Below are 288,358 nucleotides of genomic sequence, written 5' to 3'. Positions count from 1 at the left end.
CTGAAAACATCTTTTTTACTTTACGAATGTCACTTTAGTGGTAAAGTGTCACTAAAGTATAATAATAATATAATAATAATTATCTTGCATTTAGTAGCGATTGGGCATGTTTGTTTACTTTGCTCGTTTGGTACCGCGTGTGACGGTTCGTTTGGCATCACTCTTCGCGGGTCTCTATAAACAACGTCTATTTGAATCGACCGTTGCAATAATATGAGAATCTATGGATAATCTTCGAAAACTGGGATTTTGAAGGCAAAATATATTGGGGGCGAAATCATACTTTACCTGCTAAGATAATTGCCTTACCCCCAAAGTTGGCGGCTATGGTATCACTCCATACCTCATATCTTATAGCTCCAAACCCTGATACCAAGATCAAACTATGATGTCAAAGCATCCTCGAAGATATTTTATTTATGCCATAACACACATAGCCGAAGAACATGTTCCGAGCAAGTAGACTAAACAAAGCATTTCTTTCGATCAGCCCTGCAGTAATAATGGTTGATGCTATGAAAACCAACCTTCAAGGGATGTAAAGAAACGCGAAAAAGCATAGATTTATTTCTTTATTCCTGTGTGGTGGTCGACTTGTGATGTATGCGAAAGAGCATACATAAATTATGACCCAGCCCAACCAGCGCGCAATGCAACTTCGGCAAAAAAACGTACGCGCTTTCATTGTTAGTTTCGTTTTATTGTTCGTTGATGCAATTTCATGAATTTTGTGGTCGTGGGCCTGGCTGTGAGGTTTTGCCCTCCTGATTCTGAGCTTTGCAGTGGTAAATACTTTTTGGTGTCGAAAAGTGAATTATTGACGAAGCTAAAGATTTTTTTTGTTCATTTGCCTAAATTTCAAGAACGCGAGACGATTGTAATTTAATTGGAGGGTCGATAGCGACTTGCGTATTTTTTACCATATAAGATTTATGTTCATGGTCGAGGGAAGACGATCTATTCGTTGAGAGAACAAAAGCCTCGGATTTTACAATAGATAGAACGCCCTAATCTTATGACCTGTATTGAAATTTCATTACATTTTGGAGAAAACCATCGAGGATCGGCGCTTATATTTGGCCATTGTATGTCAAATCCAATTATTATGACATGAAGAAACAGAAAACTGAGGAACAATTCCCTGCTTTGACTACATTTCTATACCTATACCATGTGAGAAAAAATCAACCTATATCTCGAATTCTGGAGTTCCGTTAAATATTTCGTTCATTATAAAAACGGCCATAATGAAAGTCTCTAGAAAGCATTACAATGAGAATTGAATTACCTCCAACATCCGCTAAACTCACCTCATCCATCGTTTCCAGCCCGTCCCGGACTCGTCAAGGGTCATCGCCGATAATGTGACAGTAAATACCCTCCCTCTGACGAGTGAAAGGGGTGGGCATCATCACTGTGCACAGCAAGCAAAAGAATTCAAACCAGACCAGTCACTGACTCTGACATATGATTTGAATGTTTGACATGTGCCACACTTTCCAACGAATGTACGGACCATGCGACAAAACCCATCCGGCACTACATCCCAACCCATGCTTGTACATCAGAACGAAAAGTCAATCAACTGGAAAAATGTTTCGACGAAAAGATGTGCACTGAATGTGTCAAAAATAGTCAGTTACACTTTTAGGTGGAAACAGATTCGATAGATTCGGGGAACACGTTGAGTGCTTGTCACTTGTATCGTTTTCCCGAAGAGGCAAATTCTATTCCGTTGACGAGTTGGTTACGATTGTGATTCATTACAAGGGGTGTTACTATTAAACGTCAGCGCTAAGCATCCCAACTGACCATCTGTAAACCAGCATATCAATCATTTGAAGATAACATTCTCCTTCCAACGTCAGTACAATCAATGTTCAATCAACGAGCGCACATGCGACAAATCATAATGCCTGTTTCCCGCATGTTCGGCACTCTCACCTACCTTCATGAAATTACTTCCCTGCTGCTCCAGATCACCGTCCCCCTCATCGGTTGTGTGTGGTATGCTTGCATTTCAAATTAGATCGATTTCCAGCTGGGAGAAAGTGTGCTTTATTATCGGTCGTTGGCTATGGAACGAGTGCCTATGTGTGAAAGTGATTGGTTCAAGGACTCTTCGATTTGCTCGCGGTCCGTGGTCGCCGTTGGCGTTAGAGCAAAGGTCATATCGTTGGGAAAGTACACTTTGACAATTGTTATCATTCCGTGCAACGTAGACACACTACACGTGCTAGCTGTCGTTTGAATCGTACAGGAAAATGTGTATGTGGAGATTGGTTTATAGAACAATTCGAACGCGTTCATCAGGGGTCAAGCTTTTTCGGGTGGACAAATGTAGGCAAACTATATGCCATTGGAAAGATTTATGACAATATGCTGGTGTTTGCAAGGAATCTCTCTGTTCTTATAGCCAACGTGTATACTTACTTAAATATGTAGAGTACTCAGAAACCCATCTGCTGCAAAATTTTTCGCCAATACCACTTAGTTCTATAACCATTTACCTTTACCGTCAATAAATACACTTTTGATTATGTGAGTGAACCTGGAAGAAAGGGTAACGGTTAAAAATGCGTTGTCAAAAAAAAAGTTCGAAAATTTGTTTATAAGCTTGAAGTCTTGAAGCTAATGTGCTTAGCTTTAAAAAAGGCAAACGGCCCCACAAATGCCACGGATGCATTATTATTTTTTCATTAACACCTCCAACAACGAATGAAGCCGAAATGTGCTTAAACGGATTTGATAAAAACTCATTTTCACACCTGTGCTTCACGATTTAGGACAGGTGTTTATTTCATAAACGTATGCATAGCTGTTTGTTCCTAGAAATGCATATCGATATTTAAAAAATTTGAATAATTCCATTTGTATCGTAGGAGCGAAACTATTCAAACAACCCACAGAAAAACTCAAAGCACTACCGAACGAAATTTCTGATCCGATTTCAAGCTGATCATTTCGAGCAAATAATGCAAATTTTTTACCGGCGGCTTATCTGCTTCTGATCCCGTTGCGCAGAGTTTCTGCATCTGATGCGTCGCCGTACGAAGCCCGGATTATGTGTCTCAAGTTGTATCATTACGGTATGCAAATATATCGCCTTAGGAATTTTCTTCTTGCACCGACTGATCGGTTACGAGGACGATCGACCGAGAAACGCATCCAGAGCGTGCCGCCGTTATAGATACAAGTGTGTCCATCTGCATACGGTGCGGTACCTGCCATAAAGAAATGATGAGGGAGGACCCTGGCAGGATCTTCGGAAGGATTATCGTTGGAGATGAGCAGATGAGAAGAATAAACTTTCAATTTAACGAACAATCGGATCACGGATGATCCGAGTGCAAGGATTTCTGGGGGTGTATTGTTTGCGTTGCTAATCAGCTCGGAGATGGGAAAATTTTGGCATTTAGGCAAACGTAGATACTGGATGATGTTTTACGTTCTTTTCATAGCCTTTTTTACTCCACGTTAATAATTTACAGACTGTCTTCTCAACGATGGAAACTACGATACACTTTTTTTTTATATTTGTTTACTACAGTAGTGCAGATACATGTCCTGAGAATTATGTTCTCACTCAGACTCTTTTTTTAATTCTTCAACTTTTCTTTACGTTTCATTGAAAAATAATAACAACTTTTTAAGCGTTGGACGTCATACACCCTCGGAAATTATTATTAAGCATTCGCTGAATTTCTTACAAAATGGTCATGTTTTTGACTATCAAAATCTTGATTTTAAACGTTCACACTGTGGGCATTTTTGGCATCCCAGCCAAATTTTTAATTAATGATTTTCATCAAAACGTTTCAGTTGGAAATAATTATAAAGCCACTACATTTGTATGAAGCTTCCTATAAAAGTAGTAGGGTATCCAATCATGGTTTGAACCAAATGGCGGGTTTCAGATGAGCCGTCAAAATAAAGTTGATTTATTTCATTAAAGGGACATGTTACAACTGCGATTTCTAGTTTGTACGGAAGCTTAGTTCATTATATTTATAAAAACATCCTGGGTGCACATATTTATGCTTAGTTTCATTGAAAAAACTTAATAATTACACAACTTTGATTCGTACCATGGTTTGAGCTACACTGTTCATGGTTTGAACTAAATTCGTACCATGGTTTGAACTACTGCAGCAGCCAGCAGCTCCTAAATATAATATTAATTAGGAAAGCTTTGATCACCGCGTGACTTTATCGAAATTAATTTATTGGCTTTTTTCGGTGATAATTATACTACTCAAAGCGAAAGGGAGTAGATGAAAGTAATGAAGATACAGATTCGATTGACACCGCAAGCGAGCGGCAAGTGTGAAATGAATAGAAACTGAAGATTAGCAGAGGGCCATATGAGAGAACAAGCATTGTTGAAATCGCTGTTATTCTGCCTAACGTCCACCCAGGAACGGCTTGGATAGTGACGTGGTGATCACTGTACCAAGACAGGCAGTAGTATAATTATCACCGAAAAAAGCCATTAAATTAATTTCGATAAATATAATATTAATCACATGCATGAAACGCTGAGGAAATCTGTAGAAAAGCAAATTTGTTTTACTATTCATCTTCTCGCATTCGATTAGTAACTCGAAACGTGTGAAAACCGTCTAAATTATCGATATGAAAATTGTGATTGTAATCAAAATGCTCCAGCTAGGCGCATGCAGCGCTCCTAGCGGACAGCAGCAGAACATGACTGCATTTACAAGTTCAAACCATGGTACGAATTTAGTTCAAACCATGATCAGTTTTTACTTTGTTTAAATGTTACTATTTTAACTATTTAAAACTGTTTCTCAATTGTATGATGACGTCAATCGATTACAGATGAAAATAGCGTTCTTTTGATATATTGATCTCACTCCTGTGTCATAAAATGCGTCCTTTACGAGCTTTTTGAAATTATGCCGCTGGTGGGGGGGATTTGGCGCAAATTCAGAACGTTTTTAAATAGCTTTATTTTATTACTTAAACAATATGTACGAATGTTCAAATAAACTCTATCCCTTCCAGTATACCTAAATATTCCATTCATACTGTTTTAGGTTCATTTCCTACCAATGAGATGGTAATTTCTACTGATTTCAAAATGGTTCAAACTATAGATAGTAGAATCTATAGATGAGCGAAAGCATGGCTGAGTCGATTTTTTTGCCCGTGCACACGCGCATATGACGTCACTGCCCTTAACGTTTCCATTGAAATCGTGACGTCATGCTCGTTTGGAGACCCGTTTGACAGTTCGTTTGGAGACACAGGATTTATCTTCGCTCATCTATATATTCCACTATCTATAGTTCAAACCATGATACGCTTTTCACTAGTTCAAACCAATGAGCATAGATAGAAGGTGAGGAAGAAGACCTAATGCAATTGTATTAGTGGGTGATGGAAAATGTAAACAGCAAATGGTGACGTACATATTTGCACGGGTTCTTATGGGAGCTCGTTCGAATGTAGTAGTGAAAGGTTTTTCGCCATACACGAAAGGCACGCACACAGTATATGGATTTCCATACCTTAGTATTTATTTTCATTGAGTTCAAACCATGATTGGATACCCTATCATTATAATTATTTCCAACTAAAACATGCCTTGCCAGTAAACATGTATCTATGCACACAAAAATAATTAATTCAAAATTTTTGTCATTTTAGGCTGGAATGCCTAAAATGCCCTCAATATAGTCGCTAGAAATCGAGATATTGATCCTTAATCTTTACCATATTGTATGAAAATCAACGAATGCTTTATAATTATTTCCGAGGGTGTATATCACACTGAGTGTACGTAAAGACTACAATACCGAACTATTCACAATGGTCGGGCTCCATACAAAGGGACGGCCAGAACTACCAAAACACGATTTCGCAGATTGTATACTTTTTTTGATCTCATTAAAAAGTGGTTGTAGGACAAAAGTCAAAAGGTCGTAGGACAAAAGGTCGAAAGTGGAAAGAACGGTTGTAGGACAAAAGTTCTAATGTCAAAAGTTCGAAAGGAAAAAAGGTCGAAGGGTCAAAAGGTCGTAGGACAAAAGGTCGAAAGTCAAAAGGTCGAAGGGCAAAAGGTCGGAGGTTCAAAAGGTTGAAAGGTCGAAAAAACAAAAGATAGAAATAACGGTTTCAGGATATAAGGTCGACAGTGAAAAGGCTGCAAATCAAAAGGTCTAACGTCACAAGATCTAAGGTCATAAGGTGAGATGGGATAAGAGGTTGAAATTACAAAAAAAGCAAAACGTCGAGTGTTAACCAACCATTCTCTCGCACATTTAGTTTATTTGGGCTTCATCTGATAATATTTCATTTTAGAATTTTTCCTTCTTTTAATCGAGTTTAGAGCTTTTATTTCGAGTTTCGTACATTTATATTTATTTGTGTTCAACCTGATTTTCATTGTTGAATTTTTCCTTCTTTAAGTCATAGACTGTTCTTTCGGGTTCCGCATAATTGTATTTATTTGTGTTACACCTGATTATATTTTATTGTTTAATTTTTACCTCTTTTAATAATAGGGTTTCTTTTGAGTTTCGCATATTTATATTGAAATTTTCACCTGTTAATATTTCACTCTACAATTTTCCCTTTGTTCAAACATAGGATATTTTTCAGAGGTATATTGTTCAAATCAATATCTTCATCAAAGTGTTGCTAGGCTTTATTTACATAAATTTTAATTCCTGAAACTAGTTCTTCAATAATAATATAAAATATAAAAATATATTATAAAAAATAATAATTGTTTTATTGATTATACCATCTTTTAATGATAAAAATGTTATGTTTATGTACTTAAAAGACGATACATTTGAACGGGAGTAAAATTTGTTTTGAAGTAAATATAAACGAATATTATAAATTTATTTTTATTATTAGAAACCGTAACGTAACAGAGAGGCATAGAATTGCATAAAGTTTAGATGGATTTTATTTTGGACCTTTAGACGGGGTACTTTGATATTTTTTTTGTAATTTTTAATTGTTCAAATTTCAAAAAGTTTCTGATGTCGATCAATAATATAAAGTTCAATGCTTATTCAAATCTAAATAAAATTAATTCTAAACTACCACAGCAGTACACTTGCAGTATAGAGGTTTCCGTAACCTATATACAACTGAATTCTGTTACATTTAAGTTGTAGCAACCAAGTTGACTTGATTTGTGCTGCTAAAGTAGAAAAACAAATTATTAAAAATATGAAATTTATTAAATAGCGATTTTTTTTGCCTTGAAATATGTTCAGATTGGTTTTAGAAAGCAAAATAATGATTTTGAGAGAAAACAAAAATTTGGGTGTTTGAATTAACTCTTAAGAACAGCATATGATCAATGGAACGAAAGCTACAATATTTGTCTATTCGACTTTTTACTGTAGACCTTTTGTCTCTTCTATCTTTCGTCCTTTCGGCCTTTTGACTCAGTTTATTTTTTCAACCTTTTTTCCTTCAGCTTTTGTGAAATTGCGAAAGTTTGTTTCTTGTCCAGTCGTGTTTCTCCAGTAAGCGGATCGCCTGGTCGTCGAAATTTAGTTTTGCTTTGTGTGGAAAGCAAAACGATTGGCGGGTAACCGTAATTTTGTTCTGCTTTGCACGGGTGAGTAAATAGATCAGAAAGTGAATGTTTGTTTCTTGCCTAATCGTGTTTCTCCAGTAAGCGGATCGGCCAGACGTCGAAATTTAATTTTGCTCTGTGTGGATAGCAAAACGATCGGCCGGTCACCGTAATTTTGTTCTGCTTTGTGCGACCAAATCATGGTTAGTTAAAATCTTTGTGTGATAAGAATGTCACGATCGTATCGCTTATCAGAGTGAATCCAGAATCAACGATGTCTACCGACTAACTGATAATCCTTCCTGTGGTTTTTGTGGAGACGCAGAGGTAAACACGGTCTTCGAATAGCAAAAAATCACCTACTAATATTCCTTCCCTCTTCCTAACTGACTTCAAGGACGTGGTCAGCGCCGTTATTGATATTTTGAATATTAGAGCCACTGAAACTTGCACACTGAGAATGCTTGAACAATCCCAGTCTATCATTTATTTGATTCTGGTCAACCATGGAGTAGCAACCATAGATATGTGTAGTCAGCCAAAGCTGAGCTTCTTTTTCTTCAGCTTTTGTCATTTTTTTTACCTTCTTTTTCTTCGAACTTTTGTCCTTTCAACCTTTTGTCATTCGACTTTTTGTCCTTCGACCTTTTGACCTTCGACCTTTCGTCCTTTCGACCTTTTGACCTTTTGTCCCTTCGACCTTTTGTCCCTTCGACCTTTTGTCCTTCCGACCTTTTGTCCTTTCGACCTTTTGTCCTTCGACCTTTCGGCCTTTTGTCCTATCCACCTTTTGTATTTTCGACCTTTTGTCCTTCAGACCTTTTGCCCCTTCGACCTTTTGTCCTTTTGTCCACTTATCTGACTTATTCGGCCTAATGTCCTATTTGGCCAAATAACCCTTTTCGCCTAATGACTTTTTCAGCTAAATGACAATTTCGGTCATACGACCCTTTCGGCCAAATGACCCTTTCGGCCAAATGACTAAATGACCTTTTCGGCCAAACTACCCTTTCGGCCAAATAACCATTTCGGTCAAACGACCTTTTCGGCCAAATGACCCTTTCGGCCAAAAAACCCTTTCGGCCAAATGACTTTCGGCCTAGTGGCATTCGACCAAATGGCTTTCGGCCGAATGGGTTTCGGCAAAATGACCCTTCCCCTTGAACATAATTTTTGAACGCGTTGACCTACATATTAGGCTGATTTTTCAAGAGAAACATAGAAAGAATCGATTTAGGCAATTTTTATGCTCATTTGTACGCACATGCGAACATAACTAAGCACATACATACATACATACATACGTACATACAAACATACATTATCTCAATTTACCGATTGACATTCAGTAGTTGGCTTTCCAGGCGTTCTATTAAAAATTCAGTTTTGGAGTGAACCTTTCGATGTCTCTCCAAAATACACCATTTTGAAACGAAATGTGTCCCACATTTCTTCGTTAGATCTATTTAATAACATTTAAAGTTTTAGCAATTCTCCTGTATTTTAAAAATATCCCAAAATAATTCGAAATAATTCTTTTTGAATATCTAAAAAACAATTTTTCCAAATGTTGAAAAAATTCTGAAATAAAAAAGAACAAAAAAAATTCCCTGAGTTTATTTTTTTGGTAGGCAGAGCCTCAATATCCCCGAAAATATTACTTTAAAACATTTTATTCCCTCTATATGGGGTCCAGATAAGATAAAATGTTGAAATTAATTTTGGCCAAATTTCGTCATTTTCCGACCATTGTGATATATGTAGGAGGCCTGAAAAGTCATAGTATTTCATACCGATTAACAAATCTTGCATTGATTGTGCAGTACATTACCATTAAATAATGCAAACAAATGCGGATGGATTATTAAATGGCGTTGTGGCGACAGTTGATGAGGTTTTGAAATAGCAGAAATTTTCTTTTGTGGATTTGAGTTTGAAACCTCATCATATGTCGCAACAATTGTTTTAGATTATAAAATTAGAAAGAAGGAGTACCTACCTGCTGTCCGAAACATGTTGGGTACCAAACTGTCAAATCCTATGTATTTTTCCTTCATTGACATTTAGCACCCTATCCTCGCCAGCAAAAGATGTTCCGGACAGCGACAATCTTTATTTTGTAAATAAAATATCTTTTAAAATGATAGCTTCGGCAGGTTTCGTTCTATTATTGATAGTGGTTTTTGCCTGTCTCGTACAACAAAGTTGTACCGAAAGGATTGCGGGGAAGGGTCATTTGGCCAAATGGCTTTCGGCCGAATGGGTCATTTGGCCGAAAGGATTGTTTGGCCGAAAGGGTCGTTTGGCCGAAAGGATCGTTTGGCCGAAAAGGTCATTTGGCCGAATAGGTAATTTGTCCGAATGGGTCATTTGGCCGAAAGGGTCATTTGGCCGACAGGGTTATTTGGCCGAAAGGATCGTTTGGCCAAAAAGGTCGTTTGGCCGAAAGGGTTGTTCGGCCGAAAGGGTCGTTTGGCCGAAAGAGTCGTTTGGCCGAAAGGGTCATTTGGCCGAAAGGAACGTTTGGCTGAAAGGGTTGTTTAGCCGAATGAGTCGTTTGGCCGAATAGTTTATTGAAAAGTGAGAAATTAGGAATGAGAAGAGAGACGTCTCACTACTCACTTCGCGCTCCTCTTTTTTAACAGTGAGAAGTGAGAAATGAGGAGTGATAAGTCAGACGTCTCACTTCTCTTTCCTCATTTCTCATTTCTCACTGTGAAAAGTGAGTACCCAACAAGCATTGAAGGCTGATAAAGAGCTTATTTTGCCAGAATTTGGCTTGTTCAGCTAAAAAACTAGCTTTTTCAACTTAAATTGTTTGTTTGGTAGTGAGAGACGTCTCACTACTCACTTCGCGCTTCACACTTTTTACAGCGAGACGTGATAAATGAGGAGTAAGAAATGAGACTTCTCACTTCTCATTTCTCGCTGTCAAAAATGAGAAGAGCAATATTTTTAACAGTGAGAAGTGAGAAGTGAGAAGTGACGAAAGAGAGAAAATGAGGAAAGTTAGACGTCTCAGTGCTCACTTCTCGCTGTATAAAATTAGAAGCTCGAAGTGAGTAGTGAGACGTCTCACTAACGCCAAACTTCACGCCAAACGCCAAACGACCTTTTCGGCCAAACGACCCTTTTCTTCCAAATGATGCTTTCGGCCAAATGAGCCTTTCGGCCAAATGACCCTTTGGCTAAATGATCCTTTCGGTCAAATGATTTATTCGGCCAAATGACCCTTTCGGCCAAACGACCCTTTCGGCCAAATGACCCTTTCGGCCAAACGACCCTTTCGGCCAGACGACCCTTTCCGAAATGACCAAACGGCCAAACGACCCTTTCGGCCAAATGACTTTCGGCCAGATGGGTTTCGGCCTAATGGCTTGTTCGGCCTAGTGGCATTCGGCCAAATGGCTTTCGGCCAAATGACCCTTCCCCGTTTGCTATTGAAAATTGGCTCGATCGGACATTGCATTTCGGAATTATTGTAAAATCATTGTTTTTTCTCAAAAATCAAAATCGAAATTGTCAAAAAAATTCAAAACCGAAAAAAAAATGGTTTAATAGTGGCAATGAGTAGTAATTAATGCAAAAACATGCAAAATGATAGTAAAAATGCGATCTATTCTCCTAAAGTACTTCTTTGACCTTTCTTATGTAATTTTGACCCATTCGTTTAAATGACCCATTCGTCCAAACGACCCTTTCGGTCAAACGACCCTTTCGGCCAAATGACACTTTCGGCCAAATGACCCTTTCAGCCAAATGACCCATTTGGCCAAATGAGCCTTTAGCCAAATGACCCTTTCGGCTAGATGATCCTTTCGGCCAACGACCCTTGCGGCCAAACGACCTTTTCGGCCAAACGACCCTTTTCTTCCAAATGATGCTTTCGGCCAAATGAGCCTTTCGGTCAAATGACCCTTTGGCTAAATGATCATTTCGGCCAAATGACCCTTTCGGCCAGACGACCCTTTCGGCCAAACGACCCTTTCGGCCAGATGGGTTTCGGCCAAATGGCTTTCGGCCAAATGACCCTTTCCGTTTGCTATAGAAAATTGGCTCGATCGGACATTGCATTTCGAAATTATTGTAAAATCATTGTTTTGTCTCAAAAATCAAAATCAAAATTGTCAAAAAAATTCAAAATCGAATTTTTTTTTTTGATAGTGGCAATGAGTAGTAATTAATGCAAAAACATGCAAAATGATAGAAAAAATGCGATCTATTCTCCTGTGGCCAAATTTCAAAAAATTTAGTCAACAATGCCTCCCTGACAATAAGTGATAAGTGCCAAAAAAATGAGTGACATTTTTTTACGCGATTTTTACGTATAAATTTGTATTTTGGCCATAACTTCCGGTCCCATAGTCCGACCTGGCCAATTTTCAATAGGAAACAATGGGAAAGGATTCTGCGTCGAATGCAATTTGTTGCGAGCAAATCGTTTGAGGATAAGTGCCCGAAAAATGAGTGACATTTTTTACGCGATTTTTACGTATAAATTTGTATTTTGGCCATAACTTCCGATCCCATAGACCGACCTGGCCAATTTCCAATAGGAAACAATGGGAAAGGATTCTGCGTCGAGTGCAATTTGTTGCGAGCAAATCGGTTGAGGATAAGTGCCCGAAAAATGAGTGACATTTTTTGCGTCGTTTTGTGCGCACACCCACACACACACATACACACACACACACACACACACATACACACGCACAGACATCACCTCAGTTCGTCGAACTGAGTCGATTGGTATATAATACTATGGGTCTCCGGGCCTTCTATAAAAAGTTTGTTTTTGGAGCGATCATATAGCCTTTACCGTATACTTAGTATACGAGAAAGGCAAAAATAGATGCTCATACCTATTTTATTTAGAAGTAATGATCAGAGCCTAGCCATCAACAATGTAGTTGTAGTACACATTTGAAGTTCTGTGAGCTATGTTCTGATTTCCAGTCAATATAGAACACCATTGGAACAAGGCACCTTCAACTCCTTTCTCATCTATTATTCACTCTACGTCACGGCTCAATGCAGTTTTTAACTGCATGCATTTTTTTTTTGTTCCGCCTGGCATGGATCATGCATCAAAAGGAAAGGATTATAATCGGGCAACATTGTTTCGCAATAATGGATTGCAAATTGCCCCTTGGTTTCGTATGCCTCGCTATAAGGATGAGAAGATGCGCTACGAAGACAATAATGCGGCGACCAAAGGTTGCTGTCTTTTTTTCCCATCCGAATACTTCTGGCAAGCGTGCTGCTTCCACAGTTCTGTCATAGTGGCATCCCCGGGATTACGGAAGCATGGCTTACAGGAACGAAGAACCGGTCACCCATCGTCGTCGAAGCAGCAGCGATTGCCGCTGGGGGAGGGAGCATGGACGACGTAATATCGCTGCGAACGACAAGGTGAAATCTTGAGAACCACGCTGCTGCTACGTCAGATTTATTTATTTTCGTTGAAACTGCACGCGGGTTCCTCCCCAAAGCCAACAACATTTGACCATTCCGATCTAGAGTTGTCTTCTTGATAGGTAAGTATACTTTTTTTATCTATTGTCATTGGTGCATTTTTTGTCTACGGTTTTTCATTCAACGATATTCGATTACTGTTTTTCCTCTATCGGAGTTCAAGGGGCCTACCTATTAGCAGATAGTTGCCAAAATAAAATAATGATAGCTTTCAGTAGGACAATTTTGTAGTTTTTGTTTACTTTAAATAAATGATATGGAATGGTGAAGTGATATAAGCCTAACGCATCAAAGCAATGAAATGTAACTTAAATTTAATAATTTTTGACACAACTATACTGATACAAGTTTGGACATTTTCTTGTTCTGATATTTTAAACACTAATGGTAGTCATTCAATGATAATGACAGTTTTCAATCTTTCACTTTAACCTCTCTTTATGTAGTTAGCTCTCTGGAGAGAAGTGAAAATATCACAAGGATAACTTGAAAAAATTCAACTAAAAATGCGACACTTTTAGGCATTTTGGATATGATGTTCCATGGTCTTAACAAATCCGCACTGTTGGGCCCCTCGTTGACCGCATCACTTGATATTCCTTCGAATCTCCATTCTCCCTTTTGAATGCAGCACATGAAGCATGCATTTAGCATTACATGATTTGCAACAATACCATAGAAAATTAATGCCAAACTACGCGCCTCGCGGAATCCGCGCATAACTTGCAGTCGTTGCCAAGGCAAGATCTGCGCAGGATTTGTGTTTTGTAATCCAAGACTAAAACCAGTTTCCATAAATGCACTTTTGGTGCTCCTCTTCTTGCCGCAGTAGCACCAGTAAGATTTGAAGCTGGTTGGCAATAGATATCTGGGTGATAAGTGCCCTGGGCACGTTGCAGATTCGCCTCATTTCTGTTCATTTTCGTGCACAATGGCGATGCACTGATGGCTGTAGGAACTCGTAAGTGAAAAATTAATCATTCTGCTCGTTCCGTTCCGGAACCAGTTTCCGGGGTCCAGTTTATGCCCAGCGCTAATTTCTATGGCGAATAAGATGCAAATCTTACCATCCAACGCGAAAAAAGCGGAACCCTTCCTCGTGTTCGAGAGCACCCTGTCGGAGCGAAGAACAGTTCTGCCTGGAAGGGAGCAATGCATTCACGACTGCAGTTTTTTGTTGTGACAGCAGAAATGAGTAAGACGTTTCCAATCGGATCCCATTTCATCTTCATCGGTCAGTTGTGCAGTGCACACTGCATTGAGCTTGGGTGTATCAAGAAGTGGTTCTGCTATAGAAAATCATTAGTCCATGAAATCAAATGCGCGGCTTATGGGTAACCGATTGTAAAGTATTATCACACCTCATCCTCGAATACGATGAATTGTTAAAAATGGAGTAGAAGTGGTTACTAGCGGTTGAAAGATAATTATTAATTTCTATACCACGTTTATCGATAATGATTCAATGCCATGCTACATGTCCTACAAACGTAATTTATTAATAATCCAAATAATTATCAGCCAAAGTAAAAATGATATTCTGGCCGGATTTTTTACTTACTACCGACTTGAAAGATCTCCATCCTGTGCGAGGTCCAGTTATTGTCTTAATCCGTTGCCAAGGCTTTGGCTACGCCGCAATGAACCTCTGGGGCTGCCTCTACTGCGATGCCCAGCTGAATTCTAGTCTAATGCTTGTATAGACATTTCGTTTCACTCCTACTTAAGGTGTGGCCGACCCAGCCCCACTTCCGTTCCCAAATATCAATTACTATTGGCCTCTAGTGGAAACGACGATGAAGCTCGTTGTTTGTGATTCAGTTTTAAGGCCCACTAACACGAATTATGTACCGCATGCATCAGTTGAAGAACACCTGCAGCCGTTGAGTGTTACCCACTGATACACATCATATTTCACTAGCGAATAGTTAGTCATAACAAAAAGATATCATAATTCTATCAATATGTGTTGCAAATAAAAAAACTACAAAAAATTTGTTACAAATTCTCTGTCCTATATGAAGACAAGAATATCCCATGCTTATAACATGCTACTGACGCCATCGCCAGAAACGCGATAGACTCCATCCATGAGAATAACTTTTCATAGCGTCCCCCCCTGACGAGCGCTCGCGTTGCTACCAACGCCAAGCGATAATGATTTGCACTTCGATGAAAATGCCTAGACCCTGGCTTTGCACGGGTGCACCCCTAATAAAAAATCCCAACAGAATTACAATAGAAATTATTGTAACAGTATGACGACGATAATCGTAATTACGGTGGCTTACGGTGTGGCTCACAATAGAATAACATTAAAGAATATTGTTTTTAACCATAAAGCCTATTGTAAATGGCAGTTTTACAATAGAAAATAGGGGTTGTTATGTATTTTTACAATAAAAAAATCGACTTTTTCTCGAACAAATGTTTGCCATTACAATTGAATTTATTATATTTATGTTGCCAACATTTTACATGCAATAGAGTTTATTGTACGTCTATTGCATCGGTTCTCAACCTGGGGTACATGTACCCGTGGGGGTACTTACGTTGGCTCCAGGGGGTACCTCGGACAAGAATGCATAATGGCGGATGTTTACCAATTCCAATGAAAACAAAAATAAACAATTAATAAAATTTTGGGAATTTAAGGAATCTCGGAAGGCTCTTTGCAAGAGACTGAGAAGCCTCCTTTCAAGAGGCTCGGAAGCCTCCTTTCAAGAGGCTCGGAAGCCTCCTTTCAAGAGGCTCGGAAGCCTCCTTTCAAGAGGCTCGGAAGCCTCCTTTCAAGAGGCTCGGAAGCCTCCTTTCAAGAGGCTCGGAAGCCTCCTTTCAAGAGGCTCAGAAGCCTCCTTTCAAGAGGCTCGGAAGCCTCCTTTCAAGAGGCTCGGAAGCCTCCTTTCAAGAGGCTCGGAAGCCTCCTTTCAAGAAGTTCGGAAGCCTCCTTTCAAGAAGCTCGGAAGCCTCATTTCAAGAGGCTCGGAAGCCTCTTTTCAAGAGGCTCGGAAGCCTCCTTTCAAGAGGCTCGGAAGCCTCCTTTCAAGAGGCTCGGAAGCCTCCTTTCAAGAGGCTCGGAAGCCTCCTTTCAAGAGGCTCGGAAGCCTCCTTTCAAGAGGCTTGGAAGCCTCCTTTCAAGAGGCTCGGAAGCCTCCTTTCAAGAGGCTCGGAAGCCTCCTCCCAAGAGGCTCGGAAGCCTCCTTCCAAGAGGCTCGGAAGCCTCCTTCCAAGAGGCTCGGAAGCCTCCTTCCAAGAGGCTCGGAAGCCTCCTTCCAAGAGGCTCGGAAGCCTCCTTCCAAGAGGCTCGGAAGCCTCCTTTCCTTCCAAGAGGCTCGGAAGCCTCCTTCCAAGAGGCTCGGAAGCCTCCTTCCAAGAGGCTCGGAAGCCTCCTTCCAAGAGGCTCGGCAGCCTCCTACCAAGCGGCCCGGAACCCTCCTTCCAAGAGGCTCAGAAGCCTCCTTCCAAGAGGCCTGGAAGCCTCCTTCCAAGAGGCTCAGGCCTCCTTCCAAGAGGCTCGGAAGCCTCCTTCCAAGAGGCTCGGAAGCCTCCCTCCAAGAGGCTCGGAAGCCTCCTTCCAAGAGGCTCGAAAGCCTTCCTTCAAGAGGCTCTAAAGCCTCCTTCCAAGAGGCTTGCAAACCTCCTTCCAAGAGGCTCTGAAGCCTCCTTCCAAAAGGCTCGGAAGCCTCCTTCCAAGAGGCTCGGAAAACTCCTTCCAAGAGGCTCGGAAGCCTCCTTCCAAGAGGCTCGGAAGCCTACTTCCAAGAGGCTCTAAAGCCTGCTTTCAAGAGGCTCGGAAGCCTCCTTCTAAGAGGCTCTAAAGCCTGCTTTCAAGAGGCTCTAAAGCCTCCTTCCAAGAGGCTCTAAAGCCTCCTTCCAAGAGGCTCTAAAGCCTCCTTCCAAGAGGCTCGGAAGCCTCCTTCCAAGAGGCTCGGAAGCCTCCTTCCAAGAGGCTCGGAAGCCTCCTTCCAAGAGGCTCGGAAGCCTCCTTCCAAGAGGCTCGGAAGCCTCCTTATAAGAGGCTCGGAAGCCTCCTTCCAAGAGGCTCAGGAAGCCTCCTTCCAAGAGGCCTGAAAGCCTCCTTCCAAGAGGCTCGGAAGCTTCCTTCCAAGAGGCTCAGGAAGCCTCTTTCCAAGAGGCTCAGAAGCCTCTTTCCAAGAGGCTCAGAAGCCTCCTTCCAAGAGGCTCGAAGCCTCCTTCCAAGAGGCTCAGGCCTCCTTCCAAGAGGCTCGGAAGCCTCCTTCCAAGAGGCTCGGAAGCCTCCTTCCAAGAGGCTCGGAAGCCTCCTTCCAAGAGGCTCGGAAGCCTCCTTCCAAGAGGCTCGGAAGCCTCCTTACAAGAGGCTCGCAAGCCTCCTTTTGAGAGCCTTGAAAGTCTCCTTCCAAGAGGCTCGAAAGCTTCCTTCCAAGAGGCTCGAAAGCCTCCTTCGAAGAGGCTCGGAAGCCTCCTTTCAAGAGGCTCGGAAGCCTCCTTTCAAGAGGCTCGGAAGCCTCCTTTCAAGAGGCTCGGAAGCCTCCTTTCAAGAGGCTCGAAAGCCTCCTTCCAAGAGGCTCGAAACCCTCCTTTCAAGAGGCTCGAAAGCCTCCTTCCAAGAGGCTCGGAAGCCTCCTTCCAAGAGGCTCGGAAGCCTCCTTTCAAGAGGCTCGAAAGCCTCCTTTCAAGAGGCTCGAAAGCCTCCTTCCAAGAGGCTCGGAAGCCTCCTTCAAGAGGCCTCGAAAGCCTCCTTTCAAGAGGCCTCAAGCCTCCTTCAAGAGGCTCAAAGCCTCCTTTCAAGAGGCCTGAAAGCCTCCTTTCAAGAGGCCTCAAGCCTCCTTCCAAGAGGCTCGGAAACCTCCTTCCAAGAGGCCTCAGAAGCCTCCTCCAAGAGGCCTGGAAGCCTCCTTCCAAGAGGCTCGGAAGCCTCCTTCCAAGAGGCTCGGAAGCCTCCTTCCAAGAGGCTCGGAAGCCTCCTTCCAAGAGGCTCGGAAGCCTCCTTCCAAGAGGCTCGGAAGGCTCCTTCCAAAAGGCTCGGAAGCCTCCTTTCAAGAAGCTCGGAAGCCTCCTTCCAAAAGGCTCGGAAGCCTCCTTTCAAGAAGCTCGGAAGCCTCCTTCCAAGAGGCTCGGAAGCCTCCTTCCAAGAGGCTCGGAAGCCTCCTTCCAAGAGGCTCGGAAGCCTCCTTCCAAGAGGCTCGGAAGCCTTCTTCCAAGAGGCTCGGAAGCCTCCTTTCAAGAGGCTCGGAAGCCTCCTTTCAAGAGGCTCGGAAGCCTCCTTTCAAGAGGCTCGGAAGCCTCCTTTCAAGAGGCTCGGAAGCCTCCTTTCAAGAGGCTCGGAAGCCTCCTTTCAGGAGGGTCAGAAGCCTCCTTTCAAGAGGCTCGAAAGCCTCCATTCAAGAGGCTCGAAATCTTCCTTACAAGAGGCTCGAAAGCCTCCTTTCAAGAGGCTCGAAAGCCTCCTTTCAAGAGGCTCGAAAGCCTCCTTTCAAGAGGCTCGAAAGCCTCCTTTCAAGAGGCTCGAAAGCCTTCTTTCAAGAGGCTCGAAAGCCTCCTTTCAAGAGGCTCGAAAGCCTCCTTTCAAGAGGCTCGGAAGCCTCCTTCCAAGAGGCTCGGAAGCCTCCTTCCAAGAGGCTCGGAAGCCTCCTTCCAAGAGGCTCGGAAGCCTCCTTCCAAGAGGCCTGGAAGCCTACTTTCAAAAGGGCTCGGAAGCCTCCTTCCAAGAGGCTCGGAAGCCTCCTTCCAAGAGGCTCGGAAGCCTCCTTCCAAGAGGCTCGGGAGCCTCCTTCCAAGAGGCGCGGAAGCCTCCTTCCAAGAGGCTCGGAAGCCTCCTTCCAAGAGGCCCGGAAGCCGCCTTCCAAGAGGCCCGGAAGCCTCCTCCAAGAGGCTCGGAAGCCTCCTTCCAAGACTCGGAAGCCTCCTTCCAAGAGGCTCAAGCCTCCTTCCAAGAGGCCTGGAAGCCTCCTTCCAAGAGGCCTGGAGCCCTCCTTCCAAGAGGCCTGGAAGCCTCCTTCCAAGAGGCCTGGAAGCCTCCTTCCAAGAGGCCTGGAAGCCTCCTTCCAAGAGGCTGGAAGCCTCCTTCCAAGAGGCTCGGAAGCCTCCTTCCAAGAGGCTCGGAAGCCTCCTTCCAAGAGGCCTGGAAGCCTCCTTCCAAGAGGCTCGGAAGCCTCCTTCCAAGAGGCTCGGAAGCCTCCTTTCAAGAGGCTCGGAAGCCTCCTTCCAAGAGGCTCGGAAGCCTCCTTCCAAGAGGCTTGGAAGCCTCCTTCCAAGAGGCTAGGAAGCCTCCTTCCAAGAGGCTAGGAAGCCTCCTTCCAAGAGGGAAGCCTCCTTTCAAGAGGTTCGGAAGCCTCCTTTCAAGAGGCTCGGAAGCCTCCTTCCAAGAGGCTCGGAAGCCTCCTTCCAAGAGGCTCGGAAGCCTCCTTCCAAGAGGCTCGGAAGCCTCCTTCCAAGAGGCTCGGAAGCCTCCTTCCAAGAGGCTCGGAAGCCTCCTTCCAAGAGGCTCGGAAGCCTCCTTCCAAGAGGCTCGGAAGCCTCCTTCCAAGAGGCTCGGGAGCCTCCTTCCAAGAGGCTCGGAAGACTCCTTCTAAGAGGCTCGGAAGCCTCCTTACGAGAGGCTCGGAAGCCTCCTTTTGAGAGGCTTGGAAGCCTCCTTCCAAGAGCCTTGAAAGCCTCTTTCCAAGAGGCTCGAAAGCTTCCTTCCAAGAGGCTCGAAAGCCTCCTTCGAAGAGGCTAGTAGGCCACCTTCCAAGAGGCTCGGAAGCTTCCTTTCAAGAAGTTCGGGAGCCTTATTTGAATAGGTTCAAAAGCCTCCTCTCAAGAGGCTCGGCAGTCTTCTTCCAAGATGTTCAGAAGCCTCCTTCCAAGAGGTTCAGAAGCTTCCTTCTAAGAGTCTTGGAAGCCTCCTTACAAGACGCTCGGAAGCCTTCTTTAAAGAAGCTCAGAAGCCTCCTTCTATCGGCTCAGACCATCGAAACAATTCAAAGGCATCCTTTCAAGAGGCTCGGAGGCCTTTGCAAATCTCCAAAGTCTTGTAAGAAGCTAGATGTAATTAATTTGGATTGAAAACTTTCACGGAATAACATTAAATAACGCTTTTTTTCGCAAAAAAATAGGTGGTAACATAATTAATGCAAAAGTACTAAGGGGTACCTCCTAAGAAAAAGGTTGAGAACCGCTGGTCTATTGGATCAACAATATGATACTTTATTTGGTATGATATAAAAACAATTGAATTTAATGTTCATCAATAAAATGTATTGTATTTTTATTATATTTTATTGCAACTCTATTGTATTGTTTATCCGGGAATGGCATCGAACGAACGAAAGGCGGAGCCAACGAGTTGACATCAAAGCTACCGGTAACTGAAGGGGCGAAGCCTCGGTCGCAATTGATAACGGATGCTGGCAAGCCAAGGTACAGTTTTCGCAACCGATCGGCAGAACTACCAGAACGAAATACCGAACAACGTCGAAAGCAATCTGCATCATGAACATCTTCATAAACGACATTTTCGAGCGTATTGCGGATGAAGCCTCCTGTCTGGCGCACTATAACAAACGTTGAACGATTACCAGCCGCGAGATTTAGATCTGCCGTCGCCAAGTGATTATGATTTGCACATTGCAAAATTATTTTCTCGGCTCAACCTTCTCTTGTTTAAAATGATGGTTCTGAAAAGAACCAATTTGTTTTCAATAATGCGCCTTTCCAATCACAAACAGCAACAACACCTAAATCAGAAGCTAGGGAAATTTCGACCGTCATCTAGCGATTATGATTCGCACTTTGAAAAAATAACTACTAGGCTCTACTCTTTCTTGTGTAAATCGGAGTTTCCGAAAGACCCATCTTATTCTTCTTTTTGGCATTACATCCCCACACTGGGACAGAGCCGCCTCGCAGCTTAGTGTTCATTTAGCAATTCCACAGTTATTAACTGCGAGGTTTCTAAGCCAGGTTACCATTTTTGCATTCGTATATCATGAGGCTTACACGATGATACTTTTATGCCCAGGGATGTCGAGACAATTTCCAATCCGAAAATTGCCTAGACCGGCACCGGGAATCGAACCCAACCATCCTCAGCATGGTCTTGCTTTGTAGCCGCGCGTCTTACCGCACGGCTAAGGAGGGCCCCAAAGACCTATACATTGCGTTAAAATTTCTGTGCTGTTGCAATCAATAAATCGCTCTCTCCGCTGGAACCGCATCTACCGGCGTCATCTTGCGGCCCTCGTGTCTGCTCTCCTTGATGTCTTGATTGAACTTAGGATTAGAGTCCAGCCCGTCAGTTGCACGATTTTAATATCTGTGCTTGCGATGCACGTACGGGATTAATTGGTTCACCGATTTTTAACAGTCCTTGCCGAGTTTCAATTATAGCGCCTTCAACCCTTTGTTTTCAATAGTTGGGCGAAAACTCAAAGATTTCATCGATCGATTGATTCCAAAATCTCTAAAATCGATAGAAAGACGGCTTAGTTATTAGCCCATACTTCCTGACCAATTTTCGTGGCGGTCTCAAATTTGAATCTACAGAATGACATCCCTATCTTCCCTAAAGACGTAATCCTAAGTCAAAACTTTCACTGAACAGCGCAAGCGAAAAACACTACAGGTCATGTCGCTTCTGCATTTCTTTCCTCCACAATTTGTTCACATTCGCCGTCATATCAATTGATTTGCCCTCTCACATCCGGTTCCTCAGTAAAAAGATTATGAGTAGATCTTACATCGTGGGTATTTGAAACATTTTTATTTTTTATGTACTTAAATATTACCTTAAGATACACTTAAATTTATGCAGTAAAAATATGTCAATTTTTCTCGGAATTGAGCCCACCAAATTTCGAATGGAACCAAATTTTAATCATCTTTCAGTGGCGTACCCACGGGGTTTGTTTTGGACATAAAACCCCCCCAGAGACAAAATTTGTAGAAGAAATTTTTTTTTACCTTCTCAAATAAAAAAAATTGTTCAGAAACAACCACAGCCCAAAACCCCCACCCCCGACCAATTTTCTGGCAACGCCACTGCATGAGAGGCATTGATGAAATGTCGATAAAAAAACTCGGCAATATTCATGCATTTCTCAGCCAAATTTACAAGTTTATATAATCAAAATAATCGTCAGCTCATAAATTTTTGATTGATGATTTGCCACCCCTACGTTCTGTAATCGACAGTTTGCCACTTTAATATGGACGAAAATTGCACAATAACATCGCGAAACAACAATAATATTACTGTTTTTTCTTCTCGAAAATATGCTAAAACTATTTCACATATGATGAAAAACATACAGGCCCTTGGAGGTCATTGTCTTATAAGTCTTGGCCGGCTTATTTGTTTAGTCTTATTTACCTAAGGGCAGCAAGGACTATGTCCAAGGGCTGGAAGTGGCTTGACGATCCCTCTCCAGGCCATCTGCGAGTTGTGGGGCTTGCCTAGGATGTGGTAAGGTTTGATAGTGGGCCCTGTTAAATTCCTATAAAAAGCTGCATTTATCCGCAAGTAGGCCCCACCAAAGCTCAAAGCACAGAAGCCCAAGTCCTGGTGTCAGGTGGGACACAAAACAGACCTGACACGACGGCCCTCTGACGAGACAGGAGGTTTGCGCAGGCCTAATATGCCACCTGGAAAACCAATAATTACGAACAATATGAGAGATAATGCTACTCGATATAATCGGCAAAGACCTAGGCGACGAATAAAGGATCACGATTGGAACATGGAACTGCAAGTCGCTAGGCTTCGCAGGTTGCGACAGGATAATCTACGATGAATTACATCCCCGCAACTTCGACGTCATGGCGCTGCAGGAGATTTGCTGGACAGGACAGAAAGTGTGGAAAAGCGGGCATCGAGCGGCTACCTTCTACCAAAGCTGTGGCACCACCAACGAGCTGGAAACCGGCTTCATAGTGCTGGGTAAGATGCGCCAACGTGTGATTGGGTGGCAGCCAATCAACGGAAGAATGTGCAAGCTGAGGATAAAAGGCCGTTTCTTCAACTATAGTATCATCAACGTGCACTGCCCACACGAAGGGAGACCCGACGACGAGAAAGAAGCGTTCTACGCACAGCTGGAGCAGACATACGATGGATGCCCATTGCGGGACGTCAAAATTGTCATCGGCGACATGAACGCACAGGTAGGGAGGGAGTAAATGTATAGACAGGTATAGACTGGTCATCGGACCGGATAGTCTGCACATCGTATCGAATAATAACAGCCAACGATGCATAAACTTCGCAGCCTCCCGGGGAATGGTGGTCCGAAGCACCTTCTTTCCCCGCAAGAATATCCACAAGGCCACATGGAGATCACCTAACCAAGTAACGGAAAACCAAATCGACCACGTTCTAATCGACGGTAAATTCTTCTCCGACATCACGAACGTTCGCCTTTACCGCAGTGCAAATATTGGACCCGACCACTACCTCGTTGCAGTATGCCTGCGCTCAAAACTCTCGACGGTGTACAACACGCGTCGAATTCGGACGCCGCGGCTCAACATTGGGCGGCTACAAGACGGTAAACTAGACCAAGGATACGCGCAACAGCTGGAAGTGGCACTCCCAACGGAAGAGCAGATATGCGCAGCGTCTCTTAATGATGGCTGGAGAGATATTCGATCCGCCATTGGAAGCACCGCAACCGCTGCACTTGACACGGTGCCGCCGGATCAGAGAAACTACTGGTATGACGGCCAAAGTGAGCAGTTAGTGGAAAAGAAGAATGCAGCATGGGTGAGATTGCTGCAACACCGCACGAGGGCGAACGAGGCACGATATAAACGGGCACGGAACAGACAAAACTCGATTTTCCGGAGGATAAAGCGCCAGCAGGAAGATCGAGACCGTGAAGAAACGGAGCAACTGTACCGCGCTAACAACGCACGAAAGTTCTATGAGAAGTTGAACCGTTCACGTAAGGGCCACGTGCCACAGCCCGATATGTGTAAGGACATAAACGGGAACCTTCTTACGAAAGAGCGTGAGGTGATCCAAAGGTGGCGGCAGCACTACGAAGAACACCTGAATGGCGATGATGGCGGTATGATGATGGACCTGGGAGAACGCGCGCAGGATATAATTTTACCGGCTCCGGATCTCCAGGAAAACCAGGAAGAGATTGCCCAGCTGAAGAACAACAAAGCCCCTGGGGTTGACCAACTACCAGGAGAGCTATTTAAACACGGTGGTGAGGCACTGGCTAGGCTAGAACGCTACACTGGGTCATTACCAAAATTTGGGAGGAGGAAATTTTGCCACAGGAGTGGATGGAAGGTGTCGTGTGTCCCATCTACAAAAAGGGCGATAAGCTGGATTGTAGCAACTACAGCGCAATCACATTGCTGAACGCCGCCTACAAGGTACTCTCCCAAATTTTATGCCGTCGACTAGCACCAATTTCAAGGGAGTTCGTGGGGCAATACCAGGCGGGTTTAATGGGTGAACGCTCTACCACGGACCAGGTGTTCGCCATTCGCCAAGTACTGCAGAAATGCCGCGAATACAACATGCCCATACATCATCTATTCATAGACTTCTAAGCCGCATATGATACAATCGATCGGGACCAGCTATGGCAGCTAATGCACGAACACGGATTTCCGGATAAACTGACACGGTTGATCAAAGCGACGACGGATCGGCGTAGTTCGAGTTTCAGGGGCATTCTCGAGTCCCTTCGAAACCCGCAGAGGGTTACGGGATGGTCTTTCGTGTTTGCTATTTAACAATCCGTGGTATAAGTCCGTCCAGCTATTTGGCTTCGCTGACGACATAGATATTATGGCACGTAACTTTGAGAAGATGGAGGAAGCCTACATCAGACTGAAGAGGTCTAAGCTAAGCGGATCGGACTAGTCATCAACACGTCGAAGACAAAGTAGGAAGAGGTTCAAGAGACGACAATGAGAGCCACCCACCACGAGTTTGCATCGGTGGTGACGAAATCGAGGTGGTAGAAGAATTTGTGTACTTGGGCTCACTGGTGACTGCCGAAAATGACACCAGCAGAGAAATTCGGAGACGCATAGTGGCTGGAAATCGTACGTACTTTGGACTCCGCAAGACGCTCCGATCGAATAGAGTTCGCCGCCGTACCAAACTGACAATCTACAAAACGCTCATTAGACCGGTAGTCCTCTACGGACACGAGACCTGGACGATGCTTGTGGAGGACCAACGCGCACTCGGAGTTTTCGAAAGGAAAGTGCTGCGTACCATCTATGGTGGGGTGCAGATGGCGGACGGTACGTGGAGGAGGCGAATGAACCACGAGTTGCATGAGCTGCTGGGAGAACCATCCATCGTTCACACCGCGAAAATCGAACGACTGCGGTGGACCGGGCACGTAGCCAGAATGTCGGACAGTAACCCGGTTAAAATGGTTCTCGACAACGATCCAACGGCCACAAGAAGGCGAGGTGCGCAGCGAGCAAGGTGGATCGATCAGGTGGAAGATGACTTGCGGACCCTCCGTAGACTGCGTGGTTGGCGACGTGTAGCCATGGTCCGAGCCGAATGGAGAAGACTCTTATATACCGCACAGGCCACTTCGGCCTTAGTCTGAATAAATAAAATATAACTCGTTGCAAAACTCGATTTTTTCAGCACTCGTAGTATTTATCCAACTCGGCAAGCCTCGTTGGATAAACGTACAACTAGAGCTGAAAAAATCATCTTTTTGCAACTAGTTGCACAAACTACCATTATGCAACTAATTTGAGATGCATAATGCTTATTAATCACCCATTTCGTTGGTATGGAAAAGTAGGCTTATTTATCACTCAAAAACGAGCTGTAGGGTAACGATAGTATTTTGGACATCTGAATATATTTTGGACTTTTAGCTATATTTTGTTTATTTTGTTACATAAATGTGATTAGAATTGTGAATATAGAAGAGGCCAAAGAGACACATGATTCCTATTTATTTGAAGAAAGCTATGTCGAAAAACAAGCAAATATAATCAAAAATCGAAAATATATTCAAATGTCCAAAATACATCATTTACCATAAACTCCATAAACCAAGTATTAAGATCAGGAATTGCAAAAAATCCATTATAACACTCATTTTGGTGCTATAATGAAAAACAAACATTAGAACAATATAGTTACATGATTGCATTTTGCTCATTTAGCTATAATGAGTGATCAAATAATGTATTCTCTGCCTTGCATAATAAATCGGCAAGCCTCGTTGGATAAACGTACAACTCGTGCTGAAAAAATCATCTTTTTACAACATGATGCACAAACTACTATTTTGAGATTTTTGTAGCATGCCTTTCATCCTTCGCCTTCCTTGAAAAGATATGTAAACATCGCGTAACATCTTTCACCGAAAATGAGAAATTGCTGTACTGGGTCTGATACATGCAGAAATTTACCACAACCCACTGTCAATCCCCACCACATCCAAGGCAGGCTCCACAACTCTCCTTGGGAGGGGTTATCAAGCCCTTCGACATAGCCCTTGCTTACCTTAAAATATTTTATATTTTTTTCTGAAAAACTTACCAAAACAAAAGGCCCATTACACTTAGAGATGAAAGTTGGAGTAATAAATAATATTAATGGTGTTCCACTGTGAACATTTCATTATAAGACATTAACGAATCATACGACTAGCGATAGAAAAAACGTTTTCTGTGCGAAAGGGTAAAATCTAACCGGAAATAGCGTCACAGTCATAATTGATAATTTTTTAGCGTCAAAATATTCCATAACGATTTCTAAGCGCTGCAGTATCAATCCATGGGGGATTGCATAACAGATATTCAAATGATCTAAATATGCTATGCATCCCGCACACTCAACCCTTTCCACATACCCAAATGAAAATGTTCTACCAGAGAAAAAAATGTTAATTACTGCTTGGGTGACAAGAAGCTGTATCCGTTAGCACAAACTAAACATTTTGTTGTGAAATGAGGAAAATTTATTAGGTAAAATATGCAGATTTAATGTGCAATTAGGCTGCAAGTAACATCTGATAGTTCTCATAATTTGCAACGGTTTACCTAGTCGGAGTAGTAATTGTGAGGAATGGGGTACAGATAAATGGCACGGGGTGGTAGATATGTCAATTATTATATGATACATATTTGAGAATTTATGTAGGTACGTGGTTTGTAAAATTATTCTGCGACATCCAACTAAAAGAAGTAAAATCACAATATGCAAAAAATCTATTTTTGATTCCAGCCGAACTTTTTTTTTATCAGTCGTAAAACACCATCCTTACCAGCTGCAGAAAAAAGCAATTTCAAAATATTTATACACTTGAACAAATTCGAAAAACCAACTCAGTGCCGCTCCTCAGCACCAGTCCAAATTGGTTGAATGAAATTAATTATAGCCTAAATTTGAGCGTGACTGTGATTTCTTTATTTGTAAGCACTGTTTGTTTGAGTAAAAAAAATATTTTGAAAAAGGGATCATTTTTTTCGCTGTCAAGCAAACATCTAATCAACAATGGGCATAGCAGCAAAAATGTAATGAAATAATTTCACCTTCTTCCATCAATCTTACACGATCGAAGTCGAAGGCAGTAAACAGCGAGAAAATCCCCTTTTCTTCAACGTGATCTGATAGAAAGGAAGAAATTAGATTTTGGTGAGGGAACAAAACCACTTCCTCCTTTCGCCGTTCCAAAGGCTATATGAATCTTATTCCGGAATGGGACGCTTTTCGGGATTAGACGCTTGCTTCTTGGTGGTGAACCGATCCCCTCGAAAGTCCTTCTCCCTGTTTGTGCCATTCGCTACCATAAAGCTGCAGTCCCAACCTAAGGGGGAAACACTTTCACTCACTCACCCAACCCAACATATAATTACTTCACGCTGCGCTACCCATTGTCTAAGAATTATGTTGTTGATGCATTTTGAGGGTAGCTCGATTTCTTCGGCGCTTCTCCGTTCGGCCGACTTGGCTGCGAGATAGGAAAATCGATAATAACAATAATCATAAAAATAATGAAATAAATTTCATCAACATTTTGACGATTGACAGGCTTCCCGACTTGCCAGAAATCGGGAAGACTTCATCAAAATCTGTCAGTTACATCATTAAGGTAAGATAAAGTGCCACTCCCGGGACGTGGTGCTGATCATTGGCAAGAAGATCCCATAAATATATGCATTTTATGAAGTGTGCAAAAATCGATTCTATGTTTCGAATGATTTCCGGGTGTCTAATGGAGAAGATTCACATCCACTCCTCCTTTTAGAATGACTACTTGACATTGTAATGTCACTGACTCATAAATTGCGCTATCTAACGACCACAAGAATTTCCCGTAAAGATGCTCATTCTGAATGGTCCATCCAATCCAATCCCGGCGTCAATGCATTCTACGAGAGTGCATATAACGGTATCCCATTGCTCGTAGTTCCATTCCCATATCATAAAGAAAACTCTACAATACGTTTGTGGCTATTGTTGGTTATGCATCACCTGGAAAGTCGCCCCAACTCCGTCCACAAGGATTGCAACCGCGAACTTCAACCATTTCAAGCCCTCCAATGTGCATAGAACGATGGACAGCGACAGTTTGCAAACATTCCGGCTAAAGAAAATAATTGTACACCGACAGAGATTGAAATTTAATATGTTTGCCCACGGAAGAATAGCCCCGGAAATTGACGGTTGTAACCAAGTCGTTTCCGCGTTTTTGTTTTCCCAAGGCGAGCTCTGCTCATGCGGAAAGGTGTGCGGACAGTTTTCCCACCACTAGTGACAGCAACGGCACGGAGTGACCAGCCACGGACAACAGGTTTTGCATACGTGACGGTGATGGATGTCTTGCAACAAGCAATTAGTCTGCAGTTATTGTTAATGATTTGTTATTCTTACGGATTATGAATGGATTAACGATGTCGCGACAGAAAGTGCATAGTTTCCCCTTTAAGACGTTCATGTTTTTGCCACGGGTTGATGCAATTTCTGCTTTTAGCAACTTCTGCCAGTTCCGTGTGATCGTAAATATTTGAAATATTTTTCATATACCTGAAATCATTGAAGGTGTAAAATAGCTCAAACAAATAAATTGGTAATACACTTAGGAGCTAATAAGTTCTGCCTTTATTAAAAAATATATCTGCAGCAGATGCCAACGATTCCAGGTTTTCAATATGAGCATGTATAGAAAGCTTCTTGTCAGATCAAATTTTATTCACGTTAAGGAAATATTCAATACATCCACCGTCTTACATTCAGTGATGATCTCATCTATCCTCATTGAATATCCTTTTCTGCTTTGTACGATTGGTCCACAAAAAAAACTTATATTGAATGCTTCCCAAGTAACAATCTCCATGCTTCTCAGATTTATTTAATTCTTATTGCGGATTTATGATTATTATTATTTAATCAGACTAAGGCCGAAGTGGCCTGTGCGGTATATAAGAGTCTTCTCCATTCGGCTCGGTCCATGGCTACACGTCGCCAACCACGCAGTCTACGGAGGGTCCGCAAGTCATCTTCCACCTGATCGATCCACCTTGCCCGCTGCGCACCTCGCCTTCTTGTGCCCGTCGGATCGTTGTCGAGAACCATTTTCACCGGGTTACTGTCCGACATTCTGGCTACGTGCCCGGCCCATCGCAGTCGTCCGGATTTATGATATCAATCACTATAGTTAGATGCTCAGTCTTATTGACGCTCTTATTGCTATCAATAAAACTCCCATTAACCAGCTGGAGAAGCTTCATACTTCAAATGCCTATTATGGTTATGTTGAAGAGCGTAATAAATACTATTTTCAACGCACGGATAAAGCCACAATTTTTGGTCATAATTTGGTCATATGATAATTTGGTCACATTTTTCTGAACGAAATTAGTAATGGTAATATTAAAAATGAAGAAGCATTTTCAAGTCAGTGGAATGTGCCACTGATATTCATGATTAGTTTGTATTTTTACAGCACATCACACTTGTTCACACTTACACACTTACTTACATATTACACCAATGCCAATGGATTTAGTGGACATTTGCGATGCCGTGATAATGATTATTTTCAATGTATTTCTCAGAACTGCATTGTTTTGCCGGCGCGAGGTCTTCAAACTTAGTTTTTCATTGGCTTTCGCCATAAAATTGAACGCGCACCTAATTTCGATTGTAGTGCATCAAAAAACAAACCTGAAAAAATATTCTGTTGTTGTAATCCTCATCATAATTTTCATTACAAATCCATTTTGATATCATTTGTTTATAAAAACTATTTATCTTTTTTGTCAAAGCAGCAGCTGTCAAGAAAAATTCTTTTTTGCGGATAGTTTAAAAAGAGTATTTTATGATAGTCAGTTTTATAGTTGTTATCGAGAAAGGGCCAATTGGTCAAATTTTACTCTTATAGTAGTCATCAGGAAGTTGTCATGTAGAGGGTTTTGTTGTCCATTCTCATAACTATAAGGTCACTCCTGACAGAATCCAAGTTTCAAAGTGCTCGCGTTTTCGGGGGCACACCACTCGATACGGAAGCAACGCACAACTGTCATTTTTATTTTTTCACGCATGCTGCGACGCAGCAAAGCTGAATCAACAAAAATGACAGTTATCCGCCGCCTCCGTATCGGGTGGTGTGCCCTCGAAAACGCGAGCACTTTGAAACTTGGATTCTGTCAGGAGTGACCTTAAAGGGATCATGAAAAATTTTAAAATGAAATTGAAAAAAAAATTATAAAATAAATTTGAAATGCTAATTATTCTTATTTAAAAACATATATACAAACGTGCTGCGAAATGGTGAGTTGACATATGGGTAGGAGCGATCTACACAGCTCTGGTCCTCACAAGTTCCAATCTCACGCTTCCACGGTAGAGCTGTGCGCCGCCGCGCCGCGGCCGATTTTGACCTGCGCGACGCTGCAATTTTTTGTTCGCGCCGCCGGTGAAGTTTAGGCGAGCCGGTGAAATATTTTGGTCTTGGGGGTTCATATTCCTCCCTCGATTTGTTAGAAGAAAAATTCTGTTCAAACCCATATACGTTTGAAAAATTTCGGCTGCGCCGCTGAAATAACATGTAAATCAAGCCTCTTTCTCGAAGAATCCATTTTTTAAACTTCGAACTATTTTAAAAATAAAACAAAAATCGAAAAAATGCTGAACAAACATCAGTTCAATTCTTCAAGCCAGGTCATACGAGCAGCACTTTTCAACTTTTTGGTTCCGGTTTTTAAAATAGTTGAAGGGTTCAAAAAAATGAATTCAATGGAAAAGTTGACCTTAAATAAGGGGACACCCACAAAGTACGTCACGCGCTTAGGGGGAGGGAGGATTCGAGAAGCGTGACGATGCATACAAAAAAATAGAAAAATAATACGAAAAGCATGACGGTCAATTGAATTCATGTTCCATTCCAAGCCACCCAAGATTTTTTTTGAATTGGAGTACAGGTCTTCAAGTCAATACGCATAACGAAAGATCTATTTGTTTCTTTAAGAAATGAACATGCGGTTAGTGATTTTCTTAATAGTATTACATATCTCACTGATGGGACATTGGTTAGCATATAAGTTTTGTGGAATCTACTATTTGGAGCATAAGAGAATCGCCCAATCACACATGCTGGACTTACCTGCTCGACCGATGACTTGCGAATGACCTGAGCTCAACATTACCCACGCCACCAAGCGGATACGAATCACGCGGAAGTGGATACGACGACGAACCGAATGATGGTCTTTGCTTGTGGTTGTTGATGTTGGTAGCCATGGAGGGCGGGCGTGCTGCTATATGTACACTGGGAGTAAAGTAATGAGTTATTTCATTCCAGGAGTTCTCAACCCACACATCTCTCCTCTTCTCACAAGATGAAATAAGGAAAAAAAATGTTTTTACGACTCGAAAATAATATTTATTGAATTATGATTTACAATAATTTCAATTTCAGTTGCCCTCTACAATACGAATAAAATCCTGTAAATAGCTTGGAGCTTTTCTGTTCCTTGCAGTCCGATGAGTCAGAGTATTACCATGCTCCTGCGTATTCGGCTCCGTACTTGAATGGTCACGCCACTCAAAAACTCTTTTTGTCTGGGTAATGTGACGTTTGAGAGAACGGCCATCCTCGTCCCCAAGTACCAAGTTTCCATTTTTCTCTTCCATGACAGTGTACCGCTGAGTTCCAAACCGGGAATCCCCTTTGGCACGCGTTTGTCGTTCTATTATAACTGTATCTCCCGGCTTTAGTTTGCACTTCCTAGCACCCCGACGAGTATCCTCATGTTCTTTAGATTTACGCTTCATTTCTCGATCCCTTACATTTAAAGCACTATTATCGATATCCGATTTTCCACGATTGAATAACGGTAGTCCTCGCTTTATCTTTCTCCCACGCATAATTTCTTCAGGTGGCACTTTTGTTATTGTGTGAGAAGCTGCGTTGTGTGCTCGAACAGCAGCTTGTAACTCATCATTATAGCTCGATCCAGTAGAGGCCGCTATTGCCATGGATTTATTTATGATTTTCATGTAATTTTCTACCATACCATTTTGCTGCGGAAAATGAGGTGTCGAAAAAATAGTTTTGATTCCTCTTTCCTGACAGAACTTGTCATAATCATCTCCGTTGAATGGGGGTCCGTTATCACTTTTCATTGCTCCAGGAAACCCCTCTTGGTCAAAAATTTCCTCGAGCACCCTCCGTGTCTGCTCGAAGCTGGTGGATTTCACAGGCCGAGCTATTAAGTATCGAGAGCGATAATCCACAATCACCAGAATGTAAACGCCTCCGAACTTGGCATAAGGGCCATTAAAATCAAGAGCGATAGTTTCCCAGGCAGTTTTAGGGATATCGGTTCGAATCATCGGGGTAGGTTTTTCTGGCCGTCCATTAACGGCACAGGACTGGCAAGCCTTAACCCAATTCTCAGCGTCCCCTGCCATGCCTGGCCACCATACACGTTCTCTCAAAATTGTTTTCAGTTTTGCAGCAAGGGGATGCCCTTCGTGGGCTACACTCAATGCTTTTTGTCGTAATGACGCAGGAATTATAGTGCGACCACCTTTTAGAATAACTCCGTCCTTAACGCAAAATTCGTCCTTCACTGAGTAAAATCTGTTGAACTGTTAAGGCCATTCACCGACTCTCAACGCATTTGACACACTTTGCAGTGTTTCGTCTTTTTCTGTAACCTGACGAATTTCGTCTTCCGTCAAAAACTTCACGCTGTTTGCTTCAAGACTGGCGATTTCACACGGGCTTTTATTGTCGTTGAACGGTTCGTCCGTTCCATCGTACAAGCGAGATGACGGATCAGCAATATTATCTCTGCCACGAATAAACTCTACTTTGTAGTTATACGAACTTAACCTTAGTGCCCACCCGTCTGCTCTTGTCAACGCCCTCTTGGTGTCCTCCCGCGATATATTCAGGATGAAACTGACACCTCTAGCGTCCGTTCGAAGGGTGAACTGTCGCCCTAGCAGAAAGAAAGAGAAGTATTCGACAGCCCATACAGCCCCCAGTGCTTCTCTCTGATTTTGGGCATACTTTTTCTCCGTCGAAGTCAGCGCTTTGGAGGCAAAACTAATAATTCTCTTTGTTCCGTCCTTACTTTCTTGGGTTAGCACCGCCCCTAATGCAATTGGAGAAGCATCTGTATACAGCACAGTACGATCTTCTTCAGAAAAATATCCCAACGCAATCGTGGAGTTCGCTATTTTGCTCTTCGTATTCTCAAAGGCTTTAGTTTGATCTGGACCCCACTGCCATGAGTGAGATGCGACTACCTTCCACAACGGACTCGTCAAGTCAGCGAAATTCTCGATATATGAGCTCACATAAGACGCCAGCCCAAGAAAACTCCGTAGCTCTGATACGGTCGATGGTTCTCGAAAGTTTTGGATATTCGCCACCTTAGATATATCTACGTGGAAACCATCTCTATCCAGCTCATGACCCAATAATTTGACCCGTTCTCGATCAAATTCACATTTGTCTGTATTTAGTGTAAGATTATTTGCTCTAAGTGCTTTGAGCACAAGGGCAACTATTTTCCTTAAATTTTCCAGGGTGTCTGCGAATATCAGGATGTCATCAATATAGATGATAACGTTTTCAATTCCATCTAATACACGAGTCATTTCACGCTGAAAAATTTCGGGGGCACAGTTGACCCCGAACATCAGCCGCGTAAAACGATACATCCCGTTTTCTGCTAGAAAAGTGGTTAACTCTCTTGATTCCTGACTAAGCTCTAAGTGATAATATGCGCTCGTTAAATCCAGTTTGGTGAAATATCTCGCTCCATGCAATCGAATCTTCATTTCGTTCAGTAGCGGCAAACGAAAATATTCCCTCTTTATAGCTTTATTCGCTGCTCGCATATTAATCACCAGCCTGAAGTCATCCTTGCCTTTTGGGACAGCGGACATACCGCTGATCCATTCGGGAGCTTTCGTGACTTTTTCTATTATGCCCCTAGTTTCCATTTCTTCAAGTCTCGCTTTCGCTGCTTCTCTGAATGCAGCGGGAACATTGAAATATGCATTGCGTACTGGAGGAACCGTTCTGTCAATACTGAAATTGACTTTTATGCCAGGAACTTTTGGAAAAACGCCTACTTCTCCATTCTGCTCGGAGCAGCAAACTGCTGGTCCGACAAGCAACAATTTCAAGTCTCTGGCTGGCTCTCGACCTAGTAACGACCTGCGACCCTTCTGAATTCCTAAAAACTTCGCGCGCACATCTGGCTTCTTCAACTCGCTAACCTCTACTTTCGCCCAAAAATCGTGCTTACAGACATCGGCAGGTCAGCTGCGTATGCTCTGAGATCAGGATGATTGACACAATCAACGAATTGGAGACGCACCGAGCCATTCCTAACCTGTCTTTCTAGGTTATCCCAATCTTTACCCCCAATTACATTTGCATCAGCACCGGAATCGATCAGAAATGATATTGGCTCGGAAGAACCCACGTAACAGTTCACAAGAACGTCGGAAAGGGAGAGTGCATTTACCAGCTGTAAACGAGATGAAGATACAAAGCAAGGATCAGCCTATAGAAACAACAAAATACCCAGTTTTAATTCACATAGTGGCGTTCGCCGCCTTTATTAAAAAGCGCAAAGAAATTAAACTAAGAAATGGTCATACCTGATCATCTTCAATAGAATCATCAGTTTCCTTCGAGACAGCTAGATGACTCACTCGCTTCTTGCGACATGTAGCAGAGAAATGACCTCGTTCGTTGCACGTATTACAGTTTTGTACAGTGCTGGACACTGTTTTCCATTGTGCTTTGGACGATTGCAACGGAAGCATCGATTGCGTTTACCAACAAATCTGTCTCGTGGCTCTTTGTGCTTGTATGGTGGACCTTCAGTGCGTTTCCGATTTTGCATCTGCCAATCGCCTGATGAATACCGCTTCTGTCCCGACTGTTGGTTGTTTGACTTACTGATTACTTCCATTATACCTTCTGTCTTCGATGACCCAGCGTTGATATTAAATGCCTCCGCTCGAGTGGCTGCTTGAATGACGTACTGGGTATCGTGGTTGTATGTCCTGGCCGCATTGGCGACGTCCCGATTGCTTATTCCTTGAAGTATCTGAGAGCGAATAAACCTGCCCTCGTCGTGCCCATAACCACACATACCAGCCTTTTCCACAACTCTAGCGTAGAACGCTACCACAGACTCATTAGACTCCTGTTTCAGACGGGTAAACTCTTCATGTTCAGCAGTAGTATCAACCAAAGAACGAAGGTACGTGCTAATATTCTGTAATAGAGTTGGGTAGCACTGTGGATCGTCGAAACTCGGACACAGTTTGGCAGCGATGATTAGGCCCTGAAGTTGATCACCCATGAGCAGGTATAAAAGTTTAGCTCGGCTACTGATACCGACGTTGTTCAAGTCCGTAGCAATCTCAAAGTTTGATTTGAATCGACACCACTCAGTCCATAATTTACTAGTGGGTACTCCTTGTGGGAAAGGACGAATATCCCAGCGAATTCCCCCAACATTATCTACTTTTGGCGAAGCACGAGTTTCCTGATTGCCCGAGTTCTGTGATGGTCCGTCCCTTTGACCAAGCCACGGGGGAATTGTAGTTGGACTCAACTGTTGTTCTGGCGTTACACAAATTGCTTTTTCGATACGTTCTAGTCTGTCAAGAAAATGCTGATCAACACGATTCTTCTTCGTTCTCCTAACACCCTGCCTGAAACAGTTCTCTATTTGCGCGGTATCCGCCGATGCATCAGAATTTTCCGAACCGGAGTCCTCAATCGCTTTCTCACTATTATCTGACTCTAGGAGCTCTTCTTCAGAGCTTATTTCTCTCTCATCTTCATCAACGATGGCTCGTACGTATTTTCCCCCTGGCATATTGAATGCTGAAATGCCAGATTGAGATAAAAAAACAAACAAAAAATTAGCCGCCTTATGCTATGTATTCGCTATAAATACATATAAAAAGCGAATAAAAACAATCCATTTATTTTTTTTTTGTTTTTATTCTTTTTTATTTTTACATTTTTCCATTTGACCTTGACCTTGAAAACATGACGGTTTAATTCACTAGTGAAGCAAATAAATTATATTATACGATATATGTCTTTCCGAGCTACTTTATTCATTTCATCATGATCGTACCCAACAACTCCATTCACAGAACAATGATCTTATCGAACCATTCTATTGATTTGGCAATGATCGTATCGATTAATTCCACTCATTCAACAATAGTCGTTCCAAACCATTGAATTTATTAGGCAATGGTCGTACCGACCCATTCCATTCATTTAATAATAGTCGTACCGAACCATTTAATTCACATAACAATGGCCGTACCGAACCATTCTATTTATTTGGCAATGATCTTTCCGATCCAATCCATTCATTCAACAATAGTTGTACCAAACCATTTTATTTAATTGGCAATGGTCGTACCGATCCATTCAATTCATTTGACAATAGTGGTACCGAATCACTTCATTCACATAAAAAAAATGTCGTACCGAACTATTCTATTGATTTGGCAATGGTCGTACCGATCCATTCCATTCATTTAACAATAGTCGTACCGAACCATTTCATTCACATAAGAAAAATAGTCATACCGAACCATTCTATTTATTTGGCATTGGTCGTACCGATCCATTCAATTAATTTAATAATGATTTTCACTTTATTCACATTAAAATGACTACCAAAATCCGTTTGTTTATCCAACAATAGCCATATAAATCCATTTTTTATTCACTAATTGTTCGTTCCGAACCAAATAATTCAATTTTATTCAAAAATACAGTAGAGTAGAGTGGGGCAAGAGTACGCACTTAGTTTTCAATCGATCATGTGGCCCTTATGAAGCAAGCTTCTGCATATCAAATCAGTGTCGATGATTCATATACTCTTCCTTTATGTTACCCAGTGGAAAAAATATTGAAATTATTGAGATTCGTTTTAGTAGAACCCTTATTGCAAGACAAGTGAAAAACGCACTCTTACCCCACCGGTGGGGTAAAAGTGCGCATCGGGTGGGGTAAGAGTACGCATTTATCCAATCATGTGCTTTAAGTATATATTAACGCAAATAAGAGTTAATAACATTTAATTGATGTTTAATGAGCATATATTAGGGAATGTTTAAAGATTACGTAACTCTTAAAGGGGGAGGGGGTCCTAAAAATGTGCACTTTCATACGAAAAACCATTGTTTTTTATATATACAAAAAAATTACAGAGGTAATAATATATATCAGGTTTCGCGTGGCATATACAAAGGCATTTTCCATAAAGAAAGTCCACCAATCACGTAACGTAAAATTTGGCTATTTCATCACCCCTCCCCCCCTATCTTACACTATTTGTATGAATCCTCTAAAAATTATATGGATCGTCACACATCTCACAACCCCTCCCAGCTAAACGTTGCGTAATTTATGAATGTTTCTTTAGATTAAAAGAAACTATCATTTAGATGAAATTGTGTTTTCGTACTATGTTTAGGTGCACAACAAGTCCTAATACAATTTCATTATTTCGCTTCAGTGCTTTGTTCGCAAAGTCCTTTCTAACACCGAATTACTTCAACTTATCCTAAAAAAATGTGATAAGTTCAAATTCTGTCCCTTTTTTCTTAGTTGTGGATCTTTACGCTTTGGAAGAAGTCTTATTTCGGCCGGAGATACGAGTTTGACATCATAACTTGAAGATTCATATGCGTACTCTTGCCCCACCGGTTCCTGCGTACTTTTACCCCACAGTCCCAAAAATTATTCAAGTAATGGTTTTGACTTCTTGGAAAACCAACCGGATTGGTGTTCTGTACCTTAAAGTACTCTATACAATAGGTTATCGAAATGTTATAATGTTCACCTGATTGAACGTATATATGGTAATGAAATACTAGTTGCGGAAATCCAATTATTTTTAGCAAAATGACCAAAAAGTTATCTAACTCCATATCTCCCTTGTTGTTTATTCAAATCGTTTACAATTACACATGATAATAGTTGGCCAGAATACCTGTCAAACTGATGCAGTACTGCTAGTTTATCTTTTTTTATTACTACAAAAAATCGAAAACGTACTCTTACCCCACGCGCACTCTTGCCCCACTCTACTCTACTTATTTTCCCATCGTCGTACCAAACCACTTGGTAAAGAAATGTAAAATTTTTGAGGGGATAACAATGTGGACATGATCTGTTCGGCTGAAATCTAGGAAGTTTTTTTTTTCAAAAATCTTCAGTTGGTTTCGAATACTGTGCATTATATGAATGATGTGCATTATATGGCACAATCAAAATTATCACAACTAGCGTCGCGTTCATCGCCAGAAATCCAGCTGGCACTAAAGCTGTGACAATACAATGTTTGATCATTTATGCATTTTATTGTTTTCATTAAAAAAAAGGTGTATCCACTTTAACAAAAATTAGTATCAAACTTTTGTATAGAGAACAGCACAAAGCAAAAAGGGAGAAGAAAAAAGAAATGGGTAATGTGTTCAACATAACCGCGAGTAGACGTAGGACTTGTATAAACGTAACGTTTTTACATTTAACTTATAACTTTTGGATCTATAGATAGGATCTATGATTATAGGTATTGATATTGGAAAAACAACTTCCATGCCGTGTAGAATTATTAGCAATTTGTTTATTCAAAACTTCTGTAAATAAAACCAATAATTAAATACATAATTGAAATTGCTTTGTTTCTAACTATTAAGCCCTTATTTACTCAAGCAAATGTAGGGCATTTATAGATTTCTTATTGATGATAGTTTTTGAAGTTTAAAAATTCTATTTATAAAATTTTCAAACTTGGGTAAAATGTGCTATTTTAGAGTTTTCCAAACAAAGAAATACAGCACCAATTTCGTTGCTTTTTTGCTAACATGCGTGCTTACTGCTGAAAAAATCACAACAATAAGAAACAAGTTAAGGAGCAGTAACCCTACTAAAATAGAGGAGGTACTGTTAATACGTCAACGAAAAATTATTTAATGTTTTGATTCCAAACTTCGAGTCTACGTCAAGTTTAATAATACAATTTCTCAGAAAATGAAAAACAAAGAATAAGATAAAGTTTATTTAAATATTCTTCTAGAAGTTATTTTTTGCGGACTTTCTTAAAACATTTACATGTAATACAGCAAAATTTTCTAATATAAAATGGATATTAACGCTATTGCTGATTGTGCATCTTTAATTGCTAATGCCTTCTGCAAAAAAATAAAAGTAATTATTTTAATCAAAATTTTATTTTCATCAGTGGATTTTTTTTGCTGGGGAATTAGAACTGTTGTAGTATTACCATGTTTTAATGTACGTGTTGTTTAGTACCAAGCACAACTTAACATATGGTCAGTCATATGACATGACTCGTTCCCATCCCGGAATCATGTGGATTATGAAACCAATTACCTGGATGAGCAGACCAAATCTCTGATTTTATTCTTCTTCATTCACCACCGCTGCACTCGCTGCCTCAGACATCATCGGCCTCTAGCCGTGAACTCCGAGCGATGCGATGGGCGATTGCATCCAGCGCAACCGACACCACTGCATCCGACCATCATCAAACACAGTATGACAAAAAAATGCGCCCACTTCTTTCATGCATATTCGCAGACCCACCACCCACCGACAGTTCTACCGCTGGTGACTGCATGCTGTCGCTGTGTAGGTAAACACAGCGAACGAACGAAACGAAAATGCGCAAGCAAAAAGCACGTCAATACGCGCTGCTGTCACAAATTGTAATGACTCGCACACGGCAGGCACTGGTTCTTTTATACACAAAGAAAATCTTCCGGTAGACGCGTAGGCCCGTGACATACCGCATTCTGATGTCCGTGTTAGGAATGCACGGGATTGGTTACATATGAATTTTTTACTGGTTTTGACAAGAATTGAATTTTCAATAGCTTATCGTCAATAATCTTAAGCTTCAATGAAATAGTCAAAATGGTGGAGAGTTTCCGAGTCGATTGATATATAAATCTTAAAAATCCATCGAAAGATAAAGGCGCTAGTAACGTTCAAAATCTTCCCTTCCAGCGTAACGCTCTCGATTTCCAAAAATCTAAATGACACCCAGTATAGTAAAGAAAGACGTAAGTCCTACGTCAAAAAACCCTCAGTCCTTACCAGGAGATTGCATGATGGCTAACTGCAAACTAAACATTGCTAACAATAATCTACTGCTCACCTGATCGAACGGTATATTAATGCAATGCAAATCAAATCATAACAGGTATTCCCATTCCAACACCATTCCTCCTGGTTTCCAACGGTAGAACAGAAAAAAAAATCACTTAAGAGCTCACCTCTAAATAATGAATCAATCTATATTTGTACGATTTGCGCACCTCATTTTTATTAATTTTTTGTTAGATTATTTCAATTTATGTCGTTTATCTATAGCATCGCTTACTAAACTGGTCAAACAAATTTGTGCATTTTTTTAATTGTATTAACGTCATAGCAGCCCATATGGGGTTGTGTTTCATTCGAATCTGATTCTCGTGTCATTGCATATGTGCGTAAACCATTCGTTGTCAATCTGTTGGTAGCACAAAATCGAGCAAAATCATGCACAGTAACAAGAGCTCTTTTATCATTCAATTATAGGCAATAAAACATTCAATACATTGCCATCATTAGGATTATTAATTATACTTCATTTAGTTTCAAATTAAAATAAAAATGGCTTACCTTGATGAACCAGTCTAGGCTAATTTCGCAATACTACAATTCCACACCGACAATTCAGCTTACGCTTTCAGTTGTTGGCTGACACCATGAATAGGAATCGACATCCGTGCCAAACACTATTATCACCGTTCTTCCTCACACTTTAAACCGCGTTACGGTAACGCATTTGCGGAAATCGTGAGAACAATTATCACTAAATAATTCTACTTTCATCAACGTCTGTATTTCACGTAAACGAAGCCGCAAAACGGTTTTTTTTTTCACTACTGTAAAACGCCGTGCACGATTAGCAAAGCCGAAAAAAGAAATTTCCACGTGCTGGAACAAACTAGCGAGCACCATTTTTTTTTTAAACACTTTTAAGGCACACTAGTCCACTCGCGGTCCGGACATGTTGTTTCTTTGGACGATTCTCTTTTTGCATCCAATTTAGACAAAGACTTTTGCAAATTATTAGCTTCTAATGCACCGGCGAAGCAAACCTGCCATGGTCGCCATTGTGGAATCTACTATTTGGAGCATAAGAGAATCGCCCAATCACACATGCTGGACTTACCTGCTCGACCGATGACTTGCGAATGACCTGAGCTCAACATTACCCACGCCACCAAGCGGATACGAATCACGCGGAAGTGGATACGACGACGAACCGAATGATGGTCTTTGCTTGTGGTTGTTGATGTTGGTAGCCATGGAGGGCGGGCGTGCTGCTATATGTACACTGGGAGTAAAGTAATGAGTTATTTCATTCCAGGAGTTCTCAACCCACACAAGTTTTAAACCAGTCTGTACAGTTAACACTGAAGATGAAGATAAATAAATACATAAATAAATAAATAAATAAAGACATTACCGACTCACAGCTTAGTACTCATCATTAAGCACTTTGACAGTTGTGAACCTCGAGATTTCTAAGCCAAGTTACCATTTTTGCATTCGTGTATGAGGCTAACACGATAATATTTTCATGCCAAGGAAAGTTGAGAAAACTTCAAACCAGAAAGATTCCTAGATCAGACCGGAAATCGAACCCAGCCACTTTCAACTTGGTCTTGCTTTGTAGCTACGCATCTTACCGCATGGCTAAGGAAGACCTCGCAGACCTTAAGGCCTAAACTCCAGGGAATTCTTGGATGAACTGAAATGGAAACATTGTTGAACGCTCATCCAATTCAATTAAAAAAGAACACAATCAGCAAAACGATTTAGAGAAGCTAGCAGCTCTGAAGGATGTCAACACCTATACTCCCTCCAGGGATGCAATAAATATTGAAGGAATATCCATTTTATGCTATGTCGGTAGGAACGAGACCTTTCAAATTATTCGTGAAAACTGGAGAACGATACTTTGTATTTATTATTTTATTTGCTCGAAAGAAGCTTAGAAAACGAAAAGATTGTGAGCCATTGTATTTGAACGACGGAAGTCACAATGTCGAGTAGAATCATAACTCTTAGTTGTTTGATCGAACTTAATACAGGAGTTCCACCCTCTCCCACTACCAAATTTTCTCGCTACGTCACTGACTTATTCACCCGAATGGTATATTTTTTAAAGACATCTGATTTTATTACTGATGACAGATATTTTGATGTAATGTAATTTGATCAGATGGTGCGATACTGTGATCAGCATTGCATTTTTGGCAATGACAAAACCAACATTTAACCATTTCACACAGGTAGCAGAGCTACAAATATCAGCGAACACCTTTCTACATAACTGGTATCAATCCGGAAAATCCTCCTGGTACCATTTAAAAAAACCCTTTCTGAAAAATTTGTTCTCTCGGAATTCTGGAAAATTCATTTCTGGAAACTCTACCATCAGCGATTCTTTCTACAGGAATTCTACTCTTCCAGGAATTCTGGAACTACTCTTCCAGGAATTCTGAAGAATTCCTACTCAAAGAAGTTTGAAGAATTGACCCTTTGAGAATTTTGGAAACTTCCTTTTTCTTTAATTCTGTGCAAATCCTCCCCCAGGAATTCTGCGAAACTCCTTCTTCAGGAATTTTGGGAAGCTCATATTACAAGAATACAGGGTTTATTCTGCCTTATGAATTATGGGGAATTCCTTCCCAGTACCCCTTCACAATGTACCCTGTACCCCTTCAGATATCATGGAGAATTCTTTGTCCACGAATTTCTGAGAACTTTGGACCTCATCAGACTGGAATTTTCTTGAATTCTTGAATTCTTGAATTCCGTACAAATTCTTCCTCAGGAATTCTAGAAAATTCCTGCTCCAAGAATTCTGGGAAACTGATTTAGACTGGTAGGTAGACTGCTGTCTACCTTCTCACCTCAAACCAAGTATTCCTTTTTCTTAAATTCTCTGGAAATCTTTCACCCAGATATGTCAGAGAAAATCTTCTTCAGGAATTCTAGGAGCTCGATATACAAGAATTTATTGTATACTAGCAGACCCGACGAACTTCGTTTCGCCTAAAATTGATTTATTCTCTGATTAGTTTCAAGTTATGAAGAAATTGGTGTGTTGTATGGGAGCCCCCCTTTCCAAAGGTGGGAGGGGTCTCAAACCATCTTAAGAACCTTCCCCGGCCCCAAAAACCTCTGCATACAAATTTTCACGCCGATCGGTTCAGTAGTTTCCGAGTCCATAAGGGTCAGACAGACAGAAATTCATTTTTATGTATATAGATTGTGGTACATTCCTGCTTTAGAATTTTTAGGAAATTTCGCCTTCAGAAACTCGGGGATTTTCATTCTTTGAGAAATTCTTCTACAGAAATTCCCCGGAATACTTAATAAGATAATAAGAAATTATGAGGAATGGCCCTTTCAAAAGATTACTCTCGTTCTATTATTGAGAAATCCTCTCCCCAGAAATTAAGATGTATTTCTCCGTCAGGAGTTTGGAAAAATATATCCTTCTATGTTCCTGGTGAATTTCGCACCACAGATCAGATAATTCTTCTCTCTGATAACTCTAAGGAATTTCTCCCTCATGAATTATAAATAAATATGGAAAGAAATAATAGGAAATCCCTCCGACATGACTTCTAAAAAGTTCTTTACCCAAGAATTACTGTAAAACTAAAGAATTCTAGGGGGTTTTATTCTTCCAGATTTTATATTCACCACAAGAATTTTTTGCCTAGGAGTTAAAGGGATTCGCTTATCCAGAAGTTCTGAGGAATGAGAAATACGTCTCTTAGATTTTCTGGATAAGAAACATATGGAAAAGTTCCCAGAAAATATACGTATGTCCTACTTGAATTCTCTCATCTGAACTTTTTGGTTGACTTTACTTTCCCCATTTTAAAATTTCCGTGTCGCAGCTTAGTGTTTATTAAGCACTTCCACAATTATTAATTGTATTATTAATTGTAAGGGCTTTGAGTAGACCCACCGTTTATGCATTTCTGTGTCATAAAACCAACACGATTATATTCATAGGCACAGGGAAGTAACAAAAACCTACACCGTACCATGCATGGCCTTGCTTTGTAGCCGCCAGGCTAAGGAAGCCATAATTCAGATTTTTTGCTAGTGTTCTTACTAGGAATCACTCATCACCCTGGACGAACTATTGAAGAATTCATGAAGAAAATAAATAAAAATTCTGGAGAAATCACTGGAGAAAACCGTAAAGAAATTCCTGATGAAAGTTTGAAAGAATTTTGAAGAAACCTTAGGTGATTCTTCTCATGGTATTCCCGAAGGAGTACTTTACAGCGTATGTACAACATAAATTATACTTATTGCAATTAGACCTCGAAAAGCAAATATTTGACAAAGGTATTTTCGTCACCCACCGACGAAATTTTTGAAGGATAATTGAATCATTTGTTTGAGAAACTGCATGTATCCATTTTACACAATTTCAAGAAAACAACAAAAATCTGTAGAAAAATTTACTGCATTCATTACTCGTCATCTCTGAAATAGTATTGTGCACATTTCTGAAAAACCAGTAATAAAATCGTTCCTGCGCGATTTTCATGTGCAATTTTCGTTCATATAAAAATAGCCAACTAACGATCTTTCCTCCGACGATTACAGGATGTAATGTGGCCGATCTACAATCTGAGGTCGGAAAATTAATGAGCTGACGATTATTTTAAGTATATAAGCATATAAATTTGGTGGAGAAATGTCTGAGATATTGCTAAATCAAATCTGGATCAATATGACCCGAACACCGTAATTGTGAGTTTTTTAGCACTGTAGGAAGGTTAATGTTTTTGACCTCTTGAAAAACAAACCGGATTGGTGTTTTGCACCATAAAGTACTCTTTACAATAGGTTATCGAAATGGTATAATGTTCACCTGATTGAACGTATATATGGTAATGCATTCTCTATACACACTGAGTTTTTCTTTCTCGAGCACGGCCAAATGGGGCACCGCTGTAGCTCAGCCAATTTCAGAACTGATCTTCGGCAGAAAAATCGGTTTATTACTGATTTTCGGCAAAATATTCACCGTATCTCGGCAAATTAAACGTCACTTCTACTGAGATCTTGGCAAAAATCGTGTTTGCTGAAACTCGGTGGTGGCCACCTCGGGAAAATAAACAAAAAATGCTGAGATCTCGGCGAAAAAATTTAAGTATTATTTTAGATTTTATACATTGGGTAATAAAATATAGCGATTATCATTTTAAGAGCCACCAAAGATCACCCTGATGTGATGTGCGACTTAAAATCTGGAAAACTATGATATAATGTATAACCGGGTTTGCAAAAATCGCTATCAATAGATAATGAACAACGATAAAAGGAAGGAAAAACTGTTTGGAATAATTACAAGCCATGAGAACAAGTTTCTCAAACCAGTATACAAGTGCGAAAAATATTGATCTGGATAGGCAGGCAGCCCCCACCGAGTAGTGAAAATAAAAGGCATTGCTCTCGCTAATTTTGTGATGGAGACCATATTATTTCTCACAGCTTTGTATTGTGTGTCCGAGACAAAGTTAGTACGCTTTTTATACCGAAGTTGGATGTTTCACCAGATACAGCCAACTTACCCAACTTCTGAAGTAGTGCGCTAGATTCGCCTATAAATGCGCTAAACAATGCATCAATTAGTTTGACAGATAAAACTTCGGAAGAAAGCTAATTTGGTGCTACGCCGACAATACAACAAGTTGAAATGCATCAACACCAGTGCCCTCGCGTTTGAGCGTTTTGAGCTTTTTAAAACGAACTTAAAATAGATATAGCTCTCAGAATCAGTTGTTCATCATGACAGCTTACAAAATAAAAGTCTCTCATGATATGCTACATATCGTAAATGTATACAGAGATAATAGGTGAGAGATTTTTTCTATCTCTCTTGGATTCAAATCCTGTGTATGATGAAAAGCAATTCAGCATCTTGCAAGAAAGAAATTTTTGTGAAAGCTATTGTTTAGTAGAGGCCTGAGAGAAAGAGAGAAACGCGGATAGAAAATATGACTCTGCCAACACTGCATTCAATCTTCTTAATCAAAGAACAACACATGAAAAGAAAGAAATGGTTCATGTAGACAAAATCTCACAATCCGCTATATAATGTATCCTCGTCACATGACAATAGAATCCAATAAACAATGCAATTTCATTTCATAATCTATAAATTACTTGCATATATCATTGCAAACTAATGTAAAATGCATTCAAATTTGTTTATTTAAAATTGGCATAAAATCAAATTTAGCCGTTTTCAGTATTTGATCCAACATTTGGCTGCTTGACAGGTCTCCTGCTCGATTGGCTGCTGTTTTTTGACGGTTCGATTGGCGGCTCATACCTATCCGCGTTTCTCTTATTCAGGCCTCTATTATTTAGCTGTGTTTATTTTATATTGTCAAATACGCTCTCAATTGATAATGGGCCTTTTCACGAGACGTTTGAAAACAGCTGATTTCATCATCAATTGACAGTTCTTCTATGAAAGTGACAGCTTCGGACTTGCAGGCCTGTTCAGCGGTTGTAAACAAGTGCAGTCTCGGCAATGTCACATGAAAAGGCCTATGAAGAACTATAAACCTTTTTTAATCACAAGCTTATCTCAACCTGCAAGCGCGAAAAAATCAAAATCTGAAAAGCGCCCCCACCGACAAACTATGGCAAAATGAATGGTTCTGTGTAAAACGTGTAAAACAAGTTAAAAAACTTTTTTTCTCAACCGTCTAAGACGAGTTAAGTACTCTCCATTTAATTCCACCAATTATTTATTAATATAATAATTGGTGGAATTAAATGGAGAGTACTTAACTCGTCTTAGACGGTTGAATACATTCCACTAAAAGAGCTTTATATATTTTTTTCTCCTTAAAGAGGCTTTCAGAGTTAAAAAAAACATAATTAGAACCGGCTCCCATCAATTGAAACTTTTTTGAATGAATTTATTATGCATTATGGCCTCCCGAATCAGTTTATTATCGTAATCGTTTGAGAAAAACGTGTCTCTCGATATGCTTTATATACAGAGATAGAGAGTGTGAGATTTTTTCATTTTCTCTGAATTCAATCTTTTATACTGATAGCAGTAATACGCTTCTTAGTTCCCTAATCCCGATACCTAGTAGCTTTACCGTGAGATCAGCCATGCCCATGACAACAGCTGCTTGATTCATTAACTATATCGAGGTTTATCCCCGATAGGGGCAAAAAGGGTCAAGCATCTGTCCAGCTAGAAAATCTATTATCTACATATCTCGGGTACTTATTCAAAAGGACGTATGTGATTTTGTAAACAAAGATTCAAACGTCGATTAGTCCGATCTGATAGTCCTCCCACGCAAACCATCACCATAGACAGATAGGGGGAGACTTCGGCTACTTGTTGGTGGTGTTGGTTTCCGTGGGAGTGCCATCAGATCGGACTAATCGACGTTTGAATCTTTGTTTACAAAAACACATACGTCCTTTTGAATAAGTACCCGAGATATCTCGCAGAACTGTGAACAAGCTGTCATCGAGTCAAATGATGAATATGTTTTGAATTTGCTGTGGTCCGGTCGCGGCCTCTTCATTAGCATTGTCTAAACAGGCTCGATGTGACACCGCGACAATGACCGGGCTCACCTGGTATAGTGAGGGTCACTACTGCAGATACAATTGCAGGCCGCAATGCAACGAAGGTGCGTTTACGGGATACTTGACGATGACACGTAGATATGGGTAATCAATCTTAATCTCTGTCATGTCGGAGCAATTGGTACATTTTTCTCGTGGATGACCAAAAGTTCTTAACATCTTGTGATGATGACTAATGATAGTCAGTTTGTTGACCGTTTGAAAACTCAGCTTGCTAGATTTTCCAACAGAAAAACGAATAACTACAGCCAAGGGTTATGTAATGAAACACATTTTTTTTAACTTGGTCCATGCTGTGTCTATTACAAGCAAAGCTTTACCACAGAAAAATCCGCATCCTACCATTCATTCAAATCCTATCATTTTATCCTAATTACGGGTTCTCAATGTCACAAAAGTACACTTTCCAGATTCTTCACTCGAGGACCACGCCTATTGTGCGTCTCAATGACGCAGATTACCGCGTGCATCATGTTGTTCAACGGCGGGATGTAACCGCGAAAGGAAAGTTTTCTCCATTGATCCCTTTGGTTGTTTCGCTCTTGTTTCATTTACAGAAAACAAAAAAAACACCCAAGGAGTCGCACCGCAGAACAGCGGGTCTTGGTTTGGAACGATTTGTAACCTATAGAGACTAATGCCTCACTGGTGGGATTTGCATTCATCATAAATCCCTTTGTACAAATCTAAAGTTTTTATTCCACTCGTAATTTCAAGAAGAGACACAAAAAATATGACAACCGCTGAAGAAAGTTATAGTCTATAATTTTCTCGCGCTGAAATACATGGCTCTATTTGTATGCAAGAAAAGAAACTTTGTTTGACATACCCATGATATACCGAATGGCTGACGATGTTAAGGGAAAAGATTAAATCATACAAGACAAAATCATAGCCTCTCCTTTCGGAACAATTACATTAAGTTGACAAATTTGATTATAATTTTTTGCCGTACGGGAAAAATGTGGAACGTTCGCTCTCCATTCCCGGTGCATCGCGCGACTATGCCGAGAAATATTCACCTGAGGCTATTTGTGATTGATTTGCATATACACATTCCGTGAGGGGACAAAGTTCAAGCGAGTGTAGTGCTGTTATCGTTGGGATGCACATTGCTGCAGGGTGTTTGTGGTGTCCTGTTCCTTCACATTGTTTGTGTACTTTAACGCACAGAACGATCGTGGAAGGGTTATTACTGGGTGCAGTAAAGCATGGTTTGGGATCAAATACAATCGATGCTGCGTATCGAGAATGATAGAAAGATGAAACCATGGTTGTCAGCACAGGACAGTCACAGAGTAATGTAATTTTATGATATTTGAGACATTAATCAAAATATTTTGAGATGGGTGACATTATGAAGAATGTAAATCGATCTGGAGTAATGTAGAGCGAATACTGAAAGTTGGAGTGAAATAGGGGGTCAAATTATGACACTGATGACAGACACAACATAAGTGTTGATAAATACTTCAATATAAATACTTGAAATATCAATTATTTTCTTATAGAACCTGTACAATAGACTGGCCCAGCTTAGTATGGGGATAAAAACATGTTGTCGAATTCTACGGGGCACCCCCCAGGATTGTGTCTTTGGGTGAGAAAATCAATTTCTAAAAATACACCTCCGGCACTCATTCGGTCTGGAAATTGGTTTTAATTGCTCGATTGAGCTCAGAATTGCAAAAACGGCAGTTGGTATGCTACAGAACAATTTCACAGAACGTTGTACGATGATTAAATGAACTTTTACTTAGCTTTCGACTGATTTATTAGGAGCTGAATTGTGTATTTTTGGATTTATTGATCGAATCGTACCAGCCGAAAATTACTGAAAAACTACCGAAAAACTCCTGACCAGCGACGGTGTTGACTAACAATATCCTGTTTTAAAAATAGCTTTTCAGAATCCTGCATAGATAATCCTAGACTCCCAAACGACAACATCCGTCAAGTGGTTTGTTGTAACCGTAAGCAGTGCGGTGCACCGGGGTGCAAAGCAATCGGTGATTGCGTAATCTGCGGCTAGGTGCGTGGAAGTTGATTTCCCGAAGCTCGCTACTGCAGTCAATGTTGTCATGGATCATGTCAAAAATAAAAAGTCGTTGTAAATACGTTCGGCGTTTGGAGAGTGTTTGCAAGCCAATGAGCGTACGTCTGTGCTCATACGGTGGCAGGTTATCGGGATTGGTCCATGGCAGCTGTCGTAATGCAAATCTGACGAAACGTTTCTGGATGCTTTCTATGCGTGATGCATGAATCGCATGGTAAGGAGCCCATATTTGAACTCCGTACTCAAGAATGCTTCGGACCAATGAGCAGTATAGTGTTTTCAAAGCATAAACATCATCGAATTGTGCAGAGTTGCGGGCATGGAGTTAACTCTCATAAGCGGTAACTGGTCCATCGAATAGTCAAATCTGATTGGTGAGTGAACACGAAAAAAAAGTAATTTTTCTGCATTTGGTGCATTTGGAACCTTGACGAAGGCTTTTCTTGAAGTCAAGTACGAATGAATCCTGTTGATCCACGACGGTAGACCAAGACGGTGCAGTTTCAAAATAGCAAGATCATGCGGAACTTTATCAAATGCTTTCGAAAAGTCAATATACACAGCATCTCCTTGTTGCCGCTTCTCGATGCATCCAATAACACTATTGGTGAAGCTCATCAAATTAGAGATCGTCGAACGTTTTTGCATGAATCCATGCTGGAATTCTGATATAACGGATTCAACGGCTGGATAAAGCTTGTCATGCAACAGTCTTTCGAGTACTTTGGCCAAACAGTTCAGGATCGAAATGGGTCGATAATTTTCCACGCTATGTATGTTGCCGGATTTGAAGATCGGTGTAATTGATGCGTGCTTCCAGGCATCAGGGAACACGCCATCCGCGAGTGATCGGTTGAAAATTGTCAAGGCTGGGACAGCCAGCAAGGCTGCACAGTTTTTTATGGACGACGGTGGAATCTGATCGGGACCAGGTCCCTTTGAAACGTCAACTGCATTAAGAGCGTCTAAAACCGTGTCAAAACTGAGGTTTAGCTGCGGTAGATGGATGTTGATGCTTCGTAACTCATCTAAATATTGTTGTGGCGGTGAATGGTAATCTGACTCAAACACACTGCGAAAGAACTCAGCAAAGAGATTTGCAGAAGTGTTATCGGCGGAAGAATTATGATTACCATAGAAGACGTTATTCGGAATGCCAGCTGACCTTTTGTGAGTATTCATAAAAGACCAGAACGATGAAGGGTTCTTTTTGAGATTTCGTTGCATTTGTTCAATGTACTCACGGAAACGAACTTCATGCACGCTGTAATACTCAGCTTCCGCAAGTTGAACAGCATACTTATTGTCAGTTGTCCTGGAATGAAAATAACGTTTACGGGCCTTGCGTAGACGGTTCCGTAGTCTGCGGGTTCCACCGTGGTTGTTGGCATTTTGTAGACATTCTTCGGGTTTTCAGCGGGACATTGTCACGAATTACTTGGTAAACATTGTCATAAAAAACAGTCACAGCATCATCCACCGTTTCGAGGTTTGATAAACACATCCAGTCCAATGCAGTTTATCTAGCGTTGATTACATCAAAGTCACATCGTGCGAAGTTATATTCGTTTCGTGCAGCTGATTTCGACTGCGGGAGTTGCAAGTCTTCAGAGGAACATTCGAGCGTCAAAACAAATGACTTGTGGTAAGGATCGACATTCAAAATGGCAGCAGCTGATTCAAACAGTTCAATTCGATCAGAATCACTGACGAATACTAAATCGAGAAGCCTACCATTCGCATTAACCAAATTATTGATTTGCTGCAATCCTGTGGCTAGTAAAGACTCAACTACTGCAAGTTCTTGTTCCGACGAGGCGTTGAGAGGCAGAAACCCATGTACTTCATCATCGAATTCCCAGGCCAAATTAGGAAGGTTGTAATCGCCCATGACTATCATGGTATCACGAGGGTCAGCTAACTCGAGGAGACGCATAAGGGATTCACCGTGCTTAGCGTAAATATCGGTGGGACTGCGCGGTCTAATATAGATGCAACACAGACAGATCGACTCATGTGGTAGCATAACTTTCACAATAACTTGCTCAAGATCATCGCTGCCTTCAAGAAATACGGCTTTCGAATTCAGCCGGGCTTTCACTGCGATTAGGACACCTCCCCCACGCTGAAATACACTGGTGCGAGTGTTTCTATCGCATCGGTAGATGGTGTAGTTGCTTGACAGTTCGGAGTTCGAGATGTCGGAATAGAGCCATGTTTCTGTAAATACGATGACATCAAAATCACAGGACAGCAGTGAATTGAGTAGAGTGCTTGTTTTTGTCCTCAATCCACGGACGTTTTGGTAGTAGACCGGTAGCGGACACGAACGGAGGTAGCTTCTAAATGCTGATAACAGGGCCAGTATCCACGTTCTGGGCTGGTTTCCAAAAAGTCTGAGTGTGGGTATTATCGTCAATGAACTTGCGGAATTCGATCCCCTGTGGCCATAACAGAGGATCCATAGCTTTCGATTTCGATGCTAGACTGACTCCTACCTTGAAAGAGATGAATGACAGTGTCGACACTTGTTTGCCGAGTATTATTGGCCATCCACCACAGCTCTTCAAAGCAGGCACTTTTACTACATTTGATTTCGTAGTTTAGAGCTCTGCTCGCTGTTTGGAACACCCTGCGTCTTTCTGCTTCGCTTCTAGCACGTCGTAACTTTCTTTTAGCTCTAAGACAGGTTCAACGAAGATCAGGTTTGCGGCCACCGGTTGGCATAGTGCTCCTTGGCATTGCTACGTCACATGCTCATGATTTTCCAACCGTAGTGATTCTTTCAGCAGTTTTGAGTCGAAGCGAGGAACGCCATCCTAGATCAGCTTTACTGACCCGTCTTGTGATTCTGTTGGGAGTATAGCTGACCATAAAACGTATTTCCTGATGGTCACTAGCAGTATACCCTCAGGCTCCACCGTCCAGCCCGAGCTGCAGAAGGTCACATCGGTTCAGCTTGTGCGAAGATAGTACTTACGTCATATGTTTACATTCAAACTGAATGTTTACATGCGTGCTGAGTTTGCTTTGTTTTCTGTATGCCGTGGTAACGACGAATAAACGTGTCTTAACAACAGATGCTTAGAGAGTTTCCTGCGCCTCCAATTGCGGTGCGCTTAGGCACCTTGCCTAAAATAACGCCAATGCAAGTCGAACAACTGGAAAACTGATAAACGAACGATATAAAACGTTTCTAGAAAGCACGAGTCAAAAAACACGTGTTGCTTCACCAGACGTGTGAAGATACGAATTTTCAATCCGTTGTATGAAACTCAGCCCCGTTACGAGAGATAAATACATTTTTCGGCGGCCGTCAATAAAGTAAACAAGTTCTTCAACCACCTAGATTTCATCACCACCGATACAAACTTGTGATGGGTGGCTTACGTTTTCTTCTCTTGAGGTTCTTCCTATCATCTTCCTATCCACTTCTACTTCGACGTGTTGATGACTAGTCCGAGCCGCTTTATTATCCTCTTTAGTCTGATATAGGCTACCTCCATCTTTTCAAAGTTACGTGTTATAATATCAATGTCGTCAGTGGAACCAAATAGCTGATCTTCTATATTAAAGACTAACACTTTAGAATGAATAAAGTTTTGTTGGATTATGAAAGCTGGTCAAAAAACGCGATGACGGTGATGAAGCATGGATGTGGTACAGGAACATCTCCTCGTAACTGTCCAGTCGGGTTTATGGAATAGATATGGCCTCTAAGCGCCTGTATGGACACTATGCTTCTAATTTTGTACTGCACCCAGTAGACTTGGTAAACTAATTGGTTTTGGCTTCACAGTGATTTGGAGAACTTAGATCGTGGCCGACCCAGCCCCACTTCCGATCCCGAATTTTTGTTGCTATAGGCCTCTGGTGACAACGACGATGGAGCTCGTTGTTTGAGATCCAGTTGTGAGGCCACCAGGCCCGAATTATATACCGCAGGCATCTGTTAATGAACACCTGCAGCCGTTGAGTGTTCTCCACTGATACACACCATGTTTCGCTAGCGTATAACAGCACAGATTTCACGTTAGAGTTGAAAATTCGTATATTGGTGTGTTCACTTATCTGCCTGTTTTTCCAGATATTTCTTAAACTCGCAAAGGCAGCCCTTACTTTTTTGATCCGTGCGCCTATGTCGATATTGGTACCGCCGTCTGACGCCATTTGACTACCAAGATATTGGAAGCTTTCAACATTCTCCACTGGTTGCCCGGCTACTATGAAACTGGAAGGAGTCACCGTGTTTACATCCAACGATTTGGTTTTGTTGACGTTGATGACTAAACCTGCCGAAAAGGAGCGCTCGGCAAGGTCGTTGAGCTTACTCTGCATATCAGAGTGCCGTTGAGCGAGGAATGCAACATTCTCCGCCAATTCGAAGTCATTTAGGTGCTCCATGGTTATAGGCTGCCATAACAGCCCGCGGTTTGGTTCACGGTCAATCGCATCTATCAGATTCTCGTTGATTACGATGAGGAACAGTAACGGTGATAGAATACATCCTTGCCTCACACAAGCTACGACCCGGATAGGGTCGGACAAGACCCCATCGTGCAGCACTCTACACGAGAAGGCCTCGTACTGTGCCTCGATGAGGTCGATGATTTTCTCAGGAACTCCCTTGCGTCTCAGGGCGCCCCACATATTCTCGTGGTTGAGACGGTCGAAAGCTTTTTCCTAGTCAATGAATACCAAGTAAAGGGACTCTTGGAATTCGTTGACCTGCTCCAGAATGATGCAGAGCGTGACAATATGGTCCACACAGGATCTTCCGGCACGGAATCCGGATTGCTACCGCCGGAGAGTCGCATCGATCTTCTCCTGAATCCGGGCTAGGATAATTTTGCACAGAACTTTTAAAACGGTACACAGCAACATAATGCCTCGCCAGTTATCGCATACAGTCAGGTCACCCGTTTTGGGCAACTTCACTAAGATACCTTGCATCCAGTCGACCGGGAAAGTTGCGGTGTCCCAGATATTTCGAAATAAACGATGCAGTAGTTGAGCGGATGTCATGGGGTCAGATTTGAGCATCTCGGATGATATGCGGTCGACCCCTGGGGCTTTATTCGATTTCATGCTTTGGATGGCTGTTTGAATCTCTAGCAGTGATGGAGCTTCGGTATTGACGCGTGTTATACGTCGGATCCTAGGCAGATCATGCCGAGGTGGTGATGGCCTGGCTGGCACTTAAAAAAGTTGTTCGAAGTGCTCGAACCAGCGTTTCAGCTGGTCAGTTGGGTCGGTCAATAACTGATCATTCGCGTCTTTCACAGGCATCGTTGCATTCATCTTCGCCCCGCTTAAGCGTCGTGAGATATCGTAGAGGAGGCGAATGTCCCCGGATGCGGCGGCTCTCTCTCCTTCGTCGGCCAGAGAGTCTGCCCACGCTCGCTTGTCCCATCGACATGAGCGTTTTACTTCCTTATCAAGAGCCGCGTATCGTTGACGGGCTAAGACTGTGGCTCCTCTGGTTTTCGATCGCTCTATCGCGGCTTTGGCTTCTCTTCGCTCCTCTATCTTCCTCCAGGTCTCATCCATCCATTGTTTTCTCTGGGTGCGCAGTTCGCCCAGATTGTTCTCGCTGGTGGCGATGAAGGTATTCTTGATGGCGGTCCATTGGTCTTCCACGCTACCACCTTCCGGAATATCTGCAGCACGCGTCTCCAGTTCTTCAACGAAGGACCGTTTCACCGTGGCATCTTCCAGTCGGCGTGTGTTGAATCGTCGTCCAACTCCTTCCTCCTGCCGACGAATCCACGCAATGCGCAGGCGTATTTCGCCGATGAGGAGGTGATGATCAGACGCGATATCGGCACTACGTTTATTCCGTACATCAAGAAGGCTCCGTTTCCATTTTCGGCTGATGCAGGTGTGGTCGATTTGATTTTCTGTAAAACCGTCACGGGAGACCCACGTGACCTTGTGAACCGGTCGATAAGGGAAGAGCAATCCCCCGATCACCATGTCGTTATTACCACAACATTCTGCGAACAGCTCTCCGTTTTCGCTCATTTCTCCGATACCATGGCGTCCCATAATGCGCTCATGGTTCGAGTTGTCGGATCCGATCTTTGCATAGAAGTCGCCCAAATAGATCTTGATATCACCCTTCGGAATTCTATCTACGACGGCATTGAGTTGACTGTAGAAGTTCTCTTTGTCTTGCAGATCGGCAGCATCGGTTGGCGTATAACATTGGATTATAGTAAGGTTTCGGACCCGTGTTCTAAATCTGACAACGATTATCCTTTCACTTATAGGTTTCCACTTCTTAAGCGCAGAGTGTGCCTGAGCGCTTAGTAGGAAGCCAACTCCGCGATGCTGGAGAGCGTGTTCACCTCGTAAACCAGAGTATAGCAGAACTTGTCCTTGACGGCGTTCTGTGTTCTCCAAAGTTTGGCCAACGGACTTCACTCAGTCCCAGGATCTCAAGCTTCATGCGGCGTGCCTCATTGGCAAGTTGGGCCAATTTACTCTGCTGGGCTAGGGTTAAAACGTTCCATGTTCGTGTCCGTTGTTTCGCGCTAAGAGTCGTCGCCGTAAAATCAGTGCGTATTCTTTCATTATCGGATTCTCGAACAAATTGATGTTTCGGGAACAGTAGGTTGTTGGGCCAAGGTTCCCTATCCACCGGGATAGAGCTGCCATCTTAGGTATAGCTTCCGGGGAATAGCATTTCATACTCAGCCGCTGGATGCCAGAACAGATGCTATTGGAGCCGCACCTCCTTGGTGGACAGACGCTCGATCAGTCGGGCCAAATTTGTTTAAAGTCCCACCCAACACCAGAACTAGGCTTGTGCGCTTTGAGCGGCACACGGTCGCTTTGATAGGGCCTGCTTGGGGACACATGCAGCTTTTTATAGAAGTTCAACAGAGCCCACTGTCGAACCCCACCACATCCTAGGCAGACCTCACAGGACGCACCCACTCTAGTTGATGTCAGAAGGACAACTACCAAGTACGCAACCCTTAGCTGGCGGTCAATTGTCATCGGAAGACCCGTGGAAGCGTGAGTATTGGAGCTTATGAGGACCAGAGCTATGTTAAGCGCCCCTTCCCGGATGTCAACTCACCATTTCGCAGCCCAAAGTAGGTCAACGTTTAGTAACATAGTTTTCCACGAAATAAGAAAAGTCAATAAGTTTCTGACCTTTACATTGCTGAATTTGAAAGTTATTACAATTTGAAAGTGCGTTCGGGTCATATTGACCTGAACACGTTAGAAGGGTTAAACAATAATAGCTTATCGAATCGCTTGAGAAGGCTGCCAAACTTGGACAGAACATTGTCAGTCCACATTGAACAGCCTTTTAAAACATGAGTAAGTGCAAAAATTTGAATTTAAAAAAATAGTTTCACCCTGGAAAAAGGCCAAAATAAAAAGGCGGAACGTCGGGCAAAACAAAACACATCGTTTTGTAACAAAAGACTGAGAAAGCCAAAAAATCCAGAAAAAATATATATCTGCAAGACCGTGTAGCCAAACTCATATAATGCAAAAAATCAGCCGCAAAAAGAAATAAATAAACATGGACTGGACTCTAAATTAAAAATATTGTATTTTTTACATGCAGATGTAAAAATGGTTGGAGCACTCAATAGGTACTTATGAACACGATGTACAATAAACCTTTTTTTTATTTTTTTTTTTTCAAATTTATTTCATCGACTAAAGAACATCTACACGAAAATTCCACCCCTTGTTCGAGCATAAATCATCTCGGCATTTATCTGTCTACTTACGTGCCACCAAATTCAGGTATCAATTACAACCGGCCAGTGCAATGCAACTAGTTGGCTGATTCGGCGTGCATTTTCGCTACGAACAAGGCAATCCGCTTGTAATCGGTTTCGCTAGCCAGTCAGGGTGAAACTTTCGTTCCAGCAAACGAGAGTTTGCAAAATTTTGCACGATCCGTTCCCACGGTGCGGTGTTCCGTGTTGACCCGGCCCGAGCACCTACTTTCCGAGCCCAAATGACGGAAGCGACGAATTGCGAAAATGCGAGGGGGTCATAGGTGTAGGGGAAATATTTCCAAAATAGCGATAAATAGTGCGTGCTGCTGAACAAACGAATCGCACTTACCAGAGACGAAAATAGGAAACGTTGTGGGATGATATTACGATTGCTAATCCGATTTTTTAATTGGCAGGATAAAGTTTTCTAAACGAAAATTAGACCTTCGATTCGGCTAGTCGATGAAGGCGGAGGTAACGCATTTGATCCCACATTCGACGTTGAATTGAGATTTGTACATATTCCGACTTGGATCTGGATTTTCGCATAGATTCTATTTGTATCAAAATTCTATTTCGTATCGTACACATTTATCACAACGTCTCACAGGAAATATCTAATAACCTGGGTAACAATAGCGCCCAAATTAGACCATCGGATAGTAATCCCCAAGAGTACATAAAACAGCTATACCATTCGAGTGGGTCCTTGAACACAAAGCATCATGTGATCGATCCCGTTTTCTGACACTTAATGCATTGTTTAACTATGACAACGTCGATGGGAACGGGTGCGTGAAGGAGGATAACGAATGACCGCTAGAGCTCAGACCTAGAACAAGGACCTTCACGTGAGGGGTGTTTGTGATGAATAAGCGAATTTTGAGAGTGCAGAAAGGTTGGATTTGATGCGATTTGTATCAGGGCGCAACAATCGGATAAGTAATTGGAGTAGACGGGCGGGTTTGATTTATCGGAGTGAGCGTTCAACTGCTTCGATGACTGCCAAAGATATCTTCCCACGTTTGAAGGTGGTCCACCGGCGCATCTGCTTTCAATAAAATAACTTATGCCAAATATTTACCATTTGTGATCAACAATCTTGCTCTAGAATTCTATAATGGTTGATTTACAATCACTTTGCGTGAATTTCGATCCCTGACCCGTCAACCCGAAAGAGTATCTCCATCAATCGCGTTTGGGTCCGTTTGGGTGATTCAAGCTATTCATTCCGTGGCCAGAAGCAACGGTTGGGTTGATTCGGTTGCAACTTCCTCCTTCGCCCGTCCGGTTTCGATCTTTCGGGAACAAAGAGAAGCAATAAAGTGTATGCTTCTTGAAGATTTTTTTCTCTCCTCAAACGTCTTTTCAAGCATCACCGAACAGCTCAGCCAGCAGCGATATGCAATTTGGATCGAATTGAAAAAGAGAAAAAACTAGTTCCTGAAAATGGAACTTTGGTGACATCTGTTCCAGTTTGTTTTGTGTACTTTGATAGATTTTTCTTTCTTTGGGATGGGGACGACTTCTCGGCACACGCAACCATCCGTTCATTGTCCTTCGATTTAGGAGTTTTAATAACCGACATAAATACAGTCTTTTTTTGCTTTTTTGCCGTTCTGCAGTGTGTCAGGAACTTCTTTTACGATTGGGACAAATGAAATTTAAAAGGCTTTAAGAATCGTAAAATGCCTAGAAGGTTGATTGGACGGATGGTTGGCGTGGAGGAAACGTTGAACAAAAGTTTGGGTTTGTCACGTTATGGGACGTCTGGCTCGAGGACATCGCTTGAAGGATTGAGGATGTAGGCGTCATATCAGAAGTGGATCGTGGCATTCCGTAGCTAAGCCGTGTACAATGATTTCTGAAAACCGATTGATGATCGGTTTTATTTACTTTCCATTGGGATTAGGAATACCACATATAATTTTTTTTTCTTCAAATTTTCTGTTAAACCATCGATTCGAGGTAGTAAATATGTGGCGAATATTATCCAGCAAAATTCAATCTTCAATTCGGTCAAAACTTCTAAAAAAGCTATTAAGCCGTGAGGTCAGATTCACGGCTACAAAGCATGACCATGTTTAGGTGAATCGAAACGAAATTTCGTGGAATTTGAGCATGACGAAATCAGTTTTTTATTTCGTTTCGTTAAATTCCATAAATTTCGCCAGAAAAAAAAAATAATTTGTAACGAAATAAAACGGAATTTCATAGCACATTTTAACCAATACAAAACTTTATCAAATAAAAATTTCAGCTACGCTACTGATTAAACAGGCCTGTCCAACCTTTTCAAGCCACGGGCCAATTTTTAGAATTCACACTTGCTGGCGGGCCAGAAAATATTCGGTTAATAACTTTTTAAATATTTTCAAAATTTTATTTTACTACCAATTTCACGTCTTTTTTTTAACCTTTTTTCATGTCAGAATTTTCATCATTTGCGAGAGAGTAGAATTTAGCGTTTTTTTTACGTAACGAAGCTTTCAAATCTTCCGCGAGAACTTCTACCTTTCACCGTCTTCAGCGCAAACTAATGTTACCTCAAAATTTTGTTGCCATATTTGAGGGGGGTTACAAAATATTACCGGGAAAATAATAAAATATTGAGCTTTCATACAAAATTCTTTAAGAAACTGATGAGTTTTCAATTTACGCCTTTAATTTTTATTTTCTATCCCCTTCATTATCGAAAGGTCAATAGGACGAAAAAAGAAATAAGTATTTGTTCAGGCCTAAATGGAAATTTAAATTGATTGAGCTTTGAGCTAGGATGGAATCAGATTTTATTCCTTCAATATAATTTCAGTTTTTATTACATCAATACAAATTTTCTAACAATTTAAGCAACCAGCCTCTTTTTTCAATTTGAACATAAACTACTCTGACCAATCTTTATTGAAAACGCTATGTTCCTCATCAACCTTCTGTGTCTTGGGGTCGCTTGATGCAATCATTACAAATTATGTAAAATATTATTTTTCGTTTCATACCGTCGTCGGGGGTGACAATGGGTCAAATGAGGGTGTCACAACCCTGCGAGATGCGACGCACCTTTGCGTTCAACATCACCCTTGTCTATGAGTTTAGCTCCGACCCTGGCTCGTTAACTGTCAACCACCCACCGGTCGACGGGTGACAGGCAGCTAATCGTAAGTACACGGATAAAATTTTAAAAGCTAAATAGATTAAAGTTTAATCTAAAACCATATTCGGTCTATCCACTCATTGCAAGGATTATTTTTTATTTAATCTATTGAAGATTAAATTTGATTTAATCATTGCAAGGCTTTCTTGGGTATGCTTTGTAAGCAGCGGTGTGCATATTATTTATTTACAACTAAATGTCAACATTTCGAGACAAAAAAAATGTAAATCTGTGAATCAGAACCGAAAAGGTAACTTTATGCCTAGGAAAAATCACCACAATATGCAAAAAAATGCCGTAGCAGCCGGTCGCGGAAATTTTGTGGTAAAAGACGGGAAAAATCGAATTCAACCATAAAAAGAATGATCGCGGAAAGTGAGTGGAATTGTTGAATACGGGGGTGATTACGGTTAAAGAGAACGATATTGTGCTTCCAGTTGAAAACCGAAGTAAGCTCTCGCGACGATTGAGTTTTTCCTTATTTCTGGATGTCGCAACTGCATCGCGACTAGTGCGCATCTATGCCACCGCCGTGCGCCATGATGCGCACTAGTCGCGACGTAGTTGCGACAAAAAACAGGAGAAAACTCGATTGTCGCGAGAGCTCACTTCGATTTTCAACTGGAAGTACAATAGCGGTCAAGGAGAACCACTAATCAGCGACAAATCTGCGAAAAAATTGAACAGTAACAAACGACATAAGTTTTCCCTAACATAAAAATACTGTACGGAGGGGAAGCTCCGTTGTTGTTGTTGATGTTGCTGGTGACGGGATTTGAATCCGGGATGTTCCATCCTTTTCAGGATTGTACGGATTGGAAAAAAAAACTTGTGCGGTTCGTTATGATTCGATTTTCCACAGATTTATCGTTGACTAGACTTGCGTATCATGCGAAAACCAGTTGTATTTATATGGGGTCGCATTGTAGGTTCGGTGCAGCTCCGGATAGTGCGCAAAATGAGTTTCATTTGGTCGATGTTTTAATTTTCACTCTTATCGCTGACTGCGCAAAGCCATCGGACTGACCCATAGATTGTCCTACAAATAAGCTTGGAAAACTGGAAGAAAAATTAAAGTATTTATGTGGCTGCAGTTTGACCTACCTAGCTGAACGATGAAAGTACAATGATATTTTTCTCAACTCCTAAGAGTAACAATGCGAGCTTGCTAAGCATTTGAAAGATTATATTTCAGTAAATCATTTCAATGCTTTGAAACCAAGCTTAGCTAGATTTATTCATAATCCTTGTAATAATTAAAATCGAAAAAAGCTTTAGAAAACATAAATAGTAAGCTAAATAGCTTTTTTCTGTTTATCCGTGTAGCAACAAAAGAGCACAGTTGAGTCAGCAGAAAGTTAAAGTGCATTAGCATAGGTGAGGTGTTAAAATTACTAAAAATTGAATAAGTTTTTCCTAAAGGTGAATTAATTATCCTACTTAAATTTAGCTTAGTACTCATAAGGGCAGTGTCACGGTTGATTATATTATTACTTATACTTAAACTACATGCAAAAAGAAGGTAAAATCGAACATTGAATTCATGCAAACTTAACCTAACAGCTCATGCCTTCCACAGTAATTATATACTCACTACGAAAATAGTACGGATCGTTGCGAACTAGTACGGGCAAATTATCACTAGAAAGAAACTAAACGTAAGTAGTTAGCATGCTTTGTTATTAACGAATATCTGTGATGTATCCATGCCCAAGAAAAACCCTAAAAACAAACACTTATACACTATAGCATGTGAAAACGATAAAACTAATTCGACATATGTATTCTCTCCCCAAAGGGATTTTATAACTCCTTCTCTACTTCACAATAAATATAAGAGTTACGAAACCGGAAAACCATGATTCTTATTTGTCCGATTGCTAGCGCAATATTTTATAAAATCCGTTTAAGATCGGGGGCTTCAGTTAGTATGTCGAAAAGAGGTGACGGTCAGAAGCGGGGAACTTCCCCATCGAGTCAAAATCCGCCGCCGGGAGTGAGCTGTGAGATATGTCGGCAACCAGATAACAGCCGTATGGTAGCGTGTGATGAGTGCGGACAGTGGTATCATTTCGCGTGTGTCAGTGTGGATTCGAGTGTTCAGCATAGGTGTAAATAAGGGGGGGGGGGGGGGGGGGGGGCTGGCCCCCTCCAGACCTACTTGTGGCCCCCCCCAGAAAATTTTGAAAAGTAATTCCAACTTAGTCAGTTTTTATTTCATTTACATATTTCCTACATATTTCTTAGTTTTGATTATGAATTCTATAAACATATTGTTTGTTGCGTTATCACATATATGACCATTTGTTCAGCAAAGCATCGAAATATTTAAGTTGGACCCCCGGGAACATTTTCTCGATTTTTAAGCTAAAATCAATGCCGCTTCTAATTCAGTTGCTAGCTTAAAATAATAAATTTGTTCTGCATTTGTTTGACTAGTATCCTGGTCGCAGAAACATAAAAACATAATTGTATTAAGATATGAATATTTCTGTTCTATTAAAGTACCATCCGCTTCAAAAAAGACTGAAGCAACTACATCAAAATGAGCACATGTACACAAACCCGGTCAATGAAATTTCGAACGACCATTCTTTTTGAAAATCTTCGAGTTAATCGCAAGGTATGCCGCAAAACAGTTGATCAAATTCCTATGGAGCTTTTTGCTCTCGCTATATAATTCTGGCACAGAAAGATATAAAATTATAAAACTTAAGAATCTTTGTTACAATGACAGAAAAATCAACAACGCATTCCATTTAAAGTATTAGGACAAAACTTAGAAAACCTACGGACTCACAGCAAAGATTGCATTAAAGAAATATTTTTATAATCCTCATGGAATTTATGACTCATAAAAAACACTTTAGGATTCCAAATTTGTGTTCATCAGTACTTAACTATTACAGCACAAAGCATACATTTTGGAAATGCATTAATACTTATATTGATTATGACAAAATTTCGTGGAATTTATTCCACATCTAAAGAGTTTCAAAAATTTCAAGTTTCAAAAAAATCGAGATCTTTATGCATTAAGTAATCATAGAAATACTTGAAAACTTTCAGAAATATACTCATATCGAATTTCATGTATAGATAATTCGAAGAAGATTCTTGAATCTTAGATTACACACTTATACACATTCAGTAACATGGAGAAGACAAGTTGACACAGACACAGCGTTTTGAAGCAATCACAGCATCATTGAAAATCAATTGTATTATTCGCGATTTTTTTTATGTTAGTTCTAGGACGAATGAGCGATATACTTAGTCAAACAATTTCTATTGCAATCCATGCGCACAGTGCTTTAAATCGCCTTTGAAAATTACATCCCACCAGCTGGGGCCATGGCCCCCCCTAGACCGAGACTCTAGTTACGCCTATGGTGTTCAGGATGTGGAGTGGTGCTGCAAGAAATGCCTGGAGGCATCGAATAAACTTCCAACCGGAACAACCACATCTGAAATTGCAAGCAAAGGAGTAAAACCAAAGTCAGCAAGCGGAGCACCAACGGATCCGAGTCTGGAAGAGTATCTACAGAAACAGCTAGCGGCGATGCAGAAGAAATTCGAGAGGATGATGAAGGAGATAGAAGACCAGCATCTGAAGGAGCTCAGAGATCAACGGAAGAAATATGAACAGGATCTGAAGGATTCGGAGCGCCGAGTGCAGGAACAAATGGTAAACCAACTTCGGCAGACTGGAACAGCAAGAAAGGGATTGTCTGGCAATCAGCCCACGCAATTGTCAATTGGTGGAGGAGCGACAGCAAGTTCGTTGGACAATTTGCCTCTTCAAGGTGCCTTTGGTGGACCATCGGTAGCTGCGTACGGAAACCCACAGCTGCAATTGACACTCGGAGCAGGACCAACAGCAAGTTCAACCGGTAATCCACTGCCACGAATCAGTGTGCACGACGAAAGTCAAGACGATGATGTTCTAGCACAGGAGCTGAAGTTGCTGGAAGGAAGGCAGGCATTAGAAAGGAAGCATTTCGAAGAACGGAATAGATTGCTACATCGTCATACGTCGATTGATGCAGGGGCTAATGATAGAGGTACCGGATCGAATGCTCAAGCTACTGTCTTTCAGCCGAATTTTAGCAGTTTCGTCGGTGGCCCTACGCTAAGCCAAAGTCAAATCTCAGCACGCCAAGCTGTTACTAAAGAAATTCCATTGTTTTCTGGTAACCCGGAAGAATGGCCGCTTTTCCTCGCAAGCTACGAGAATTCTACCAGGATCTGTGGATATAGCGACGAGGAGAACATGTTGCGGCTTCAAAGAAGTCTGAAGGGGAAGGCTATGGAAGCGGTGCGCTGTCGTCTGTTGCATCCTGCGAACTTACCTGGAGTACTGGCATCCCTAAAAACCCTCTTTGGAAGGCCGGAGATCATTGTTCATTCGATGGTCAACAAGATTCGGGAGATGCCGCCACCGAAGGCGGAGAAACTGCAGTCATTGATTGATTTCGGAGTTGCAGTTCAAAACATATGTGCTACCATTACTGCTTCAGGACTGCAAAAGTACATGTGTAATGTGACGATTCTTCAGGAGCTGACCAAGAGATTGCCACCGTCCATAAGGTTGAACTGGGCATACCATCGACAGGGATTGCCGAGGGTTTCGCTTTCGGAGTTTGGAGATTGGTTGGGAAGATTGGTCGAAGCAGCGAGCATTGTCACGTTGCCATCTCTCAGTGCTCCGAAACAAGAGAAGCGCGGACGTAGGGAAGACAACTACATCAACGTTCATTCTGAAAGTAAGCCATATGTCACGTTTTCTACAAAAGACAGTCCCGTTACAGCTACAAAATGCTGTCCCGTTTGCAAGTGTGACTGTGGCGGCCCAGAGAAGTGTCAGAAGTTCCTCGACATGGTCAGTGGTTAAGGAGCAGAAGCTGTGTAGGAAGTGTTTACGGAAACATTTCGGCGCCTGTCAAGTGAAGACACCGTGCGGGAGGAATGGCTGCACATTCATGCATGATAGACTTCTACACGACGACAAGCGGTACAGTAAGCCCACGACGGCAACTGAGTCCGCGAAGCCGACGATCGAAATGGCAGCGACGCAGAGCTGCAATACGCATACGAAAACGGCTAGAAAGGTTCTATTCCGGTACGTGCCGGTGACTATCTACGGCAAGGGGAAGCAAGTGTCTACGTACGCGTTCCTCGACGATGGATCGTCGTCAACATTGATGGAGCATAGTTTGCTAAAGGAGCTAGGCCTTAAAGGAACGCCATATCCATTGTGTCTCGATTGGACGGGCGGTCACAAGCGACATGAAAATGAGTCGGTTATGCTAGCACTTAAGATTTCTGGCGTGTCCGACACGAACGACGTTTTCGAGCTTTCGGAAGTTCATACAGTCCGAGATCTCTCTCTCCCGAAGCAGTCGGTGTCAATATCTCAATTAGCGACTAAGTACAGTTACCTCGAAGGATTGCCATTAATATCCTATGACAGTACTCCCCACGAATCCTCATAAGTATGGATAACTGTCGGCTTGGGCATGCGTCGAGAAGCATAGAAGGAAGCGAGAATGAACCGGTGGCCTCAAAAACTCGCCTGGGATGGATGGTATATGGTCCCTGTTCTATAGAGTCTGGAACAATAATCTCCAGTAACAGCGGCCATCACAGTTTCCACATCTGTGCATGCGTCAATGAGGAAGACAAGGATCTGAATGCAGCCATGAAGGAGTATTTTTCGATCGAGTCGCTGGGTGTCTCTGCTGCATCTAAATCACTACCATCAAAAGATGAGGAGCGTGCTATGCAAATTTTGTCAACTGAAACTCGCTTGATAGGAAATCGATATGAGACCGGCTTATTGTGGCGATACGACCAAATTATGTTACCATGCAACAGAGGGATGGCTATGAATCGACTGGCATGTCTGCAGAAGCGTTTACGGAGAGATCCAGAATTGGCTGTAGCAATGCAAGCAAAGATGTCCGAATACGAGAGGGTACATTCGTCGGCTTTCGGCAGCAGAGAAAACAGAGAAGCACCCTAACGATTGGTACCTTCCGATTTTCCCAGTTACAAACCCTAACAAACCTGGACAGTTTCGGATTGTCTTTGATGCAGCGGCGAAAGTCAACGGTGTTTCGTTAAATTCTTTTCTCCTTACGGGACCTGATCAGTTGGTATCGTTGCTCACCGTTTTGTACAAATTCCGCGAGTTTCGTGTCGCTATTGTAGGGGACATCCGGGAAATGTTCTTTCAAGTCCAGATGAAGAAACAGGACCAGCGAAGTCAGATGATTCTGTGGCACAATGGAGAACCAGAAATTGAACCCGAAGTGTACGCGGTGGCGGTTATGACATTCGGAGCGGCGTGCTCCCCGAGCTGTGCACATTACGTGAAGAATCTGAATGGCAAAAGATTCGAAAAGCAGTATCCAAGAGCTGTCGAATGCATCAAATACGAACATTACGTCGACGACATGCTAGCGAGTCTTGAAACCGAACAAGAAGCAGTGAAGCTTGCTAAGGAAGTACGATTCATACATTCTTAGGGAGGCTTCGAAATGCGCAACTGGCTATCCAACTCCAGTGCCGTCGTCGAAAGCTTGCACGAAAATCACACGAAGGAGAAGAACATGAGTTTTTCCGCAGAGATGGCCACAGAAAAGGTGCTTGGAATGTGGTGGGATACCACAATTGATACGTTCACATTCAAGTTGTCACCTAAGCACGATGTGGAGCTACTCTCTGGTGCCAGAATACCTTCAAAACGTGAAGTTCTGAGGACGTTGATGGCAATATATGATCCGATGGGACTCATCGCCAATTTTCTCATCCACTTAAAGATCCTGCTGCAGGAAATTTGGCGCTCCGGGTGCGGTTGGGACGACGAGATCAGTGGCAAGCTAGTCGAGAAATGGATCACATGGATCGAAGCGTTTTCGAATGTTCGTCAAGTCAGCATTCCTCGTTGCTACCGAGTTATAACGTCCGCCGCGTCGACGAATAGGGTAGAATTGCACATATTCTGTGATGCTAGCGAGAATGGAATAGCTGCCGTATCATACTTCAGGTTCGAAGAAGAGGGTACAGTGGAATGTGCCCTTATTGGATCAAAAACACGTGTGGTTCCTTTGAACTTTCTCTCGATCCCTCGCCTTGAACTTCAGGCGGCTGTAATTGGGGCTCGATTTGCTGATTGTATAATTGTATGGAGATTTCTCGCCGTGTATTCTGGACCGACTCCCGTGACGTGATATGCTGGTTACGTTCAGATCACCGACGCTTCAGCCACTTCGTGGCTTTCAGGGTCAGCGAGCTTCTCGATACAACGCAGGTGAATGAGTGGAGATGGCTTCCAACTAAAGCAAATGTAGCAGACGAGGGGACGAAATAGCAAAGGATACCGAACCTTCAGCCTAGCAGTCGTTGGTTCCATGGACCGGACTTTCTGCGGCAGCCTGAGAATGAATGGCCTAGTTATAGTGGAGATCAAGGTGCAACCGTAGAGGAGCTTCGTTCAAATATTCTTCACCACACAGTAACAAAACCACTGGTAAATTTCGAACGCTTTTCAAAATGGAAACGGTTACTTGGGTCGGTTGCGTATGTTCATCGCTTCGTATCGAATCTTCGTAAGCGCGCCAGGAAGACTTCCATCGAGCTCGGCCCACTAACGCAGGAAGAGCTGAAGCTAGCAGGGAACATTATTTACCGGTCAGTTTAACAGCAGGCCTATCCAGGTGAAATCCAGGTGCTGCGCAACGGTTCAACAGAACACTCATGGGAGCGCACATTACCGAGAAACAGCCCGCTGCACAAACTGAATCCGATCATCAATGAGCACGGTGTCTTGCGAATGCGAGGACGTATAAATGCCTGCGATTGGGTTGATGAAGCCACCAAAAACCCGATCTTGCTTCCGAGGAAAAACTACGTGACTCAGTTGGTGATCGCCGACTATCACGCAACTTACAGACATCAAAATCACCACACAGCGTTGAATCAGATCCGATTAAAGTATTACATATCCCGTCTCAGATCAGAGTTTGATCAAGTCCGTAGAAGATGCCAACGATGCAAGATTTTTAAAGCAAATCCACAGCCACCAGCAATGGGAAACCTTCCGTCTGCCCGGTTGGCAGCCTTCCAGCGACCATTCTCTTACACTGGAGTCGACTATTTTGGGCCGATGTTAGTGCTAGTTGGCAGACGAACTGAGAAAAGATGGGGAGTCCTGCTTACCTGCATGACGACCAGAGGCGTGCACATCGAAATCGCACATTCGTTGTCGACCGATTCGTGCATTTTAGCTCTACGTAACTTCATAGCAAGAAGAGGACCGCCGCTGGAATTCATAAGCGACCGAGGTACGAACTTCATAGGAGCTTCCCGGGAGCTGCGCGAAGCCCTCAAGCATGTCGACGAGGAGAAACTTAAGATAGAGTTCGTCAGTCCTGTCACCAAGTGGACCTTCAATCCACCAGCCGCCCCGCACTTTGGCGGCTGTTGGGAGCGTTTGATCCAGTCTGTAAAGCGCACCATGAAAGATTTCGACCTTCCGCGTTTGCCATCGGATGAGATTCTTCGCTCCACATTGATGGAGATAGAGATGATTCTGAATTCAAGACCGCTTACTGACATACCATTGAATACCGACACTGAACCCCCTCTAACACCAAATCACTCCCTGTTAGGGTCTGCTGATGGGAATAAGCCCCCGATCATTTTCGATGACAAACCTTCTGTACTAAAGCAATCGTGGAAGATGGCCCAGCTGTACGCCGATAACTTCTGGAAGAAATGGGTGGTCGAATATTTGCCCACATTGACGCGTAGGACAAAATGGTTCCAACCCATCAAACCCATCCAAAAGGGTGATCTAGCGTTGATTGTAGATGCGAAACTTCCAAGGAATTGTTGGCCAAGAGGACGAGTGATCGAAGCGATCCAAGCCGAAGACGGACAGGTCCGTCGTGTAACCGTGCAAACAGGAACTGGACTGATGGAAAGGCCAGCGGTCAAGGTTGCTGTATTAGACGTCGGTGCAACAGGAGGTAAGCCAGCTGAACAACAGTGACGTACCGAGGGGGAGTGTCACAACCCTGCGAGATGCGACGCACCTTTGCGTTCAACATCACCCTTGTCTATGAGTTTAGCTCCGACCCTGGCTCGTTAACTGTCAACCACCCACCGGTCGACGGGTGACAGGCAGCTAATCGTAAGTAGCAACAAAAGAGCACAGTTGAGTCAGCAGAAAGTTAAAGTGCATTAGCATAGGTGAGGTGTTAAAATTACTAAAAATTGAATAAGTTTTTCCTAAAGGTAAATTGATTATCCTACTTAAATCTAGCTTAGTACGCATAAGGCAGAGTCACGGTTGATTATATTATTACTTATACTTAAACTACATGCAAAAAGAAGGTAAAATCGAACATTGAATTCATGCAAACTTAACCTAACAGCTCATGCCTTCCACAGTAATTATATACTCACTACGAAAATAGTACGGATCGTTGCGAACTAGTACGGGCAAATTATCACTAGAAAGAAACTAAACGTAAGTAGTTAGCATGCTTTGTTATTAACGAATATCTGTGATGTATCCATGCCCAAGAAAAACCCTAAAAACAAACACTTATACACTATAGCATGTGAAAACGATAAAACTAATCCGACATATGTATTCTCTCCCCAAAGGGATTTTATAACTCCTTCTCTACTTCACAATAAATATAAGAGTTACGAAACCGGAAAACCATACTTTCTATTTGTCCGATTGCTAGCGCAATAGGGGGTGAGAATGGGTCACTGTTTCAACTACTTAAAATGCTTGTAGAATATATTGAATGTATCTGAGGGCAAGAAGACTAAAATATAAGAGACCTTTTTGAACGATTTTGCTCTACGACCTCTAGGCTGCCGGTGTGAGCGATGACCCATTCTCACCCCCCAGACCCATTGTCACCCCCAATGGTGGTATTCAAATAAATGGTTTTGCAGTGCGAGCTTTGATTTAAAACTTACTTATTTAGGTAATGAATAATAAAAAAGAGCTTCTGGAGCCTGACGGACCGAATATGAGTTTATTTTTCTTACACGCCGCGGGCCACAAAAAATGGAGCCGAGGGCCGTACGTTGGGCAGCCCTGGATTAAAACCTTAAAGCAGGGCTGCCTAACGTACGGCCCGCGGGCCGGATGCGGCCCTTGGGTCCATTTTTTGTGGCCCGCAGCGTGTGAGAAAAAATACTTCATAACCGGTCCGAAAGCTTTTCTATCTGTCTCTAGAAGCTCCTTATTATTTATTCAAAAATGATGTAGGTTATTACTGTTTATAACAATTAAATATGGGCAAGCACGAAGTCAAATAATGCAGCACAGGCCAGTTTTGCTGCTAATGAGATTTTGGCAATACGGATGAAGCCTTTCCAGGACAGAAAACTGTCGTGACTGGTCATCATTTTGGCCGGAGAGCGGCACTTCAAGGAACGCTGCTTGTGATTGCACAAGAGGGATTCCTGAAATCGTTCACAAAGGAAGACAAGTGTTTGCGGTCTCTCTTGTCTCGGTCTCTTTCCTGGTCGGCGTCCGAGTCACGAATGAGTCGGTATGCCTGCGGTCCTTGCCTTAAATGGCAAGGGAATAAACGATCTCGCTCGGTCTCGCTAATCCTCAGCTGGAATGGCTGTCCTCTTCCTCGGTCGGCGTCCGAGCCACGAATGCGTTGGTTTGCCTACGGTCCCTAAATGGCAAGGGAATAGAATATCTCGCCCGCCGGACTGGCTGTTGCTGCTGGTCTTCACTGGTCGGCTTCCGAATTACGAATGAGCTGGTTTGTAGTAGTAAAATTCTTCTATATTTAAAACATTTTTTGTTCTACAATCATTTTTAACATGTACAGTGATCGGCCGGCTTGGCCCTCCAACTTAAATTTCAATTATTGTTATTATTATTATTATTATGTTTTTACTTAATTTTTAAAATATAATGTATCATGACGGCCTTCAGGAGGCGCTAATGTGTTTTTTTAAAATTTGATAACCTAACTACTATGTACACTAATATTTACAATAAAAATTTGATAACCTAGATTGGAACGAGCGCCCTAAGCGCTTCTTGGTCCGAGTGCAAGCAACGGACCCTAAACTTTTCTTTACACTCACCAAAGCGTTCATGTAAGGTTCTTATTCCGGCCAGACGGTGGACCTCGGATGTTTTTGTCCTGGGAGGGGTGTTGAGGATCATCCTCAGGAATTTGTTTTGGACCCGTTGAAGTTTGAGGTGATGGGTTTTAGCGCATCTCTCCCAGATCGGCATGCCATATTCGATCACAGGGAGGATGATTTGCTTGTAGACAGCAAGCTTATTTTTCAGGGACAATGACGACCGGCGGTTGATCAAAGGGTACAGTAGTTTCAACAAGACGTTACACTTTGTCACCGTTTTGTCAACCTGTTGCCTGAAAATAAGCTTGCTGTCGAGGGTCAAGCCAAGGTAGTCGGCCTCATTGGCCCATTCCACAGTCGTGCCATTGAGGATGATTTTACAGTCCCCAGGCGGAACAAGTTTAGGGGATTTGGAGTGGGGGAAAATGATGACCGATGGATGTGTCATCTGCGAACAGAGACAGAATGCCGCCTTCTTCAGATTGAAAAGCAGGGGCCCGAGGATACTGCCCTGGGGGACGCCTGCGACGATGTTGTGCGCATTGGAACTCGCTCCGCTGATTGAGACCCGGAATGTCCTTGCCGACAGGTAATTGTTGATGATTTTCACCAGGTAGTTGGGAAGATTGTAGCGTTGTAGTTTGTACACCAGGCCATCATGCCATACATTGTCAAATGCCTTCTCGACATCGAGTAAGGCCATGGCGGATGTTTTGGAGACAAACTTGTTCCGTCTGAGGACGTTGGTAACTCGGGTCAGTTGGTGTACAGTTGACCGACCGCGTCGGAAACCAAACTGTTCCTCGAGCAAGCTGTTGAGATTTTCGGCAGACTCAAGTAACCGATGATGAATAGCTTTTTCGAATAGCTTGGATAACCCTGAGAGAAGGCTGATGGGTCGATAACTTTTGGGGGAGGAAGGATACTTCCCAGGCTTCCAGATGGGGATGACTTTCGCTGACTTCCAGGACGATGGGAAGTAGCTGAGCCGGAGACGCTGATTAAAGATCAGCGAGAGGTGCTCACAGAACGGAGCACTCATGTGTTTGAGCTCGAGATTCAGGATGCTGTCGAAGCCTGGGGCCTTCATGTTCTTCGACGATTTGATATAGGCCGTCAATTCGTCAGCTGAGATTTCCAACTCCTCCGAGAAGTTGTTGGGAATCAAATGGATGTTGTTAGCATGCTCGTTGACGGCTGCTTCGTGTGGACTGACGATGTTCTGCCCAAGATTGTGTGAGCTGACGAAGGGACGACCTATTTCAGCGACCTTCTCTGCAGGAGTTATCAAGCGATTCTTAGAGCCATTATTGTCTAGTGGGATCGAAGGTGGAATGGGCCGAGGCTTGGATTTTAGAATTTTGGTCATTTTCCAGAACGGCTTAGCATAATCTGGGAGAGTGCGGATCTTATTCGAGAAGTCGTTATTTTTTAGGTCCACCATTCTGGCCTTGATAATTTTTGTGATTCGATTGCAGCGTGCCTTAAGCTCAGGCAGTCCAGTATGCTGAAACTGCCTGCGAGTGACATTCCGCAATCGAATCAAATCTTTGGTGAGTGTATCGATGTTTAAGGAGTTGCTTACCTGCCGAGCCGCCGGGACATGCTGCTCTCTGGCCACCGAGATACCCATAACCCATAACCCATAACCAAAACCGGTTCAAAACAAGTGAGATGTACAGTGGGCTTGGTGGAGGGAAAATATTACTTGCGGTGGAGCCAGCAAAAACAAACATGAAATCACCAGTTACAATATTAATCAAAGCAATCGTGGTACTTCGCCAGCAGTCAAAGAAATGTGGTCAACCATCACGGACTTGAGTGCCAGTTTATCAGCAGACTTCCGCTTGCCTTGCAGCATGATAATCTCTACTATTCCCATCAGCATTCGAGAAGGATTCTCATCTGATTCCGAGAAGAATCCCCATCAGAATTCAAGAATCTATGAAGAATAATTCTTTAGTTATTATTCCTTTCAGAATAATCGAAGTATTCCAACCGGAATCCTGAAGAATTCACACTTGATTCCATTCGGAATCGTTGAGGAGTACCCTTGCGAATCTGTGGGGCCATGGAGGATTTGCTTCAGAGTCTCTCGTTGATTTGCTTCGGTGTTCCTCCGGAATCGTCTGAAGATTTGCTTCGGAATTCCTTGACTATTTGTTTCAGAATACTTCGACGATTTGCCTCGGAATCCCTCAATGATTTGCTTCGGAATCATTCGACGATTCGCTTCTGAATACATCGACGGTTTGCTTCGAAATTCCTCAAAGATTAAGTTTGGGCTCCCTCGACGATTTATTTCGAAATTCGTCGACGAATTGCTCCGGAATCACTCGAGGATTTGCTTCGAAATCCTTCGATGATTTGCTTCGGAATCAATCGAAGATTTGCTTCGGAATCCCACAACGATTTGCTTTGACATCACTGGAAGATTTCCCTTCGGAATCACTGGAGGAGTCTTTACGGAATTACTTCGGAACCTTCGAAGATTTGCTTCTACATCCCTGGAACATTGCCTACGAACATTCACGCTAAAACTCCTGGAATATTCCCGTCGGAATTCCTGGAATATTCTTGTCGGAATTCCTAAAGCATTCTGTTCGCAACGGTTCAAGACCCCCTCGTTAACTGCTAACGCTTAAAATGCACGGAGTTGTCTACTGACAGTGTCAACGGGTGAAATACGTCAGCCTGGAGACGTCAAGCTCTACACACTTAACTCATTTCACCGTATTCGGTAATTTTTACCGAAATCTCAACAGCAGAACTGTTCTGTAATTTATTTTACAGATTTTTTGTAATTTTTTCCATTGTTCAACTGTCAAAATCACCGAAAATCAGATGAATTATTTACCGAACAGTTCTGCTGTTGAGATTTCGGTAAAATTTTACCGAACTCGGTAATTTATTTATAGAGTGTAGATGTGAGCAATATCTGCTTATTATTGTGGAACAAAGTACAAATGGTCGGGGTTCAACCAAACCGCAACAAGCAGCTTTTTGACTGAATTGTTATATTTTGTTCGCACAAGAAACACGGGAATCATATCATATCAACTCAAACGTATATTTGATGTATGAGGTTAGGGGATATTCGATACGATTTGCGATCAATTACAGCTTGAGCTTGAGCTTGAGCTTGATTGACTGCTCGTAGTTGCTACTACATTATGACCAGATCAGCTGTTCTTGCACAGGGAACCAACAGATGTTTGCTTGGAGATAGCACATGAGTGCTATGCGGAATTTGTTGGAATTTCTGGGTTAGGTTGGAGAGGCAGAGGTCCGTCTTGGTTAACGAGCTGCCAATAATGTGATAGATAGGAGAAGGTAACTGATGGAATTTCTAATTGGATGTAGGAAACGAGCTCTATAGTTCATTTCCAATTCTAGCAGATTACATATTTTTTATATTTTCTGGTTTGTTGATTTTTATCGGTGATGAAAAATACACAAATTTCCGTTTTTTAATAACGTTTCGGCTTACTCCATTCAGCCATCATCAGATCTGTGATCAAATTTTATTAATTAGTTTAAAATATTCAAATTGGTTACAATTTTCTTTTCTCCCACTTACATTGAAAAACGTTCACTTGCCACCAGTGTGGTTCAATAACTAACCCCCCTGAGTCTAATACTACCGAATCCCTTCTATGTGTTGTACCATGTGCGTCATCGTGTCTACCGAGTTGCTGTTCGTTTGTGTAACGATCGGATTTTGCACACTAGTGCGTTGTACGCCGAGTCAATTCCACCGCATTCTCGTTGTAGGTTCACCGTTGCATCGTTTCCCATCATCTTTATGTGGAAGGCCTCTGCGATGATCCTGCTCTCCTGGTTTTCTATCCGTTCTAAAATTTCCGTATTTCCGTATTATATGCTTAAACACAGAACCCACCAACATTACAACACTCTACAGCAAAATGACAACAATAGGAAAGAAACGAAATACGTGTCAACGCCATACATACCATGTTTGAGTGAGAAATTGTCAAAAATTCTCAAAAAGCATAACATTACACTAGCATACCAACCAAGAAACAAAACTAAACACACCGTATTCAGCAAATTAAAAGACCCGATTCCAAAAAACAAAACCAAAAATGTAGTGTATGCAATTCCTTGCGGTGCAGGTGACAACAAAGTCTACGTGGGACAAACAGGCCGTATGCTGGAAACACGAATCAATGAACATAGAACCAGCATAAGGAAAAGGGAAGCAAAGACTGGCCTGGCACAACATTATATGACAGAAGGACACAATTTTGATTTTGGAAATACGGAAATTTTAGAACGGATAGAAAACCAGGAGAGCAGGATCATCGCAGAGGCCTTCCACATAAAGATGATGGGAAACGATGCAACGGTGAACCTACAACGAGAATGCGGTGGAATTGACTCGGCGTACAACGCACTAGTGTGCAAAATCCGATCGTTACACAAACGAACAGCAACTCGGTAGACACGATGACGCACATGGTACAACACATAGAAGGGATTCGGTAGTATTAGACTCAGGGGGGTTAGTTATTGAACCACACTGGTGGCAAGTGAACGTTTTTCAATGTAAGTGGGAGAAAAGAAAATTGTAACCAATTTGAATATTTTAAACTAATTAATAAAATTTGATCACAGATCTGATGATGGCTGAATGGAGTAAGCCGAAACGTTATTAAAAAACGGAAATTTGTGTATTTTTCATCACCGATAAAAATCAACAAACCAGAAAATATAAAGTTTTACGGTGACCGAAACCCCACCAAATCTAGCAGATTACTGTTAGAATACTCAAGTTGAAGGTATAGGAATAGTAATGGAAACGGTATGGAAGTCCATTTCCAGTTCTAGCGATTGCTAGAACATGAGAAATAAAGAGAAAGATACAAAGTAGGAGAATGGAACGGACCTGGGATTGAACCCACGACCTCCTGCGTGTGAGGCAGAAGCAGTAGCCATATGACTACCAAGCCCGCATAATACGATTTGCGAAAAGATATTTTAGTTACTAGATAAAGATTGTCGCTGTCGTCGCTGTCCGGATCATCTTTTGCTGGCGAGGATAGGGGAGCTAAATGTCAAAGAAGGAAAATCCATTCGATTTGACAGCTATGTACCACACATGTTTCGGACAGCAGAACAAAGGGAACCGAAGCGACCATCTTTATCTAGTAACTAAAATATCTTTTGATTTGCGATCAATTACATCCGCTAAACGAAAGTTTGGGCAGAAAAATGGATGATTTTGTTTTTTGGCGCTTGGTGTGTTTTGGCAGAACCCCGACCAAATATAACACTGGTGGCTGGGTTCGATTCCCGGTGCCGGTCAAGGCAATTTTCGGTTTGGAAGCCGTCTCGAAGACGAAGTTTGTACAATTCCATTTAATTCCACTACTTTATTGTACCTTCGACAGATATGTATTTCGACCTGAACAGTAAGGTCGTCTTCAGTGACTCGTGAACGATATTCAAATGAGAAGTGTTACGTCTGTGTGTCTCTGGTGCCGGTTTTTTACACAGTGATTTTAACGAAATATTATTTGCTCGCAAAAAGCAGAAAGAACTAACTACCTGAATTCTGAGCAGGAACACGACCAAACGCGCACTAATTGATTTACTTTTTGACCGCACAAAGCACAAGAATACCGTATCGTATGAAGTGGCTAAGAGCTCCGCATGAACACGATCAAACGCTTACTCCACACATGCCCAGTATCATATGGCCATTAACCTTCGACGAGGAAAAAGTTACACCGTGCACGCCTGGTGACATATGCAAACTGCCGATAAACGCGCCCAATCTTGCACTAATTTACAATGCACAAACCCGGATCTCGCGACTCGCGACTCGCACTGTCGTCATTCGGCCGAACCCTTTGGCCGAAAATACCGTTCGGTCGAATGGTCGTTTAGCAGAAAGGGTCATTTGGGCGAAATGGACAATCGGCCGTGTGTCGTTTGGCTGAATTGATCATTTTGTCGGAAAAGTCGTTGTCCGAATGGTTGTTTGACATGAAAAACATTTTCGGGTCAAATAGCTCTTTCTACCAGAAGACCATTTCTTCCGAACCGAATTTTTGGCCAAATGAATTATAATAACTAACGGTCAAACGAAATTTTCGGCCCAACCAAGATTTTTTTATGTACATCAGGTTATCCGACTTGTCAATATCCACAACTCAGCCATCTTGGATTTTTGTATGGAATTTATGCTCGTTTGTTTACGTTTTGCACTGAAAACGTATGTTTCCCCCCCGCGCTGGTTATTCCCATCTACTGACGAAGTCGGATAACCTGTACATAAAAAAATCTTGGGCCCAACGACCATTTTGGCCAAACTACGTTTTCAGCTAAGATCAGTTAGGGCAAACAATCCTTTGGGCCAAATTAACAGTTTGCCGAATTATTCTTTCGGCTCTATGCCGCTTTCGGCCAAATGACATTTTCACTGTCTAATCTAATTGCCTTATATACCTACACTAACTAATTATCTTATTGCTTAGGTAGAAACTTGAAGAGCCAAGAGCTGCCGTTTCCTTGATCTCTTTTCAACATTCAACAGCGAGGTTTGTATTTGTCGGTAGATTTCCAAGCTCTCAGCCACAGAGTTCAGTGCGTGATCTCTCTTGTTTCGGACAGCAGAACGATCGCGTGATCGGACGAAATATTGTGTTCTGCATTGCGCGGCCGGTAATAAAATTAATCAGTTCAGTGCATGATCTCTCTTGTTTCGGACAGCAGAACGATCGCGCGGTCGGCCGAATTATTGTGTTCTGCATTGCGCGGCCGGTAACAAAATTAATCAGTTCAGTGCGTGATCTCTCTTGTTTCGGACAGCAGAACGATCGCGCGGTCGGCCGAATTATTGTGTTCTGCATTGCGCGGCCGGTAACAAAATTAATCAGTTCAGTGCGTGATCTCTCTTGTTTCGGACAGCAGAACGATCGCGTGGTCGGACGAAATATTGTGTTCTGCATTGCGCGGCCGGTAATAAAATTAATCAGTTCAGTGCGTGATCTCTCTTTTTTCGAAGCGGGCTTGGTAGTCATATGGCTACTGCTTCTGCCTCATACGCAGGAGGTCGTGGGTTCAATCCCAGGTCCGTTCCATTCTCCTACTTTATATCTTTCTATTTATTTCTCATGTTCTAGCAATCGCTAGAACTGGAAATGGACTTCCATACCGTTTCCATTACTATTCCTATACCTTCAACTTGAGTATTCTAAAGTAATCTGCTAGAATTAGAAATGAACTATAGAGCTCGTTTCCTACATCCAATTAGAAATTCCATCAATTACCTTCTCCTATCTATCACATTGGCAGCTCGTTAACCAAGACGGACCTCTGCCTCTCCAACCTAACCCAGAAATTCCAATAAATTCCGCATGAACTCGTGGCAAGTGCAGAGGTATATTCGGCTTGCAGTGGGCGAGTGATTGCATCATCCTTTCCTCCCCCTTCCCTACATTGACTTGCATTCTGACGTGGCAGGCGCCAGTATGACCTAACAAATGAGATCACCAGTACTTGTACATTGAAGATGTGTGCTAGTCCCAAGCAAACATCTGTTGGTTCCCTGTGCAAGAACTGATCTGGTCATAATGGAGTAGCAACTACGAGCAGTCAATCAAGCTCAAGCTCAGCTCAAGATTTCCAAGCTCTCAGCCACGGTGAAGAGACTTTTCTTAAAATTCTAATATTTGATGTCGTAATTGGGTGATTTTCCTTATATACATGTTCTGCTACCTTAGATCTAAATTCGTAACTATCATTTTCCATTTTCGTCTTGCTTACTACCGCCATATGCTCCTAACGATTTTGATGTTTCATAGATAGATTTGTTCGCATTGAGAGCTACTTATTTTATAAACGCCCGTCTTATTCAACATTTTTACTTACCTTTCGTTGACCCCAGTAAAGACTTGAGTTGGTTAATTCTGCTGGAGAATACCAGATCGATGCCGAATTGCCTTAATCGATGGCGTAGCTGGTTGGTGATATGTTGGTCATATGGACCGAAACTCTTTTCAGTGGCTCTAAGTGCCACTGAGTGATCCTTTTGAAATTCCGGAACATCCATTTTATCGTGAGCACAAGCACAATTTTTCTTACTATGAGTATGGAGCTGGTGTTGTAATTCATACATGGCCGTTTTTTTTAATATAAATGTCCCGGAAGATCATTTGGTGGTATGAGTCACAATACCAATGCTGGTATTTAAAAAGAACTTACAAATGTTTCTAAAAAATCTCGCTGTTTTGAAATGAAGTTCATGAATTTGCCATTTTCATGAATGTTTAATTTTAATTCCCTTAGAAAAGCGAGAAAGGCACTGTCATCACTAGGTGGATTAATCTGGCTTTTTAATATAAGTCTGGCAAATATTGTGTACGTTACGGCTACGTTTGCTATGATTTTGTGTTTGTGTACCTTTGTATGATGGGTAAAAATATGACTTTAATATCATTTGAATTTGAGAGACATTTAATTTTTTTTGTATGTTTATTGCAGTCGTGAAATTCCGATCCAAGGCGAATAGCTAAAAAAAAACAAGTGAAAAAAACAAAATTTTAAAGAGAAATTCAAAAATTTTGATTTCACAAAAAACACAAACTTCTGTCTTGTTCATAGTTATGTAGGGATAGAATAGTAATAAATACTTCCAAAAGACCTTGTAGGAAAAGCTAAAAAAAAGCAACCCAATAATCACAGAAAAAAATTCTCCCCTACTGATTGATTGCTAGTTGCTAAGATATGCATATTGAACTGAAAATTCAATCACGAAGCAGACAGCAAAAAAGTTCCATTTCATTCAAATGAAAAATGACTCAATCCGAACTCATGTTTCTTTCTCAGAATAGAAAAATGACGCGCTTGACATAAATTGATCTGATTTTCGAAATAAGTTACGATGATGAGGGTAATCTTCGATGTGTTTCATACACTAGGCACAAAATACAAAAAAAAAACAGCCATTCAAAATGCGTTCCACCCGTGAGCAAAACATTATTTCATTTTAATTAGGGGAATGGACCACTTCTTTACTCCTGCCCGGGCCATACCACCGATTCAATCCAATCTAGGAAGTGAGAAACTCGATTAAACACCTCGATCTCCACCGTGCAGTCGTCGATGTGCACCGTAGGGAGACCAACCACGTAGACGGTGCTTCCCAGAGTCATCACCAACGGTCCAGATGAACGGGGGTCGCAGAACCGTGTGAGGGTACTGTTGTGAGAATCACGCACGCACAGCTGGGACTCTTGCAAGCCGTGGGTCAGCTCCGGAACGGGTCGTTTCATTTTCGCTAGCTCCGCGTTGCATTCTTTCCGGCTGATGAACGGAAGATCCAACCAACGGAAGGATGGATTTTGCTCCGGCTGGAACTCGAACCATTCACCGAGCACCGCTTGTGGGTTCTTCATGTGTTTATACGGATAAAGGCATGCCACGTGGCTTCTTCCGGTAGTGTCTCGATCGTATCTGCTGATGAGAGATGTTTGCCATTATGAAATTAATGTACAACGATTCTGCTTCAAGCGCCTACTTACACAGAGTTTCGCAGCTTGACGACGGCCACGTTGTAGTAGGCCGGTTCGTCTTCGAATTTGGGGTGATAAAAAACTTTGCTGACGTAACGCCGCCCATGTTCGTAAAAGAAGACCTCCTCACGATCAACCATAGCAAACATATGATTCGATGGGTGATCCTCACCGTGCTGCATAGTTTTTACACACAATGCCGAAGTCAGAAGCGAGTCTGGGCTGACAAAAACCGCCGCACAGAAGTAAGGTTCCTCCGTAGAAAATATTTTCAACTAAAAATAATAATTTAATTTTCCTTTAAATGTAAATACATACATATATTTATTAATACCTACCGGATAGATAAAATTAATACCTACCGGATAGATAAAATTATAAGACTGGCATTCTGTGGAATCATTCATAAATTTTACAGTTTATTAATATATTTAAAACAACGTAAAAAATGTTTTTCATACTTACTCCTAATAGCCAAGCGTTTTCTACTGCCATGATCATTATTGAAGAGGGATAATGCATGATACCGAAGTGGATCAACCGTTGTAATATTAACTGAGTTGAACGATTGGCTAACTTCACCGAGAACGTTGCGCATAAGATGCGCACACAGGACGGCAAGAACGACTATTCGTATCATATTGAACCACGAGAAATCAAGTTATCATCCGATCGCAGTCTGAAAGTAACTAACTTATTCGCAAGCTACGGGAGTTACTTTGTTTACCGGATGATCGTTCATTGACCAGGAGATAACGAATCAAATATATAAACATTGTCTATCGTTGAATCATAGATTATGTTTGCGTGATTATTGAAAAAGACGTTGATTCAAAATCGCACCTCTATTTCCTTAATCGTTTTTCTGCTAAAAACTATGCTGTTATTTTTGTTTCATTTTCATACCTCAGTACGCCAGACAAGTTTAATCAGTACGCCTTTTTGAGACAACATTATTGGTACATTTGATTTAAAAATGAATTGCAAGTATATGGAGGCAATGCACAGATTTGAATCAGATTAAGTGATAACTAATGTCGAATTCGTTTTTAAAAAGTTCCAACCTAAGTGCTGTCAAAGTGTTTTTTTATTCGCTCAGGTTGGAACTAGGTTCGCACTAGTTCCAACCCCAAAGCTGTCGGGTTTGCACTGTGTTGTTTCCAGCCCGGTGGCATCCCTATCTCACACAATAGGTTTGTTTTGCAGCCAACATTGCGCGACCGTATCCCACTGACAGTTCTGTATCCTAATGAGTAGGGATCCTATATCCTATGTAGGATCCCTAATGAGTATCAAATGTGATGTTTGTAAGAAAAACACATACTATCATGAATTTTACACTGAGATGTTGGCTGCAAAAACATGGCGTCGTGCCGCCCACCTGGTTGTTTCACGGTTTCGCACCGGGTTCACCAATACAACTGTCAAAACCACATGGGTGGGTGGGACTGGGCGGAATAAACAAGCAGAAGGGAGAGTTTCGTTTCTGTTTATTAAAATAAAATGCGCGTTGAAATTTTTTTTTCTGGGAATTTTGTGATATTTGTTATTGTAGTTTTTAATGAAATTAATCCGGTACTGTTGTCTAGATTCAGTTTTAAAAATAATTGTTGGGGAAGCTATGTATTCGTGAGTTCATTCAGGTTTTCCTCACAGATTGCGTCCTAAATTAGGTCGGTGGATGGAATTACAGTGGGTCCAAAAAGTATTCGTCTAGCTGCAATTCTTTAGTTAAATGTAAATCTTAGGCGTGATAAAAGTGAAATCAAAATACTTTCTTCTAAATTTGGTAGAAAACTTATCAACACATGATTATTATTCAAAAACAAATGGAGATTTCAATTACTTTTTCTGGTATGTAGAGAATATCTAAATTTCGTCAATTTCGCTCGTTCAAAAAGTATTCGTCTATTCAGAAAATAATCAAGTGAAACACGAATATAATAGTTTTATTCGCATGTAGTTACACTAGCACACTTTAGTGATGTCTAGCAACATTTTTGTCAATATTCAATGACAGATCAAATAATGTTTTTGTTTTGTTTGAACTTGGCGCGGAAAATAGAAGCACCATGGGTGGGAAAAGTAAAAAAATGAGTCCAAATGAAAAAAACTTATTCTACGCCTGCATAATTAGTGCAAGTTGACTTATGACTTTGCAAGAAATGTGGGTAGACCAAGGGTAGCAAGAATTCAACCATTTAATTGGTGATTGATCGCATCAGCGCCACAAAAATCTATCAAAACAAATAGCAGAGTGGTCGTCAGCAATGGTAAACTGATAACGATGAGCGATTTATTGGGCGGAAATAAAAAAAAAAAATTTAAATCGAGTTCACCCATATAGGCAAGGGAGTTGGAGAGAAGAAGTGCTCAGATATGAACCAATACGAACAGAAATACCTGTGAAAAGTATGGGTATAATGGGCGAGTATCACGGAAGAAAATTCAAGTGAGCCATCAAATTATCAAAAACAGCTCGATTTCAGCTAAAAATATCGCTGGAAGAAGGATGACTTTCAGAATCAAGTCATGTTATCTGACGAAAGCAAGTACAGCATATTTGGATCAAATGGCCGATGTATGGTATGGCGGAAAATGAATATTGAGATACAGCCGCAGAATCTCTTTTGAGCAGTAAAGCATGGTGGGGGCTCCGTCATGGTCTCTGAGGTGCTTGAGCGCAACCGGTGCGGGAAAATTTCACATTATTGAAGGAATTATGTATCACAAAATGTTCATCCGCATTTTGAAAGAAAATTTGAACGCCAGTGCTGGGAAATTGGGCTTACAGGGAACATACATCTTACGGGGTGATAATTACCTCAAGCACACAGTCCAAAGTACTAAGCTGTAGCTACTCTATAATACCCCAATCAACTCAAAACGCCTCCTCAGATCCCAGATATGAATCCAATTTAACTCCATTGGAAGGTTCTGAACGACAAACTTTTCGTGAAATTCGTGAAAGTCACATTTCCAACAACAACGAATTGAAATTAGTGTTGAAAGAAAAATGGAAGAATATTCCGTCCCCCATTACGGCTTATTTGGTCAGTTCCATGCCACAAGAACTACAGCCCGTCATATATACACAGGGGAATCCAATGAAATATTGAATTCCATTCTACAGCGTGCTAAACCTGACTAGACGAATACTTTTTGAGCTCGTATTTTATGAATTGTTATGTTTTGTTACCTTTGGTTTTGTTATTGTTTTATTTTTCTGTTTGATTTTTAACAATAGAGATGAATTGATTAATTTACTACACAATGTAATCGATAGTTTTATTTTTTTGAGCTTACTAGATTCTATCTTTGACATTTTCTAGAAAACACACAGCTAGACGAATACTTTTTGGACTCACTGTACAACAGGATGGCCATAACCTGAGACGAGACCTGCAAAGACGCTGCTTCTTTTCTCTTGTTTTGACACTTGTTCTTCTTTTCATCACAGTTGACCATCGAGTTTCAACTGTTTACTTGACTGTTTCACCTAAGCCCCAGGTGGACCCTTCTGAGCACAATAAAAGTGTATCTAATTCACGAAATAGTTTATTCATTTACATAAGGATTTTTATACCGGGAACAAAACACAGGTTTATTACTGATTATTAACAAGCTAAACGGAAGGTTTGGAATACTCGTTAAAGTAGAAAAGTCTTGGTAAAACAAAAATGATGTGGAATATTTTATTTGGGATACCAATACTTTCACTCAAAAAGCTGCTGGTTGCACCTGACAGTTCGTGACAGCAGTTGACTGGCAGCAGCTGAAGTTACATTTTTTCCTCTTTGCAGGTCTCGTCTCAGGCCATAACTACCAAAACATGATTTTGCAGATTAGGGTATCTGTTCCCATATTAATAACAGCCCGTATATTAATACCAAACGTCAATAAACCAAATAAAAAATCAATTTGTTTACAATTTCTCACATCGTATGTACACAATAATGGATGGAACACATTCCTGAATGTTTGGAATATTATTCAAGATTTTGTTTAAGTAATGTTTTAATTCACAAGAATCAAATTATTAAAAAATTAAAAGATCATTTTCCTACCTCTGAACTGAACTGATGGTTTGATGCACTGCTCGACTGCTACTAGCAGATTCATCTGTTTTCACGACGTGGTTTTCCATTAAATTTCAAGCTAAAACAATTCCATTCCTTCAAAATTCACTTCACAGCACATAAAGCACATCACATTTTCACTGTGAATATAGGGGAACGGTTCGCCACTTCATCTCATAGCTCCTATTTCCATCCCATCAAAAACAAAGCAATGGGAAGGAATTTGGTTTGTTTATTATTTTTGTGATTTTTTTTCAGCAGTGAGCACGCATGTTGACAAAAAGAAGCGACGAATTTGGTGCCGTATTTCTTTGTTTAGCGATGAGATGGATATATGTACAGTGAGATGGAAATCGGAACAGTTCCCCTAATTATATTTTGAAAACCAACGCGATTTCCTATAGTTTGATATAGGTTTATTTCAAACAACGTCTAAATTATCCTTGTCCGTATTCCATACTGTTTACATGGCTTGCAGTACTCTCAAGGGTTGCTGACCTAGATTTTTATTTCAAAGCGCTTGAATGAACTTTCACTGTGAAATTCAACTCCTATGTTTGTAAAATAAATTATATCGAAAAGATAAATTATGACAAACACAAAATTGAACTGATAAGATGGAAAACTTATTATGGAAAAATTGTGGGCAGCAGGGACTATGTCCAAAGGCTTGACGATCCCTCCCCAGGCCATCTGCGAGTTGTGGGGCTTGCCTAGGATGTGGTGGGGTTTGACAGTGGGCCCTGTTAAATTCCTATAAAAAAGCTGTATGCATCCGCAAGTAGGTCCCACTAAAGCGACCGTGTGCCGCTCAAAGTGCACAAGCCCAAGTCCTGGTGTTAGGTGGGTCGCTAAACAGCCCTAACACGACGGCCCTCTGACGAGACAGGAGGTTTGCGCAGGCCCAATAAGCCGTCTGGAAAACCAATCATTACGAACAATATAAGAGATAATGCGCCTCGATATAATCGGCAAAGACCTAGGCGACGAATACAGGATCACGATTGGAAGCTTGGAACATGGAATTGCAAGTCGCTAGGTTTCGCAGGTTGCGACAGGATGATCTACGATGAATTACATCCCCGCAACTTCGACGTCGTGGCGCTGCAGGAGATTTGCTGGACAGGACAGAAAGTGTGGAAAAGCGGGCATCGAGCGGCTACCTTCTACCAAAGCTGTGGCACCGCCAACGAGCTGGGAACCGACTTCATAGTGCTGGGTAAGATGCACCATCGTGTGATTGGGTAGCAGCCAATCAACGCAAGGATGTGCAAGCTGAGGATTAAAGGCCGTTTCTTCAACTATATCATCATCAACGTGCACTGCCTACACGAAGGGAGACCTGACGACGAGAAAGAAGCATTCTACGCACAGCTGGAGCAGACATACGATGGATGCCCACTGTGGTACGTCAAAATCGTCATCGGTGACATGAACGTACAGGTAGGAAGGGAGGAAATGTATAGACCGGTCATCGGTCCGGATAGTCTGCACACCGTATCGAATGACAACGGCCAACGATGCATAAACTTCGCAGCCTCCCGCGGAATGGTAGTCCGAAGCACCTTCTTTCCCCGCAAAAATATCCACAAGACCACATGGAGATTACCTAAGCAAGAAAAGGAAAACCAAATCGACCACGTTCTAATCGACGGTAAATTCTTCTCCGACATCACGAACGTACGCACTTACCGCAGTGCGAATATTGAATCCGACCACTACCTCGTTGCAGTATGCCTGCGCTCAAAACTCTCGACGGTGTATAACACGCGTCGAAGTCGGACGCCGCGGCTTAATATTGGGCGGCTACAAGACGGTAGACTAGCCCAAGAATACGCGCAGCAGCTGGAAGTGGCACTCCCAACGGAAGAGCAGCTAGGCGCAGCGTCTCTTGAAGACGGCTGGAGAGATATTCGATCCGCCATTGGTAGCACCGCTACCGCTGCACTTGGCACGGTGCCCCCGGATCAGAGAAACGACTGGTATGACGGCGAATGTGAGCAGTTAGTAGAAGAGAAGAATGCAGCATGGGCGAGATTGCTGCAACACCGCACGAGGGCGAACGAGGCATGATATAAACGGGCGCGGAACAGACAAAACTCGATTTTCCGGAGGAAAAAGCACCAGCAGGAAGATCGAGACCGTGAAGAGACGGAGCAACTGTATCGCGCTAATAACACACGAAAGTTCTATGAGAAGTTAAACCGTTCACGTAAGGGCCACGTGCCACAGCCTGATATGTGTAAGGACATAAACGGAAACCTTCTTACGAACGAGCGTGAGGTGATCCAAAGGTGGCGGCAGCACTACGAAGAACACCTGAATGCGATGTGGCAGACGAAGATGGCGGTATGGTGATGGACCTGGGAGAGCACGCGCAGGACATAATTCTACCGGCTCCGGATCTCCAGGAAATCCCGGAGGGCTGCACTGGGTCATTACCAAGATTTGGGAAGAGGAAGTTTTGCCGCAGGAGTGGATGGAAGGTGTCGTGTGTCCCATCTACAAAAAGGGCGATAAACTGGATTGTAGCAACTACCGCGCAATCACATTGCTGAATGCCGCCTACAAGGTACTCTCCCAAATTTTATGCCGTCGACTAGCACCAATTGCAAGGGAGTTCGTGGGGCAGTACCAGGCGGGTTTTATGGGCGAACGCTCCACCACAGACCAGGTGTTCGCCATTCGCCAAGTACTGCAGAAATGTCGCGAATACAACGTGCCCACATATCATCTATTCATCGACTTCAAAGCCGCATATGATACAATCGATCGAGACCAGCTATGGCAACTAATGCACGAACACGGATTTCCGGATAAACTGACACGGTTTATCAAAGCGACGATGGATCGGGTGATGTGCGTAGTTCGAGTTTCAGGGACATTCTCGAGTCCCTTCGAAACCCGTAGAGGGTTACGGCAAGATGATGGTCTTTCGTGTCTGCTATTCAACATCGCTTTGGAAGGGGTAATACGAAGAGCAGGGATTAACACTAGTGATACCATTTTCAATAAGTCCGTCCAGCTGTTTGGCTTCGCCGACGACTTAGATATTACGGCACGTAACTTTGAGAGGATGGAGGAAGCCTACATCAGACTGAAGAGGGAAGCCAGGCGGATCGGACTAGTCATCAACACGTCGAAGACAAAGTACATGATAGGAAGAGGTTTGTAACCGTTCGGTTCCAATATGGACTTGTTGGCTCCACCACAAGTGAATTTCCGTCACCAATCCCTCCCATTACGACCTTTCCAAAGATTACACCTCGGAACTGTCACACTCACTGGTCGAAGATTTATCTCACGAGTGAGTGCGTGTTCCACTTTCACGTCATACCAAGTGTGACCAGATGCGATAGACGTTCGAACAGTTTGAGTTCGGGCAAAAGATACACAACCCTGTTTCAGCTGAGCTTGCCCATAGAGGGAGCTCAATGTAACAGGATGGGCAAACCTAAAAAGCATAAATCATAATTTATGTAAAATGTACTATATAAGAAGCGGAAAAGAAGGGTTCTCCCTCTTTAAACCAGTGATCCTTGAAAGAAGTTGTAGTGCACGCGTGTTTAATTTGTAAAAGGTTGATTGTTTGAATAATTGTTGGTGAAGTTTCTTTTAATTTTGTGTTGTTTCTTTTCTTAACATAGGATTTGTTAATTGTGTTAGTCGTTAAAAGCAAAAGTATGTTGATAATTGTTGTTAGAAAGTACGGATATTAGTTGTGTCAATTGATTAGTACGGTTAGTAATGTTAGTGCTTAAAACTTAGCCTAAATTAATGTACTACTTAAATTATAGTTGAAATCCCGTTAGCCACAATAAGAACGACAAAAACGACAGTAACAAACAAACTAAAAACCACTAAGAAAAAGGTAAATATCAAGTGCAGAAAATAGAACAAAGTTTAGAGGTCAGGAAGTGACGTCGCAGGGTGCTAATCCGTTGTGTCCAGGTTCATGCCAAAGGGACCTTTTTCTTTTATACTTTTTCCCAAGTTTCTTGAGAGTGCAGTGCCTCGGAGGTGATTTCCGGGAAGATTTGGTTAGTGCTCGGTGGCTTCGACAACGCTGCGTCATCGTTGGCCAAAGTGTGGCCGCCATCTTCTAAATCCGACGCCGAGAGGTTAAATCGGCCTCCCCAGAGCCCGCACTCGTTTCGTCCACGAAAGGTTCTGGATTGAATCTCCCCTGCGACCATCGCCAAGCCGGCTAGATCAAGGCTGATCGGCCATCTCTCCAGAATTGCACCTGAAAACACCGATTCCAACAACAAGCATGCAAGTACCCCCGAATGTGACGTCACAAAATAAATTGTTAGAATGCTAATCTCAGGTGTAGAAAACTATAAGAAAGAGCAGCCCTGATTTAGAAGGCCTTTCACCAATTTTCGTTTCGTCGTTTCCCCGGGTCTACAAAGGGACCACCAAGCCTCGTCTTTCTTGGATCACTGTGAATAGATCCCCCCCCTTCCAGTAATAGCTTTGCCCATCCTACTGCATTAGCGCTTTTTATGACGGCTCTGTTTTCATACTCCTGCGAAGAACAGAATCATCCTCAGCTTGAGTATTGGGGTGATTGAAGAAGCGTTAACGACCCGGTAGAATACCCTCCCGTGAGCTAGCGAGTTTCAGGTTCAAGAGAAGACAATGTGAGCCACCCACCGCGAGTTTGCTTCGGTGGTGACGAAATCGAGGTGGTAGAAGAATTTGTGTACTTGGGCTCACTGAGAACTGCCGAAAATGATACCAGCAGAGAAATTCGGAGACGCATAGTGGCTGGAAATCGTACGTACTTTGGACTCCGCAAGACGCTGATCGAATAGAGTTCGCCGCCGTACAAAACTGGCAATCTACAAAACGCTCATTAGACCGGTAGTCCTCTACGGACACGAGACCTGGACGATGCTCGTGGAGGACCAACGCGCACTTGGAGTTTTCGAAAGGAAAGTGCTGCGTACCATATATGGTGGGGTGCAGATGACGGACGGTGCGTGGAGGAGGCGAATGAACCACGAGTTGCATCAGCTGTTGGGAGAACCATCCATCGTTCACACTTAACTCATTTCACCATATTCGGTAAATTTTACCGAAATCTCAACAGCAGAACTGTTCGGTAATTCATTTTACAGATTTTTTGTAATTTTTTCCATTGCTCAACTGTCAAAATCACCGAAAATCAGTTAAATTATTTACCGAACAGTTCTGCTGTTGAGATTTCGGTAAAATTTTACCGAATTCGGCGATTTATTTTATGTGTGTTCACACCGCGAAAATCGGAAGACTGCGGTGGGCCGGGCACGTAGCCAGTATGTCGGACAGTAATCCGGTGAAAATGGTTCTCGACAACGATCCGACGGGAACAAGAAGGCGAGGTGCACAGCGGGCAAGGTGGATCGATCAGGTGGAGGACGATTTGCGGACCCTCCGCAGACTGCGTGGTTGGCGAAGTGCAGCCATGGACCGAGCTGAATGGAGAAGACTTTTATGTGCAGCACAGGCCACTCCGGCCTTAGTCTGATAATAAATAAATAATAAGCCTTTTATTTAGTTATATTTACCCGAGCCTTCTATCGAATCACTTTTATTATCTTTTCAATTGATGAAGAACTAGTTTTTAAACTAATTTTAAAAAACTAATGCATGGTGGTTTGGTGCAAATTGGTACACTGACTAAAAAGTTATCTCATTTTTACTCAATGTGTTGTACTTTTTACAACGGTGCGAGTCCCGGAAGGTTAAGCGAAAACGTTATAATTTTTATTTTAAAAATTTTATCATGCGGAAATATTTGAAGGAACAAGTAGATCTACAAGAGCATTATTAGTTATTTTTATAAGAAAATTATGTTGAGCTTTTAGTGGAATGTTATTTTTAAACTGGCATGCTTATGGAATATTTTACCATAACTGATTCATAGGAATTTAGTCTATATGTTGTTCGACTGGCTTACGCAATTAAATAATAGGCAGATTGGCATGTAGCGGTATTAAAAAAATCGTTGCACAATATATCGACGCTCTGCTTCATTGCCCATTTTTTCTGCGAAAACATTCTAAAATAGACGATGACAATCACTAAACGGTAAATCATCACGTCGCTGCTGAAACTGATGACCTGAAGCATGACTATCACAAAATCTGTGTGAATCCTTTCGGCTTGCTCCTTACGTCAAGATATCGACAGGCAATCCTACTTTCATCAATCGCGAAACAATGAACGAACACGGATCGAAACGGGATGGGGCGGGAAAAAAGGATGCGTCATTTGCGTCACGCTGGGAAATTAAGTGCACTCACGCTGCTCATGAACGATCTCCATGAGTGTGTAGCGATAGATGCAGGGATGGATGCAAGTGACTGAAGACGTACACCGGTCGTCGCATATCGTTGACAGTGATGGAGTGATGGTTTGACGTCGATGTCTTTTTACCTGTATGTAGGATATCCTTCTTTTCCCATTCGGGCCTTGAAGATGTTCGAACCGCCCTTGTATTAGATCGCATCGCATCTTTCATCTCAATTTCGGGATAAAAAATGATGATACTCAATTCGCATACTTTTGTCAATGAGAAAACGGTACCCATTAGACTGCCAATAAATATCAATAATGAAGACAATTAAAATTTAAATTGTAACCCGAAGAGTCGGCGCATTTGCTACGTTTTCAATTGGGACGAGAAATGAATTACACGGTAGATTACCGTCGACAATCCAGCGGGACCGATTTGGTTCTGGATTGCTGTCATAACTTATGCATGTTAATGATGACAGGTTTGTCGGATAGACAAATCAATACCGTCATCGCGAGTCGATAGCTGAAAAATTATAGCCGTTTCTGGTTGGAATTACACGACGGCATAAAAAAGATACCTGTGGGAACCATAATTTATTCCTCCTTTGCCATTTGGGATCCACCATCCGGGAAGGGTAAGGGCACATGTCAAGTATGGTTCAAACCGTTACTCTCACGCTTGACAAGGCACCTATTTCTGATGTTTATGAAAACGTTTATGCTTGATTATGCCGTTAATACCTCCCTGATGAATATTCGACTCTTGTCGGTTTGAAAATAAGCATCGTCTTATTCTATCGACTTCTTCATCATTCGTCACTTAATGGTATCGCTTACGCATCATCATCACCTGCCTCGGATCAACCTTGCAAATAAACCGTTGGTGACCTCGAACAAAGTGTCATCCTGTTGCACGCGCGCACTTAACCAACAGCCGCCGCCATGCCATCACCTTAATTAACTGTTCAATGAATAAACCACGAGATCAGGCCAGCGCGAATAATTCCACCCGTATAATTCACATTGGTACCGAATACTGGTACCGAGACCAACCTGGACTATAAGAAACATCGTACAATGATCGAAGCCGGTGTGTCTAGCTGAAAGCATCAGAATGTTTGTCAAAATGTACCTCCACAACATGTTTTAAGGCTCCCCCAGACCTAAGCGATTTCATCGCCGCGACGACGACAACTAGTCGCCGCGATTCTATCGTTGGGTCGCTGCAGGCAATGTTCTATTTACGCTTCCATACCAACGACGATATAATCGCTGTCGCCAAGCGATAGAATCGCGTCGCGACTGTCGCATCGCGTGTGTTTGGGGGAACCTTTACGATGCATCCTCTTCTGCAGTACGGCTTATGCATACAATATACATTTATAGTGAGAGAACGACAACAGCGGTTCAAGTGCAAGTGCTGTGTCCTGACAATCACATTGTTGATGAAGTTGGTTGGCCGATACTGATGATGATGGTGTGGCGGCTTCTGCCAGCTAACTGCACAGCAGAAGACCGTAAAAGTCCTTCCGGGCCGCTCAGTACCGTATCCATGAGGGAAGTATACGAGCAATAAAATTAATTTTATGGTTGTTGTTCTCCAACACGACTGGTTTGCCGGTTGCGGTAGTAAGTAAAGTCCTCTCTTACACTTTCTAGTTCGGAAGTGATGCTTTTTGGGACAGATCGTTAGTTTGTAAAGTAAATAAAAGTTCATGGGACGGATGGCAATTATATTACATAACGTTATGAAGGATTTTCTATGAAATTGATGATATTTCAAAAGATTTTCGATACTTACTGTCTCATTGCTGCTTTCCGTCGTAAAAAGCCCTGCCGGACGCCTAGAAATGACTCCAGGGAATCTCTTGAATAAACTAAAACTTTACATAACACCTTCTATAACCTTTAATAATGATATCGCTGCAAGTTGGTGATATACAAGTTGTAGAATGGATACTAGTGAAGGAAAGAGATAAGTTTGTTATTTGGTTACACCATGATAATCGAATGCTTTTATGTACAAAGTGTCTGAAAGGACAACTTTCAATATTGAATCAAAACCTTCAACATATTGAAAAAAATACTATTTCTGTGTGTAACATATGAGTCTTAATGTCACAATCTTTATCATGATACGCTTTTGAATAAAAGGAATGAAAATAATGAACCTTAATTTTGCCACCTCAATAAATGTACGATTCAACAAGAAAAGTTCCCACAATGAGGCAAACCGGATAGTTACTGTTGCTACTTTAGCCGAATCAATTATCTCTTTCATTCCGCTAAGTTCAACGATTGTTTGCGCGATAACGAGCTAATAAAATAATATAAACTTAATTGCCCTCACCGCAACCATCCAGAAATGAAGAAACTTCACAACCTGATTCGAAAATTGACGAGCAGGAAAGACGCATATGTTTATCCCCACTTAAACGTATCATAATGGCGCTCTGTGCGCCAACGGAACGGGGTAAACAGTTTATTCCAATTAACTTTAATAGCCATGAAAGGATTGGCGATGACTTTTCAAGGCGTAAAGAGCTGCAGATTAAGAAGTGTGGGTTGATGTAGAGGGTAAACATACTAATTAACCGTTCAGTGTTCATGTCAAAATATATTTACGCCTGATTGCGGTGATCCAAAATCAAGCTTAGCTCAGGTGTCGGATAATAGGCCACATGGCGCTTCCTAAAGAAAAACAGTCGTTCCATTTGTCATAAGACGAGTTTGTTCAATCCCATTTAATTCCACCACTTAATTGTACCTTGACAGATACGTATTTCGACCTCAACAGTAAGGTCGTCTTCAGTGTCTCGTACTTGACTCGAGTCGAGTCGAGTCAAGTACGAAACACTGAAGACGACCTTACTGTTGAGGTCGAAATACGTATCTGTCAAGGTACAATTAAGTGGTGGAATTAAATGGGATTGTACAAACTCGTCTTATGATAAGTGAAGACATTCCACTAAAAAGCTCAAAATAATTTTCTTAACCAGTCGTTCAATATTACCCATAGAATTAATTGGTACAATTTAGTAATTGACAACCACTGTTCTGTAGATGAAATATGTCTGAATCTATAAGCAAAGAACTACAACCAAGGGAGTTTGATGAAAAAAAATCTAAGCCACGCAAAATCGTTTTCAACGTTCGACGTCAAACGCCCGGATGAGCAGCTGAAATAACCTAAACCCAAATCCCTATCCCGTCCGTCCTGTATTAAGTTTTTTAACCTTGAGTCGCCACGAGTATTATGGCACAAAACAGATAGGAATCATAGAACAAACTGCAAGTTTCAAAGTAGGCTTTTCGTGTACCAATAATCGACGAACGGCTCTCCCATGTATTCAAGGCGAAAGAAAGAGACAACAAAGCATGCGATGCTACTCTATCTTATGCGCGTTGTTCAGTAAAGCCTGACTTCCACCGCTAGGTTCGCTAGCGCTTCAAAATCCTGGAAGGACCACATTTCACTGCAATGATGCCTATATGTTATGTGATTGTGGTCTATGTCTCCTCCCAACTAACTGTTAAGATAAGATGATATACAATGTAAAAATATCATACTTGAGAATTGCGGCTCCGCAAAGTGTCACACACGACTGAGCCTACCAAATAAATGAACTGGTAAAAAAAAATCTATGTTTTTCTTTTTCGAGCTCGGCAAAATCGGTCACCGCTGTAACTCAGTAATTTCAAAAACTGAATCTCGGCAGAAAATTTCGTTTATTACTGATTTTCAGCAAAATATTTACCGTTTCTCAGCAACCGAAACGTCACTTTTACAGAGATTTCGGCAATAATCATGTTTGCTGAAACTCGGCGGTGCCCACCTCGGGAAAATAAACAAAAATGCTGAGACCTCGGCAAAAAAAATTAAGTGTTGATATTCATTCTGCATTCCGGAATTCTGGTTGGCTACAGCGTTGATACATCTATGCCTGATACACCTATGTTGAGCTTGGGTCTTGGGCGATGTTCCTCCAGTTTCCCCGAACGTTTAGGAACCCCAGGTCCGCAGCCAGCTTGTTCATGGCTTTCACGAAGCCGCCTCTATCCAGTTCTCCTTCTTCCAACATTCGCACTAAGTAACCAGCCCACTGAAGTCTGCCGTATTTTATACGATTCACAATGTTTTCTTCTTTGTATACTTGATTCATGCGTGATTCAGGCGTTAGCGCCACACACCATTTTTTTTACTCGAAAGGGTATTATACGCAGCACTTTTCGCTCGAAAGGTCCGCCTCTTTTAACGTTCACGCTTCATGTCCGTAAAGGGCCACTGGTAGAATCAGAGTTTTATACTGAGAAAATTTCGTTTCCGTCTGCATGTTGCGGAACCTAAGCTGGTTACGTAATCCGTAGAAGGCCCTATTCGCAGCAGCAATACGTCTTTTCACTTCATGAGAAACGATATTGTCACATGTCACAAGCGTTCAAGATGAAGAAGTTCTACCTCAGCACCAACACCACTAGGTTTTCTTCTATCTCTATGTAATTTGTCGTTATGAAGATCATGATTAAGCCTATCCTCGCTGTCTCCCAAAAAACCTCCACTACTGCTTTACGATCGATTCTAATGAGGTCGATTTTGTCCGAAAATCCCAGGAGCATATGCGACAGTGTGATGGCAGTGCCGTTCCTTTGCACGCCAGATCTTCCAGAGTTTCCAATCGTTGCCCTTTAGGGGAACTGGGGGTAGGACGCCCACGTTAAGGAAAATGCCATTTTTATCAATGAAAACCACCATTTCAGCCAGTTTTCATCAGCGCATACTGAAGAACAGCATATCTGCGACTGACTACCGATAACAGATATCTAATTGTCCATTTTATTGCACAGAAATTTGATTTTTAAAAAGCACCCGAAAAAAAATGATTTTGAAACCATGCGGGGTGAGATGCGCCAGTGGATGGGTTAAAACGCGCATGTGCTTATCGTACTGATTTTCATTTTAATTGCCTACATTAAGGCAATTAACCGAATGTTTCAGCTGTTTCGGTCATACGAAATGAGCATGGGCGTAATCAGGGATGCCAGTGAATATTTTCAAATGTCTTCACAGTCGTTTAAATATGTCTTCAAATGTCTTCAATATAAAAATGTTGATTATCAGCGAGAAATTTCAAAATCCAATAGGTTTGTAAATTCAATCATGTCCTTGTTTTATTGATGTGGAATAATGTTTATTTTTTAACATTCAAATTGATAGAATTCAAGAGAATATCCTATAAAATTTTCACGAGATAGTGTATAACAAGTTTTCCCTGGATTTTATACTGAGTCTGGTTAAAATTCCACCAGATTTTTTTAACTGAACTTCCATGTGGAATTCTTCCAAATTTATTTTTAAAGAATACCCGTAAGGTTTCAAAATTTACCGTGAAATACTTGAAAAACATCCAGACGAAATTTCCCGAAGAATTCCTGTTGGAACACCCAGAAGATTTACTGAAGAAACTTCTGGAGAAATTTTTGAAGGAACTTCCGGAGGAATTGCTGGAGGATTTTCAAAAGGAATTCTTGGAGAAGCTTAAGAAGGAATTCCTTTAGGAACTTCGGGATGAATTCCGGAGGGAGTTTTTGGAGAAATTTCTGAACGATATTCCTGAGGAATTACTGAAGGAATATCCGATGGAATTCCTGAAGAAATTTCTAGAGAAACATCCGGAGGAATTCTTGGAAGTAGTTATGGATGGAGGAGCTTCTTGAGAAATAGCTGCAGAAACTTCCGAAAGAAACCCTGGAGGGAATACCAGAGAAATTCCGTAGTATACTTCTGGAGAATCTTTCGGCATCACTCTAAGAGAATCTTCCAGATGAATTCCTGGAGAAACTTCCAAAGGAATTTCTGGAGGGATCAGTGGAGGAGCTTAAGCGGGAATTTTTGAAAATTCTGGAAGAACTTTCGGAAGAATTTCTGGAAGATCTTCCGGAGGAATTCCTGAAAGAACTGCTAGAGGAATTCGTGGAGGAACTACCGGAGTAGTTAAGGAGGATCTTCCGGAGGAATTCTTGGATGTTCTTTCGCTGGAATTCTCGGACGACCTTACGGAGGAGCTCCTAGAAGAAATTCCAAAGGTATTCCTGGACGATTTTTCGGAGAAATTCCTGAATCTTCCGGACAAATTCGAGTAGAAAATTTGGGACGAATTTCAGAAACAACACTAGAACGATTTTTTGGAGAAATTTATAAAGGAATTCTCAGATAAAATACTGGAAGAATGTCCAAAGATATTTATTGAAGAATTACCAAAGGAAGTCAAGGAAGAATTTAGCGAAGGTGTGTAATAAGTTTCCTCCGGATTTCTTTTACGAACATTTTCCTGTAGTAATTTACCATGGAAGGTCTGAGAAATATCTATTTAACACCAAAACAATTTCAATTTCTTGTCGACATTCGTAAGAATTTTCTATTAGAATTAATTGAGGCAAATTTCTTGTGGAAATCAAAAGGGATTTTTTGTGGGAGCTCAGTAAAACTAGTCAGTAAATTAAGAAGAATTTCCCGTTTTATTTTTATCGTTAATTAAGAAAAATTTCCCGAGTATTTCCTTTATTTTTTTTTTTAATTTCCACGATAATTTTAACTGAATTTTCAATTTCAATTCTCTTAACTTTAGAAAAGAAATTCTTCCACCTTGGATTTCTTTCACCAGCGCACAGCTCAAAGCTAAGTGTGTATGAGGTCTTAAATGCGTTGCATTTATCAATCGGCTAGTGTGAATGTATTTTATGTTTGAGATTCTAAGCTTCAGACAAAGACTATTATAACTATTGTAATATTCATATACCTAGTTTACATAGAGGTCGCAGATTTTATAAGCTTATAAGTAAGTAATGAAATTGTATTTTCTATTCGCTGGCTTATTGATTGTCTTCAAGTGTCTTCCAATAAGTAGATAAGTCTTCAAATATTTTGAAAAGTCTTCAAAATGTCTTCACGAAATAAATGTCTTCACAGAGATTCAGATGTCTTCAAATTGAAGACATGTCTTCAAATCTGGCATCTCTGGGCGTAATGCCCCACACCGACCTCAGAAGTTTGAAGGCCCATAAAATCGTTTTAAAACCATTTTTGACGACGATTTCGTGTGGAACATAAAGAACACGAGTAAGCAGCATGGCTCATGGCTCAATTATTAATTTATCAATGTATAACAGCGACAGAAAGACTAAATTCCACCGAGCTAGAATTGCATCAAAACACGCAAAAATCGTTTTTTCGAGTTTTTCATGTATAACTAGAGAAAAATCATGAAATATATGTATCCAATGGCAATATTTTTCATTGCTTTATCGTATAGACTATTGAAAATAATCAAAATGGGGATATTTAACCTTATTCAGGGGTGGCGCGTTTTAACCCCTATGGGCGTGCTACCCCCACTTCCCCTACTCGTTGCCAGGTCTGATGCCGTTGAATGCATTCATTTGCTCTACTTTTGCTTTTCTCTGTAACTGTGAAAACTTTGGTAGTGTGCAATATCTTTTTAGTTCGTTATTATCTTTCCACTTTGGCCGAGCTGACGCGATACATTGTTCTGTTAATAAACCGTTGGTCACCAGCCACACGCTGTTTGAGCCGCACCTCTTGGTGGACAGACACTTGATACCTTTTTTCTGGTACGGCTACTCGTAGTCCTCGAGAAATCTTTTCTTATACCCAAAAGGGGAATCGGTTAAGCCCTCAGACTGATGGTCTGACCAACGGCAATCAGCGAGGTGAGCTCAAAAGACCTTGATTGGTCCTTGAGTCTCAGGGTCGTTTTTCGAGGAGATGTGGGAGGGGAAGGGGGGGTTACGGACTTTGTTAAGTATGAGTTAGGGGTTAATTTTAGACCACTTTAATTTACTCACTTGCAGGGTTTTACAGAAGCTTTTACAGAAGGGGATGCGAGTCGAGTGTATAAGGGGTCGTACACTAATTACGTAATCATTTTTTCTGGAGTTTTCAACCCCCTCCCCCCATTTAAGATTTGTTCCATACAAATCTTTTTTTATTTATATGGAACGTAAGAAAATGGCAAACCCCCCCTCACCCCATAAGTGCTTACGTAATTAGTGTACGATCCCTAACGTAACTCACGACAGCACGGCCGTGTTGCGTTGGGTCCAAGGGTCCCGGATCACAAAATCTCACAAACATCCACTTTTGGCCTTCTTGCGGGAATTATTCCCTACGGCTAGACACTTGTCAACGTGCCTAATTATAGCGATCCCTCAAAATACCGATCAAAAATACTGTTAAAACTTTCGATCCTTCTCGTTCGGTGGTTGAGATCCAAGTCCTCACACGTTTTCTCTGTTCCCATTCCTGAGGATCGCTCCCTTTCATTCTGCCCCACTTTCCTGGTGGACCTTCCAAGGCATATCCGCTTTTCTTTCCGCTGACGTTCTGTCACACCACGGTTATAGACGAATCCAAGTAAAAATAAAAAGAAGACACACGACGGTGATATCTTTGACAGATCCTACAGCACAGCATAGGAAGATCATTTTAAAATGCTTATAATAAATTCTAGACAAATTGTAATTAAAATCTGATTGATGTACGGTACGGAAAAAGTTCTGAATTACATATCTGGAAGCTTATCTCAATTTTTTAATATTTTCCAAAAATGTATCTATGATACAGTTCGGAACTATTTCCGTATCATACATCGATCAGATTTTAATTAAATTTTGTCTAGAATTTATTATAAGCATTTTTAAATGATCTCCATATGCTGTACTGTAGGATCTGTCAAAGTTAACACCGTCGTGTGTCTTCTTCTTATTTTTACTTGGATTCGTCTATCGTCACTATTAACTAATCCTGTTCTGTCATATCGCCCACCTTGATAGCACCCAAGGATGTTATCGATCATTTAGTAATTTGCGTTCGATCATTTAGTAGTTTGTCAATATCTCATTTCCGAAACTGAATTTCAAAATGTGTTGTATGGTGGACTTCTAGTGCGAAGGTTTTTCTTCAACTCTGTCTCATGGTTTGTTTGTTAGAATTCAACTAATAACGGAGTTATAGCGCTAGTTGCAGTAACTTAAACTAAATGATTCGAATTTTGCTATCATTTAGTCTAAGTTACTGAAACTTTAGCTATAACTCCGTTAATAGTGGAATTCAAACATCGGACCTTAAGCACTAGAAGTCCACCATACAACACTTTTCAAAATTCAGCTTCTGGAATGAGTTATTGACGAACTACTAAATGATCGAACGCAAATAACTAAATGATCGATAACATCCTTGAATTAGCACCACACAACTAGGCGGTGACAATCGCAAAGTATTTGTATTGTTTTTCTCTCTACTAAATTATACAAATTTGTAACCATTTGACGGTTACACACTTGAGATGTGCCTTCTCACTCTAGCGCAGTGGCTCTCAACCTGGGGTACATGTACCCCTGGGGGAACATTCGCTGGCTCCAGGGGGTACCTCGGAGAAAAATGCGTAATGGCGGATGTATTCCAACTCTTAAAGAAAAAAACAGAATTACCGCCCTCTGAATAGACTAGACCGCCCCGCATAGACTGAACTAAGTGTTATAAACTGAGTGAACATCTAGCATGAGTCAACGGACAGGACATTCACACAACACCCAGTGGACCAGTGAAGAAATATACGCTTTACGAAAAGTTTTCTCCTTACCGGGGCGGGAATCGAACCCACACTCCGCAACACATGCGTCTAGACGATTAACGTCGCTAGCCGCACGGCCACGAAGCTCACAATTCCAATAAAAACTTATCGATGAATTTTTAAGAATTGTATAATTTTTTATTCTAAAACTTTGTATTGTACACAAAATGGAAGGAATAAATTTTGAAAATATTTAAATATAATATATCTTTTCGAGTCAATTTTTTGACTCGAAAAGATATATTATATTTAAATATTTTCAAAAGTCAAAAAGTCAGACAATATATTAAGAATATGCTCCTTAATCCAAATCTAGAATCTAAAAGTTCGGAAGTCCCCATTTGAAAGGCTTAAAGGACTTCTTTTTGAAAAGCTAAGTAGCTGCGGCGAACATGGTTTGAAACCCTCTACAAAACGACTCGAAAAGACAACTTTCAAAAGGATCCGAAGCCTTCAGCATTTAAAGAAGCTCGGATTCCTCATTTCAAGAGGCTCGAAAGCCTCCTTTCAAGAGAAGGGAAAGTCATCTTTCAAGAGGCTCGAAAGCCACCTTCCACGAATCTCAGAAGCCTTTTTGTAAATGGCTCGGAAGCCCTTTGTAAGTGGCTCAAAAGCCTCCTTTCAAGAGACTTAAAGGTTTCCTTACAAAAAAAACTCGGATGCCGTCTTATCAAGAGGCCCAGGAGCTTCCTTTCAAGAAGCTTGATAGCCTCCTTTCGAGAGACTCGCAAGCCTCCTTTGCAGTGGCCCGGGAGCCTTCTTTTAGAGGCTTATGCTGTGTTGTGTTGTGCGTGAGTTTAGGCAGAGACAATGTACCTGGAAACCAGATGATAGATAATTTGCTATATTTTTGTATCGATCACTTATATTGTTGTTTTTCTTATTATATTTAATGAAAAGCTAGCGTCTAATTTTATGTTGTGTTTTGAAGTTGTGAGTGATTTTAACTGTTTAGTGATGTTAGATACTGCCAATGCAAAATTTGTGAAGTTTATTTTTATTAGAATTAGAATTATTCAATTAGACTAATACTAGTCCGTTGAATTAAGAAATAGTAAAGAATAACAGCCCGAGTCCTGGTGTCAGGTGGCACACAAAACAGACCTGACACGACGGCCATCCGACGAGACAGGAGGTTCGCGCAGGCCCAATAAGCCGCCTTTAAAAACAACTGTTACGAACGACATAGAAGATAATACGACTCGATACAATCGGCAAAGACCTAGGTGACGAATAAAGGATCACGACTAGAAGCTTGGAACATGGAACTGCAAGTCGCTAGGCTTCACAGGTTGCGGGAGGATAATCTACGATGAATTGCATCCCCGCAACTTCGACGGCGTAAATAGCGCTGCAAGAAATCTGCTGGACATGGCAGAAAGTGTGGAAAAGCGGGCATCGAGGGGCTACCTTCTACCAAAGCTGTGGCACCACCCGGGTAGAGGTGAATAACAAACAAATAACATAACAATAGAAAATTTTGCTGTGATATCAGATTTTGTTATTCTTATGTTATTCATAAATAACATAAAATAGCATCCCAACAACAAGTTTTGTTATAATAGTAAAATTTGTCATTCATATGTTATTGTAAAAAAGCGCAGAACAACAAATGAAGAACACATTTTGCAATCATAGCAAAGTTTATTATTCATTTATCATTTGCTTTTTCAACATCAATAATAACTGATTTTGATATTTTCTTTTCTTCGAATATTTTGCTATTGGTTTGTTATTATAATAGCAAAATGAGTTATTTGCTAGAGCAATGTCTGTTATTATTTTTGCTATTTTAGCAACTATATCAAACAAACTAATATCATATTTTGTTATTCAGTTATGCATATATTAATAGTAAAATTTAATATTATTTTGCTGTTTTCTTCTACCCGGGCACCAACAAGCTGGAAACCGGCTTCATTCATCCGAAAATCGGACGACTGCGGTAGGCCGGGCACGTAGCCAGAATGTCGGACAGTAATCCGGTGAAAATGGTTCTCGACTACGATCCGACGGGAACAAGAAGGCGAGGTGCACAGCGGGTAAGGTGGATCGATCAGGTGGAAGACGATTTGCGGACCCTCCGCAGACTGCGTGGCACATTGGAACAACTCAGATAAAAGACGGTTAAAACCTCATTGTGGCGTTTAATACATATTTAGATCCATGATTTTTTCATAGAATGTGTTCAAAATGCTGCCCGACAAAATCTAGAGCGTGAAATCCACTATTATGTTTTAATGCGACACCCGAGCAAAAAAAAAAATTTTTCTACAATTTTTTTTTTGTTCGGGTTTTTGACAATGTTTTAGAATATTGTGTTTTGAGAAACTTTGCTAAAGATACTGTATGTTTTCTTCCTAATTTTAAAGGTTGAATCGTTGTTTTTCGATACTGCTGTCAAAAACTCATATAAAAATCGATTTTCAGTATTTTTAAAATAAATATACAACATATCAACACGTTTTATACCACAAAACAAAAAATGGCACTAATATACGATCGTTTTCAGATAATATGGTCTTTCTGATAGGAATTTCAGATAAAAAGAACGGTTTTATTGAAAAAATAGGTTAATTTCTTGATTAAATATCAACCTTATAGGCACATTTTGGCAGCTAGATTTCCGTTATTCTAAAAGCTGATTTTGTATAAAAGAAGCTATTAGCTAAAGCTCAGTTGGGTCTGATGAGGCTCACTGATTTTTGTTCCAATTTTTATAGTGTAGTTTTCGATAAATATTTCTCTTTCTCATCATATACTCATTTCATCGGCCTTATTGTGGATCTATTTATTATTTCTATAAGTAGGGTGAACGTACCTTTTGCTTATAATTCAGTGCCTAATTTAGCCAACTTTTGAAAAACATTGTTTTCAAACAAAATCGAAGTAAATTTTTAAAAATTAGAAGTAAATTTGGCTAAATAATAAGTGTATCTTTATGAGAGCTAAAACATCGCCAAAGCTTCTAAAATATTTTTAATAAATGCTCGAATATGGAGATATGGCCAAAAATCGGTACTGTACCCGTATAATACCTTATTGGTTAAGATACTTGCACCTTACCGTTAATCAATAATGCGGAAATAACTGCTTAATAATCAATTAAAAGCTAATTAAATTGAAACAAGAAAATCAGTATACTTATATTTTACTTACTTATCATGAGCGCATATTTCTATCTTCCATATCTTCAGGGAAGGCGGAAAGCTCTTTGTGAGCGAGAGCTACAGTATTTTTAGTACTATTTTTAGTACAAACTGGATACAGGTGAAACAAAACCTTTTTTTTTTTCTAAAATAACACTTCAAAAAATTTGAACAAAAATCAATGAGCCTCATCAGACCCAACTGAGCTTTAGCCACTGGCTTCTTCTATATAAAATAAACTTTCTGAATAACGTAAATCTAGCTGCCAAAATGTGCCAATAAGGGTGATGTTTTTTCATGAAATTGACCTATTTTTCCGATAAATGTGTTCAATTTAATAGAAATGTCAATAAAAAGGCCATATTATCTTCAGATTAGCGTATTTCAGTGCTATTCAATGTTTTGTGATACAAAATGGGTCAAAACGTTGTATATTTAGTTTCGAAATATTGAAAATCGATTTTTATATTAGTTTAAGACGGTCTAGATTTTGTCGGGCAGCTCTTTGAACACATTCTATGAACAAATCATGGATCTAAATCTGTATTAAACGCCACAATGAGGTTTTGACCATCTTTATTCTGAGTTGTTCCAATGTGCGTGGTTGGCGAAGTGCAGCCATGGACCGAGCTGAATGGAGAAGACTTTTATGTATTGCACAGGCCACTCCGGCCTTATTCTGGAAATAAATAAATAATCTAATTATTTAAACGGCACTTCATTCAAATTGACAAGGTTCATTTACTCTCTGCTCTTTTGTTAGGATTATTTTTATTTACACCATCCCACTTGCTGCATGACGTTTGAACCATTTGTAATTTGAACGATGTTCGAGCTAACAGGGTTCAAATTGAAAAGTGTTCACATTGAAAGCTATCCGGTCCATGGTATTTGAATAGAACTTATGCTTATGCAACAGCAGAAGAACATCTCAAATCATGGTCATCTCACTATACGTTTCTTATTCGTATTTATACTATTTTAATTTACCGGTAGTAAAATGACACGTTCCTTTAGTTTATTCTATTATTATTATCTGTTCCATTCTCAGGAGTGGAATTTGAAATTTGACCAATGCATTTTATTGTTAATAAACAACAATATTTTAAATATGCGAATAATCAATTGGGAATATTGTGTTTAATGCTTTCTTTGTTTAAGATATTTGAGGAACATGTAACAGAAACATTTGTTTTTAGCCATTCGAATGAGGATAGTTCATGAAATTTAACATAAACATTATGTTCTTGCACAATGCTATTATAAACCCTTTGAAAACTACTAAGTTTTATTTAGGTTATGCGTAAGACAAGTCTATGACCAACATATTCGTGTTTTTGACAGTTTTTAACCTTCTGCAACTCGCTTCAACTTTCATAACACGAGAACTCGCGTGTTGTAAAAAGTACAACAGTTCTAAAATCCGTTATAATGAAGTCAATTCAAATGATATCAACGTGATGTTTTCGGGAAAATAATAAAGAAGATATATACTCTTATTGAGGACACTTTTTAAGTCCAATGGATCTTCTGCTGGTCCTCCGGAAGATCCGGAACCATTGTAACACCGGTTAAAAAAGTCAATGCAAAAGTTTCCGGGCGAGCGTGGTTCAGAGGTGAGGACTTAAGTCGAGGCTTCATTCGCGTGATGTCGAGATTTATGTCTAATCACTATTCAATAAACGCACATCTGTACAGAATAAACCTTGTTGATAGCAACTTATGATGACATCGATCACGTAGTTTGGTCCTGCTCGGAAAATGACGCCTCCAGAGAGCAATTATTGGATACCCTTGTGGCCCGAGGTAAACAACCCTTCAGGGAAGTTCGAGGTGTTTTGGGGGATCGTGATGTTGTCTATATGCAGGCCATTTATAGTTTCCTTTGTACTTCTGACATCAAAATCTAATATTTTGTTTTTTTTTTCTTTCTTTCTTCAAAGTTTTTTTTGTTTAGTCTCCGCCTTGTTGTTCCGTTGAGCTCCATAGCTCTTGCCATCCGGAAGATGATCCCAGTCGAACCATTCCTGGAGCACGACGACACGCCACATTGTCCCTGAAGCCAAATGCCCGGATGAGAAGCTGAAATTTCCTGATCCCAAATCCTAAGCCCCGTCCATCCTTGAACATTGTAAACTAACCTCGAGTCACCACGAGTACGCTGGCTTCTATCCCTCTCTTACTAACCATATAATAAAATGATATTGATTGTATATATCACAAAGAACCATGGCTCCGTAAAGTGTTATACACGCCTAAGCCTACCAAATAAACGAACTTGAAAAAAAATAGTCAATTTTTCTCTATCAGTGGCACAATGTTTCATATAAGAATTCTAAAAACTCTGTAAAAAAAATCTAAATCTATTCATAATCATATGCGCCCCTTTGAGTCAAAAAAAAAATATTTAGAATTCTCCCACTGAGCGGCGCTAGTGTATATGAAAATACCAGTTTGGTTCGATATCTCGGGATCTATGGGATTTAGGAAATTTCCGTCTTCTACAAAGTTGTTCAAGGATTGGAAACCAATATGTTGAGAAACTGTTTAGTTCAGAATTCAGCCGTGAGGCGGCGCTAATGTATATGAGTTATTAGTTTGGTTAGATATCTCGGGATCTGTTGGAATTAGAAAGTTGCCGTCTTCTACAAAGTTGTTCGAGGATTGGAAACCAATATGTTGAGAAGCTAATTAGTTTAGAATTCATCCGCAAGGTGGCGCTACTGTATATGAGAGATCAGTTTGGTTTGATATCTCAGGAAAGTTGCCACCTTATATTTGAAAAACTGAATAGTTTAAAATTCATCCGCAAGGAGCTGCTACTGCATATGAGATATCAGTTCTTCGATATCTTGGGATCTGAGGTATTTAGAAAATATCCGTCTTGTACACAGTTGTTCAGGGATTGGAATCGAATATGTTGAAATATTGTGAAATTTATAATTCATCCGTAGAGTAGTGATAGTACATGTGAGACCACCAGTTTGATTATATAACCCCGGATCTGCAATATTAGAGAGTGGCCGTCTTCTACACAGCTGTTCGAGGATGTAAACTATTATTCTGAAAAACTGTTTAGTTTAGATTACATCCACTGGGTGGTGATATATGGATCAACCAGTTTTGTTAGATATCGCAGGATTTAAAAATGCCGTCATTTACAGTTATTTGGGATTTGAAAACCAAAGTGTTCAGAAAGCTGTGCTTGATAGTCATATAACTACCGTTTCTGCCTCATACACAGGAGGCCTTGGGTTCAATCTCAGGTCCATTTATTTTTGTATATTTCTCATGTTCCAGCAAACGCTAGAACAGGAAATGGCTACCCGTAGCGTTCCCCGGATTTTCCGGAAGGCCGCCTAGTGACAACGCGGTCGTAGATGAGTAGGAGCTGTGTATTAACTCTAATATCACAATTAGAAATGGTTTACAAAAAGTTGCGCTGTTCTTTTCAATATTACCCTTTTCACGGACGTTCCAGATTATCTGGAAGGCCGTCTGGTGGCCGCCTACGGCCATAGGCGAGTAAGAACTGCGAATTAACTCCAAGGTTATTGTCAGAATCGTTTAGGAAAAAAATGTGTTGCTCTAGGACAAACTTTCCAAAATGACAATTTTTACGGACGTTCCGGAATTTCCGGAAGGCCGTCTGGTGCCCACCTGCGATCATAGCATAGTAAGAACTGTGTATTAAGTCTACGATCACCATCGGAAATTGCTTTGAAAAAAATGCGCTGCTTTCCGAAATGATCATTTTTTCGAACGTTCCGGGTTTTCCGGAAGGCCGCCCGCCTGGTGGCCACCTACGATCACAGGTGAGTCAGAACTGCGAATAAACTCCAAGGTTATTATCAGAAATGATATAGAAAAAATCGCGCTACTTTAGGATGAATTATTAGTGAAATAAATAAATAATTCATTACTGGTCACTTTTCCCAGTGCACCTGAGCCTTTTATTTAGCAATATTTACCCGAGCCTTCTATCGAATCACTTTTATTACCTTTTCAATTGATGAAGAACTAATTTTTTGAGGAGTACATGGTGGTTTGGTGCAAATTGGTCAACTGATCAAAAAGATATCACATTTTTACTCAATGTGTTGTACTTTCTACAACGATGCTAGTCCCAGAAGGTTAAAATTGATTCTATTGAAGTCCTCAGGATAATCATTAGACCACTAATAGGCTCATGAGATATTTAACATGTTTGGATTTATTGAGCGTTTTATTACGGTTTTGAAGATAGCTATGAGTCTTTGTATGAAGCTTATCTCGCAGCATTGAACAAACCAGCGATAAAACCGATAAAAAACTTAACCAAATCCATGCAGCCCTAAAATTGTTACTTGGGTAAGCATCATTATTACTTTTATTATCTTTCAGTAAGAATATTTGAACGTATGTAGAAAACAATTTTGCAAACTACATCCTATTTACATTATTCATTGGGTCTTATTTTCCATCATCGGACAGTCATAGAAAATTGGATTACCTGACAACTTTCCCTTAAAACCACAAATCAATAACAAATTTTCAAAACGACTTATTTGCTTTTGTAAACAAAGATTCAAACGTTGGTTTCACAAATCTAATAGTCTTCCCACGCAAACCAACACCATCAACAGGAAGCCGAAGCCTTCACCTACGTATTGATGGTGTTGGTTTGCGTGGGAGTGCTATCAGATTCCTAAAATGAATTCGATGAAATTTATTCGTTTAACGATAATTCAAACTACGGACAAATTAACTCAAATTCTATTCACGGTTGGTAGATAGATGTGGGGCCCTCCTTAGTCGTGCGGTAAGACGCGCGGCTACAGAGCAAGACCATGTTGCTTCTGGTGCAAACTTCTAGTATCCTGTATCGTCCTAAACCAAAAAATCTAAGGAAAACTGCAGAAATTCGCTGCATTGATTACATGAAAACATCGATGCAGAGAAATAAATCATTGCTGCTACGCCCCTATGATCCTAAGCGCGAGATTTCATACCGATGTACACGGAACCGCGAAACAACTCACTTTACGGTTCCTTTCACTCAAATCCGCCCTTGCGTGGAAGAAGCCAAAAACAAGTAAAATGCGAACAAATCCGGTGAGTACTTTACCTTTGGTCCCGTGTTGAATTTTCACCCACTATGAAGTTCCACCAACTCAAATTTATGTTATTTTCACTCACCCGAGACTATGGTGAAAACAACTCAAATTTGGCTTCTTCCACGGAACAGCACGCGTTGAGTCGATGCAGCTCTCTTTGTTTATAATAACATTCAAAAGAGAGAGTGAGAAAACAACCTACTATTGAGTTAAAATTTTGAGCTTCGTACTCAAAGTTGAGTTCTTTAAACTTTTTTTTAGGTTCTTTATTTTTTCTGTGTATGTCCAATAATTACTTCTACAAACGGTTTAAAAATTCTACCGTCCGAGCTACCGATTTTCGATTTTTTGAAATTTGCTATGGATTCATATTTCAAGGATTTAAATATGTCCATGGTGTTTTAATTGAACTAGAGAAATGAATAATATCAAAACATAACATAAATCAACGCAATTGGAAAACGCTCACTTCCACGAACATTGAAGTTTCTCCGCCTCTCCTTTAGGGAATATTCCTGTGCCAAAGGAACGTGACTTGATAAAATCTTCAATCCGTATTCGTCGATGACACTTGATATTCTATTGAGACTTCACTATTGGGTGCGTACCACATTTTTCAATATTCATTGAAAAATACGTGACAGCAGAATTCAACTTCTATCGACGACGCGGCTTTGCCTACTCAAATCCTACTTGATCGTGCTTGAAAAATAAGTTAGTTTTAAAAACTCAATATTTTGGCTAAAACTTTCAGGATCATTTTCAATACAAAACAATGGGACAGCATCGTAAAATGCAACTTGTTGCAGCACATCGGTTAAAAATGAATGCTCGTTAAATGAACGAGTTTTTGGCCTTAACTTTGGAGCACATATGAATAGGTTAGAAGTAAGTGTATTAATAATAAGTGAATTTTCGAAATGCATTTTGCGGCTGAAAACTGGGTTTACGGGCCTCCTAAAATGCGAAACCTTTTCAAACATTTTTTTTTGCAAAATATATATATTTTAATCAACATTGATCGAATCGATAAAAGATAAGTGCCAGAAAAATTGACGAAACTTTTTGACACGCTTTTTCATAGAAAAATGTATTTTGGCCATAACGTCCAAGCCCATAGTCCGATCTGGCCAATTTTCAATAGGAAACGATGCGATAGCCAATCGGCCAAGGGTAAATGCCTGAAAATGAGTTAGACTTTTCCACTCGTTGGTGTCTACGGAAAAGTATTGCGGCCATAACTTCTTAGCGTCGAATGTAACTTGATGCGAGTAAATCGATTAAGGGTAAGTGCCTAAAAGAAAAGTATTTTGGTCATTACTTCTTAGCCCACATTCCGATCCGGCCGATTTTCAATAGGAAACAGTGGGACAGGATTCTGCGTCGAATGCAACTTGTTGCGAGCAAATCGGTTCAGAGGGGAAGTGCCTGAAAAAAGAGCTAGACTTTTTGCGAACTTTTGCGCACACACACACAGACATCACCTCAATTCGTCGAGCTGAGTCGATCGGTATATGACACTATGGATCTCCGAGTCTCCTATAAAAAGTTTGTTTTTGGAGCAAACATATAGCCTTTACGTATACTTTGTATACAAGAAAGGCAAAACAGATAATACGTATCATTAGTTTGCCATTATGACTCTAATCTTATTTACATTCTGTAGACTATAAGTCCAGTTATCGAATACTAGTAATATATGGGCACCAAATCAATAAAAACAACATACCTACATTGAGCCAGCACAGCTAGGCATCACTGAATCACATGGTCACCTATATCCATGCCACCACCGTTGGGATGAAAATAATTATCCCATCTTTTTATTCTGTTTTTTTTTTTATTTTTTTGCGCTGTCCGACAGAAATAGGGTGCTTTTTTATTCATGCAGGGACCGTAATGAAGCAATAAATTTGTTTAATGGGTGGCCCTATTTGGCCAATCTCTGAGTAAATACGAGAAGAAATATATTTCCCCATAACTGTCCTATTTGATACTCATCAATATGTGTTTAATTCCCCGGGACATCTCTTGCGTGACCGACCACATTCAGACCGGGATTGTAGAGAGTGCCCATTGCAATTCTGCACTGTAATATGCGTTGATATTAAATTATCGAATGTTTATTCATTTCAGTTGAATGTTTGTTTTTTTCTCATTTTGATAACTGGTTTGTCTTAAGTTAGCTGAAACTATTGTCTTTCTTACCAAAAGGGTGGCAAACATTTTATAATGGCATTGCTATTTCGAAGAGAAATGTACATTAATAAATACATAGTTTTGTACGAAAACTACATAATAATATTTAGAAATTTAGTGGTACCACTCGTACCGCTAGTGTGATTATCGAAATTGTGAGCAATTCTGTTGTGGTTGATGGATAGTATGTCGTAGCTCAAAATATGTTGGGTTACAAGCTTGCAGAATTGTTTAACTATAAATTGGAAATAAAATTCGCACTTTTCTGCATATTTAAATATAAAATAGTTGAACGCTTATATGATCTTAGTTGTATGATTATAGAAATACGATCTCATTGCGATGATAGAAAATACAATGACTCGTTCGTCCGTTAGCTTTTCCATTAGAAAGGTTCCCACAGAGCTATCGATCGACATCGATACCTCCAATCATGACAGCACAGCTGCCAAGAAAGCCACTTCTGCCGAAGATTTCCGATTCCAGTGGCCACATACACAGAATTTCTGCAATTGGAAACGGTCACTTTCTGTGCCGGAAAGCGTGAAATCGGGGTTCAATCTCGTTTGTCCGGTTCGATAATTTATTTCGGAAAACCAACGTTCACGAACGGAATTGATTTCCGAAACGTCGATAATTCGCCACGGAAATCACAAATCGACGCGCGACGACGATACCGACGGATGTGAGGACACCAAGATGACATCCAATTATGTAAAGTAAATAAAAATTTGTTCCGCGCAGCGATAAAATGTACGAAATGTGATTGCGCACCTTTCCGATGATTGGTGCAGAACGGCAGTTCGATACTGTGTGGTGATTCGATAGTATGGAAGCGACCATGCATTTATGCAAATTTATGAAGGTTTTCGTTACATTTGATGAAGCGTTTGATTGAGATGGGCGAGAAATGTATCCATAATCGATTTTGCCTATATTCACGCTTTAGTTTGATGGAGGCCAGGAATTAGAGTGATAACTGTGAAACAGACAGCTCCTTTGATAGTTGATAATTATTATTCTTGTGTTAAAGCGAGTGTTGCACTATAAATTCGTTTGGAAAATTCATAAGAAGATTCAGCAATTTCAAAAACTGGATCTGCCCATTTTCAAAGATCTCCTTCTTCCAGCAATTCCAACGTTATTATTTAAAAGCATTCTGAACCCGTCCATCGTGAGAATGTATATTGTGTGGCAAGAATTGATATTTGGCAGGAATGCAGCTGTAAAATAAATAGATCTTCTAACTTAATATTATCTTCATATATGAGTTTTCCTGCCAGAGATTCAGAAAAAATCTTCGAAGGATCTTCATCGTCAGCTAATACATTTTACATATTTCACAAAAAAAGGAAAACCAACAATAGAAAAAATGTATCTTAATGAACTTGTACGGCTGCAAAGAAATACTTCCATCTGATTTCATTTTTTGCGTGATCATGGCCAGACAGTCTGGCACGATGATTATGCAACTTTAGTTATTCCAAATCCTACACAATGGAAACCCTCAACAAAATCCGAACAAAAGTTGACACAAAACCATAAATATAGATGTATCACTCGATGCGGAAAAGAATTATGTCATCAGGTCCGGCACCGAGCTCTTCAACTGCAGCAGGGCCCTTTCTTCACCATATCTCTTCACTCATTCACCATCCATCCATCCATCCATCCGTCCATCCCGTTGCATCGAATCGTATACGGTATATATCAATATCCAGTGTTGCGTGTGGCGTTTCGACAAGGAAGAACAAGCAGGAAAACGAATCCTTGCGGGACACCATGTAGGACATGGAAGGATAACACACGCACATAAAATGTCACCGGACTACCGACCGATGACGATGGATGACACCAAGCAGCAGCTGTAAGCTTCAGTCTGGCTGGGATTGAGCCAGTTGTAAGGATGTGCGATATGGGAGTTTTTTTATATCGAAACGAAATGAAACCAAACTACAATCATTGATAACCGAGTTTATTTTCGCACCCTCACACTGAGAAAGCCACATCCATAAAACAATTAAATTATAACTTATATGTTAACAATAATGTAAATCGTGAGGTTCTGTTTTATTGTAAATAAAATCATCATGAATACCGCATGCCCTGAAAACTGAAGAAACGCAATTCACTGCGGAAACAGTAAGTGCAGAGGATTGGTACGATATGGTATGACTCTTTGAAGAAATTTCGACCGAAATTTGGACCACAACTGGGCTGCAGCTTGAGTAAAACTTTTGCGCGCAGTTCTTCGTTTAGGGAACCATGAATCAGCTAATACAGACAATGCGCCCACTACAGTTCGAAAAAAGTAATAGACTGAAGTGCATGTCATATGCAATCCACCCGAAGCTTCTGTTTTGTCATATTTGACGTTTCTTTGGCGTAAAATAATTGCCTGTCATCTTTAGAAAACACTGCCTGTGGCCTATTCCGTATTGCGAGAAAAGTAATTGGAAATCCAATCTCGCTTCTTCTCCAAAGCATACACATACGATACAACATTAATCCCACAAACTTATTATCGAAAGCTAGGAGCTCATTCCGATGCTGTTTATTCAACTGATTGATTTTGGACCGCTGCCAGTTGGATGAGATTTGCCGGTAGCATCCTCTCGATGTGGAGCGCAATATGGTCCTCCGGTCAGAATGGACGTTACAAACGAGGGATGAAATCTGATTAAGGTGAATAGGTCAACCTGACCCTTCGAGTCGGCCTTTCAGATCCGGCTTCTCTCTAAATAATGTTGAACAGTTATACGTCTATCAATCGGCAGTTCGAGCGGATAATAAGAGAGTGAATCGCACATTCAAACTGCTACCTTTTATTATGGCAACGCCAACGGAATGGACATAGGATTGATGTGATGACTGTGTGTTCCCTTTTGTAATGTAGTTTGCATAAATTTATTCCCAGGCACCATGAGCGCTATATGATTGAAGGGTAGCTCAATAATTTTGGAATAGAAATATTACCAAAAGATGAAGTATAAAGCAGTTTATAGTTTTTGTGTGGTCGAATAGGACAACGGCATAGCAGATATAGAAAGTGCTTCGGGTTTCCATGAATCCATGTCAATGTGGCTAGATAAATGTTAAATTGTGCACAATAAGAACATTCTTTCTTGTTTCAAAGAGTGAGTAATGACGCTTAATGAGTATTCTGGAGAATTTCTGTAGAAGGAATTCTTGTAGGAGGAATTTTCCAAAATTTCGGAAGAAGAAATTCTCCAAAAATCCTAAAGCATGAATATTCCACAATTCTTATATAACGAGTTTCCAGAATTCCTTAATAAGAATTTCTCCAAAATATCAGTGTAGCCTGCAGTTCTTTAATTTTTTGGTGGAGTAAGTTATTGTTGAATATACAATCAGACAAAGAAGGCACAAACAGAATAAAGATTGAGGATGATACATAAGCAGCGGAGCCACTACCTGTTCGATAGCTGAAAACGGAAAAGATGCTGGGAAGGACGGAATTCCGGCCGAGCTTCTAGAAGTTGAGATGACCGGCTGAACGAAAAAAATCCACCAAGTGACTGTTTTGGAAGGGAGCAGAAATGCCAGCGAACTAGCTTGATAGCCTCATATGTCCTATCTACATACGCAAAAAAAGCGTTCCCGAGTTCGTGAACCAGCAAAAATACACCGTGATTCAATTCATGGATTTGGAAACACCAGTCACGTTTTCCAGAACGTTCCAGAAAACGTGACTGTGTTCCCGAATCCGTGACAGTTGTTCACGAAAAAATACACCGTGAACTTGTTAGTTCACGAATTCATGAACGCTTTTTTTGCGTGCAAGATGGCTCGATGGTGCTAATTATCGAGGTATAACACTCCTCAATACCGACTACAAGCCAATCTCCCGAATTCTGTTTAGCAGACTGCATTCGTTTGCGGAGACCTTTGTCGAGGAATATCAATGCGGTTTTCGAGAACGACGATCAACAACGGACAAGATGTTTATGTGTGGCAGTTAAATAGCACTTGCTGTTTACTATATAAAGCCAATAGTCAATTGCATCAAAATCTCGCTTAACTTTTCAAAAGGACCTAAGTAACATTTTTTCATGAATTAATTTGAATAGCGCAATCAACAGAACAACATGAATGCTATCGATTGCAGTATTCAAATTAATTCATGAAAAAAATGTTACTTAGGACCTTTTGAAAAGTTGAGCGAGAAATCATCGAAGTGGGCCTAATGCGATGACAGCCAACTGACACTGACAGCCACATCATTAGCAATCAAAACAATCTGGAAATACGTCACGAGTCACATTGTAGTGAACCATCAATAGGATTTGTTTTTTCAAGAGGCTCCCGCTTGCCAACAGAAAAGATAAACTGCACAGTTTACTCTGCGACAAATCCTTGATGAATTCCGGGACTCATCATCTGTTTGTAGATTTCAAGATAGCATACGACTCATTGAAATGGAGCGAACTGTGGCATATAATGCTAGAACACGGCATTCCGGCGATGCTTGCTTGGCTGATTCGTGAGGTCCTGGATGGATCCAAATCGAGCGTCAAAATATCTGATGAGACATCTAATTCGTTCGTTACGTTAGATCGATGTGCTCTCTAATATGCTATTGGAAGGTGCAATTGGAAGATCTGGTGTCCATACATTTCCAGCTCGGGACCAACACCGTTTGGACTGCCATATTCTCTCCCAGCCACCAGGTGCTTAAACAGAGTTTCTGATCAATCCTATTCTTGAAGTCTTTCGTTTAAAAGGCACGAAAGCCTCTTCCACTACTCTGCGACCTACACCAATGAAGTCGATGTCATCCGCAAAACCAAGCAGCATGTAAGACTTGTTGATGATGGCATCCACAAGTCTTTCATGCTCCTTGGCTTTGCGGATGAAATGGACGATGACAGAGACTTTCGTGCCTTTTAAACGGGAAACTGAAAGAACAGGACTTTCTGATCAGTCTGTCAAAACTAAGAACCTAGTAGCTGGCAGAGATCGTGGCAGACTAAACAAGGTGGAAATGGATGGGATGCGATTTGGGGTTATCGTTGAATTCATATATCTAGGAACATTCGTTAACTGTTATGATGACGTTAGCCGCGAGGTAAAAAGACGTACTGCGGCTGCAAGTAGAACTTTCAACGGTTTACGTAACCAGCTGCATCTAACTAATTTGAACTGCACATAATACGCAAGGGCTCTAGGGACTTGCATGAATCATCGCACCATGTACCATTCGTCTCCATCCCAAGTAACAATTTTCATGCTTGTTGGATTTATTTAATTCGTATAGGGGATTTATGACAGCAGCCACCATGGCTAGTTGCTCAGATTTATTGGCGATCTTATTGCTATCAATAAACCTCTGATAAATCTGCACGAAAAGCTTCAAACGTCAAATGCCGATTGGTCTTGTTAACAACTCTATGGTTGTAACGAAGAGCGTAATAAGTCCAATTTTCAAAGCTTGATCAAAGCCATAATTTTTGGTCAAAATGTGGTCAAATGAATAACCCCAATAAGAATATTTACATTGCAAAGGGTTTATAACGGTGTTCAATAAGAGCAACATTTTTCTGATCGAAATCTATGATGACCATATTGGAAATGGAGAACCATCTTTAAGTCAGTGAAATTTATCACTGGAATTTATGATTAGACGGTGTTTTTGCCGCAAATGACACGTTTTTGGTAAAAACTATAAAAAGCAAACATATTTGGGTGAAACATATTTCAGTGAAGATTTACGTTATTGATGTTATAATAATTTTAAATTTATTGCCCAAAACTATATTATTTTGCGGGCGCGTAGTGCTTAATATCATTTTTGCACTAGCTTTCACCATGAAATCGAACGCGCACCTCATTTCCATGGAAGTATATTGAAAAAAAAACTTGAAAAAGTATTATTTTGTATTCATCCTCATCATGATTTTCATCAACACATTAGTTTGTTATTATTTGTTTGCAAGGTTTTGTTTCTCTTTTTTCAAAGCAACATTTTTGACAGCTGCCGCAGTCAAATTCTCTGTTTTGCGGGCGGCTTGAAACGGATTTTTATATACTCCTATAAGAGGTTTATAGTGGTAATCTAGAGAGGGCCATTTGGACATATCTTACTCTTATAGTGGTCATCAGAAGGTAATCCTGTAGTAATTGGTTTTATTGTCAGTTCTTGTAATTCGATCTCGAAAACCATTCCGGAATAAAACTTGAAATGTTACTTGGGATATGCTTTTATGCTTATATGCTTCTGAACAGTATTCGAAATCCCTACCTATCGTTTTCTCTGAGAGGCCCAATTTTGTGACCAAATAATCTCGGAATTTTCCCAATCAAACAACAAACACCAGTAAGAGGCCTTTCACAAATTACGTATCGCTGTAGGGGGAGGAAGGGGGTCAAGTCGAGCGATCCATTCAAAAAAAATAAACCTTGCATACAAAAAGTGTTACGTGGGAGAGGGTGGGGGTCCAAAATCATCAAATTTAACGTTATGTAATTTGTGAAAGAACCCTAACCAGTCCATTTAAGAGGTCAAGAACTACAAATGCATCACATGCGTATCACGAATACAAACTTTTCTTCTGATTTTGTCGTCCAGTGTAATTTTAAAAAAAGTCTCCCATTTTTTCTCGCACAATACTCAATATTATTTAACAATGTGATCGCTACAATAGCTTGAGCTTGAGCTTGATTGACTGCTCGTAGTTGCTACTCCATTATGACCAGATCAGCTGTTCTTGCACAGGGAACCAACAGATGTTTGCTTGGGACTAGCACACATCTTCAATGTACAAGTACTGGTGTATATCTCATTTGTTAGGTCATACTGGCGCCTGCCACGTCAGAATGCAAGTCAATGTAGGGAAGGGGGAGGAAATGATGATGCAATCGCTCGCCCACTGCAAGCTGAATATACCTCTGCACTTGCCACGAATTCATGCGGAATTTGTTGGAATTTCTGGGTTAGGTTGGAGAGGGAGAGGTCCGCCTTGGTTAACGAGCTGCCAATGTGATAGATAGGAGAAAGTAACTGATGGAATTTCTAATTGGATGTAGGAAACGAGCTCTATAGTTCATTTCCAATTCTAGCAGATTACTGTTAGAATACTCAAGTTGAAGGTAAAGGAATAGTAATGGAAACGGTATGGAAGTCCATTTCCAGTTCTAGCGATTGCTAGAACATGAGAAATAAAGAGAAAGATACAAAGTAGGAGAATGGAACGGACCTGGGATTGAACCCACGTATGAGGCAGAAGCAGTAGCCATATGACTACCAAGCCCGCTTATTTAACAATGTGATCGCTACAATAGATCTAATAACTAGTCGCAGTGGCACACCCGAGCAGGAAAAAAAACTATGTATTCTAGTACTGATTGATCCAATTACAGAAAATAAAAATGCAGATTTAGAACTTTCGGCCTTTGTTGCAACACCACTGTGCTGAAAGGAGTTTTTTCACTTTTGCAGAACGGTGACTTTGATTAAAACGGTTGTTTTATTAGTAATCCGTGGACCGATAAAGCGCCAAAAATCAAAACTGTATCATCAAAAACACCTACCTGGAAATCGTCACAGTTCTCGATACAGTCATTGCTTAAAGCTGTTAACCACCATACAATAATACAGGAGCCCTTTAAAAATATGGGCAGCAGGGACTATGTCCAAGGGCTTGACGATCCCTCCCCAGGTCATCTGCGAGTTGTGGCGCCTGCCTAGGATGTGGTGGGGTTTGACAGTGGGCCCTGTTAAACCTCTATAAAAAGCTGCATGTATCCGCACAAGCCCAAGTCCTGGTTTAGGTGGGACGCTAAACAGCCCTGACACGACGGCCCTCCGACGAGACAGGAGGTTTGCGCAGGCCCAATAAGCCGCCTTTAAAAACAACTATTACGAACGACATAGAAGATAATACGACTCGATACAATCGGCAACGACCTAGGCGACGAATAAAGGATCACGATTGGAAGCTTGGAACATGGAACTGCAAGTCACTAGGCTTCGCAGGTTGCGATAGGATAATCTACGATGAATTACATCCCCGCAACTTCGATGTCGTAGCGTAGGAAATCTGTTGGACAGGACAGAAAGTGTGGAAAAGCGGGCATCGAGCGGCTACCTTCTACCAAAGCTGTGGCACCACCAACGAGCTGGGAACCGGCTTCATAGTGCTGGGAAAGATGCGCCAACGCGTGATTGGGTGGCAGCCAATCAACGCAAGGATGTGCAAGCTGAGGATAAAAGGCCGTTTCTTCAACTATAGCATCATCAACGTGCACTGCCCACACGAAGGGAGATCCGACGACGAGAAAGAAGCGTTCTATGCGCAGCTGGAGCAGACATACGATGGATGCCCACTGCGGGACGTCAAAATCGTCATCGGTGACATGAACGCTCAGGTAGGAAGGGAGGAAATGTATAGACCGGTCATCGGACCGGATGGTCTGCATACCGTATCGAACGACAACGGCCAACGATGCATAAACTTTGCAGCTTCCCGCGGAATGGTAGTCCGAAGCACTTTCTTCCCCCGTAAGAATATCCACAAGGCCACATGGAAATCACCTAATCAAGTAACGGAAAACCAAATCGACCACGTTCTAATCGACGTAAATTCTTCTCCGACATCACGAACGTACGCACTTACCGCAGTGCGAATATTGAATCCGACCACTACCTCGTCGCAGTATGTCTGCGCTCAAAACTCTCAACGGTGATCAACACGCGTCGGAGTCGTCCGCCGCGGCTTAACATTGGGCGGCTACAAGACGGTAGACTAGCCCAAGACTACGCGCAGCAGCTGGAAGTGGCACTCCCAACGGAAGAGCAGCTAGGCGCAGCATCTCTTGAAGATGGCTGGAGAGATATTCGATCCGCCATTGGAAGCACCGCAACCGCTGCACTAGGCACGGTGGCTCCGGATCAGAGAAACGACTGGTATGACGGCGAATGTGAGCAGTTAGTTGAGGAGAAGAATGCAGCATGGGCCAGATTGCTGCAACACCGCACGAGGGCGAACGAGGCACGATACAAACGGGCGCGGAACAGACAAAACTCGACTTTCCGGAGGAAAAAGCGCCAGCAGGAAGATCGAGACCATGAAGAGACGGAGGAACTGTACCGCGCTAATAACACACGAAAGTTCTATGAGAAGTTGAACCGTTCACGTAAGGGCCACGTGCCACAGCCCGATATGTGTAAGGACATAAACGGGAACCTTCTTACGAACGAGCGTGAGGTGATCCAAAGGTGGTGGCAGCACTACGAAGAGCACCTGAATGGCGATATGGCAGACAACGGTGGCGGTATGGTAATGAACCTAGGAGCACGCGCGCAGGACATGCGACTTCCGGCTCCGAATCTCCAGGAAATCCAGAAGGAGATCGGCCGGCTGAAAAACAACAAAGCCCCTGGAGTTGACCAACTACCAGGAGAGCTGTTTAAACACGGTGATGAAGCACTGGCTAGAGCGCTGCATTGGGTGATTACCAAGGTTTGGGAGGATGAGGTTCTGCCGCAGGAGTGGATGGAAGGTGTCGTGTGTCCCATCTACAAAAAGGGCGATAAGCTGGATTGTAGCAACTACCGCGCAATCACATTGCTGAACGCCGCCTACAAGGTACTCTCCCAAATTTTATGCCGTCGACTTACACCAATTGCAAGAGAGTTCGTGGGGCAGTACCAGGCGGGATTTATGGGTGAACGCTCTACCACAGACCAGGTGTTCGCCATACGTCAGGTATTGCAGAAATGCCGCGAATACAACGTGCCCACACATCATCTATTTATCGACTTCAAAGCCGCATATGATACAATCGATCGGGACCAGCTATGGCAGCTAATGCACGAAAACGGATTTCCGGATAAACTGATACGGTTGATCAAGGCGACGATGGATCGGGTGATGTGCGTAGTTCGAGTTTCAGGGGCATTCTCGAGTCCCTTCGAAACCCGTAGAGGGTTACGGCAAGGTGATGGTCTTTCGTGTCTGCTATTCAACATCGCTTTGGAGGGAGTAATACGAAGGGCAGGGATTGACACGAGTGGTACGATTTTCACGAAGTCCGTCCAGTTATCTGGTTTCGCCGACGACATTGATATCATGGCACGTAACTTTGAGAGGATGGAGGAAGCCTACATCAGACTGAAAAGCGAAGCTAAACGGATTGGACTAGTCATCAACACGTCGAAGACGAAGTACATGATAGGAAGAGGCTCAAGAGAGGTCAATGTGAGCCACCCACCACGAGTTTCTATCGGTGGTGACGAAATCGAGGTGGTTGAAGAATTCGTGTACTTGGGCGCACTGGTGACCGCCGATAACGATACCAGCAGAGAAATTCGGAGACGCATAGTGGCTGGAAATCGTACGTACTTTGGACTCCGCAAGACGCTTCGATCGAATAGAGTTCGCCGCCGTACCAAACTGACTATCTACAAAACGCTTATAAGACCGGTAGTTCTCTACGGACACGAGACCTGGACGATGCTCGTGGAGGACCAACGCGCACTGGGAGTTTTCGAAAGGAAAGTGTTGCGTACCATCTATGGTGGGTTGCAGATGGCGGACGGTACGTGGAGGAGGCGAATGAACCACGAGTTGCATCAGCTTTTGGGAGAACCATCCATCGTTCACACCGCGAAAATCGGAAGACTGCGGTGGGCCGGGCACGTAGCCAGAATGTCAGACAGTAACCCGGTGAAAATGGTTCTCGACAACGATCCGACGGGAACAAGAAGGCGAGGTGCACAGCGGGCAAGGTGGATCGATCAGGTGGAGGACGACTTGCGGACCCTCCGCAGACTGCGTGGTTGGCGAAGTGCAGCCATGAACCGAGCTGAATGGAGAAGTCTTTTATGTGCAGCACAGGCCACTCCGGCCTTAGTCTGATGATAAATAAATAAAATGTTAAAAATATGTAAATAATCCTTAATTGTTAAAAAGAAAACTATCTAATACGCTGACGCTAGAATGTTATTTATAATTCTCTCGGTTTCAAAAAGTTTAAAGTGTTGAGATGGAATTTCAATGAGTCAATGTATCTTCTCAAACAAATAAAAATGATTATGAACTAAGCGAACCTGCCCGATCTGGCTTGGGCTTTATTTTCGATTTTCGATAAATTTTGTATTCTACATAATATGCATTGGCGGTCAGTAAATCGAAGACTTATAAATCCTCCCCAAGCGGAGCATTAGGACAAAACGTCAAAAAAACAAATGCCTCCAGTTAAGAGACATTAAGGCCTTTTTCCGAAAAGCTCTGTAGCTTCGATGCAAGAAGCATGGAGGCCTTATTTCAAGAGGATCCTTTCGGAGCATCCCTTCTAGAGGCTCGGAAGCCTCATATCAAGAGGCTCGTAAGTCGTAATCCTAGTTTCAGAAGCCTTGGAAGCTTCCTTCCTAGAGGCTCGGAAGCCTGCAAAAGTCTTGTTGGAGGCTAGATGAATAAAATCAATTTGAATGAGAAAGTTTCACGGATTACCAAAAACTACAGACAATTTTTAGAGATCCATATCCTGTTAGTTTGTGATTCGTTTTTGTTATGTCTTATGAAATACGCTTATTTTCATATACCGCGAAAATAAAATTGGGCGTACCTCTCAAGAATAAGGTTGAGAACCGCTGATTTATCTGATTGCAGCGTCGCACTCTAGACCGATTTCATTTCAAGCTTGATGGCTTTCTTTAGAACTCATGAAACTGTTGTATTTTGCAAATGTCCAACTTTCCCCGTCAAATTAATTAATTCTTAGTATATACAGCTGATCCCACGACGAATCGATTGGTGAGGAAATCTTACAAATCGGTCATCCCGTTCGTGAGTTATATTGCCTCAAAGGAAAAACAAACTATTTTTGCCTTTCTCGTACAACAAAGTTGTACCGAAAGGCTATCATTTCACTCCGAATACGAACTTTTTATATAAGACTCATAGTGTTATACACCCCATTCTGTTTTTACACGGATTTTTTTTACACGGCCGTGTAAAAAAAATCCCACGCAATTTTTTTCCAAAGTTGTTCCATTTTGCACGATTCGTCAAGAAATCATAAAACTTTTTTTACATGGATTTTCGAATTTTGAACTGAAAACTTTTTTTACACGGAAGGCATCCCCCGTGTTAAAAAAGAATCGGTTGTATACCAATCGACTCAGCTCAACGAGTTGAGCACAGCTCAGCTCGACTCTAGGGACGTTCCGATATTTCCGATATATCGGAATATCGATATTTTTGTTTCGATATCCGATATTTTTGTATCGATATTTTGCTTTCAATATATCGGTCATATCGATATGTTTGCTTTCGATATCGATATATTGAATCAGAACATAGCAACACAAAAATTAAATTAGCATTGTATTTTGTAAAAGAAAAAACTTCAAATGGATCTGAATGTCGTATTTTTGATGGTAAAGATGATTTTTCTCGGTGGCGCAGATGGCGTGAGGTGTGCGTTGCCAACACAAATAGTTTTTGCAACTCGATACTTAGCCGTTGGCGCTTGAATCCTTACGAGAATTCAGTTATATATTTGACATGTTCCTATGATGAATTAACTTTAGAAATAAGGAAGAGATTTGTGGAAATGGGAATTTAGAAGAATTGGAAATCATATGGAAATTTCCTTTCAAAATTAAAAAGAATGCCCTTTATGAATTAAAGAGAATTTTCTTAAAATATTTCCACGGGTTTACTGATGAAAATTTTGAATTTTTTCCGATGGAAATCTTTTCCTGAATTTCGAAATGTGCCCGTGAAAAACGAAGAGAATTTCATGTGAAATATAAAAGTAATTTCTTGTGAAAGTTTAGGAGAATTTCCTTTTTTAGTTAACAATATTTCAATGAAATTTCTTGAAAATGAAAAAAAAATTCCAAGGAAATTCTGAAAAGAGAATTTTCTATTGTTCAGAATCATAATAACCCGTGGAGAAATACAGAAAAATTCTCAGTTGGAATCTTACATTGGAAAAGTACATAATCATTCAATGGCAAAGAAAAACTTTCAATCAATAACTGAGGAAATGGTCATGAGGCCAGGCCAAGTTCCAGTTGGAATGTAGAGCCATTGAAGAAGATTCTCATTTGTGGAATATCAAATGATTTTCTGATATATCGATATTTTCATTCCAATATATCGGTGATATCGATACTTTGATTCGATTATCGAATCGAATCAAATATCGATATTTTGAAATATCGGAACGTCCCTACTCGACTCATCTCAACGAGTGTATGCGTGTGCACAAAAGCTAAGACAAATATTAGACAATTTTTCATATAGTAATCTTTAACCGATTTTCTCGCAACAAGTTGCATTCGACAGAAGGTAAATCCTAGTTGATCACTATTGAATTTGATAACGATCGACCGTTGCGTTTAGAATTTATTAAGAAAATGGTACCTCGAACTAAACTAGCTCCATATAAGGTTGGTGTCTTGGCTAAATGCGAGAAAGGCAGTATCACTACTCGGTGAATTAGGTTAGGTTTTTTGCCTTTCTCGTACAACTAAGTTGTACCGAAAGGCTATCATTTCACTCCGAAAACGAACTTTTTATAGAAGCCTCTGAGGCCTATAGTATTATATACCAATCGACTCAGCTCGACGAGCTGAGCACATGTCTGTCTGTCCGTGTGTATGTATGTGTGTATGTGTGTGTGTATGTGTGTGCACAGAAGCTATAAAAAACATTAGACAACTTTTCGTACAGTAATCCTTAACCGATTTTCTCGCAACAAGTTTCATTCGACAGGGGACAAAGCCTTGTTTCACTATTGAATTTTATAACAATCGGTCATTGCGTTTAAAAGTTATGAAGAAAATGGTACATCGGACCATATAAACCCCATATAAGGTTGGTGTCTTAACTAAATGCGAGAAAGGCACCACCAACGCTAGGTGGATTAATCTGGGTTTTTTTATATAGATAGAAGATAGAAAAAGAAGAGATTATACCATCTGGCATCACGTTGCCGTGACACGTTCATATTTTTGTTTACGTCGCATTTTCATTTTCTACCGTTCCGAGGGAGAATGATAGATTAAGGCTCTATAAACCGTAATCAATCCGATGATGACGATGATTTTATTCGAATCCGCACTAATACTAATAAAGTTTTGAACTAAATTCAATATTTTGGGGCTATTTGCCGACTTACCTCAATCATAGCATATTCATTACATTTTCATATTAATTTTTCACTCATCCAAACTAACAATTACTGAGGAATTGCTGGAAAAACGCTGAAAACTGCTTTTTTCCTTGACCGACATTCGCAATTTTATCGAACGCATACTAACTCCGAACGTTCGGAGCAAACACATACACACGCACTTGATTTTTCACTTGATCTTTTCCCACTGTTTCTTTGATTTAATCACTCCTAAAACATATTCACTAACTGAGTTTCACCTTTTTATTCAATCTTGACTACCGATTAATTCACTTCACGTCCAAAAACTGTCGAAAACTGCTTTCCAAAAATCGAAGTGAGAGACAAATTTGACGACCGTATTGTAAATGCAATAAAATGCGGAAGACTCAAATTCACTAGCGCAATAAGTGAAATGGTGAGCACAAAATCTACGCGATGCAACTTCATTCAATCCGAACAATACAACGTATACGCCAGCCACGTCCACGCCAACATGCAAACAAAGGTGTGCATATACAAGAAAATAATCAATTCTTCACCGTTGCCAGATTTATTTATTGGAAAAAATCATTGCTGTTTGTCGGATTGAACAAATAAACCAAAAATAAATATTTAAACATGTTATGTAAGCTTCTGTTACATTCCAAGTGGTGTACACAAAAATTTTAACCGGTAAAAACCCATATATTTGATACACCGTAAACATGTATTATGATATAAAATAAAAATTTCGTCAAGTCTGGCAACATTATGTATCAGCTGGCATATTTTTAACACCCCATTTCCACCCACCCCAGTTGTAAACAAAATTTATTTATCGCTGCTGCACTTTTCCGTACCAATTGCCTCACTATTACAAACAAGCGATACAGTCATTAATTTTCAAAATATTGTGATGGAGTCTTGAGCCTTAAGATGTTGAAGGACTGAGTAAAAATTGCTTATACCGAAAATTGAATTGAAGTATGCCGGAAAATCAATCGCTGTGACTGAAAAAGTGCAACACCTCGGTGATTTGAATCATTAAGAAGCTTTTTCAAACGATGTTTAGCAAGGACAGCCGTTTTTTAAGCAGAAGTAAACCCCATTGAAGTACAACACGGCCTACAAAATTCAGAAAAAGTTGCTTCTTATCCCAAATATTAATCAAATAATGCCGTAAGATTGGTCTTGTCTTGTCTTGTCTTAGCACATGCACAGCCAGTATTGAAAAGCATCTTGGAAATGTCGTATTACCGAGCATTTTATTGTCAACATTAATATTTGCATCATATCATAGATATGACACAAATATTAAAACGGCCAAGCCTACCGTGCAGGCTTGAAAATGGAGGATAATATAAAAAACGGAGACAGCCGTACCAAGCGTTTCACATTCAGGGGGTATATAGTTTCGTTGGAAATGACATTGCTAAGAAGATAAGTATCACTACTTACTGAACCAACTTCTTGGGATGGGACACAGGCATTTCTACCGTGTGTCCTGGCAACTTCCTAGGATAAAGAAACAAGATAAAACTAGGGATCCTACATTCAGAGATATGCGAAAGCGGCCATCTTGAGCCAATCGAGCATTGAGAGCTGTCAGCATCTGAGCCAAATGAACATTGTTATTGTTGCGGATTGAAAGGTATTGCGATTGTAATGAAAAAGATTTTACGAAAAGTTTTGTCGAATAAACAATTTGTTTTACATTGGCAAGTTGAAGAAGTCTAGTTTATGCATGGTACTTTGTTCATTTGTATTGCACTTTTATTTTAGTGATAATGCACTGTTGGACGTTAGATAACGAAATCTAAAAATGCCATTATGCGCAAAGACATGTTCGAGCTCCAACATTTTGCGCCACGGCAAGTGCTGGCAGCGCTTGTTTACGAAAGTAACAGCGTTGCTAAATCGTCTGGAAAAGTATTCGCACATCTCTTAATATAGGATCCCTAGATAAAACCAAGTGCAGTAAAAATAAAATAAAATCATAAAACAAAATATACAAAACAAACAACTTCCGAGCTTCAATATTTCAACATTATGAAATTTAATATAGTAGGGAAGTAATATAATCGCACGGAAATCGATCTAGAGTGCGGTGCTGCAAATAGTTCAGTATGTGACATTCGTAACACCCGGTCAAAGCTGAGTATTTGCCGCTAGTAGACAATATAATTGGTTTCAGTATAGGGCACTGCACAAACTGCTTTGTCTCTTTCTCGCTGCAAAGAAATTAGAAAACAACAAGGCCAGTAAACGTCAAAATTTATGAAGAAAGAGAAAGAGATTTTTCCCTGCAGTTCCCTATTCGCGAAGTCGAAGCAAAATTCTTCACACAAACAATGACAGTTATTTATGGGCTTTTACAGTAGAGCAACAGAGAGGAGGAGATAGCGGCCATGTTTCACTCAAACTCTGACAGATAGCAATGGGATTTCCCATAGGAGGGAAGAGCAGAATTTTCTTCGACTTCGCGAATAGGGCACTGTACGGACTGCTTTGTCTTTTTCTCGCTGCAAAGAAATTAGAAATTAACAAGGCAAGATAACGTCAAAATGTATGAAGAACGAATGAGAAAGAGATTTTTCCGTGCAGTGCCCTGTTGCACGAAAAGGGTTGTTACGTTGTTACTAAGATTAACATTTATATGTAAGAGTAAAGTAATTCACGTATGGTTCATGAAATCATACTTCAAACGCTTTTTACCACACTTATTTCACACAAATTCAACGACGTGTAAAATTGCAGCTTACCTCATCAAACGAATTAACATTCCATATTCAATTACATTTGAATGAATTTTACAAGCAAATATCGTTTAAATTTATTTCAATTTAAAATAATAGTGAGATAGATTGAATGTTACATTTATTTGCATGCCCCAAATATGTGCATGAAAATACATTTAAAATCACAACATATTTTTATCTGTGCTAAATAAATTCTGTCTCTCAGTTCCTCTGCAACCGAACCCGCTTTAGTAAAACTTTCTTTCATCATCAAAAACAATCAGATTCGAATCGACACGTTAAGTTCTGCTGCACTGCTGAAAACATGCAGCACACTAGGAGTAAACTTTTTGGAAGCAGTGTACCAAAAGGTATGAAGAGTTATGTTTCTCAATAATAATCTTCTTCATCGAAAAAATATGCAGTAGTTGGCGTTAGATCTTCTTGTTGATCGACTTGAATGAAAAGAATTGAACTCATGAACAGTTTGGATTGTCCTACATGTTCAACGAAATGTCGCTCAAAACGCACTAGCCTTGTTCTACTTTTCCCGAAACATCAATTGGTTCGAGAATCCGATAATGGAAGAATACGAATACCATTACTGTTCCTCATCGTAATCGACGAGATTCTGATAGGTGCGATTGACCTTGAACCAACCGGGCTACTAAACGACTTCGAGTTGGCTGATGACTTTGCACTCCTCGCTAAGCGGCGTTCTGATATGCAAAGTAAGCTCAACGACCTTGCGAGCGCTCCTCTTCGGCAGGTTTAGTCATCAACGTCAACAAAATCAAATCGTTGGATGTAAACACGGTAACCCCCTCCAGTTCCACAGTAGCCGGGAGAATGTTGAAAGCTTTCAATATCTTGGTAGCCAAATGGCGTCAGACGGCGGTACCAAGATCGACATAGGCGCACGGATCAAGAAAGCAAGGGCTGTCTTTGCGAGTTTAAGGAATATCTGGAAAAACAGGCAGATAAGTGAATGCACCAAAATACGAATTTTCAACTCTAACGTGAAATCTGTGCTGTTATACGCTAGCGAAACATGGTGTGTGTCAGTGGAGAGCACTCAACGGCTGCAGGTGTTCATCAACAGATGCCTGCGGTATATAATTCGGGCCTGGTGGCCTCACAACTGGATCTCAAACAACGAGCTTCATCGTCGTTGTCACCAGAGGCCGATAGCAACAGAAATTCAGGATCGAAAGTAGGGCTGGGTCAGCCACACTCTACGTAGGGGCGGAAACGAAATCTGTAAACAAACATTAGACTGGAACCCAGTGGGACATCACAGCAGAGGCAGACCCAGAGGCTCTTGGCGGCGAAGCCTTGATAAAGAAAGAAATAGTCAGCCAAAAGTCTAACCTGGCGGAAATCTAACCTGGCAACAGGTTAAAGCGATAGCTGGACATCGCTCAGGATGGAGATCTTTCATGTCGGCCCTTTGCACCACCGGAGGTGTACAAGGCCCATAAGTAAGTAAGTAAGTAAGTACATGTTCAAACAATTCTTAATTGTGTCTATAATGGTGTAACGAAGTTCCGTGGAGCTATTCCAACTCAAAGAAATAGTTCAGACATCGAAGTTGATCGTATTGTTCATGTTGATCGTATTGAATATTAGGAATTGCTTGGAGTGTCGTAGATGTCGGAAGAATTTTGTGATGTGTCTATAATGGTATAAAGAAATCCCGTGGAGCTATTCCAAATCATAAAAATAGTTGAGACATCGAAGATCTTCATGTTGATCGTTTTTAATATTAAGATCTGTAATAAAGGACAGTTTGGAATGTCGAAGATATCGAACGAATTCTATAGTGTATCTGTAATAGTGTAACGAAGTACCGTGTAGCTATTCCAACTCATAAAAATAGAAGGGACATCGAAGATCTTCTTGTTGATCGATTTGAATATAAGGATCTGAGCTCAAGGACAGTTTGGAATGTCGTAGATTTTCTACGAATTCTGCAATGTGTGACAAAGTTCCGTGGAGCTTTTCCAACTCATGAAAATATTTCAGACATCTAAGATCTTCGTGTTGATCATTTTGAATATAAGGATATGCGCTCAAAGACAGTTTGGAGTGTCGTAGATGTCGAACGAGCTCTGTAATGTGTCTATAATTGTGTAACGGAATCCCGTGGAGCTATTCCAACTAATAAACATAGTTGAGACAACGAAGATCTTAATGTTCATCGTTTTGAATATTACGATCTGTACTCAAGAACGCTTTAGAATGTCGTAAATATCAAACGAATTCTGTAGTGTGTCTGTTATGGTGTAACGAAGTCCCGTGGAGGTATTCCCAACTCGTATTCACTCACGCATGATTGAGTATTCTGGAATTTCTGTAGAAGGAATTCTTGTAGGAGAATTTTCAAAATTTCGGAAGAAGAAATTCTCAAAATCCTAAAGCAGATATTCACAATTCTTATATAACGAGTTTCCAGAATTCCTTAATAAAATTTCTCAAAATATCAGTGTAGCTTGCAGTTCTTTAATTTTTGGTGGAGTAGAGTTATTGTTGAATATACAATCAGACGAAGCACAAACAGAATAAAGATTGAGGATGATACATAGCGCGGGCCACTACTTGTTCGATAGCTGAAAACGGAAAAGATGCTGGGAAGGACGGAATTCCGGCCAGCTTCTAGAGTTGAGATGACCGGCTGAACGAAAAATCCAAGTGACTGTTTTGGAAGGAGCAGAAATGCCACGAACTAGCTTGATAGCCTCATATGTCCTATCTACATACGCAAAAAAGCGTTCCCAGTTCGTGAACCAGCAAAATACACCGTGATTCAATTCATTTTGAACACCAGTCACGTTTTCAGAACGTTCCAGAAAACGTGACTGTGTTCCGAATCCGGACAGTTATTCGAAAAATCACCGTGAACTTGTTGTTCACGAATTCATAAACGACTTTTTTTGCGTGCAAGATGGCTCGATGGTGCTAATTATCGAGGTATAACACTCCTCAATACGACTACCAATCTCCCGAATTCTGTTTAGCAGACTGCATTCGTTTGCGGAGACCTTTGTCGAGGAATATCAATGCGGTTTCGAGAACGACGATCAACAGGACAAGATGTTTATGTGTGCGGTTAAATAGCCACTGTTTACTATATAAAGCCAATAGTCAATTGCATCAATCTCGCAACTTCAAAGGACCTAAGTAACATTTTTCATGAATTAATTTGAATAGCGCAATCAACAGAACAACATGAATGCTATCGATTGCGGTATTCAAATTAATTCATAATACAGACCTTTGAAAAGATTGAGACGAAAATCATCAAGTGGGCCTAATGCGATGACACCAACTGACACTGACACCACATCATTAGCAATCAAAGCAATCTGGAAATGCAGTCACATTGTAGTAGACCATCATTAGGATTTGTTTTTCAAGGGACTCCACACCAGCAGAAAGATAAACTGCACGTTTACTATGCGACAAATCCTTGATGAATTCGGGACTCATCATCTGTTTGTAGATTTCAAGATAGCATACGACTCATTGAAATGGAGCGAACTTGTATATAATGCTAGAACACGGCATTCGGCGATGCTTGTTGGCTGATTCGTGAGGTCCTGATGGATCCAAATCAGAGCATAAAATATCTGATGAGACATCTAATTCGTTCGTTACGTTAGATCGATGTCTCTAATATGCTATGGAAGGTGCAATTGGAAGATCTGGTGTCGATACATTTCAGCTCGGGACCAACACCCGTTTGGACTGCCATTTCTCTCAGCCACCAGGTACTTAGACAGAGTTTCTGATCAATCCTATTCTTTAAGTCTTTCTTTAAAGGCACGAAAGCCTCTTCCTACTCTGCGACCTACCACCAATGAAGTCGATGTCATCCGAAAACCAAGCAGCATGAAGACTTGTTGATGATGGCATCCACAAGTCTTTCATGCTCCTTGGCTTTGCGGATGAAATGGACGATGACAGAGACTTTCGTGCCTTTTAAACGGGAAACTGAAAGAACAGGACTTTGTTATCAGTCTGTCAAAACTAAGAACCTAGTAGCTGGCAGAGATCGTGGCAGACAAGGTGGAAATGGATGGGATGCGATTTGGGGTTATCGTTGAATTCATTATCTAGGAACATTCGTTAACTGTTATGTGATGTTGGCGCGAGGTAAAAGACGTACTGCGGCTGCAAAGAACTTTCAACGTTTACGTAAAGCTGCATCTAACTAATTTGATCTGCACATACGCAAGGGCTCTAGGGACTTATTGAATCATCGCACCATGTACCATTCGTCTCCATCCCAAGTAACAATTTTCATGCTTGTTGGATTTATTTAATTCGTATAGAGTTTATGACAGCCACCATGGCTAGTTGCTCAGATTTATTGCGATCTTATTGCTTCAATAAACCTCTGATAAATCTGCACGAAAAGCTTCAAACGTCAAATGCACGTTGGTCTTTTAACAACTTTATGTTTGTAACGAAAGGCTAATAAGTCCAATTTTCAAAGCATCAAAGCCATAATTTTTGTCATAATGTGGTCAAATGAATAACCCCAATAAGAATATTTACATTGCAAAGGGTTTATAACGGTGTTCAATAAGAGCAACATTTTCTGATCGAAATCTATGATGCATATTGGAAATGGAGAACCATCTTTAAGTCAGTGAAATTTATCACTGAAATTTATGATTAGACGTGTTTTCGCCGCAAATGACCGTTTTGTAAAAGCTATAAAAAACAAACATATTTGGGTGAAACATAATGTGTGAAGATTTACGTTATTGATGTTATAATTTTAAATTTATTAAAACATATTATTTTGCGGGCGCGTAGTGCTTAATATCATTTTTACTAGCTTTCACCATGAAATCGAACGTACCTCATTTCCATGGAAGTATATTGAAAAAAACTTGAAAAAGTATTATTTTGTATTCATCCTCATCATGATTTTCATCAACACATTAGTTTGTTATTATTTGTTTGCAAGGTTTTGTTCTTTTTTCAAAGCAACATTTTGACAGCTCCGCAGTCAAATTCTCTGCAGGCGGCAAACGGATTTTATATACTCCTATAAGAGGTTTATAGTGGTAATCTAGAGAGGGCCATTTGGACATATCTAACTCTTATGATGGTCATCAGAATAATCCTGTAGTAATTGGTTTTATTGTCAGTTCTTGTAATTCGATCTCGAAAACCATTCCGGAATAAAACTTGATACTTGGATATGCTTTTATGTATATGCTTCTGAACGGTATTCGAAATCCCTACCTATCGTTTTCTCTGAGAGGCCCAATTTATGAAAATAATCTCGAAATTTTCCCAATCAAACAACAAACACCAGTAAGAGGCCTTTACAAAATTATTATCTGTAGGGGAGGAAGAGTCAAGTCACGATCCATTCAAAAAACTAAACCTTTCATAAAAGTGTTCCGTGGGAGAGGTGGGTCCAAAATCATCAAATTTAACGTTATGTAATTTGTAGAAAGAACCCTAACCAGTCCATTTAAGAGGTCAGAACTACAAGCAACAACTGCGTATCACGAATACAAACTTTTCTTCTGATTTTGTCGTCAGTGTAATTTTAAAAAATTTCCATTTTTCTCACATGCCAATATTATTTAACAATGTAGTCTACAATGGCTTGAGCTTGAGTTTGATTGACTCTCAGTTGCTACTCCATTATGACCAGATCAGCTGTTCTTGCACAGGGAACCAACAGATGTTTGGCGGACTAGCACATCTTCAATGTACAGAATACTGGTGTATATCTCATTTGTTAGTCATACTGGCGCCTGCCACGTCAGAATCAAGTCAATGTAAGGAAGGGAGGAAATGATGATAGTCGCTCGCCACTGCAAGCCGAATATACCTCTGCACTTGCCACGAGTTCATGGAATTTTTGGAATTTCTGGAGTTAGGTTGGAGAGCAGAGGTCCACCTTGGTTAATGAGCTGCCAATGTGATAGATAGGAGAAAGAATGATGGAATTTCTAATTGGATGTAGGAAACGAACTCTATGTTCATTTCCATCTAGCAATTACTGTTAGAATACTCAAGTTGAAGGTAAAGGAATAGTAATAGCGATTGCTAGAACATGAGAAATAGGAAAGATACAAAGTAGGAGAATGGAACGGACCTGGGATTAGACCCACGACCTCCTGCGTATTGAGCGAGAAGCAGTGATATGACTACCAAGCCCTTTTTTAACAATGTGATCTCCACAATAGATGTAATAACTAGTCGCAGGTGGCACACCGCGCAGGATAAAAACTATGTATTCTAGTACTGATTGATCCAATTACAAAATTAAAATGAAGATTTAGAACTTTCGGCCTGTTGACACCGCTGTGCTGAAAGGAGTTTTTTTCACTTTTGCAGAACGGTGACTTTGATTAAAACGTTGTTTATTAGTAATCCTGGACCGATAAAGCGCCAAAAATCAAAACTGTATCATCAAAACACCTACCTGGAAATCGTCATAGTTCTCGATACAGTCATTGCTTAAAGCTGTAACCACCATACAATAATCACAGACCTTTTAAAAATATGGCAGCAGGGACTATGTCCAAGGGCGACGATCCCTCCCAGGTCATCTGCGAGTTGTGGCGCCTGCCTAGGATGTGGTGGGGTTTGACAGTGGGCCCTGTTAACCTCTATAAAAAGCTTGTATCCGCACAAGCCAAGTCCTGGTTTGGGTGGGACTACACCCTGACACGACGGCCCTCCGACGAGACAGGAGGTTTGCGGGCCCAATAAGCCGCCTAAAAACAACTTGAACGACATAGAAGTAATACGACTCGATACAATCGGCAACGACCTGGCGACGAATAAGGATCACGATTGGAAGCTTGGAACATGGAACTGCAAGTCTAGGCTTCGCAGGTTGCGATAGGATAATCTACGATGAATTACATCCCACAACCGATGTCGTGGCGTAGAAATCTGTTGGACAGGACAGAAAGTGTGGAAAAGCGGGCATCGAGCGGCTACCTTCTACTAAAGCTGTGGCACCACCAACGAGCTGGGAACCGGCTTCATAGTGCTGGGAAGATGCGCCAACGGTGATTGGGTGGCAGCCAATCAACGCAAGGATGTGCAAGCTGAGGATAAAAGGCCGTTTCTTCAACTATAGCATCATCAACGCACTGCCCACACGAAGGGAGATCCGACGACGAGAAGAAGCGTTCTATGCGCAGCTGGAGCAGACATACGATGGATGCCCACTGCGGGACTCAAATCGTCATCGGTGACGAACGCTCAGGTAGGAAGGAGGAAATGTATGAGTCATCGGACCGATGTCTGCATACCGTATCGAACGACAACGCCAACGATGCATAAACTTTGCAGCTCCCGCGGAATGGTAGTCCGAAGCACTTTCTTCCCCAGAATATCCACAAGGCCACATGAAATCACCTAATCAAGTAACGAAAACCTCGACCACGTTCAATCGACGTAAATTCTTCTCCGACATCACGAACGTACGCACTTACCGCAGTGCGAATATTGAATCCGACCACTACCTGTCGCGTATGTCTGCGCTCAAAACTCTCACGGTGATCAACACGCGTCAGTCGTCCCCGCGGCTAACTGGGCGGCTACAAGACGGACTAGCCCAAGACTACGCGCAACGGCGATGGCACTCCCAACGGAAGAGCAGCTGAGCGCAGCTTCTCTTGAAGATGGCTGGAGAGATTTCGATCCGCCATTGGGCCACCAACCGCTGCACTAGGCACGGTGGCTCCGGATCGAGAAACGCTGGTATGACGGCGAATGTGAGCAGTTAGTTGAGAGAAGAATGCAGCATGGGCGGTGCTGCAACACCGCACGAGGGCGAACGAGGCACGAAAACAGCGCGGAACAGACAAAACTCGCTTTCCGGAGGAAAAAGCGCCAGCAGGAAGATCGAGACCGAAGAGACGGAGAGAGCTGTACGCGCTAATAACACGAAAGTTCTATGAAGTTAACCGTTCACGAGGGCCGTACAGCCCGATATGTGTGGACATAAACGGGTACGAACGCGTGAGGTGATCAAAGTGGTGGCAGCTACGAAGAGCACCTGAATGGCGATATGGCAGACAACGGTGGCGGTATGGTAATGAACCTGGAGCACGCGCGCAGGACTGCGACTTCCGGCTCGAATCTCGGAAATCCAGAAGGAGATCGCCGGCTGAAAACAACAAAGCCCCTGGAGTTGAAACCTACCAGGAGAGCTGTTTAAACACGGTGATGAGCACTGGCTAGAGCGCTGCATTGGTATTACCAAGGTTTGGGAGGATGAGGTTCTGCCGCAGGATGGATGGAAGGTGTCGTGTTCCCATCTACAAAAGGGCGATAAGCTGGATTAGCAACTACCGCAATCACATTGCTGAACGCCGCCTACGGTACTCTCCCAAATTTTATGCCGTCGCTACACCTTAAGAGAGTTCGTGGGCATACCAGGCGGGATTTATGGGTGAACGCTCTACCACAGACCAGGTGTGTCGCCATACGTCAGGTGTGCAGAAATGCCGCGAATACAACGTGCCCACACATAATCTGTTTATCGACTTCAAAGCCGCATATGATACAATCGACCGGACCAGCTGGCGAAATGCACGAAAACATTTCCGGATAAACTGATACGGTTGATCAAGGCGACGATGGATCGGGTGATGTGCGTGTTCGAGTTTCAGGGCATTCTCGAGTCCTTCGAACCGAGAGGGTTACGGCGGTGATGGTCTTTCGTCTGCTTTCAACATCGCTTGAGGAGTAATACGAGGCGGGATTGACCGAGTGGTACGATTTTCACGAAGTCCGTCCAGTTATCTGTTTCGCCGACGACATTGATATCATACGTAACTTTGAGAGGATGGAGGCCTACATCAGACTGAAAGCGAAGCTAAACGGATTGGACTAGTCATACGTCGAAGACGAAGTACATGATAGGAAGAGGCTCAAAGAGGTCAATGTAGCCACCCACCACGAGTTTCTATCGGTGGTGACGAAATCGAGGTGGTTGAAGAATTCGTGTCGGGCCACTGGTGACCGCCGATAATGATACCAGCAGAGAAATTCGGAGACGCATAGTGGCTGGAAATCGTACATTTTGACTCCGCAAGACGCTTCGATCGAATAGAGTTCGCCGCCGTACCAAACTGACTATCTACAAAACGCTTATAAGACCGGTAGTTCTCTGCAGACGAGACCTGGGATCTCGTGGAGGACCAACGCGCACTGGGAGTTTTCGAAAGGAAAGTGTTGCGTACCATCTATGGTGGGTTGCAGATGGCGACGGTACGTGGAGGAGAATGAACCACGGTTGCATCGGCAGGAGAACCTATCATCGTTCACACCGCGAAAATCGGAAGACTGCGGTGGGCCGCGTAGCCAGAATGTCGACAGTAACCGGTGAAAATGGTTCTCGACAACGATCCGACGGAACAAGAAGGCGAGGTGCAGCGGGCAAGGTGGATCGATCAGGTGGAGGACGACTTGCGGACCCTCCAGAACTGCGTGGTTGGCGAAGTGCAGCCATGAACCGAGCTGAATGGAGAAGTCTTTTATGTCAGCACAGGCCACTCCGGCCTTAGTCTGATGATAATAAATAAAATTTTAAAAATATGTAAATAATCCTTAATTGTTAAAAAACTATCTAATACGCTGACGCTAGAATGTTATTCTCTCGGTTTCAAAAAGTTTAAAGTGTTGAGATGGAATTTCAATGAGTCAATGTTCTTCTCAAACAAATAAAATGATTATGAACTCAGCGAACCTGCCCGATCTGGCGGGCTTTATTTTCGATTTTCGATAAATTTTGTATTCCATAATATACATTGGCGGTCAGTAAATCGAAGACTTATAAATCCTCCCAAGCGGAGCATTAGGACAAAACGTCAAAAAACAAATCCTCAGTTAAGAGACATTAAGGCCTTTTTTCCGAGCTCATGTAGCTTCGATGCAAGAGAGAGCCTTATTTCAAGAGGATCCTTTCGAGCATCCCTAGAGGCGAAGCCTTCTTTCAAGAGCTCGTAAGTCGTAATCCTAGTTTTCAGAAGCACGGCTTCCTTCCTAGAGGCTCGGAAGCCTGCAAAGTTTTGTTGGAGGCTAGATGAATAAAATCAATTTGAATGAGAAAGTTTCACGGATTACCAAAAACTGCAGACAATTTTAGAGATCCATATCCTGTTGGTTTGTGATTCGTTTTTGTTATGTCTTATGAAATACGCTTATTTTTATACCGCGAAAATAAAATTGGGCGTACCTCTCAAGAAAAGGTTTAGAACCACTGATTTAGCTGATTGCAGCGTCGCACTCTAGATCGATTTCATTTCAAGCTTGATGGCTTTCTTTAGAACTCATGTATTTTGTTGTATTTTGCAAATGTCCAACTTTCCCCGTCAAATTAATTAATTCTTAGTATATACAGCTGATCCCGACGAATCGATTGGTGGAAATCTTACAAATCAGTCATCCGTTCGTGAGTTATATTGCCTCAAAGGAAAAACAAACTTTTTTTCCTTTCTCGTACAACAAAGTTGTACCGAAAGGCTATCATTTCACTCCGAATAGAACTTTTATATAAGACCCATGGTGTTATGTACCCCATTCTGTGTAAAAAATCCATGCAAATTTCCAAGTTATTCCATTTGCATGATTCGTCAAGAAATCATAAAACTTTTTTACATGGATTTTAATTTTGAACTGAAAACTTTTTTACGAAGGCATCCCCGTGTAAAGAATCGGATATCCCAATCGACTCAGCTCAACAGAGTTGAGCACAGCTCACTCGACTCTGGGGACGTTCCGATATTTCCGATATATCGGAATATCGATATTTTTTTCGATATCCGATATTTTGTATCGATATTTTGCTTTCAATATATCGGTTATATCGATATGTTTGCTTTCGATATCGATATATTGAATCAGAACTCCAAAAAATTAAATTAGCATTGTATTTTGTAAAAGAAAAACTTCAAATGGATCTGAATGTCGTATTTTGATGGTAAAGATGATTTTTCTCGGTGGCGCAGATGGCGTGAGTGTGCGTTGCCAACACAAATAGTTTTGCAACTCGATACTTAGCCGTTGGCGCTTGAATCACTGAGAATTCAGTTATATATTTGACATGTTCCTATGATGAATTAACTTTAGAATTAAGCAAGAGATTTGTGGAAATGAATTTAGAAGAATTGGAAATCATATGGAAATTTCCTTTCAAAATTAAAAATGCTCTTTATGAATTAAAGAAATTTTAAAATATTTCCAGGGTTTACTGATGAAAACTTTGAATTTTTTCCGATGGAAATCTTTCCTGAATTTGAAATGTGCCCGTGAAAATCGACGAAAATTTCATGTGAAATATAAAATAATTTCTTGTGAAAGTTTGGAGAATTTCCTTTTAGTTAACAATATTTCAATGAAATTTCTTGAAAATGAAAAAAAATTCCAAGAAATTCTGAAAAGAGAATTTTCTATTGTTCAGAATCATAATAACCCGTGAAATACAGAAAAATTCTCAGTTGGAATCTTACATTGGAAAAGTACATAATCATTCAATGGCAAAAAACTTTCAATCAATAACTGAGGAAATGGTCATGAGAGGGCCAAGTTCAGTTGGAATGTAGAGCCATTGAAGAAGATTCTCATTTGTGGAATATCAAATGATTTTCTGATATATCGATATTTTCATTCCAATATATCGGTGATATCGATACTTTGATTCGATTATCGAATCGAATCAAATATCGATATTTTGAAATATCGGAACGTCCTACTCGACTCATCTCAACGAGTGTATGCGTGTGCACAAAAGCTAAGAAATATTAGACAATTTTCATATAGTAATCTTTAACGATTTTCTCGCAACAAGTTGCATTCGACAGAAGGTAAATCCTAGTTGATCACTATTGAATTTGATAACGATCGACCGTTGCGTTAAGATTTTTTTAAGAAAATGGTACCTGGAACTAAACTAGCTCCATATAAGGTTGGTGTCTTGGCTAAATGCGAGAAAGGCAGTATCACTACTCGTGAATTAGGTTGTTTTTGCCTTTCTCGTACAACTAAGTTGTACCGAAAGGTATCATTTCACTCGAAAACGAACTTTTATAGAAGCCTCTGAGGCCCATAGTATTATATACCAATCGACTCAGCTCGACAGGCTGAGCACATGTCTGTCTGTCCGTGTGTATGTATGTGTGTATGTGTGTGTGTATGTGTGTCAGAAGCTATAAAAACATTAGACAACTTTTCGTACAGTAATCCTTAACCGATTTTCTCAAACAATTTTCATTCGACAGGGGAAAAGCCTTGTTTCACTTGAATTTTATAACAATCGGTCATTGCGTTTAAAAGTTATGAAGAAAATGGTACATCGGACCATATAAACCCCATATAAGGTTGGTGTCTTAACTACGAGAAAGGCACCACCAACGCTAGGTGGATTAATCTGGGTTTTTTATATGAGATAAAGATAGAAAAAGAAGATTATACCATCTGGCATCACGTTCCGTAACGTTCATATTTTTGTTTACGTCGCATTTTCATTTTCTACCGTTCCGAGGAGAATGATAGATTAAGGCTCTATAAACCGTAATCAATCCGATGATGACGATGATTTTATTCGAATCCGCACTAATACTAATAAAGTTTTGAACTAAATTCAATATTTTGGGGCTATTTGCCACTTACCTCAATCATAGCATATTCATTACATTTTCATATTAATTTTCCTCATCAAACCAACAATTACTGAGGAATTTCTGAAAAAACGCTAAAAACTGCTTTTTCCTTGACCGACATTCCAATTTTATCGAACGCATACTAACTCCGAACGTTCGGAGCAAACACATACACAGCACTTGATTTTTCATTGATCTTTCCCTGTTTCTTTGATTTAATCACTCCTAAACATATTCACTAACTGAGTTTCACCTTTTTCAATCTTGACTGACATTAATTCACTTCACGTCCAAAACTGTCGAAAACTGCTTTCAAAAATCAAGTGAGAGACAAATTTGACGACCATTATTAAATGCAATAAAATGCGGAAGACTCAAATTCACTACAATAGTAGATGAAATGGTGAGCACAAAATCTACATGATGCAACTTCATTCAATCCGAACAATACAACGTATACGCCAGCCACGTCCACGCCAACGTGCAAACAAGGTTGCATATAAAGAAAATAATCATCTCTTCACCTTTTGCCAGATTTATTTATTGGAAAAATCATTGCTGTTTGGGATTGAACAAATAAACCAAAATAAATATTTAAACATGTTATATGGCTTCTGTTACATTCAAGTGTTGTACACAAAATTTTAAGTAAAAACCCATATATTTGATACACCGTAAATGTATTATGATATAAAATAAAAATTTCGTCAAGTCTGGCAACATTATGTATCACTGGCATATTTTAACACCCATTTCACCACACCCAGTTGTAAACAAAATTTATTTATCGCTGCTGCACTTTTCCGTACCAATTGCCTCACTATTACAAACAAGCGATACGTCATTAATTTTCAAAATATTGTGATGAGTCTTGAGCCTTAAGGCCCTTAAGGACTGAGTAAAAATTGCTTATACCGAAAATTGAATTGAAGTATGCCGGAAAATGAATCGCTGTGACTGAAAAATAACACCTCGTGATTTGAATCATTAAAGCTTTTCAAACGATGTTTAGCAAGGACAGCCGTTTTTAAGCAGAAGTAAACCCATTGAAGTACAACGGCCTACAAAATTCAGAAAAGTTGCTTCTTATCCCAAATATTAATCAAATAATGCCTAAGATTGGTCTTGTCTTGTCTTGTCTTAGCACATGCACAGAGTATTGAAAAGCATCTTGGAAATGTCGTATTACTGGCATTTTTGTCAACATTAATATTTGCAGCATATCATAGATATGACACAAATATTAAAACAGCCAAGCCTACCGTGCAGGCGTGAAAATGGAGGATAATATAAAAACGGAGACAGTGTCACAAGCGTTTCACATTCAGGGGTATATAGTTTCGTTGGAAATGACATTGCTAAGAAGATTAGTATCACTACTTACTGAACCAACTTCTTGGGATGAGACACAGGCATTTCTACCTTGTCCTGTCAACTTCCTGGGATAAAGAACAAGATAAAACTAGGGATCCTACATTCAGAGATATGCGAAACGGCCATCTTGAGCCAATCGAGCATTGAAGCTGTCAGCATCTAGACCAAATGAACATTGTTATTGTTGCGGATTGAAAGGTATTGCGATTGTAATGAAAAAGATTTTGAAAAGTTTTGTCAGATAAACAATTTGTTTTACATTGGCAAGTTGAAGAAGTCTAGTTTATGCATGTGTATTTGTTCATTTGTATTGCACTTTTATTTTAGTGATAATGCACTGTTGGACGTTAGATAACGAAATCTAAAATGCCATTATCGCAAAGACATGTTCAAGCTCCAACATTTTGCGCCACGGCAAGTGCTGGCAGCGCTTGTTTACGAAAATAACGCGTTGCTAAATCGTCTGGAAAAGTATTCCACATCTCTTAATATAGGATCCTAGATAAAACCAAATGCAGTAAAAATAAAATAAAATCATAAAACAATATTAAAACAAACAACTTCGAGCTTCAATATTTCAACATTATGAATTTTAATATAGATGTAGGAAGATAATATAATCCGGAAATCGATCTAGGTGCGTTGCTGCAAATAGTTCAGTATGTGACATTCGTAACACCCGGTCAAAGCTGAATTTGGCTAGTAGACAATATAATTGGTTTCAGTATAGGGCACTGCACAAACTGCTTTTCTCTTTCTCTGCAAAGGAATTAGAAACAACAAGGAGTAAACGTCAAAATTTATGAAGAAGAGAAAGAAATTTTTCCCTGCGTTCCCTATTCGCAATAAACAAATTCTTCACACAAACAATGATAGTTCTTTATGGTCTTTTACAGTAGAGCAACAGAGAGGAGGAGATGGCGGCCATGTTTCACTCAAACTCTGACAGATAGCAATGGGATTTCCCATAGGAGGAAAGACGAATTCTTCGACTCGCGAATGGGGCACTGTACGGACTCTTTGTCTTTTCTCGCTGCAAAGAAAGAAATAACAAGGCCAGTAAACGTCAATGTATGAAGAACGAATGAGAAAGAGATTAATGTAGTTTGCATAAATTTATTCCCATGCACCACGAACGCTACAATTGAAGGGTAGCCCAATAATTTTGGAACAGAAATATTACCAAAAGATGAAGTATAAAACAGTTTATAGTTTTTGTGTGATTGAATAGGACAACGGCATAGAAGATATAGAAAGTGCTTCGGGTTTCCATCAATCCATGTCAATTTGGGTAGATAAATGGTAAATTTTTCACAATAAGAACATTTTTTCTCGATTCAGAGAGCGAGCAATGACGCTTAAACCTAGGCTAATTAGCCAAGATAAGTTTAATTCCCATCCAAATAGATTCGACACCAAATAAAACGGAGGGACAATAATTTCTTAGCATAGTTACACCCAATTCCTTTGAGGCAATATAACTCCCGAACATTCGAAACATTCATGCCGAAAATCGCTGTAACTAAATTTTCAATTAGCTATTTCTCAGTCGTTATTCAACCGATTTTCTAAGGTTTTCACCAATCTCTTAGCCACCTCTAGTTTCTGGGCATTACAAAATATTTCGTCAGAGCTGTGGAAGTAAAGCAACGGATTCTGTAAAATGCAATTTTGGTGATATCACAGACAAACAGACATAACACATTGAACATTTACCCATCAAATTCATCGTCGTTCAAACACTAACGACATCTGTTGATTTCAGTTAGTTGGGAAAATCACAAACCAGATGGCGAGGGGCCATCCAGAAACCACGTGGTCATATTTTTGAAGATTTTCAACCCCCCCTCCCCCCATGTGGCTTATCGTGGTCATTTGGCAACACCCCCCCTCCCCCCCCCCTCTTTGACCACGTGGTTTTTTTCAAGTACAAAAATTTAAAAAAAACCTTATGTAACTAAAACATATAGTTAATCCGATCAATTTTGAAGATGGACAATTTCAATTGATTCAAAATTAAACTAAACTCAACATGGAAATTATAAATTTTCATGAAGTCGAAAATTACAGTTATGTTATCATGTTGTAATGTGTATCAGGTATTAGGATATCTAGAACTCGCACACCTTCAATGCTTCAGGAGGATACAAAAAATGTGGGCTCATGAATATCTTATAAAAATTTCGAGAAAAATTTATAATGGTTTAGAAATCTTCCCCAATATCCCCATATTTTTTATTTTTTTTAAATTTTGTGTGTTTTAGTGTTTTTAAATAACTATAAAGTTCATCACTGAATATCCTATAGATTCCTTAGAGTATTTGGGACCTTCCATAGCTCTGGAGCTACTTGAAATTCTTAAGATATTAACCTCAGCGAAGCATCTGAACTGAACTTATCCAATGAAAGGTTCATCAGAGAATCACAAGGTAATATGTAATATTAGAGATGCAAATGAAACCTCCTACTGTTGTTTCTTTTGAGTAGCATTCCTGTAGAAATTTCAGTATTGTTTTCAGAATCATCAATATTAGAAATAAATAATTATAAATTTTTTTTTTTTAATTGTTCATTGCTAATATTGATTTATTCATGAAAATTTTGTATTTTTCCGTTGAACATTTTGATTTCTTTATGGAAAATTCTTATTTCATAATTGCAATTTTTGCTTTTACAAGTGCTAATTTATTATTGTTGTGTGTATTATTGTTCTTTATTGGAAATTTCCTATTTTATTATGGAAAATTTCTATTTTTTCTCTACTAAAGTGATTTTAAATCCAGAGCTGGCTCATGTCTCAAAATTTCTAATTCTTCATTGAAATTTTATTTTGATATCGACTCGTGGAAGCAAATGATGCCATACTAAAAATATTTTCTCAGTCACTCTGAATAATTTTCCAAGGAACTTCTATTCCACATCTCGAATATGCTTCAGTCAATGGTCCTTTTCATAAGCGACTCATAGAGAAATGGATGTATTATAGACCAATTATTATTTTTGGAGTTCGGATCATTCAGGTTATCCAGTTAACCAACTTATGAATGATGTATGATATAATATCCCAGTAGCTCCATTGGGTTGATCCGTGAACCCAGTGCTTCTAAGGCCCTACAAAACAGTTTGCGAACAAACCTCATAGTCATTGCGCAACTTGCTGTTGACTCAAGATAATTTTGGGTACCTTGTCTCTTGAATCTCATGTTAATGGAAATTAGGGTCATATGCTTATTTCATCGGATTGGGTATATACCGATGATGAGAACATTGCAAATGTCTTGATTGATCTGGTAGATTCGTGGGTTGAACTTGAGAGCATTTGAAGTACCTTGAGCATCCCGTGTTCCTGAATATTAATCACTGGCTTAACCTTCAGGATGACCCATCTTATCTGACCACCCATCCTGTTTAGAATGGTTCAAACATTTAAACTTTATTTACACGCGCTTAGAATCAGAAAATCTTCCCAATGTTTTGGATATATGAGTTTTCATGGTCAGTCAAATTTGAGCTCCCATATTTTTTCTGTAAAGCCAATATCTGAATGAACAATTTTACTGAAGAAAATGGTGGCCTAACTTTCTTTTGTGATTTTATAGACAATCTAAAACGCTGGGCATATATGACCCTTCATTCCTGAAAGGGTTGAGATTTGTTTTAGAATTCAATTTCAATCGTTATTTTAACACTATTTTTTAGCCTAGATTATTTTAGGAATTGGAGAGTTTTTTTCTGGAACACTGCCACTTTTTTTCATATCGCAGGAATCTCCTTAGTTCTAAGATCCTTTTATGAATTTAGAAGCATTTTATTTAGAATTTCATGTTGATTTTTTAAATGCAAGCTTCTCTATGTCATAACCTTTTTCATGCGCACTACTTGAATTTTGTGCATTTAGAACATTTAGGTGCATTATTATTTTTTTCGATCAATTATGATAATTATTCAATATCATAAAAACTAGGCTTCTTAAACCTAAATTATTGTCTACATTAATATTGATAAGAATAAGAAAATTATTTTGAGCTTTTAGTGGAATGTTTCACCTATCATAAGACGAGTTTATACAATCCCATTGAATTCCATCCTTAATTGTATCTTGACAGATACGTATTTCGACCTCAACAGTAAGGCCGTCTTGAGTGTCTCGTACTTGACTCGACTAAGAAGCCTTACTGTTGAGAATCGAAATACGTATCTGTCAAGATACAATTAAGGCGGTGGGAATCTAATGGGATTGTATAAACTCGTCTTATGATAGCAAATGATTGATAAGAAATTTTTCGGAGTCTCCCGGAAAATCTTTAGAATTTCAACGACATTTTTTCCGAAATTCTGTGGAAAATTTCCGAAAAAATGGTCGGTAGAAATTTTAAGAACTAGAAGAATCCGTAGAAGGATTCGAAATGCATATTTACGATGAAAATTCCAATAAACATCAGAATTCCGAAGAATTGTAAAGTATAAAAATCCAGCTTACTTTTTACAAAATCTCTAAAGATTTTTTCCAAAATCCTGGGCAACTTTAATGAATCTTCAAAGGAAATTCTCCTAAATTTCCAATGGATTTTTTTTTCGTTTCCCAAAAGAAATTCTTAGAAATTTTCAGCAGTTTTTTTTAATTTCCAAAAGAAATTATTCGGAATATGCCAAAATATTTCCGATGGCAATTCCTAAGATTTTCAAGTAGAAAATCGAAAAAAGTTCATCTGAATCACAAATAATGAACTTCCCGAGGAAATTCCGGTGTTTTTACAAGTGGAAATAACGAAAAAATTGTACTTTTGTAGTACTTGGGAAGGTTGTACTTTTGAAAAAATTAAATCAAAATTTTAAAGATTTTCTGATGTGAAAATTCTTTAAACTTTCTAAATCATTTCCTGTGTATCTTTGCATAAGCAATGTTTAGCTGAACCTACAAAGGAAATCAAAATGACATCCCGAAGAAGAATGAATTCCCGATGCAAATTTTGAAATGATTTCTAGTTCAAATTCAAAAAAACATGAACCTTGAGAATTCTAAAGATTTATTGTTTGAAAATCCAAAGAGTTTTTTGAAGGTAATCCATAGACTCTTCCGTGGAAATTCTAAATAATTCCTAGAATAAAAAATACTTGGAAAATTTAAAAAAAGTGATAGAACTCACAAGAGCGTAAAAATGTATTCCGAAAAATTTTCATTTCAAAATTCCAAAATTGAAAAAATAATCAACGGAAATATCAAAGTGTTTCATGTGACATTGATTGGCCCCATATTCAACTGGAAGTTGGTCTGCTTTTCAACTTAGTATATTTTATTAGCATTTCCTCCAGTTATAAATTGAAAGCTTTTTATATGCCAGCCATTGCACGATTATATATCTTGTGCAGCAAGTACGATGGATACACTAAACCTAGGGTATCGAGAATGTTTCCACCCGAAAACATCCTAGATAGGAACGAGAATCGAACTCGTCATCTCCGGATTGGCAATCCTACGCCTTTGCTCATAAGGCTAAATGGAGACTGAACATTTTGAAGTGCACTCTTTAAATTGTTCGAAAACTTCTTTAGTAAATGAAGAAGAATTTCTGGTGAAGATTCGGAAGAACTTGTCGAAGAAATTCATTGGAATGTTTTTCCACCGAACATTATATGTATTTCCCATAGGACTGTTTTGAATTTTCAGACAGAATTCATATGGATTTTTTTACGGAGTTTTAAGGAAATTTTTCCGGAATTAACACTGGAGATGTTACTAATTATTACTAATTTGTAGCAAAATTTTCAGAGAGAATTGTTCAAAAAAAATTCTGAATGCCAGCACTTTATCAGGATTGTATGAAGTAATGTCAAAGTTTTTACAGGAAATTTCTTTATCTGATTTTTCCTGAATATCCACAAAAAAAATTCTTTTGAATTTTTCTTCTTAAGATTTTTTCTTGGATTATTGTAAAAACATAACATTTTTCAAAATTGTAGCTGCAGTCCGCTGATGAAAAAGTGTCGGCGGCGTGATGCCAAAAACCATCTGCGGCGGATTTTTTTTTATGTTCTTCCATTTTTCCTATCCAATTTTTTTTTGTGGAAATTGAGACTGAATCGCAACCTGTTTTTTCGTTTATTTATGTATGGATATAGGATCTTTGGCTAAGATGGTCAAATAATGCAGATATGCATCGGCGTTGCGACCGACGCTGCGTTATCGATTTTTCTCGATGCGTACCTACGTCTTTTTAACACTGAGTTGAAAAGACGCTACATGGGCATCGGCCCTTAGATGCGCTTTGCGTTTAATACCTATTTATTCATTAAATTTTAATGATTTGTATTTTTTACACCGCTATTGTTATTCACCAAAAGTTTTTCGTGTAAAAAAAACCACGTGGTTCGAGAGCAACACCCCCCCTCCCCCCATGTGGCTTATCGTGGTCATTTGCCAAACCCCCCCTCCCCCCATATATGACCACGTGGTTTCTGGACGGCCCCTAATGAGCAAACGTCAAACTCAAGCAAAAACTATGCGTGCACCACGAATGATCGATTGGCCAACTAATGATTATTTGAATTGGCCAGTGAACGATGGAAATTTGACGAGTGTTATGTATGTTTGTCTGTGGTGGTATCCTCATATTTCAACGCCACAACCAAGAATTATATTTCATGACCGAATATGATATCTACCCAGACAACCAGAATGCAAAAAATGTTTAAAAATTTAATTAAATTAGGGGGAAAGACGGCTTTGGCAGGTTTTGATCTATTATTGGCAGGGGGTTTTTTGTCGACCAAATTTTATGAAATTTGGCCACAATATTCTTTAATATGCAAAGAATGTTTAGGCCAAATTTGAGCCTAATCGATCATAAAAAACTGCTGCCAATAATAGAACAAAACCTGCCAAAGCCGTCATTCCACCTAATTCTTTTCCCGGTTCCATTCCATTGAAAGTATTGTTTATAAGGAACGTTTGTAACATTTCTTTTGGTATGACCTTTATTTTGTACTTCTTCACGAGCTTCCAACGTTTCTAAAACCAATTGCAAGCGGGCCATTCCGTTCCAGATTTTTAGAATTACGTCTTAAACTGGTCCAAATTGCTGACCTTGTATTCGTTCAGCTTTTACATATTTTATTTTATCTATTGCATTTATTTGGCAGGCTCAGGCGTGTATAACACTTAACGGAGCCGAGATTCTTTATGATATTTACAATTGATATCATTATTATTTACAGTTAGTTTGGGGGAAGGGGCAAAGACCAAGATACTCGTGGCGACTCAACGTTAGATTGCGTAATTTGAGGATGGACGGGTATTTCAGCTGCTCATCCGGGTATTTGACGTCATGACTGGTTTGGCGTATCATCGTGCTCGGCCGGAGCAGCTTCCGGATGTCCAGAGCTTCATGGTACACGGAACAATAAGACAGAGACAAGAACAAAAACTGAGGAAAAAAATTGAAATATTATACTTTGATGTCAGACGAGCAAAGAAAGGCTTAGATGGCCTACAAATAAACCACATCGCGATCTCCCAAAACACCTCTTACTTCCCGGAAGGGTTGTTTACTTCGGGCCACAAGCGTATCCAATAGTTGCTCTCTGGAGGCATCATTTTCCAAACTACGTGATCGATGTCATCGTAACCGGCTCCACACCTACATAGATTGCTATCAACCAGGTTAATTCTATAGAGATGTGCGTTTAGTGAATAGTGATTGGACATAAGTCTCGACATCGTGCGAATGAAGCCTCGGCTTAACTCCTCACCTCTGAACCACGCTCGCGCAGAAACATTAGGAATTATTGAAAATAGCCACCGTCCAAGTTCATTGTGTGACCAATTCATTTGCCAATTTTGAAGAGTACTCTGACGGACTAATGGGAAAAACCGACCCGGCAACGAAATAAGGACTATGACTGAAAACTCGGTACCTGGAATGTCAGGACCCTAAATGAACCTGCACGAGTGAGCTTTTCTGGCTCGCGAACTGCAGAAGGTTGGAGTGAATGTGGCCGCTATTCAAGAAGTCCGATGGCCCAGATCCGGAGAACGTGGATTTCCGAGCCGAGGACCCCGACCAACACTGCATTCAAGTATAATATCTATCAAAGCGGCGGTTAAAAGCAGAGCATGGAGTTGGTTTCGTAGTGATGGGCAAGCAGATGAAGCGAGGTGATGCGGTGGAAACCCATTAGCGAACGAATCTGTGTGTTGAGGATACAGGGGCAAATTATTCAATAACAGCCTAATCAACTCAATCAAAGGAAATTGCCTATTTCCGGGGATTAAACCACCCGACTTGGACGTTAATTTACAATGTTATGAAAACTCATATGTGAATATGTACATTATGTGGAAGATATTGATTTGGAAAATGTATTGTAGGTAACCACTTTCCCTTCGATGGGACTCGAACCCATGACCCTACAGTAGGGTCATGGGTTCGAGTCCCATCAAGGAAAATGGTTACCTATTCATTTTCCAACGAAACGAAACCAACTCCATGCTCTGCTTTTAACCGCCGCTTTGATAGATATTATACTTGAATGCAGTGTTGGTCGTAGGGTCCACGGCTCGAAATCACGTTCTCGGATCTGGGCCATCGGAATTCTTGAATAGCAGCCACATTCACTCTAACCTTCTGCAGTTCGCGAGCCAGAATGCTCACTCGTCCAGGTTCATGTATGGTCCTGACATTGTAGGTATCAGTTTCCAATCATAGTCCTTATTTCGTTGCCGGGTCGGTATGCCAAAAATAACGTTCTCTTTTCCTTCTATCTCCATTGTTCGTGGTATTTGAGAGGCTTCAGTAAGCTACCTTACCGGGGTCGCGTTACCTACATCGCGATGATGGGGCTGCCACCTTAGGTATAGCTGACGCGATACAGCATTTCGTTAATCAGACGCTGGGTACCAGGCAGACGCTGTTTGAGCCGCACCTCCTGGTGAACAGACGCTCGAGGCGAACCTTCTCACTCTAGCTGATGTCAGAAGGACAACAGTGCCCAGGCTGCACTACCAGCTAAGTACACAACCCTTACCTGGCGGTCTTTTGTCATCGGACGACCCGTGGAAGCGTGAGATAGGGACTTGTGGGAACCAGAGCTCTGTTGGGCGCTCCTTCCTTGATGTTAACCCACCATTTTGCAGCCCAAGGAAGGCTCTGATACAGGGTGTAAAATGAAAATTTCAACATTTGGGTCCGTCGCGAAACCATGTAAGATTTTGAACGTTAATAACGCCTTTATCTTTTGATGGATTTTGGAGATTTATATCTCAAACGCATCGGAAACTCTCCACCAATTTGCAAATTTTATTGAAACTTTTGATTATCAACGTTGGAAATGGAAATTTCAATTCTTTCCAAACCTAGTAAAAAATCAGAACCAATCAATCCAATTCAGCATCCCCAACACGGACATCAGTTTAATGTAAGTTATGGTCATTTTCGCCCATCGCTCCATTTCTCTATGCATAAAAAGACTCGTGTCTCGGGCACGCGCGTTATTTTCGTTCGAGAATTCTCGGAGAGCGGACGCGGTGTTCCATTCGTAGCCCTGAGCCAGAATCGGAGGCGATTGTCGGGTGGATAGTGGACGATCTCAGCGATCTCAGCGACAGCTTCCCGCAGCGATAGCGATTTCACTTTTGCTGTTAGGGATTAGAATTGCGCATTATCGAAGTTTTATCGGTTCTTTTGACGTAGGACTTACGTCTTTCTTTACTATACTGGGTGTCATTTAGATTTTTGGAAATCGAGAGCGTTACGCTGGAAGGGAAGATTTTGAACGTTACTAGCGCCTTTATCTTTCTATGAATTTTTAAGATTTATATATCAATCGGCACGGCAAATGCTGGGTAAAGCGTACCATTGGTACTTCGCGTACCTGAAGGAATAAAATAGACCCCATCTCGCGGTCCTTAGCCTCTTACCCAGCAACTCCTATCCCTACCTCCCCGCGGTGCTGGCCGGGATACGAGCAACCTTAGGGAAGATCGGGTAACCAACCCGGTGGGAACTATGGTCGTATGCTGACAGGAAGGGGGGTTTGCTCCCTTCCGGAGGTGCAAATCTTATTGAGCGTCTGTTCTCCATGTCAGGATCGGCTCACAACAGCGTCTGTTCTCCATGTTAGTGGCGGCTGATCATCGTCCGAGTGCCAGCGAGGGACTCTAAAGTGAAACTGTGCACCATGGTCCACCAGAAATAAGGAGGAAATGGTCCTCCGGAAATTTAGGGGTTTGGTGTCAGGCTCTGCAAGCCAACCTTTAAAAATCATAAGCAACGAACAATCAACAAGAGAGTACGAACCGGAACCATCGGCGAAGACCACTGCGACGAAAAGGGACTAGCGATTGGAAACTCGTTTCGTGGAACTGCAAATCTCCTCAACTTCATCAGGAGCACACGCATACTAGCCGATGTGCTCAAGGACCGTGGATTCGGCATCGTAGCGCTGCAGGAGGTTTGTTGGAAGGATCAATGGTGCGAACGTTTGAGGTAATCATACCATCTACCAGAGCTGCGGCAACACACATGAGCTGGGAACAGCTTTCATAGTGATGGGCGATATGCAAAGGCGCGTGATCGAGTGGTGGCCGATCAATGAAAGAATGTGCAGGTTGAGGATCAAAGGCCTGTTCTTCAACTTCAGCATAATCAACGTCCATAGCCCACACTCCGGAAGCACTGATGATGATGAGGACGCATTCTACGCGCAGCTGGAACGTGAGTACGACAGCTGCCCAAGCTACGACGTCAAAATCATCATAAGAGATTCGAACGCTCAGGTTGGCCAGGGAAGGAGTTTAGACCGACTATTGGGAAGTTCAGCGCTCACCGGCTGATGAACGAAAACGGCCTACGACTAATTGATTTCGCCGCCTCCAAGAATATGGGCATTCGCCGCACCTACTTCCAACGCAGCCTGCCGTATCGGTACACCTGGAGATCACCATTGCAGACAGAACCACAAATCGACCTGATTGATGGACGGCACTTTTCCGTCATTATCGACGTCAGGACATATCGTGGCGCTAACATCGACTATGACCACTATCTGGTGATGGTTAAACTGCGCCCAAAACTATCCGTCATCAACAATGTTCGGTACCGACGACCGCCGTGGTACGACCTACGAGCGACTGAAGCAACCTGATGTCGCCACTGCATACGCGCAGCATCTCGAGGCAGCGTTGCCGGAAGAGGGTGAGCTCGATGGGGCCCCTCTTGAGGACTGCTGAGATACAGTCAAAGCAGCCATTAACCTTTTGTCTGTGCTCTGGGGTCAATATGACCCCAGGCCACTTTGAGTGGCTGCCATTTTTTTAGTTTTCAACCGATTCTCCTAATTTTTGGTAGTTTGGTAAAACTCGCCGAGATCTGTCTCCTAGGTGCAAATTCGCTTGAAAACTCTTGAAAATATGCGCTACAGTGTACTTTTTTCAAAAACTTACGTTGTCTGTGCTCTAGGGGTCAAATTGACCCCAAATTGAAATACTATAACTTTTTAATGTTTGGCCAATTTTTGATTTTTGGGGCTGTTTCGAAAGATAATTTATTCATCTTTCAGGTCGTTACCAAATATTGACTATAGGTGGGCGGATACATCGCGGGGAGGGGTTTTTGTAAAAAAGGGTACAAAAACAGTGATTTTTCATGCTTATGTTACTTATATCTGAAAATCCTACCCATTTTGAACTGCACCTTTTCAAAAAGGTTATGCAGAAAGGCGTGTGCTTTGACATGAGGCATTGATTAATTTAGAGCTTGGTCGCTAGGTGGCGGTATATTTGAATTCATTAATTTAGACTACTCCAGTAACTCCGATATATGGAATTTTCCTCATTGTAAATATTCTTATCGCACAAATTTGAAATTTGTAAAGAAGACATCTTTAACAAAGTTCGTCTGGTGGGAATGGACTGTCATGTGACGAAAAAAAAATTAGGAAATTTACAAATAGGCGGCGCTAGCGTACTTGCAATATTCTTGCATATATGAAATATTGCTTTAGCTTGAGATCCCTCATACCTACACCCAAGTTGTATTCGGCAACATTGTTTAGGATGTCTAGCACTACAAAGCGGTGCTCAATATAATAAGCACTTCTTTCAATTTTTAAATTTGTGCGATAAGAATATTTACACTGAGGAGAATTCTATATTTCGGAATATCTTAAGTAGTCTAAAATAATGAATTCAAATATATCTCCACCTGGCGGCCGAGTTCTAAACTTATCAACGCCTCATGCCAAAGCACATGCCTTCCTGCATAACCTTTTTAAAAAAGGTGCAGTTCAAAATGGGTAGGATTTTCGGATATAAGTAAAATAATCATGAAAAATCACTGTTTTTGTACCCTTGTTCACTAAAACCCCTCCCCGCGATGTACCCGCCCACCTATAGTCAATCTTTGGTAACGACCTGAAAGATGATTAAATAATCTTTCGAAACAGCCCCAAAAATACAAAATTGGCCAAACATTAAAAAAGCTATAGCAGTTTCAATTTGGGGTCAATTTGACCCCAGAGCACAGACAACGTAAGTTTTTTTGAGCACAGACAGAAGGTTAACGACGCAGCGGAGAACAACGTCGGGTATGTGGGACGAAGTCGACGGAACGATTGGTTCGACGAAGAGTGCAGACAGATTCTGGAGGAGAAGGACGCAGCGCGGGCGGTCGCGCTGCAGCAAGGTACCCGGCAGAACGTGGAACGTTATAGACGGAAGCGGAGACAGCAGACCCGCCTTTTTCAGGAGAAGAAACGCCGCCTGGAAGAAGCGGAGTGCGAGGAGATGGAACAGCTGTGCCGTTCTCAAGATACACGCAAGTTCTATCAGAAGCTCAACGCATCCCGCAAAGGCTTCGTGCCGCGAGCCGAAATGTGCCGGGAATAAGGATGGAGCATCTTGACGGACGAACGTGGTGGTGATCGAAAGGTGGAAGCAGCACCACGAGGAACATCTGAATGGCGCTGAGAGTACAGGCAGTGAAAGTCAAGGCAGCGGAGGAGATGACTACGTCAGTTCAGCGGACGATGGAAGCCAACCAGCCCCCACCTTGAGGGAAGTTAAGGATGCCATTCAACGGCTAAAGACCAATAAAGCAGCTGGTAAGGATGGTATCGGAGCTGAGCTCATCAAGATGGGCCTGGAAAAGCTGGCCACTTGCCTGCACAAACTGATAGTCAGAATCTGGGAAACAGAACAGCTACCGGAGGAGTGGAAGGAAGGGGTTATATGCCCCATCTACAAGAAAGGCGACAAACTGGAGTGTGAGAACTTTCGAGCGATCACCATCCTTAATGCCGCCTATAAAGTGATATCCCAGATCATCTTCCGTCGTCTGTCACCATTAGTGAACGAGTTCGTGGGAAGTTATCAAGCCGGCTTCGTTGACGGCCGCTCGACAACGGACCAGATCTTTACTGTACGGCAAATCCTTCAAAAATGCCGTGAATACCAGGTCCCAACGCACCATCTGTTCGTTGATTTCAAGGCGGCATACGACAGTATAGATCGCGGCTTTGGGACAGTTCGTCGAATGAAATTTTGACGAATGACGTTTAGTCGAATGACATTTAGTCGAAAGCACATTTGGTCGAAGGGACATTTAGTCGAATGGACATTTAGTCGAATGGAAATTTAGTCAAATGGACATTTGGTCGAATGGACATTTAGTCGAAAGGACATTTAGTCGAATAAAAATTTAGTCGAATGTTGAAAGTGTTTAGTCGGTAATAGGTAATTAGTTAAATAGATAATTCGTCAACAGATTTTTGGTTAAATTTGAGTAAATAATCCACAAGATAAACTGATTAGAGGAATTCAGTGGACGTGAGGAAGTTCAATCAGCAGCGGAAGAAACGAATACGGATGTCAATGAGGTTGCAGAAACACCAGCTAACAGAAACTGTTGGAGACCCTGGTGGATTATAGAAAAATTAAATCCTACAGAAATAGCAAAATATTAGGTACTGATGGTGAAATACCCTCTAATCTATTTTTCGGCACATGGTCAAAAACCAATGATACTAATGTTATTTTGCCAATACTTCATCGTAGTCGGCTTTGGTATTGTTAGTCTAATGACATTTGGTCAAATAACATTTCGTCGAAAGGACGTTTAGTCGAATGGCATTTTTATTCTTTTCATTGAAACTCTTTCTTTCACTCAATATTTATGCAATAATTAGTTCAGAATAAAATTCCAACCGTAATTCGTTAATTATTGGCCGAAAATTTAATTCCGACCAAATGGTCATATGACCTGATCTATTCGACGTCGTGTCTATTTACGGAACATCATTCAACTGAATTTATTTTGACCAGGTGGAATAGATTCATCGTAGTCGGTTAGAGGGGTTCGTCAAAGTCAATATCCAGTCAGGAATATTCTCGGAATATTCACCGTTTTCGTATTATTTATTCTTTTTATGAACCCATCATTCTTTTGGACAATATTGGAGCAATAATTATGTGACTTTTATAAACACCACAATAAATCATTCATTTTTAATTGTTATTAACCAAAGTTCTTTTTTTTAATATATATGGCTATAGTCATTCGACGGAACGTTATTGGACTAAATGTACCAAGATTTTTAATTCGAAAATCCGCTTTTGGTCAAACGTCATTAGACCAAATGTACGAAGATTCTCCATTCTAAAATCTGATTTCGACTAAATGTCCATTCGACGTAGTGTCCTTTCGACCAAATGTCCAACGTCTCTAGTGGATTAAAAAATCATTTTCGACTAAATGTCCCATCGACCAAACGTCCATTCGATGTAATGTCCTTTCGACCAAATGTCATTCGACGAAATGTCTTTCGACGAAATGGTATAGATTCATAGATCGCGTAGAGCTATGGAAAATTATGGACGAGAACAGCTTCCCTGGGAAGCTTATCAGACTGATCAAAGCAACGGTGGATGGTGTGCAAAACTGTGTGAAGATTTCGGGCGAACACTCCAGTTCGTTCGAATCGCGCAGGGGACTAAGACAAGGTGATGGACTTTCGTGCCTGTTGTTCAACATTGCGCTAGAAGGTGTCATGCGGAGAGCCGGGTGTAACAGCCGGGGTACGATTTTCAACAGATCCAGTCAATTTATTTGCTTCGCGGATGACATGGACATTGTCGGCCGAACATTTGCAAATGTGGCAGAACTGTACACCCGCCTGAAACGTGAAGCAACAAAAGTTGGACTGGTGGTGAATGCGTCAAAGACAAAGTACATGCTTGTGGGCGGAACCGAGCGCGACAGGACCGGCTGGGAAGCAGTGTTACGATAGACGGGGATACCTTCGAGGTGGTCGAGGAATTCGTCTACCTCGGATCCTTGCTAACTGCTGACAACAACGTTAGTCGTGAAATACGAAGGCGCATCATCTGTGGAAGTCGGGCCTACTACGGGCTCCAGAAGAAACTGCGGTCGAAAAAGATTCGCCACCGCACCAAATGTGTCATGTACAAGACGCTAATAAGACCGGTTGTCCTCTACGGACATGAAACATGGACAATGCTCGAGGAGGACTTGCAAGCACTCGTAGTATTCGAGAGACTGGTGCTTAGGACCATCTTTGGCGGTGTGAAAGAAGACGGTGTGTGGCGGCGAAGAATGAACCATGAGCTCGCCCAACTCTACGGCGAACCCAGTATCCAGAAGGTAGCTAAAGCCGGAAGGGTACGATGGGCAGGACATGTTGCAAGAATGCCGGACAGCAACCCTGCAAAGATGGTGTTCGCTTCCGATCCGGCAGATACGAGACGGCGTGGAGCGCAGCGAGCGAGATGGGCAGACCAGGTGCAGAACGACTTGGCGAGCGTGGGGCGTATCCGAGGATGGAGAGATGCGGCCTCGAACCGTGCATTGTGGCGTCAAATTGTTGATTCAATGTTATCTGTTTAGATGTTAACTAAATAAATGAAAAATGAATATCAATCGACTCGGACACTCTCCACCATTTTGCCTATTTCATTGAAACTTAAGATTATTAACGATAAGCTATTGAAAATTTCAATTCTTGTCAAAGCCAGTAAAAATTTCATATGTAACCAATCCTGTGCATTCCTAACACGGACATCAGAATGCGGTATGTCACGGGCCTTCGGGTCTACCAGAAGATTTTCTTTGTGTATAAAAGAAGCAGTGCCTGCCGTGTGCGAGTCATTCCAGTTCGAGACAGCAACACGTACGGACGTGTTTTTTGCTCGCGCATTTTTTCGAAGTGTTTTTTCTCGTTCTTTCGCTGTTTACGTTTTCGCTTGTCGCGTTGGCGTTATTTTCTCCCGGACCCGTCATGGGAGACTCGGTGGCCGATTCGGTCGCTGGAAAAGTGCCTAAGCGCACTGCTCTTGGAGGCGCGGGTAACCCCTCCAAGCAGCTTTTGCAGAGCAACGTGTTCTCGCCGTTGCCGCTTGATGACGCCGGCAATCCGCCGAAAAAGAGGAAGAAGCAGCAATCGCAGCTGCCGCAGGTGCAACCGGAGCTGACGGAGAAGTGCCCGCCCGTGTTTGTGAAGGGCGATCCGCCGGATTTACGCCCAAAAATTCGCCAGCTGATCGCTAAGGGGCTGAAATGTACTTTTCGGCTCTGCAGCGAGGGCGTGAAAGTGATGCCGGCCAACAGGGACCATCATCAATCCGTCGTGGAGTTCCTCGAGGTCCACAAGTATGAGTACTACACCCATGACCACCCCGGCACGAAGCCGCTCAAGGCTTTGCTGCGAGGACTTCACGACATGAAGGAGGAAGAGCTCCAAGCAGAGCTTGAAAGTTGCGGACTGAAGCCAGTAGCCGTCCACAAGATCGCTCGTCACGACAAGGCGAGGAGATATCGCGACCAGCTTTACCTGATCCATCTGGAGCACGGCTCCACTACCTGGAAGCACCTGAAGCTGGTCAGCGTTATAAATTACACCGTCGTTGAATGGGAGCGATATCGGCCAGTGCACCGCGACGTCACGCAATGCACCAACTGCTTCAACTTCGGGCACGGCACCAGGAGCTGCCGCATGAAGCCGCGCTGCAACAAGTGTGGCGAACCCCATCCGACGGACGAGTGCGACAAAATGGAGGTGGCCGATCCCAAGTGCGCCAACTGTGGCGACAAACATCGGGCCACCACAAAGGGCTGCCCAAAGCGAGCCGAGTTCCTGGAAATCCGGAAGAAGGCTTCCACCAGGACCATTCCGAAGAAGAACCGTGTTCCTGTAATCAACGAGGTGAACTTTCCAGCCATCCCGGCTCCCCGTCGTGTGATTCCAATACTTCCCACCACTACAGCCGCACAAGCGACTGGCAGCGGCAGCTGCATCGGTCCAAGCTCCAGCATCGTCGGCACCATCCACCAGCGAATGGCCCCCGCTTCCTCCTCCTGGGTTCCGTCGGCAGTCGGAGAACGAAGCCGTCCCACTGGAAGAAGAATCTGCCCCGCTGTACACTCCGGAGCAACTGATGCCGATCTTCGCGCAGCTCGCCACTCGACTGCGCGGCTGCAAAACCCGATTCGACCAGGTCTTCACCCTGGGCATATTCATCATTGAAAATGGCTGCTAGGGTAGGCCTGGTCAACTGGAACGCTTCCTCACCCAAAAGCAAAACCATCGAGCTAAATGATTTTCTTGAGGAGGAGGAAATATACGTGGCGTTCATCACCGAAACGCACTTGAAACCGGAGGTGAACGTTTACATCCTGGACTTTCGCTTCGTACGACTCGACCGGCCGTCTAGGGGAGGTGGTGTGGCCATCGCTCTTCGCTACAACATCAACTGTCGTCTGCTTCCAAGCTTCCAGCTCAGTGTCATCGAGGCCATCGGTGTCGAAATCACCACTTCGGTCGGCACAATCGCGCTCATTGCGGCGTACTGTCCAACGCAAGCCTAAGCCGGCGATGGATCATCGGCTGCCCTTCGGAGGGACATCGTCAAGCTGACGCGGAGGCAAGGCCAGTATATCATTGCCGGCGACTTGAATGCCAAACATCAAGCCTGGGGCAACAGTCGCGGCAATCGAAACGGCACCATCTGGAGCAACGACATGGAGGAAGGCCACTACATGATATTGAGCCCGGATACCACCCCATCGGCTGAGTCGGTCCGGTGTCCACGCAACCCTCAACCTCTACATAACAAACCTGAGTGACCACGTCTCGCAGCCGGTTGTCTACCAGGAGCTCAGTTCGGATCACTATCCGGTGGTGGCGGAACTGGGCTCCTCGGTCAATCGGCACCAGCAGTTACGGCGGAACTACCACCGAGTGAACTGGCAGCGGTTCCAGCAGTGCGTCGATAACACCGTCGACTACGAGGTGCGTCCGGAGACGCCGGAAAGTATCGACCGCCAGCTGTGCGCTATCGAGGAGGCGATCACGGCGGCCCGAGAGCAACACGTACCGACGGCTCGGCAGGTAAGCAACTCCTTAAACATCGATACACTCACCAAAGATTTGATTCGATTGCGAAATGTCACTCGCAGGCAGTTTCAGCGTACTGGACTGCCTGAGCTTAAGGCACGCTGCAATCGAATCACAAAAATTATCAAGGCCAGAATGGTGGACCTCAAAAATAACGACTGCTCGAATAAGATCCGCACTCTCCCAGATTATGCTAAGCCGTTCTGGAAAATGACCAAAATTCTAAAATCCAAGCCTCGGCCCATTCCACCTTTGATCCCACTAGACAACAATGGCTCTAAGGATCGCTTGATAACTCCTGCAGAGAAGGTCGCCGAAATAGGTCGTTACTTCGTCAGCTCACACAATCTTGGGCAGAACATCGTCAGTCCACACGAAGCAGCTGTCAACGAGCATGCTAACAACATCCATTTGATTCCCAACGACTTCTCGGAGGAGTTGGAGATCTCAGCTGGCGAATTGACGGCCTATATCAAATCATCGAAGAATATGAAGGCCCCAGGCTTCGACAGCATCCTGAATCTCGAGCTCAAACACATGAGTGCGCCGTTCTTTGAGCACCTCTCGCTGATCTTCAATCAGTGTCTCCGGCTCAGCTATTTCCCATCGGCCTGGAAGTCAGCGAAAGTCATCCCCATCCGGAAGCCTGGGAAGGATCCTTCCTCACCCAAAAGCTATCGTCCCATCAGCCTTCTCTCAGGATTATCCAAGCTATTCGAAAAAGCTATTCATCACCGGTTACTTGAGTCTGCCGAAAATCTCAACATCTTGCTCGAGGAACAGTTTGGTTTCCGACGCGGTCGGTCAACTGTACACCAACTGACCCGAGTTACCAACGTCCTCAGACGGAACAAGTTTGTCTCGAAAACATCCGCCATGGCCTTACTCGATGTCGAGAAGGCATTTGACAATGTATGGCATGATGGCCTGGTGTACAAACTTCAACGCTACAATCTTCCCAGCTACCTGGTGAAAATCATCAACAATTACCTGTCGGCAAGGACATTCCGGGTCTCAATCAGCGGAGCGAGTTCCAATGCGCACAACATCGTCGCAGGCGTTCCCCAGGGCAGTATCCTCGGGCCCCTGCTTTTCAATCTGTTCACCTCCGACATGCCAGAACCTCCAGAAGGCGGCATTCTGTCTCTGTTCGCAGATGACACATCCATCGTCTACAACGGTAGAGTGATCAGAGCGCTAGTGGCAAAACTCCAACGAGGCCTGGATGCCCTGACAGAGTACCTCACCAGGTAGGTAGAAGATCTGTCAACGCGGCGAAGACCCAGGTCATCATTTCCCCCACTCTGAATCCCCCAAACTTGATCCGCCTAGGGACTGTAAAATCATCCTCAATGGCACGACTGTGGAATGGGCCAATGAGGCCGACTACCTTGGCTTGACCCTCGACAGCAAGCCTATTTTCAGGCAGCATTTTGACAAGACGGTGACAAAGTGTAACGTCTTGTCGAAACTACTGTATCCTTTGATCAACCGCCGGTCGTCATTGTCCCTGAAAAATAAGTTTGCTGTCTACAAGCAAATCATCCTCCCTGTGATCGAATACGGCATGCCGGTCTGGGAGAGCTGCGCTAAAACCCATTACCTCAAACTTCAACGGGTCCAAAACAAATTCCTGATGATGATCCTCAACACCCCTCCCAGGACAAGAACATTCGAGGTTCACCGTCTAGTCGGAATTATAAGCTTACATGAAGGCGTTGGTGAGTGTAAAGAAAAGTTTAGGGTCCGTTGCTTGCACTCGGACCAAGAAGCGCTTAGGGCGCTAGTTCCAATCTAGGTTATCATATTTTTATTGTAAATATTAGTGTACATAGTAGTTAGGTTATCAAATTTTAAAAAATACACTAGCGCCTCCTGAAGGCCGTCATGATACATTATATTTTAAAAATTAAGTAGAAACATAAAAATAATAATAATAATAATAATAATTAAAATTGAAGTTGGAGGGCCAAGCCGGCCGAACACTGTACATGTTAAAAAATAATTGTAGAACAAAAAATGTATAAATAAAGAAGAATTTTACTACTACTACTACCGTGTGCGAGTCATTACAATTTGTGACATCAGCGCGTACTGACGTGCTTTTTGCTCGCGCATTTTTCGTTTCGTTCGTTCGCTGTGTTCACCTACACAGCGACAGCATGCAGTCACCAGCGGTAGAACTGCCAGTGGGTCTGCGAATATGCATGAAAGAAGTGGGCGCATTTTTTGTCATTCTGTGCTTGATGATGGTCGGATGCAGTGGTGTCGGTTGCGATGGATGCAATCGCCCATCGCATCGCTCGGAGCTCACGAGAGACCGACGATGGCTGATGCAGCGAGGGCAGCGGTGGTGGATGAAAAGGAATAAAACTAGAGAGATTTGGTCTGCTCATCCAGGTGATTGGTTTCATAATCCACAAGATCCCGGGATGGGTACGAGTCATGTCATACGACTTGACGTAGACTCGGAGTTTGGAATCATAACATTAAATAATTTTTCGTTGACGTATTCGCTGTACCTCCTCTATTTTAGTAGGGTTGTTGCTCCTTGACTTGTTTCTTATTGTTGTGATTTTTTCAGCATTAAGCACGCATGTTAGCAAAAAGAAGCTACGAAATTGCTGCGGTATTTCTTTGTTTGGAAAACGGGACAGTTCTAAAATAGCACATTTTGCCCAAGTCTGAAAATGTTATAAACAGAATTTATAAACTTCAAATACTATTATCAATAAGAATTCTTTAAAAGCCCTATATTTGCTTGAGTAAATAAGGGCTTAATAGTAAAAAACAAAGCAATTCTAATTTTGTTTTTAATTATTAGTTTTATTTCTAGAAGTTTTGAATAAACAAATTGCTAATAATTCTACATAGCATGGAAGTTGTCGTTTCCAATATCAATACCTATAATCAAACTCCATAGATCCAAAAGTTAGAAGTTAAATGTAAATACGTTACGTTTATACAAGTCCTACGTTTACTCGCGGTTATGTTGAAAACATTACCCATTCCTCGTTTTTTAATTCACAATTTTATACAAGATTATTCTAAGTACAAAACACAATCGCTTGACGATGGAGAAAGTTCAATCGAAATGGTGCCATCAGTAGCGAACTCACGAGCGCGCTTTGACGCGTGGTCTATGCAAAAACATTTGTGCGTCTTCAGTAATTTGACGGTATCCTCATTTCTGAAATTTGAATGGTTAAATACAGTAAGAAGTGCTATTAAATCTGACAAATTGAAATTAAGAAATACCCAAGTTTAGTTAAGCTTATGCTATTTTATATCAGCATAATACAAATGCATAATGCCACTAGATTCTTCATTTCGCCAAACTGTTTCACGTTGTTTACGTCGGGCGGTCGTGTCTTGTACACAACCCTTATGTTTTTTTAACCAGAATATAGTAAGGGAAGCTCCATAAAGTACGTCACGCAAAAATCGGCGATTTTCGAACCCCCCCCCCCTTCGTCACACTTTTTGTATTAAGCCTCTAAAATTTTTGTATGAGTCGTCACGTTGCTCGGAACCCCCCTCCCCCCTAGGAGCGTGACGTACTTTGTGGATGGTCCCTAAAGTATGGTGTTGATTCCTTAAAACATCAAAATTACAACTCAAGGATAGTTTGGATGCTCTAGATCAACCTGCTCTAGATCAGCCCGTAACCTGGACTGTGCAATAATTTTCCTGAATGGAACAGTTAATTTCGAACATTTTTGCTGAATAAAGCAAGGCTCTATCTCTTAAAACTGATTTTCGTCTTGGACAATATATGACCCATCCGTATTGAATCGGTTAACCTACCGTTTATATTATAATCTAGAAAATTTGTAAAATTTTATACAGATTTTGCAAGGTTCTTATACAGAACGTTAATGAAGCCTGAAATTCGCTAGTCGGTGATGCACGTCTTCGACTTGTTGATGATTATTCCGACCCGTGCCAGGGTTTTTGCATCTTCTCAAAGTAACGTGTACAAAGTTTCATTTTTGTTCATAATTTGGCTCCCTGCATTGCCTATTATTTCAATCCAGCGTTTATTTTTAATATATCCTAAAGGAATTCAATCATTCAGGCTCGCATGCCGTATCTGACATCAGTTAAGTTGGCGTCCTGTGTATGTAGAACAAATATATCACAGAACACTGACCATAATGGACTGCTGTGCAGCGCATTCATGCACCACGTATCCCGAGGGTTTGTTGTCCACCCCGGAGCGCATCCCTGAATAGTAGAAGCGCGCGCGCAAATCTGCAGGGTGCCTGGGACACCCATGCAAATAGTAATTATTGAAATGTAAACATGACTTTGCTGTTTGTTTCAGTTACTCGCCGCCCGGCTGTTTTCAACCCTTTCCACTACTGCTGTTACTGCTGCTGCTGGCTATGATAAACAAATTTCATCATAACGGTATGAGCAACTGTGTTCGGTCTGCAGTGCGCATATTTCATATTAGCCCATGTGTGCATCAGGGAGAGGGTGACGTCCCACTTTGAATACCCCGGATGTAGAGATTGACGAGGAAAGGATTGAAAAGTGTGGCAGTTCTTTTCTAACCGAATATGTGCGCTACTGGCTGTCACCAAAACAATGGACCAAGTGCATAAGAGCGTTAAATCTCGTGTAACGAAAAATTGAGGAAGCATGATTTGCAGCAAAGTTAGCGGATTAGAACTTGTATGATGATGTCGAATGTCGCTTTGTTACGAAAATGGAGAGAGTTAATAAAAATGATTAACGAAGAATGAGTGAGGTATTCAAAGGGTGCACTGGACTGTAGCACTTTTCAATGCAGCTGGAATTACCGAATGACCAAATCGATGGTTTGAAAAACAACCAAATGTTATTTGTTTGTTAGTAACTGTAACTATTTTATTCAGGAACATATAACATGACAATGTAGTAAAAAACTGTAAATTATAAAGGAGAAATATAATTTTATGAATTTACATAAAGCAGTAACTCACAAAAAATATTGGTTTGTAAATGATTAAAACGAGCCATTTATTCAACCTGAACACAACCATCTGCAACGTTTGCTCATTAAATTTGATCAATCCGAGACACGTGTAAGTAGTTTTTGTTCAACTGCATTGAAAAGGGGTCACTTACACACAATAGCGCATTGCTACTGTTTTAAATTCGTTGCACTTATGTTGGCTTACGTTTACAATAGGGACCCCGGAGCAGCATAGGTCACCCCGTCCATGCGCTACATTTGTCGTCGCGTCACAGGACAAATGCGCGACCAAACGCCATTGCACTCCGTCGTCGGGCTGGAATAATGTCGAACCCTCCGAAATAACGCGATGCAATTCGCGTCCGGGCATCAATATGCTCTGCTCTGCAGGAACAAAAAAAAACCTTAATATAGGAACCGCGGTGCATTCTACGGAGTTCGCTTTGACATCATTAATTTAATTACTGCCAATAACATAGAGTCCAGAGACGCGTGCGCTCTGCAATTATTATCCCATTTTTTGTCCTTGCATTTTGGGACTAATGTTGGCGCTCTGCGGTCGCGACTGTATCATTTTGCGTTTGAATTTTGAAACCATAATGCTCGGGTTTGTGAAGGTCATAATTATAAGGTAGTCTTGCTTTCTTCGTGCACGTTCCATACTGCATGTGACATATGATACATTTTATTCACTCAGTTGTAACTAATTTTTCAATGATAGTTTTATTTTTTTATGTTCTCGAGCGAATCCTTCCGAAGAACATTAGCTACTCATCCAACCGCAATTGTAGCCACTTACATGCTGTGTACGCCTGGGGTGCCCAGAAGGGGCACTAAAATTAATAGCATTCATGTAAACAAATATTTCGTTGCCATATGGTTCATGACGTTTGATACTCTTAATAAAAAAAATGATCGTTTCCCATAACTCATACGGCCAATTTGAGGGATCTTTCAACAACATCCACCTACTTGCATAACAGTGTCGTTCACGACGGAACCAATATTCTCCGCCTTCAACGCTTTCTACCCTTCTTGCGCACGCTTCTTGGAACGTGACCTATCTTTCATAATGATATATCTTGCTAATTTGTTGAAAAGTGGCGTATAAAAAGGGTTTCCGTTCTGCTTTCAAGAAGGACACACGGATCGCTCAGTTGTTGTCTTAATAAATTGCCTATGCCTCTTGGACGTGCGATCAGCCCACAAGCAACGGCCACAGTTTGTGACCATGTCGCATACCTATCGAGATCGAACCGCTACAGGTGTGTAAGCATTTTGCGGTTTCTATGGTTTTGACACTTTCTCGTTCAGCTATCCGAACGAGACGCAATGATAATGATAGTAGGTTAATGCACCTGTCAAGAGCTGCTATAGATGAAGACGTTGAAAAATTTGACTTGTGGTCAACCTAAGAACATGACAGCACGTAGGTACCAATTCTCCTTTTACAAGTTTTCTCAAGGCAAAACCAACGGCTGGGTCCTTGATGAGTTATAATAACTGTCTCGGAGTGCAAATAATTGAGGAGTACTAATCCGAAGGGGATAAAGCTCTTGTTCCCTTAATATTTCATGAGCATGCTAAGACAGATAATTTTATTACATTGGGTTCATGGTTATCGGCAAATTGATACGCATAAATAAATACCATACGACGGTTGCTTTTCCTAGAATCAGTGCCATCTGAAAATCTTCTGTGAAATGGTTATAGCTTATTTACCACTTCCTTCAAAGCCATATCGAAAATGCGTATTTTCCACGGTTCAATGGAAATGAACTGAAAATCAGATCATAAATTTGAACCTTTTCCATCATCCATTTCCGAAGATGACACTCTCCGCTAGCCAAAGACACAAATTCGTCAAGGTGCTGCATTTCTTTCTCGATTCAAGCTGGTCAGCTATCCAGTGGAGAGATACAAGAAAAGCTTTTGTTCGTTTTGCTAATTGCGAAGCGTTTATCTACTTTTCCATTGCCGAACGAGAGCAGCTGTTGACTCGGCCTGATCACCGACACCTTGCCCATCAATTCTCGGAGGTACAATAAGCCCGTTCCGACAGCACGATTACACTCAATCAATAGGTTCGAACGTTTGTTCTGCGCATGCAACTGATTGATCCGTTTGGCTGATAGCAACTTCCAACTTCAAGATCCTATCGGCGTCGAATGTTCAAGGTTTTTTTTTAGATTATCAAAAAAGCTGCCATTTATTGTTTATTGTTTGCTCACAATGTAGGAGAGAAATGCCGTAAAATAAGCGAAACAAAAGATCAAAGAATACAGACCTCAAGCTCGCACGTGCTGCGTGTCTCATAAATCTTTGGCTGTTGAAGACGTAAAAAATGAAGCATAGTACCAAATGTTGTTTTTGCTTTCACGGGTTCGAATACAAATTCAATTCCCAAAAATGTAGGTAGCTGCACTTTTCGGGTTCGGAAAAAAATCGAGATATTATTTGAAGAAATTATTTAAATGATTCTATATTTACATTATTGATTAAGTCTAGTCTAGCCTAGTCTACTCATACACAGCCAGTTAGTGAAAGAATCCTGGTAAGGGATAGACTCGACTACATCTATCACTTTTCTTGTCAATATTCATGATCGAACCACATCATAAATGTAGTTTTAACATAAACGCGGCCAGGCCTTCTAGACAGCGTTGTTGAAAATACCTGTGAGAACCAATTCTTAACTTCATTTTACAATTAAGCCTGTTACGGGACGGAATTTCGAAACCTCTTTAGTCAAACTCGGTTTTAGTGGAGTAAGCTTTAAGCTACAAAAAAGAGTATATTGATTGCATGAATTCGTTTTAATTTTAGGTTACTTACAGTTTTAGTTTTCTTCGTTTGTTCTCCGTCGTTTGTAACAATTTATTCTTTCGTGTTTTGTGTTGTGCTATAGATAACATAATTTTTGTTCATAATAGGTTTGACAAATTCATTTTATATTTACTTACGATTTTTAGTAATTTAGAAATAAGAAAGTTTAGAGAAATTTCAGCAGGAATAATTTTTCCACATGTGTGGTTTACGACTTGTTTTGTTGTTTTTGTCATAGGTTTAGGTATACAGATGAATAAAACGACACACTGGTGCGAGCGATTTTATTTCGTTTTACCCGTTGGTAGCGAAGTTGTCAGGGCGGTACTGAATGACGTGGGTTCAGTCGCTACATACCCCCACCCGTATTGCTGCCAGAACTTCCAGCTGTACCAAGATCTTCAGCGACGTTCAGTACTGCTAGTTTTGATACAGGTCGTTGATGGACTCCCTTTGTAGTCTGTACGTCAACTCGCCTCACTCGCCTATCTTTTCCTGGATAAACACGAAGTATTCGTCCTCGAGTCCAGCTGTTTCGCTCCTTGTCGCTAGCTATCATCACTAAATCGCCGACTCGAACATTTCGCACCTCTCCAAACCATTTGGATTGAGGTGACATTACTGGGAGATACTCCTTAATCCAACGCTTCCAGAAGTTGTCCAGCATAACCTGGATAGCATTCCAATTGGAACGAAGAGCGGCTGCTTCTTCCGTAGGCATGGTAGCTGGTTGCACTATCCCGCTGGAGCTCAGTAACAAAAAATGGTTGGGTGTAAGGGCTTCGTTCGTTTCACTGTCCAGGGGTAAGTAGGTCAATGGACGTGAGTTAACGAGCGATTCAACCTCGGCAAGTACTGTAGCCAAAGCTTCATCATCGGGATGTCTATCGGTCAGTAGACAGCTGAGTCCTTTTTTGACGGAGCGTACAAGCCTCTCCCACACGCCACCCATGTGAGGGGCGTACGGAGGGTTGAACTTCCACTGGGTCCTTTGGTTGGTGATGTTGGAAGCAAGAGATTGGTTGACACACCGTATTTGTTTGGCCAGTTCACCACTAACTCCCTGGAAATTAGTCCCCTGGTCCGAATAAATCTCCTGGGGAGATCCTCGCCGTGCGATAAACCTTCGGATAGCTTGTTTACAGGACTCCGTTGATAACGAAGCGGCAACTTCCAAATGTATTGCCCTGGTTGTCAGGCAGGTAAACAGGGCTACCCACCGCTTGGCATTCGTCCTTCTAATGCGAACCGTCAGAGGCCCGAAATAGTCCAGTCCTACGAATGTGAAAGCTCTCACGTAGGGCGTAACCCGGGCCAACGGTAAGGGGCCCATTTTTGGCACCTGAGGTAGAGCTCGGTATACTGAGCACCAACGGCAGTTTTTCGTAGCTTTCCGTACAAGCACTCTTATATCTGAGACGTGGTATTTTTGTCGGATCTCATTGACCACTGTTTCTCCGTTGACGTGGACATATTTACGGTGATACCAATTTACCAGCAGGTGTGTAACGTAGTGCTCTTTAGGTATTATGACCGGAAACTTCGTGCCGTATGGCACGTACGGTGACGCTGCGATTGGTCCATTTTTTCCTATCACATCTCCTTCGCCAATAAACAGTAACGGCTTGTAGATACGACTATGCTTCTCAACAATTGACTGCTTGCTTTCATGAACGGATTGATTTCTGCGCAGAATACGGATCTCATCGGAAAACGCTTCTGCCTGGACCAACTTCCAGATAGAATGTTCAGCTGCGTTCAGTTCCTCGCTCGATAAAATATCCACGTTTATCGCAGAGCCGAGTCTTCTGCGATGACAATTGTTGTAGAAACTTTGTAGATACGCTACAGCTCTGACCAGCCGCTCCCACTTAGAGAATCGTTGGAAGTGTATTATCGGCTCGACCGAAATCTGCACGTTAACGTGGACGTTCCGCAACTCTTCGGTTGTACATTCCTTCGCCAGGGAGTCTTCCACAGGCCATTGACTCTCGTCCTCGTACAGAAATGCAGGACCTTTAAACCAGCGACAGCTCTCAAAGTAGTCAGGGCTTTTCCCCCATTTTGTGGCTTCGTCCGCCACGTTCTGCTTCGACGGCACCCATCTCCAATCGGCAACACTCGTCTCCTCTAATATCTCCGTGACACGGAATGCCACGAACTGTCGGTATCGCCTTTGATCTGACCGGAGCCACGAGAGCACGGTTCGTGAATCGCTCCACATTAATCGTCGCTTGATTGTAACGGTGTGGCTGTCGGTTATTGTCTTCATTAGCCGCGCTCCAATCGTAGCTGCTTGTAGTTCCAGGCGAGGGATGGAGAGTTGTTTCAGAGGAGCTACTTTAGTTTTCGCTCCTGCTAAGCAGCATCGAACCTGTCCTTTATCGACGATTCTAAAGTAGGCGACTGCAGCATAAGCGCTCTCGCTCGCGTCAACGAAGACATGTAGTTCGAGTGATTCGTAGGATCCCTTGCTGTATCCTGGAAAGTAACATCTTGGAATCTTCACTTTATCCAGGGACCGTAGCACCTCCAACCACTGTTGCCATCGAGGGACGATATCAGATGGGATTCGTTCGTCCCAACCGACCTTTGCCCTCCAAACTTCTTGGATAATGACTTTCCTTCGACGACAAATGATGCAACGAGACCCAGAGGATCGAACAGACTCATTACTAGCCTCAGAACCTCTCGTTTGGTGGGGATGACTGCTAAGTTGAAAAGGCGTTTCAGATCGCTACGAAAGTTTGTCGTGTACGAGAACATGTCCTCGTTGGGCAACCAGACCATTCCTAAAATGCGTTCTTGCTGACTGCCTTTGTCCATTACGAAGCTTTTACTGCCTGACTATTTTGTTCTCCGATTCGTTGAAGCACTTCGGAGGAGTTTGACGTCCAATGTCGTATTTGAAAACCTGCTCGTTCGTGGACTGTTTTAACTTCAGAAGCCAGTTGAACTGCTTGAAATGACGCTGTCGACGCTATCCAGATAGTCGTCGATATAGTGGTTCTACTTGATTGCAACGGCTGCTTTTGGAAACTCCTCTGAGTGGTCGTCGGCATTAACATTCTTGGCATACTGGGTGGAACACGGTGAGCACGTGGATCCAAAAATGGCCACATCCATCACGAAAACATTCACTGGCTCTGCTGGGTTGTCCCTCCACAGGAACCTCTGGGCTTGTCGATCCTCTGGTCGAATTTGCACTTGATGGAACATTTCCATAATATCAGCGCTTAGGGCAATTTTTCTCTGCCGATAACGACAAAGCACGGATTGGAGGGGTACCAACAAATCCGGTCCTTTCAGTAGCACTGAGTTGAATGAAACTCCTTGCACTGTAGCGGCTGCATCCCAGACCACGCGCAGTTTATCGGGTTTCCTTGGGTTAACCACCACACCTAACGGAAGGTACCAGACGCGTTTAGGATCCGTTTCTCCTAGTTCCTGCGGCGTAGCTTGATGGGCATAACCTTTCGACTGGTAGTCGGTTATCTGTTGTCGCATTTTTCATGGAGCTCGGTGACTTGATGAGGCGGTTTTCAAGACATTTGAGACGCCGCTCGGCCATTTGTCGGCTGTCCGGAAACTCAATGTCGTCATACCTCCATAGAAGGCCTGTTTGGTATCTTCCAGAGGGAGTCCGTACCGTTGTCGTTTGCAGTATTTCTCGTGCTCGTCGATCATTCACTGACTCCACAAGCATCGTAGCAGACACTCCTACGGATTCCGTCGAGAAGAATTGCTTGACAAGTTCGTTGAGGTCATCGTCGTGAGGACGGGTGCAGACATGTAGAACTCGATGAGGTGGCGCTCGGTGGCGCGATGAGGTGGTTCCCGGAACGGCCGAACACAACCCATCCTAGCCTGGTTTTGCTGGCTACAGGTTCGTTTGCTTTTCCTTCGCGTTGCTTCAAGGAAGTCTTCACTTTTGTGTTATCCAAGCCGATCAGGATTCCCGGAACTCCATTGTGATAACTATCGACCGGTAGACCTTGAAAATGAGCAAAACGATCTTCGAGTTCCTCGAAATGAAGCGACTGTTTAGGTAGGTCCAAGCTCGCCACGGTCTGCACGCCTCTTAACTGGAACTTCTTGTTTTGCCGTACTCCAGATATGCTGAGGTGAACCTTTCTGGAATCATCTTCAGTTCTTTTGACTCCATTGGTCCACTGCATGCACAGTGGGGATACAGGTCCTTGTACGCCAAGTTGATCCACTAGCGACTTCTCCACTAGTGTTGAGTCAGACCCTCCATCAAGGAATGCAAAGGTTTGTACTGATCTGCCGTTCGCGTGTAAACACAACTGGAATAATTCTGAATAGAACTTTGTTGTGACACTGTTGGTGAACAGTAACAACTCTTGTAACAGCGCTTGAAGATGCGGTAGATTCTCGTTCTTGCCTTGGATTGCCGGGATGGAGCAACTTATGGTGGCGTTGTTGACATCCTTCTGCACCACACAACGATGCTTTGCAAGGCCACTTTCCGTGAGGGTAAAGACACCGTCTGCAAAGGTGAAGCTCCTGCACGATTTTCCATCTGTTCTCCAGAGACATTGATTTGAAAGTGCCACAGTCCTTCGGTTTGTGTCCGTTAGTTTTGCAAACCATGCATGGCTTGTCACAAAATCCAGCGGGTGATTTGGAGTAGTTTGTCTTCGACACCAGCGATTTCTGCTCTCCGTGATTCCTGCTTATGTAACTTTCCGACGAATGGGCATTCACGACAGCCCTTCCCTTGGGTTTCTCCGATTTATCCGTGACCGGCGTAACCCGGCTCGCTGCATCGACAATGACATCATATTATAAACCGAGAAAGCCCGCAGGTCCGCTCGTGCCACGCGCTGCGTATACAACGCCCAGTCTAGCTTGATGTTAGCTGGGAGTTTATCAACTAACTCGTTGATTAACATCGGGTTTGCTAAGTGCAACTCTTGCCCAGTCGCTATCAAATGAGCACAGAGATTTCGTACCGCCAATCCAAAGGTGATTATGGTATCCAACTTCTCGGATCGTGGAGCCGGTGTAGCTCGTACCTCCGCCAGTAACGTTCCAATGATGGCTTCCGGACGTCCATAGAGGGTGCTCAAAGTATGAAGAATTTCTGGGACATTTAACGGGTGGAGCAGGAAACAGTTCACCGCCTTCCTTGCTTCTCCTTTGAGGCAACGTTGTAACCTCATGAGGTTTTCCGAGTCACTGTAGCCGCATATCCTTGTCGACGTCTCATAACTGCTCCAAAACAGCGGCCATTCAGCAGGGTTCCCCGTAAAGGCGGGAAGTTCCTTAGAGACAACGTGCCGGGCGGCCAGCTGCTGAACGGTCGGAGAGTTGAGATGTTGAGCCTCGAAGCTTGGTAGGGATACGCAGTGATCTTGACCGCTTTGTTCCTCTTGTTGATGCGGTGGATAGTTACAGCCCTGTAGCAAATTCGACGGTGCGACGGAGACGGCCCCAGGAGGGATTCCTAGAGACACATTGATTCTGGAAGGGTTCACTGATGCCGAACCAATCGCCGGAGGAAGAAGTTCTGGCTGCCTAGGAGCTTCTACTCTGGAGTTGATCACTGCAGCCGATGATGTTCCGGTGTTGTAACAGTTGCCAATAAACGGAGAGGAATATACTGTTCTATCAGTTACACCTGGATGCACTGCCGCTGAAACACCGGTATGAAACGGTATCGCACTTGTCGAAGTCGCACCTACTGAACATCTCGCGAAAGATTGAGTGTTTGACATGTGGAGGGAAGGTGGGACGGTGGAGCCCAGAGAGAATAATGGGCGCGGATAGCTTGAGACACTCCGCATTGGAGCATTGTAAGAGTGTGGTGATTTAATGGGAATTTGACTCGCTATTGTAACAGATGGGAACATTCTAGCATCACTCATTGCCCTAATCTGGTTAGACACAGTTTTGTCTACTACACAGCCACTACTTACAGCATAAGAGCTAATATCGTACAAATTCTCATTTTGATTCGATTTCGATACCATAATAGATGGAACTACAGCCTCATATGTCCTACTACCTTCCTTTGTATCGGTTGCCATTCTAACACGTCTAGTTGGTGTACTTACCGGAGCCGAACCCGAGCGTACAAACAAACTTTGTTCGGCCTCCGTTGCATTGCCCTTTTGCTGATGGAGTGGTCGATCTGCACAGGATAGGTACGGTTGTGATGATCTTCTTTCTGGTCGGCATCGACGTCATCAGGCTGGCCCTGTCGCATACCTGCTGCATGCGACGCTACGAAGGGGGTAGATTGGAGTGAGGGACAATACACTGTGGCGCTCGTTGTCGGTTCGGGGTTGAAACTGGGGCACGGTGAAACTACATCCATCATTCCGCTAGGTAGCTGATTTATTGTATCGATGGATAGATCTCTGGGCGCGCTGATTATATTGGCAATATCGATGGCTTGATTTTGTGGCTCATGTAGGTTTTGTGCTGCTGTCATTGGGCGATAGTTTGATGGACCGCTTTGTTGCGACGTGATCCCAGTGGGGCTGTTTTCCCCAGATTTGGAATTCAGGGTCGCTGGTTGGTTGTCAATCCAGGCCTGCACTTTATCAGCACTTTTCCTACTGCTCCGTCGACTACGCACACTCCGTTCTTCTTCTTCTTCGTCCACTTGCGCCAGCAACAAATCGTACTTCCTCGTCACGTACACCTTCTCTAGCTCTAGTCTGTCCGCAATGGCCTTGTCACTCCGTTCTTTCTCCAGGCGTAAAGCTTTCTCCTGCCGCTCCTTTTCTGTCTTCTCCCGTTCAGCAATTATCCGTTCTTGGAGCATTTTCTCTTCAGCGAGTTTTTGCATTTGCAACTGCAATTTTGCCTCCCGCGCGCTAGCTGAAGTGGAAGCAGATGAAGAGATGGAGACGGATGGTGCGGGGTTTCTGGGTACACACATCTCGCAATAGTATGGGCTAGAGGTGGCTGACGTGCCATCTTGATCGCCGGCGCACGAATTATGGTACCGGGTGTGACACCTCGCACATTCGATCATCGACTCTGGATTGTCTGACTGCTCGCAAAGAGTACAATGCCGATCGATCGCCGCTTTATTCGACATCTATTGGTCTTCCCGTGATGGAAAGATTCATCCAAGTAGTCAATCGGTTGATTGAAATAAAACTCTTAAAGATTTGTTACGGGACGGAATTTAGAAACCTCTTTAGTCAAACTCGGTTTTAGTGGAGTAAGCTTTTGCCACAAAAAGAGTATATTGATTGCATGAATTCGTTTTAATTTTTAGGTTACTTACAGTTTTAGTTTTCTTCGTTTGTTCTCCGTCGTTTGTAAACAATTTATTCTTTCGTGTTTTGTGTTGTGCTATAGATAACATAATTTTTGTTCATAATAGGTTTGACAAATTCATTTTATATTTACTTACGATTTTTAGTAATTTAGAAATAAGAAAGTTTAGAGAAATTTCAGCAGGAATAATTTTTCCACATGTGTGGTTTACGACTTGTTTTGTTGTTTTTGTCATAGGTTTAGGTATACAGATGAATAAAACGACACACTGGTGCGAGCGATTTTATTTCGTTTTAACCGTTGGTAGCGAAGTTGTCAGGGCGGTACTGAACGACGTGGGTTCAGTCGCTACAAAGCCATAGAACAGGGACATCTCGTACCAACCGCGCCGTTTACTTTATTAGGTGATGGATGTGAAAACGTTGGGAGTAAATTAGCTAAGATGGTTAATGTTCACTCCTTGGGGCCTTCATGTCTTGGAATGGGACACAGTTTTTATACACTGACGAACAAAAATATTCGAATAAATTAATACAGAATACTATATGAAAACATGAAGAATGCTTATGTCCATTACTGTATACATAAAAGCGAAGACAGCTAATAACGTTATTAGCCGTCTTCGATAAAAGCTCATAAGCTATAGGTTCAAGCGCCTGAAACGATGTCGACTAATCGAGCCGGAAGTTGAGCACTAACTGGTCAACATTGTGCGGCCGGGAAGGGCCTGCTCTACTCATACCGCCGGCAGTGGGGGAGAGACGGTGGAAGTGGGACTTATGACCCGGATTGGAGCTACCGGGTTGCCCGGAACGCGGCCTTGAAGAAGAGACGCGTTACATGCGAAGTTTGCTGTAGCCGAACGAATCCTACTTTGCGCTTATTCTTGATCTTGCAGTTTGGATCCCACGTTGTCCGTCCGGGAATAGTATCGCGACCCGAGAATACCAACAGGGAATTGCTTTCTTCCCACGGAGTCCACCAGAGAAACAGCGGCTTGTAGCTTTGCTTGGCTTTGCTTTAAATTGACAGGCTTACAGGGGGATAATGCGTCCCTCTTTCGTTCTTCAGTTCCGGTGTGGAAAAGACGTCAGCGCTGGGGGTTCCGTACTTAGTTTTTATATTTTTTTTTCGTCCTCGGCCTTTACCAGGCGCCGGGGTCGGTCCAAAGGTTCCAGTTTGGATATAGTCCAATGGTGTCTCGACTACCTGGGTCGGACGTCGGCTCGGTGGTGTTTTGTTTTGTGGCACGTTGGAGGCTATTGCGATCTGGTTGAATGTTCCAATTACTTGGGTGGGGAGAGAGGAAGACGGGACCAGGGGAGACCTGAGAGGCATGTCGCGTATTTTGTTTAACAGACTGAGACTGCCTGAGGAGTCCCTCGTCGGCGAGTACCAGGCAAGATTTGATGAGGGTCGATCAACGACGGATCAGATGTTTAGCCTGCGGATGATTCTTGCAAATTTCTGAGAGTAACTTGCAGACTCACCATCTTCTTCTTCTTCATTGGCATTACATCCCCTACTGGGACATTGCCGCCTCGCAGCTTAGTGTTCATTAAGCACTTCCACAGTTATTAACTGCGAGGTTTCTAAGCCAAGCTACCATTTCCGCATTCGTATATCATGAGGCTAACATGATGATACTTTTATGCCCAGGGAAGTCGAGACAATTTCCAATCCGAAAATTGTCTATACAGCCACCCTCAGCATGGTCTTGCTTTGTGGCCGCGCATCTTACCACATGGCTAAGGAGGGACCTCACCATCTGTTCATTGATTTATTCATTTCATTTATTAAGACTAAGGCCGAAGTGGCCTGTGCGGTGTATAATAGTCTTCTCAATTCGGCTCGGTCCATGGCTACACGTCGCCAACCACGCAGTCTACGGAGGGTCCGCAAGTCATCTCCCACCTGATCGATCCACCTTGCACGCTGCGCACCTCGCCTTCTTGTGCCCGTCGGAACGTTGTCGAGAACCATTTTCACCAGGTTACTGCCCGAAACTCTGGCTACGTGCCCGGCCCACCGCATTCGTCCGATTTTCGCGGTGTGAACGATGGATGGTTCTCCTAACAGCTGATGCACCTCGTGGTTCATTCGCCTCCTCCACGTACCGTCCGAAATCTGCAACCCACCATAGATGGTACGCAGCACTTTCCTTTCGAAAACTCCAAGTGCGCGTTGGTCCTCCACGAGCATCGTCCAGGTCTCGTGTCCGTAGAGGACTACCGGTCTAATGAACTCTATTCGATCTGAGCGTCTTGCGGAGTCCAAAGTATATACGATTTCCAGCCACTATGCGTCTCCGAATTTCTCTGCTGGTATCATTTTCGGCAGTCACCAGTGAGCCCAAGTACACGAATTCTTCTACCACATCGATTTCGTGACCACCGATGCAAACTCGCGGTGGGTGGCTCACATTGTCTTTTCTTGAACCTCTTCCTATAATGTACTTCGTCTTCGACGTGTTGATGACTAGTCCGATCCGATTCCCGCTTCAGTCTGATGTAGACTTCCTCCATCTTCTCAAAGTTACGTGCCATAATATCTATGTCGTCGGCGAAGCCAAATAGCTGGACGGACTTATTGAAAATTGTACCACTCGTGTTCATCCCTGCTTTTCGTATTACTCCTTCCAAAGCGATGTTGAATAGCAGACACGACAGATCATCACCTTGCCGTAACCCTCTGCGGGTTTCGAAGGGACTCGAGAATGCCCCTGAAACTCGAACTACGCAGATCACCCGATCCATTGTCACTTTGATCAACCGTGTCAGTTTATCCGGAAATCCGTGTTCGTGCATTAGCTGCCATAGCTGGTCCCGATCGATTGTATCATATGCAGCTTTGAAGTCGATGAATAGATGATATGTGGGCACGTTGTATTCGCGGCATTTCTGCAGTACTTGGCGAATGACGAACACCTGGTCCGTGGTGGAGCGTTCGCCATAAAACCCGCCTGGTACTGCCCCACGAACTCCCTTGCAATTGGTGCTAGTCGACGGCATAAAATTTGAGAGTACCTTGTAGGCGGCGTTCAGCAATGTGATTGCGCGGTAGTTGCTACAATCCAGCTTATCGCCCTTTTTGTAGATGGGACACACGACACCTTCCATCCATTCCTGCGGCAAAACTTCCTCCTCCCAAATCTTGGTAATGACCCAGTTCAGTGCTCTAGCCAGTGCCTCACCACCGTGTTTAAATAGCTCTCCTGGTAGTTGGTCAACCTCAGGGGCTTTGTTGTTCTTCAGTCGGCCAATCTTCTCATGGATTTCTTGGAGATCCGGAGCCGGTAGAACTATGTCCTGCGCGCGTTCCCCCAGGTCCATCACCATACCGCCATCTTCGTCTGCCACATCGCCATTCAGGTGCTCTTCGTAGTGCTGTCGCCATCTTTGGATCACCTCACGCTCGTTCGTAAGAAGGTTCCCGTTTATGTCCTTACACATATCAGGCTGTGGCACGTGGCCCTTACGCGAACGGTTCAACTTCTCATAGAACTTTCGTGTGTTATTAGCGTGGTACAGTTGCTCCGTCTCTTCACGGTCTCGATCTTCCTGCTGACGCTTTTTCCTCTGGAAAATCGAGTTTTGTCTGTTCCGCGCCTGTTTATATTGTGCCTCGTTCGCCCTTCGCTGCGGTGTTGCAGCTATCTCGCCCATGCTGCATTCTTCTCTTCTACTAACTGCTCACATTCGCCGTCATACTAGTCGTTTCTCTGATCCGGGGGCACCGTGCCAAGTGCAGCGGTTGCGGTGCTACCAATGGCGGATCGAACATCTCTCCAGCCATCTTCAAGAGACGGCCTAGCTGCTCTTCCGTTGGGAGTGCCACTTCCAGCTGCTGCGCGTATTCTTGGGCTAGTCTAGCGTCTTGTAGCCGCCCAATGTTAAGCCGCGGCGTCCGACTTTTGAGCGCAGGCATACTGCAACGAGGTAGTGGTCGGATTCAATATTCGCACTGTGGTAAGTGCGGACGCTCGTGATGTCGGAGAAAAATTTACCGTTGATTAGAACGACCTTGGGGATATTTTTGCGGAGAAAGAAGGTGTTTCGGACTACCATTCAGCAGCGTGTGAATCAGTGAAAAGAAATGAGCTATGGCAGATAATGTCGGAACTTTGTTTTCCAGCGAAATTGATTAGACTGCTACGTGCGACGCTTCGACGCTACGATGAAGTGTCAGCGTCGTTTGTGACCTTTTTTCGTATTCGGGTGTGTCACTGCGACCGTGTTTAAGTGCATGTCGAATTACTTTATTACTATTGAGCAGCAATGAAGTATCGGTTTCGATACAGTTCTTGTTTTGTTTTCCCAAGAGTACATGACACGGTCCCTCTATTTAGACCGTTCACAGAGAGCAATCTCATTGAAGGCGCGCCCCTTATCAAATCTTTCCTTGAGAAAACAGAACAGTAATATTATTAATTGGCCATGCAACGGAGCCCTAGCCACATCATTGTCTTGTTTCTAGAATATCAGCAGTAAAGATACAAACCCGGGATTTAACTCTATCTACAAGACCATTTCGATCTAGAGAAGTTGTTCAGTGAAAAGAATTTCCGTATATTCTTCGAATTACCATTGTTTACCAGTTCATGAAGAGTTTGTACATCCATAGAACCCTAACTCGAACTTTTTCCAGCAGTTAGTTCAGCCTAGGTCAATGGGCCCTGGTTTTAAAACTAATTGCTAGAAAAGCTGTTTCCGCTGCATAAAATTTAGCCTCAAACAAGAGGAACTTGAGTCTTTCAACCATGTGCAAGGTAAAGTTAATTTTGTTATAATTCAAAAACTTCAATTGGTAGAAAGGACTAAATACGATAAATCCTTGAAATACTACAACTTATTGCCCTAGCTTGAAAATGGATTAAGCTAGGACTCGGTTTGATAATCTTACACCGTAAAACACTACGTAAAAGTGATTTACCAGCTTTACGAGATGTTTGTGACCTTAGATGGATTGAAGCAGAGTGATGCACTTTCGAATTTATTGTTCAACATTGCACTTGGGGGCGTTATCTAACGTGCAGAGGGGCGGCACAATCATCACACGGTCGCATATGCCCCTGGGCTTTGCGGACGACATCGACCTCCTTGAAATCGATCGCAAGGTAGTAGTATATGTTGATCCCACTGAAAAGGGAGACGGCGAGGATAGACTTAGCCATTAACTCTGCCAAGACAAAGTACATGGTTGCGGGTGGAGATAGAGATAGACGTAGTGGTATTGGTACTGAGGTAGTGCTTGATTGGAATGTTTGAAGTTAGGCCGAAACAAATATGAATTCCTTTTTTGCCATGTTGGCCTTTGTATAACAAAGGGGGTGGTAAATAAAAAATAAATTTATCCATTTATCCAATTGATAAAATCGTATAACTCATCAGTTTTCTTAAAGAATTTTCGGATTACGTAATCACAGCACAGTAGCTTGTGATTGGGTTGGTTGGCCTACGGCTTTAGAAACAGATCAATTTTAATTACAGGGCCAATTATTAACCAACTGACTACAAATTCCAAAGGTCCATGGGGACAAAGGTATGAGTAATTTATTGCAAACAAAGAATATTTCTTCAATGTCAAATCAACAGGACAAATAATAATTGACTGCTATTTTGGTTTCTCTGACACTTCCAAAATCGGTTACAAGGAGCTCAGAAAGATTCTAAAAATCTCATATTCGAAAAGTTATTTGAAAATTGTGGATGGGATTTCTTTTTTTTTTGACAGAAGGGATCAACACAAGGGATCGAACGATTAGAGGTAATAGTACCATCTACCAGAGCTAGAAGCATTGATGATGATAAGGACGTATTCTACGCGCAGTTGGAACGAGAGTAAGACAGCTGCCTAAGCCACGACGTCAAAATCATCATAGGAGATGTGAACGCTCAAGTTGATTTCGTCGTCCAAGAATATGGCCATTAGCAGCACTTACTTTCAAAACAGTACCGATAAACACCTGGAGATCACCAGTGCAGACAGAATCACAAATCGAACACGTTCTGATTGATCGACGGCACTTCTCCAACAATGTCGACGTCAGGACATATCGTGGCGCTGACATCGACTCTGACCACGGCGGTCGCGCTGCAGCAAGGTACCCGGCAGAAAGTGGAACATTATAGACGGAAACGGATACTGCAGACCCGCCTTTTTCAGGAGAAGAAACGCCGCATGGAAGAAGCGGAGTGCGAGGAGATGGAACAGCCGTTTTCAAGAAACACGTAAGTTCTATCAGAAACTCAACGCATTCCGCAAAGGCTTCGTGCCGCGAGCCGAAATGTGCCGGGATAAGGATGGGAGCATCTTGACGGACGAACGTGTGGTGATCGAAAGGTGGAAGCAGCACTACGAAGAACATTTGAATGGCGCTGAGAGTACAGGCAGTGAAAGTCAAGACAACGGAGGAGATGACTACGTCAGTTCAGCGGACGATGGAAGCCAACCAGCCCCCACCTTGAGGGAAGTTAAGGATGCCATCCGAAAAAGCTGGCCACTTGCCTGCACAAACTGATAGTCAGAATCTGATAAACTGAACGGCTACCGAAGGAGTGGAAGGAAGAGGTTATATGCCTCATCTACAAGAAAGGCGACAAGCTGGAGTGTGAGAACTTTCGGGCGATCACCATCCTTAATGTCGTCTACAAAGTGATATTCCAGATCATCTTCCGTCGTCTGTGGCCATTAGTGAATGAGTTCGTGGGAAGTTATCAAGCCGGCTACATTGACGGACGCTCGACAACGAACCATATCTTTACTGTACGGCAAATCCTTCAAAAATGCCGTGAATACCAGGTCCCTACGCATCATCTGTTTATTGATTTCAAGGCCGCGTAGAGCTATGGAAAATTATGGATGAGAACATCATCACTGGGAAGCTTACCAGACTGATGAAAGCAACGGTGGATGGTTGGCAAAACTGTGTGAAGATTTCGGGCGAACACTCCAGTTCGTTCGAATCGCGCCGGAGACTAAGACAAGGTGTTGTTCAACATTGCGCTAGAAGGTACCATGCGGAGTGCCAGGTGTAACAGTCGGGGTACGATTTCCAACAGATCCAGTCAATTTATTTGTTTCGCGGATGACATGGACATTGTCGGCCGAACATTTGCAAAGGTGGCAGAACTGTACACTCGCCTGAAACGTGAAGCAACAAAAGTTGGACTGGTGGTGAACGCGTCAAAGCATGCTTGTGGGCGGAACCGAGCGCGACAGGGCCCGCCTGGGAAGCAGTGTTACGATAGACGAGGATACCTTCGAGGTGGTTGAGGAATTCGTCTACCTCGGATCCTTGCTAACGGCTGATAACAATGTTAGTCGTGAAATACGAAGGCGCATCATATGTGGAAGTCGGGCCTACTACGGGCTCCAGAAGAAACTGCGGTCAAAAAATATTCGCCACCGCACCAAATGTGTCATGTATAAGACGCTAATAAGACCGTTTGTCCTCTACGGACATGAAACATGGACAATGCTCGAGGAGGACTTGCAAGCACTCGGAGTATTCGAGAGACGGGTGCTTAGGACCATCTTTGGCGTGAGAATATGATGTGTGGCAGCGAGGGTGAACCACGAGCTCGCCCAGATCTGCGTCGAACCCAGTGTCCAGAAAGTAGCTAAAGCCGGAAGGGTACAATGGGCAGGGCATGTTGCAGAAGTGCCGGGCAGCAACCCAGCAAGATGGCCATCGCTTCCGGTCCGGCAGGTACGAGAAGGCGTGGATCGCAGCGAGCGAGGTGGGAAGATCAGGTGCAAAACGACTTGGCGAGCGTGGGGCGCATTCGAGGATGGAGAGATGCGGCCTCGAACCTTGTATTGTGGCGTCAAATTGTTGATTCAGTGTTATCTATTTAGATATAAACTAAATAAAAAATGATAAATGTCAGTCATTTTTCCGCTTGTTAACGTGCATAGATTTCGCTCTATTTTTCGCAATACGGTATTAAATTTATTTTCCGAAAACACCGTTCACGTCACAACGCAGTATAGTGCAACAACATAACCAAAACAAAACATGTTTTGCATAATCCCTAAAATAAATTCACAGTCACTTGTCTGCCCACTTTATTTCCCATCAGATTATCAAGCATTCAATTTTGCAAATTCAAACACCAGGATAAAGACCAACTAAAAGTCATGTGGTAGGGCACCAGCCATTTATTTGCATAATTGAAGTGGCAATTTTTCATCAAAAACCTCTTCACAACGATGACGCTGTTGCTCTTGACTGGGCTGATGTTTTTAATCTCTGAGAGTATCGAAATAAATTTACCAAAAAAAAGTTCTATCCGGTACCAGGCGATCTAATCTCAAACGAACAGTTGGAAAATATTCCCATCACGGGGAAAAGCATGTTGATTGTTGATGCTGACGCTTGGACCAGGACGTGGTATACGTAAACCAGTATGGATTTCAACAAGAGCGGGAAATGCAAAAAATGTACGCGATATACCATCATCAACTTCATATCCAACCGTAAACGATCAACTGGGCAGGAGTCAGAGCAGTGCAAAATGAATAATTCCTACGCAAGTAGGTACGTATGCAAATATTGGCTACCCTCGTTTTCTTTTCGGTAGAGAGGAACGATAAATGAAAGATAATCAGAAACGAAATTAAAAAATCCGAGAACAAAGCGAACTTTGGAGCGCAAATGAAAATTAGGGGTGGAATGTGGGCTCTCCCCGCACAGAATAAACCAATATAAGATTTTTTATTAGGTTTACAGTTACAAGTAATTTTTTTCTTCTATCTACTTTATAAAGTGATTTTTCTCAAATCACAAAATAGTAGTTTTCAAATTATTTCCAAAGTGACAAAAAACGTCGCCTTCCAGTTGAACAACAAAAGAAAGTCCAATAAACAACTTTTAATACCAATTTTTCTCATTTCGTTCGATAGGATTGAATGTATTGATATTAAGTACCTATTTCACAAATTACAAACTCGGCCAATCCGAATCGGAACAGAACACGATAGTCAAATATCAACGCTATCGAGCCAGTCAGTGGTGTACACAGCACACGCGCAATCACAACAACCGAGAAAAGCCCATCACTGCATGCGGTTTTCGATTTTATTGATGTCCTGCGGTTTCTAAACTGATGATGATAAACTGCAACCATCAGATAAAGGCTTGAATTATCCCCCTCAGGAAGCGGAACACCAATCGCGTTGGGTGTTGCATTGATTTACCTTGTGGTGAGGCTACTACTGCATATGGGATGGGATGGAATCACAAATAGGATACTCAAGTAGCGTGATTAATTGATTACTCCGTCGTCGTATTGTTGTCGGCACTAGTGAATTAATTCGTTTGAATTCTAATTCGGAAAATCAGCATGGTACGTGATTACGTAATTATGTATTTAGCAGTTCAATTGTTGTTACAGAAACTAGAGGTAGGTATATGCAAAATAGTTGCGAACAGTAGTCAAATTCGACAAATTTGCAACAGCTGATTCGATGAATAATTTGCAGTTAGTTGCGCAGGACAAAATATATTATTCACCATACACATCATATTCACATTGATTGATAAAATAGTGTATTTTAGGGAACATTATTAGTTCAGAAGAAAAATAAACGAATATTTCAATATCAAATTTTCAACGACTTATCTGCTTTTTAAACAAACCATGCCAATAATATGGGGTCGAATACCGGTTCGGTCAAAAAACGGTCGGCTGGTAGATATTTTTTTTTCAATACCCTACATATCATTTTTCGACCGATAATTTTTTGACAATAATCCGGTGATTTATCATTAATCCAAAACCATGCGGAGGATCGACAGGTAAATCACATATCAACTGACAAGATCCCAAGCAGAGACTACGAATAGTGATCATAAGATCTAACTAGAAAACGCATATGCCACCCCATCTTTTCTATAAATATGATTCATAAAGGACGCAGTACTTCTACGATGGAAAGAATCGACTGCTATGTATGCCTGACATCTAGCGAGTACTAGCTAGAGCATAATTCCTATATGATCGTTCCCTTTCGCAATCGTCATCATCATGCTTTCTAACGAGATTCATACATCAATGATTATCGGAGATTATTATATGCACGTGGTAGTTCAAACCCTGATTCATAGAGAAAAGAGCTGATTTTTTCAGAGTTTAACATGCATTTTAGGCAGCTCGATGTAGAAACTTATGTTACCTTGAATATACGCTGCAGATTTGAGCGACTTGTGAGCAAATAAATTAATGTTCATCATTTTAAATTGCTTAGAATTACCGTAGACCCCCGGTAATATGACCATTTTTAATTTGAACACTATTTAATTTGAATCCCGCTGGTTTTAGCATATGCTAGATGTACCAGTTGTGGCTATAGCACCAGTTGTCGCACTAGTGCTTTATATGCCAAATGGCCGATCAAATCACCGCAAACCAAATTCATATCGATAAAGCATATTCATATGATACGATAACACCTTTGATCTCTTCCAAAACAAGCAAAGCATAATTGTTAAAATTGATTTTGCTTAATTTTTGACATCCTTTGCACCAGTTGGCGCACAAGTGGTCCCTATTTGGCCAGTCCCATAAGAAAACAATGGGATTTGCCAAATAAGACAACTGGTGCATGCGTTCCTATTATGGATTAATTAATTTTGAGACTAATAACAAATTTTATTGTGGTTTTCACAGCTGTTCTAAGGAGCAGAAAGCAAAACCTTTCCCTTGATGTATAAAGTTCACTCACATGCCTTTTACTTATTTTTTTAAAAATAGTTGTTCTTAAGTATGGCGACAATTGGTACACCCACCCTAGTTGAAATTCAAAAGTGTTCAAACGTACCCGTTAATTCTTGTCGAAAAGGTTTACAGAATGCTTGACAAGTACTCAGAAACTATTTACAATAAATATTGTTTGCGATATCATTTGCGGAAATAAAAAGAACGACTAAAAATTTTTTTTTTTGGGGTAACGAAATCGGGCCGAAAACGTGACAAAATCGGTGCCTAAATCGGGGAGTGACAAAATCGGGTCAACACTCTATGTTGAAAAAATTACATTAGAAAAGTCAAAAAAGCTCTTCAGGGGCATAGATCACATTTGTTCGATCATTTTGCACATTTTTGCATTTGCATCAAAATGCATTTCCACCAACTTAAAAAAATGCGTAGAGTAGAGTGGGGCAAGAGTACGCACTTAGCTTTCAATAGATCATGTAGCCCTTATGAAGCAAGCGGTCGGCCCATCTTCTCGTGGTTTTCAGCATAACATTCTGTATTTAATTCTACAAGAACTGAATAAGTATCATGGTTCTTGATCGTAAATTGTGCCGTCCAACTGCAAATCACTGTTTTTGGATGTTTCTGCATACATTTTTCCATATAAACTTCCAACGAGTTTAGCACCGCCCAAACGTTGATCAATTTGGCTGAAATTGTGTCCAGAGCATCAGGGCATGGTGGCCCATCAAAAAAATTGAAAAAGTGTTTTTTGAGCCAACCTAGTCTCCATATACTAACTTGTATGCTTTGCTTATACATCAAACATGTTCAAAACTTGTTGGCATAAAATCAATAAATCTCCAAAAGTATTGAAATTACGAACTTGTTGTCTTCGACAAAGTGTTCCAGGAGAACTTTTGCTACAACTCTCGCGAAGATGTATTATTATTTATTTATTTATTCAGACTAAGGCCGGAGTGGCCTGTGCTGCACATAAAAGTCTTCTCCATTCAGCTCGGACCATGGCTGCACTTCACCAACCACGCAGTCTGCGGAGGGTCCGCAAATCGTCCTCCACCTGATCGATCCACCTTGCCTGCTGTGCACCTCGCCTTCTTGTTCCCGTCAGATAGTTGTCGAGAACCATTTTCACCGGATTACTGTCCGACATTCTGGCTACGTGCCCGGCCCACCGCTGTCTTCCGATTTTCGCGGTGTGAACGATGGATGGTTCTCCCAACAGCTGATGCAACTCGTGGTTCATTCGCCTCCTCCACGTACCGTCCGCCATCTGCACCCCACCATAGATGATACGCAACACTTTCCTTTCGAAAACTCCCAGTGCGCATTGGTCCTCCACGAGCATCGTCCAGGTCTAGTGTCCGTAGAGAACTACCGGTCTAATAAGCGTTTTGTAGATAGTCAGTTTGGTACGGCGGAGTCCAAAGTACGTACGATTTCCAGCCACTATGCGTCTTCGAATTTCTCTGCTGGTATCGTTATCGGCGGTCACCAGTGAGCCCAAGTACACGAATTCTTCAACCACCTCGATTTCTTCACCACCGATAGAAACTCGTGGTGGGTGGCTTACATTGACCTCTCTTGAGCCTCTTCCTATCATGTACTTCGTCTTCGACGTGTTGATGACTAGTCCAATCCGTTTAGCTTCGCTTTTCAGTCTGATGTAGGCTGCCTCCATCCTCTCAAAGTTACGTGTCATGATATCAATGTCGTCGGCGAAACCAAATAACTGGACGGACTTCGTGAAAATCGTACCACTCGTGTCAATCCCTGCCCTTCGTATTACTCCCTGCAAAGCGATGTTGAATAGCAGACACGAAAGACCATCACCTTGCCGTAACCCTCTACGCGTTTCGAAGGGACTCGAGAATGCCCCTGAAACTCGAACTACGCACATCACCCGACCCATCGTTGCCTTGATCAACCGTATCAGTTTATCCGGAAATTGGTTTTCGTGCATTAGCTGCCATAGCTGGTCCCAATCGATTGTATCATATGCGGCTTTGAAGTCGATAAATAGATGATGTGTGGATGACGTTGTATTTCTGCATTTCTGCAATACCTGACGTATGGCGAACACCTGGTCTGCGGTAGAGCGTTCACCCATAAATCCCGCCTGGTACTGCCCCACGAACTCTCTTGCAATTGGTGTTAGTCGGCGGCATAAAATTTGGGAGAGTACCTTGTAGACGGCGTTCAGCAATGTGCGGGCCACATATCGGTAGGTGGCACGTGGCCCTTACGTGAACGGTTTAACTTCTCAAAGAACTTTCGTGCGTTATAAACGCGGTACAATTCCTCCGTCTCTTCACGGTCTCGATCTCCTGCTGGCGCTTTTTCCTCCGGAAAATCGAGTTTTGTTTGTTCCGCCCTTGTTTGTATCGCGACTCGTTGGCCGTCGTGCGGTGTTGCAGCAAACTCGCCCATGCAGCATTCTTCTCCTCAACTAACTGCTCACATTCGCCATCATACCAGTCGTTTCTCTGATCCGGAGCTACCGTGCCTAGTGCAGCGGTTGCGGTGCTTCCAATGACGGATCGAATATCTCTCCAGCCATCTTCAAGAGATGCTGTACCTAGCTGCTCTTCCGTTGGGAGTGCCACTTCCAGCTGCTGCGCGTAGTCTTGGGCTAGTCAACCGTCTTGTAGCCGCCCAATGTTTAGCCGCGGCGGACGACTCCGACGCGTGTTGTACACCGTCGAGAGTTTTGAGCGCAGACATACTGCAACGAGGTAGTGGTAGGATTCAATATTCGCACTGCGGTAAGTGCGTACGTTCGTGATGTCGGAGAAGAATTTACCGTCGATTAGAACGTGGTCGATTTGGTTTTCCGTTACTTGATTAGGTGATTTCCATGTGGCCTTGTGGATATTCTTGCGACGGAATAAAGTGCTACGGATTACCATTCCGCGGGAGGCTGCAAAGTTAATGCATCGTTGGCCGTTGTCGTTCGATACGGTATGCAGACTATCCGGTCCGATGACCGGTCTATACATTTCCTCCCTTCCTACCTGTGCATTCATGTCACCGATGACGATTTTGACGTCCCGCAGTGGGCATCCATCGTATGTCTGCTCCAGCTGTGCATAGAACGCTTCTTTCTCGTCGTCGGGTCTCCCTTCGTGTGGGCAGTGCACGTTGATGATGCTATAGTTGAAGAAACGGCCTTTAATCTTCAGCTTACACATCCTTGCGTTGATTGGCTGCCACCCAATCACGCGTTGGCGTATCTTTCCCAGCACTATGAAGCCGGTTCTCAGCTCGGTTGTGCCACAGCTTTGGTAGAAGGTAGCCGCTCGATGCCCGCTTTCCACACTTTCTGTCCTGTCCAGCAGATTTCCTGCAACGCTACGACGTCGAAGTTGCGGGGATGTAATTCATCGTTAATTATCCTGTCGCAACCTGCGAAGCCTAGCGACTTGCAGTTCCATGTTCTAAGCTTCCAATCGTGATCCTTTATTCGTCGCCTAGGTCGTTGCTGATTGTATCGAGTCGTATTATCTTCTATGTCGTTCGTAATGGTTGTTTTAAAGGCGGCTTATTGGGCCTGCGCAAACCTCCTGTCTCGTTGGAGGGCCGTCGTGTCAGGGCTGTTTAGCGTCCCATCTAACACCAGGACTTGGGTTTGTGCGCTTTGAGCGGCACACGGTCGCTTTGGCGGAGCCTACTTGCGGATACATGCAGCCCACTGTCAAACCCCACCACATCCTAGGCAGGCGCCACAACTCGCAGATGGCCTGGGGAGGGATCGTCAAGCCCTTGGACATAGTCCCTGCTGCCCCGAAAACTTAAGTGACCTTACGATTGAAGGAGCATCAGAAATGACTGGAAGAAACAAAGGCGTTGTGACAATTCTAAGCAAGGAAAAACAATCACATAGGTATGGCGGTATTTCCGTGCCATTGCATATTCACCAATAGAATCGATATGTGAAAACGATCAATAAGCCGTGGCACTATGCTTGAGAGATGTTGTTCTTTTCGAAAAGAAAACATCTCAATGACTTGAACATAAAGTACTTTGGCACAGTGAATTGCTGAAATCTGGTACATTTCTACAAACAGATCATACAAATCTGTTTAATATGCTGATAAAGTAACGAAATTCCATTTTTTTTTTCAACACCCGGTAAACTGTGTGAATAATTTAATTTAATGTTTCAAACGGATCTCTTATGCAACGATGAAAATAAAATAAACATAAAAGATTGTTTGAACGCAATAAAATCGTGTTTAGTTTTCCTGGAAAAAAAATTATTATGAAACTATTTTAAAAGTTATGTACCGAACATTTTCTGGACCGCCAGTAAGTGTATCGTATTTGTTACACTGAAAACCAAAACTACCCAAAAGTGGGTTGTTTGCACTCAAAACCGTAGTGTGGGCCAATAACCCAAATTTGAGTAAAATGACTTTTCTGGCACTAGGTAATTTGCCTTTAAACCCATGTTAACAATTTACCCAAAGCTGAGTTTAATTTATCCAAAGCGGATCTTGATATTAAATTTACTCAAATTTGGGTTATTGAGCTGAGCAACCCCGGTGAGGTGTTTGCATCTTACTCTAGTGTTGACAACAATCATGGGAATGAAAGGGAAAACTACCCAATTTTGGGTAAATTTAATCTGCGATATTCGATATTGAACTCAAAGTTTGGGTTGATTTATCTGTCCGTGTACGTTACGCGCTAGGGGTGGGGGTGGTATTGAAAATTGTTACGGATCTGTTACGAGGAAGGTTCTTTTTTTTTCAAGTTCGTTTATTTGGTAGGCTCAGGCGTGTATAACACTTTACGGAGCCATGGTTCTTTGTGATATATACAATCAATATCATTTTATTATACAGTTAATAAGAGAGGGGAAGAAGCCAGCATACTCGTGGTGACTCGAGGTTAGTTTACAATGTTCAAGGATGGACGGGGCTTAGGATTTGGGATAAGGAAACTTCAGCTTCTCATCCGGGCATTTGGCGTCAGTGACGATGTGGCGTGTCGTCGTGCTCGAGGAATGGTTCGACTGGGAGCATCTTCCGGATGGCAAGAGCTATGGAGCTCTACGGAACAAAAAGGCAGAGACAAAACAAAAAAAAACTTTGAAGAAAGAAAAAAAAAACAAAATATTAAATTTTGAAGTCAGAAGCACAAAGAAAACTATAGATTGCCTGCATATAGACAACATCACGATCTCCCAAAACACCTCGAACTTCCCTGAAGGGTTGTTTACCTCGGGCCACAAGGGTATCCAATAATTGCTCTCTGGAGGCGTCATTTTCCGAGCAGGACCAAACTACGTGATCGATGTCATCATAATCGGCTCCGCACCTACATAAGTTGCTATCGACAAGGTTTATTCTGTACAGATGTGCGTTTAGTGAATAGTGATTGGACATAAGTCTCGGCATCACGCGAATGAAGCCTCGACTTAAGTCCTCACCTCTGAACCACGCTCGCCCAGAAACTTTTGGAACTATGGAAAATAGCCACCGTCCAAGTTCGTTGTGTGTCCAATTTCTTTGCCAACTTTGAAGAGTACTCTGACGGACTAATGAAAAAAAACTCGTTGCTCAAGTATTGTCTATCATAAACTTCACCTTCCTGTGCGCCCACCTTTGCCAGCGAGTCTGCCTTCTCATTGCCGTATTCTAAGTATTCTAAGTGAGAGCTTCCAGTAACGGTGCTTTAAAGGAGTGACTCCAGAAAGCACCTCCAGGCTCATGTTATGCGTTGAATGCATGCAGCCAAGGGCAATACGCAAACAACGATACTGAATTCGTTCCAATTTGATCAGGTGGCAATCAGCTGCTGAGAGGAAGCAGAAGGAGCCATACTCTAAAACAGAGAGAATAGTCGTTCTATGGAGTTTGACGAGGTCTTCCGGGTGAGCACCCCACCATGTTCCGGAGATAGAACGTAGAAAATGGATCCTTTTCCGGCATTTTTGTATCAAATACTCAAAATGGAGTTTCCAGGTACATTTGGAATCAAACATGACCCCAAGGTATTTAGAAGATAAAGATTGGTTGTCTGGCCCAAACAGTCAGATTATTCAGGGTACTTTGCAATGGTCCTTGCAAGACATCTGCACATGGACCCCTTAGAGAGACCACGGCATCATCTGCAAGTTGTCTGAGCGTGCATTGTCCTTCCAAACAATTGTCAATATCTTTAACATAGAAATTGTAAAGCAAGGGACTTAAACATGAACCTTGGGGAAGGCCCATGTAGCTATTTCTGGAAGTTGTCAGAGTGCCGAGAGTGAAGTTCATTTGTTTTTCTGAAAACAAATTGTACAAGAAATTATTCAAAATAACGGGTAATCCACTACTGTGCAGATTACCTGACAGTACTTCTATGGAAACTGAATCAAAAGCCCCCTTAATGTCCAAGAATACTGAAGCCAATTGCTCCTTGTGCGCAAAGGCCAGCTGTATATCTGAAGAGAGCAACGCTAGACAATCGTTTGTTCCTTTCCCTTTTCTAAATCCTAACTGAGTATTTGAAAGCAATGCATTTTCTTCGACCCAATGGTCGACTCTTGAAAGGATCATTTTCTCCAATAGTTTTCTCATGCATGATAGCATGGCAATCGGTCGGTATGAATTGTGATTAGACGCTGGTTTCCCAGGCTTTTGAATAGATATGTTATCGCATCCCGGAGCAGAGTTATTCGCTGAAAGAAGAGACATAGAAAGTTCCAGCATTGAGAATGGTCCACCCAAAGAACCGGGATCATTGACTGATTCTCGAAATAGCGGTTCTGCTGGTACGGAATCTGGACAGACCTTTTTTGCGAAGTTGAATATCTATTGGAGTATTCTTCACTCTCGTTGGTGGAAATGCGGTTCCGCTTGTTGCGGGCCGTTTTCCTAAGTGTTGTCATTGAGGTTTCTCGTGATAGTCCCTCGACAAAACGTCGCCAGTAGCTACGTTTTTTTGCCTTGAGAAGATTTTTTAGCTTTCTTTCAAGCCTCAAATACTCTTCGAAAACCTCAAATCTTCCGTGTTTACGGAAAGCCTTGAAGGCATCAGATTTCTCGGAATACAACTTAGTACATTCATCATCCCATCCAGGAGTGGCTGGTCTTCTTGCGACAGATGTACTTGGAACGCGTCGTTTTTGAGCTTCTAGTGCGCATTTTTAATTACCTCAGTAGGAATCGATATTCATCCAAAGGTGGAAGAGTATCAGTTGATTCAATACCAATTTTTACCACCGATGCAAATTTTTGCCAGTCAATGTTTTTCGTGAGATCGAAAGGCATTAACTGGCTCAGATTGTTGATAGCTACTTTTAATTGTGGTAACTATCGGCATATGATCACTACCATGGGGATCTTGAATTACCTTCCACGTGCAATCTAATGATAGTGAATTTGAACATAAAGATAGATCAATACGGCTTTGTTGACCATTTGGTCCTATTCGAGTTACTTCGCCAGTGTTCAAAATATTCAAATTGAAATCGTCACACAAATCATAGAAAATAGGCGCTCTATAATAACCGTCATACGTTTCGCCCCATCCAATACCATGTGCGTTCATATCACCCAATATCAATACTGGAGATGATAGGAGGGAGACTGCGCTCCAAAAATGTCGACGATTAATAGAGGCATTTGGAGGAATGTACACTGAAGCTATGCAAAGATCTTTATTCTTCACATTTACTTGGCATGCGACGATTTCTAAGCCGGGAACAGTCGGAATGGGAATTCTGTAGAAGGAGTAGCATTTTTTGATCCCCAAAAGAACGCCACCATAATGATCATCCCGATCTTGGCGAATAATATTAAAAGCGTGGAAGTTGATTTCGTCTTCGGAAGAAAGCCATGTTTCACAGAGTGCAAATATATCGCAATCGGAATTGCGAATCAAAAACTTGAACACGTCTAATTTATTTTTCAGACTATGACAGTTCCACTGTAGCACAGTGATTGTATCTTCGATGTTGGCCGTATTATCCATCGAAAGATACAATTTCTGCAAGAAGGGGCCATGAAACAGTCAATTGCTTCAGATAACTTTCAACTGTTGGAATAAAGAGGTCAATGATTGGCCTCAATGAATTCGGAATATTGAACAAGTTCAAAAAATGGTCCACAAGGTCCTTAAAAGAAATCAATCCTCGCTTGGACGGAATACTTTTTTTAGAAGTGCGAATTTGTTTTTTTCTTTCGTTGATTCTCCTAGCCGGATGTTTCTTCGAAACATCGGATTTAGGCAATGGCGGGAATGTCTTACTGCAACTAGGATCAAAAGAAGCAGTAGGGACAGATTGCTTCGGGATTTTAAATAAACCCCCATTGCCTTCAGATTTTGGCAAGCTTTTATGGATGACTTTTGTTCTCTTACGGCGCGATCCCGGGGAAGACGGTTGCTTCCTCTTTTCGGGCACGTGTACCTCCGCAGAATCATCCATGTCGGCTGCGTCAGAATCCAATTCGTCGATTGATATGGAATCATAATAATCACTTACACGAACGGTGGCTGAAATAGCAGTGGATGCAGTGGCTGTGGCGGATGTGTCTTGCGACCTAACCATTTCCGCATACGACTGCTTGGAGCGCTGTACCAACGAGCGCTTCACTTTTTGGGTGCGCTTTTTGTACACCGGGCATTCTTGCAAACCATGAGGAGGGTTCAAACCACAATAAGCACATTTTGTTGCTTGTTACTGGCAGAACTCCTCCCGATATCTTTCTGAGCATTTGCCACCTTTTTGCCATCTACCGTGGCTGCTGAATGCAATTCCTTGCAGTCCAGAATATTCACGGTAGGTTGCAGGGCGTTCTTTAGACGACCTTTCCCTGCAAGCACATCCTTGCAAGTCAAGCTCGCTGCGTTGATTACGCCTTCTATCTCGACCTCCCGCGAGGGCACATAAACTAAATATTCAACATTGTACGCCCTGTCGCCAGCAATATCATTCGCCACCTGGTATGTAGGTGCGGTGATGCGTAGTTTGTTCCTGTTGATTTGGTTAAATTCAAGCTTCGTAAAACGACGCGTCAAATCTCGTTTTATTTCCAGAAAATCTAAGCTCTTCACTTTCTGCCGAAAGTAAACAACCCAAGGCCCAGGCGAAGCCACATGGTACAATCGTGTGCGCCCTGCATCTTTTGGAGGCCCATTGCCTTCAACAGTCTCTGTCTCCATTCTCACCCCGCTAGGTGGAAGGATGATTTTGCTTATGTTAACTTAAGACTAATAGATAATCAGAAAAAAAAACTAATTTTATCTATTCTATCAGTCAGATTCAGAGTTCAAGCCGATGGGAGAACAATAAAAACGTTTCTACTTATCTGCCACTGCTGCTGTAGGTAGCAGCAGTAACAATAGCCTGCTTCACTGGCGTCGCCAGATGCAGCTACTTCACTCGCCGACAGCGATCGCCTTGGATCCGTAGGAAGGAGCGCACCACACAATAGCCTTTTCACTACCGAACACAATCCGCGATGAGACACAGCACACACGTCTGGTTCGTTCGAACTATCGGCACGGAATGGGGTGGGGGTTCTTGAAAACAACATTTTTTGCGTTACGTAATATTTGAATACACCATTAATACAATTAAAACACAAAATCCTTTCATAGAAAGCATGCATTAGCTGAGTATAAAGCAATGATAATTGTTACCCTTCATCGGAATCATGGTTTGCCCAGTAAAAAGCAATGATTAATGTGTTTCCTTCTGGGTGGTGTATGTGATTGCTTCTTTAAGGTCACTCCTGACGGAATCCAAGATTAAAAGTGCTCGCATTTTCGGGGGCACACCACTCGATTCAGAGGCGGCGCACAACTGTCATTTTTGTTGATTTCGCTTTGCTGCGTCGCAGCATGCGTGAAATAATAAAAATGACAGTTGTGCGTTGCTTCCGTATCACTTTGAAACTTGGATTCCGTCAGGAGTGACCTTAAAAGTAGCAGAGTCTCTCAATTCTCGTGTATGCATGGATGAGACAGTGTGCCATGAGCTACAAAAGCTCACTTAGCACCGATTCTGTGCGACGAGAGAAGCTAGCGCGCATAAAATAGCTGAGTGAGCGTGTCTCAATGTGCGTCTCATAAGACTCATCTCATGCGCTCAATGCGACTCACCAATGTTAATGTAAGATATAGGTACTCGTGACACTCGCGTGCGCTAAAATTAATGTGCGAGTAGCAGTTGTTGCTCAATCTCATCCTTTTTTGTACGCGTGCATGACGTCTGAAAAGTAGCCGTTCGCCCGGAATAAGGCAATAGTTGGTATGATCCCTTCTTTAAAAATATGCTTCTTCTTCTTCTTTTTCTTCTTTTTTATCTTCTTTTCTTCTTCTTATTACCGCCTCGCAGCTTAGTATTTATTAAGCACTTCCACATTTATTAACTGAGAGGTTTCTAAGCCAAGTTACCATTTTTTCATTCGTATATCATGAGGCTAACACGATAATACTTTTATGCCCAGGGAAGTCGAGAAAATTTCCAACCCGAAAATTTCCTAGATCGGACCGTGTATCAAAGCCAGCTACCTTCAGCATGGTGTTGCTTTGTAGCCGTGCATCTCACGCGTTTTCCCGTAATAAGGCATCGGTGAATGTTTTTTCCTTCTTTAGAAATAGACGTTTGGCAGGAATGCACATTGGTTCGCTCTAGAACAAAGGATGGCCAAAAACTCAAAACGTCCATCAAAGTAGGTTTTATGTTTGTATCATGGTATTTTTAGGCTTTTCGTCACATACAGACTTGATCGTGGGTGTTGGAAGCATTGCTTTGGCAACATACATCCGTTTTTCGACATCTCTGTGAATAGTAAATACTTTCATATTACTGCTAAATTCGGTTTTTGGAAACAGATCGTTTCGCAACAAAGACGATTTCACATGCCATAAAACCAGTTAGTACTATTCCATTTAATTCCACCATTTGATTGTTATTTTTAGGGATGGGCGAACGCTCACGAGCCGTTCATTTGAGTCGGTTCGCGAGAAAGAGCGAACGAACCATGACTCTATAATTTTGAGCCGCGGCTCTCAAATGAACGGTTGCTGTAAAAATTATTCAATAGCTCAAAAGTATAGCTAGTTCCCTCGTTCAGTCGTTCAATTTTGGTGCCCAAGGAAGCCTCACACCTTGAGAATCTTGTTTACGATAGCGGCAGTCATAGAATTGACGTGCGTTGATCACTGCGAATGATTAATGAGTAGCTCAGCAAGATTCTAGATTCAAATGATTCATCGATCAATGCAATTATCGAAGTTGACAAGAATTTCGCTGAAACTCGAATTTGGATTTGTAAACAAGCACTTAAACATCAATAAAAACACAGTTGAATATACAAGATATCATAAAACAGTTTGCTTTTATGCTTCATTCGCAAAAAAAATACTTCATAATGAGTCAATGAGCCGTTCAAATGAGTCGGCTCATTCAAGTGAACGCTTGGCTCAGAGCCGCTCACTTAATTGAACAATTTTGCCCATCACTAGTTATTTTACAGATTTGGACTCCAACAGTAACGCCATCTTCAGTGTTTCGTACTTGACTCAAGTGGTGGAATTAAATGGGGTAGTACTAACTCGTCCTATGACAAGTGAAGGTATTCCACAAAAAGCTCTAAATAATTTTCTTATCAAAATAATTGCTTGTTAAATACAAGTTGTTCATGGGCTAAGACAATACAAGACAAAATACGAGCTATTTGCTTGCTAAATTTCTTTTGTTCATAACGTAATTGGATATTTTAAATGGTCAGTGGACAGTGCTGCGGAACATTGTTTCTTGACTAAAGTTACTATTGTCGTAGTAAATTTCATACAAACTTCAAACGGCTTGTGCTCTGTTCAATAACAATCAACTCTCAAACATTTGAATGACTATTGAAATAGCAAATATTATCGTTTAAGCAAAGTCAAATATAGTAGTAGTAGTGTTTGATTTGATTGATGGAATCGCGGTAACTTTATTCATCTGTTATGCTTGTTCAAATAGTTGTTTTGGTTTAGCTTTTCAGTTCAAATATCACTACCAACATTGTCTAATGCTGAGAAATACCAACTTTTAGAATAATGTCTCAAAGTTAAATCCCACTTCTAAACTCTTTCGGAAATTAACGAAATAAATTTTAATTCTTAAAAAAAGTTAAAAGCCAATTCCAGCGCTTAAAGAGGGAAATAATATTTTATTAACAAATGGCGAAAAGACTCAAAAACTTGCTCAGCAGTTTGAGAGTGCCCATAATTTTAGTTTAGGTCTGCCTAGTCCAATTGAGGATCAGGTTACACGGAGCTACGAAGATATTCTCAAACAAGAGAATGTGTTTGACCCTTCGTTGGAAACTAATTTGGATGAAGTGAGATCTATTACTGGGGCCCTCCTTAGCCGTGCGGTGAGATGCGATTTTTGGGAGGAAAACAGACCAGCAGGAAGTGAACCGTGAAAAGACGGAGCAACTGTACCGCTCTAATAACGCACGAAAGTACTATGGGAAGTTAAACCGTTCACGTGAGGGCCACGTGCCACAGCCCGATATGTGTAAGGACATACACGGAAACCTTCTTACGAACGATCGAGCAGACAACGGTGGCGGTATGGTAATGAACCTGGTAGTACACACGCAGGACATACAATTTCCGTCTCCGAACCTCCAAGAAATCCAGCAGAAGATTGGCCGGCAGAATGTAGCGGTATCTTATTATTGGGATTACAACATATAAGTACAACAGTACAACATATAATCAACCGTAATAAAGAACAATCAGCAGACGGGGGATGTTCTATTGCGTTATCCCCTCCGCCGGCATCTTGGTTGGAACCCGACTTTCTTCCTCCACCTAACTTTTCAATGGATCCTTGTTTTGTGGAAGGGCAGCGAGAGTTCGTAGCTCCATCCGGAACTCGCCTGCTCCGCATCTCCCCGCTTCAAATACGTCTCCTTACATGACAAAAATTTATCCACAGTTGGGTTTCCAGGCTCCAGTACCCATGCAGATAAGTGGGATAACTCAGCAACAGGGGTTAGGGACAAAAAGTCGAAAGACAAATAGGTCGAAAGGACAAAAGGTCAGAAAGGACAAAATATTGAACGGGACATAAGGTCGAAAGGACAAAATTTTGGTCGAACGGGACAAAAGGTCGAAAAAAATCAAAACATAAAAAAGAACAACAGGTTGAAAGGGACAGAAGATCGAAATAGACAAGAAACTGACACGGAGAGAATCAATCTCGCACTAAAGCTGTATTACACAGTTGGCAAAAACTCAGCTCTTTTATTTTTCACAAAATAATAAATAATTAAAAATTATTAAATAAAATTCAATTAGTGAGTACAACTAATAGATGAAGCACGAGCACATCAAATACACCGGCGTGTATCATACGTCGGTATATTTTCAATGCGCGCGCCTGCGTGCACTCATTAAATAAATGTTATTTAATTGTTAAAAATAGGGAAAAATAAAAGAGCAATTTTTTTCACCAACTGTGTAGGCCACTCTGTCTCGCACAATACAAGTTTTATTCATTTTCTAAATCAACAATCTTTTTTATTTGTAACAGAACTATCTAGATATTTATAAGATTGTTTCATAGTAATTACTCCTTCTTTGAAAATTGCTCATTCTTCAACTTTGATTGATGAGATTAGTGTGTTAGTTCTGCTTGAAGTTAAATGCATTTCACAAATTCCTTTGGAATACACCCAACTTGTTATCAACTTATTCTTAATCGACATTTTGTCCCTTTCAACAGGCTGTCCTATTCGACCTTTTGTCCTTTTCGACTTTTTGTCCCATTCGACCTTTTGTGGCTTTCGACCTTCTGTCCCTTTCGACGTTTTGTCTTTTCGACCTTTTGTCCTTTCGACCTTTTGTCTTTCGACCTTTTGTCATAGATTCCAGCAACAGATAGCGGCTAGACAAGTAGTGACTAGAGAACTTCCGACTTTCCCCAGGGATCCAATCGATTGGCCCTTGTTTATAAGTAGCTGTCAGCATTCGACGGCAACTTGCGAGTACATCGATTCGGAGAATCTTCTACGTCTACAGCGAAGTCTCAAATGCACCGCGAAGGAATCCGTTAGCAACTTCTAACTCCACCCGTATACCATACCACAAGTGATGTCTACTCTCTAGCAACTCTATGGCCCTTCGGAGCAGATAGTCAACAACATGATTGCAAGGTTCGGGCTACGAGTTGGAGACTCTTGTTAGCTACGGTCTAGTTGTACAGAATCGGATACCTGGGAGCCGTTGGATTGGAAAGACACTTTGTCAATCCGATTTTGCTAAAAAAAATGTTGGTGGAAAAGTTGCCTGCAACAGTGAAGTTTAGTTGGGCTCTCTACCAGGAACAAGTTGCGGTGGTGGATCTAAAGGTGTTCAGCGACTTTTTTTGTTCAGCTTTTCAAAGGATTGGATTTAGATGTCAGTTGGAAGGCGGCAAAGGCAAACAAATTGTGTGCACGTGGCCTCACGTCACATGCACGATTGCAAACGGGAGATTTGTGGAATTTGTCCAAAACGACAGCACCGTGTACTTCGTTTTGAGCCACCAAATTCCTCCAGGTTACCAGTGCGGTAATTTCTGTTAATCGACAGCTGACATCGTCCACATTTTTCTGCATTCTCCCGGTTACTTTGTACGGGGTAAAGGGACAGCTGAACACTTACGTATTCCTCGTAAGATTACGTAAGATGATGTCTATACCAAAGATATCCTGGGGACCTGGGGAGAATGGACTCCCGAGCAAAGCTTGAGAGCAAATCGATAACTTGTTTTGATGTTGTGAAATCGCCGAATATGATTACTTAATTTGATATCTTTTTGGTCGTTTTAACGGTTAAAATAACAAAATGTATAGCAGAAAAATCTTACTGTGACATCAAATCGAAAACTATTCCTGCTATCGATGAGAGCAAATCGAAAACTTATTTTGATATTGGTTTCGATAACAAAATAAGTACTCAGTTTGATTTCAGATCATACAATTTAGAAATCAACAGCAAAATGAGATCAAAATATGTAATCAATCCTGATGATTCATATTTGAAAACAAATTATGATTTCAATTTGCTGTCACAATCAAAATATGTTTTCAACATGCTCTCATTATGTTTTCAGACTTTGCTCGGGCTGCCATGTGATTGGAGAGCTAATTGGGAATTTTACAAATAGGTGGCGCTAGTGTGCTTGCAATATTTTTATATGTGTGAAATAGAGAGCTTGAGATCCTTTGTACCTACACTCAGGTTGTATTCGGCAAAGTTGTTCAGGATGTCCAGGACTACAAAGCGGTGCTCAGTATAATGAGTACTTCTTCCAAAAGGCGGCGCTAGTGAGCAGTTATATTTAAGTATATTGTTCCATGTAAGATCTGATGTATTTTGAGGCGTAGTATTTTTGGCAAACATGAATGTTGCGGTAGGGTATTCCAAAGGTTTTATTTTCATTCAACTTGCTCTAGTGATGCAAATTATAGAATGCGTTTACAGAATATGTTAAGGTCATTCAAGTAAACCCTGGAACTAAGGCCTTTTGATCTACAAGCGTAACCAAAGGTCAACCAGTCTGTTTCAAATGTGATACATACTCTTAGTGGTTTGGACGTTTGGCCGAATGCCATTTGGCCCAAAGGGTCATTTGGCCGAACGCCATTTGGCCGAATAGTTGAAATACGTTTTCTTTTTAACTGTGAGAAGTGAGAGTGAGAAGTAAGTAGGGTTTGTAGTGGCAAGCAAGAAGTGAGAATGACAGGTGAGATAGCCAGTAGCAAGAAGAAAGAAGGAGGAAGAAGAGAGACTGAGTAAGAAGAAAGAAGGAGGAAGAAGAAAAAAGGAGGAAGGATAAAGAAGGAAGTATCAAGGAAGAAGAAGGAAAAAGAAAGAAGGAAAATTGAGGAAGAAAAAAAGAAGAACGAGAAAAGGAGAGGGAAAAATTTTAATAAGAGAGAAGAAATAAGGAACAAGGGAGAAGGAAGGAAGAAGAAAAAAGAAAGAAGAAAGAATGAGAAACGAGAAAGACGGAAAAAGGAAAAAGGAAGAAGGACGGATGAAGAAGGAAGAAAGAAGTAAGAACTTCGGTTTTGAACTTAATCCGTAGAGTAAAAAAACATATAAAGTTAAAAAAAGTAATAACAAAGAAGGAAGAATGAAGAATGAAAAAAGAAGAAGAAAGAAATAAGAAGGAAAAAAGAAGAAGGAACTACCTTCTTCCTTCTTCTTTTTCGAAGAAGTATTCGAGAGACAGGTGCTTAGGACCATCTTTGGTAGTGTGTGGCAGCGAAGAATGAACCAAGAGCTTGCCCAGCTCTATGGCGAACTCAGCATCCAGAAGGTAGCTAAATCCGGGTACGATGGGCAGGACATGTTGCAAGAATGCCGGACAGCAACCCTGCAAAGATGGTGTTCGCTTCCGATCCGGCAGGTACGAGACGGCGTGGAGCGCAGCGAGCGAGGTGGGTAGACCAGGTGCAAAACGACTTGGCGAGCGTGGGGCGTATTCGAGGATGGAGAGATGCAGCCTCGAACCGTGTATTGTGGCGTCAAATTGTTGATTCAGTGTTATCTGTTTAGATGTAAACTAAATAAATGAAATGAAAGAAAAAGGAAGAAGGAAGAAAAAAGACGGAAGAAGGAAGAAGGAGGAAAGAAGAAGGAAGAAAGAAGAAGAAAGAAGAAAGAAGAAGGAAGAAGGAAAAAGGAAAATGGAACAGGAAGAAGAGAGGAGGGATAAAGGAGAAGGAAGAAGAAATAAGGAAGAAAAAAAAGAAGGAAGACGGAAGAGAAAAAGACGGAACAAGAAGAAGGAAAAAGGGAGAAGGAAGAAAGAAGATGGAAAAGGGAGGAGGGATAAGGGAGAAGAAAGAAGAAAGAAGGAATAAAGAAGAAGAAGAAAAAGAAGAAAGAAGAAGAAAGGAGTGAGAAGAAAGAAAGAAGAAGGGAAAAGGAAGAAGGAAGAAAGAAGGAGGAAGAATAAGAAGGAATAGGATGAAGGAAGTTGTTAGGAGGGAGGATGGAGAAGGGCGAAGGGAGAAGGAAAAAAGAAGAAGGACGAAGGAAGAAGATCTCGACGAGTTTTACCAAGTTACCAAAAATTACGAGAATCGGTTGGAAAAAATGGCATCCTTTCAAAGTAGCCTGGGCTCATATTGACCCCAGAGCACAGACAAAAGGTTAAAGTGTGATTTTTTCAGAGAAGTTGCTTATCACTTAATTTCCATGCTCTGCTAAAAATTTCAAAATTCCAGGACCAATAAATTAAATTTGATTAGTAATAGTACTTTTTCAACACTTTTACAATTTGATCTTATTCAAAATCATGGATAATGGTGAAATACATGATTCGTGGTGGTAATCCAGTTACAAAATTGATTTCTGGCGATTAATCGCGGAAAAAGGTATATTTATAGTATGTTTCACATATGTATGTCGTTTAAGCAAAGGGGCAGAGTCGGGAAGATGTTGTAATCGGCAATGGACAGAAAAATTCATAAAAAAAAACTTCTCCAAAGACATACTTCACGATGTTTTTTTTTTCAAATTGAATTTTACTGAATGTCAGTATCAATACTAATAAAAAATACCTCCCAATGGCACGTAGCCAGAATGTCGGACAGCAATCCGGTAAAAATGGTGCTCGAAAACGATCCGACGGAAACAAGAAAGCGAGAAAAATAATAATAAGAAAGTGAGGCGCACAGCGAGCAAGGTGGATCGATTAAGTGGAAGGCGACTTGCGGACCCTCCGCAGACTGTGTGGTGGGCGACGTGCACCGAGTTGAATGGAGAAGACTTTTACGCACTGCACAGGCCACTCCGGCCTTAGTCTGTATATAAATAAATAAAAAATCGAGAATCAAACTCGGCATCTCAGGATTGGCAATCCTACGCCTTTGCTCATGAGGCTGATTAGGGACCCGGCAGACTGGAGCCATGCAGCCATGTACCGAGCGGAATTGACGCATCATTTACATACTACGCAGGTCACTCTGACCTGTGTTTGAATAAATAGTTTAAAAATAGAGAATCAGTTAATCTGCTATAAGTACAAAACTGTATACTGTATTTTTCTGATTGAACATATATTTATTCTATTCAACTTAAAATTATTTCCGTAATCCTCGTAAATGAAACACTTTCTTCTCACAGGACGTACCTAAGTTTCAGTTTATCTTCTTGATGTGTCACACTTTTTTTCGTCTATTTCTATCCAGAATGCCTTCCCCTTCCCATCAATAACACCGACAGTGACAATCCCATCTCGTCAATCACACAGTTTTTTATATGCTGCGGCGTAAGAAATGTATCAATCCTCCAGAGATGATCACACCCCATTTCTTCAATCATTTCTGAAACTGTAACAGAATACGTATATACTCTGTGCTCTCGTAAATCTTCGCATCCATGAGCTTCTCCCTGGAGAGTGATAGTTGTCATTTTTTTCGCTCCTTGCGCCAACCCAATCCAGGTAGACGAAAAAATAAATTACGCTATAAGCGACGATCTCTCATATATTCAAATCAAATCACCTTTTTGCGAACTTTCCTTCACCCCTAAAGACGTCAGTCAGTCCCAAAGGGATATCGCTTAATAGGACTGCTTTTTTCGTTAGGCGTTGAGATTCCAGAAACCGTTAGGGGTCGCTGTTTTTTGTTTCTTCTTAGAAAAAATAAGTTCACGAAACTTTTTCTTCTAGTGGAAAAATTTGGCACATAGAATTTTTGGCACAAGTCGGAGCGTAACTTCCGTATTATTGCGTATCTTTGATGGCGCAATGCAGCTGCCGTGTCACCCACGCTTTCGTCATCTTCCTGAGCCTACGAAATTCTATAATTTCTCATTTTCTTATGCTCTCCGTCTAAGAGCGTCTGGAGCTCAGCACACTTCTGTTTAATATAAAGAAACGAAAGGACAGATGTACGCATGGGAGTAAATCAAATCGAGTATTGTTGCCACCATTCTGGGCGCCAGGAGCTACCGTCCTGACCTGATAGTCCATAATATTAGACTTGTTCACAAATCACTAATTATGATATGTCTGAAGGTTACTTTCATTCGCAAGGAACCATTATACTAATAAATAGTTACACGTCTTGATTTTAAGTTGGTGATTTGAAACAAAAAAATTAAGCCTATGCTCCAAATATTCTTCTAATCATAACAGTAGTAGTTGCACGGAGCCTTTAGTAGCTCTTGTCTTGACCGGTCTAAGCCGTGTGTGATATCCATTCAAACACAGCCAAAGGAAAGGTTGCCCTGAAATTAAATTTCATACCAAATTCAGCCGAACTCAGGTAGCCGATAAGTCCTAGGCAAGGTGGTGGCCTGGCCGGGCGGTCGCCGACTGACGAAAAAAGGCAACAACCAATGAAAAGGATCGCTGGCGCTGGCCCATGGCAGTCTGCCAGCTACGGCAGCCCGCAAAGAAAGGTTGCGGCATGCGACGCTCGCACAGCACTCACCATCATCTTCATCATTACCATGATGCGAATATCGGATGGATAGAAAGCAGAAACATAGGGGCACATGGTCTAGGGGTGTATGGAGAAAATATTCTTCCTGGTTTTGGGACCCGAGAGCATCTCGGTGCTTGAATGACTATCGCTTCTGGAAGGACCTGATGCAAAAACGGACTCTCCGGCAGTATGTGATTTGTCGTCGACCGGTTAACACAGTTTGAATGTGGATGCAGTGGAAGGTTGAGTCGTACAGTTCAATCGTAATAGCAGCAGCAGTGAAGTGGGATAGTGGATTTCGATTTGATACATTTATAACAACTGAGGTATGTAATTAAGGATTTATTGAAAAATAGCCATGAATATCATATTTTATTATTGGATTGATTGGCAAACCTGCAATAGCCTTGTAGTTATTTTTCGTTTTGATTTTTTCTTTTTTTTTGTACACACTTTAACAAACATGCTTTTGTTGAATTCTTTGATAGAATTTAGTCTATCGGTAAGACTTCGTTGTACTAGAAAAGCACTCACTCACACTTGGCAACATTATAAGCAAAGACAAGTTGCACATGTTTGCTATAGTAATGGCATTCAGTAATGATTTTTTTTTCAACAATACAAACGACATTATAGTTAGCTGTGTCTGATGAATTAAAAATTTACCTTTTTAAATACAAATGTTCTTTTCTGAATAGCAATCTCGTCAGCATGGAATTAAATTTCAGTATATTACAGTTCAATAAAACAAATACATATTTGCCAATGGCGACAACGGCTATCTATGCTGCTATGAACTGCGGCATTAGTCTGCTTATGAAAAATAAATCAATCATGTTAACTATCATAACGCTATTTTTTTCATTCCTCTCCATCTTGCTTTTAACCCTTTTTTCCCATTTATTACTTCATTTTCTCAAACCTTCTTCTTCCACTCTTTATTTTCAATGTTTCCAATTAATCTTCGCAACTTCTTGAATCCTCAATTCTTCAATGTTTTACATTCTATACATTCTACTTATTAAAAAACTTTGTTGTACGAGAAAGGCAAAACATCTCATAAAGTTTTTTTTTCTTAGCTAGTTTCTGGAATACATTCTTCTCTCAAACTAATAGTTTCCAAATCTTCCAATTTATTGAATTCTTCTACATAATTATACCATTCTAATATATATTGTGATTATTCAAATTCCTATAAAAAGTGTAATTCTATAAAAAATCAACAATTTATGAATGTTTCGAAACTCCTTATTATTATTGTCTTCATTAACCTTCTTCGGATATTAGAAAAAACTTACGAATAAGATGTTAGGGTCATGTTGACCCAGAAATGCAAATGCTTATAAAACAGTCAAATTATAACCGAATTACAAAGTTTATATACCGTTCGAAAGATAAACTCATCAATTTTGTGGCTATGTGGTGATATGTTGGTTCTGGAAACAATGGCCACCGGGAAACGACTTCCACGGGGACCTTGTCGGTCATATAAGGGGAGCATAGAAATCGCTCCATATATGCCTTTCGATCGCTAATTCTTCATAAATTCTCTTAAAACGGTAATGTATGGTCCATGAGAGGGCTTCCGACGAAAGAGGCCACTCCTGGTACATGCAAGGTGCCCCCGGGGAACCCGCAGGAGGGGACATTTCCGTTTTAGCACCAAAATATGCCGTGCGGCGGCTCTTTCGTCATGATTTTCCACCAAACAGATGGTTATGCGCTTGAAATCGATAAGTGACCACATTGGCCACTCCTGGTACATGCAAAGTTCCCTCGGGGAACCCGCAGGAGGGGACATTTCCGTTTTAGCACCAAAATATACCGTGCGGTGGCTCTTTCGTCATGATTTTCCACAAAATAGATGATTATGCACTCGAAATCGCCAAGTGACCACATTGGCCACTCTTGGAGCCTATGAGGTGCCCCCGAGGAACCCGTAAAAGGGGACATTTTCGTTTGAACACCAAAATATGTCGTGCGGCAGCTCTTTCGTCATGATTTTCTACAAAATAGATGATCATGTGCTTGAAATCGATAATTGACCACATTGGCCGCTCTTGGAGCCTACCAGGGGTTCCCTACCCGTAGAATGAGACATTTCCGTTTTAACACCGAAATATGCCGAGCGGCGACTCTTTCGGTGTGTTTTCCCACCAAAGAGATGGTTATTCGCTCGAAATCAATAAGTGACCACATTGGCCACTCTTGGAACCTATGAGGTGCCCTTGGGGAACCCGTAGAAAGGGACATTTCCGTTTAACACCGAAATATGTCGTGCGGCGGCTCTTTCGTCATGATTTTCCACAAAATAGATGATTATGCCAGTGAAATCGATAAGTGACCACATTGGCAACGCCTGGAACCTATGAGGGGCCCCCAGGGAACCCGTAGAATGGGACATTTCCGTTTTAACACCGAAATATGCCGTGCGGCGACTCTTTCGGTGTGTTTTCTCTTCAAAGAGATGGTTATTCAGCTCGAAATCGATAAGTGACCTCATTGGCTACTCTTGGAGCCTATGAGGTGCCCTCGAGGAATCCGTAAAAGGGGACATTTCCGTTTTAACACCAACATATGTCGTGTGGCAGCTCTTTCGTCATGATTTGCCACAAAATAAATGATTATGCCAGTGAAATCGATAAGTGACCACATTGGCCACTCTTGAAACCTATCAGGGGCCCCCAGGGAACCCGCAGGAGGGGACATTTCGTTTTAGCACCAAAATATGCCGTGCGGCGACTCTTTTGGTGTGTTTTCCCACCAAAGAGATAGTTATTCGCTCGAAATCGATAAGTGACCACATTGGCCACTCTTGGAGCCTATGAGGTGCCCCGGGGAACCCGTAGAATGGGGCATTTCCGTTTTAGCACCAAAATATGCCGTGCGGCGACTCTTTCGTCATGATTTTCCACAAAATAGATGATAATGCGCTTGAAAAAGATAAGTGACCACATTGACAATACCTGGAACCTATGAGGGGCTCCCAGGGAACCCGTAGAATGGGACATTTTCGTTTTAACACCGAAATATGCTGTGCGGCGACTCTCTCGGTGTGTTTTCGCATCAAAGAGATGGTTATTTAGCTCGAAATCGATAATTGACCATATTGGCCACTCTTGGAACCTATGAGTTGCCCCCGGGGAACCCGTAGAAAAGGACATTTCCATATTAGCAACAAATTATGCCTCTTGCGTCATTATTTTCCACAGAATAGATGATTATGCGCTTGAAATCGATAAGTGACCACATTACCCACTCTTGGAACCAATGAGATGCCCACGGGAAACCCGTAGATGGTGACATTTCCGTTTTTATACCGAAATGAATAAGTGACCACATTTTCCATTTTGGAACCTATGAAGTACCGCCATGGAGCTCATAGGAGAGGACATTTCCGTGCTTACTCTTACTCTTACTTAAAGACATGCCGTGTAGCGGCTCTTTCACTATAACTTTCCATCAAATAGTTGGTTATGCTCTTGAAATCTAATATCAACCCGGGGGAACCCCAGGCCCAGTTTCGGTAATTGTGGAGTGCCGCGAAGAATCCATTAAAAGTGTCTGTGCACACAAAATCTCACTCACATTTTAGGAACTTTTCCTCAACCGATTTGCTCGCATTGAATAGCATTCGACGCAAAATCCTGCCCTATTGTTTCCTATTGAAAATAGGCCAGATCGGACTATGCGCTCCGAAGTTATGGCCAAAATACTAATTTCAGCACCTGCATGGGAAAATCACTTTTCTGGCACTTATGCTCATCCGATTGGCTTGCAATAAGTTGCGTTCAGCAGGAAATTTTAGAATGCAAATAAGCAAATATGAAAATAAGAGCTATCTACCTATTAGTTTTTTAGACTTTTCTTATATATTTCTCAACCCTTTTGAACGAACGATAAAGGCACCATCACCACTAGGCAGATTATTCTCGTTTTTTTTTTCTATCAAATAGGTCATTCATTCTAAACTTAATATAATAAACTTTTTGAAGACTTGTGGCCAGGGTAGACAATGTGATCTAAATCGATTTCAAACGCATAACCATCTATATTTTGGAAAACATGGAGATAGAGATGCCGCAAGCGGCACAGTACATTTATTGTAACCATGAAAATGTCCTCTCCAACGGGTTCGCAGGGCACCTCTAAAGTTCCAAGAGTAGACAATATCACTGATAAACTCCAAGCACATGACCATCTGTTTGGTAGAAAATAACAAAGAAAGAGCCGCCGCACGGCATATTTTGGTGTTAAAATGGAAATGTACTCTTCTACGGGCTCCCGAGGGCACCTCATAGGTTCGAAGGGTGGACAATATGTCAATAATCGATTTCGAGGGCACCTATTTGTAGGAAAATCACGACGAAAGAGCCGACGCATGACATATGTTAGTGTAAAAATGGAAATGTCATCTTCTACGTGTTCTCCGAGGGAACCTCATAGGTTCCAAATGTAGCCAATGTGGTTTGGTGGGTGCACCTCATAAGCTGCAAGAGTGGCCAATGTGGTCACTTATCGATTTCGAGCGCATAATCATCTATTTTGTGGAAAATCATGACGAAAAAGACACCGCACGGCATATTTTCGTGCTAAAACGGAAATGTCCTCTCCTACGGGTTCCCCAGGGGCACCTTGCATGTACCAGGAGTGGCCATTGTGGTCACTTATCGATTTCAAGCGCATTATTATCTATTTTGTGAAAAATCATGACGACAGAGCTGCCGCACGGTATATTTTGGTACTAAAACGGAAATGTCCTCTTTTACGGGTTTCTCGAGGGCACCTCATAGGCTCCAAGAGTGGCCAATGTGGTCAATTATCGATTTCAAGCGCATAATCATCTATTTTATGGAAAATCATGACGAAAGAGCATATTTTGCGGTAAAATGGAAATATACTTTTCTACGGAATCCCGGGGGCACCTCATAGGTTCTAAGGGTGGACAATATGTCAATAATCAATTTAGAGGGCACCTATTTGGAGGAAAACCACGTCGAAAGAGCCGCCGCATAACATATGTTGAAGTAAAAATGGAAATGTCATCTTCTATATGTTCTCCGAAGGAACCTCATAGGTTCCAAATGTTACCAATGAGGTCACTTATCGATTTCGAGCGCACGAAAATCTGTTTGGTGGGAAAACACACCGAAAGAGCCGCCGCACGGCTTATATTGGTGTAAAAATGGAAATGTCCCCTTTTACGGGTTCCCCGAGGGCACCTCATAGGCTCCAAGAGTGGCCAATTTGGTCAATTATCGATTTCAAGCGCATAATCATTTATTTTGTGGAAAATCATGACGAAAGAGCCGCCGCACGGCATATTGTGGTGCTAAAACGAAAATGTAACCTCCTGCGGGTTCCCCGGGGGCACCTTGCATGTATCCGGAGTGACCAATGTGGTCACTTACCGATTTCAAGCGCATTATCATCTATTTTGTGGAAAATCATGACGACAGAGCCGCCACACGGTATATTTTGGTGCTAAAACGGAAATGTCCCCTCCTGCGGGTTCCTCGGGGGCACCTTGCATCTACCAGGAGTGGCCAATGTGGTCACTTATCGATTTCAAGCGCATAACCATTTGTTTGGTGGAAAATCATGAGGAAAGAGCCGCCGCACGGTATATTTTGGTGCTAAAACGGAAATGTCCTCTTTTACGGATTCCCCGGGGGCACCTCATAGGCTCCAAGAGTGGCCAATTTGGTCAATTATCGATTTCAAGCGCATAATCATTAATTTTGGGGAAAATCATGACGAAAGAGCCACCGCACGGCATATTGTGGTGCTAAAACGGAAATGTCCCCTCCTGCGGGTTCCCTGGGGGCACCTTGCATGTACCAGGAGTAGCCAATGTGGTCACTTATCGATTTCAAGCGCATAACCGTCTGTTTGGTGGAAAATCATGACAAAAGAGCCGCCGCACGGCATATTGTGGTGCTAAAACGGAAATGTCCCCACCTGCGGGTTCTCCTGGGGCACCTTGCATGTATCAGGAGTGACCAATGTGGTCACTTATAGATTTCAAGCGCATAACCATTTGTTTGGTGGAAAATCATGACGAAAAAGCCCCCGCACGGCATATTTTGGTGCTAAAACGGAAATGTCCTCTTTTACGGGTTCCCCGGGGGCACCTCATAGGCTCCAAGAGTGGCCAATTTGGTCAATTATCGATTTCAAGCGCATAATCATTTATTTTGTGGAAAATCATGACGAAAGAGCCGCCGCACGGCATATTGTGGTGCTAAAACGAAAATGTCCCCTCCTGCGGGTTCCCCGGGGGCACCTTGCATGTATCAGGAGTGACCAATGTGGTCACTTACCGATTTCAAGCGCATTATCATCTATTTTGTGGAAAATCATGACGACAGAGCCGCCACACGGTATATTTTGGTGCTAAAACGGAAATATCCCCTTCTGCGGGTTCCTCGGGGGCACCTTGCATCTACCAGGAGTGGCCAATGTGGTCACTTATCGATTTCAAGCGCATAACCATTTGTTTGGTGGAAAATCATGACGAAAAAGCCCCCGCACGGCATATTTTGGTGCTAAAACGGAAATGTCCTCTTTTACGGGTTCCCCGGGGGCACCTCATAGGCTCCAAGAGTGGCCAATTTGGTCAATTATCGATTTCAAGCGCATAATCATTTATTTTGGGGAAAATCATGACGAAAGAGCCGCCGCACGGCATATTGTGGTGCTAAAACGGAAATGTCCCCTCCTGCGGGTTCCCCGGGGGCACCTTGCATGTACCAGGAGTGGCCACTTTCGTCGGAAGCTCTCTCATAGACCATACATTACCATTTTAAGAGAATCTATGAAGAATTAGCGATCGAATGGCATATATGGAGCGATTTCTATGCTCCCCTTATATGACCGACAAGGTCCCCGTGGAAGTCGTTTCCCGGTGGCCATTGTCTCCAGAACCAGCATATCTCCACATAGCCACAAAATTGATGAGTTTATCTTTCGAACGGTATATAAACTTTGTAATTCGGTTATAATTTGACTGTTTTATAAGCATTTACATTTCTGGGTCAATATGACCCTAACATCTTATTCGTAACTTTTTTTGTGGGGTCGTTCCTGTTGCACCTTAAAATACTTTTTACATGTCAGATGCTTCATTTCCACAAAATATTAAAAGTCAAGAAATTTCAGAACGATCGGATTATCAGGTAAAAAGTTATTCTACTTAGAAGTTTCGTTTTGGGTCATATTGACCCCAACATCTTACTAAGGTTAAACAGGTTTTTAGCTCTAGGCTTGCTCTAATTTTTCTTACTATTTTATTACGATCAATCTCTCATCAGTCATCCATTTCTCACGTCTTTTCCAATTCTTCTAATTTTCTAATTTCCGACCTACCTGGTACATGGTTGACTACAGCGTCGATACACCTATGCCTGGCGTATTGTCCATAGTCGTCGGTTTTGGGCGATGTTCCTCCAGTTTCCCCGAACGTTCATGGTCCCAAGGTTCGATTCCACCGCATGCAGTCAGCGTGTTCGTAGCCTTGCACGAAGTCGTCGGCCTCTATCTAGTTCTCTGTTTAATATTGTTTTCGCTATTCTTTCTTCCGACATTCACACTAAGTGACCAGCCCACTGAAGTCTGTCATATTTTATACGATTCACAATATTTTCTTATTTGTGTACATGCTACAGCTCATGATTCATGCGCCTACGCCACACATCATTTTCTAATTTCGCTCCGAGTATTGTACGTAGCATTTTTCAGCCCGTAGCACTTTTCAACCCCGAAAGCTCTTCGGTTCGCCTCTTTTAACGTCCATGCTTCATGTCCATAAAGGGCCACTGGAAGAATCAGAGTTTTGTATAGAGCAAATTTCATTTCCGTCTGCATGTTGTAGGACCTAAGCTGGTTACGTAATCCGTGAAAGGCCCTATTCGCGGCAGCAATACGTCTTTTCACTTCACGGGAAACGTCATTGTCACATGTCACAAGCTTTTCAAGGTAAACAAATTCTTCAACAACTTCAAACACATCCCTATCAAGCACTACCTCAGCACCAACACCACTAGGTCTTCCTCTATCTCTACCTGCCACCATGTACTTTGTCTTGGTAGAGTTCATGGTTAAGCCTATCCTCGCCGTCTCCCTCTTCAGTGGGACAAAAGCCTCCACTAGAGTAGAGTGGGGCAAGAGTGCGCGTGGGGTAAGAGTACGTTTTCGATTTTTTGAAGTAATAAAAAAAGATAAACTAGCAGCACTGCATCAGTTTGACAGGTATTCTGGCCAACTATTATCATGTGTAATTGTAAACGATTTGAATAAACAACAAGGGAGATATGGAGTTAGATAACTTTTTGATCATTTTGCTAAAAATAATTGGATTTCCGCAACTAGTATTTCATTACCATATATACGTTCAATCAGGTGAACATTATACCATTTCGATAACCTATTGTATAGAGTACTTTAAACCATTACTTGAATAATTTTTGGGACTGTGGGGTAAAAGTACGCAGGAACCGGTGGGGCAAGAGTACGCATATGAATCTTCAAGTTATGATGTCAAACCCGTATCTCCGGCCGAAATAATGGGCCAAACACAATTGATACGTTTGCGTGCGTTTTGACAGTTTTCCCATGGGAGAACTGTCAAAACGCACGCAAACGTATCCATTGTGTTTGGCCCATAAGACTTCTTCCAAAGCGTAAAGATCCACAACTAAGAAAAAAGGAACAGAATTTGAGATTATCTCAAGTTTTTAAGATAAGTTGAAGTAATTCGGTGTTAGAAAGGACTTAGCGAACAAAGCACTGAAGTGAAATAATGAAATTGTATTAGGACTTGTTGTACAACAAAACATAGTACGAAAACACAATTTCATCTAAATGATAATTTCATTTAATCAAAAGAAACAATTATAAATTACGCAACGTTTAGCTGGGAGGGGTTGCGAGATGTGAGGATCCATATATTTTTTAGAGGATTCATACAAATAGTGTAAGATAGGGGGGGGGAGGGGTGATGAAATAGCCAAATTTTACGTTACGTGATTGGTGGACTTTCTTTAAGGAAAATGGCTTTGTATACGCCACGCGTAACCTGATATATATATTTACCTCTGTAGTTTTTTGTATATATAAAAAACAATGGTTTTCCGTATGAAAGTGCACATTTTTAGGACCCCCTCCCCCTTTAAGAGTTACGTAATCTTTAAACATTCTCTATTATATGCTCATTAAACATCAATTAAATGTTATTAACTCTTATTTGTGTCAATATATACTTAAAGCACATGATTGGATAAATGCGTACTCTTACCCCACCCGATGCGCACTTTTACCCCACCGGTGGGGTAAGAGTGCGTTTTTCAATTGTCTTGCAATAAGGGTTCTACTAAAACGAATCTCAATAATTTCAATATTTTTTCCACTGGGTAGCATAAAGGAAGAGTATATTAATCATCGACACTGATTTGATATGCAGAAGCTTGCTTCATAAGGGCCACATGATCGATTGAAAACTAAGTGCGTACTCTTGCCCCACTCTACTCTACTGCTCTGTGATCGATTCCAATGAGGTCGATGTCATCCGCAAACCCCAGGAGCATACGCGACCGTGTGATGATAGTGCCGTTCCTCTGCACGCCAGATCCTAATAGCGCCCTCGAGTACAATGCTGAACAATGCTGAATAAATTCGAAAGTGCATCACCCTACTTCAATCCGCCTAAGGTCACAAACGAGGTTGACACTTCGTATCATGCTAGAAATATAAAATGTTCACAAATAATGTAAAATTTCCATAAACAATTAAGAATTTTCCACAAAACAAAAATAAATTGGCACTTTTAAAAACAAAAATTGCAATTATAGATGAAGAATTTTCCATAAAGAATCAATCAATCAATATTAGCAATAAGTCATTACAACATTTTTCCACAAAATTTTTATGAATTATGAATTATGAATTATTTTATGAAAAAATAAAAATTATTGACTGTGGAAAGTTATTTTTTTTTGTGGAAAATAATATTTATGGAAAATTTTGTAATTGTTTATTGCTCATATTGATTTACTTATGGACATTTTGTATTTTTTTTCAATCGAACATTCTGATTTCTTTTTAGAAAAGTCTTCATTTTTTGACTTGGGCATGTCGTTCCAGGGTGCCGTGGATGGCAAGTGTTATGTCTGTTTGTCTGTGCTTTGATCTTCCGTAGCTGAGTGGTCCTGGAAATTGGTTCGCCTAATACTGGCTGACGATCTTTTTGATCCAGGCTTCAACGTCAGCATGGGGAACCGATGTCGTGAAACCTCGGCCTTGGTGCCCGACTGCAGCAAGAGTGTCCGCAGTAACGTTTCAAAGGTTGTCGACTGTAGATCGCAAGCAAGAATGGCCTGGATCCATGGGTGTTTCGGATGGTCGCTTTGCAGCGCAGTGATGGGCACTGGACGAATCAGTCAGGACTAAGACCGGTTTGTCAAAGGAAGTGGAAGGTTAATAAACAGAGCTGCGGTCTCCGCTGAGAAGACGCTGCATTGTTCAGGAAGGCTATCCAACACCGTTAGGTTGTTCCCAGTAACGCCTAAGCCGACTCCTTGTCTCGAGAGGGAACCATCAGTGTAGCGGTTCCTAAACTCGGTGTTTAGCAGCTCGGCGACTGATCTACGTAGAGCTTCCGTGTTGTCTCCTCTTTTGAAGCGCCTCGCAATGGAGTGATTTATGTTGGCTGTAGAGAAGTGCCAGCTCCTCGCTCCGTGCCAGTGGATCCTAGCCACTGCACTGGGGGGAGTATCCGTTCCCCTTGAACAAGGAGGGGGGCCCAATGGTTTCCGGAAGTGGCTGAAGCGTATGCTGCAGCTTTTTGGTAAATAGCCGCCTGCACACGGTGGCAAAATGGGAGGACACCCGCTTCGGCGCAGGCAGCCTCCGCAGGTGTAGAGGGAAGAAGTCCGGAGGTTATGCGGAGGTACTGGTTGAACACTGGGGAGAGAACGCTTATAAGCTCTCGACGAGCTACACAAATCAGCTCTAGCCCGTAGAACCGTCTGCTGTTAATCAACGATTGCCCGATACGATACCGAGTGGCCCTGTTATTTGTCCTATGGGAAGATCCATTAATTACGTAACGTCAAAATTGCCCATTTTCATCCCCCCCCCCCCTATGTCACACTGTTTGTATGAAACATCTGAAAATGTTGAATGGATTGTCATACTTCTGGAAACCCCCCTCTCCCCTCTAAGTGTTACATAATTTATTGATGTTCCCTATGCGGCCTTGATAAGGGTTTAACAAGGTTAATCCTCGGTTTGCAGCCGGTTTTGACCGTTTGGAAATGAGGGACAGAAGACAGTCGATCGATGAAAACTCCGAGAACCTTGACGAGTTTCCGGTTTGGAATCGGCTGCCCATTAATGTTGAGATGTCGCCCGATGCAAACATGCCTGCGGACACTTTTCCTGGCCGACATTGTGAAACCGACCGACGAGGTCCATCAATGGACTGCACTAACCGTTGCTTGGGTTCAGATGCCGGAGTGTCTCCGACGACCACAAGCAGGATGTCGTCCGCGTATGCAAAGACGTAGATGTTCTTTGGTAGCTTATTGAAGACCCCGTTCGTTGCAACCAGAAACAGGGTCACCGCCAGGACAGACCCCTGCGGGATTCCTGCGGGAGGCGGAGCTGCCGATAAGAACCCGGAAGGACGGCAGGAGAGAAAGTTGTGAAAAAAAAGATAAAATGTTAACGGTGAAACCCCAGTCTACTAGCTGTTTCAGCAGAGAAACTAGATCGGCGTGTTTCCCTTGGTCGAAGGCACTTTGGAGTACGTCTTCTAATCCGGAGAAGTAAGAGCTGACCCCGTACCCGGGCGAATGGCGTGTTGGCGGAAGCCAAATCATCCGCCAGTTTCAAGTTTTTCACGTAGTCACGGACGACCTTTGATACACAGGAGGCCAGCGAGATAGGCCGGTAATCAACGGTGTCGCGGGAGGAGATTTTTGTTTTAACTAGTTTTATTTGCTAATTATCTAATACATGCATTCATCTCTTAGACTAGGTGTTCCGTGTTTTCATCCTTATTTGCTATGTAATATTTTTAGTTATTATTAATACATTTCAATTGCCTCTGGCAAAAGGTCGGAAAAGGTTTAATTGGTCCAGGTTTGATTTATCAGATCGAGTTGTTTTAGTTTCAAATGGCTAAGGATGCTTAGGTTGCTTGGATCACCGTACAAATAATCCTGATTTTGCTATGGAATTTATGAGCAAACTATTAATCCCTTAAGATTTTCAAGTTGTTCAGAGTTATGTCTAATAAAGTGTTCTAAGAATTTTGCTGCTATTTCCCGAAAATTTTGATCTTTTTATTATCACGCTAGGCTTTTTGAGATTGGAGAAAGGATTGGTGAAACTGATAGATCAGGAGAGGTAACTGAAAGTTAAATAATAAAAACATATTAAGGTCACTCCTGACGGAATCCAATTTTCAAAGTACTCGCGTTTTCAAGGGCACATCATTCGATACGGAAGCAACGCACAACTGTCTTTTTTATTTTTTCAGCTTTGCTGCGTCGCAGCATGCGTGAAAAAATAAAAATGACAGTTGTGCGTTGCTTACGTATCGAATGATGTGCACTTGAAAACGCTAGTACTTTGAAAATTGGATTCCGTCAGGAGTGACCTTAAGCTAAACTCCTACCGCATCAATTTAACCAGTAAAAGAACTCAGTAGGCGCTGTTGCAACTGTGAAAAAATTTAAATTAGGTGACAGCTCGTGCAAGGGTTTTCTCGAGCAGTTTGAAAGTAAATGCTAAATTTGGTAACTAAATTAAAAATTATCGACAAGTAAGTTGTATGAGGGTGTAGAGTTGAATTTTTCAAAATTTGCCTAAAATTTATTCTATCAGAAAAGCTAAATGATAGTTTCTTGCAGTCAGACCGCCGTTTGATGGCTCGTATGAGTTATAAAGCCACCAAATTGAACACCAGAGAAAAAAAAATTAACTCACTAATTTACTAAATTAATGATTTCGTGTGTGTTACTTCTACGTCAGTGGAGATATATCAGCTTCCACACTGATATTCTTCCCTCCCCCTTCATACGGGAGCTTGGCAGAAGGAAGGTCGTGCGATATGTGCCATCACAAATATTGCCCTCCGCTCGCTTTCAAATCGACTTCTATAAAACCCAGATTAATCCACCTAGCGGTGATGGTGCCTTTCTCGACCTTCGTAAAATGTGTGTGCTTGAAAATAGATGAGCTAGTATCTAGGAGTAAAAAAGACAAATTTCTTTGTCCGTTCTATGAAAATCAGATTATTTATGGCAAAGATATTGTAGATCCAGTTGAAAACCGAAAATCATATTTTGTCCCATTTCCGGATGTCGCAACTACATCGCGAGTGGTTCCCGACTGTGGCACAGTTGCGCACTACTCGCGATGCAGTTGCAACATCCGGAAATGCGAGAGAATGCGATTTCGCGGGACCTCGGTTCGGTTTTCAGCTTGATCTACAATATGCTAATAAGAATTTCGACATTTTTGTTTCCTTTTCCAATCTTTTTGACGTCCATAACCCTGTTTTATTTCACCCAGTCATATATTTTAAGGATATCACTTTTGGATGTTAGTTGAACTGAAGCTCCGACTACACAAAAAGAAAACGAAAATGTCATTCCCATCACGCGAGCGGAGGGCAATATTTGTTATGATATAAATCTCATGACCGTCTTTCTGCCAAACTTCCGTATGAAGTGGGAGAGACAGAGACATCATCTCAGTTCGTCGAGCTGAATCGATTGGTATATAACACTATGGGTCTCCAGGCCTTCTGTAAAAGTTTGGTTTTTGGAGCGAACATACAGCCTTTTCGTATAAAAAGGCTAAAATGGTGTTTCGGCCATAACTTCCGATCCCATAGTCCGATCTAGCCAATTTTCAATAGGAAACAATGGGACAGGATTCTGCGTCGAATGCAACTTGTTGCGTGTGAATCGATTAAGGTTAGGTGTCCGAAAAATAGGTGACATTTTTTGTGATTTTTATGAAAAAAGGTATTTTGGTCATAACTTCTGATCCCATAGTCCGACCTGTCCAATTTTCAATAGGAAACAATGGGAAAGGATTTTGCGTCGAATGCAATTTGTTGCGAGCAAATCGGTTGAGAATAAGTGCCTGAAAAATGAGTGACATTTCTTACGCAATATTTTCGTATGAATTTGTATTTTGGCCATAACTCTCGATCCCATAGTCCGATCTGGCCAATTTCAAATAGGAAATAATGGGACAGGATTCTGCGTCGAATGCAACTTGTTGCGAGCAAATCGGTTGAGGATAAGTGTCCGAAAAATGAGTGACATTTTTTGCACGATTTTTCCGTATGATTTTGTGTTTTGGCCATAACTTTTGATCCCATAGTTCGATCTGGCCAATTTCAAATAGGAAACAATGGGACAGGATTCTGCGTCGAATGCAACTTGTTGCGAGCAAATCGGTTGAGGATAAGTGCCCGAAAAATGAGTGACATTTTTACGCGATTTTTTCGTAGGATTTTGTATTTTGGCCATAACTTTCGACCCCATAGTCCGATCTGGGCAATTTCAAATAGGAAACAATGGGACAGGATTCTGCTTCGAATGCAACTTGTTGCGAGTAAATCGGTTGAGGATAAGTGTCCGAAAAATGAGTGACATTTTTTACGCGATTTTTTCGTATGAATTTGTCTTTTGGCCATAACTCTCGATCCCATAGTTCGATCTGGCCAATTTCAAATAGGAAACAATGGGACAGGATTCTGCGTCGAATGCAACTTGTTGCGAGCAAATCGGTTGAGGATAAGTGCCCGAAAAATGAGTGACATTTTGTTGAGTAGTTTTGCACACACACACACACACACACACACACACACACACACACACACACACACACACACACACACACACACACACACACACACACACACACACACACACACACACACACACACACACACACACACACACACACACACACACACACACACACACACACACACACACACACACACACACACACACACACACAGACATCACCTCGATTCGTCGAACTGAGTCGATTGGTATATAACACTATGGGTCTCCGGGCCTTCTATAAAAAGTTTGTTTTTGGAGCGATCATATAGCCTTTACCGTATACTTAGTATACGAGAAAGGCAAAAACATTCTTCATGCCTACCGTATCCTAACGGAACTATCAATTCTATACCTTCGCCTCTAATGCTATCATGAACATGTACGTCCAAGTTTGGAAGAGCATTTCCATATCACTAATTTATCCAATATTGACCATATAACATAATCTAGATTCGAAGCAAATCAATAAAGCTGTTAAAGATCAGTGTCGAGTCTTCATTCCATTCATTTCCCTCTTCAAGCGCTGGAATTGGCTTTTGAGGTATTTTTAAAGATTTTTTTCGATTTCTGATCATAATATCTGGTCTACAGTTCGGCTTTGAGTGATAAAACGGCCAACTTTTCCAAACCAACGAAATGGATGCTTTTATGAACATTATGCAATTCAAATGGGTTGCATAATATTCATTATAACACTCATTTGGGTGCTATAATGAAAAACCAATACCAGAACAGTCGTTACATGACTACATTTTGCTAAATTAGCTTGGGTAAGTGCTCAAATAGTGTATTCTATGCGCCCCGTAATAAATTAAATAGTTCGGCGGTCATGACATCCAAAATTTCCAAAGGCAAGTACATCTATCGCTTCACGGCTCATTGAACTCTGCAATGTGGCACGGTAACATGGAATCTGGTTCTTCTCCGCAGCAACATAATTTATTGGCAAGAATGATCATATGGAGAAAATAAGACTACAATTTTGGAACAGATTTATCAAATTAAAGTCCATTTTTCGTCATTGCAAAAAAAAGCGTGTGCAACTCGTTGCAAAACTCGATTTTTGCAACTTGTTGCACAAACTACTATTAGTCTTCGGCAACTAGAGGAAGACGATCGTGCTAATTCGAGAGAATCAATGCTGATAGGAAACTCACCTGGGCAATCAGAATAGGCATGAAGATCGTAAATTCAATTATGTAAAATTACTGTAAGAAAATAACTGTTTCCTACTTTGCGATGTCTGATACTAATTTCGTATTCTTGTTTAAACTGCTTGATGCTATGAATAGCAGAGAAAAATTGTCTGCTATTCCAAACTTGATGGGAATTTTATCGGTAATTGCATAATGGCTTGACGGCGACTATTTGCTCACTATAATGCAAGCCAGATCTTTAAAGCCTCGATGACTCGCACCGTTGCTAAAAGTAAAACACTAGTGAAAAACACGCTTTTTGTACACAACGGAGGCGATACTAGGCGAGTCCCGGTGTTCCTAAAATGCCCAGCATAATACACCGGCCCTGAAATTATGGCTCACAGCAAATGCCGATATTTTCCTCAGAATCTACATTGACTCCCGCTGGAAATGCAACTGGATTTGTCAATTAAGGCTCATGGTGAACCATTCCTGTGATAATCACATAAATCACGCAATCGTTCAGAAACTACAAGTCCAACTTACGAGCTTAATCATAATGTCGTACAACATGCAAGGCTAATTTGTGACAAATTGTCAGCTGCAGTCCTGGTAAATATGTGCAAATAGGAGCGAACATTATAACGGCACTGTTTTTATCGCAACCAATTTTAACATTCACTCAAATGTAGCAATCACGAAATCAACTCTTATTCTCGACCCATGCTGCCTGTGTTCATGCTATCGGAAGGAGTATAATTATCCTCGAGCAAGTTCACACTAATTATGATACATGATTCATTCCGAAACCGAGTTCTCGAAACGAATAAAAGTCCATTTGTAATCTAAAGAAACGGATCAAATTAAAAGTGATTTCAGACCGAAAACAATTTTATCTTAATTGATCGAGACCCGGAACACCCTATGGATGTGAAATTTATTCATTATCCCCACACCCCAGGCGAATGTGTGTTGCACGTTGTTATTGCCATATGCCACGACCGCCGTTTGTAGAGCACATGTCCACTAGCATCGGCAAACCGACCACCCACAGGTGACGTTCGTTGGTGGTAAATTTCACGAGTGAAAAGCAGTTGTTCAACTCTATCGAGCTCACTTTATCTAGACATGTTGAAACAATTGAGATATTATAAAAATTAAAACTGTTTTATGTAAAACTGACTCTGCCTATGTCTCTTGAATGAATCCATTTGGTAGATATGTTACGAGGGTCAACTGATGCAACAGAAATCTATGTAAATGAGACATTCTACCGCCGCCGCATTGGATGAGCCATATTTAATATGGATCCTCTTCTAAATGTCGCATGTGAGCACGAACGTTAACCCATGCTGATACATTGACCAAAAAAAATGAAAGAGTTAGATCAGAATGCGCGATTAACGAAATGTATGGGATCGTTTATGATTCACCCCATTTAAGGTGGAAAATTATTCGTGTTGTAGGTATGCGTCAGTTCGAAGACCCAGTCATTATACAACAAGGATAGATGTTTCAAAGCATGACGCTATCATTCCGAGGAAATCTCAATATATGCATTTGTTTGGCTGATCCAAATGTAGCTGTTAGTGGCAATGGTAAAAATGTTATTTGCCAGCAACAAAACGTATTCTGTGATAGTGGAGATGAAAGTATATCTTTTTGTGGTATCACTGATCTGTATTGATAAATGCCTGGGGTAGTTCATTCCAGAAATCTCACTCCTGACATATGGTAGGAAAATATGGAATACAATGATGTTCTATTTTCAACATAAATTGTGGATCAACCACTAGCCATAGTGAAGATATAAAAAAGTATAAAAACTAAGACCGACAACTAGGATACACTAGATCAAGGGTTTGGTTAGAACTGCCAACCAAGGAAGGAAGTCTTCATTTTCGCAATTCCTGATCTTAATACCGTGCGGGACCGAGATCCGTACAGCACCGAAATCCGTCCACCTCATGAGATATCAATAAATTAAAGGGGGTTTAAAGTGATTAATGAAGAAATAAATTATCTTACCCTGTTCAGATACTTGGCAGTAAGCTTTTAGAGCATAGAAATGGAAAGAAGGCTTTGAAATTAAAACAACAGAAATGAAAAACAAATCGCCACCCAACAAACGCGGAGTTTTTGCCGCCATTTTGATTTCGGGTAGAGCATAATTGCACCAAAAGTAACTGTGTTTTAATTGCTAATTGCGAATCATTACATAAGATAAGTGGAATACAAATCGAAGGGATCGCTTCTCAAGGTGCGTATCGAACTATTTACAGTGGTAGCTTAGTCAATCAGAATGCTTCAATTTAAATATTTAGTTAAAAATAGCTGTAAGGATTTTGATCCTTTGATTCGAAATCCGTCCACGGTGGACGGATTTCGAGTCAGGAGTAATTAATTTAATTCATTATTTTATCATGATTTTCATAGTTTTTAATGAGTAAATGTGAAACACTTCAAAAGTAGAAGCCATCATACTCCTGTGACAATGACAAACGTTTTATTTACGTTTTATTTAGCGGCTGGAATGGAATGGACTGAAGTAGGGGTGTTCTGTATATTTAATCTTAATTCCCTGAATCAAGTATTTCTTCAAGAACATGCCCAAAAACTTCTTGCTTCAAGAACTTTTCCATGGAAGTCCGTTTCCTCTCTTTTCCTACCATGCAATTACTTGATCGATTATCAATTAAGCTGTTGCATTTAAGGCGAAATTTTCAGATTTGCCATTTATATCAATCCAATATGGTTCCAAACCTGATGAAGCAGTCGCTCATTCGACAGACGAAAACGTTACCTCGTCACCATGAAACGATTTGTTAAGGTGTATAGCAAGGATTGCATAATTGTTATCAATTGATAATTAACGGCGATAGACAAGAAGCATGAGGCTTTTTCGATCATAACAAGAAATGAAAACAAATTGCTGAATTTCCATTGGAAGGTTTTCCCAATTTCCAGGGAAAATTCCTCTTCCTATTCAGAAATTCGTCTGAATTTCTTGTATGCAATTTATCTGCATTTTCAATGAATTTCTTCAGAATTTCAGCGTAAGTTTCTTTTGAGTTTCCACCGGAAATATTTAGCTACACGGACGTTCTTATGAATTTTCACGGGAAAATCTTCAGCATCAAACGGAAACACAACTGACACCAAGTAGAGATAGCAAGGATCTGTAAATGGTTATTTTATGTGCGGATCATTGCCTCTTTTATTAATTCTCAAGACACTTGTCTTTCTCGGACACGAAGTACACTGAAAGGCTATATGTTCGCTCCAAAATATAAACATATTTTGCCAGCAGCGACCCAACGATGGAATTGCGGAGACTAGTTGCTAGGTCTAAGGGAACTTTTACATTGTTTCCTAAATGAATCGGACAATGGACTCAAAAGTTTGAATACTTTCTGTTAAAAATTTATTAGATTAAACTTAGGGTTCAGACATAATGGCCTGTTGCGGAGGTAGTGACGAAGCAAGATCCAAATTCAATGAATTTATTCTGGGACTCGATAAAATTAAAAAAATCCTGCAATACAATATTCGTGTATGAGTGACTTAATAATATTCAGTTCCAGGTACCATTCCGACCACTGATAGGAGTACTTGTCGTTAACCTAACCCTATCACTAATTGCTAGTTTATCTACACTTTATTATTACATTGCACTATGCTCGATGGATGCTGTTTCATTGCACCTAGGTATGACGTTTGTGATGATTGCATTCTGAGATGAGTTAGATTAAGTTTCAATGTTCATTCCCTGTGTCGCATCGGAACGAGTCAGACGCATTTAGTTTGGATCTCTTCACACGAACTCGATCAAGTGCTTTTTAAGTTTACTTTGCCAAATAAACGGCACCGAAGTTTCGCAAGGTGAATTCCTGGCGACCAGAAGGAAGCGGGCTGTAATTGGTAAATTACCAACCGGTAATCATTACAGCGCCGTGAATATCAGCATTCGGACAGAGCATCATCCATCCCCGTACGACGACGTTCGTAGGCACCTACAAAGGCAGCAACAAAACGGCTAAGTACCTATTCGCTTTGTATTGTTTGCATGCGGTGGAGTTGGGTACACTTTTTTCTCGACAGAAAGAATCGGACAGTGCAGAAAGAGTGGGCATTAGCCTGGTCCAAAAAAATATTTTTTTCTTAAATAAATTTATTTAAGTTTTTTTTTTATCTTTGATACATGGACGAAGTGAGTGGAGGCGAAACGCCTCCCAAAGACAATGTCGTTCGCAAGCGATTTTACCAGGCCACATCACCTGGTCCGTGGGTTGTTTACTTTCGGCAGAAAGTGAAAAGTATTGATTTCTTAGGAATCAAACGTGACTTGACGCGTCGTTTTCCGGAACAAACGGAACAAACTACGTGTAACCGCACCTACATACCTACCGTGGATATTCTGGACTGCAAGGAATTGCATTCAGCAGCTATGGTAGATGGTAAAAAAAGTATATTCGAAGTCAGGTTCGCTACGGGTAACGTTTGCCGGTTCGATACTCCCAAAATATGTAGATATCGAAAATATGTTGTTTCCGGTGCGTCTTTTTGTACCCAGAGTTTTCAATTGTACGAACTGCAAACAGTTGGGGCACACTGCCGAGTTTTGCGACAACAAGCCCCGTTGTGGCAAATGTTTTGAAAAGCATAGGGAGGAGTCCTGCCAACAACAAGTTACAAAGTGCGCTTATTGTGGCATGGACCCTCCCCATGGTTTGCAAGAATGCCCGGTGTACAAAAAGCGCACCCAAAAAGTTAAGCGTTAGTTAGTACAGCGCTCTAAGCAGTCGTATGCAGAAATGGTGAAGTCGCAAGACACATCCGCAACTGCCAACGCAACGGCTACTATTTCAGCTGCCGTTCAAGTAAGTGATTTTTATGATGTCATTTCCATAGACGAATCGGACTCTGACGTAGCCGATATGGATGATTCTGCGGAGGTACACGTACCCGAAAAGAGGAAGAAACTGTCTTCCCCGGGATTGCGCCGTAAGAAAACAAAAATCATCCCTAGAAGCTTGCCTAAATCTGATGGTAATGGGGGATTATTTAAAATTCCGAAGCAGCCTGTCTATACTGCTCCTTTTGACCCATGTTGCAGTAAGACATTCCCGCCATTGCCTAAAAGTGATGTTACAAAGAAACATCAGTCAAGGAATATCTCTGAGCAGAAAACTGCTACTCGCACTTCCAAGAAAAGAATCTCGTCCAAGCGAGGATTGATATCCTTTAAGGACCTTGTGGATCGTATTTGGAACTTATTCAATATTCCGAATTCATTGAGGCCAATCATTGACCTCTTTATTCCAACAGTTGAAAGTTATCTGAAGCAATTGACTGTTTCATGGCCCCTTCTTGCAGGACTTGTATCTTTCGATGGATAATACGGCCATACAATATACAATCACTGTGCTGCAGTGGAACTGTCATAGTCTGAAACATAAATTGGACGTGTTTAAGTTTTAATTCGCAACTTCGATTGCGATATATTTGCACTCTGTGAAACATGGCTTTCTTCTGAAGATGAAATCAACTTCAACGATTTTAACATTGTTCGCCAAGATCGCAATGACCATTATGGTGGCGTTCTTTTGGGAATCACAGAATGGCACACTTTCTACAGAATTCCCATTCCGACTGTTAATGGTTTAGAAATCGTCGCTTGCCAAGTAAATGTAAAGAATATAGACCTTTGCATAGCTTCAGTGTATATTCCCCCAAATGCCTCACTTAATCGTCGGCATCTTTGGAGCGCAGTCTCTCTTTTATCATCCTCAGTTTTAATACTGGGTGATATGAATGCACATGGTATCGCATGGGGCGAAACTAAAGACGATAACAGAGCGCCTATTTTCTATGATTTGTGCGACGATTTCAACTTGAATATTTTGAACACAGGCGAAGTAACTCGAACAGGACCTCAAGGTCAGGAAAGTCGAATAGATCTGTCTTTATGCTCAAATTCACTATCATTAAATTACACGTGGGAGGTAATCCAAGATCCCCATGGTAGTGACCACATGCCGATAGTCACCACAATCAAAAGCGGCTATCAACAATCAGTGCCAGTTAATGTTTCTTTCGACCTCACGAAAAACATTGACTGGCAAATATTTGCATCGGCGGTAAAAATTGGTATTGAATCAACTGATATTCTTCCTCCACTGGATGAGTATCGATTCCTTACCGAATTGATTCATAAAAGCGCACTAGAAGCTCAGAAACGACGCGTTCCAAGTACATCTGTCATAAGAAAACCAGCCACTCCTGGATGGGATGATGAATGTACTAAGTTGTATTCCGAGAAATCTGATGCCTTCAAGGCTTTCCGTAAACACGGAAGGTCTGAGCTTTTCGAAGAGTATTTGAGGCTTGAAAGAAAGCTCAAAAATCTTCTCAAGGCTAAAAAACGTAGCTACTGGCGACGTTTTGTCGAGGGACTATCGCGAAAAACCTCAATGACAACACTTTGGAAAACGGCCCGCAACATGCGGAACCGCATTTCCACCAACGAGAGTGAAGAATACTCCAATCGATGGATATTCAACTTCGCAAAAAAGGTCTGTCCAGATTCCGTACCAGCAGAACCGCTATTTCGAGAATCAATCACTGATCCCGGTTCTTTGGGTGGACCATTCTCAATGCTGGAACTTTCTATGTCTCTTCTTTCATCGAATAACTCTGCTCCGGGATGCGATAACATCAAATTCAATCTTCTAAAAAATCTCCCAGATGTCGCAAAAAGACGATTACTCGACCTGTACAACTGTTTCATGGAGTACAACATTGTACCACCTGAATGGCGACAGGTAAAAGTAATAGCTATTCAAAAGTCTGGGAAACCAGCGTCTAATCACAATTCATACCGACCGATTGCCATGAGTAAATTATTGGAGAATATGATCCTTTCAAGAATTGACCATTGGGTCGAGCAAAATGCATTACTGTCAAATACTCAATTTGGTTTTCGAAAAGGTAAAGGAACAAATGATTGTCTAGCGTTGCTCTCTTCAGATATACAGCTGGCCTATGCGCACAAGGAGCAACTGGCTTCAGTTTTCTTGGATATTGAGGGCGCTTTTGCTTCTGTTTCCATACAAGTACTGTCGGAAAATCTGCACAGTTGTGAATTACTTGTTATTTTAAATAATTTCTTGTACAATTTGTTGTCAGTAAAACATATGAACTTTACTCTCGGCACTCTGACAACTTCCAGAAATAGCTACATGGGCCTTCCCCAAGGTTCATGTTTAAGTCCCTTGCTTTACTATTTCTATGTTAAAGATATTGACAATTGTTTGGAAGGACAATGCACGCTTAGACAACTTGCAGATGATGCCGTGATCTCCCTAAGAGGTTCATGTGCAAATGTCCTGCAAAGACCATTGCAAAATTCCCTAAATAACCTGACTGTTTGGGCCAGACATTTAGGGATCGAGTTCTCTCCACAAAAAACTCAATTGGTAGTGTTTACTAAGAAGCGGTACCCAGCTCAACTGAAACTAAAGCTGTTGAAAGATGACATAAACCAATCTTTATCTTCTAAATACCTTGGGGTCTGGTTTGATTCCAAGTGTACCTGGAAAACCCATATTGATTATTTGTTAGAGAAATGCCGAAAAAGGATCCATTTTCTCCGTTCTATCTCCGGAACTTGGTGGGGCGCTCACCCGGAAGACCTCATCAAACTATTTAAAACGACTATTCTCTCTGTATGGCTCTTTCTGCTTCCTCTCAGCAGCTGATTGCCATCTAATCAAATTGTAACGAATTCAATATCGTTGTTTGCGTATTGCTCTTGGCTGTATGCATTCAACGCATAACATGAGCCTGGAAGTGCTGGCTGGAGTCACTCCTTTAAAGCACCGTTACTGGGAGCTCTCACTTAGAATACTGATCAAATGTGGAACAAGTAACACACTTGTATTAGAAAACTTCGATAATATGCTTGAACTGGCTCATCGTTCAAGATACCTGCGAGTCTATCTCAACTACATATCGTCAGATCTCTGTCTTCCATGTTATAATCCACCTCGAGTTCACTTCGTTAACGACAGTTCCTCAATTGAATACGATCTGTCCATGAAACACGCTATTCAAGGAATACCAGATCATCTTCGACAAATATCTATCGCTTCCATTTTTTCTGAAAAACATGAACATGTCAATTGCAATAACAGATATTTCACTGATGGTTCTCGCATTAACGGATCCACTGGCTTCGGTGTTTTCAACGTAAGTTCAACCACCTTCCGAAAACTTCAAGAACCGTGTTCGGTTTATGTTGCTGAGCTGGCAGCAACTAATTTCGCTTTGGGGATAATTTCCGATCAGCCCGTAGACCATTATTTCATCTTCTCGGATAGTCTTAGTTCTATCGAGGCAATCCGGTCGATGAAACCTGTTAAGCACGCATCTTACTTTCTTACAACTATAAGAGAGCAGATGCGTGATTTGGTCGAAATATCATTCAAGATTACCTTTGTATGGGTCCCATCCCATTGCCTAATCTATGGCAATGAGAAGGCGGACTCGCTAGCAAAGGTGGGCGCACAGGAAGGTGAAGTTTATGTTAGACAAATCTCGAATAGCGAGTTTTTCCCATTAGTCCGTCAGAGTACTCTTCAAAATTGGCAAATGATTTGGTCACACAATGAACTTGGACGGTGGCTATTTTCCATAGTTCCTAAAGTTTCTGCGCGAGCGTGGTTCAGAGGTGAGGACTTAAGTCGAGGCTTCATTCGCACGATGTCGAGACTTATGTCCAATCACTATTCACTAAACACACATCTCTACAGAATAAACCTGGTCGATAGCAACCTATGTAGGTGCGGAGCCGGTTACGATGACATCGATCACGTAGTTTGGTATTGCTCGGAAAATTACGCCACATGAAAGCAACTATTGGATGCCCTTGTGGCCCGAGGTGAACAACCCTTCCGGGATATAAGAGGTGTTTTGGGAGATCGCGATGTGATATATATGCAGGCCATCTAGGTTTTCCTTTGCTTGGCTGACATCAAAGTTTAATGCCTATATTCTTCTCTTTCTCAGTTTTTTTTCTTGTCCGATTCTGTTTCTCTGTACCATGTACCCCGAAGCTCTGGCCATCCGGAAGATGCTCCCTGACGAACCAAAATCGAGCACGACGCCACGCAAAACCGTTTTCAACGTTCAACGTCAAACGCCCGGATGAGCAGCTGAAATAACCTAAACCCAAATCCCTACCCCGTCCGTCCTGTATTAAGTTTTTCTAACCTTGAGTCGCCACGAGTATTATGGTCTATGTCCCTCCCAACTAACTGTTAAGATAAGATGATATACCATGTAAAATATCATACTTGAGAGTTACGGCTCCGCAAAGTATCACGACTGAGCCTACAAAATAATAAACTGGTAAAAAAAAAAAGTTTCAATGTTCCTGAAGTGGCGTAATGTTTATGTTGGGAAAAAATATTTCCACTACCATCTCTTTCTTATGGACCAGCTGGTAAGGGCGATGATAAGTACAGCGTCGGGTGGCAAGAGCGCGAGTTGGAATCCCGCTCGAAGAGAGTAAAATTATGTTTCATTTGAATTTGAAAATACAATAACGATATAATATGAAAAAAAAAACTATGTAACAAATAGAATTCAAAAAAATCCCATTACAAAAAAACGTTTTTTTTTCTTGATTTTAAAATTAAGCATTTATTCAGCACTAGCAGACTCGACGAACCTCGTTTCGCCTAAAATGGATTTATTCTCGGTTTAGTTCTCGAATTATGCAGACATGTTTGTTTCATTTGTATGGGAGCCAGCAGGGGGATGGATTTCTAACCACCACAGAAACATATCTTTCCTTCCAAAACCTTCACATGCAAGATTTGGTTCAATTTTCTTGATTAATTCTCGAGTTATGAAGAAATTGGTGTTTAATTTGTATGAGAGCCCTCCTTTCCAAAGGAGATGGGTCTCAAACTATCTGAGAAACCTTCCCCGGCCCCAAAAACCTCTGCATACCATTTTTCACGCCGATCGGTTCAGTAGTTTCCGAATCTATAAGGGTCAGACAGACAGAACTTCATTTTTATGTATATAGATTTCGGATGCTGAATAAATGCTACTCAGCAAAAGTTCTACTTTATCTATAAAGTAGGATAAAGCACTTAAGAAGCCATATATTGGGCCAAAACCTGCATTAAAATAGCATTAAAGGCGACTGTAGGGCTTATTGCCATTTAATGTTTTGCCGTAAAGGTGCATATAATGCCACTTAAATGCTTTATTTAATGCTTACTAGTTACCTGGGTAGGTATGATTCTAATATCGAATTATCTTTACCTTTCCAAGGCGATACACTGCGGGTATTATTAGTATCAACTGAACTATCAGTTTTTCTTTGATAATGAGCTCCTATAACGTAATTTGAGTTGAGTATGGATTGTAAATTTAGTTCTATACAGTATATTAAAAATGAGTTTACCGAATCAGAAGTTGAGCTAGTTCTACCGGTTCACTTTAATGTGCTGTAATCACAATTTAGTAGCAGTAATTCAAGTCACTAGCTAAATGGAAATAAATAAATCGGCAATTCACTTTTGTTGTCAGTACATGGGTACGATTTCTATTCATTATCTTCTTTCTTCGCATGCGCACTCAGCGATGCCAGATTGCTTCAACATCAATTCCGGAGATTAACTCAAATTTTTTGGCCAGCCCTATTTCGGCGTTCATCCACAATACAAGATAACAATAAGACCACAAAACTTCAACATTTACAGTTACTGGTCTTGTTAAATCCTAATTTTCATGAAAATCCAAAAACGAAAGCGATTACTAGGCGCCCTATACAGATTTCCACACTCGTCATAAAGGGCCGTACACGTATTACGTAAGCACTTATGGGGGAGGGGGGGTCGGTCAATATCTTACGCTCCATATAAATAAAAATTCATTTGTATGAAAGCAATCTTACATGTGGGGAGCGGGGGTCGAAAAACCCAGAAAAAATGCTTACGTAATAAGTGTACAACCCCAAAGGCAATTGGCAGTTACTATACATATTTTTGACAGTAACTGTTTCCAACGCTGAGATTATCATTTTCGCATTTTATTTATAGAACTTTTATTGATTCAACATAGAATCAGTTTAATATTATGGACTTCCTAATGTTCATGGACAACTCCAATTATAAAGCTGATTGCTTGTCTCTTTAGTGCTAATAGGCTTGAGCATTCTTGAATATCGACCCTACATGGGTACAATCCCGAGAAAAGTTTTCCTATTTTAAAGACGGAAATGCTCCGATGACAATCCGTAACTACGAAATAAGCAAGGATAGCGTTGGGCCGAGCCCAACACAATGCCTAAATTGGATTACACCTGTTGGAGTGAATCCAGTTGGGCTATTTAACTGGTAGTTTAGTTTTCTCAAATTTATGCAGATCTCTCTTCAGTTTAGGCAGATGATGTTTTCATCACTTAGGAGATCTTCTTGACCATTGTAAATTAGTACTGGCGGTGCCAGAGTTGTGATAATGTTCGTTCACCAGCAATTTTGACGTAATTACATAGAGAACAGACATGGATGCTCCAACAAAATTTCGTTAAAAACGTGTGTAAAGATTTAAATCGCACCTCAGCGCTGCCAACGCAGGCTGCCCGACATAAAAACTCAATCTCACTCAGTGATGGCGTTGGCATACACTACATAAACAATGTAGTGCTGCCACCTAGGAGCGAGCCTAGGAGCGATTCGGAATGAACACTAGCGCTAAAAAGCAAAACACGGCAAATTTTAACCATATTTATCAGCACACTAGCACCGCGCAACGGGGGCATAACGACATACTTCAAAATGACCAGTACAAACTTTTACACAAGCACGCAAATGAAGATGAACGTCTGTTCTCTGTGGTAATTAGTTCATTCAGATTTTGGCCAGTATAGAAGTTAAACAAAACCCTATTTTGACGCTGAAATTAAGACAGCAACCAAGAAAATCCCCTAAAATATCGACATTATAATCCATATTTGGTGCAAAAATTCCTCGAAAAAAATCTTGAAATATTCATTCTGGTGTTATTTCATAAATGTATCAAGAAATGCTTCGGAAAGTCTTCCAGGAAATATTTAAAATGATTCTATATGCAATACTCCCAGGAATTATTTCGGTACGCCATACACATATTTCTATCTTCAACTTTTTTTAAGGAATTCCTTCGGAATTTAGGTATTTCATTAAAAATTATTCCAGGAATTCATTTTGAAATTCCAACATGACTTCTTTTAAAATATTCTCCGCAAATGAATTCAGAAATTGTTATCGGAAGCTCACTAACTTCCGGAAAATTTCTTCTGAAATTCCTATAGGAAAACCAAATTCTGCAAGGAATTCTTCTGGAAATTCGTTCAGAAATTCTAAGGATTTTTAACGGAAATCTTCCAAAAAATCCTTTTGTAACTTTTTCAGAAATTCCTACAGGAATTCCTTAAGAAATAATTTCATTAATTCCCAGAGCAATCGCTACAGCGAAATTTATATTTTTTTTAAATTTATCCAGCTGAATTCTCTCCAAATAGAAATGATTTTTTTTAGGAATGGATGAAAAAATGTTAAGACGAAATTCTATAAATATCCGAACGAATTACAAAAGGAATTTCTAAAGGATTTTTGTAAAACAATTTTCGAGATTCTTAACCTTCCGGGACTCGCATGGTCCTGGAGCGGTCATGCAGTTCCGCCTCTGTTGTAAACGTCACGCGAGCTTTTTTCGGAGGTGTTGTACTTTGTACAACGATGCGAGTCCTGGAAGGTTGAATTTCTTCAAGAATTCTTTGGATATTCAGCTAAGTAACGGGCTTGGTGGTCATATGGCTACCGCTTCTGCCTCATACGCAGGAGGTCGTGGGTCGATCCCAGGCCCGTTCCATTCCTCCTACTTTGTATCTTTTCATATATTTCTCATGTTCTAGCAATCGCTAGATATAGAAATGGGCTTTCATACCGTTTCCATCTTCTATCTCTATACCTACAAACTTGATTAGTTGTAGAAGGTAACTGTTAGACGTAACGTTAGAAGGTAACAAGACGAACCCCTGCCATAAAACCTAACCCCAGATTCCAATACAATTCCGCAGGAACTCATGGCGAGTGCAGAGGTGTTCTCGGCTTGCAGTGGGCGAGTGACTGCATCATCAATTCCTTCCCATCCCCAATGACCGTGAGGACGTGGCCAGCGTCGTTATCGACCATCCAAAATACTAGATCTCTCGGACTATGCACATTGAGGATGGAGAGCAAATCCCATGCTTCCATCCATTGGTTCCCTGTGCAATTGCGATTGTTCTGGTCGATCACGGAGTAGCAACTACGAAATGCACGGTCATCATGCTCATGCTCATGCTCAATTCTTTGGATATTCAGCTAAGAGTTCTTCTCCAGAGATTTATTTGGAGAATCCTCACGAAATTACTCAAAAAAATCCTGAGTATTCTTGGAAAATTCTTCCAGATATTCATTTGAAAGTCTAATAATTTGGAAAATCTCTTAGAACTTTCTACAGAACTGCCTCCAACATATTTATTTTAGAAAACCTTAGGGAGTTTTATATGAATTTCTTAGAATTTTCAGAGGATTTCCCGTAGAATCTTTTGAATAATCTTCTGAAGAAATTCACAAAGGATCTTGAAAGGATGGAGGAATGTTCAATGGAAATTATTTGGAACTCCTGGTGGAGCTCCCGAAAGTATTTCTGAAGGAATTCACAAATGATTTTTAGAAAGATTTTCCAAAGAAAAATCCGAACGTATTTTCTAAAAGTATTCCTAAAGGAATTTCTGAGAAAATTTTTCTAAAGAAACTTTGGTTGAAGTTTCTAAAAAAATGCTTGAGAAACTTCCGGATGAATGCCTGAAGGTATTTTTGAAAGAATTTACGATGGAAGGTCTAATGGAATGCCTAGTTTCTCTAGATATTTCTTCGAGAATTACGTCAGGATTTCTTCCAGGAAAATTTCATTTTTTCATCTATGTGTTCTATATTTATAGCACTAGGTAGTTAGAATTATATGAGGTAAATATCATTAATGAATTAAAAATCACAGAAGGGGCAGCAGGGACTATGTCCAAGGGCTTGACGACCCCTCCCCATGGCCACTGCGAGTTAGAGGGCCTGCCTAGGATGTGGTGGGGTTTGACAGTGGGTTCTGTTAAACCTCTACAAAAAGCTGCATGTGTCTATAAGCAGGCCCTATCAAACCCAGTCAACACATGAACGTATATGGTGTCGTGTAGGATGCTGAAGTGGAGGCGATAGAGGTACTTCTCCATACAACATGTATGTATATCGTCTCCAATTTAGCATCTTGTATTGCACCATGTACGATTTTATGTTGACTGGGAAGCGACCGTGTGCCGCTCAAAGCGCACAAGCCCAACACGAGTGCCAACCGGCACATCAGGATTAATACCAGTGAGATCCTGATTACGGTATACTGGTCAAGGCAAGTGACACACACACGCGCGCGAAAGTAATGCAAAATAAACGACATGTAAAATGAACGTAAATTTACATTCTTACTTAACGTCAAATAGAGATAAAATAAGGGTTGCTGAATAACATTAGCTTTCCGATTACTATCAATTATTTTCAATTCTAATCCCGTTTCTTTTTTACTTTTCTTACGTTAATGAAATGATAACGCGGGCGCCTAATCCGAAATTCAAATGAACAATCGCTCACTTTGAGCGATTGATTGTTTATTCTCGCGAAGAATGAACAATTGAACAAATTAAGGAAATGCTAATACTGCTGTGTAGAAGTTTCATAGGTCACATTACTTTCCATGGTGAATCCCGATCTATGTTACTGATAACCCCACCCAACTAACACTACTTCCTTCCCGTGGTAAATGTGGAGATGCAGAGGTATTCTCGGTCTCTAGTAGCAACAATTACCACACACTCACATTTCCTCCCTTTCCCAACTGACTGTAAGGACTTGGCCGGTGCCGTTATTGATCAACATTTGCGAGCTGCTGAAACGTGCACTTCGAGAATAGTTGGTAAATCCCAACCACTATTCACTTGAATCGTAGTGCAATTTGCACCAGTTCTGATCAATCACGGAGTAGCAACCATTGATATGTACAGTCAGTCTAAGCTAAGCTAAGCTAAGCTTAATGAATTAAAAATCACAGAAACTCCAATTGAAATTAAAAGTGCACTTTTGAATAAAATCCGTAGATTTCCGCAGAAATTTTCAAATTTCCGTAGTTTTTACTTACGGATCCGTAGAGCCGTAGAAAGCACTCAATTCCGTAAATCTACGGAAATTTCCGTAGATCTGGCATCGCTGTGCGCACTGTCATCGTCGACTACAGTACGTTTAGTACCTAGTGCGGGAAGCAGTGGCGTCGAGTTGATTGAAGCTGCATTAGTTTATTTCGCCGGGCGTATTCAACATGGCCAAAATACTATTTTTTTGAAAAAGCTCCGAACTGCATTATAGATACATTTTTGGAAAATAGCAAAAAAATGAGATAAGCTTCCAAATATGCACTTCAGAACTTTTTTCGTATCGTACATCAATCAGATTTTAACTACAATTTGTCTAGAATTTATTATAAGCATCTTAAAATTATCTTCCAGTTAGTAAGGGCAAAAGGACATAGACCAAGATACTCGGTAATAAAGGTTAGAAAAATTGTGTAAAAAAAAAGAAAGGAAGGCATCGCGTTCTCCCCAAAACACCTCGAGCCATAAGGGTATCCAATAGTTGCTCTCTGGAAGCGTCATTTTACTAGCAGTACCAAACTACGTGATCGATATCACAACGATATCGATATCGGCTCGACACTTACAAAAAATGGTACCAATTTTGTCGCTTTTTTGCTAACATGTCTGGTCGTTGCTGAAAAAATCACAAAAATAGGAAACCATTCAACTTCCTTTGCATTGCTTTGATTTTCATGGGGTGGGCTTCGTGGCCGTGCGGTTAGCAACGTCAATCGTCTACACGCATGTGCTAGGGAGTGTGGGTTCGATTCCCGCATCGGTAAGGAGGAAACTTTTCGTGATCGAAAAATTCTCCACTGGTCCTCTGGGTGTTATGTGTCCTGTCCGTTGTCTCATGCTAGGTGTTAAGTGTTCAGTATGTACGACCTCTGGTCGAAGGCGGTGTTCCTGTCTTTTCTATTTTATCGGAGCTATGAGATGAAGTCAAACAACAGTAACACTATCTGAGTGTAAAATCCTTGTTGAATGATTTCCTTTATTCGACCTCCCTACTACACCACACCATCGACTTCAATGTTCAAATTTTGATATTTCTCTCGAACCACTGCATTTTAGGCATCATTTCTGTCATGAACTTTTGCCCCATCATAATAATCATATCGTCTAAAGGAATAAATTCAACATAGTTTTTATCCCACATGACCATATGCCAAATGGCGTCATGACAAATGACCCAGATCTAATTATTTGATCTCACCTGAAAATGAATGAATTTTAATGAATCTAATTGTGAGTGATCGCTCGGGGCTCTCCTTAGCCTAGCGGCAAGATGCGCGGCTACAAAGCAAGACCATGCTGAGGGTGGCTGGGTTCGATTCCCGGTGCCGGTCTAGACAATTTTCGGTTTGGAAATTGTCTCGACTACCCTGGGCATAAAGTATCATCGTGTTAGCCTCATGATATACAAATGCAAAAATGGTAATTGGCTTAGAAACCTCGCAGTTAATAACTGTGGAAGTGCTTAGAGAATACTAAGCTGCGAGGCGGCAATGTCCCAGTGGGGGATGTAATACCAATAAAAAAAAGAAGAGTGATCACTTAAAACAGCTAAAAAATCGAAAAAATTAAAAACATACTCATTTGTTTTCCATTTCTTGGTTTCTATTTAATATTATGAGCATGGAAACTGCGAGTTAAAGTACCGATACGTTAACCCTAATAAATAAGAAAAGGTGTTAAAATAATAGAGGGAAATAAAATTCGAGTGCGTTCTGGAAAAAAGTTATTCAGACGAAAAAATAAATACTAAGTTACTATGTTTAAAAATTTATTATTATTTTTCCATGCATTATAACTAAAATAACTAAAATTATTGAAAAACCACATTAACACCGACTTGACTTAAAAAGATTTCTCTCGCTTCTTTTACTGTCATATATGTTTCGGCGTACCATAACACATTTTTTGCTACTGTTTTACACTCATCTTGGCACAGTTCCTTCAATGCCATCATCGTTCGCATTCGTGTTATTGCCAACATTTGCCTATCGTCCGATCCCGTTATTACCTGCCTTCGCCGCTTATCCTCTAAATCTCCGATGTAATCAATGTACTGCTCGATGGATCCCAGCTCTTGGAACTCATAACTTTCCAGGTACAACCTAAGCGCCAAATTCCCTTGGGCTAGCTCAGGCTGTAGAGCCAAATACCCATACAAGCAGTAATAAATTTGTTTCGCTTTATTAAGAGCCTTTACGGCACTGTCATGATCGTCAATCATTAGCAAGTAAAAGGCGTAAACCTCCAGGACCTCTGCGTAAATCGCACTCTTCGGTCCAAAGTTCTGCCCGGCCCAACTCAAAGCTTGTGTGATAACGTGCTTCGCACGGAACGGTAGTTTTTTAGCTAAGCAACTCTTGCATAGTTGGCAAAACGTTTTGACGATCAACTCATTGGGACTTACACCTTCTATTAGCATTCGTAACGCCAACATTCCGTAGCGATAGCTTTCGTCAAAGTCGCGACTTTCGAAGTAGGCTACCGCTAAACAGTAACTCAGTTCAGCGGATAAAACTATCGATCGCACAATTCCAACCGAAGCTTTGATCTGTGATATAGTGAGGAAAACAGCTTCATCGCGACTAGAGAGTGACTCGGCAAGTAGCGACACTTTCAAAACTTTTAATATTTTCACCGGATGTCCCTTAACTTTGCCCTTGACGGTATTCAACAGAATGATTGCTTCTGCATGCCACCCGGTCTCCACCAGAAACGTACCCAAGTTGAGCAGAGATTGGAAACCCAGCAAGTGTTCGTCGGGCACGTCACTGTTCTGCATAACGAAGTAGCAAATATTTTCTACCACTCTCCAAACAAAATCTTTCGAGCATTTTTCCAACCACAAGAAGTAGGTCGTGAGTTTAGTTCGTGCAATCAATCCGTATGTGAGAATTTTGCAAACGTTGTACGGATCCATCAGTAGTGCACGTTGGAGCTGTACCAAACTTGGAATGTAGCACATCTTGTCCAGAACGTTAATCATTGAGGGAATTGGTAGACGTGACAATTCTCCGATTAGGTTCTCTTCCTGAGGGGTTAACGGTAATGGTGGAGATTCCAATGAAGAACCAGAGCTACTGAAGCTCATCGAAGTCAACTGAAGTGCCAATGAATCGTTCATGATCGATCACAACAGAATACGAAGTTCACAAAGCGATAGTAGAGAATGACTGATGATGATTCCCTTTATTTCTGAATGCTTAAATATTGTGATGGGTACAGCTTTGAGGGATGGGTACAATAGAAATACATTACTTGATGTTTTAATAGATAATAACCATACCAACAAATGAAACTTTTGGGTAAAAATGCACACGATGACTTCTTGATTCTATGATACCTACCTAACATACTGCCTGCAGCTTCTCTTCGGCATTATCGTGGCTAGCATGTCTGCATCGAGAACCGACTATAATTCACTCATGCTTGATCGGGGTTCTGCAAAATCGCACCAAGCGGCTTTTTGACTGAACTGTGATGTTCAATCAAAGTTAATTGCCTATTTTTCGGGTATTGGCCGCCCGACAAGGACATTAATTTAAAATGTTCTGAAGAATTCCGATACAGGTAAGTACATTATGAGGAAGATTTTTTATTTGAAAAATGTATTGAAGGTAACCACTTTCCTTCAATCGGACTGAAACTCACGACCCCCAGTACGCAAGACTGCTGCTTTTAACTAACTAACTACGAAAGACCTCCGCCGGCCTTCGCAACTTAAAGGCAACTGAATGAGCTCGAGAATCCCAAATCGGACGCATAGTCGATGCACTCACAACCCAGAAATAACTAAGATAGAAATACAAAGTAGGAAAGGGACGAAAGTGGAATCGAACCCACGAATTTCTGCCTAAAGGACAGAAGTGATAGCCACTCGACCGCCGAGCTTGTCTTTGATAAAATTTGAATATATAGGGGGAAAGACGGCTTTGGCAGGTTTTGTTCTATTATTGGCAGGGGGGTTTTTGTCGACCAAATTTTATGAAATTTGGCCACAATATTCTTTGATATGCAAAAAATGTTTAGGCCAAATTTGAGCCTAGTCAGTCATAAAAACCCCCTGCCAATAATAGAACAAAACCAGCCAAAACCGTCATTCCCCCTTCGTCAAAGTTTCTGTGAAAATTCAGATCAGATTCTAATTTAAAAGATTTTTCAATTTATTAAATTTTTGGGTGAATTTTTGAAGAAGTTCTTGCAAGACTTGTCGCAGGAATTTCTGGAGGTATTCAGAAAATTTCTTTGGATTTTCCGATAGGAATTCTTTCCAAAATCCCTTCAGGCTCTTCTTCGAAAATATCTTCAAAAATTCTTCCAAAAATATTTTCAGCAATCCTCCAGGAATTATTTTTGAAAACCTCCCGAAGTTGCTCCAAAAAAATCACCTTCATATATAAAAATGACTTTACATTTCTTCAAACGCGTGGATCAATCGCAATATTTCCTCACTAACCAATTCGTTTTGGGATCAACTGTGTTTATAATAATGGAAAGATAGAAATTTCTGATGAGATTGTTTTGAAACCATGAAAATGTATAAAGCTGGTGTGTTGTGAATAATTCACAAGAAATTCAGTTTGCTTATGAAATATGAAATTATTATATACGTAGAAAATATGACATGGAAAACATGTTCAGCACAATTTCAGTCAATCCAAAACGATCCAAACAAGCATCTAGTTAAATCGAATGAAAATGTGCCAGACGCTTTCACTTTCTACCAATATCATACAGCAACGCCATTTATTAGCCAAACTGTTGGTTGTCAATAAAAAAAAGGGTTGCCTACGTGTGGTGATTTCATTCGTTTGCCACCAGCAACCGAGAGTCGGTCAGTGGAAATGCCACCTTTCCGGCAATTGCGGTTCCATTGCAAAAGGGGAAAAAGGCCATCATCGTGTGCCAGTCTTGTTAGTTTGGCACGTGATTTTCGGTTCTTATCGGAAAGCTGGAATCGCGGCGGCCACCACAGCGCACACGCCAGCACCGGCACCGGTGGATGTTTTCGGTAATCGTTGTATTTTTGGATTTACCTTGACCAGTCGCGTCATCGTCGGTACAAAACCGGACTAACCGGGTCATTAGGATGGATTTTCCACATATTTTATGGTAAGAATTATCACTGATAGTGGCAATTATATGGAACCGCTCTATCATGGCACTTATTTTTATCGAGGGCTTTTGATAGTTTTCTTTTGCAGTTTGAGATCAAACAACTGGATAATCCTTTAATTGATGGCATGTGGTCAACGAATTTTTTTTCAATTTAGGGTTATAATCTGCATAAACAAGATTGAATTTTCAACTAGAAGAGAGATAAAGCGCATGAGACTTGAAATCTGACCGTAGGTAGCAAACGCGGTTACCGTTTGTCAGAAAGTTTTTTTTTGGCATATGGTCAAGGGAGGTAATATTAGCCTAGGATGTAACGTTGGCTCATCACGCGCAGTAAATAATAATTTAATGTTAATGCATCGTTTTGTAGAGAAATATTTATCACTTCTTTAAAAAGTGTTACATTGCGATAAATTCATGCCCTTCGTCAATCGATAAACACAATAAACTAGCGTGGAAAATCGCTTACTCGGTTTCCAGCAGCCACTTTTGTCCAATAAAATAGTTTTCTGAATGGAATGACCTTTTTTCGCACATTAGATGAACGGATAATATTCACTGTATTTTAGCATTCATATTAAATTCACAGTTTTCATTAGTATAGCGACTTATACAGCAGTGCATTGAATGCAGAATGATAACTAAATTCGACTATGTATACTGTTGGGTGGAACCGTATGCAGAGCAAGACGCAAGCCAGGATGGTGGATTACTGCATACATACATACGACTCGATCAACCAAGACTTTTCGGAATAATATTTGGAGCACTCGCCTAATTACAGCTTACGATTTTTGACGTAGAACTACGCCTGTCTTTTCTATATTGGGACTATACTGGACTTGGCCTGATTTTCAACTCAGTAATCTATTAGAGTAAGGAAAATAAGTTCAAAAGTAGAATTTACCAATGCTTCGAAATTACTCTCTAGCGAGTTTTTATCAATTGATAATATGGATATGTGTTCGCTTGAGAGTGTTGTTCATCCTTGATTATTTGAAAATTTTATTTTCATCATCCTTTTCAAATTTTGTTCTTAAAATTATATACATCACCATGGTTTGTAATGCTCACTCAATCTCAGCAGACCTTCACGAAAACTACCAGTACTGCCACGTAGTTCAACGTCACCTTTGCGTACAACCCGATTGGGCTGCACCTCTGAGTTTTTATTTGAATAATACACTAACCATTCATGGACCATTCAAGAAGCATCCACCGCCAGATCTATTTAAGATTAGGAAAATTTGCCAAAAACATCAAATCCAATTTGCTCGAGACTTTTGATTGCTTAAATAAGAGTTTGTGAACAATTATTGTTGTTTTTGACTAAGGTACCCCGGGGCAAGTGAAAATACGGGGTAAGTGGGTACTATGGCTGCCGATTAATCGGTGAACGTTTTTAATGGTAACAATGTTCTAGAAAGATGAAGCAGAATTATCAACGAATTCGCCTGACACAAAAAAATTGGAATCAAAACCATTTGCGGCACCATACTAATGGTATTGTTTAATCATGACTTTAAACTACTGGCAAAATCTATCACTTTTATTTTTATTCAATGAATTTCCAAAAAAATAGTCGTTTCTAAATTCATCATTGATGAGGAAAGTGAATATTTTGAGCAATTAAATAATTGTGTGACATCGAAAACGATTTAAAAGTTTTGATTAAAGCCAAAATCTGAAATTTTCACTTGCCCTTTAGTTTTAACATACATGGGGCAAGTGGGACATATTTGAAAAACATTTTCGATAGATCCATTTTACCTGTTTTTAGATTGTTTTCTAGTGAAAAATAACTTCGACACTCATATATCATATGGATCTGAATCAAATGCAGTTGATATCGTTGGTTTCGTTGTTAAGAAGTAGTGTACAGTTGATTTACCAAATGTGTATTTTACTTTCTGAAAATTATCTTCCTCATGGAAAAGAGAGCTATGCTAAATTTTCCGTTTACAGTGTAAACAATCTATTTATTCGTAGATCAACAGGTTTTTTCTTGTGTTTTGTTATTTTTAAACATCGCATCAGATTAACAGATTTTCAGATAAATAAATTGTTTAAGACATAAATTGGCCATTGGTTCTATTACAAATTTACAACACTGCGCATCGCCTGAATAAAAACGTTCTTTTTGAAGTTCTAATTTATGTAATAATTTGTGTTCTAAACAGAGAAACATTCATTCGAAAAGTGAACAAAGATTTGCTCATCTCTTCCATCTAACACATTTGGTAAGAAAGTAAGCTAATGGAAAGCCAGATAAAAGCCAATTAAACAGTAAACTGGCTGTTGTCTTGTTTTTATATTTGCTAACATTGCAATCCCTTTCTTTTTGCCAAAAACAAAAGACTGACAAGCAATAAACCTCCATCCATGATCGGAAATACTACGACTCAGAAATTACATGAACATTATATCTGCATTCTTCAAATTAGTTTCGTTCGACAGTATAAAGCAGAATAGGTCCCACTTGCCCCGTTTGAAGGGGTAAGTGGGTTTCACAGGAAAATTTATTTATGTCACTATCAATATTTTTGTAACTGAATAAATGGCTTACAATACGTCTACACTTCAACAACGGAAGCATATAATGATGTATCCGTGGTTAATGTTCTGAAATACCCTGTTTTCTAAATATGCGTTAGCGATTTTGCCGAACTAGCGAACTAGGTCCCACTTGCCCCGGGGTACCTTATATGACTGCAAAAATGGTAACTTGGCTTAGAAATAGACCTGTGGTTGTCAGGGGTCACGGTTAGTCGATGACTAACAAGCTATTTCGGAATGATTTTCATGTTCAAAACACTACATTCTAACAAAAATACTTTTCAGGTTATATCCCTTCAAGAGAAGAAAAGAAGTTTAGAATATGCTGCATCCGCCCTCGTGGCCTCAGGCGGGAGGTTAATCTACTATGAACGCCTCAGATTAGTACTCAATTGTTTGCTGCCTTGAGTTGAAAAACTCGCAGTTAATAACTGTGAAAGTGCTTAGAGAACATTGCTGCTGCGAGGCAGCAATGTCCCAGCGGCCAATAATCTATTTAAATAGAAACCAGTTGAGATTTCCTTCCTGGCGATTTAACTCGCGAACGGGTTGTTCGATTTACAAGATTTTGTATTATACAAAAAGTTGGTGAATTTAACGAGAAAAAAGGAAAAATTATTAAAAAACAATTTTGTCAGCTGTTGAGGAAAACAAAGCAATCGCACGGAAATTGATCTAGAGTGCGGTGTGGCAAAAAGTTCAGTATCTATGTGACATTTGCAACATAAACACCCGGGCAAAGCTGGGTATTTTCCGCTAGTTATAATAACATAAAAGAAGCAAGTCGTCTGGTGTCATAATTTTAGTTAAAACTTTAATAGATGAAGATTTATCTAGTAACTTTTTTTTCAAACAGGCGTAACTGCATTTGACTGTATTATTCGCAACGCAGCACAGTGGGACGGATGCAAAAAAGACGATCGAAAGTACAAACATAGTTTAAAATTAGAACAAATGGGTTTATTATACTTACTATGATGAAATAGGGGAAGTGCACCGGTTTTGGCCAACTTAGTGCCTAATTTGGCCAACCCTGAAAAATACATATTTTTCCAAAATAATCGATCAGTTGAAAGTAGCGTTGAAGGGTGAGGAATATATCTCTTGCTGGAACTAATAAAACCCTTGCGAATTGGTTTATTTTTGGAGATATTCGCCAAATTGGCCAAATTAGGAACATGGCCAAAACCGGTACAGTTCCCCTATTATCATTTTCAACTGAAATATTATCATTTTCAATAACGATTGTTGTGATTGTAGCCTTCAGTACATACATGTACATACTTTGATGCGCCATTTTCATGTATTTTACGTCATTTTCAAATGCCTCGGGAAAAAAAACCTGCGGGCCGAGCTGCGGGCTGCTGTATCGAGTGTGAAATGCTTCAATAACAAATTTGAAGGATATTGCAATGTTATCATACTTCAAATTTATATATTATCAGTGGCATAAAAAACAGTTTTCATGCCAACTTCAAAGGTACCCCAACAATATTGTCAAATTGACTCAACCAAAGTAATTTACAATGTTTTATTACCTGTATGGTGCGAGAAAAATATTTACAAAATAAAAAAACATCATTTTGAAAAATGACCTTTTGACCCTCTTTCTAGGGATTTGTCCCCATGTGCGGAGTTGCGCCGCCAACGCCGTAATTGTCTACTCCGTTGTTCTTTAGCCACGCCGATGGTTATGAAGGGCTATTGCGACATTAGTTTAATGGGGTTTGTTTACTTTTCAAAAAAGAGCATTATAGTACATTTTTTGCAAATTTTTCGACATTATCATTCTTGTTGGACATACATATATTTACGCATGCTCAATGCTCATATGACAAATTCTTACAATTATACAACATTTACTATCAGTGCAGATAAAGTCAGTGAATCGAATTCATTGTCTGGTGTTCTAGTCGCATGACACGACATTTAATTTAGTTTTGGAGTGGAGATATTAGTAAAATATTTTTTAGAAATCGATAATAATGGAAAATTTACAGTCTTAATATTTAAACCAATAGATAAACTAATAAATTTGCTAACAAACAAGAACTGAATGAGTATCATGGTTCTTGATCGTAAATTGTGCCGTCCAACTGCAAATCACTGTTTTTGGATGTTTCTGCATACATTTTTCCATATAAACTTCCAGCGAGTTTAGCACCGCCGAATAAGAGGGCGGCCCATCAAAAAAAAATTAAAAAGTGTTTTTTGAGCCACCCTAATGGTAACTAATGCCAGGTCATTCGGCTGAATGAGACGTGAGTATTGAGAAGTAAATTCTTCCTTCTTTTTTCTTCCTTTTTCCTTCATTCTTTTTCCAGCTCCCTTTTTCCGTCTTCTTCTCAATTTTGTTTCATTCTTCCTTTTTACTTCTTCTTTATTTTTTTTATTTCTTTATATTTTTACTTCCTTCTTCTTTCTGCCTAACTCTACCTTTTGCTTTTTACTTCTTTCTCTTTCTTTCTTCCATATTCCTTCTATCTTTTTTATTTTGCATTGTGTCTTCTTCCTTCTGCTTTTTTGATTCTTTCTTCTTATTCTTTTTTTTCTCCATCCTTCATTTTCTTTTTTATTCCTCCTTTCGTCTTTCTTCTTCCGTTTTCCTTCCTCCTTCTTTCTTCTTACTTACTATGTACTTCTTTTTCCTTTTTTATTCTATCCTTTTTCCCTCTTCTTACTCCCTTCTATCTCCTTCCTTCTTTCTTCTTCCATCTGTCATCTTATTTTCTTTTCCTGCTCCCTATTTCCTTCTTTATTCTTCCTTCTTGCTTCTGCTTCCTTCTTTTTTCTTTCTCCATTATTTCTTCTTTCTTCTCCTTTCTTCTTTCCTCATTTTTCCTTCTTCCCCACTTTCTTCCTTTTTCTTTCACCCTTCTTTCTTCTTCCTTTCTTCCTTCTTTTCTCTTCCTCCCAGAAAACAAATGTTGGTCCAAAGCTCCTGGGGGAACTATTGGGGGAATTTGCATCCAAATTCAAAAGCACTCGCGTTTTCAAGGGCACACCACTCAACACGGAAGCAACGCACAACTGTCAATTTTATTATTTCAGCTTTGCTGCGTCGGTATCAGGTATCAGAACGTCGGCTCCAGGGGCACGTTCACCTCAATTTGGGAAATTTGTGCCATTGCCTTCACAGCCTTTTTCATCACACACCTGACGGAAAAGGAAGTGAACAAAAAGGAAAGGAATGTGGATGGGAGAACAAAGGGAATGTTTGGAAAAGGGCCCTTGAAGAGGGCATCCAACGCATAAGCGTGCAAGAGCTTATAGCTCCTTACCACAACGGGTTATGAACAACAAAATACTCTGAAGGTTCAGCTTTCTGAAGTCAATTTCACTAAGTAAGTGTTTACCAAATATTTGGAAGCGCAATTGTGCATAGACTGGGCAGTTACATATTAGATGATAAGAAGTTCCATAATCGGATTCACAACTATCACAAACAGATGATTCAACGCGTTGAATATTTGCCATGTGATAGTTCAGTCGGCAGTGACCTGTCAAGGCCTTGACTAAGACACTGCAATTCTGTTTAGACAGATTAGCTAAATAACTTGCTACTACCGGAGATGGCTCCCGGATGTACAATTTTGTTTGATGACATGAATCCAGACTACTCCAATGACATTTGTGCTGAGTGACAGCCCAAGAGTTGATCAAAAGCTTCACCCAACACTTGGATATTGGAATAGCTGGCTCAGGACCAATAAAGTCATGCGATGCTCCATTACGAGCTAACTCATCAGCCAATTCGTTTCCAGCTATGGAAGAATGACCAGGTACCCATATAAGGTGTGAAGTATTTACTGAATTCAGTTCCTCAATTTGAGTTCGACATGCGATTACTAACTTCGACCTTGAGTTGGCCGAGGCGAGAGCTTTAATAGCTGCTTGGCTATCTGAACAGAAGTATATTACTTTGCCCATAATGCGTTGCTGCAGTGCAGATTGCACTCCACACATGATGGAAAATATTTCCGCTTGAAAGACAGTGCAGTGTGTACCCAGTGAGTGTGACTGTTCAATCTCAGCTCACGCGAATAGACGCCTGCACCTGCTCTACCTTCGAGGAGGGAGCCGTCAGTGTAACAAACAATGCTGTCCGACATACTTCTCTCCAAATAGCCAGATGTCCACTCATCCCGCGAGGGGAATTGTGTTGAAAATGTCCTATAAGGAAAACTACTAGCGAGTGTGAGATCACTTGGAGCAAGGACTGTTCTGTCCCAATCAACCATGGTTGTAACAACGAAGTGTGTGTAGAACTGCGGTTTACAGGATTCTCTTCCATGAAACCGAGAACCCATAATCGGTAAGTACAAGAAAGTGCTTCTTGTTTGAGATGTATGTGTAGTGGGACAACTTCGAGAAGAACCTCGAGAGCAGCGGTGGGAGTCGAAGAGAACGCACCAGTCATTGCCATTAGGCACATCCTTTGAAGATGGCCTAATTTAGACTGAATTGTCCTCACTTCACCCTTTTGCCACCACACAAGACATTCATAAGCCAAAATTGGTCGAACAACTGTTGTGTAAATTCATTTGATATATTTAGGTTTAAGACCCCAAGTTTTACCAAAAGTTCGTCGGCATTGGCCGAAAGCCATACACGCCTTTTTGATTCTGAACTCAATGTTAGGAGTCCAGGAAAGCTTTGAATCCAAAATTAGACCCAAATACTTTACTTGATCAGTTACATTGATTTCAGAACCAAAGAGATGTAATGGACGAATACCATTACGATTACGTTTTTACGTGAAAAGAGCAATAGATGTTTTATTCGGATTGACCGAAAGGCCATATTGGCGACACCAACTTTCAACTACCTGAAGAGCATTTTGCATCAGGTCGAATAAGGTAGTAATGCACAAACCCACTATCAATGTAAGATAGTCGTCGGCAAATTTATAGGTAGGAAAACCGCCATTATTGAGTATCCTCAATAGCGTATCTGCAACGAGATTCCACAAAAGTGGAGATAATACTCCCCCTTGAGGGCATCCGCAGACACTTAATTTCCTAATCGCTGCTTGACTTAATGTCGAGTAGAGATGTCGGTTTTTAAGCATCTGGTGAATCCATTTGGTAATAATATTAGGTAGCCCATGACAACGTGCGGCTTCCAATATTGCATCGAAAGACACGTTGTCGAAAGCACCTTCAATATCTAAGAAAGCACCCAAGCACGATTGCTTTTGAGCGAATGCTTTCTCGATATCGTACACAACCTTGTGTAGGAGAGTCACGGTGGACTATCCAGATTGGTAAGCATGTTGATTAACATGAAGAGGCATGTTTGCCAAACAGTCATCACGAATGTGATGATCGATAATACGTTCTAAGCATTTCAGAAGAAATGAGGTCTTTGCTTCTTCATACGAAGAACGTCCTCCTTTTGGGATAAACTTTACAGTGACATCCCGCCACGATATGGGAATATACCCAGTAGCAAAACTGCATACTAAAAGCTTTTTCAAAACATGTTTGATATGCTCAAAACCTCTCTGAAGTAGAACGGGATAAATCCCATCCTCCCCTGGAGATTTGTAGGGAGCAAAACTGTTAAGTGCCCATTGAATCGATTCAGTAGTTATGATTCTACGTGCTTGAGCCCAAGACCCATAGCTACATGAAAAGACATCAGGATCATCCGAAGATGTTATATCGACACATCCAGGGAAGTGCGTATCAAATAAGTGCTGTAACGATTCTTCATCAGAAGAAGTGTAGTCGCCATTTGGCTTGCGAATTTCGCCAGGTTGGAAATCCTTGGATCTCGCAAGAATTTTATTCAATCGACTGGCTTCACTCAAATTGGAAACATTTGCACAAAGGTTTTTCCAGCCGGATCGTTCAGCAGATCGTAGAGCCTTCTTGTAAGCTTTGCGAGCCAACTTGAAAGAATCCGTCCCTGCTGAATGGCTTCTGTTCCAACTCCTTCTGCACTGCTTCCTTAGCCTAGCCAAATCGGAATTCCACCAAGGGGTTCCTCTTGAGGTTTTTACAGAACGTAAAGGGCAAGCTTCTTCGAAAGCTTCCACGATGTGCAACGTTGTAGTATCAACTGCATCATCCAAGTCGGTAGGAGTTTCTATAGAAGGTAGATATCCATGAAATTTGGTATAAAGCAACTCTGTGTAAAGATCCCAGTTTGTTGAACGGGGATTTCTAAAACGCAAGGTCTGCGAAGTTACATTCAAATGATCAAAGTAGATGTAGCGATGGTCAGATATCGATTCCTCATCTGACACATGCCAATTCGTCAATTCGTGACTGATTCTATTGGAGCAAAGGGTTATGTCTAACACTTCTGCTCTATTAGATACCATAAAGGTTGGGCAATTGCCTATGTTAAGTAAACTAAGTTCGGTACTACTTAAGTATTCCATCAAGCTGGAGCCTCTCAGATTGATATCCGAGCTACCCCAGATGATGTGATGAGCATTAGCATCACTGCCGACAATTAGCGGAAGGCCTTTTGAAGTGCAATATATGACAACTCGTTTGAAAGCATCCGTAGGGGATGGTTCATCATGTGGTAAATAAACCGAACAATAGACGTATTTCCTGACGGGGGTTCCGCCAGTGGCATCAATTGTGACAGCACATACATCTCTGGTTGTTAGTTCAGAGATAAGTGTAGCAACAATAGCATTGTTAACAAGCACACATGCACGCGGCATTGATCGAAAGTTTGCCATTTCTTTACTAAAAGCAGCAAAAACCGGGTTCACTAGGTTACCTAGGTAGAAGCGAAAATAGGCTTCCTGCACCAAAGCCACTTGGGATTTGCCATTTTGCATGAGTCTACAAAGATTAATCGTTGCTGTTCTTTTATGCTGAAGATTCATTTGAGCTATCTTAACTGAAGCCATTGCAAATTAAGATAATGCACTCCACAACTTCAGCATTAATACCCGGGCAGAAGCCATAAACAGAATAACAAAACATGATATGGACTTGATTGATATAAGAGATAAAAGAACAGGCAACAATATCAAAAATTTGCACCGAAATATCATTTAAATATCAAGATATGCTATGGATAAGAACAAACCAATGGCATTTGATATCGATCACTTATTACAAATAACATATCTTGATATCCTCATGATATTTTAGTGCAAAAATTTGATATTGTCGTCTGATCTTTTATCTCTTATATCAATCATGTCCATATCTCATTTTGCTATCTTATCAACATTTGATATTATTGAGCTATTTTCGTCTACTCGGGTATGAACAGCAACGATGAAACCAAATTGGTATCTTATCAAGAAAGTCAAAGACGAAACACAGAGTAAAATGTGTATAACGCATAAAGCGAATCCATATAGGTGACAATTTGTTGAAAAACTAAATAAAAACATGCTCATAATCCCACCCTTATTTAACCTCAAGTTGAGATTGAATAAGAGTAGCCGATTATTTCGGAGAAGCAAAAAGTCAACTACGCCATAGCTCCAGTTAGCGCAGTAAGGGCTAGATACTGTGAAGGGTGCCCTGGTGCTTCACAGGCTCCGTTAGCGGTTAGGTTCTTTTTAGACCCCCCTAACCATTCATTCGTAGGCACGGTAAGCATAAAGCCGCATCACACCAAGAATTTGGGGTCACCTGTATGGTGGACTTCTACCACCGGAACAGGCAATCCGTAGCGTTATTCTTAGCCAGATAACTGGCTGCCGACACCACACAGCTATCTTGGCTGTTCGGGGAGAGAAGTTAACATTGACTTTACGTCAACTCTCAATGTGGCCGAACAGCCGTTTTTTATTCCTCCTTCCGTCTTTCTTCTTCCGTTTTCCTTCCTCCTTCTTTCTTCTTACTTACTATGTACTTCTTTTTCCTTTTTTATTCTATCCTTTTTCCCTCTTCTTACTCCCTTCTATCTCCTTCCTTCTTTCTTCTTCCATCTGTCATCTTTCTTATTTTCTTTTCCTGCTCCCTATTTCCTTCTTTATTCTTCCTTCTTGCTTCTGCTTCCTTCTTTTTTCTTTCTCCATTATTTCTTCTTTCTTCTCCTTTCTTCTTTCCTCATTTTTCCTTCTTCCCCACTTTCTTCCTTTTTCTTTCACCCTTCTTTCTTCTTCCTTTCTTCCTTCTTTTCTCTTCCTCCCAGAAAATAAATGTTGGTACATAACTCCTGGGGGAACTATTGGGGGAATTTGCATCAAAATTCAAAAGCACTCGCGTTTTCAAGGGCACACCACTCAACACGGAAGCAACGCACAACTGTCAATTTTATTATTTCAGCTTTGCTGCGTCGCAGTATGCGTGAAATAATTAAAATGACAGTTATGCGTTACTTCCATAGCAACTGGTGTGCTCTTGAAAATGCGAGTACTTTTGAATTTGGATTCCATGAGGAATGTCCTTAAAGTGACTGTTTTAAAATGCACTGCATAATTGTCTAGAGTCCTATTTTTATGTTTGTCATTTTCTACATGGTTCTAATGTAGAATTAGAAGAAAGCCTGGAATTATGCACAAGATAATTCCGATTATTTCAATATCTCGGTTCCTGATAGGAGTCATTGATCTACTGGTTACTAGACACCAGCGTCAACACAAAGGCGTAAAGAATCCAGAACCAATTGTAACGGCTATGTAAAATACTTTTTAAATTACCCTCGTTCCTTCCTCTCATTTCGTCCGAATCAAATGTATGAAGTCACCCTGAACCATATGGCACCGATATTGGCACGCGAAATTCCCTACCCAAGCCAAAACAACGGCAACAGCATTGCCACGTGAATGTAATTGAAATGTGTTACTACCTTTAAATCGTGTGCAAAACACCGTCACCGCCATGCCCGCTAACGAACGTGGCGGCATAGCAAACGACGTGCCATTTGGCACCTGTATGCAAATTAACTTCATTTATAAAGGATTCGTCGGTCGGATCCGTTCCGTCCCACTCAGTGCAACGTTTTCAGCACCGTCGAAACTGTGCCGCTCGGAAAACAACAGTTCGTTCCTTCTCACCTAGGTTCCGCCTGCGCCTTAGTTTTGTACCATTTACGAATCGACAAGCTGAATTCGCGTGCCACTATACCTACATAGCATTGTGCCGTTCCTGGGCTGTGAGTGACAAAAAAGGTTCCAGCCGTGCCTACCTATAGAGAGGTACCACACCGGAGAACGCTACATTTCCTAGGAAATTTGGGAATGTTTCCCGACTTCCGGTGGCTAGCGCTCACTGTCACGAAAATCCGCCGTCACCGGTTTCCCCTTTTGTTGATCGCAATATGCCTATATACGTAATGCAGCTAATAACCTAACGGGACGGGGGAGGTTTCTGTTGCTTTATTGTGCTAGTTTGTGGCGGCATTATTGGGCTTAATTGAGCCCAATAAAAAGATTATTATCGGGTGCTAACGGGAAAAGGAGTCCAAATTCCTCCAGCAGGCGGATGATGTGATAAAATAGGCTAACTGCAAAAAAGGATAAAAATTAAAGTAAATGATCGATGAAGAGAGTTCCTTTAATAAACACTCCTAATCCTAAAATGAACGACATAGATTAGTACATGTCATAAGAAGTACATGTCATTTCCACCACTTTATTGTAACTTTGACAGATACGTATGTTAACCTAAACAGTAAGGCCGTCTTCAGTGTCTCGTACTTGACTTGACTGGATTAGTAGCTTGATGTTAAAGTTGAACCTATTTAAAAAAACGACTTCCAATATAAATAATACCCCAGTAAACATGAATTCATCCTTTGTGTTATATGCTGAACAAGATGTAACAGATATTATTCATATAGGAGTTGTAGCCAGTGAAAGCATGTTAGAAGTAGACAATTCAATTATCAGATTTTAATAAAATAATCCAAATGTCTAGGATTGATGCATTCCTTCAGTTGGAAAACATGATTAATGACATACATTTAATTCATCACAACACGTTGGCTTCTTTCATTTTATAAATGTCGCAATTTCTAAGCAGGCCTCAGCTGATAAAAGTAGAACGCAAACAACCTTGAAATTGATGAGATAGGTCAGAAGAATTAATCACCCGAATGCCACATCATAAATAATAACTTCAGACGGCTCCAGGCTGAGGATACATTCAGCATAAAGAAAAGCTAGCAAATATTCGTACGGAAATAATATAAAGAAGACGGTTCCTCCCTCCAAAATAGAAACATCGGGGATCCGACTCGCTCAAGTAAAGAAAAAAATATCCCACGAGGAGCATTACCGCTCGGTTGGCAGTCGAAAACGGCGCACCTATCAGGGAAAAACAAATAACCGAAAGAAAATTGGTGTGGTTTTTCGAAAAATGGAACACAAAGATGCGAACAAAGTTGCACGCAAAAACTAGACAGTAATTTATGGCTCGAAGAAACATCCCAAAAGTGTAACGAATCTGAGAAGAAGAAAGTTCCCTCCTTAGGGCAACCGAATATCCTGCGTATGGAAGTCCCTTCGAAAGTGAAAGGTGCCAAACAAATCGTTAAAGCAACGCTTCCTGGGGCAATATTTGCAAAACTTATTTTGGGAAAGGTGATGAGATTTCGAAAACGGAAAGAATAATAAGGTGCTGTGGAATGGCACAGATTTAGCAACGGTTTCTATTTGAAGAAAATGCACAAAAAGGTAGGGAAAGGCAACAGAACAGAGTAATAAATCATAGTTTGTAATGCTTCCAAATTTGGCACCTTTCCGATGCTCGATGAAAGATGATCTGTTGCGTAGAGTTTATTGGAATGTAAATATGGCTTTAAAACTTAATTTTGCACAATATGTTCGCGAGGAGTTTTCAAAATATCTACGTATTTTTAGAATGCTTCTTTAAATATTTTCTTTGCAACATATAAGGGGAATGACGGCTTTTGCAAGTTTTGTTCTATTATTGTCAGAGGTTTTTTATGACTGATTATTCTCAAATTTTGCCTAAACATTCTTTGTATATCAATCAATATTGTGGCCAAATTTCATAAAATTTGGTCGAAAAAACCCCCCTGACAATAACAGAACAAAACCTGTGAAAGCCGTCTTTTCCCCTATCATCAATCCTACGAGGCAAATTATCTTTCAAATGAGAAAAAACGCAAAGCTCAATGCGATTTGCAGGAGTTCCGAATTGCATTTGACTTAAATCGGGCTATTTTATCAAATTTATTAAAATTTAAACGTTAATATCATTTCGAATAATTTGCAACATGTGTTGGAATACACAGCAATCACCGTATGTCAGATTTAATTACAATTCTTTAATACAACTGGACATATACAATATTATTAGAATCTTATACATAGGGTTTCTTACCCCATTTCCGGCCAAGCATGTGTACGACTGCATTATTTAATTGATATTAATAACAGGAAGCACCTTTTCCTGAATATTGTGGTCTGTGTAATACTACAATGGGGTTCACTTCTGCTTAAAAATAGCTATTCTTGCTTAAAACGTTTGCAAAAGCTTTTATTTGATTTAAATTAACGAGGTGTAGCGCGTATTCCAGTCACAGCGATTGCTTTTCCGACATACTTCAATGCAATAATTTTTATTTGGTTGAGAAGATATATTCACTCATCCAAATTCCATCCAAATACTTAAAAACAATATTATTTTCACCTTTTGAAATCGAGAGAACGATAAATATGTAACATGATAGCGTCATGACCTAAACAGTGAGGACGATGGAGGTCCTTCGTAGCTTAGTAGGGAAAGCACCTGTCTAGCCTCTAGCGTACGTGGAAGTACGAAGGAAGTGGCTACCCTCCAATTGCACAAATCGAGTTTCAGACATAGTAATTAATTTCCACTCCGAGTGGCTTATACCCGAAATATAGACAATTAACTTTGATTGTACTGATCATCATCTTGTTAAGGTGACTCGGGTAGGCACTACACACCGTGTTATTTTTCCTACCTTTTGTCTCTTTCTAGCATTGTCACCTCGTAGTTTTGGAGCGGCGTATTTCGGTTTTCAGTTATTCAATGTAACTGTTAATGTATCAGCATGTAGATTATGAGTAAGCACGCGTTGGTGATACTTTTTCAAAATCATATTTGTTGTAGAGAAAAAAAATAAAACATTCAATGATGAAAATGATGACGATTTGATGATTGTTTGTGCTTCCAGTGTCACCTTAACCTTTCTAGTGCATTGGGGTCTATTTCGACCCAAGCACACCCAAAACAACGCTGTAACTTTGTAACGCAACGAGATAAAAATCTGACTTCCTAATTTTCGGAAACTAAGAAAATCAGCTTTCAGCGACATCCAGGAGAGGCACTACAAAAAAAAGTGACACATTGTGCATTGTGGTCCATTTGGACCCAATATTTCATCACGATCACAAAAATTCAAATTTTAAACGATTATCGATCTTTAGGCAACAAACGAAAGCTGTAGGTTCCTTTAACAAAGCCCATGGGGTGATTCTTCCAAATTAACCACTCTAGTCCCCAAATTAACCACTCTAGTCCTTTAAACCTGTACCAAAGAGGTACTGTTTAAGCTTCTCAATTTGTCTCCTAATTTTAGAATTTCGTGTTATGAAACATAAAATTGCTTGCAAATATGTGCTCTGATGATCCCAACTGTAATTGCTATCTTGTATACGCCGTTTCTGGGCAAATTTATCCCTCGAGCGGTCATCGAAAAGCCCTCTGGAAGACCCGGAACATCCGTAAAAGTTGCCAATTCTCAAAGTTAAACCCAGAGCTTTGCGATTTTTTCTTAACCATTATTCTGGCAAATTGTGGATGCAATCAACAGTAAATGTCTTTTGTGACATGCCCCAGAAATGGTTCTCTGGAAGATCCGGAACATCCATAAAATGGACAGTTTCAAAAGTTCATCCCAGAGCTTCGCGATTTTTTCGTAGCAATCCATCCTGGCGAATGGTGGGTGAAATCAGTAGTTTTCTGTGACCTCCAAATATCCCAGAAACGGTCCTTCCGAATATCTGGAACTTCCGTAAAAATTGCCAATTCCTAAAGGTTGTCCTAGAGCTTCGCGATTTTTTCGTAATAATCAATCCTGGCGAATCATGAATGCCATTAATTATGAAAATCGCTGTGACCTCCTAATGCTTCAGAAACGGTCCTCCCGAAGATCCGGAACATCCTTAAAATGGCCAATTCCAAAAGTTCATTTCAGAGCTTCGCGATTGTTTCCTGGCGAATTATGGATGCAATCAATAGTGAACATCTTTTGTAACCTCCAAGTGCCACAAAAACGGTCCTCTTGAAGATCCGGAACATCCGTAAAATGGCCAATTCCGAAAAAAATATCCCAGAGCTTCGCGATTTTTCGTAGCAATCTATCCTGGCGAATTGTGGGTGCAATCAATAGTGAAAGTTTTCTGTGCCCCTTTTTTCCAACTGCCCCCGAAATGGCTCTCTGGAAGAATCCGGCACATCCGTAAAAGAGGCCAATGTCAAATATTCATCCCAGAACTTCGCGATTTTTTCAGAACCATCTATTCTGGCGAATTGTGGATGCGATCAATAAAAAAAAAAGTCTTCGGTGGCCTCCAGGTTTCCCAGAAACAATCTTCCGAAAGATCCGGAACATCAGTAAGAGTGGCCAGTTCCAAAAGTTCATCCAAAATTTCACGATTTTCTCGTAACCATCCATTCTGACAAACTGTGGGTGCAATCATTAACGAAAGTCTTCTGTAATCTACAAATGTCCCAGAAACGCTCCTTCGGAAGATCCGGAACATCCGTAAAATTGGCCAATTCCAAAACTTCATCACAGAGCTTTGCGATTGTTTCATAATAATCTATCCTGGCGAATTATGGATGCAATCAATAGTAAATGCCTTCTGTGACCTCCAAATGCCACAAAAACGGTCCTCAGGAGGATCCGGAACATCCGTAAAACGGCCAATTTCAAAAGTTCATCCCAGAGCTTCGCGTTTCTTTGGTAACCATCCATTCTGACAAATTGTGGGTGCAATCAATAGTGAAAGTCTTCTGTGATCCCCAAATGCCACGGTCCTTCGGTAGATCTGGAATATCAGTAAAATGGCCAATTCAAAAAAATCATCCCAGAGCTTCGTGATTTTTAGTAGCAATCCATCCTGACAATCTGTTGGTGCAATCAATAGTAAAAGTCTTCTGTGACGACCCCCAAATGCTCTCGAAATGGCTCTCCGGAAGATCTGGAACATCCGTAAAATGGTCAATTTCAAAAGTTTATCTCGAGCATCGTGGTTTTTTGCTACCACCTTACCCTGGGGAATTGTGTATGCATTCAATATGGAAGTCTTCTGTGACACCTTAATGCACCCGTAATGGTAGTCCGGAAGATCCGAAACATCTGTGAAAGTGGCCAATTCCAAAGAGAATTCACTGAGAAATTCTCGGAGGAACTTTTGGAAGAATTCCGTTCCGTTAGAACTTCTGGAGGGATTTCTTGTGGAACTTGCGGAAGAACTTTCGAAAGAGTTCCCGGAGCAACTTCTGGAAGAATACTCGGAGAAATGCCTTTAGGAACTTCCCGAGGAATTAATTGATGAACTTCTGGAGGAAATTGCGAAGGAACTTCCGGACGAATTCTCGGAGAAACTTCGGAGAAATTTAAAGAGGAACGCCGTCACGCCGCTGTCGCTGGCTAATAATGATGTAATACGCTAACTTTGGAATTGGCCACTTTTATGGATACTCCGGATTTTACGAGAGACTTTTTATTATTGATAAGAAAATTATTTTGAGCTTTTAGGGGAATGTTTTTACTTGTCATAAGACGAGTTTGTACAATTCCATTTAATTCCACTAATTGATTGTACCATTGACAGATACGTATTTCGACCTCAACAGTAAGGCCGTCTTCAGTGTCTCGTACTTGACTCGACTTTTATTATTGCCATTGCATACCGCGGCCTGCTTTTCAAATTAGTATTCTATTAGCATTTCCTCAGTTATTAATTGCAAGCTTTTCTATGCCCGCCATTGCATGAGTATGTATTATGTGTGGCAAGTACAAGGATACACTATGCCCAAGGTCTCGAGAAAGTTTCCAACCCGAAAACATCCTAGACCGGACCCAGAATCGAACTCGCCATCTCCGGATTGGCAATCCTACGCCTTTGCTCGCAAGGCTACTGGAAACCCCAGCTGTGGGATGACCATTTTCACTGATATTCCTGATCTCCCGGAGGACCGTTTAGTGGACATTCAGACGTCACAGAAAATTCCCACTATTGATTGCACAATTACTTCGAAATAAAATGTGGAGCACTGGGATAACGCTCTGGAATTAATCATTTTAGCCGACGTCCCAAATTTCCCGAAGAACCTTTTTGATGTAATCATTGGCGATGAAAGAGGACTTTTGCTGTCGATTGCATTGTCGGATTGGAAATTGTCTCGACTTCCCTGGGCATAAAAGTATTATCGTGTTAGCCTCATGATATACGAATGCAAAAATGATAACTTGGCTTAGAAGCTAAGCTGCGAGGCGGCTCTGTCCCAGTGTGGGGATGTAATGCCAATAAGAAGAAGAAGAAGGTCACAGAGGACTTTCACTATTGACTCCACATATAACTCACCGTTACCGTGAATGTTAACGAAATTGGGTAGCTCTGGGATCAAATTTTAAGATTAACCTGTTTTACGGATGTTTCGGGTTTCATCTAAGGTCATCTAAGAAGACTTAAATAATTTATTGCGCACACAATTCGGCCGTATGGATGGTTACGACTAGAATAGCAATGCTCTGGAATATTTTTTTGGAATCGGCCACTTTTATGGATGTTCCGGATCGTTTCGAAAGCTTCGAGAGAAGACTTTCACATTTGATTGCATAGACATTTCGCCGGTATGATTTTTTATGAAGAAATCGCGAAGCTCTGGGATGTATTTTTTATATTGGCCACTTTTACGTATGCTCCGGATCTTTTGGTAGGATTGTTTTGGAAGACTTTCACTATTGATTGCATCCATAATTCGTCAGGATGGATGATAACGAAATAATGCGAATCTATGGGATGAACTTTTGGATTTGGTCAATTTTACGAGGGTTCTGGACCTTCGGAGGACCTTTCTGGGGCAATTGGAGGTCAAAGAAGTCTTTCATTATTGGTTGCACATCTGGGGGTCACCGAAGGCTTTCACTATTGATTGCACCCACAATTGGCCAGAATGAATGCTTACCAAAAAAAATCGCGAAGCTCTGGGATGGACATTCGAAATTGACCATTTTACGGATGTTCCGGATCTTCCAGAGGGCTTTCCGATGACCGCTAATGGATTAAAATTGCCATGAAATGGCGCATACAAGTTAGCAAATACAGTTGGAATCATCAGAGCATATATTTGCAAGTAATTTTATGTTTGATAGAACGTCATTGATTTTGATCTTGATCTTGATGATAATCTTTAATTTTTGATTATTATTACTTACTAAATTTTTGACCACACTCTTGTTTGGAAACGAAACATAATTTATGTGAGCTGCTTTGTCGCTCAAAACTAAGATTTTTTTTATTTTTTGTCTAGCTTTTTTACCATACTTTCTTTTATTAGACGATCCCCACCAGTGCGTAAATAAAGCCAAAATAGCAGCCTCTATCATGACGCGAACTCGCACCGGTCGTTGGTAAACGGGTTTGGGAAATGTAAACGCAACCTTCGGTGAATAGCGAGTTGGCAAATTTGGCGACCCGCTCCAACCGTTGCCAAATCATCACACGGAAATATAGAGTAACGCATAAATAAAAAATGTGCCGCCTTCTGAAAAATTGTTCGGTTATTCATCATCAAAACCTATCAAAACCATGTGCATATGAAAGAACCTAATAGGTTGATATCTCGGAATCTGGAATTTTTAGAATATTGGTGTCTTCTACAAAGTTGTTCGGGTGGTCAAAACCATCATGACGAAAACAAGTTTAATTTGAAATACAACCGCTTGGCGGCGCTAGTGAATTGGAAATAACCTGATAGGTCAGGTATCTCAAAATATGTAATTTTTAGAATATTGCCGCCTTCTACAAAGTTGTTCGGGTGGTCAAAACCATTATGACCAACGCAGGTTTAGATTAAGATATAACCGCTTGGTGGCGCTAGTGTATAAGAAATAACCTGCTAGGTTAGATATTTCGAAAACTGAAATTTTTGGAATATTGCCGTATTCCACAAAGTTGTTCGGGTGGTGAAAACCGTCATGATGCAAGCAAGTTTAGTTTTAAGCACAATCGCTTAGTGGCGCTAGTGTATAAGAAATAAACTAATAGGTTAAATATATCAAAATCTGGAATTTTCAGAATATTGCCGTATTCTACAAAGTTACTTGCCATAAGACGAGTTCGTACAATTCCATTTAATTCCACCACTTGATTGTACCTTTGACAGATACTTATTTCGACTTCTACAGTAAGGCCATCTTCAGTGTCTCGTACTTGACTCGATTCGACTCAACTCGAGCGCCAACGAGTACATATTGCGGTTTCAAACTAAACTTCTAGTTTTGACTACCCTTTTAAATCTTACATAATAACCAACCTAACAGATAATTCGGATAACTTTGTAGAAGATGGCCACTTTCTAACTCTAACGGATTTAGAAATATTTAACCTAACAGGTAATTCCAAACTAAACTAGTCTCCATGAGTAATTCTCGCTGAAACCGGGCCACTATTTGCACGAGGTTCTTAAAAATGCCTAAATTTATATTCTTTCGAAAGCTTTCGGCGAGTATATTAAGGATCCGAGTTAAATTCATCAGAAATATGAACCCCTCTTTAGTTATACACGAAATCATTTTTATAGACCCCTCGATTTTTGTCAATTCTTGACTCATCAAAACTGTCATAACTCCAACATTTCTCAACCGATCATAGAGATCAGTATATCATTGGAAAGAGGAAGAGTGTATCTTCAATTTGCAATAATAAAAATAAAAGCAGCCATATTGAATTTGGCCGCCATCTTGGATTTCTTTTTAAAACCCATTTTTCCGCCAAGTTCGCAACCACCAATTTTGAATTTTAATACATCGATGGAAAGCTTAGCTTATATTGTGCATTCTGTCCGAAAATCTCAGGTGTATATTTTTTCTATCAAAAGTTATGTACGATTTACCAATACAAAAATTCTTGAATTATTTAATACATTAACTTGAATACGGCTCCGTTATGCTCAAAACTTTTGAGCCCTTCAAATAAAATACTGTTGTAGATATGCTTTTGATTTTTGAAACATATTTTGCTTAGAATAATGTATAAAATCAAGGAACTGACGTCGTATTACCATATTAACCATAAAAATAATATTCGTTGGTCAGATGGCCCTTCAAAAAATAATTTGGGAAATCATACATAACTTTTGATAGAAAAAACATACACCTGAGATTTTCAGACAGAATGCACAATATAAGTTAAACTTTCCATCAATGTATTAATATTTAAAATTGGTGGTTGCGAACTTTGCGGAAAAATGGTTTTTAAAAAGAAATCCAAGATGGCGGCCAAATTCAATATGGCTGCTTGAATTTTTATTATTGCAATTTGAGGATACACTCTTCCTCTTTCCAACCATATGCTGATCTCTATGATCGGTTAGGAAATGTTGGAGTTATGACAGTTTTGATGAGACAAAAATTGACAAAAATCGAGGGGTCCATAAAAATGATTTCGTGTATAACTAACGGGGGATTCATATTTCTGATGAATTCAACTCGGATCCTTAATATCAAGACAAAATTTTCAAAACGACTTATCTGCTTTTGTAAACAAAGATTCAAACGATGATTTGACGAATCTGATAGCTCTTCCACGCAAACCAACACCACCAATAGGTAGGTGAAGGTTTCCGCTACCTGTTGATGGTGTTGGATTGCGTGGGAGAGCTATCAGATTCGCCAAATCGTCGTTTGAATCTTTGTTTACAAAAGCAGATAAGTCGTTTTGAACATTTTATCTTGATATACTCGCCGAAAGCTTTCGAAAGAATGTAAATTTAGGCATTTTTAAGAACCTCCTGCAAATAGTGGCCCGGTTTCAGCGAGAATTACTCCCATCATAAATGTTATGGCTACTCGAACAACTTTGTAGAAGACAAAATCTTTCTAAGTCTTATAGATCTCGAGATATCCACCTCACTAAATTATTGCATATAAGCTAGTGCCACCTACACGTAAAAAAAAATAACCTTATATGTTATGGCAAAAAACCATTCGAAAATACTTATACTCTTCATTATGTCACCTAATGAATGATCCCATATCAAAAAGCTAATAACATTTATAAGTTAATGAAAAGTATAAGTTTCGGAATGTATGCACCCAAAAAAATCTGCACGTTGTTTCCACCTGAAAAAGTACGTAGATTTTTTCCACCTGAAATTCACGTAACTTTTACCTGATTTTTTGATGGAATTATCATTCTACGTGAAAATCAGGTAGATTCTACCTGAGTTTTGGATAGAATTCACCGGACACGTAAGTTTCACCTGAATTTTCTGAAGCATTTGTAGCTACGTGTGCACGTAAAATGTACCTGAAAAATCAGGTGAAAACAACGTTTAGATTATTTGGAGTGTGTGACTAATGCGATGTATAAGTTTTTTCTTATACATGTCATTAAGCGCCTGCTTTGGCAAAAAAGTATTAGAAATCTTAATAATAAACAACATTAAATTTTTTTACGTGTAGCAGATGTGTGTCTAGCTAATCTGATAATCACAAAATGCATTACGCACATACTTAAATTCCAAAAGATTTGAAAATAAATAATATTTTTTTCCTTTTTTTATTTATTTCCGTGTTTGCCTCAATAGCAACCGAATATTCACCACCGGTGCGAAGCATGATTGCACTTCAACAACCTTGATAGAAACAACCGGTGCGAGAACAAGTGCATAAATAAAATATGAACGCATTTCGTTCCTATAGTAGACACTCATTTGGATACACATCGGTGGGGATCGTCTTAAAATACAAATAAGTCACGATTGCGTGAGGACGCGTGATTTTTTTTTGTCGAGCTTATAGGAAACTCCAATCTTTCCAGCGGTGACAATTTTGTTCCTTGGACGGGTTTGAAACCAAATCAAAAATTTTATTTTGTAAAAAAAAACTAGCAAATAATATCATGATTATTGATCACCTGAAAACGATTTCAGACCGAATCATGCTTGGAAACCTTTTACATACCCTTATTGATTTTCATCTTAAAAATCACTAAAAACCAAGAAAAACACAAAAAACGTTAATATTTTTTATACGATTAACACGCCGAATACCGTGATCAGAAAATCATGGGAACTAAATTTTCAAACAGCTGGATCTCAGCCGTCTTTTGACCGATTTTCACAATTCTTTTACGGATGTCTTACCCATCTTATCTTGTTTCATCATATTGGTGAGTTATGTTTCTAGGGATGCTCATGTTTTCTCTAGAGAGTCGTGAGTAAGGATGGTTTTTCCAAAATATGGTAAAATTTACTTTACATGACTTATTTCAGTGTGAACAACATTTACAGGTTCCAAAAATGTTTTATAACACTATTCTAGCATTGACTATACTATGTGTGAACAATATGTTTCTTCTGGACATCCCTAGCGACGATCTCTATAACTGATGAAAGATGATATGCAAATTTTGCAGAAGAAAACTACGAAAACCCGTGCCTATGTAAACCCGTCATGTCCATGCCAGTTCGTAGAGGCCATATGTACGATATTTCGCTCAGTTTTGCGTAAACCAGATGTTCTCGGTTCACCAAACTGTTTTGGAGTTTGGATCAATTGGTCTACCAGGTCAACTGCTCTCAATAGCTATCCGAAATCGACCAGTCATGCCCATACAAGTCCGTAGAGCCCATGCGTATGATTTGCAGCTCAGCTATACCCAACCAGATGTTATAGGCTCTACAATCTGTTCTGGTGTTTGGATTATTTGGTCTACCAGGTCAACTGCGGTGGATAACTATCCAAAATCGACCAGTCATGTCCATACAAGTCCGTAGAGCCTTCGCGTATGATATGCGACTCAGTTATATACTAACCAGATGTTTTATGTTTTCAAACTGTTCTGGAGTTTGTATCAATTGGTCTACCAAGTCAACTACGCTCGATAGCAATCCGAAATTGACCAGTCATGTGCATACAAGTTCGTAGAGCCCACGTGTATGATTTGCAGCTCAGATATACCCAAACCATATGCTCTTGGCTCTCCAAACTGTTCTGGAGTTTGGATTATTTGGTCTACCAAGTCAGCTGCGCGCAACAACTAGCTCAAATCAATAAGTCAAGTCCATACAAAACCGAAAATTCCACGCGTAAGATTTGAAACTTAGATATACGCACACCAGATGTTCCAGATGTTCATGTCCAATTGGTCTACCAGGTCAACTGCACTCGATAGCTATCTGAGATCAACCAGTCATGGCCATACAAGTCCGTAGAGCCCATGCGTTCGATATTTCACTCAGTTTTTCTCAAACCAGATATTCTCGGTTCTCGAAACTATTGTGGACTTGACTTTGAATCAATTGGTCTACCAGGTCAACTGCGCTCGATGCAAATCTGACAGCAACCAATCATATTCATACAAATTCTGGAAGCATAAGTGTATGATTTGAAACTCAGTAATATTCGAACCAAATGTTCTAGGTTTTTCAACTGTTCTGAAGTTTGGATCAATTGGTCACAAGTTCACAAGTTCACAAGTTTTTCCGAGAATTCTTCTCGAAGTTCCTGCGGAATTTCCTCCTGGAATTTCTCTGGAAATTCGTCCGGAAGTTCCTCTAGGAGTTCATCCGAAAGTCCCTCCGGGAATAACTCCAGAAAGTCCACCAGGAATTCCTCCGGAAATTCTTCCAAGAATTCTTCCGGAAGTTACTCCAGGAGACAGATGAATTTCAACTGTAAATTTTGTAGATCAATTTTCGGAGTGGCTTGCAGTCGTGAATAATGGCGTTGACAATTTTCATTTCATCACCGACGTTTCGATCCGGGGATGGGATCTTCTTCACGGATCGATGGCAGTCAATATGTTAATAGCCGTTATATTCATACGGAGTTTTGTCACTTGATAAGTGGAAATTGTTTCTGGTAGCGGGCTTGGTAGTCATATGGCTACTGCTTCTGCCTCATACACAGGAGATCGTGGGTTCAATCCCAGGTCCGTTCCATTCTCCTACTTTGTATCTTTCTCTTTATTTCTCATTTTCTAGCAATCGCTAGAACTGGAAATGGACTTCCATAACGTTTCCATTACTATTCCTTGACCTTCAACTTGAGTATTCTAATAGTAATCTGCTAGAATTGGAAATGAACTATAGAGCTCGTTTCCTACATCCAATTAGAAATCCTATCTATCACATTGGCAGCTCGTTAACCAAGACGGACCTCTGCCTCTCCAACCTTACCCAGAAATTCCAACAAATTCCGCATGAACTCGTGGCAAGTGCAGAGGTATATTCGGCTTGCAGTGGGCGAGTGATTGCATCATCATTTCCTCCCCCTTCCCTACATTGACTTGCATTCTGACGTGGCAGGCGCCAGTATGACCTAACAAATGAGATCACCAGTACTTGTACATTGAAGATGTGTGCTAGTCCCAAGCAAACATCTGTTGGTTCCCTGTGCAAGAACAGCTGATCTGGTCATAATGGAGTAGCAACTACGAGCAGTCAATCAAGCTCAAGCTCAAGCTTGATAAGTGGAAATTGTTTCTGGCCTCATTGGACAAAATATAGCTCACTTCGAACACTTTTCGACACTAATTTTGTCACACACTATAGAGGGTCTTTTGTAGCCAGAAGATGGGTGATTACATCCCATCCCCGGATCGAAATAAAGTTGTCAACGCTATTATTGACGGCTGAAAGCCACTCCGAAAACTGAATTACTCTACCTCCGGAAGTTCCTCCAGGAAGTCGTCCGGAAGTTCCTCCAGGAATTCATCCGGAAGTTCTTCCAGGAATTCCTCCGGAAGTTCTTCCAGGAATTCCTCCGGAAGTTCCTCCAGGAATTTCTCCGGAAGTTCCTCCAGGAATTCCTTCGGAAGTTCCTCCAGCAATTCCTCCGGAAGTTCCTCCAGGAATTCCTCCAGAAGTTTCTCCAGGATTTCATCCGTTAATTCCTCCAGGAATTCCTCTGGAAGTTCCTTCAGTAAGTCGTCCGTAAATTTCTCCTGAATTCCTCCGGAAGTTCTCTGGAAGTTCCTACAGTAATTTCTCCGAAATTTTTTTCTGGAATTATTACTAAACTTCTCCTTTTCTTGCGAGTTTCTTGCGGAATTTATTCGGAATTTTTTTTAGTAATTCTGCAGAAAAATTCTACAGAATTGACCTAGACGAGCTCGGTGGTCTAGTGGCTACCGCTTCTGCCTTATAAGCAGGAGGTCGTGGGTTCAGTTCCAGGCTCGACACTTTCCTACTTTGTATTTTCTATCTTAGTTCTTTCTGTGTTTCACGTTATACCAAAACGATTCCTACTGTTATAACCTTCTACACAATCCCAAAACCTCCCGTGGCATCTATGAAAGGTCGTAGAGTTCTCTGCATCTTTCTGAAGTAGGTGTCCAACAAATCATCCTTCCCTTTCCTCAGCATTCGCAAGGACGTGGCCAGGACAGATCTCGACTATTAGAGAGTACATTGCTTCCATCTAAGAGTTAGTGATTAGTCCCAAATGAATAGCTGTGGTAACGGATGAAAGTGATGCTACTCTCATACAATAATCGGCTTGTACCATCTACGAATTTGTGCGAACTGCTAAATGCTAATCGCAAAGTGACGCCCCCCTCGGAATTGACCCTGAAATTCCTTCTGAATTCCCTCGTTATGATCTGGTTAATCTGGTAGAAAAATTTATTCAAACTTTCGAACAGTATGGAGAACGTAGAACATATGTTTTGGGTATATCTGAGCTGCAAATCACACGCGTGGGCATTACGGACTTCTATGGATATGACAGTCGATTTCAGATAGCTATCAAGCGTAGTTGACCTAGTAGACCAATTGATCCAAACTCCAGAACACATTGGAGATCCTAGAGTTGCAAATCATATTCGTGGGCTCAAAATACTTGTATGGACGCGACTGGTCAATTTCGGATAGCTATCGAGTGCAGTTGACTTTTTTTTTTTTTCTCGTTTGTCGGGTGAAGATCACTGCGTCCAGATTTTAGGACTATTGTGATATACCCTTTTGCTGTGAAATACGCAAGTTATCTCAGTAACATGTTTGTCACTGAGATACCTTGGTATCGACTGAACTCAAGACCATCTATTATTGATGAATAGAGATCCTGAGTTACAGTATGTGACTCCCCCATTCTGGCGAGACTAGCTTTATGAAGCCAACCACGTCCTTGGGGATAAGATCCATATGTCAGCAGGCCCTAAAAGGGCTTGCTGAGAACTTTGAACCTACGTTGGGTGAGTGCACTGCAATAGCAGAGGATGTGTTCTGATGTTTCTCTCTCCTCGTCACAGAAGCGGCAATTTGAGGTTTGGATTGCTCCGATCTTTTGTAGATGGTATCTGCAGGGGCAGTGTCCAGTTATTAGACCGGTGTAGATGTTAAGATCCCTTTTGTTGAGACCTAATAGTTGTTGGGTTTTCTTGGGGTTAATCGTTACGAGCCTTTTGGATTGGCTCTTATGGGGAAGTGCATTCCAGTTTGATGTGATTTGACTGACCATATATTTGTTCAGTTCCATTTTTACAGAGCAGTCTGAGATCCCGCAGAAGGGCTCAGGGCCAATGAACCTTTCATTAGATCCATTCCTGGCTAGCTCATCAGCAATCTCGTTTCCCTCTAGACCCGTATGTCCTGGGATCCAATATAGGTAGACTCGATTGCGTATGGATAAGTTTTTCAAAGCCAGAATGCATTCCCACACTAGCTTTGAGTTACAAGTGTAGTTATTAAGCGACTTAAGTGCCGCTTGGCTGTCAGAGAAAATACATATTTTTGCAAATCTATACTTTCTCCTCAGGCATAATAACACGCATTCTAATATTGCATATATTTCCGCCTGAAATACTGTGGGCCACTGTCCTAAGTGGACAGAAATTTTTGTTGTAGGGCCATAGATTCCGGATCCTGTCAGATTATTCATTTTCGAACCATCTGTGAAGAAATTTATAGAGCCTGTTGGAACGCTGGGTCCACCTCCTTCCCACTCCTGGCGGGAAGGAATGAACACATCGTAAGGTAAGTCATAATTGACTACCGTTTCCATCCAGTCACTACAAATTCCTATTGCGGGATTTATGGCAAATTCATTTAATATGCTGAGGTGACCCGTAAGGTCTCCCGACAGCAGTGTTTTGTTCTCTTTAACCTTAGAGCACTTTTTTCCGCTTCCAGCTTTATGAATTGATCTAACCGGGGCAGGTGAAGCATTGCGTCTAGGGCCAAAGTGGGTGTACTACGAACTGCACCAGTGATGGCTATGCAAGCGGTGCGTTGGATTTTGTTGAGCTTAGCCCTTGCAGCAGCCTCATTAGTTTTAGGCCACCAGACAAGGGAAGCGTAAGTTGTCCTGGGACGGACAATGGTTTTATATATCCACATGATCATACTTGGTTTTAGGCCCCATCTTTTACCAAGGGTTTTTGAACAAACCCAAAGTGTATCGAAACCTTTCTGCACAACTGATTGGAGATGAGAGTTCCAATTAAGCTTTGCGTCGAGTATGACACCTAGATATTTTACTTCACTTGAATAAACTAATTGTGTTTGATTCAAGAAAAGGGGTTTCAGTTGTACCTTTCTCCGTTTGGTGAAAGGGATAATGGAAGTTTTTGTAGGATTTATGCCTAGTTGATACTTTTGACACCAGGAAAAAGTGTGATTTAGGGCAGATTGCATTCTTTCCACGATAACACTTTCGAATTTGCCTCGTACAATAATGACAACGTCATCAGCATATCCAACCACTTCGAAGCCTCTTCTCTCTAAGCTGTCTAGAAGCTCATCCACCACCAGTGACCACAACAAAGGAGAAAGCACTCCGCCTTGCGGACAACCCCTTGTTGCTTTAACAGTGATGTATGAACCGCTAAGCTCAGAGGAGATTTTCCGATTAGCTAGCATAGCATGTACCCAGGTAACAATGCATGGGTCGAATTTTCTCCTCAACATTGCTGACCCTATAGACGAATAAGAAGCGTTATCGAATGCGCCCTCAATATCAAGAAATGCTACAAGAGCAATTTCTTTTGCATTAAGTGTTTTTCGATTTTTTGAACTACCGTATGTAGTGCCGAGATCGTAGATTTTCCACTTTGATAAGCGAATTGGTTTTTTGACAAAGGCATTGCTTTCATAAATTTGTGATTTATGTACTCGCATAGTACCTTTTCCATAATTTTGAACATTACAGAGGATAAACTTATCGGCCTGAATGCTTTGGGGTTGGTTTTATCTCTCTTGCCTGCCTTCGGAATGAAGACAGCCCGGATTTGACGCCAATCGTTAGGTATGTGCCCCAAAATCAGACTCGCCTTAAAAATCTCAACCAAGGGTGGAACCAGTGTTTTCTCCTCTTTTTGGATCAACGCTGGGAATATTCCATCCATGCCAGGAGACTTAAATGGCTCGAAAGATCTCACAGCCCTCTCAACCCTGGCCCGAGTGAAAGCTTCCTTTGCAACCTTTATTGGGTCTTTTTAAGATCCAGAAACCCATGATTGGATCTCTTGTGGATCTGAGACAGCAATTCCAGTGCCTTGGTCGCCGATGCTCGACTCAGGGATTGAATCAGGGAAGTGGATCTTTAACAATTCGCTCAGTGTATCGCTAGGCTCTACAGTGAGCGAACCATCCGTCTTTCAGGCTACCCACACCATTGGAGTGGTCTTTTGAAAGAGTTTTTGGAGTCTGGCCACTACGGGTGTATTCTCTATGCTTTCACACATTAGAATCCACGATTTCCGTTTGGCTGACCTTATTTCTTTGTTGTAGTTCGTCAGGGCCTTTCTGTATAGGCTCCAATCGCCGGTTCGCTTAGCACGGTTGAACTCCCTACGCGCAGTTTTCCTAAGCTTCTCAAGAGTTTTATTCCACCATGGAACGTCTCTACTCGAACTAGTTAATTTAGTTGGACAGCTCTCTTGGTAGGCGTTAAGGGATTTGGTTTTAATGGATTTGGACGCATCTTCCAATTGTGTTATGGACTTGATGTGACTTTCTATGATGTACTCTTCGGATCGTAGGATAGCTGAGTAGGATTCCCAATCAGTTTTCTTAGGATCTTTAAACGTTTTTTCCATCGTTAGACCCCCTTCCCATTCGAAGATGATGTGTTTATGGTCTGACATTGATATTTCTTCAGAAACATGCCAGTTTTTTATTTTACCAGAGATAGACCGACTACATAGAGTCAAGTCCAAAACTTCCTGACGAATGGAGTTTTCAAACGTGGGCTTGTCACCAACATTACAAATGTCAATGTTCTTGGAAGAGAGAAACTGTAACAGGTAATCACCTCTGGTGTTTATATTGGTACTTCCCCATACGGTGTGATGTGCATTTGCGTCGCACCCTATGACGAAGGGGATGTTGTGTCGGTGGCTGTAGGCTACGAGCGCAGCTATTTCTGGAGGAGGGATTTCGTCCACGTCACCTGGGAAGTATGCCGAGACCACCAAGATCTCTCTACTCCCTCTGGCGGAAGGTACCTCCATCCTGACCGCCATGATGTCCCTTTTATGAATTCTGAAATTGGAAAGTATTTACAGTTGTTATGTAATAAAATAGCCGCTCTAGGAGAAAGCTGGCTGTCATCATATACCAACTTACATGAGTGTTGTGGAATACCTTGTATTCTGGATTTATTGACCCATGGCTCTTGAATGAGGGCCACGGTTAAATTCTCTTTGGTGAACCTCCGATAGAGCACACCCGTGGCGCTCTCAGCATGGTGGAGGTTCACTTGCAGAACTTTAGTCGCTATTTCCGGGGTTCCCGCTTTTTTCGGACGACGACTGTCCGGCTTTGGATGTTGCGGATCATCAGGATGTCGTTTGGTATTACAGTTTGGGTTTTCTCTCTTCCCTGTAGCAACCTGGCCCGCCAGTTTCGCCTCTGTGGTCAAACTGTCGCTTTTTGCACCCCCTTTGCCCTGTCTAGATACCTTTGGTTTGGTACCACTAGAGCAGGGGGCGCATGTAAGCTTCGAGCTTTTCCTTTAGAGGCGGACAGACTAGCCTTTATGGTGCTTTTGGGGTGAGATTTACTAACCTCGCCCGAACCGGAGGCTTCCTCAGATTTCTCTTGGGTCGGCCTTGCAGTTAGCCGAACCTCGCCCGAACAGGAGGCCTCCTCAGATTGCTCTTGGGTCGGCCTTCCAGTCGGATTGGCGGTAGCGGCAGTCGGTTGATCTGTAATCTTCCTTAGTTGGATTTCACCAAATCGGTAGTTGAACGTGTATTTGGACTTCTTCAACTTTTCCATCGACGCACCCTCTACTGTGAAGATCCATTCAACATGAATATCTTTCAGAATGGATCGTTTCACAATACGCCAATTAGTTGTTGTGATGTCATTTTGGCTTTCTATGAGAGCCTTTATTCGGTCGTCATCATAGCTGGAACTTTGTGGGAAGAATGCTCGGATCATGTCTGGACGTGGAATCGCCACTTCGTCCATTGCCATCAGCTCTGCACCTTCCCAGGGTTTCATGGATGGGGATATTCTCTTTAACCACTCAGCAGTCTCTTGATCCTTACAGATTAGAACCATGTAACCGGACTTGTAGATGAGGTTGTTGAATTTGGGTTTTATTGGCTCGTTTCGCTGTTGAACTACTCTGAGCAGGAGTGTTTCTTGTAGAAGGTCTAGCTGGGCTGTAGTAAGTTGGACGGTGGGAAAGTCTTTGGGTATTATCCCGACCTTCACGCTTTTGGCCATATCACTGTAGCTGATACCAGCTGTTTTCCTCATGGGTGGGTTTTGTTGTCCAGACACGTTTTTCTGAGGCGCGCGGTTTGAGGACTGTTGGGCGCGCTCTCTCGGATCCAGATGGTGCTTCACCCTTTTTTGTTTGGGGTCCTCTGTGGCGGATTTCTCTAGGTCGTTTCTCGAGCGTTTTGAGGAAGTGGGCTCGCTCTCCTTATTCAGGATTATGGACAAGGCCTCATTCCGGTCTTTTCCCTTCTCCCGGAGAGTTCTAAGCTGCTTCCTCTGCGAGCGTGTGAGTGTGGGGATTTTCTTTCTCGGAGCACCCTTGGCTTCCGTAGAACCCTTGTTATCTTCGGATCCTTTGCTACTTGCTAAAGATTTTTGGGGGTTGATGACGATCCTTATGCCATCATCTTCGTTATCTTCCATGTCCAGCAGGTTGGAGTCGTTCGATGAGGGGGGTTGTAGATCTGGATCAGCTTTGTCGAAACATGTGCTGCTCCGAGATATAGGCGTTGAGGGGCAGGATATTTCCATCTTCTCCTGCGAACTACTGTGTAGCTGGTCTTCGGTAAGGCCAAGCTGACTCAGAGTATTCTCCACTTCGCTCTCACACGACTGAGAGAGGCAGTCGTCACCTTGAGGGTTGTTTGTAGAATTTGTACTCATTTTTGGTCCCACGAGTAGCTAGGGAAATAAATGTCCGCTGCACCAGTGCCCCGCCGTAGTGCAGTAAGGGCTGCTTACTGGGGTGTTCGCCCTGGTGCACCCCAGGCTCCGTTCACGGTTGAGCATGTTTAGAACCCCTCAACCATTCAGCCCTCGGCACGGTCGCATGACACCTTGGCATTGGGGTTTATCCATTTTTGCTTTACACGATGGCCATGAATAACAGCCATCGCAACCTTCCTCCTTTACCAGGGCTTAGGACCTGTAGCTCAAGTTCTCAATAGTTTCACAATCTTTCGGACATGCAACTACGGAGAACCATCATTGCTAGCGGAGTTGACTTGATAGACCAATTTATCCAAACTCCAGAACAAAGAACCTTCTTCTTCTTCTTCTTCATTGGCATTACATCCCCCACTGGGACAGAGCCGCCTCGCAGCTTAGTGTTCAATTAGCACTTCCACAGTTATTAACTGCGAGGTTTCTAAGCCAAGTTACCATTTATGCATTCGTATATCATGAGGCTAACACGATGATACTTTTATGCCCAAGGAAGTCGAGACAATTTCCAATCCGAAAATTGTCTAGACCGGCACCGGGAATCGAACCCAGCCACCCACAGCATGGTCTTGCTTTGTAGCCGCGCGTCTTACCGCACGGCTAAGGAGGGCCCTAGAACCTAGAGAACCTAGAACATCTGGTTTAGGTATATTTGAACTGCAAATCATACGCGAGGGCTCTACGGGATTGTATGAATATGACTGGTAGATTTCGGATAGCTATCGAGCGCAGTTGACCTGGTAGACCAATTGATCCAAACTCCAGAACAGTTTGGAGAACCGAGAACATCTGGTTTAGGCAAAACTGAGTGAAATATTGTACATATGGCATCTACGAAGTGGCATGGACATGATGGGTTTTCATTGGCACGGGTTTTCGTAGTTTTCTTCTGCAAAATTTGCATATCATCTTTCATCAGTTATAGAGGTCGTTTTGGAGTCGCTAGGGATGTCCAGAAGAAACATATTTTTCACACATAGTATATTCAATGCTAGAATAGTGTTATAAAACATTTTTGGAACCTGTAAATGTTGTTCACACTGAAATATGTCATGTAAAGTAAATTTTACCATATTTTGGAAAAACCATCCCTACACACGCCCTTCTAGGGAAAAAATGAGCATCCCTAGAAACATAGCTCACCAGTATGGTGAAACTAGAACAGATGGGTAAGACATCCGTAAAAGAATTGTGAAAATCGGTAAAAAGACGGCTGAGAACCAGCTGTTTAAATATTTAGTTCCCATGATTTTCTGATCACGGTAGTCCGCGTTAGTAATTTTATCACGGTATTCGTAGTGTTAAACGAGCCTTGAAATTATGGTCATGTTTTGACAGCATTGCTTAAAAGTAAACAATTTTGTTTCAAAAATTAGTATTACTATTTGAGAGTTCAAAAACGAAAAATAATATGGCAATATCTAAAACTTTTGGCCAGGATTTGGGCTGAAATACTCAGTGCGATGGTCGCTTCAATATCTTCATGAGTGGAGGTTTGAATGTGGTTAATTTACCATTTATTTTCAAATTTATCATTCTAAAACATTCTTCTCAAAAGGAAATTTTAATCTATGTACTTTTTCTAATTTAAGTTTATTGCCCTCTACATATGGTGCAAAATCTGTAAAACTGTTTAAGGTTCAAGTAGTTTTTTTTTATTCCGCGGTGCCTTTGTCCAAAGGGGCTTATAAAAAAAACAGTATCTCTAAAACACCCACTACATGAAAGTATAGGTTTTCCTCTTTCGCAATGCATTTATAAAATGTTCTGTCGGGGGTCATTTTTCCATACATTTGGAGGAGGGGGTCAAATCGGCTATCATTCGAGATTTGTATGGATTTTGCACCAAAAACCCGGAAAAATAAAAATAAATTCTAGATCCTCCGATAGAACATTTTAGTTTACCCACAGTAACTGTATTTAAGCTCAGGTTATAAATATTACTTCGCTTCAACCCCCGGAAAACGATATCATAGAAATAAATAGCTAATAACCAGCTGAATCTGAAACCGAACTCCCATTGATATACGTAGGAATGCATTATTTAGCGTGTAGGAATTGGTTTAGCTAGAAATCAATTATTCAACTCCATTCCGAATGATACATCTACTCACTAACGCCATGGCAACCACCCACTAAAGGGAATATCAAATAAATAGTCAATTCTCCCGCCATCGTTTCTCACCAGCAGGATTGAACCATTGCTAACATTGAGGCAATAAACTCAATCTTTTCCGGCCTTCGGTCCGGGTATCATTTATCCTTTTTTTCGGTTTTTCGGCACTCGACCCTGTTCAACCCTTTTCCCTCACATCACACCGACGACATCGGCGACGAAGACGGTGAAAAAGACGATTGCTCGTAGCCAGAACCACACCATTTTATTGAGATGAAAATCATCGCAATTTTGCACGAACGTATCGGTGTATGAACTTTATCGCTTACCTGGATACTTCACCCCATTCAACCTGGATTCCTCACGAGTGGCAGCCGGGCAATGATGTAAGAAATAAATAAGGAAAACGCACTTAATTATTCACGCATAAGATATAGATCATGATCGCTTTGGATGGGCCTGAAGCGAACCCCTTATTTTTCCTAAACTCTTATTAGGAAACCCTTTCACATTGCCGCACCGCCAGGTAACCGAAAGCTATTTTGCAAATTGAATAACATCACCTATTATTCGACTGAGTTGCATTATATTGCCAATTGTCACCAGCGGGTTTTTTTCTTTTCCTGCAGAGATAACGATCTTGGATCGATTTCGTTATGCATCGAAGAATAATAAAAGCAAATTAATGCGTCAATGACGGTTGCACCATACTATTTCTGATTCAACCGATAAAATGGATTGGAACTGCTTGAAAATAGGATTTTGGACTTGAAAAAATATGTCCGTTTTTTACTACATGTTCATATTAAAAAAGTGACTAAAAATGTTAACACGTCCACATCGAAAGAGACCGATTCTCATACACGAAATTTAAGCTGTGGACTATGTGGACTGGTATCTGTTGCTAGGACGACACATCTCAATGTCACTTTGAAATGCTATAATACTCTCCACGGGAAAGGCTCAACCCAATATAACGGCAGCCCACATCAGACATACCTGGACAGATGGCCCTTCTAGTGTATATCATGATTCAAATCGTCCCAACATTATAAGGATATAATCCGCTTATAGTCTATTATGCACTCTGCCTTGGCAATCAGGAATTACCTTCGCCCATTAGGATAATTGCAGTAATAACTTACACGGGCAGAGAATTATAAGCTGCCCTATGGCATTTCTATGGCAACATCTAAGGAATCCACACCGTCAATTATCTAATAGATGTACCTTGACTGTTTTGTTGCTTTTGAATTTTAAAATATGAACACTATGGGTCATTTTCATGTGGTTCCATTTTTGATCCCATAGCTTTTACATACACTTTTTCAATCAATGAAAACAAAGTATAATACCATAAAATTAGAGCATACAAAATAGGTATATTTATGTAAGCGAAACAAATATTCACCTTCCTATAGTGAAACCGTCATCTGACTCAACAACGTGTTAATTTACCCACTCGTACAAGCTTCCGCTGGAAGTTCGCCGATTGATTTACTACACGCAGGTCTGTTTTTCCATTAGAGAAGTCTCCATAAATCACACAAGGAGCAAACAAATATACGAATGCCAAGGTCGGTTGACCTTACAGTATTTTTGTTTTGTCCAGCGAAGCGTGATAATGGGTCGTACCCATACCTGTAACAAGAATTGCCCACTCATGTGGTCAGCAGCACGATCTGCACTTGACACAAAACAGCTTTATCAGCATTGCCTTTTCTCTATTTTCCCATTATCGCTATGTCCCTGTCGTCTGACCCGAGTAGGGCATTCTGTGTCCATGTGGCATGGGTTCTTTGTAAGTTATATGCTGAACGAGGTACAAATACGTATATATATGGATTTCGTGTATTACAAACACACAATTCTCAAACTTTTTTTGCGGAAGTGTTTATGGTCTTCCATTCACTAAGTTCCATTTTCCCATGTACAAATTGTGCTTAATGTTCATAATTTATAACTGTAGTAGATATTTATCTTTTGTTTTGTTATCTCTGTGTATTTCAGGCATCATGATGAAATGGGTAGTAACACGTGGAAGACCTCAGACAGACGCTCACAGTGACAATTCAAACATGTCTTCGAACTACATTTGTAACAAAGAGAACTATTTCGGGAAATCCCTTGATCTAAGAACTTATAGTTTGATTAACTCAAGCAAAGATGTGAGTAACACAAACGCCGATAAATGCTCCCAACCACCGGATCCCAGATGCTCCTGCTTGCAAGATTTACCAGTGAATCAAAACTGCCAAACTCCACTGTCATCACTGAACCCAGTATTGAACAGAACCAAAAAGCTACGCACTCGTAGAGAACGAAACAAAGCACTCGTCAAACGTCTATCGGCGGCAGTCGATAACAATAACCTCTCGGATATCATCGCCCCGACCAGCTCTCGTCAACTATTGATAGACCCCACAAGAGACCTCCAAGTCATCTGCCGCAATGATCTCGCACAAGCCGCCATCCTACAAAGCATCCTCAACTCATCGCAGCAAAATTTCAACGAACGCGAAATCAAATCTCCCGAGGGAGCAAGTCCCCTGCTAGGTGGTGAATCGAATCTCTACCGACAGCGAGCCGTTCGCAGGAAACACTGCAAGCCTCTTCCACCGTCGAAGGTGGTCCATCATTCGGATTTGAACGACAGTGCCAATTGCTTATTCAACAGTTTTGTCTTCCGAGAACTGGCGCATGATGTGCTGATTTGAATGAATAAATAAATAGAAAAACCCACAAGGTTAAACTCGTTGTGATTGATTTCGTTCTGATTTCGAAGATTTGCTTCTGAATTCCTTGACAATTTATTTCAGAACACTTCGACGATTTGCTTCGAAATCCCTTGAATATTTAATTCGGAGTCTCTCGACGTTTTGTCTAGGAAATCATCAATGATTTGCTTCGGAATCCCTCTGACGATTTGCTTCGAAATCCTTCGACGAATTGCTTCGAAATCCTTCGATGATTTGCTTCGAAATCCTTCGATGATTTGCTTCAACATCCCTTGAGGATTCCCTCTGGAGGATTTTTTACGGAATCATTTGACGATTCGCTTCAGAATACATCGACGGTTTGCTTTGGAATTCCTCGAAAATTTAGGTCGGACTCCCTCGACGATTTTTACTTCGGAATCCCTAGACGAATTGCTTCAAAATCCTTCGACGATTTGCTTCGGAATCCCTCAACGATTTGCTTCAATATCCCTGTAGGATTCCCTTCGGAATCACTGGAGCCTTCTTTACGGAATCCCTGGAGGATTTATTCGGAGTCCCTCGACAATTTGCTTCGGGATCCCTCGACAGATTGCTTTGGAATCCTTCGACGATTTGCTTCTACATCCCTGGAACATTGCCTACGAAATCCTTGGAACATTCACGTTGGAATTCCTGGAGAATTTTCTACGGAGTCTTTGGAAAATTCCCGTCGGAATTCCTAGAATATTCCTTTCGGAATTCCTGGAAGAAGATTCTCATTGGAATCCCTGAAATATTTCCGTCGGATTCTCTGGAACATTCCCGTCGGTATTCCTGGAGGATGGAGGATATCTAGAAGATTCTCATTGGAATCTCTGGAACATTCCCGTCGGAATCGCTGGAATATTCTCGTTGAAATCCCTGGAACATTCCTGTTGGAGACCCTTTCAGAATCTTCGGTATGCTTGGTTTTGGACTGGATTCCTGGTGAAATATCTGGTGATTCCCCTCGGAATCCCTGAAACATTCCCGTCGGAATCAATAAAGGATTTCCATTGGAATACTTGGAATATGCCCGTCGGCATTGCATTATTTTCTTTCAATTTGAGATAGATAGAATATTTATGAAATATGCAAAAATATTCATTGCCCCAATGGGAACCTGACGGCGATCCATCACAAATTGTCCTTTGAATGGGCGGGACAAAGCCGTGCCACGGTGCTCCATTTACCGTTATTATGAAAAAAAAAAAATACCATTCAATCGGAAGCCGCCATTTGATTCCTATTATAATTCTACGCTTCCGGACAAATTTTCAAAAATAAACGTTGGTGAGATTTTCGAGTTATGCTGTTTTTAAGTTTTTCGACCACACCACCAAGTATTAAGCGCAAGCGGGCTTGGTAGTCATATGGCTACTGCTTCTGCCTCATACGCAGAAAATCGTGGGTTCAATCCCAGGTCCGTTCCATTTTCCTACTTTGTATCTTTCTCTATATTTCTCATGTTCTAGCAATCGCTAGAACTGGAAATGGACTTCCATACCGTTTCCATTACTATTCCTATACCTTCAACTTGAGTATTCTAACAGTAGTCTGCTAGAATTGGAAATGAACTATAGAGCTCGTTTCCTACATCCAATTAGAAATTCCATCAGTTGCTTTCCTCCTATCTATCACATTGGCAGCTCGTTAACCAAGACGGACCTCTGCCTCTCGAACCTAACCCAAAAATTCCAACAAATTCCGCATGAACTCGTGGCAAGTGCAGAGGTATATTCGGCTTGCAGTGGGCGAGTGATTGCATCATCATTTCCTCCCCCTTCCCAACATTGACTTGCATTCTGACGTGGCAGGCACCAGTATGACCTAACAAATGAGATCACCAGCAGGGTAGAAATATTTCACAGTCAATGCAGTGAAAAACATGGATCTCAGTATAATCTGCAGTCGCCTTCATCGCCGCCGTGGTGAGTGCGACTGGGTGCAGCCGAAAAATCATTCCCAACACCGACAGTTCAATTTTGCATTCAGCCACTCACAAGTCTTACCGTATGACTGTGAGTGGCCAATTTAAACGCGTGGTGATTTTTTTCAATTTGCTGGGTGAATGTGTACATTTTGCTGTGGTAAATTTCATCTTCGCGGCGCAGTGGGTGATGTGAGTTCTGTTGCTTACTTTTCTGCCTCTCCGGGAATGTGAGGTTGATTTCAAAGCAGGAAGAAAATAAAAAAAATGATATAAAAAAAAACCCCTTTCATCCAGTGCTGCCGAATATTTACAACCCTGATCACTAGTACTTGTACTTTGAAGATGTGTGCTAGTCCCAAGCAAACATCTGTTGGTTCCCGCTGCAAGAACAGCTGATCTGGTCATAATGGAGCAGCAACTACGAGCAGTCAATCAAACTCAAGCTCAAGCTCACACCACCAAGTATTAAGCGCAGTATTTTCCGCTCAACCTCTCCGAGAATACGATAGTCTGCATATTTCAACATCTATGCTTCATGGCCGTACAGGGCGACGACTGGACGAATAAACGATGTGTACAGAGCTAGTTTTGTTCGTGTCTGTAAGCTGCGAGACTTTAGCTGGCTACGCAAACCATATAAAATCCTACTTGCAGCCGCAACACGTCTTTCCACCTCACGGCTAACGTCATTATCACATGTAACGAGAGTTCCATGATATATGAATTCGTCTACAACCACAAATCGCATCCCATCCATTGTCACCTCGGGACCAACACCGTTTGAACTACCACGTTCTCTACCAGGTACTTAGTTTTGACAGAGTTTATGATCAGACCTATTCTTTCAGTCTCCCGTGTAAAAGGAACGAAAGCTTCTTCCACTGCTCTGACGATCTACACCAATGATGTTGATATTATCCGCAAAATTAAGGAGCATGTAAAACTTGTTGATGATGGTTCCGTCTCTTGGCACACCAGATCTTCGTATACTCTGCAAATGTCTTCTATTGTATTTGTGTTGCAAAATTATGAAGATTGATGTATCGCAAGCTGGGATTCAGAACTATTCAAAAAGTGACCACATTCCTGAGGGAACCAGGTTAATAACCAAAATTAGAGGGTCCAAACGTTCAGTTTTTATTTCCAGTATTTCAAAATGATAAACAAAAACGATTGCATCATTATTGGGAGCATTTACCACTAGTTATCTACTATTTAAAGGAAGTTGACCTATTTTGACCCCATTTGACCCAGAGGACCCCCTCGATAAAACAGTCCCCATGGACCAGATCAATATATCTACACAAAAAATATAGGGTATAATGCAATCTTTCCTTAAAATGTCATGCAAATCGGTTGAAAAACAAGGAAACAGTGAATTTTATAATTTCAAATCGCTAGTGATAAACTTAATTTTAAAATTAAAAAATCACTCGGATAAAGAAAAAAAATCGAATCGTAGCCCGGGCCTAAATAACAAGGCGTTTACAATGGACAATGTTGAACTTATCGGTCAGATAAATAGGTCAGTTTTTATTTATCTCCTACAAGCAATGGACTCGCTTTACAAAGGTGTTTTAAAGCATAAATGCTAATAATACCCCTCGATAATTATCGAAACCATAAGTAATCGTTTTCAGATCTAGACACATTGTTAGGACGAACCGAAGAACAACCCATTCTTTACACTCTTTTTTAGAGTTTGTAGCTGCAATTGTACACGTACTATGCTACTCAAGCGTTGAACAACAACAAGTCCAAGGGAAATACTAGAAGCGGGACACCGTAATATTCCGTAATATTAAAATGAATTCTAATAACGATGCTACACAAAAGCCAACAAATTGATATTTATTGATTTGAAAGGATGCTTTCGACTGTTGTGCTCAATTTTGTTTGACTATTATCGGCTCTTTCAGTCTTATAAAGCAGCTAAACGTTATTGCATCTATTTTCCGACGTTTCGGTGAATATTACACCTTCTTCAGGGATTTAGAGGCTACGTTTTGTTGTGTATGTGTGTGTCTTGTCTGCCATAACGTTGTCAATTAACAATGGCGTCTCACTACGGTTCATACGTCTCATTATTTTTGCACTGCACTGTGGTTTTCGAAATATTTCCTGTGGTATGTAACTAATGGGGCAGCCCTCACTTCGGCACTCATGAGACTCCCTCCTCAAAACTTCAGGGTCGGCATACGCGCTTGATTCTCTCGCGACCAAGAAAACACCTGAATACTGTTTAGCAACCTTCCCACTTTATTAAGCACACAGGTACCTTCACTTCTCCCACTTCCTTAACTGTCTATCTCCTACCTCCACACTGTTCGCGTTGCACCAACTGTCGGCGGGGCCCCTTCACCGTTCCGCTTCTCCGCCTGCTTTCTCCCCGTTATTGCCGCTACCACTTTCAGGGACACTCCTGTGGAGTTCTCGACTCCTCCCCGTGCCGTCACGGTTCTTTTACGCTCGAGCTGATCGCGGACAGGTTTTACAGCGTCCCGAAACTGATGACCAAAATGGCGGCGCCCACGAACAAGGCTTCTGTAGATCTATTCGATCGGAAATGATGGCTCGAGCGTCGCCTCCGAATCCTCGCACTTCTGGCCGGAAACGTGATCACTGTCAGTTCTAACCCGGTCGGAAGGAGATCACAGGTATTGCCCACGGTAAGAATTACCACCAAGTAAAAGAGGGGTCCTGGATGGTTTTTCCACTTTGACGCTTCCACTGTCTCACAAACTTTGCTTATAATTTTCAATTTGGTTTTTTAACTTTATTGATCTATCGCTCACGTCTGTCGAACCAGGCTGTCGATTGGATAATGATTCCTAGCAATGGCGCATCTCCTTTTCATACCCTCGACCTAGCTCATTTCCCCTCCATGCTTTTCGCTCGTCATGGCGTCTTCTACGCCACCCCCCAATGGCCGCCCAGTTTTCCGTGATCCTACAACTGGTGGTGAATAGCGGAACTGTGTGTGGTGTGGCTGCATCCTTTCCGGTGGGTGATGGGTGGTTGTGATGCTTCACGCATATTCAAATGTGTTTTTGGTGTCTTACTACATTTATAATACGGAACAAAAACGCGAAAATCTCACACATCTCGAAATGACAGACACACCACATGTTACACTCTCCCCCCGCTCGGGTTAAAAAAAATCAGAGAAGCTGATTTTTTTTAATACACTCAAACAACAACATTGTGACGCGTACCTCTGAACCTGACTTTTCACCAACACAATTTAACTTACTAACACACTCTGTTTTTAACACAAACCAAATCAAGAATATCTCAAACTCGTTCAGAAATAACGAATCACGGCTGTAAGCTAGGGAAAGAGTAGCACTTTAAAAATAGGTTTATTACGGGTCGGGGTCATAAGGTATCATCGTTGGTAATCCAACTCCACGCTATTTCAAATTGATTAATTTCTACTGACCATCAACATCTTTCGATTCCGGTCTCCAGCGATCCCATTCAACTATTTTTATCTCGAACCAATATTGAAGCGAAACTAACTAAAATATCTACAAGTCAAACTACATTTAACAAATTAAAAAAAGAAAAATATTTTATTATAAACCATGCAAATTGTATTTTACAACATGCAACACATTAAAATTAAACAACAATAATAAATTAAAGAATTCCGGAATAAAATATTTACAAAATGTACAAAGTTACTCATGAGTACGGTGAGATATAAAATCTTCACCCTTTACAATATTCAGCTATGTCGGAGTTAGCCGTTATCAGTATGGATCAACTGTGGCTATTTTACGATAACGTTATCGGCTTATCAGTGTGTACGTGCGAAAGTCTGTGAAGAACCAAACAATTACCTATGGTGGAACGTGGCTGTCCAACGAAAGGTAAGTTTTTGCTAAATTTTAGGATAATGTGCGCGCTTGGGGAGATTTAATATCTTTTTGATGACATTGTGTCTATTAATTGGGCCCAGTGATCATTTAAACAATTTTTGCTCCTTAAGATCTCTTTATTCATTGAATGAAGTAAAAACTTATCCTAATAAAATGGTATGCTATAATGGGTAAGTACCAGTGTACTGTGCATTTAAGATGAAGTGATTTTATTGTAGAGCGCTATTGAAGCTATGTTTGAGGATATCGTTTTACGAATGATAGGCTATGGATTTAATTCTGGGTGATATGTTAAATTCTCCTAACTATGGTCATTCACATTTCTCCACACGCTCACATCCCCGTGTTATGCACTGCTTTCATCAAGTGATGCTGTATTGCAGTTTCAGAAATTCGTTGATGAAATTGCATACAAATCAAGTGATTGCAGTCGGGCACAAACGAGACAATTTTGAATAAATTAAACAAACAAACATTAATTTACAACACATTTTAAAATGACAAAACAATACGAATTGATTACAATTTAAAAATTTCGATTTTTGGTTGAATGTATTCATGAATAAACCTTTTCGTTCGCTACTGATTCCATCCTCGATTCAGGATTACGCAGTACGATTCAGAACACCCATCCAAATGAATGAATTGACGGATTGGATATCTTCCTCGTAACTGACCTCCTATCACTCAAGAATCAGGCTAATTGTTGATACCATGGATTTTTAGGTTTTCAAGTCCGCTGCAGAGAAGACTCCCAGCGACCGACCGTTCAGATCTGCGACCTGGTTCCTCTCTTTGCGACGATGACACACGGGGTGTACTGTGGAGCCAACTTCGCATTGAAGTCCTTCCCGGCGACTGATTGAGCAAAGCTCCGTTTGAACACGCGCTTTTCGACAGTTAAAGAAGGTGAGTACCGTTTGTGGCGTAGGTCATATTGCCGTTTCGTGTTATCATATGCCTTTTTTAGGTTTTGCCTCACCAACTCTAAATTCTTCCTACTGATGTTCTTCATCCGATTAGCTCGATCCTCTTCGGAGAGCTCACTCTCTTCCTCTAGGCGGTAATCTGACCCGCGAGTAATCATCTCATTTCCGAAGATCACACGATGAGGGTTGAGTTTTGTTGACCCATGCACGGTATTATTTAATACGAACTCAATTTCTGAGACTTTAGTGTCGCAGAGCCTCTGATCTTGACGGACGTACGTGCGTATCATCGCGTTTATGGTTCTGTTTAACCGTTCTGCCGGATTCGCTTGACTCCGATGTAGACCTGTGCGCCGCCGCGCCACGCCGCCGCCGCCGGTGGTTTTACTCGCGCCGCCGCTGCCGACGATTTTGGGTCGGCGCGCCGCTGATCATCATTTTGCCACGCCGATGACTAATTGCAATAAAAAAATCAATTAACTTAAGTCGAGTCGAGTCAAGCACGAGACACTGAAAACGGCCTAAGAACTTCATTATCGGTCGCGAGCATTTTAATCCCCTGCGCAGCGCTTTCATTTTAGTTTCGTCACTCGTTTCCGTATTGGTCACTATTTTCGGCTCTCAATTTGGTTGCTGTATTCCGTACCGGTGACGTTTGACAGTTGATAGTTCATCAAATAGCAGCGCTCTTATTGCGCTACTAAATTTGGTCACCTGTCAGTCGCGCTACTGTTATAGCAGCGCGTTTAGTAGCGACCGGTAAAGTGTCAAGTAATGATACTGCGCTGCCAAACGGCTCAAACTCACCACCGGTAATCTTGCTCTAATACTTGATGACGAAATACGTATCTGTGAAGAAATACAGCGTGGTGGAGTTAATTGGAATAGTACTAAACTAGTCTTATGGCAGTTCATAAATGTTGTTAAGGTGGATCTCGTCAAAAAATTTTATTTATTTTATTTTATTTTATTTTATTGATGTATAAGGGGGCCGGGGGCCAAGTCACCGATGTGAATTTGAAATTCATATCGTCCATGATACACCAGGGACTAAAGGATAAGGCTTCACAACATCTTTACCCATGGGGGTTTTAAGTTTTGCGGGATATACTGCTAGTATATCACTGCCTTAGGAGTATGGGCAGGTTGGGGATATTTTTATGATGAATATTAAAGCTGTGGAGAGATGTGGGTTATAATATTTGATTATATGTATGTATTAACTTTGATTCCAATTATTAATCACAAAGAGCTTCCCTTATATTTAGGCGGTTAAACAAATGTGTTAGTATGTCGTGTTGATATCTGAATTCTTCCAGTTAGAGTTGTCTGATGTT

At 41.4% G+C, this 288,358-nt stretch overlaps 5 protein-coding genes across 11 annotated transcripts; 3 read left to right on the top strand and 2 right to left on the bottom strand.

The window, feature by feature from the left end:
* Positions 1-66,216: 66,216 nt before the first annotated feature.
* Positions 66,217-67,764, top strand: LOC134222478 (uncharacterized). The gene is made up of 3 exons (XM_062701628.1): positions 66,217-66,665; positions 66,731-67,211; positions 67,390-67,764. The coding sequence occupies exons 1-3, from the start codon at positions 66,217-66,219 to the stop codon at positions 67,762-67,764; spliced, it is 1,305 nt and encodes a 434-aa protein (XP_062557612.1).
* Positions 67,765-67,776: 12 nt separating this feature from the next.
* Positions 67,777-70,292, top strand: LOC134222477 (uncharacterized). Its single transcript, XM_062701627.1, has 2 exons — positions 67,777-68,285; positions 69,023-70,292. The coding sequence occupies exons 1-2, from the start codon at positions 67,777-67,779 to the stop codon at positions 70,290-70,292; spliced, it is 1,779 nt and encodes a 592-aa protein (XP_062557611.1).
* Positions 70,293-70,761: 469 nt separating this feature from the next.
* On the top strand, positions 70,762-280,289 carry LOC134224524 (uncharacterized). 4 transcript variants are annotated; one of them, XM_062703900.1, is made up of 2 exons: positions 70,762-70,772; positions 279,548-280,289. In XM_062703900.1, the coding sequence occupies exon 2, from the start codon at positions 279,553-279,555 to the stop codon at positions 280,252-280,254; it is 702 nt and encodes a 233-aa protein (XP_062559884.1). In that variant the 5' UTR covers positions 70,762-70,772; positions 279,548-279,552; the 3' UTR covers positions 280,255-280,289. The 4 variants fall into 4 exon arrangements, 3 of the variants coding, with proteins under 3 accessions (XP_062559884.1, XP_062559882.1, XP_062559883.1); XM_062703898.1 differs by lacking the exon at positions 70,762-70,772 and adding an exon at positions 207,083-207,208; XR_009982967.1 differs by lacking the exons at positions 70,762-70,772; positions 279,548-280,289 and adding exons at positions 207,097-207,208; positions 257,764-257,844.
* On the bottom strand, positions 81,007-82,623 carry LOC134219887 (serine protease Hayan-like). 4 transcript variants are annotated; one of them, XM_062698774.1, is made up of 4 exons: positions 82,387-82,623; positions 82,260-82,312; positions 81,931-82,196; positions 81,007-81,865 (listed from the first exon to the last, which is right to left on the bottom strand). In XM_062698774.1, the coding sequence occupies exons 1-4, from the start codon at positions 82,559-82,561 to the stop codon at positions 81,421-81,423; spliced, it is 939 nt and encodes a 312-aa protein (XP_062554758.1). In that variant the 5' UTR covers positions 82,562-82,623; the 3' UTR covers positions 81,007-81,420. The 4 variants fall into 4 exon arrangements, with proteins under 4 accessions (XP_062554758.1, XP_062554759.1, XP_062554760.1 ...); XM_062698775.1 differs by having other exon boundaries at positions 81,009-81,862; XM_062698776.1 differs by having other exon boundaries at positions 81,009-81,865; positions 82,284-82,312.
* Positions 89,978-172,297, bottom strand: LOC134222475 (uncharacterized). The gene is made up of 3 exons (XM_062701626.1): positions 172,009-172,297; positions 169,829-171,952; positions 89,978-90,246 (listed from the first exon to the last, which is right to left on the bottom strand). The coding sequence occupies exons 1-3, from the start codon at positions 172,295-172,297 to the stop codon at positions 89,978-89,980; spliced, it is 2,682 nt and encodes an 893-aa protein (XP_062557610.1).
* Positions 280,290-288,358: the final 8,069 nt, after the last annotated feature.

This window comes from Armigeres subalbatus, chromosome 3, assembly GCF_024139115.2.
Source record: "Armigeres subalbatus isolate Guangzhou_Male chromosome 3, GZ_Asu_2, whole genome shotgun sequence".
NCBI classification, from domain to species: Eukaryota; Metazoa; Arthropoda; class Insecta; order Diptera; family Culicidae; genus Armigeres; species Armigeres subalbatus.
Note: the sequence above shows the minus strand (reverse complement) of the source record. Positions and strands in the feature narration are given on the sequence as shown.

Excerpts from the sequence above, each read along its gene's own strand:
- LOC134222477 (XM_062701627.1), top strand. The coding sequence starts at position 67,777 with ATGCGCAACTGGCTATCCAACTCCAGTGCCGTCGTCGAAAGCTTGCAC. Across the intron at positions 68,286-69,022 it reads GCTGCCGTATCATACTTCAG|CCCGCTGCACAAACTGAATC; the intron begins GTTCGAAGAAGA and ends ACCGAGAAACAG.
- LOC134224524 (XM_062703900.1), top strand. The coding sequence starts at position 279,553 with ATGATGAAATGGGTAGTAACACGTGGAAGACCTCAGACAGACGCTCAC.
- LOC134222475 (XM_062701626.1), bottom strand. The coding sequence starts at position 172,297 with ATGGACAAAGGCAGTCAGCAAGAACGCATTTTAGGAATGGTCTGGTTG. Across the intron at positions 171,953-172,008 it reads GTCCCTCGATGGCAACAGTG|GATACAGCAAGGGATCCTAC; the intron begins GTTGGAGGTGCT and ends GTTACTTTCCAG. Across the intron at positions 90,247-169,828 it reads TGGCAGCAATACGGGTGGGG|GTGCAATTCTGGAGAGATGG; the intron begins GTATGTAGCGAC and ends CGGTGTTTTCAG.
- LOC134222478 (XM_062701628.1), top strand. The coding sequence starts at position 66,217 with ATGCATGATAGACTTCTACACGACGACAAGCGGTACAGTAAGCCCACG. Across the intron at positions 66,666-66,730 it reads ATATCTCAATTAGCGACTAA|TATGGATAACTGTCGGCTTG; the intron begins GTACAGTTACCT and ends AATCCTCATAAG. Across the intron at positions 67,212-67,389 it reads AGATGTCCGAATACGAGAGG|TTGGTATCGTTGCTCACCGT; the intron begins GTACATTCGTCG and ends GGACCTGATCAG.
- LOC134219887 (XM_062698774.1), bottom strand. The coding sequence starts at position 82,561 with ATGATACGAATAGTCGTTCTTGCCGTCCTGTGTGCGCATCTTATGCGC. Across the intron at positions 82,313-82,386 it reads AAAACGCTTGGCTATTAGGA|AATGCCAGTCTTATAATTTT; the intron begins GTAAGTATGAAA and ends ATGATTCCACAG. Across the intron at positions 82,197-82,259 it reads GTATTAATTTTATCTATCCG|TTGAAAATATTTTCTACGGA; the intron begins GTAGGTATTAAT and ends TATTATTTTTAG.